Source organism: Episyrphus balteatus, chromosome 3 (assembly GCF_945859705.1).
Source record: "Episyrphus balteatus chromosome 3, idEpiBalt1.1, whole genome shotgun sequence".
Classification (NCBI taxonomy): domain Eukaryota; kingdom Metazoa; phylum Arthropoda; class Insecta; order Diptera; family Syrphidae; genus Episyrphus; species Episyrphus balteatus.
The window spans coordinates 13,889,401-14,131,972 of NC_079136.1; the positions used below are offsets into that span (position 1 = coordinate 13,889,401).

A 242,572-nucleotide genomic window follows, 5' to 3' on the forward strand; every position below is an offset into this window, starting at 1 on the left:
TTTGAGCTTGGTGGAAAGATTAAGAGAATTTTACGAGCATTGGGTTTGGGTGACAAGTTGGTTAGGCGGCAGCGGCGGCAACGGGTTGGGTGTAAGGCAAGGACGGACATTTACACATTATTTCCTAGCTTACTAATATTGGTATTTGTACAAATGCGTGTGTAGTTATGTAGGTGGTAGGTGGCAGATAGATTGTGACACATTTTGGTTCTTTTTTTTTTTTGATTGGTGTCTTGAGGATAAGGATACTTGTGAACCACCACCTACATTAAGCTGTAATTTGTTTATATTTGGCTGTTACGTAAGAAAAAAGTGTTGGAGTTCTAAGGCTTAGGATATAAGTAAGATTTTGCGTGACTTGAGGTCGTCAGCTTTATAGCAACTTGGAAAAATTTTTTCTTTCAAGTTTTGTTCACCTAGATACACGAAGTTGATAAGTAAGCTTTGATAACATGTGCGTTTTAATGCGTGGTCAATGTTGCAATAATTCTTTGCCACGTAGAACGTCTTATCCCGTCACCCATTTTAACAGTGCGAGCACTATTGTTACTTTCTAATTTTGACGTACATATACGTCATTTATTTTCTAATCAACACGTACCTTGAACAATCGTTTATAAAACTTTAAGCAAAGCCTGAATAAATATCTTTATTTCGCTTTTTAACTTTTTGCAATAACTGGGACACATCTAATTATTGAATTTTTGGTTGTCACGTTAAAAATGACATTTATTAGTTTTCTGAAGAATGCGTACTCAAACAGATCTATTTCTCGTATGCTTTGCGAAAATTTTGTGAACCACGTTCATATTTTTACATGTTCGCAAAACATATGAGAACTAGATCTGTTTGGGGACCTGTTCTGTCAAAACCAAATTCTGTCATTTTGAATATTTCAGATTAATTTCAATTATTAGGTCTGTTCGCGTTCCAGTTAGAATTCATCAGATTTAAACCACCAATTTCCAAATATGACGTTTGACAGTTAGAAGGACTATTTATTCTTATCTTGATGGCTGTCAATTATTGATCAAATATGTGTCAAATTTCAAAACCTTTGGAACCATTTATCAACACTTTCATGTGATTGTCATGTGCAGAAATAAACAACAGTGAGAAAAAAATGTTTATGAGAAATGCACAAAGTCCACAACATAGTCTCTCAGACAACAAACATTATGCTTTTTTTGACGTTTCACAATCATAATAAAATGCAAGCAACAATTGAAAAAAATGTTATTACTCATTTTTTTCTGTTCTCCTCTCCATTTGCTGCACGTGCAATGTGCATTAAATTAAAATAAATTAGCACAATTTTCACCCTTTTATTCAATCCATCAACTAAATTACACCCACCAGTAGTTGCATTTTACACAGAATCAGAGCACAAGAGTGATATAACATCAGTTCGTTGTGTGATGACGTCTTTCAGTGTACTCGACTTCCTTTAATATACAGTTCCACACACACCACACATGGCGGATCTTTCTCACGTCCATGTCATTGTGGCATATCATTCCACGTAATCGGTCTAATCTGATTGACAGAAGACAACCAGTTTGCGACAAATATAGCCAATTCACCACCAACAGTAAAACAGAAAATAAAAAAAAAATGCCAACAAAAACTTGTCTCCCCTTTAGCCAACTTGAATGCTGAGAAGGCGCAGAGACAAATATATGTACACAATTTGATTAATTTACTGCAAAGAATTTTGTGTCAGATTTTGAGTAGGGGTCGGCCGATCGTCTATCCCAGCATCAGCAGTACACCAAATCAAACAAACCTACTGCTAAAATACCTCTCAACACCTAACCAGATCGAGAGAGTGAGAGAGCGAATAATTCAGACAGCGAATTTATGAGTTCAAAATTAAATCAACTCTCCTGACTTTTAAGTTTAAAAACATAAAAAATATAATTTACTATTCTCAAAGTCGAAAAAAAAAAACACAAAATAAACATTTCAATCGTGTGTAGAAGCAGCACTCCGACCGGGCTGTGTTTTTTGCTGTTGTTGCTGAATTATTATTGTCTCTTCCTCTGGCCTTTGACGTTTTGTGATGTTGAAGTTTGTCGTTACAGTTGTACTATGTATATGACTGTCAGTGACAACCTGTTGTGATTATTCATTACCCGTTCGTTTGTTTCTGTCTTTTTTATTTCATTTGTTTTAGCTTGTCCCATGTTGCGGCGGCAGCAGCAGCAGCAGCTACCAACAACTAGCAACTAGTTTATGACATTAGTGTCCGCTTGTTTGCCCCAATATGGCAAAAATCTCTTGACTGGAATTCAAATTCGGAGGAAGAGCATTGGAGAGATTATCTCTGTTAATTGACAGTTTAGTTTGATGTTGTTATACTGTGTGTTTTGTATTCATAGTTAGTTATGTGACAGATATACGTATTTGGAGTGCTTTTACACTTTACAACTTTTTGACGTTTACGGTATTTTTTTTTTTTTGTTACTGTCTATGGTTTGTCAATATTTCAATGATTTAAACAATTTTTGTTTTATTGAATTTCCGGAATAAATAGCATATAATTGGTTAGATGGTATGCAACTAGTGTGTATCGATGTAGGTATGTTCGAGTGTATTTATATTTTAATTGTAATAGATTGAAATTGTCAAGAAGAGAATTGACAGCTGGTAGAAAATTACAGTTGAATTGACTTTTTAAGCACATTTTTGAGAAATTATCTGTCAAAATGATGTCCTTCTTTCAATAAATCTGAACGTGAATCCAAATTTGGGTATGTATTCATTATTTTGACAACAAAAATGTGTAAATTACGGCGACAGCAGGAACATGAACTCGCCTATTACTGTTTCAACGTCAATTGGGCTTTTTCCGGTCTTTGACGCTTCTCTTTGACGTTTCTTCGAAGAAGCTCTGATGTTAAATGAAAAAACGAAGACATTTTTCTGAATCTATCAGTCGGCGTCAAAAGTGACAGCGATTACTTTCCCTTAATTGACAGATTCAAAGGTAGTAGATAAATAAACTTATCTAAATTGATTTCAAATGTCAGTTTCCAAAAAAGCTGATTTTGACGTTTGTTAATAAAGGAGAGAAGAATGTATCGCTGTTCGCTTAATAGTCTCTACTAGGAGCATGACTTATATAGATAAAACATTAATAGCAGCACAAATTACCTTAGCACAAAATTTAATAATTAGCATTCAAAATCAAGGTTGCTATAAAATGAAGAATAAACCACTAGATTCTTTCCAAGAATTTTTTTTTATTTGATGAAGGCTATAAATTGTGGTTGGCACAACTAAAGTTTAATTAGAACATAAAAGTTTATAATGACACTTGAATTTAACCTAAAATATATGTTCATTATTTTGTTTTTGCTCTTTTCTATCATTTAACTAAAACTCTATTCAAGTTTCTCATCTGATATAAACTTTATGGGTGTCAGTTAAGTTTCATTTCTAAGAAGAACAAACAAAAGCCTTTAAAAAAAATAAAGAAAGTCAGCTAATGTAATTGCGGCCTTAATGTTCACACTTGCACTCAATTTTTTTCCGCAAAGATATTTGCGTTTATTAGAAAATACGAAAAAAAGAAAATATAAAATTTATATAAATTTCTTTGAAGAGCACCGTAAATCAAACGCTTCAGTGATTAAATAATAACATGCTTTTTTTTACAGAAAATACCCCACTTGCCCACTTTCATACTGTGACTCCCAGTCATTTATTTTATCAGACAAAACAAAACTTAATCAAACAGACTTTCTGTTGTTTTTCTTCTTTAAAAAAAAAAACAAATTCTTCTTGGAATTAAACAAAGCAAAAAAAAAAAAAACGGAATTATAAAGAAAAGTGAAAATGAATTCGGAAATACACAATCTTTACAACAGCAAAATCAAGAGAACATAATTTTCATTCACAGTACAGTGGAAAGGAAACAATTTAAACTGCAGTAAACATGAACATAAATCTGTTGCCACTGTTGCCCTTGCCGATCGCATATATATGCGAACAGGGCTGAATTATGTTGTTCAGAAATGCGAGGAACTGTTTGAGTAAAAACTGAATAAAATTCTGCATGCCATCGAACTGTCAAAACTTTGATGATGTTCTGTTAGAATTATGACAAATCGACTTTTTCATTTTTAGAACTGTTTGTATTTGAATTTAAACTGTCATCAATAAAAAGCAAACTACTACTTTACCATTCATCGAATTTGAAAGAAAATCTTAATCACTGACAGTAGATGTCAAGTGCATGTTTCGAACAGAAATCCATATGTAGGTACGACAAGTCCCTCAAAATTCGGGAACTCACTGAAATTTCAATTATGGTAAAACTAAAGCTTAGAAAAAGTAGTAGAATTTCATGCAAATGTCATATTTGACATGTGATTGCACTGTTTTGCAAATTGTCTTGAAATGTAACATCTGATAGAACACAGAAGCGGCCCTTTTATGAAACAACAATGCCTTGTTCTCAATCCGACCGTGACTGATGTCTGGCCAGCTCACTGGTTGTTTGTTTATCAAGAAACAACGGACGCAATAATTTTTCGGTTTTCTTGGTTAGATATACACATACACGTGACGCATCTGCCACTTGCATTGTAAAATTCTATACCAAACTCCAATGGAGTTCTTTTTGTTTTTGTATTTATGCATCTTCACTAGCAATTGGCCATTAAAATGAAGAACACAACAATCCAAAAGCTACTTGGGCTCGTTAAGTGTGTGGTGGTGGCTCGCGTTCTAATTTATTGACGTCGTCATCATTTATCTTCCACACTACTATTCCACTACTGGTGGAAGTTTGTGATAATTTTTAAAGATACATTCGTTTAGCCTAGAATTCTAAATAGTATAAAGATGCAAGAAAGAAGTGGATGTTTATTATATAAACGTGCGTGATGATCATGAGTTGCAGTGTGTTAGAAAAAAAAAAAAACCTAGACGTCCAACGATGCGATGCAATGGATGGTATCTGCATTTTTGACAGAAAGTGTGTCAATAGTTTGAGAGAAGACATTTATCGAAACGTCATCGGTTCCTTAAATTGTTTTGCTAATAAATTAAATTGTTAAGAAACTTGCTTGTGTTTGGTTTTTTATTTTTGTATTTTATGGAAAGAAAAATATTGAAAATGGGAACTTGTAAAATTTATATTTAACTTATTTGTTTGTTTTAAAATTTTTTAAAATGTATTTTGATAGACCATTTTGAAATGTTCTTTAAAAATTTTTAAGAGCTTATAATTAATTTATTTCAAATTGTAGTAGATTTATTTGGGCTATTCTAGCTGTCAGTTTATAACATATTGGGATTGTGTTTTAGATTTATTTGGGTTACAATTATTTATTTTAATGCTCGACTTTGGTTGGTCTTTTAGGGTTTTCTGAATAATTTCCTGCTATTTTAATATAAAAATAATTTGAATGATTGATTATGTGATACATATAAAAGTTTATGGTATCGATGTTTGCAGTACTGAATGTGATTTAAAATCTAATCTAAAATGTGTGTATGTGTGAAAAAAATAAAAATATTTTTGTTTTTAATCGATGAAACATCGACATAAATTACAGCACCATGGAAATGACAAGTAGGTAATAGGGAACATTTCAGATTCAGAAACTTAACGAAACTTTCGGCTACAAATAACACATTTATCGAAACGTCATCGGTTCCTTAAATTGTTTTGCTAATAAATTAAATTGTTAAGAAACTTGCTTGTGTTTGGTTTTTTATTTTTGTATTTTATGGAAAGAAAAATATTGAAAATGGGAACTTGTAAAATTTATATTTAACTTATTTGTTTGTTTTAAAATTTTTTAAAATGTATTTTGATAGACCATTTTGAAATGTTCTTTAAAAATTTTTAAGAGCTTATAATTAATTTATTTCAAATTGTAGTAGATTTATTTGGGCTATTCTAGCTGTCAGTTTATAACATATTGGGATTGTGTTTTAGATTTATTTGGGTTACAATTATTTATTTTAATGCTCGACTTTGGTTGGTCTTTTAGGGTTTTCTGAATAATTTCCTGCTATTTTAATATAAAAATAATTTGAATGATTGATTATGTGATACATATAAAAGTTTATGGTATCGATGTTTGCAGTACTGAATGTGATTTAAAATCTAATCTAAAATGTGTGTATGTGTGAAAAAAATAAAAATATTTTTGTTTTTAATCGATGAAACATCGACATAAATTACAGCACCATGGAAATGACAAGTAGGTAATAGGGAACATTTCAGATTCAGAAACTTAACGAAACTTTCGGCTACAAATAACACAGCCACACGACTAAGTTTTTCATATAGTTTTTGGGTCGCTGAAACCGAATCCGAAGTCCGTTTTTCCCCATCACGTCAGGTTTTTGAGATAACCTCAAAAAATGTCACGAAAACAAAAATTTTTTTTCTCTAATCTGGATGTGCGAATATGTTAATGATATAGTTTTTGGATCGCTGAATCCAGATTCGAAGTCAATTTCGTCCTATCACGTAAGGTTTCTGAGATATCCTAAAAAAAAAAAAAAAAATCATGTGAGCAATTCACACGTGGTAGAAGTGAAACCTTAAAAAATCATTTTTCTTTCAAAAAAAAAAATAGAAAAAATCTACCTATTTTTATTCTATCACCTTCAAATCCATGTTTTTTATATGACAACCTATATAAATTTTATATCATCTTAAAGCTTATTGTCTAAGCTCATATATATTAATCAGGTCTATGAGACATCTACAAAAAGAGCTAGAATTTTTTGAACTCGATCAATTTCCATCAAGAAAAGCGAAAAACACGTATTTTTATCTTCTCACGCTATTAAATCCATTTTCTTCCCTAAGAACCTACACCATCTGAAAGCTTATTGTCATAGCTCAAAATATATATACCGATCAAGTCTGTAAGACATCTACAAAAAGAGCTAGAATTTTTTAAACTCGATGAAATTTCATCAAAAAAAGCAAAAAAAAACATTTATTTTTATGTTCTCATGCTATTAATTCAATTTTTTTGTTTGACAGCCTATAAAAAATTTTATACCATGTGAAAGCTTATTGTTTCACCTTGTATAATGATGCATAAATCTTATTTCAAAGATGTCTACAAGAGAAGTTAGAATTTTTAAAAGTCAACCATATCGAATTTCCAGACTGAGATTACGGTACTTCCTGGTCATCGCCAACAGATCTCCACAGGTGTTTTGAGGTATTTTTCAATTTAAGATTGTGTAACTTGTAGAGCACGTACCGTTATGTGTGATATATCAAATAAAAGGTTATGCTATCAGCATGCGTATTAAAGTTAAACCAAATTTGTATGTGCACTAGATCAAAAGATATAACGTGTGTTGGAAAAGAACATCTTTTTACCGTTATCTCCGAATTTTGAATATAAAATTAATTGAAATTTTGTACAATTATAATTTATTTAATTACCTATCTACAGCACAAATTCCATTCATAAATCTATTAAAACAAAAAAGTTATAACAAGTTGAAGTCGTGTCGCGTTTTCGTTTCATCTTGTTTCAAATCACAACGATACTAAAGAAGTTTTCACTTCAAAAATGTCAAAACCAAAAAACAAAAGTTCTTATCTGACATTTTTTGAGGAAATCTCAAAAACCTGACGTGATACGGCAAAACAGAGTTCGGATTCGGTTTCAGCGACCCAAAAACTATATGAAAAACTTAGTCGCAACCCCAGGTCAGAACATTTATTTTTTTTGTGTGGCTGTGTAATTGATGACTTTTTCAAGTAAGTTTTAAGCTTGAATTGAATTTCAAGATATGCCACGGTACTGACATTAAATATTTTCATCCAGCGGCAATGATTATTTTGGTTTGAAAATGGTGTAATAAGATTACAATACTTGTTAGTGTAAATTTATAAATCAACATGCAACGAGTTCAAAGTAATAAAAGTCGGATATGCCGCGGTACTGACTTCTAACTTTTCCTCATGCAATGAATATTTTGGTATGAAAGTGATGAGATATACTATGAGTCCTAACTTTCTAACTATTGCTTTTGCAGATAAATAAAACTATATTCCATTAAAATAAGTTAAAAGTTATAGTTACATGTCACGGTTCTGACATATCACATGTCACGGTTCTGACATATCACTATTTCGTCCAGCAATGAATTTTTTCAAATGAAAATTATGCGATTCAATATAAGATCTAAATTTCTAAAAGTTGCTTTGGTAGATTTATAAAATTACATTGCATAAATTGAGTTACAAGTAATAAGAATAGGACATGTCACGGTACTAATATTTAAGAACTTCATTTAACATCCGCCTTTTTAAAGGTTACAATTTAGATTAAACATTAGCTACGCCCTATGGCGTCTACCTACATAAATTTTAACAAAAAAAAAAAAAAAAAAATCATTAACCATTGATGTTCCCTCCTGATTTCTAATGGGAACTAGAACATTCACTTCTAACCTAAAAAACCACTGAAAACATACAAAACTCTACTATTAACACTAAATTATTGTCTTTGTAAAAAAAAACAACTCCAAAGAAATCTAGATTAATTGATATTCAAAAAAGTTTTTGTATTAGCATTGAGCCATTGTCACCGTGCGTCGTCGTCGTCGTCGTCATTTTCCCACGTTCATCGCCCAATGAAAGAAAAATACTTGCGACATGTGATCATACAACAATTAGCATGGAGATTAATAATTGCTTGTGTATAAGTTAAGTATAATATCTGTGGCACGCTATGTCGCCATCAACAACAACAACAACAATAAACAAAACACTACTCCAGAAGAACTCGGATACAAAATAATTCGCTATCCGATCTGATCTCTCATCGTCGTCTCTTTAAACTATTGTTAAAAATTTATTTTATTTTTATGTCACATAGTTAGAGCAGGAGATGACGACGACTTTCGTTTGACGAAACAATTGAGACAAGGTCGATGGCAGAATAAGTTGTTTTTCCTCTACGATGGGTTTATATTTTATTGATTTGACCCTTTGTACGAAATTAAAGATGATTATAAGAGAAAAGTGCGTAGAGTCCAATGTCTTCTGACCATTTTAATAACATCTTGTACACAATTCTTATAGTGCACTTGGTATTTTTTATGTTTGTATATGCGAATAAGAAGTACCTGGGGACAAGTTGTGTGTGGGACGAAAAATACCAATACGACGACTTGATGTTGGCAACTTTTAAGTGTCACCACTTTAAGTTCGAGTTTAGTTCAATTTATTCTTCAAACTAATCCCACCTCGCCGAACTACAATGACGACTACGAGTGTACAGTGGGACAGTATGAAGGGTTCATTTGGAATATGATCTATTAAAATGATGTCGGCAGAAGTCCCGCAATATAGAAAAACATTTGATGCATGGAGGTGATAATTTGTCGGTAAGGAAGTACTGCAAATTATTTTCTAAATGATGATATCCGCGGTACTTAAATGAAATGATGCATGAAATTGTTTATCTATCGGTAAGGTAGTGATGTGAGTTATTTTGTAGAACCCACCATTTACCTTTGCAAAGGCAAGGTAGTGTTGATAGCCAAGTTCAGGCCAGTTTCGCAGCTGATTAAGGCTCATTTTCACAACAGACTTAGTGGTGCTTAAGTGACACTAAGATAGGTATGTGTTCTAAATTACAGTTCTTGTGGATCTGAACTGCATTAATATACCTAGTGTCAACTGTATAGGCTCACTATAAGGAATATACTAGACAATTCGTTATGAAAAAAATGAACTACCTTACCGACCGTGAGTTTTAACGCTGTCTGTCAAACTGAGTGAATCTTAAAACAGAAGCGACACTTGATTTGGTAAAACGTGCACTGCCTTACCATGCCTTCAATTAAAATTCTACTGTGAAACTTGAAAGGTTTCATATCAAATTTAAGTCTATTTTGCCCCACTGTAAATCCACAACGGACGCTATACAAACTTATAATAATTCAAACAACAAAAAAAAAATATCTCTAGATGCAAATTTTTTATAAATGCAAAATCGAAAAATGAAAGAGAGAAAAAAAATAATATTATATCGCTGACTTGATGCTGTTATTCTGGCGCGTAATCAAGGTCTATCGCATCGCAAAACTCAACTCCCTGGATGGAGGATGGTGGTTTTTGTGGTTTAAAGCTATAAAAACTTCATCTCTCGCTCTTATTCACTCACTATAATACAAAACCTACATAAAAAATATCGTGCAAACTTCAACAACTATTTATGGCAAATTTTCATAAAACAAATGAAGTGAGATTCAAACCACACACCGTTGGTTTTGGTTTAGTTGGTTGACTCGTGGTATGGTGTTTCTTTTACCTGATTTTCATAATTAATTCGCGTGAAATGGAAAACTTTACGTTTTCACTTATATTTCTCGAGTAGGTATATCGGAGAGAATATAAAAAAAAGGTTGTCTTGAGATTATTTTGTATTATAATTGAACGCATTGGAGTGAGGGATTTTTGTCAAGTTTGTCATTATATTTTTTTTTTTGTTCTACGTCTACGCCCAAAATATGTGCATGACAATGGTGTTCGCTTGCGTGTGCCTCAAGGGGACACATTAGTCTCGCACTCTTGTAAAACATTTTAATATTAAGTGTTCTGAATTTTTGAATAATTCATGATTTCAAGTTTTTATGCTACTGCAATAGCAGCAATCTAAAGTAGGTATGTCTTAACAAATTAGCAATGTTTTTTTTTTTCTAATAAATATGACATAGATATCAACATAAGTTTGTAGCAGTTTGATGGAATTATTGTTTCAAAACAATGGTAAATATATTTACATAAAATTCTTTTAAATATTTTTTTTTAAATTAACTTGTCATGGCTTTGAGATGTCTCAAGGTTGGGCTTTTAGAGAACAAAAGAATAAATAATAAAAGTGTGGTCAGTAGGACATATTTTTAGAGGAAAGTTGACATAAAGAAACATGATATTCAAAATGTCTTAAGATTTAAATTTATTCTTAAACATTGTTGTTATTAGTTTGGGACTTTTATAACGATAAATTTGATCTTTCTGACTCATTTGTGAGATAAAGAGTGAAGACAGATGTTAGAAAATTATATGTCATGTAACGGATGGGAAAACACGAGGAAGAAAAGACATCAACCGACTTTTGGATATTATATTTTTGTGTGTATACGGGTGTGATAAAAATAAGAGTTTTATTAAACTTATTACGGTATTTAGGAAATTTCACATAATGTACTCTATTTTGTTATTTTTTTTAACATTATATTTCTCTTGCCTCTTCACAATATCTTAAGAAAATGGGTGTGACATAAGTTAGGAAATCACACCCGTTACATGCAATCTTGCAGTTTTCTGATTTTTGTAGTTATAAAATATGTCAAAATATAATAAATAAGATATGAAAGCTTTTAACATTTTACTGAGTATGCAATAATATCGAAAAACTATGTTTTATGTCACACCCGTTACAATGTAAATACATATCTGTTTGTGAATTTACAGGCTGAAAATCAAGAAGCGTAAGAAGTTTGGTTAGTCTGTTTAAAAAACAATTATATATATAAAACACATAAATAAAGGGTCGATAAGACAGTTATCACTTTTATAAAATAATCGTTCCAAAATTAACAGAATAAGCGAACAGAACTTTTATAAAAGTTAACTTGCAAACTCGCTAAGTAAGCAAACGGAACTTATATCATATCAAAGTTAAATTAGAGACTCGCTAGATAAGCGATGTGCGATAGCTTTATGGATATACAAAAGACAATAATAGGCGTGTTCATATTCACTGCAGCTGTTTGTTTTCCCTCTGGTTCGCATTCTGTTGGTTCGCAGATAGAAATGAAATAATTTATGCAAAACTAAGGGCCTCTATGCCGACTTGATTTTATGGTTACTTTGGCCTTAAAGAACCTTAAACTTGTCCTTATCGAATCAATCTATGACACACATTGTTTATCGGAATAAGAAAGAACCCTGATCTAAAAACGAACATCATTATTTAACTGGCTAATCGCTAATCTATTACCTTTCAAATTTGTACATTAAATACTCCACCCACGTATGTTATAAAAACAAAACAAAACCAAAAAACACAGACAGAAAAATTAAAAACAAAAAAAAAAAAAAAAACACATTGTACAAAAAAAGAAATAATAATAAGGTTTAGCCTCGAACCTGGCCTACATTTGGTTCAATCCAAGTTGAATTATATGTATATCAACTTTATATTTAAAGTAAATTTCCGTACAAAGCAATTTGTATTGCTTCCGGAATTATTATTAAGAAACTTTGCGTAGCCGCTGATTAAGATATTTTGTTTTTGTTTTTTTTTTTTTTTTTTTTTTTTCAACTTAAAAGATAAAATAAAACAAAACCGCATCACAAACATTGCATTTAAATAGAATATTATCAACTTAATAATGAATCATTTCACTACAAGTGAATTGCGAATGAATTAAAATTTTATTTATCAATCAATTTAATATTTTGTTTTTTTTAATAGATATGCACGTCAAAAGTATCAACTTCAAATGAATTGTTTTTTGTTCGGATGCAAGTAGGCAGTAGGTATTATTATAAAGCAATCAATCGTTTTCAATCAAAATGTTTCATTTTTTTTATTAAAAAGAAATTTAACTTCACGCCAACGAATGCAACAAAGTAGTTTTATATAACATTTTTGTAGGTTTTTATATAACATTTTGTAGGTTGGGTGATCAGGGTAAAAATGCCTGAAAACAAACAGGTCTATTTTTCAATTGAACTATGCGACGACTTTTCTTAAAAACTTTCCCACTGCATGCAGAAAATTACTTCATTTGATCTGGAATTATTTTAACAATCCTATAAGGATTCCCATAAAAAAATTAGAGAGACATGTGAAAGAAGGTGAATGTGAGTCGCTGTTGACCTATAAAATTTAATTTTAAGTGAAAGAAATTGTAAGTAAAATTTAAGTCCATTTTTTTTTGTGTAATAAGCCAACATATTATCAACATTCCTGACAAAGAACCAAAAAACTCCCACCATCTGTGTTCCAAATAAGCCTCACAACCAAAAAAATGTTCTAAGACTCTCAAACTAGGTTATGCCGTATCTAATTCTCTTTTAAGTACACACATTATTACTTTTTCTTTCTTTCAATTTCCACAGAATTTCTCATTTAATGTACAAGTAGTAACAACCTTAGAATATAGAAATACAAAAAAATTACATGTTAAGTGACAAATCTGTGAAAAAAAAACAAAACAACTATTTGAATAGAATTATTGGTGACCCAATTACATAATAAGACTCGCATTTATCTCTGTTTTTTGTCTCCGTCTGGAAAGTTTGTAACCTCACAATATGCGATTACAAACACGCATCGTCACCAGGTGGGTTTGCTGTTGTTTGTAAGGCCAATTAAAGATATCAACAAACAATTCACATTCAAATTTACACTATGTTCATCTTTTTCTTTCTCAAAACAACACATATAAATACGCTTGACACTTAAAAAAAAAAAAACATTTGAGATTTGAGGTCGGTAACAATGCTTGTCAGATTGGCTAATTGGTACTTTTAAAGTCTTCACCACTTTACATGTAATTCTCACCACACGATCATTTTCAATGGTCGCATAATTGTCAATTAGGGTCGGTATTACAGTTTACAACCAGATTTTCATTTTTTTTCTCTTGTTAATTACTACCCTATCATGGTCAACTATCAAATGTCTTCACCATTTTTTCAACATAAAATAATTCTCACCACACCCACATTCAAAAAATAATGACGTTTTTCAAAACTCTCCATATCTTACGTCAAATTTATAATCAAAATATTGATTCATCATTTAAAACGAATGAGGAATATAAAAATGAAATCAAAATTTAAACAAAATGGAAAAAAAAATACGACTCATCTTCCCACTTTTAACTGACAGCAAATTATCGAAGCGAGCGACAAGTCGCGACGACACGGCATAGACGATGACGATTGGACACGTCAAAAATTAGACAATAGTGTCTAGGTCATGTCTGTTTATGCATCAAACATACCTATCACACAAATTGTCTATTTACACAAAGAGATGTGCTGGAATTTTACTAACAACAAATTTCTTATATTACCTCATTTAACACGAGTACGAAACAAATCAGACCAGACACAAACATCAGTTTTTTTTAGAATTGAACTTATGATAATGATGATTCATATTTTGTGTCAGATTAGAAATAAAAAAGTTTGACATTTCATAAGTGGCTCATGTTTAATTTATCAGTATAGGAACCGCATTCAAATTATGTGTGATAGTGTGATACGCCTCATTTGTAATGGTAAAAAATATTAAAAGTTCCTCCATTTGAATATAAAATGACAACCAGCAGCACAATAAGCTTCGCTAATAAGAACTTGGTACCCTCTAGACAAGACTTAAGCCGGAAATTTCATATTGAAGGAATTATTCTGATTTAAGTGGTTAGCTTGTTTTTTTTTTTTTTATTCAAACCAAAGAGTACTTAGAATAAGTTTAGTGGAATAATTATGCGTCGTGCCCGCAAAAAACTAAACCAGTAAGAAAAAAAAAAATGTAAATGTGGTTTTGGAAAGTCTAAAATAATTATGAATTTAATTTCATGCTAATAGAATGAAAACTCTGGCAATTACTTGTCGTATACTGTTGCCACATATCCGTATAAGTCGAGAATATGATGATTCAATTTATTAAGATCTGTTTGTGAATTAATCTTTTTTAAATTTTTGAATTGGCAGCTATTTATTATATAAGACTTGCGACAATTCTAACAAAAAAAGTATAAACCACAAGTGAAAGTTTTGGTTTTTATAAATTTTTAAAATATTCATCGAAAATAAGTTTGGGTTTATAAACAATGAATATGGACAACCATAACAAAAACAGTCATGTGCTATCGGCTGTGCCGAATCATTTGATTAATTCGAATTGAATGCTGCAACTCAGTATTGTTTTGCTACCAATCTCATTTTTCTTTCTCACTTCTTATAATAGAGAGTTATGTTTTAAGTTATTTTAAACTTTTGAAATTTGTTCAGATCTCCTTCAGAATCAGTAAAGTGAACACAGCCAATTTATTTTGACGTTTGGCAATAATTAGGTGCGTTTACTTTCTTTATCATGAAATGTGCTTTCAAAGTGATAGATGACAGGACATTTGATATTTCAAACATTTTGTTCCTAAAAGTGACAGTTCAGTCAAATTTCGTTGTTTGGTTCTGTTCGTTTACTTTTTTTTTCAGCAAAAATCTGACGTATTTTATGTTGTAAAATGAAATGGTTTAAAAATTGCTCTTTTTTTTTTGGAAATGAGAATGTGCTATTGAATGCAGGTTTTCGATTGTATTGCTAATAAACAAAGATTTTGCGGGTACTGATTGGATATCATATAAATGTTTAACGTTAAACAAAATACTCTTCTTTTTGCTAAAAATATATAATAGTTTCTTACTTCAATGTCAACGATCTCATAATTTTTGTCAAATTATCAAAAATTATCTTTTCTCACTTAAACCCTATAACAATTCTATTCATCATTATACAAATTCACAAAACTGATCTTGAAAAGCTATTAATAATGACCTCTGAATTCTTCATTTAAAAAACAAATACCGCAAGTATAATATCTCATTAAGCTATCATTTATGATGGGTCTTCTTCTTTTTTTTTTTTAAATGCCTACAAAGTTCATTAAGCACAAAAAAGAAACAGAAAAACTGAAACATTCTTCTAATTAACTGTGTAATTGAAGTCATTTCTCTATTTAGATGGATTCAAAATATGTTTAATATGCATGCGCATGAATGTCAGCTATGTATGTATGTTTAATTTTTTTTTGCTTATAAAAGCATAAATATGCAAACACAATATTGTATTTGTGCGTATTTGTGTGTGTGTATAAATCAAATCGAAGTGACAGCTGAGCAAACTAATCCAAACAGAACGCGCGCGCCGCTATGGCGCTAATTTAAAGTGACAATGAGTTTTGTGTGATATTCATTTTAAAATATCTTCATTTTTTTTTGTATTTATATTTTTTTTGCAATAATGACATAATCATACAAAATGCTTTTCTATTAACATGAGTTTTGTTTTGTTTGATGATTGCTGTGTTTTGTGTTTTTGCAGACACGACAAAATGGGATTAATCAAAATGTGCTTTGTTTGTTTAATCAAACAGAATGAGAATTTTGAACTTGTTCATTTTTGTGGTAAAAATTCTGTTTTTTTTTTTTTTTTCTTCAATGATTTCATTTCTTTAAATCCTGTTTATATGCTGTTCAATTAGTCGATGATTCATTGCAATTTATAAGAAAAACCGCACTTGGCGGAACTTACTTCTAACGGAACTTTTTGCTACGTCATGTTGCACTGAATCCTTTCATTTGACAGAACGAAAAGAAACGGTTTGGAAATTCTGACATTAGCATCCGTTTGTTTCCGTCTATTAAAGTCGAGCATTTAGGGTGTAAACATTTACATACTTAAGTAAAGTAAATGTCAGATGACAGTTCGTTATGTTTTGTTGAGTATTTTAGATATGTTCCTTTTCTTGTGCTACATAACACAGTTCTACTTTATTTGCTTATGAGAAATTCTTTTGTTTTTAAAACACCCTTTTAAAGATTGTAGTAAATAATAAACAAGGAAACACAGCCAAATAGTTATCTCACATTTCATTAAATGACTCTGCGCGATGTTTGTGAGTACTTTAACCCGTTTCCCTGTGTTCTGTCATCATTATTGCGCGATCTACTTTTGTTTCTTATATATTCTTTTGACAAAGAAGCGCTGAATGGATGAAAGATGTTCTGTGGTGGCGGTGACTTATACGCAACACCATAAATTAGTTTGAGTTCGATTCCGTTCACTGACTGGACCTCTGGGACTAATATAAAGTTGTTTTGTTTTCTTTCTTTTTTTTCTTCTTGATTATGATTAACGCATATCTACTCTACACACAAGACAATTATATTGCGGCGGGCAAACGACCCCAATATTACTCGCAACACTCGTATATTCATTCACCAGTGGATAGTGTTTGTTTTCTGATGATTTTCATTGTTTTGCAAAAAGGGAACAACAAAAGCAGAAACAAGTGAAAACGGTTTTTAAATGATGATGATGACGACCTTGTCTCTGAAATCATCAGAAGCTTTGTAATGCCAACAACCCCATCGTAATACAAGATCGGTTATAGGTACGGTGACCATATTTCTAGAAGCGAAACCCGGGACAGATAAAAAATTCGTTGGATCGTTTTGAAAATATTGATTTTTCACAAAAAAAAAAAAAAAAATTTTATTTTTTTAAAATGAGTTTTGATAATTTCCTTATTTTGATACTATGATTTCTTAAACGATTTGATGGGAGCATTTTCATTGAAATCATTTAAATAGTATCCGAAATCAAGAAAGCTGATTTATAATAGGTACCTTACCTACTGTTAATAACTTCTAAAAAAATATTTTTTCAATAAAAAAAAAACTTTTCCTGATATAGCTTTTCAACTCGACAAATACAAGCTGGAACTAAACAAAATGACAAAAAAAATTTAAAACTAAAGCCTAGTCTTGAAGTGAAACGAAAATTTTCATATAAACCAGAACGACGAAATACGAAAATTTAGTTTTTCGATGCACATTTACGCAGCTTAACCACCGAAATTCTTTACTGTGCTAGAATATTTGGAGAGTTTTCAATCGTTTTTCACTGACATTTACCTGTCCAAGTAATTTTTCTTACTCTAAAAGAGTTTTTTGACTTTGGAGACTTATTAGAAAAAATTAATTTAAATCAACCAAAGACTGTTTTTTCTTGTTTTCCGTACAAAGTTTTGAAAATTTTGAATAATCATTTTTATCAAAAAAAAAAAAAACGGCTTCCATGGATCGAAACTAGGTTTTATGGTTTTCTCATAAATTCTATACCCAGAACTGGACCACACTGCAAGCACAAGCTTTCCAATACAAAAAGAATTATCAAAATTGGTTCACTCCGTTCAGTTATGAGTTAACAAACATAAAAAAATAAATTAAAAAAATACAGACGAATTGAATAACTCCTCCTTTTTGGAAGTCGGTAAAAAAAAAATTAGAAAATGTGCAAATACGGGACAATCACGGGACAAATTCCAAAATACGGGACACTTATACGTCCCGGGTTTCTTAAATAAAAACCCGGGACAAGCTGTTGAAATACGGGACAGTCCCGGGTAAACCGGGACGGATGGTCACCGTAGTTATAGGATAAGGTTACTTAGAGAGAGAGAGGGAGAGTGAGTAAGAAATAGAAAGAACAAGTTGTTGGTTCACAATTTAATAATAATAAATGTGAAATTTAATTCCGTGCTTACACTAGCGTATGAATCATAATAATTTGTAAACAAAGAGGATGTGAAATTAGGTAATCTTTTGATCTCATATATGCGGGTGAACTCGGGTTAAAATATTCGAATTTCATTTACTTGATGCCTGTCACTTAAAAAAAAAAAAAAGCGAACTCAAACAGTTCTTCGGTCATTCAACTGTCATCTAACTACTTGAAGCATTAGGTGTGTTCGTGTTCTTGAATTTCATTTATTTGATGACTTTCAAGTCTTCAACTTGCTTATGTCAAAACGGAAGTTTGACTTTTGCAAACTAAGAAAATGACATTAATTAATGTAGATATTTTCTTTTCTTATGTTTGTATTCGTTAATAGACTAGAAAAAAACATGTCTACACGTTCGAGTTGGAAAAGAAAAAAACGAGCGACATTTTGACAAATGATAAAATAACGTGTTTTAATTTGTTAAGGGTGTCACGTTATTTTGTATGACGTCAAATGTGATGAACTTTGACATTTTATGAATTTAAATTCATATCCGATCGGCAAAGGAACTTAAAAAACTGTCAAATATTCATGACTTTTTTTATATGCGGCGGCGCTGAGATGATTACAAATGAAACTTACACACCTCGATAATGATCGTTAGCATTAATTTTTTCTTCGAATATTGATTTATTTTTTATTGATCAATGAGATGTCAAAGTCAATTGAACAAAATGTGTTGAGAATTTCAAGAGTATTATTTGTCAAGTCTATCTCATGATGATGGGTCGTGATAAAATTTCTTAACTACTTTTCAATTTAAATAAAAAGAGTCTTGCGCGCTAATGGCTTTTTGCCGAAGAGAGTAGTAGTTGTTTCTCATTTAAAATTTAAGGCACATTTTTAACAATTGGAATAGTTATGATTTCCCGCTAAACGAGCGCGAATGAATCAGTTTTGTTTTTGTTTCGTTTTATTTTTTTGTTGTATTTAATGACGTACAGATAAGCTGATTTTGATTTCTTTCTTTTCAATCTTCAATGTTTTTTTTTTGTCTTCTTAGCACACATTTTAAAATATGACCTTGCAATGCATATTGCTAAAATTTTGCAAAGCTAGACATTTTTACGAAGGTCAGTGTTTTTTCTGTAATTGCAATTCAATAGCAAGATTAAAAAAGCTTATAATTATCGACAAAATATTTTTGCTAGCTTTTGTGATATTTTATATTTTTTGCCAAGAGGAAATGAATCAGCATGTCTTGTTGTTAATAATTAAGAAGAAGAGGTTATTTGTATATTTTAAAATGAATTCCTAGTATCTCAATTGGTAATGTATATTATTTGGAAAAACTAAAGAATGAGGTTTTTATTTAAACACTGCAATGTGTTTTGGTTAAACCAAATTCTTCATTGGAATTTGTTATTATTTTATGAGTTTAAAAAAAGAAATATACAAATAAATATGAAAATAGAAAGACTTCTGCACAAAGAGCAACTTGTTGCACGTCTATATTGTATTTTGTCTTAAATTTTATTTTGAAAATGTTTATGGCCATTTTCGATCCATAAACCTCTAACCCCTGAGTAAAAACAAATCCTAAAAGATTTCTATTGACCTTAGAAAGTTCAGCTTTTTGTTATAGAATCTTTGTGTTGGTTAGACCTTGAACTCAAAATCCTTGGAAGAATTATTAAGCAGAACATTGCTGTGCGTTTGACTTTTTGATTGACTGTAAATGTCTGTACGTGACATTTCTTAATTTTTGTTTTAATCTCTTACTAAAGTATGTAGGGATTTCAATTTAATGTGATGTCATCGACAAATACAATCTACCTACAAGATTTGCTTAGAAAAAAAACAGCCGAAAACATGTACGTGACGGCAGATTTGTTGTTACGTGACCTTGTAACTTTTTATAAAGTAGAAAACACCCGGGAAACACGGTTTTCAATTGGTCCGCAAAATGCTTTCATCTTTAACACCGTTTTAAGAGCTTTCGTAAGTGTTAAAGAAATAACTCCAAAAATTTTGTACTTACTTTGGTCTTGTCAAAATTATCCAATTTTAAAGTAGGGTAGGATGGTATAAGAGTGCGCGGTTGATAAGAGTGCGCAAGGCCATTTTCTACGGTTTGAAAGGGAGTATGAGACTGAATGCACTTATTTTGGAAAGATCTAAATGAGTTTGATCTGCTGTCAAAATTTCATTCAAATGTGTTTGTAAACAGAGGTGCTAGTTAAGTTTAAGTTTTTTAGCACTTTTTTTTCGAATATTTCTTGCCAAACAAATTAAATTTTCCGCTTAACAACAAAAAATAACAATAAACAAAGTATGGGACATTAAAAAGTCGACAAAAAGAAACATTTGAGGAACAGGTAAGACTGGTCATAAAGTGCATTGTGAAATATATATATATTCTTCGATTACATGTCTGAGCGTGTAAGAGTGCGCACCATCATGATGTATAAGTACGGTGACCATCCGTCCCGGTTTACCCGGGACTGTCCCGTATTTTTACAGCTTGTCCCGGGTTTTTATTTAAGAAACCCGGGACGTGTAAGTGTCCCGTATTTTGTAGTTTGTCCCGTGATTGTCCCGTATTTGCAAATTCTCTGATTTTTTCATTCAAAATTTTAAAAACTTTGTACGAAAAACAAGATAAGCAGTGGTTGCAAATTTAAAGTTTTTCTAATTTGTTCGTATAAAAGCGTCAAGCCTAGTTTGCTGCCGAAGCAAAACGAAAATTTTTCTGAGTCTCCCAAAGTAAAAAAAAAATCTTTTGGAACAAGAAAAATTACCTGCACCGTTAAGTATGACAAACGATTGAAAACTCTCCAATTATTCTTGCACAGGTAAGAATTTCGTTGGTTAAGCTACGTAATGTGCAATGAAAAGTAAAATTTTCTTTTAGGATTTTGTTGAGCTCGTTTTATAATTTTCAATTTGCCTCTAGACTAGGCTTTAGTTTTTAAAATTTGCCACCAATTATATTTAACTCCAGTTTTTATTTGCCAGGTTGAAAAGCTCCATCAGGGAAAGTTTTTTCGAATAAAGAACAGAAGAGTTAAGAACCCACGTTGTCTAAAATTTCAAAAATTTTAAGGACATGTTAGAAGTTTATTTAAAGATTATACAATTTCAAATCATTTTAAATAAAATTAAAATGTTAAAAAATAGCTCTCCGATTTTGATTGAAAAAAATATTTTTTTAGAAGTGATTAACAGTACTTATTAAGTATAAAAACGCTTCCTTTATTTTGTATATGACTTAAATGATTTCAACGAAAATGCTCCCATAAAATTATTTAAGAAATCTTTATATCAAAATGGAGCAAAAATTATGAAAACGCATTTTAAAAAATTTCAATTTTTATTTATTTTTATGTTTTTAAAGAATCAATATTTTCAAAACCATCCGAAAAATTTTGTATGTGTCCCGGGTTTTGCTTCTGGAAATATGGTCACCGTATGTATAAGAGTGCGCGGGTTATAAGAGCAGTAAATGCTATCCAAGGCTTCAAAATAACTGGCATTTGTCCATATACCAGCAAACAGCAGCTAGAAAAAGCAATTCCAACCAAAAAGAAACCAAATAAAAGTTTTACAAAAAACAAGCGAATAAGAGTAACTAGGAAATATTGAAATTTTCTCGGAACCATTAATCGAAGACTAAATTGATTGTTCCTCATGCAAGGAGTGATGGGTTGAAAAATACTCTGTTTATTTAAAGATAGGCAATTTTATTTGCGACTTTTGTGCGAACTTACACCTGTGCGCAGCTGCGCACTCTTACAAACTAAGCCGCGCACTCTTACACAATAGGATGTATAAGAGTGCGCAAATTTCCTTATGTGGTATTTTGTTTATAACTATTGAATTAATACATTTTTGTTACCAGTTTTAAGTTTTTTTCGTTGCTTTGATTATAAACTAAAAACTATATATAAAAAAAGTAGTTAAGTTCTTTTTGTTATTGTTTTATTTGGTATTTTGTCTAAAATGCGCACTCTTATACCACCTTACCCTATGTATTTCAACACTCTAAAAAAAGGGGAAAAAATACATAAGTTCCGATCCTAGACCCTTGAATTGGATCTGGAATTTGGAGCATGAGTCCTGTATTTTACTTGCTGCATGCACCGGAAAAAGGTTATCTGATGATTCGGTAAGATCGTAACTTTAACTTTTTCCGAAAAAAGTGAATGTAAATGAGAAAGACGACGCGATTATTGCTACGGTTTTTTATAAGGCTTGTCACTCTCTTAACCCATTTAGAATGTATGTATATCAAGACCATATAACTCTTTAGCCTAAACCTTACCAAAAAATAATATAAGTTACTACCTTTCTGTACAAATTGTCACAAAATTGCTTACCCTTTTAAATATTTTACGGTCTACTTCTGCCATTGTTATAAACAAACAGTTCCAACTTTCAATTTTGTTCATATATTTCAACTTTAAAAGTACAAAAATTGTAAACAACCACATTCAACTGTCTGCTCTAGAAGTGTCTCTTATAAATAATAATAAATAATACAAGCAAAAAAAAAAAAAAAAAAATCAATCTGATGATGTAATGGAATAAAATGCATTTTTAGTTATTTCATGTGTTGCCTACACATCTGCACCAATAAAGATTATTTGAAATTGATAAAATATACTATATATATTCTTTTTTTTCAATTTGAAACAACACCTGACATTCGGTAACCATTTTGCAACCCACGTTAGATATGTCGCCATCATGAAGTACAAAAATACAACTTAACATGGTGTGGCTTTTTGGTATTAGAGTAGCGCTTAAAGCTGAGCCTACATCTTGTAGTATGTAGTTTTTTTTATTTTCTTCATTTTTATGTAGCAATGGATAAGAATATTGAGAAACTATATTTCTGCTGCCGCCCATGAATCACTCTTCAAGTCAAAGCAATCCCAAATTCGATTTCAAGAAACCAATGAACATTTTGTCGTTGTGGTCTATCTAAGGTGATAACTATTGTAATTTTTTTTTTTTTGTACCTATGAACAATGTATGTATGACAGTAAAAACGCTCTTACTCAAAAGCTGTTAAACTTGAAGTACCTTCTTAAAAAATAAGTACATACAGTTGAAAATCGAGTGACAGTTGGTATGATAAGGTAGTGCGCATTTCTGTGTTGGGAATAACTCCTATATCGGGCACTAAAGCGCTACTTATCCAACTGTTAATCTGGTCCAATTGCCTGATGTTAGAGGCTTAACTGTCACTTTCCACGTAAACAAAATTTGCACTGTCTTACCGTCCCGAACCTAGAAATTGAATGTTCAACTGACGTTTAGAATCCATTTCTAATTTGCTTTTTCATATGTAGCTTTACAAACAAAACTTTTGAAAAAAAAAAAAATGATATATTTCAGGTAAGGTAGTGTTGCCAGTCACACCAAAAATGGCATTTTGACAGCTGAGTTAATTGTGTTGAAATATCTTATTGAAATTCGATTTCAAGAGATTTTACTGTAATATTATTGCACTGCATACAAAATACCCACCGCATGTGTCGATTAAAATCTCCGATTGGGCAAATCTGTAAAATTAATTTAACTAACCGTCTACAAGAGTTTGTTGTTTTCGTTAACTTGTTGTTACCGCTCATACAGCCCACGAGTTATCAAAAAAATCTGTTTAACCATTAACACACAACGGCTATCAAAAAAATTGAGAGCCCACGTCATGCTTAACCGCAAGTTATATTTTTTTTTTGGTTTTGGTTTTTCTTAAGAACAAGCTTAATCCTGTGCTCATGTGGCGAGAGCAAGCAACCAATGTCAAACAAATGACATTGACAGCTGGATAGAATAGAATTCCTCTTTCGCTATCTCTTTCATCCTGTCATAATTGGCTAGTTCACCTTTTGTGGTTGGTCGGCAAACAGTAATAATTTTGTGTGATAATTGGCATTAATTCTTCAAGTTTATTCAACTTTCTCATAGGTACTGATACTTTCATAAAAAAAAAAACACTGTTGTGTTGCTAATTGTATTTGACATGACTCAATATAATATGATTTTATTTTGTTTTTATTCAACAATTATGTCTGGCCATTGTGAATTAGTATGAAAGAGTGGGTGAATATATCACGCTAATCAGCGATACTGTTAAAATGATTTTCGGATAAAAATAGATATTATTTTTAACAAAACAAAAAAAAAATCATCTTAATTTGATTTTATTTATGTGTTTTTATGTTTATTTCTAGATTTATGGTTTATATTTATTTTTGGCCTAATTTCTTTTAAAATTAAGATAATTTTTCATTCTGTTTGTTTGACGTTTTTTTTTTTAAATTTTTTTGTTCTCATTCGAACCTGTCTTCAAGCTAAATAAAAGCATTCTACGACTTATTTTAGATTTTATGGCGAAACAAGTTAATCTTTTTATCATTGCGTTGTTAAGAGCTTTTTCCTAAGTTTTCTAATAAGAATAATTACCTTTTTGAGGTGATTATTGTATATTTGGCAGCACTAATACACTACCACTGCATCAAATCAAATAGGCTGAAATCAAAATTGGCCACTTAAAATCGCTTCTTTTGTACAACAGCTATCCTCTCAAAATTCTCGTCACAACTGTTTGATTCCTTTTGTTGCTTTTTGTCACATCACGGAATTAAATAACAGTTTAACACTAAGTTTAGAGTCGGGAACACAGTAAGAAGAATCATATGTAAGTGATCACTAAAGGTGACATTTTTTAGCATAAAAGTGGAGCGTTAAAATATGACTCATGTAAAACCTGCGTAAAAGTTTACAGTAAAACGAAATTGAAAAAATAATGAAAGATTTCATTACTATTTTTGGAACTGAACACCGATTAAAATCGTTCAGAGTAAAATAAAAGCGTACACATTTTTTTTTTGACAGAATCAAACAGAATTTTGTGTTTGACAGAAAAGAATAAAATGTTCGTTGATTTTTGACATAAGCATTATTTAACGATGTACCAATTGGCCTCACTCCACCGACTCAACTGGACATTTCTGTGTTGCTTTCTCACTTGCACTTAATGGATAGCCAAAAGGCACAGTAAATTTTAAACTCATTAAAAATCCATGGACTTCTTAAAATGTCAAAATGTCGACAAAGGGAGACCATTGTTAACACCGTCATTTTTTAGGCGTGTTCCACTGCACATATATCTCTGATTGTATTCTATTACTTTTTTTCAACACAAAATAAGGAGTTGATTGCAGCCAAACAACTTCACATTACAAAATGGAGGCCAAAGGTCCAAATCTATGATAAATTATTACTTTTATTTTATATTAAAAGCATAAAGTGGTAATAATTAGTTAAAAAGAGGACATGTCATAAATTAATGTGTCCGACTTCTTATTTTCAGTTGTTTACCAATTTACTCTTTTACATTGACAGAATGCTCCATGGGACAATAACTTATTCCTTTCTCCAAGCAAACAAACAGACAAAAAATAAAACCCAACAAAACGATACTAAAAATAACTTTTTAAAAACTCTCTCTCTTCACAAAATAAATACAAAAAAAAAAAAAAAAAAAAAAAACAGAAAAAAATCAATTCCAAAACTTACTTATACTCACAGTTCGTGGGCTCCAAAATGTCTCTGCGGCTGTTTGGCTGTAAATAATTGTTATTGTTGCGATCGCTATACGACGAAGTATAAGTTGTCGTTGTAGTCTTTGTATGATGTTGTGGACATTTTGGAACCCACGATGCTACCGCTCGATAAACATCCGTCTTCCTTCTACTACTACCGCCATCTTTTCCATTTTGTTGTTGATGATGATGTGGATGTTGATGATGATGATCGTAGACATCATCATCATCATCACAATAATTGTTGGCACAGTCATTGTTATTGATATTGTCATGCACGCTGCAGCCCGTTCCACGGACTATTCTTCTTGCTGTTGTTGTAGATGTCGCTGTTGTCCTAAAACTACTACTTTCATTTTTGCCATTGTATAAATAACCACTGGTACGATATTGTTGAGTTTGTTGTTGTTGCTGCTGCTGCTGTCTTTGATGAGTATAATGCAAATGACTAGATGCTTGTGTGGCTTGGCCACGAGCTGTTGATTCGAAATAATGCTGATGTCGCTGCTGTCGCTGATAATAACTGCTACTAATGCTACTGGTATCGCTGTCATTCTTTTTTCGTTGTTGTTGTTGTTGTATGATCGGTTTGGAAAAGTCCACATAAAGTGGTTCGTTCGATGGTTTTCGAGTAAACTCATCATCATCATCTGCGTCGTCATGGTAATCGTCTTCGTCGATATCCTCATCGCCGCCATTGAACTTGGTCGTTCGTGTCATATTAACATCATCTATTCTGACATTTGAACGTTGGGCACCACTGCTATACGGACTATAGTTGCTGGATGAATGTGAAAACGATCGCTGGCGATAGAATTCATCTTCGAATGGCAAACCATTGGGAAACTTTGTAGAAAAGGCTTTCTTTGTCCGCGGGGAACCCTGACTTCCGCCACTTAAACTTCCACTGGCACTACTATTATTTAGAGTACTTCCAGTGCTGCCAACTCCATCATTACCACCCACTACCATCATCGGCGGGTATTGTCGCCGGTTTTGGTTGCTATTGAGCTGTGGCGATGACGAGCTGGAGAGTTTGTTGTCCTCTTTGTATTTCTTTTTGTGTTGCAGTGGCGCGGAAAGAGGGCCAGTTGTCTTGTTGTTTCCTGCTCTTGCTGGTTTGGTAATGTCTTTGGTCACTGGTGGAGCAACTTTTGCTGTTGCTGCTGTTGTTGTTGCCATCGTTGTCGACGTCGAGAACCTGTTGAAGTAACCACCATGATTGGAGGAACGACTACTATTCGAGTTGATAGGAACATTTTCTTTTGGCACTTTGACTGTATTGTAGGCTCGTTTTTGTGAGCCACAATTGAGGAGCGTCGAAGTGGGACGCCCACCATTATTGTTGTTGTTGTTATACATGGCAGCACCGTATTTCGGGACAATTGACTCGTCCGAAGCACCACTACTGCTTACCGCAGGTGACTTGGCGTGGTGCTGATGGGGTTGTAGGTTATTCCGGCTACGGAAGCTGATGTTACTTTGGTTGCCACGATCAAAGTTGTTGTTGTTGTTGTTGTTTTGTGATCTTGCTATGTTGTTGTTGTTGGATCGACTCCGTAGGAATTGTTTGTTGCTCGTGCTATTTGTGTTGTTGTTATTGGCAGACAATGCTGTTTTTGTTGGTGTTAGGTTTTTTGTTTTGTTACCACCATTAACAGCATCAGCATAAGATTCAATGCGTCTGCAAGTCTTTGGGGTAAGGGGTTTTATGGCAGTTGGTACATTTGATGATCCTGTCACCCTGTTGCGATAGTCGTCTCTAGCTGCTAAACTAGCTGTTGTTGACTTGGTGCCATACAAACTACTACGAAATGGTTGTAGTCTTTGATTGGTGAACGATGAGGATGAAACTGATTGAGATGATGACGATGAAGATGCTGTCGGTGATAAATAATTGTATTGTGGTTTTGTTGTTGTTGTGTTAGATGATGCTGTCGTTGTAATTGATGAAGAATTGATTTTGCCAGCTCGAAATGAGCTATATGGGCGTGTTGTGTATTGTCCCACAGGCATTTTGTTGATTTTTTTTTGGTTAAATTTAATTAAATTGATTTAAAGTTAAGCTTATCACAATTTTGTTTATTAATTTTTTTTTTATTTAACTTATGAAGAATAAATTCGATATAGACAAATTAATTATTTAAATTTAATTTTTTAAATTAAAAACAAAACAAAAAAATATATATCACACTTTTTTTCCTTTTTTCTTTTTGAAGAAGACTTGAAATTATGATTTTTTATTTTTATTACTTTTTGTATTTTCTTTTTAAAAGAAATTTTTGTTTTAAATAAATTTTCTATTTTTATATTTTCTTGTAGAATATAGATTGTGTTAATTATTTGTTGTTGTTGTTGGTTTAATAAATTATGTTGTTTATTTTTTTTTTTGTTTTTGTTATTTTTTTATTGCTGGTGTCATCACTTTGATTTTGTTTGTTTTAAGTCTATGATGACGATTGCTAAATGCCGTCGTCATCTGTTTTTGATAATTATTACGTTGCAACTTGCTTTCCGAATTAATTTTTAATTTAATAGAAACAAGCCGATGCATTATTAACTATAAATAAATGTGTTAATTAGAAACGGTCTTCTTTGGTGGTGTTTCATTGCGATGTGTGTGTTTTTTTCATTGAGAAGTCATGTGTTTTTTTTTTGTTGCTGGTTTCCCTATTCCTAACTCTAATTTTCTTTAAAAAACAATTTGATTTTATCCAAAATAAAAATAAAATACCCTCAAGCACTCTTGAAAAAACAATTAATATTTTCAAATGTATGTCATATAAATTAATCAAGTCGTCTCCGAAATTATGAAGAACAAACAAGCTTTTAAGATTGGATTATTTTTTCAAAATTTGGAATTGCGAAATTATAATGTCAAAACAATCAATGTGTCAAAATATACTACTGAAGGGGTTTTTATATTGGTTTTACTCCGCCAACTCGTTTTGACATTTCAGTGGTGGCTTTCTCACTTGCACACAAGAGTTAGAGATAGCCAAAAAAGGCAGAAAATTTCATTCAAATTCTTTGGACTCACAGAACTGTCACAATCATTGATGAACATGATCATTGATGAACATGATGAAGAAGATTGGACAAACACGACAACCCTGTGGCACATCACTTAAATTTTTTTAGGTTATAGGTACCGAAAGCTAATTTGTAATTTAACAAAGATAATGATGTCAAAATCCATCAAATACTGTTTAAGTAGGTAAGGCAGTTCACTTAAAGTTCCAAGAAGGTAAGGCAAGGACATTGGTTAAAACTGTATTTGTTTGGAAAAAGTTATAATTTCAAAAGAGAAATGAGAACATTGCATTATAATTTATTGTTACATTGTTAAAAATTATTTAAAATCTATTTTAATGCGGTCGATAAGGTAGTATTCTATTCAGGACAAATTAAAAAAAAAAAGATTCAGATGTAGTACTAAAACTTTCTTGTAACCAATTTAATGCTGACAATGTGAAGAAGAAGCCAACTTTTTTTTTTAACCCAAGTATGTATGTCAAATGACCTCAAAATAAACCACCCTTCATCATACTAAGTAAATTCAACATTCACAATGACAACTCATGATATGAGACTAAGACCATATGAAGGTGTTGAGGTGGTTTCTTTGAAAATTTATTATGTGCAAGGGCGTGTGAATGTTTTTTTTTTAATTTTCATTGAATTTAATACTAAAAAGAAATTAAATACAAAACGACAACAAGAATCCGGATGTGCATTTTTTGTGCTTCGAAAATCAATAAAAACTGACAATTTATTTCTGTTTTATTTGCTTTTTTTTGTTTGTTTTTACATGAAACAATTAATCTGTTCTACTTTCATTGTGGGTAAGCAGACAATAAATTGACAAGAATATTGGAATTCACGAAGGCATTGATTTGACTTAAACATCCAGTTTAAAATCAAAGTGTGAGAAAGTACAGGGAATTGAAGGTCAGAAACTTCAGAAAAAAACCTATGCAGCCTTTAAAGTCGAATGAATAACTTATGAAAATTGAAGTTTTAACTTCTATAGAACTATTATAAAATTTCCTTAAAAAAAATTCTATGATGCTTAAAGTAGGTTGAAAATGAATATGAAAAATTAACGGATTGACACAGCTATTGGAAAATTTGATTCTTTAACTTCTATAGAAGTCCTTTAAGACTTCATTTAAAAAAAATTCTATGAAGCCTTAAAAGTCGAATGAAAATGAATAAGAAAGATTAATGCATTGACAGCTATATAAAATTTGGAACTTTAACTTCTATAGAACTCCTATAACACTTCGTACAAAAAAAAAAAAAATTACTTGAAGCCGGTTGAAAATGAATATGAAAGATAAACGCATTGACAGCTATGGAAAATTCATGTATAGAAGAAGGTAAGACCATTAAAGCAGTTATTTTTATAGAACTTCTATAAAACTTCCAAAGTAACAAATTTCATGAATTCCTTGAAGTTGGTTGGAAATAAATAAGGAAGATTAGATTCAATTATTCCGAATTGAAAGATTTGGAAATTCTATTTTGACCATTAAAAATAATCCGAAAAACAAAATTTCTATAGAACTTCTATAAAGCTTCCTTAAAGGCTTCCATACAAATTTGTATCATTGGAAAGAGGTTTATGACGATGAAACTGGTGTATAATTTATTAAGGCTTGTTGCAAATAATGATAAATTAGAAATGATCACTTTATGATTTAACAAATCTAAGAAGCTATGTTCTTGCTGTACAATTAATCATTCAATGGATGTAAGCATACCTTAAACACACAACAAAAGACTTAAATATTATCTTCCTTCTGTCATTGCCGAGGACAAATTTATATAAAAAAAAAATGTGAGGATAATTTGTCACGACTTTCAATTATTATTATTTAAAAGAAGCTACTTGTTACACACTCAAGTTATAAAAATAAGTTTATGTTTCATTCGTTAAGAGTTTCAACAATGCCATAGATAATAATCTTAACAGTCAATTTTCTATTTTAATTAAAAAAAGAAAAAAAAAATGACAAAGAGATAAAAATTTAATTTAATTTGATTGACTGAACAAATAACTACTTTGAGCAGCAGCCCATTGAATTAACATTTGATGATGCACTTGACCTTCGATTTAAACATAGATTCTTCTTTCAAATAATAATTAAAAATAATCTCTGATGTGATTATTTTTGTAACAAAAAAAAAAAAAAATATACAGATGTTCAAGCCAGTAAAAGTAATTGAATCTTCCCAAACGCATATATAAATCCAATTTTTCGTATACAAAAATAAACATTGTCATGTCATCATGATGGCAGATTTTCACATCAAAAATTTAAATCTCAGATTGGTACTCGCAAAGCGCGGTCAGCATCCAACCAACAACAAAAAAACAGACAACAATTGTAAACGATTTGTTTAAACTTGCCTGATATACATATATTGTTTGACAGTTTTAATTGAAACTCATTTACAATTATTTGTAAAGCTAATGGCTTTGATTGTGCTGCTGGCAAGAGAAGTGTTGTAAATTAATGGAATATTGTGCGAATAAAAGCTACTTCTTGCGACAAATAAGTAGTAAATAAATCGAACTGATTGACCAAGGTCTTGGGAGTATATCCGTCCACCTTTTTTTTTTTTTTGTAAATCAATTAACAGCACAAAAAAAAATGGTTTTATTGAATAAAAAGTTAACCACTTTATCATTAAACCAATATCCTTCCCTACTTCATCGATCATTGACAGAGGTCACTACTAGATGGTAGTGTTACTGTTCTGTTAAAAAAAAAAACATTTTTGTTTTCTTTGAGATCTTTTGTTGATTTAAATGGTTTATGCTATTTTTATTGCTTTGATGTCTTAAGTATGCCTTGAAAAATAACAAAAAAAAAAAAAAAAAATAAAATCTACTATTTACAACCCATTTATTGATGGTTGACGCACCTTAAAAGCGAACTTGAAAGTATATTTCTTTTACACGAGATTTTATACTAAGAAATAAAGTGTGTTTCGACAAGTTCAAGGCCGATCAAGGTAGCTTAAGAGCAGGTGTACTTAAAAAAAAAGAAATAAATAAAAACATTGATTTGAGCAATAAGGAACTTGTAAAGAATATTATGGGAATATATTGCATTTTATTTAAATTAAATTATAACAGGAAATGCAATAAAACTACCTATAAGTTAAAACAACATGACTAAGAACTTCGAAAAAACCTTCAAAAAAGTTGTTTTACTTTAAAAAGCAAATGACAGCTCTCGAACTCCTATAAAATGCAAAACAAACAGAACTTTTCGCACTGGAGGTAGTAAATGTCAAATAGTTGACTTCAGCGCCTCCTAGTTCTTAGAATTTGAAATTAGTTTACTTTGTGTTTATCTTTTTTTTTTGTAGGTACACAAAAAAGACCGCAGCACAGAAACACAAAAACGATCAGTTTTAAATAAGCTGGCAATTATTAATTTGGCACCACTTGCATTTTAACCATTTTCAACATTTGAGTGGATTCACTCATTCAGAAGTGAATCTGATGAGTGTCGGTAATGTAATTCACTATTCACAGGATATTTTGACATTTAGGAATGCACATGAAAGTCGAAGGTTTGTTTGATTTGACATTTTGTACCTACTTTTACGCATTGCCAAATCAAAAATGAACGAATTGAACAATGAACATGATTAGTTTCTGATCTCATAAATTAGGTCACTGAAAGAACGTCATTTTGTAGTTTATTTTTAAAATTATTTACAATAAAACAAAAAAAAAACGAAATTACGTTTAAATATTTCAATTTTGTTTATTATTTTTGTTTTTCTTTAGCTAATTGCGCGATGGCAAAAAAAAAAGAAAAAAAACTTTTAATTTTGTTTGTGTACAGTTTCAAGATCACGCACAAAAACGATCCGTTTAAAACTACATTATAATGAATGTGTCTAGAAGAAAAACACGCTACAAATCTATTTTTGTAAAAAAAAAAAATTCATTCAAAATCATTTAAAAGGAACGTCATTAAAGAATTTTCACAATTTGAACTTTCAAGAACATGTTTTACGCTCTTTTCAAAAATTTCGTCTTGTTATTTATCTAAAAATAAAAATACACCATCGATTAAAGAATTCAATGCTTGAAAGTTTTTTTTTTTTTTTTCATTTTAATCATTGTGAATCCAGATCAGAATCATTATACCTTCTGTATAAACCTGAGTGATGATTCCTTATGTAAGACAAATTACAGAACATATTTCAATCTAATATTGTTTTCTTTGATGTTTCAAAAAAAAAAAAATTTGATAATCACTCAAATTCATTAAAGATATTTTGAAACTGAATAGATGAATGCAGTCTTTTTTAGGTTTATCATACATCAGAAATGTAAAAAAAAAAAATTCTTTTGAGAAAATTACAAAATTAAGAATTTTGTAACTCAATTAAATACATCATAATGTGATTATGCAGAGTTTATTTTTTTAATCAATAGTTGTCATATTTAATCATTCTAAATATGAAAAAAAAACGAAAATTAATGGGGACAGTTAAGGTTCCATCTTGTCACTGATACCTTTTTCTAATTTTCTCAACAAAGAAAATCAATGAGTGAAGAAATCACTTAACTATTGTAATTATTTGAAATAAGGTAACATCGACTGAAAACCGAAAACTCAATACTTTGGACATAACCAAAGTGTATGAGACACTAGAACTACATTACATTATTGTTAACTTTTTAAAAATTCCATAAAAGTGGATAGTCAAAATAATGGAATCAAAAGCTTTGATATTTGATTTGTGTAGCTCCTTAGCTAAACTAATTTACAATAGGTATCAACTCGTATTTTACAATCGGTATTGAGGAAAAGGTACACGTATAAAATGTGTATGCAGTTACAAAATTTAATACATTAATGAAACTTAAAATGCTTCTGAATTTATTGATTGATTTTAAGGGGAGAAATCCCTCCGGAATTTTTTATTTTTGCATTATTTTTTTTTTGCGTTATAAATTTATTTATCAACCGAAGAAACTATTTTCAGTGGTCTTAGCCTTAAATGAAGCCTCAAAAGTGCCTAGGTAGTCCCGAAACCAATGCGCTCCGAACCTACCATAGTACGAAAACGAAAACTTAAATGCATTTTTTTCGAAACTAGTTTTTTTCCGCGCCGTGCAATGTAACACAAAAACTAATGAAGCTATCGACTTGAAATTTGAAGCAAATTACTCCTTATCATTGGCCACAACATGAACCTAAAACTTGAATAAAATTTGTACAGTAAATATTTTTTTTAACTACTTCTTTGTAAAAAAAACATGTTTTTTTTTCGTTTTTTTGATCTCTAATTTTTTATTTTTCATTTAATTTAGGTTCATGCAATGCGTACTAATATCATCTAACGGAAAAAAATTTCCTTTTTGATTTAAGATGATTTCCTGGACCTGTACATTGCACGGCGCAAACTAGAGGCGTCAACTTTGAAAGGCTCCAGAGCCACCATTTTATTATTTTTTCATTTCAAAATTTTTTTTTTCAATTTTTGGTAATGTCAGTAATATCTTGTCTTTTTCCAAATTTCAATAAGTGCTTTCAGTTTTTCATAAAAAAGTTTTTCATGAAAAAGGTGTCGTCTGGAGGGATTTCCCCCCTTAAGCTAATTTGTACACATTTTTAACACCGAGAACATAATTTTAATTTTAAAATATAAATAATAAATAAAATAAAAACGATGATTTTATAAAAATAATTTTGGCATTTATTGTTAATTTTAATTTTACAACTTTTTATATTTTCGTATTTGCAACGCGTTTTGGAGATGCTACTCCATCATTAGGCTTGTATTCTGCATGATGATAGAGTAGCATCTTCGAAACTCTTTTCAAATACGAAGATATAAAAAGTTGTAAAATTAAAAATTAATAATTAAATAATTTTTAAAAAACAATCGTTTTTATTTACAATTATTTATTTATACAGGGAGTCCCAAGAGTTAACGTCGAAACGAAAACGGTAGATAGGGTAGGTGGTGACAGTTATCAGAAAAATGGAAAAATTACCTAAAAAAAAGTCGGATTTCTTAAGAAAAAAAATTTTATCTCGGTTATTTATGAAATATTCTTAACAATGTTATACCATTTTGAAAAGAGAATTGAACACACCAACTTTTAAGGCAATTTGCCGAAACATCGTAGTGCATATTTTTTACACTACGGCTCATTGAATTAGAGTCATGTAAAAATTTTTAGTACTAAGTTGGGTAAAAAAGTAATATTTTCTCTAAAACTGATGCAGCTGAGTTAAATTTTTTGAATGCATTTGATAGCAGGGTTATTCAAGGTTCTGTAACAAAAGAAAAAAATGAGAAAAATTAAGATTTGTAGTCACGGCACAAAAAAAACCGTCACAGGGTGACCATTTTTTCGACTTTTTTTCAAATGCCCATAACTCCCAAAATATATGGCTGCGATTTTTTTTATTATTTTTCTAATAACTGTCACCACCTACCCTATCTACCGTTTTCGTTTCGACGTTAACTTTTGGGACACCCTGTATTTTAAAACTAAGATTAACAACAACGTGGAGGAAAAAAACAACAAAAAAAAAAAATGTACCAAGAACATAAGATTAACTTATATCCGAAAAAACGCAAAAAATTTTTGTGGCATTAGATTATAATTATAATTATTATAATTTTTCTATTTTGTTAATATATTCTGGTTTTCTTGCTAATTTACGGGCGTAAAATTAAATTTTAAATGAACATCAAATGAAAAATGTAGGTATGCAAATTGATTGTCTGTTCACATTTTTGATGGATTTTTGCTGTAAAACGCTTTGATTTTAAAGGAGCCTTAAATCGCCAAATTCAAAATTAAAAGAGCCAAAATCCGATATAAATCGAAAATCAAAATTTTAAGGAGCGCACAGTGTGTCGTCCCCTTATGATTAATCACTTTTTTTTTTGTTAAAAATTAATATTTTTGCTATTAAAATATAATTAAGAAGTGTCAACTCATTATGAAAACATATTTATCTTAGAAAATAACCCAGGTTATGTATTCAAAATAAGCTCCGAAACATGAGTACCTCGGAAATCGAAAATATTTTGAGGAATTTATAGGAATCTTTGAGAGTGTATATTTCACGTTTGGTAATTGTTTGAAAAATTTTGTTAATTTGAGTGTTGTTGTAAAACGTATAACAAAAAAAAAAAAATAAATTTATAAAATTATATATGAGTTATTAAAATTTCTTTGATAAATGGCCAAAAAAAAAAAAATTATTTTTAAACTTAATTTAAAAAAAAACATATAAAATTATATCGATAATTTTTTTATATTATTTTGCCTTAGGCCTATACTTAATATTGGCAAAGTTTGGTCTGCTTCTGTTTGCGATTACCAGAGATATTCACATTTATGTGCTACGAGTCAAGTACTCAAAATAATTCATTTTTTGAGAAACATCTTCAAGGGGATCACAAAAATGAAAAAATCGATGTTTTTAATAATTTTTAGCCATACACAAGTAACAAAAAGCTGTTTATGTAATTAAAAATATTTTAAATAAAAAAATTATATTTTTCTGCATACTAAATTTTTAATATAATTACTTGACCCGGCCACGCTCTACTGTGTATTATAGCGTATTTACCAAACTCACCGATATAAGAATTTACGAAAATGCAAATAAAACGTTATTTCAAAATTTGATAGCGATTGACGAAAAACTATTCGAGATTTGCTATGAAACGCAAATAAACATACGATTTTTTTGTATAGAGAAGATAAACAAAACAAGTTGACTTCAACTTAAGATTTCTCAAAGTAGAAAAAAGATATTGAAAAGATTTAAACGGGCTTTAAAAGAAAACATTTAGTTCTTTTAGAAACAAATTTATTTAAAATAAATCACCACGTTCAAGAACTTAACCTCAAAAACTGTTAAAAAACGACATTTCAGATTTTCTAACGGGAATATTTCAAAAACGTGATATGATAGAATTTTTCTGACTTCGGATTCGAGTTCAGCACACCAAAAACCTTACGAAAAGTATATTTTTGTTTATATATAAAAAAAAATTATTTTGCTCACAAGTGGCTTCTTCAATAAATGTTAATTTCGTAAATTATCTAAAAAAAAAGTAATAGGTTGTTTAATTTGTTAATTTGTAATTTTTTTTTCTATTCCTGCCATAAAAACACAAAAAAAGATATTGAAACTCCAAAAACTTAGCTGCAAGTATTTATGATAAACTTTTGTATGGGCTCGACACACTGTGGAGCGAGTTAAAAGCCGGCTCTGGCAACACTGCATACAATTCATTTCATTCAAATTGTAATAGTACAAAACGTATAACGAATTTTAAACTTAACAAACAAAAATGTTGGTCTTTGAGTCATTCAAATAAAATATAAAAATCAACTTAAAACTAACTTCGAGACCTTGATGAAAGAAAAATTCTACATCACATACTAAATGACTCATTTTGTCAGGTTCTACGAAAAACCCAACCATCCTGCGAAGGCTTTTGACTGGTCTAACGTGGTTTTAGATTTGTTTTAAAGAGAAAAAAGGTACAAAATAACCTAAACTTTATTTCCACTCTCAGTTGCAATAAATGTTCTTTTGAACAAATGTAAACATAGCTCAATTAAAATCTATTTTAGGTTAAAACCTTTTATATCCTTCATCCCTCTTGTTAAGATCAATAAACACAAAACAAAACTCATTCTTCCTTCAAACTTGAATAAATTTTATATTTTTTTTAAACTGTCAATTTTGTATAATCAATTTACTCGCTATCAAAAAAAAAAAAGAACAAAAAAAAAACATCGATACTTTCTACCTAACAGACATCAAGAGAGGCAAAAAAAAAACTTGTATCTCAGGTCTATCTGTCTGCAGCCTGTGCACCTGCAATACTAAACAAACTATAAAAAAAACAAAGAGAGAATAAAAAATATAAAAAAAAAAAAACTACATCAAAATAAACAAAACTGACATTCTCTCATTCGCATAATATTCCGTAAACGTATTTTACATAAAAAAATAAACTAAATGGAAAAAAAACAACAACTTAGCAGAAAACTTTGGTTTTTTTTTTTAAAGTTTTTTATTGAATTGATTAATCGATAGGAAGACAGAGTCTACACCAAACCAATTCAAGACAACACATCGACCAACCGCGATCGGATCGAATTCAATCCAACGAAAAATTACTCATTCTCTTCACGTGGGTCATCTTTTTAAGAAGAGCTTTTTTTGTTAGTTTCTTTATTTTTGTAACGTCTTTTTTTTCAAGTGTTTTTTTATTTTTTTTTTATTTTTTCTTAATTCCACCTTCTTCTTTGTTTAAACAAAAAAAAAAAAAAAAGAAAGAATGAAAAAAAAAATCGTTCAAAAACAGGTAAAATAAAAACCGTGATCACGATCATCTGGTTCAATATACGTGTAATACGTCACTTCATTATTTTTTTTTTTTTAAATAACTTTATTCATGTCATCTTATTTTAACTATTAAAACAAACATTGATATCAATATCGTCACTGATAATAAAAGGCTCTCTCTCTCAACATTACACCTGATAACACAGACTATAAAAACATTCTCTTATCAAAGTCGAGACAGAAAAAAACACATTTTTGTAGACTTTTCAAGGAAAAAAACACAACACAAATCGATCGTGTGTTCAATATTTTGACAGACGTTTTTGGTTTTGAAAAAACATACTTTTCAATTTACATTATCACTAGCATAACACTTGTATTATTTATCTCTTTGCTCCTTTAAGTTTGAGAGACTTGAAAAACAAACTGAAGATCAACAACACCGGAAACGATCATAAACTTCGGTTTTATATCCTTTTTTCAAATAAAAACTTTTTTAGTTTGAAAATTATAAGAAAACGTGCGCGGTGATGGTGGTAGATTATTATTTTTCAAACAACAAATTCCGCTTTATTTTTTAAGAATGAAGAAGAAAATTCAACGATATTCACTTTTCTTCTTCTTCTCGTAAATTTTGTAAATTTTTTTCGGAATTATTTTTCAAAAAATTTGTAGAAACAAAAATAAAAAAACACATTATTTATTAGATTTTTTTCTTAAAAGATATAATTCGCAGTGTGTATAACACCTCCATCCGCTGTAAAGTAATCGCATCGACTGAATTTAGTTCCAACAGACAGACAACTTCCAGCCCCAAAAACGGGGCGCACAAAGTGCTTGGTGCTGCTTGCTTATAGAAATCGCGCTGCTTCGCTCTTTGTGACCGTGCTGCTGCTGGCGGCTATTGTGGGGGCCCCTTCGCTCACTCATTCACTCACTTGCTTAGCAAAGCTAGCGCGTATAACGTACTCTAGTACTTACTCACCATCAACATCAAGTCAGTTTTTTTTTTTTTTTTTGTAGATTTCTTATGGGTTTTTCTTTCGCTCTTTTGTTTTTGTTGCTTTTTTCTTTCTTGTGTATCTTCTTATATTTTATATAGTTTACGGTTTATCCCTAAGCAGTTCTTCGGGTTTTCATTTCATTTTGAAAGCACCTTGTTTTGTCTTTTTTTTATTTTTCTTCTTTGGCTTACGATATTAGAGAGAAACTTACGATCTTAGCTCTAAGTGATCATATTTTGTATCTAAAGCAATTCAGCTTAAGAAATAAACTTAGAAACTCTTTTATTATTCAATATTTAAGACTTCCTTGCTCTTGCTGACAAAGCTTAATAGCTTAATTGAGGTGAGAAATAAAGTCTTAGAGTTGCTTTGCTCTCTCTAGGGCACACAACAAATAAGAAAGAAACAAAAAATTGAATTGTGTAGAATTCATGGTTTTTGGTTTGGTTTATTAGGTGGTTGTCGCTAAAAGATTAACCTACATTGGAATATTGGTGCACAGTGGTTTAAATTGATAAAAGTTGGTGCAAAAATTTTGGTGTTCAATTTTTCTACCAAATTGTAGGTTTTTATTTTTTTTTTGACAAAATATGGAATAAAATTTGGTTAAACAAAAAGAAAATTTGATCCACTGTTATGTTAAGGTGGCAAGTATCATGTTCATTATACGTAGGTTCGATTTTGTACGACCGTCACGAAGGGGCTTCTTTTTGTACATTTGTACAGATGATTGGATTTTTATGCCAAGTTTTGTGTTTTATTTTTTTTTTTGTATTTATTTTATCGTTATGTGTCGTAGGTTTTCATTTTCGTTTGCTTTTATTTTCTTGTCATTGTTTGTTTTTTTTTTTTTTATTTATTGATTTTTATTAATTTTCGCACTAATTGCCGGTGTGTGTTAAATTAATTCCATAACACAGCTTATCAATATTGATTTCAATGATCTATTCAACTATGTTTATTTGATATTGAAGGTAAACGTCGTCGTCATTCGGGTGGTAATTTTGTTGTCAGTTATGTTTTAGGGGCGCTAAATTAAAATCTTATTCTTGACATTATTTTTTTATTGATGATGGCGCGACAGCACGCGATTTTTTTTTTTTTTTGAGGGAATTATCTATTAAGCTTTTTTGTGTGTTTAAGAATTTATTTAACGTACGATAACGATAATAAATTTGTTTGAGAAGGTGGTATAATCTTGCTTTGTTCTGGAAATTAATATCATATGTTTTTGTTTGAACTTTGCTTCCTAGTTAAGGCAGATTTTTGGTGATACGAGTTTATTTGGTAAATTTTTCTTAACCATATCTTTCAACTGAATTTTTATGTTAAACTTTAATTTTTAAAGTTGATTAGTTCAACGAGTCTAAGTCATTTCTCAGGGGATTTTTTGAGGTTTTTAGGTCCAATTGTACTTACAATGACAACTTTTTTTTTTGAAGATACTAATCGACTTTGTCTAGAATGACTTTACTAACCATGTTACCTTGCAATTTTTTGTTTTGTTTTTAACCAAACCTTTATGCTGTCGTCTCTTAACGCGTCAATTGCATAAATAGTTCTGTATAGTAAAGAGCAATTCTGTGCGACCATGTACGATGTTTTTTATTTTTTATTTTTATTTAGATGGGATTTATGATAGACATGTGTGGTGCGTGGTAGCTTAACCTCTAAACACAAAACTGTTTGTTTGTTTGTTTTTTTTATTTAAGAGGAAACATTATATTAAGTCAACAGATGACATTATGTTCAAACACGCACACCAGCACGGATGAAGTGTGGATTAAATTGTTTTTTTTTTTGTTTTTTTTATTTGTAGATTATTTTAATTTATGTAAGAAAAAAATAAACAAATAGTCTTAAAAGAAAAATAAGAGCTTAAGGAGAAGGGGGTACATTTGACATTTAGTTTTTAAAGGTCTTTATTTTCGAAAACTGTTGATGTTTTCCAACGTTTTGTTTTTTATTTGATTTATTGACTATTCAAGATTATACTAACAGTACATTTTTTAGTTTTACAACATTTCAACATTTAAAAAAATAATGTTTTCTAAAAAAAGTCATTTTGTCAAAAGTGCCCCGGGACCGGGGCACATTTGACTTTAAAAGGGGTACCTACATTTGACAATGGTGGATTAAACAACACATTGTGTGCATTATGTTTTAAAAACTATCATCGGATCTTGCTCGTCTATTGTTTGATTAGAAAAAAAAAATACATTTTTGGTTTTAAACAATCTACTAAACAATATAACGAAAAATATAAATCAAAAAATTTATTTTCTAAAAAGAAGAAGAAAAAACAAAAAACCATAAAATATTTCAAAAAATCCATCCATTTAAATCTTAATCAAAATTAATCGATGTCGATTTATTTTTAAATAATTTGTTTAATTTATATTCCCCCAAAATCAACGTAAAACTGTGCTCACATTGCAAAAGTCAAAGGTGCCCCGAAGGAGCGTCATAACTGTTTTTCTTTTTTTTTAATAACTAATACTATCTTTTTACAAAGTTGGTTTGAATTTACTAAACTTTAAGCATAGTGCTATCAAAATAATGATTCACCATTAAAAAAAACTTTTTTATTAGGTTCAGAAATCGCTTACATACCGGTGGTCAAAAATTAGATCAGAAATACAGAAAACACGTGGTACTCCGCGAAAAGTTAATGAATGACTGAGAAATTTCACAAAATTTCTTTAAATCAAATTAAGCTTCTTTCTTCATCCAAACTATTCTTTATTAAGGGCACGATCATACCGAAAAACGCAAAGTCAAATGTGCCCCGGTGTCAAATGTACCCCCGCTTACCCTACACTGGTCTGCAAAATTTAACTTTTTTTCTCCTTCAAATAATTTTTTAATATTATGAAAGATTAGACTTTCCTGAATCTAAATCTGGTTTCAGAAAAATTCAATCAGGTACCATTTTTGTAAAAATGATTTTTGAAAAATGTGGGTAGTTTCTAAAAAAATCAACCTTTTAGATTTATTTGAACTTGTGCCAAATTAAAACTATTTGTAGCCTTGAGCTCAAATTTGGAGGACTTATTCCTCGTAATATGGCCTATCGATTTACACCAAATATGTCCTTTTACATTAATGTTTACTCATATTTTAAAATACTGATTTATAAAAAAAGCAGAAATATCGAAATCCTTTACTTTTTAGTAAATCCAACATGAACAAAAACACCTTAATTTAGGAAAATGTAAAATATCAAAGCCCATTATATTTAAAAAGTCAAATATGTAAAGAAAATCATAATGAAATACATTAAACAAAATTTTTACGTGTTTTGTAATTTGATATACCTACTACTTTTCTATTTAGAAATATATCTTATTTGTAATAAACCTATCGATAAACTGCTTTGTAAAGCTTCAGATTTGTTTCTCCTAGAAACAAAAGTATACTTTTCTTATAGTTTTTGATGTGCTGAGTTAGAATCCAATTTAAAAAAAATTCTATCACGTGACGATTTTAAGATATTCGCATTAAAGTATCACAAAATCAAGTTTTTTCTTAGAAAATCTCAATAAAAACTACTATATCTCATAAACCAGAGCTGACCGAAATTGTCCATTAGAAAAGTATATTTTTGTTCGAGGGAGAAAGATATATTAATTTTTAGAGATCAGTTTTTTTATGATAAGATATGCCAAACCTACTAAATTTACTTAAATTAAGATATCTCGGAGAAGAAAAGAGATATTGAGAAGATTGAAAATGAATTTGAAAGAAAAAAAAAATAAGTTCTTTTATAAACCAAAACAATTTTAATTGAAAAATATTACATTATGCCAAAATATTTCTTCGAAAACAGCAAAAAAAAATGGGTTTTTGAAATTTTCTAACGGGAATATCTAAAAAACGTGACGTGCTAGATCAATTATGACTTCGGATTCGGAATCAGCATACAAAAATCCTTTAGAAAAGTATAGTTTTATTTAAAGGAGGATTTCCTTGCAGACCAGTGTTATTGTCAAATTAGATCATTTGGTCCCAAACTAATGCAAAGATTCTGAGGGTTCTGTATAAACAAACTAAACCCCACAAACAACAAACATCTCTGACGAAAACCAAATTTAATATTCTAGTTTCGAAATGAAAGTTAATATTTATTTAATATATGAATGTTTATATTTAAACTATTTTTATCTTTGTAACCTTTTCTTAAATAATATACATCGTTAGTTGACTTGAGATCGGTTTTGAAACTTATTATATGTTTTTCGTCGACCTTTCGAAAGTGTTTCAAAATTCAAAATGCAGTCTTGAAAAAGACGTTTTAAACTTTCAAAATTTCAAATTATAAAGTTTTTTTTTTCAATTATTTTATAAGAAATTCGAAATTTGTTATTGAATGTATCCTACAGAATCAACCTCAACTTTTCTTCACGAAGTGTAGCATTTCCGGTAACACTCTCTTATTATGGTGTGTTTCTGTCTGTTAAATATCGACTTTATTCAACCCTATCGAGGTATTCGTTCGGAGAAAGTTCCGAAACGATAGCCAGTTCCGATTGGAACTTACATATCTTTCAAGGTATCCACTTCTGAACAAAAAAAATTAAGTATACAACAATCGCATTCATTTGACACATGTGTCAGCGCGATTTATTCAATAGATAAAAATCCTTGCGATGCTCAAGTCTTCTTAATTTCAACCAACCTCTCTTGCTGAGGCTTTATCACTATTTTTTTTTTTTAATTCTACACTAAAAAATTAAAATTACATTTCCATTTTTATATTTCTTTTTGTGAAATTCCACTTTTCTTAAAATATTTAGCAACTATTTTATGTCGAAGAATTTTCGATGAAATTCAAAGCACAACTGTCAAAAAATCTTTGTTGAACACACTTCATCGCAATGCGTTGAAGGGCGCATGTTTCATTCTCCGATATGTCAATCGAACGGATACCTCGATAGAAAATTCTCCGATTTCGAACAAATCGGAAAAAAATTTTCTCCAAACGGATACCTCGATAGGGCTGATTATGTCTGGTCTATTGCTATGCCAAAGCTGTTTTTTTTTTGTAAATTTTCACAATTTATATGTGACCTTTGCCCAGTTATGCGATTCTTGAGTTTTTGCATCTCCTAACATTTTATTTTATCTTTTTACATCGGTGGTTTAGTCTTCAGTGGTAGATTGCTCGCCAGCCAGCAATTACTAAACTAGTTTTTATATTTGCCTACCTATATCATTTTGCAATGAAACACTTTTATATTTTTAATTCATATGAAAAACTCAAACCAAAATTTGAACTGTCACACCCGTAACACCGAATTGTCACACCCGTAACAATGAACTTTCATGCCCGTAACAATGAACTGTCACACCCGTAACGCAATGAAATTAATATATTTGACAATTTTTTAGCTCGTTGTACTGAAGATAACTTGGTTTTAGAAAATAATTTGTTTATATGTCACACCCGATACGTAATTAAATTGGATATTGAAACTAAGTCATGAATATTTTCAATCGACCTTTTTGCTAAAAGAAGGCCTGTCATAACATACTTTCAGTTTGCTTTATTTTTTTTTTTAAATTCTAGTTGCTGCATCTGTTTTATAGCTTTCAAATATTTTAAACCACTACACCCTACAAAATTTTGCAAGCTCGATCATAATTTTCAAATTTGCTTTTGTTTTAAGTGTTATTTCTAATTTGACCCTATTAAAGTAAAACATTTACGCACAAAAGAAATCAATAATAATAGTTCACTCTCAGTTGAGTACCCCAGACGTGTCAACACAAGCAGATGATCCATTCTTAAAAAATCTAAACAATAAACCGTATTTATACCTTGAGGTAACAGCTAAACAACATTATGACAGCTCATTTAATAAACTTCTATGACCAAAACAATAGAATATTCAAATGATTTCCAAATTTGTAAAAATTAATTCTTTTATATTTTTATATTTAATCGGATATTCTGACACACATTCTTGACAAAAAAAAACCAAGACTCTCTTCTTCCCGCATTCAAAATATTAATTAAAAGCAAAAAAACGTGTTAAGTCACCCAACTGTTGCATAGAAAACAATAGAATTTCATAATTAATAAAAAAAAATATGAGAAAACATAATTTGATATTCACTGTTTGGTGTCTCCTCTCTACGCATTGCTGCTTAGCATTCCTCTCCTTCTCTCTTTATTTTTCCCCTACAAAGTGATTGAAGTTCATTCAACTACACTATGTGCATATCTACTTCAGTTAACTTGAAAAATATAAACACTACGATGAAACTTTTTTTAAGCTTTACTTATTAAAAGTATTAAAAACATTTATTATATTCCCTATCAAGAGTATTAAATAATTAGGGTACAATGGGGTCAGGTGGGGTTGATATGAACTATTCGTTACTTTGTATTTCAATAAGCTTATTTCCATGAGCTATTATAAAAAATTTCGGAATTAAGGAATGAGACTTTTAATCTCATGTGTGTTCGGTTCTCACGTTGGGCGCCATTGGTAATCTGATAAAATATAGTTTTGAAATTAAAACATGTTTGTTTCAAAGATGAACTACTTTGATTAAGTAACGAATCTTCTACAAGTTAATGTATTTAATATGAGATTTTAAAATTTTCATTTTCAATGTTAAATCAATACGAAAAATGGTTAAATCAAAGTGGTTTTATTTGATTTTACAAGTTTTTTTTTCCCACTGTCACAGTATAAGACTAAGTTCCACTGCCTAATGTAAAAACTTTGCCGCATATTCTATAGTTATAGCTTGTTTTGACTTATTCTAAGATAACCTATGCAATTAACCCCATTATACCCTATCTGTCTTGCTGTGATTGTCCGCCTGCATAAGACACAATTCAAATCTATCTATATACAACGTTGGTTGTTTTTTGTGTTTTTTGTTCTTCGACGCGTGCAAAAAAGTATCTTTTTTAACAAAGCTCTTTTTTTTTATTTCTTCTGTTTACTATACGAATAAACGCCTACTAGACACTTTCGGGGTAATAAAATCCTTATAGATCCGGAGAATGCAGCTGGCTGATGTCATATTGCACTTAGTGAATTTTATTAGAGAGCCAAAGACCTGCCTTTGCAATGGGGCACATTATGTGTGTGTCTGTCTGTGCAATGCAATGCATTGCATCTATCTATATCTATTGTTTGGAATGGAAATAAATTTTCCAAATTAATAGTTTCATAGATGATGACGATGAGGTTTTGTATATAAATGGATCGAGGAAATAAAATCTCTCTCAAAAGGTCAGAATCATCATTGAATTTAATAATAAAAATCATACAGACACAGAGAGCAAACGATTAAGAGTGTCTTATATGTGAACAAGGACTCGTAAACTTATTTTGTTTATTTCTTTGGAATTAGCTCTGCTGGAGATATTATACTGAGAATGGTTTGAGTGAACTTCCAAACCACACAAGATTGGAAATTGAAAGAGAGTATCGTTATTTTTTAGAGGTTCGTTAGAAAATTGCTAAATGGTCAAATTGAAAGTCAAGTGTAAAATAAAATTGCTCGGATTTCAAGAAATCTAGGGGATATTTTTTTCGACTTATTTATTAACCATTTATTAATTATTTTTTTAATTCAAGATTATTAGGGCTACGCAAAATCGTTCAAAGTGCTTGAACTGACACTATGTTTGAAGTTCTATCAATAAATAATAAGTGTAACGTGCAGCACACATAAGCAGATTTTTTCTTTGAAATTATAATTCACACTTACTTACGACAGAAATAAGGGTAAGGAATTGCGCCCAACTTTTTACATCTAAGAGCTTAAATTACATTTTTCGATTGCATACATCGAATGCAGAATTTCTGTTAAAACTAATCTATTACGGCCCTGTATATATTATTATTGTTAATTAATATTGTACCATATTTTACTACTTCCATACGTGCACTTTATGAGTTTTTTTTTCGTTAATGGTCAATGACATTGAGGTTAGATTAAAGTTCAATTTACATCACAGAAGTAAAATATGAAATAAGTAATCTAATGTTACAATGCAATCGTGCTCTTGTTGATCATTAATGTTGCAATTGGTTGCTTTAAGAAAATTTAATTATTCGCATTATCACGTAGTTGATTGGACTTGAATGTGATCTGATTACAATCATAACAGTCTTAAAAGATTGTTGGGTGCTAATTATGAAGTCAAAATTTATCTAACAATTACAACAAAGAAAAATATATGTTTACAAAATTACTTATGAGCGTTTCCATCATTACGGGTGTGACACTTTTACTGAAAAAATTTTGAATTTTTCAGCCATTATGTATTCAATTTCAATAGAATTCAACTTGAATACTGAGTTAAACGAATGATATTTTTTAGATGTAAATACATAAGGTAGTTATAATTGGAAATACAGTTGAGTAACGGGCGTGACCTTACACTACACCTGATTTTGAAACAGGAATGGAATTTTTTTCAGTTCATCTTTAAAAATGTGAGACAAAACGATTACGACATTTAAAATATATGTCTTAGAAATGTTACGGGCATGACAAATAAATGTAACGGGTGTGACACATGTTATTTTATTGATTTTTTAGTAGGTAAATTGTTCCATACAATTTTAAAACACATACAAAAAATCGTGACAGGATTTTCTTTGCATTTTATTTTTCCATAACATAAAGGCAATTGGCATATTTCTTTATACATTTTTCAAATCGATTCAAAGCAAAGAAATATTTTAAAATTGTATGCCAAGAATTATTTCAGATGTGCCAAGAGAGCGGAAAAGTTTCCAAAATTCGTTTTTGTTTTTCAAAGTTTTTACATTTAAGATGTAGGTAGTAGAAGCGTTAAAAGAAAACTTACACATCTTAAGAATTTTAAACATTTTCTTCTTTTTAATGCTTTTGAAATTATTTCGATTCCAATTAGTCGAAGAAAATAATTATTTTTAAAACAAATGTGCCAATTTATATTCTAAATGTACTTTTTGGATTGAGAGTTAAAAAAAAATAGAAATCATCAAAGATGAAATATGAAAGGACTTATTCTTCTTTGATTAAATCCGGAACCTGAATTTCTTGAGAAATAATTTTAAATACAGTTTTTGTTCAGTTAAAGTGCTATTATCACTTAATCACCCCACTGTAAATATTTACTTCATTCAATAAGGTTCAGAGGGTAACACACTTCATACTGTGTTAGGTCATATCGCAAACGGATTAAAAATCACTGACCAGCAATAAATTAATAAAAAATATATAAAAATAATCTTAAACAAAAAAAAAACTCCATTCAATAAAAAAAACCTGTTCTACAAAAACAAATACATAATAATTATTTGTAAAAAAATAAAATAAAACAAATATAAAAAAATGTTATATGACCGTGTTCACATTCTTAATTGGCGCCACTTTAAACCTGTTTCTTGTCGTCACAAAATTTTCCTGATAAAAATCTTATGATGTTTTGTGTTTTTTTCTCATTTATTTGCAATGAATCATTAATGTTTCTTATTTCCTATGAAAAAACATTTAATTTTTCAGAAAGGGTGTTTCAAGCTTCTTCACCATCAATAAGTCGACAAAATTATTATTCAAACAATGAAGACTCATTTAATGGTAATTGCAGTGACATTTAAAGCTTCTATCTAATCATTGAGATTATTATAAATTGTAAATAACTTTCTTATCTTTTTAGCAAAATAAAATTTAAAAAAACTACAACCTTGTGCAACCTTTAGATTAAGAAAAAATTCTGTATTTGCCTAATAAACATTATATTAAAAATGTTTAATGGAATAGAAAATCCTTTGTTCGACTTTCTTCCATTAGTTTTACTATCCAATTCTTAAAAAATCTAATTTTCAAAAATTATTTTAAAATACGTTTCACTTTCTGTATGACTTTTTAATATATTTTTAAAATGTCAGTACTGCGGCATGTTCAGTTCTTATTTTAATATCTGAATAAATAATTTATTTCTGTCAAACGTCCGGGAGGTCTCATTCAATAATTTTTATTTGGTTTATTCATAAATTATAAATTAAAAAAAAAAAAAATATTTTTGTACTTACATGGAACTATCTTTATCTTTTATTGCCTTTGCTTTTGTTCTGAAATACAAAAAAAAAAAAAAATAAGATAAAAATTAATAATTTATTCACCTTGAGTTTCTACAATTGAAAGTAGATAATATATGTATTTATATTTTAAGAGATAAATTACATAAAATGCATTTTATTTAACATCATGATTTAGTATTCAAATCATTTTGTTTTTATTAACCAGAAATGTGTAAGAAGAATAAAAAAAAAAATTAATTTATAAAGATACAAATTGGATGGAGAAAAATATAAAAATTAAATAAATCATCACAACAACACACAGTTTAATTTTAATGTTTGTTTTTTGCGGATGCAAAGACTTTATTTTTTTTTTTTACATATCATTTTAATTGATATGTCACTCAAAGTGACGCACTCAACACACAAATGAATTGAAATACAATTGCACAACTAATGTCAGTTGAATAGAAAGAAAATAATGAAAAAAAAAAAAAAAAACTGCAACAAAAAACGAACATTTAACGCGGAGGATAACCTCAAAATTGTTTAACTAATCACATTCGTTTGATATTTTATTTTTTCATTTTTTTTTTTATTAAGAAGATGATTTCCTGATATGAATATGCAATTTAAGTTGTGTCTCATAGTCAGTTTAGTAGATGAGCTATCTACTTTGATATTACGGTAATTTGTTTTTATTTTATTTTTTTTCATTTGAGATATTAATTTGTTGCAATTTGATTGTCAGGAAGAGATTGAATAAAAGATTAAATTTGTAAATGTTTAAATTGTAACTAAAAAATTAGTCCAGTAATTTTAGGTTTTATCTGCGGAAAAATTCCTACTGGGCTCGATTTTGGTATAGACCTTCGTTACGGCGTTGTTATGAAGATGTGAAAAATCGACATTGATATCGTGTCCGCGTTAAGAGTTATAGGGGTCAAAAGGTCACAAAAACTGGTTTTTCACGATTTTCAGCAAAACGGTAAGTCTTATCAAAAAATTTTCAATGCAAGAATTGTAGACCAGATTATTATATATAAAAAGTGTCATGACACTTTTTTTCCTAAGACCCACCGTTTCTTAGGTATAACGATTCAAAAAGTTGAAGTTTAGTTGTAATCGTCATAATCCTATTCCTGAAAAAAAAACTCCTAACTGAAAAGTTCCTGAAATTTCATTATTTTTTTAGCTTGAATTTCGTTCCTCAACTGTTAAGAATATGGGGAAACCAAAAAAAAAATGGAAATTTTCGCCATTTTTCCGATTGGGGCCCTTCTCCCGAAACCATTTCCCTGGGAATTTTTGTTTAGAATATGTCTAAAAATATACAGGGTGTGCAATAGAGAATGGACAACCCTAAAACGGCTTATAGCTACACTTATGATTGTTCTAAAAACAGATAGAAAAAAGTTCTATCGCAACCAGTTCATAAAATATGGACTTTTTTTCGTTCAGTGTATTTTAAATTTTATCATCTTATGTTTTCGTTCACTACAACCACGAATGAATGAATTTTATTTATTTCTTTTTTTTATAATTTTCTACAATAATTGGATGAGTACACATAAACACTTTAAAAATTTCATAGCTATTGCACATTTTCGTAAAAAAAATTTTGAAATCTGTTTTTTGATGCAAAATGTAAAAAAAGTATTTTATGAAAAATTTTAAACACCTGTGGTATAAAATAAATCTATAGAAACCTAGGTGGCCAACTTTCTTAAAAATATTCTGGTATAAGGAGAATATTTTTAAGAAAGTTGGCCACCTAGGTTTCTATAGATTTATTTAATACCACAGGTGTTTAAAATTTTTCATAAAATACTTTTTTTACATTTTGCATCAAAAAACAGATTTCAAAATTTTTTTTACGAAAATGTGCAATAGCTATGAAATTTTTAAAGTGTTTATGTACTCATCCAATTATTGTAGAAAATTATAAAAAAAAGAAATAAATAAAATTCATTCATTCGTGGTTGTAGTGAACGAAAACATAAGATGATAAAATTTAAAATACACTGAACGAAAAAAAGTCCATATTTTATGAACTGGTTGCGATAGAACTTTTTTCTATCTGTTTTTAGGACAATCATAAGTGTAGCTATAAGCCGTTTTAGGGTTGTCCATTCTCTATTGCACACCCTGTATATTTTTAGACATATTCTAAACAAAAATTCCCAGGGAAATGGTTTCGGGAGAAGGGCCCCAATCGGAAAAATGGCGAAAATTTCCATTTTTTTTTTGGTTTCCCCATATTCTTAACAGTTGAGGAACGAAATTCAAGCTAAAAAAATAATGAAATTTCAGGAACTTTTCAGTTAGGAGTTTTTTTTTCAGGAATAGGATTATGACGATTACAACTAAACTTCAACTTTTTGAATCGTTATACCTAAGAAACGGTGGGTCTTAGCAAAAAAAGTGTCATGACACTTTTTATATATAATAATCTGGTCTACAATTCTTGCATTGAAAATTTTTTGATAAGACTTACCGTTTTGCTGAAAATCGTGAAAAACCAGTTTTTGTGACCTTTTGACCCCTATAACTCTTAACGCGGACACGATATCAATGTCGATTTTTCACATCTTCATAACAACGCCGTAACGAAGGTCTATACCAAAATCGAGCCCAGTAGGAATTTTTCCGCAGATTGGGTTAAAAAATGTCTAAAATTACTGGGCTAAATGTTACTATTTGAGGACGTTTTACCATTAAATACGGAACCATGCACAGAATAACCTGCTCTGAATATTTCATCAGTCTGGCCAATCCTTTTTTTTCTCCCCTAATTGTGACGATGTGAGAATTTGAAAAAAAAAATTAATAAAAGAAAGAAAGAAAACTTTCATTGATTTATTTCATTTCATATTGATCGGATTCAAAAAATATAATGAAGAAGAAATTGAAGAATTGTTCTGGTTGAAGTTTTGAACATTTAGTGTCAGAGATATTATTTTTCTAGAATATAGAGGGTGAAAAGGTTCTCGAAATGTCTTTTTACCTCATAACTTTGGACTGAGTGAACCTATTTTGATAATTCTTATTGTATTGGAAATCTAGTGCCTGCAGTGTGGTCACATTTTAATTTTGTCCAGTTGTTTCTATAGAAACTATATGAGAAAAACCATAAAACCCAGTTTTTATCCATGGAAGTCGGTTTTGTTAATTTTTTTGGTAATAATGATTTTTATCTTTAATAATCACAATCAAAACATTTTGTAGGCAATGATGCAAACAAAAAAAAACTGTTATTTTTTGTACTGGATTTTTTCTGTGAAGTAAATTTCGGAAACTTTACCGCTCATGAAATATGCCAAATTTTACTTTTTCTTATCATCCGTACACGGAAAAAATAGACCACATAGAAATAATTTAAGCAGATTTTTGCATTTTTTTTTTGCTAAGCTCATTAGAAAATGAGCAATTTTAATGTTTTTCATGAAATGATTATTCAAAAATAGGGCCAAAAATGAAAAATCCGCTCAAACCATATTCTAATTTTATTCATCACCTTTAAATTGACATATATTATCATATATGTTTTCCACTTCAGTTTCTCATAAACTTTGCAAAAAAAAACTTGTTTTGGACTATTTTGCAAAAACTGTTACTGAAATATTGAAATAAGGTATGAAAAAAATTTAAAAAATAAAAATGTGGCGAGACCATATTTTAGATTATGTCAATTTTTCATTAGCAAATTTGTTTTGTCAGTAAGTGTTCTGTGGACCGCACAAACGTGCAGTAATTTTCCAAATTTCTCGTTTTTTTCAAAATTTTGTCCGGAGGCCTCTTAAATTAAGGTGACAAGTCACATTAATTTATCGAATGTGCAAATTAAAAAAAAATACACTGGCAGCCACCGTGGATCGAACCTACAACTGTTGGGTTACTAGGCCAGTGCCTTACCATTGTGCTATCTCACTGTTGGAAATGAGAATGATAAACTGCAAGTAAAGCTAAAATGTGACTATAATTTTAAAATTTTTATTTTTGGTCGGGTTTTTGAAAACGAACATTCACATTAAAACAATAGTCCGGTCAATTTAGACATCCGAGGTTACATTAATTCCCAGCAAGCTGAAAATTGGTAGGATTGTTGGAAACACCATCATAAATTAAATCTAAAAAGTCCTCATCGATCCGAGGTGTGGAAAAAAATTTACGGGGGGTCAAAGGTCACAAAAACTGGTTTTTTACGATTTGCAGCAAAACGGTAAGTCTCATCAAAAAATTTTCAATGCAAGAATTGTAGACCAGATTATTATATATAAAAAGTGTTATGACACTTTTTTTCCTAAGACCCACCGTTTCTTAGGTATAACGATTCAAAAAGTTGAAGTTGAGTTGTAATCGTCATAATCAGGCCTATTCTGTAAAAAAACTCCTAACTGAAAAGTTCCTGAAATTTTATTATTTTTTTAGCTTGAATTTCGTTCTTCAATGGTTAAGAATATGGGAAAGCAAAAAAAAAAATGGAAATTTTCGCCATTTTTCCGATTGGGGCCCTTCTCCCGAAACCATTTCCCTGGGAATTTTTGTTTAAAAAATGTCTGAATATATACAGGGTGTGCAATAGAGAATGGACAACCCTAAAACGGCTGATAGCTACACTTATGACTGTTCTAAAAACAGATAGAAAAAAGTTCTATCGCCACCAGTTCATAAAATATTGACTTTTTTTCGTTCAGTGTATTTTAAATTTTATCATCTTATGTTTTTTGTTCACTACAACCACGAATGCATGAATTTTATTTATTTCTTTTTTTTATAATTTTCTACAATAATTGTATGAGTACATAAATGCTTTAAAAACTGCAAAGCTAGTGCACATTTTCGTAAAAAAAATTTTGAAATCTGTTTTTTGATACAAAATGTAAAAAAAGTATTTTATGAAAAATTTTAAACAGCTGTGGTATAAAATAAATCTATGGAAACCAAGGTGGCCAACTTTCTTAAAAATATTCTCGTTTAAGGGGAATATATTTAAGAAAGTTGGCCACCTTGGTTTCCATAGATTTATTTTATACCACAGCTGTTTAAAATTTTTCATAAAATACTTTTTTTACATTTTGTATCAAAAAACAGATTTCAAAATTTTTTTTACGAAAATGTGCACTAGCTTTGCAGTTTTTAAAGCATTTATGTACTCATACAATTATTGTAGAAAATTATAAAAAAAAGAAATAAATAAAATTCATGCATTCGTGGTTGTAGTGAACAAAAAACATAAGATGATAAAATTTAAAATACACTGAACGAAAAAAAGTCAATATTTTATGAACTGGTGGCGATAGAACTTTTTTCTATCTGTTTTTAGAACAGTCATAAGTGTAGCTATCAGCCGTTTTAGGGTTGTCCATTCTCTATTGCACACCCTGTATATATTCAGACATTTTTTAAACAAAAATTCCCAGGGAAATGGTTTCGGGAGAAGGGCCCCAATCGGAAAAATGGCGAAAATTTCCATTTTTTTTTTGCTTTCCCATATTCTTAACCATTGAAGAACGAAATTCAAGCTAAAAAAATAATAAAATTTCAGGAACTTTTCAGTTAGGAGTTTTTTTACAGAATAGGCCTGATTATGACGATTACAACTCAACTTCAACTTTTTGAATCGTTATACCTAAGAAACGGTGGGTCTTAGGAAAAAAAGTGTCATAACACTTTTTATATATAATAATCTGGTCTACAATTCTTGCATTGAAAATTTTTTGATGAGACTTACCGTTTTGCTGAAAATCGTGAAAAACCAGTTTTTGTGACCTTTGACCCCCCGTAAATTTTTTTCCACACCTCGGATCGATGAGGACTTTTTAGATTTAATTTATGATGGTGTTTCCAACAATCCTACCAATTTTCAGCTTGCTGGGAATTAATGTAACCTCACCCCCTTATTTTAGTCTAATTTGACCGGACTACAAGGTGAAGTTCACATTACATTTAACTGAGTTTAAGTGGAGTCACCATATTTTAAGCGGATATCACTTTATTTTAAGGTGGTGAAATTTAATGTGTGCATCATCTTTTTTTAAGGTGACACTTTTTTCTCTGTGTAGGAATTGAAATAAATCAATTTTAAAAATGTATGGATAACCGCGGAATAGGGAACACCTATTTGTATTTTTATACAATTGACTTCAAGAAGCAATAAAATGCAGGAGTCCTGTTAACGATTAATGATGTCAAAACCTTATGAAGCTGTACTATAACTGTTTAGCTTAAAAAAAGTGGAATTGTCAAAAACTTTCCAGAACATTCTTTTAAAGAAGAGTAGTTTTCGGCAAGTGTGAGGTTCGTTCTTCTTTCTAAAAAAGTTGCATAAATGGAAAAAATATTTAAAACCAAACGTACTTTTTTAAAGCAACAAGTCAGTAAGTGTATTTGTTCAATACTTTTTTAAGAAATAATTTTTCAAAATCAACATTTTGAAATTGGGTTTAAATTTGTTTTCAATATTTTTCGTTATTAAAAAGGTAATATTTTTATTTTTTAAATAAATTCGTAGTTCTTATCAATTTTGAAGAATATTTTTTATTAATTATATTCAGGTACAGATTGATCATTTCATTACAAATTTAAGTCGTGCAATGCAAAAAAACGCAAAAAAAACTTTAAAACTTAACATCTCGAAAATCTATCTTTAAACATTTTTTGCAATATAATTTTCGAGCTCAGGAGATGTAACTAGGTACAAAAATTAAAAACAAAAAGATGCATCGTGTTCATTTGTACTGTAAAAAAGTGTTTTTATTATTTTTGTTAAATTCAACATTTTTAGAGACATTCGTTTTGTAACTAAACTGAATAGACCTTACTTTTGAGAAACCAAGAAGAAAAGGTTTTATTTTATTTTTTATCAGTTGGATAGAACAATTTCCTTGTCGTTAACTTGAAAAGCAAAATGTGTCACACCCGAAACTATTAATGCTTCTTGTTTCTTGTGTAAGAACAAAACAGTGCCAATTTTTTTTTATAGCTAGTAGATTCCAGTCAAATTGTATTCAGACTCATATAAAAGTGTAAGGTTCTGGTGAAATTGTTTTTGCAGTTTTTTTTATTTTAAAAGCACACTTTTGCATTCGCTCAAAAATCCGTTAAATCATTACAAAATTGAAAAACAAATTGAATTTCAACAGCCCTTTTAGCGGAAACTATGAATGGTACAAAAAAAAAAACTTTCAAATTCGTGTTAGCTACCAAAAACAATTACACTTAAAGTTATCAATGTTAATTCAATTTTACTGGGTCTAGTATATTAAATTTTGATTTTCAATTTCTTTGTTTCCAAAAATTTATTTAAAAAAAAACGGGTTTGTGTTCTCAATTTCCAAATTTGTCAGTATTTTCCGATACTCAAGCCCACCCACAATACATCAATATACAATTTATTTTTTTAACGACTATTTTCTCAGTAGTTATACCGCAATTAAAAATGTCGCATGTTATCGCTTTTCATCACATATTCGTAACATAACAAATACAAAAAAAAAAAAAAAATAATTCCCCAGTGTATTTTATCAAAAGAACCGCCCGCCGCTGTCAATTGCATAATATATAATGCCTGTGCAACAATTATTGCGAAGCGCACGCACAATATCAACAAAAAATGTTTCTTTTTTCAATTAAAATGAATTGCACCCATTACAAAGAAAAAAGAATAAATACCTACATTTTGCAATACAAAATGTTGCTGGTTTTTTTTGTTCATATGCATCTGATGGATGAGCAAGTTAATTTATGACATACCATGGTTAATTAAATTTTCTCGCAAAAAGTGTTGATTTACATTATTAACATGCGAAAAAGACATACGAGAGAGTCTCTGTTGTCATTTTGAAAGGACAACATTGATGATGGGTTTTTATTGTAAATTAAACATTTTTTTTTGTGCTGATAATGTATTTTTGTGTCACTAGGTCGAAACGCTATGGAACGAAATGGAGGTTAAATAAATAAGCCGACCGTTTTTTTTTTTAAGGAATAAAAATAATTACAAGACATGGGAAATGAAAGAAATGAAGTCATTTATTACTTTTTTCTGGAAACGTGTAGGTACTTCATTCAAATTTACCAATTAAAAATAAAAACCAAATCAACAATAGTGCAATAATTATATTTGACAAGTTTCTGTCAAAATCCACCCTCTATTATTTTCTACTCAAGGAAGTCGCCTTAAATCGGATTAGAATATATTTAATGACTTTATTTTCATCTCTTAATATGGCCACTATAACCACAAAACGTATTTTGTGACGCTTATGGATCCATTTTTAATTAATTCTTAATCAAAATTCAAATAAAGTTAATCACCACCAAAAATAGCGGAGACAGAAAGACATCTAACACCATTTTTAATTTACCCACAAATCTTTATAAATGTATGTGAATTCTCAAGATCGATTGTTAATGCCAAAAGAATTCAACAAATGTTTCGATTTTAAAAATAAATCGAATCGAAGAACAAGAAGAAGCACTGCAAATGCTCTGAGACTGTCTGATCTTCTTCCAGGTTACATACAAAAACAACAAGAAAAAACACCAAAGACACATTTCATTGAAATAAACGAAAAAAAAAAAAAAAAAATAAAAAGTGAAAAGAAAAAAATGTATCTAATCTCTCGTAGACATGGTTTCTTCATTGACATTCATCGCTTTAGTACTATTACATTCTGAAGTAGCAAAGTAGCTATCCAGCTAATAGAGTTTAGGGGTGCACAATTCAAAGTTCAACAAGAAAATTTATTGCGTTTATTAAAATGACTCAATTATGTCAAATAATAAACGACGAAGATGAAGGCATTTTAAGCATCAGCCAGCGTGATAAGTGCAAGTGAAAAAATAGAAAAAGAAAGTGTATAGTCAAATCGGTTGGATAATAATTGTAAAGCTTTTTGAGAGAGTTAAGACCTTTTCGAGGGGAAAGTTCATTTATAATGAATACTATAACTATTAGACCCTGTTAGTATGTTTCAATGTTTTTCAGATACTTTTGCGATTTGTTGCAATAAACGTGCATATTTTTATTTTTTGTTTTGCATCAAAATGCATCAAGATAACATAATTTTTTTTTAATCGTTACTTAATTGGCACATGCGATTGATTGATTTGAAGCTAGGTGTTGATAATAACACTCCAAGTGTTTTAATTAAAACATTCTATAAATAATTTATTAGGTTTTTTTTTTTCATTGGTAAAACAATTAAAAAAGGGTGTTTCAGATATGGAATTAAAAATAAGAAGTTCTGCAACAAATTAATTGCAACTATTTTTAAATTGAGCTTTTAATTAGTAAGCAAGTAATTGTAAACCAGAAAAATGTAAGGGCGCATTGATTTCGGTAAATTAAAAACAATTATAACTTATGATTCATATGTGAGTAGTAAGTGAGTATGAGTTTATGAGTAATTATTTAGTAAGTAATTTGGTTAATTGTTCGATAAGTAATTAAGTTCATATATTGAGTAATTAAGTGAATGAGTATTGTTTGATATTTATGTAGTAGGTAAGTGGATCAAAGGAACAAATATTTGGAATGTTTATTGTTTAAACTGGCGATATAAGTAGAAAAGGTACTATACTAGAGATGCAAAAAGCATACATTTTAGCTCAGCTCACATACAGTTTTGCAGTAAGCGACCCCAGAGTTTACAGAAAAAACCCATTACGTTTTCTTCTAAGATTTATTTGAGCCGTTATTAGTTTGTTTGTTTGTTTTAAAATTAAGAAAAAAAAAAATGATTTCCTACTCGTTCTCATTATTGGAAAAATTAAATGTTGTTCAATGTTCATATAGTTTAGTGGAGTAACTAAAGCTAAAAAATTGGAAATATTAGGGAACCCGGCCGAACAGGTTAGATTTTGATGTTTTTTTTTTTTTTTAAAACGTCGGTAATTGCCGGTGTTGCCGTTTTGATTTTTTAAATTTAATTAAAAAAAAAAAACATCAAATTTTTTTTCAAAAATTTTTCTTAAATTTCATAAATTAATTGATGCCAAAAGATTGTCTAGAAAATTCAAGGTAAAAAAATATATGGGACTGAGAGACAATCTTCCATCGTTCAAGCGATAGATGCAATTTTCTTATTAATTGACTTCAAACACAAAAAAAAATATTTGAACACAACGGCAACACCTAAAATATTTAAATATACATTTTTAAAAAGCTAGAAGCTTAGTCATATTTGTAAAATTAAAATTAAGTTAATTGAATGAAGGGCTTTTGAAAGAATGGTAATTGAACTCAGATTTTTGAAAAAAAAAAAAAAAAAGTTATTGACAAAATTTGAACATGTCGTTTTTAAAACTTAAAATGCATTTATTTTTCAAATTTTTTAGGCCAAATTTATTATGATTTAAAATTATAAAAAGAAATGTCAATATGTATTACAGTTTATGAAAAAAATTAAAAAGTATTTCATTTTCGAAGAAATTTTTTTAATAGAAGTTTTGAAAAAAAAAATGTAACTTATTTTTTTTTTTTAAAGTTCAACATTTAAATATAAAGTTATTTTTAATTTATTAATAGCCCTTATTGTTGAAAGTTAAATAGCAAAAGTTTTAAGTTCTTATTTGCCAAAATCTTTGAGAAAATCAATTATTTCAATGCAAAAAGTCAGTTTTTATCAAAAAAAACCCATTGAAATTGAAATAATTTTTAATTTTTTTTTTAAAGTGTGATATATATTACCTTATTTCTTTCGGAATTCAACTGATAATATTTATGGCCAAAATTTTTTTAAAAATAAATTCATATTTTATTAGAAAAAGTTAGGAAAAAAGTCATTTAAAAAATTTTTTTAATAACATTTTTTTTTTTAATTCTGAGGACCATTTTTTCAAAAACTCTTTATTAAATTTAGTGGACTTAAATTTAAAAAATAAGAATGAGCTTCTGGCTTTATAAAAATGTATGTATGTTACAAATTTTTGGTTTCGCTTTCTAGAAATTGGAGGAAAGCGCAGTTTATGCAATACACAGTACGAACTTTAGGAGATTAGGAAGGTATTTAAAAGAAGACACTAAATGCAAATTATGAAAATCAGCGTTATGTGAGGGATTTTGGAACTATTTTGTCTGTACTATTTTAGACAAGATCTCTTCAACATTTTTTCTTTGTATAAAAAAGTAGACTTGATAATAAATAAAAATAAAATGTTAAAAAATAAATGTTTGTACATAACATACCTACATATTTTTTTCTTTTTTATAAATTAATGAATTATTTTTGAAATTTTAGGTTTAGTTGTTGATTGTGAATATCTTCAACATCCCTTAAAAACTTTTTTTTTTTTAAATTATTTATAAAAAAAATATGTTGCCTAACGGTTTTAATTTTTTTTTTCCTAAAAATACATCATAATAGAAGAATTTGGGTAAATATTAAATATTTTTACTGTTTAAAAAATGCAAGCAAATTGAAATGAAAAAGCTTCAAAGCCAATCAAATTCTTAACCTCTGTTTGTATTTTTGTGTTAGTGTTGAAGTTTCATTTTGCCAAACTGTTTCAAGGCATCTGTCACAATTCATTTTTAGTTGACGAAAAAATGTGATGTTATTCGAATTGTGTTGAAATAATGTACCTCACATCATAGCATAACCTCAAAAACAGCCAAAACACGCTTTTTTCGCAAATTATAACGGCAATATTTCAAGAACTAAGATTAATAGAATATTTCTGACTTCATATTCGAGTTAAGCATACCAAAAACTATTGGAAAAGTATACTTCGGTTTATTCATAATAAAAATAGTAAAATTTTGTTGACCAGAGCTATCAGCCAAAAAATGTGTTTTTGTATTTTCTAAAATAAATATTTCAGAGCTGATACAATATTTCTGAAACCGGATTCGAGTTCAGCACACCAAAAACCCTTGGAAAAGTATTGTATAGTTTATTCATCTAAAACCTTGTTGTGCAGTAATAGCTGCTTTCATAGACAGATCTGTAAGAATTTTAGTATTACTGCTATGTAACAGGCCAAGTAGTTGCAAAACAGGGAATTTTCAGTATTTCACAAGAACTGCATTTAATCGGAAACCGTTAGGATTCGGGATGAACAATTTACCAAATTCTAACAGTCCTTAAGTTGGCCTACCAGCATATTTCTTTTGAAAACCAAAACAAACCAAATTTTCACAGACGCGTTCAATTTTAAGAACAGTTCTTTTTGTAAAAAAAAATCGTACAAATCAATCTGTAGAATTTTTGTTTTTCAATTTCATTCTACTACAATTTAATCTAGTCTTAAAATCGAAAAAATTACAAAATAGAGGGTGCTTCAAAATAAAAATACAAATTGACTGATATACATTCAAAGCTTTGACACTACTTGGAAAGCTTTTATTGATTGAAATACAAATATAAATTATTGTTAGCCAATATCATGTTTCATTTGACACATTGTCTCTTCAATTGTCAGTTTGTGAAATAAATTTCCAACCAACATGAGCAAGTGACTGACCCAGTCGATAAGCCCCACCCTTAGAATTTTTATAGAACTATATTCAAAACAAGGAAACATATCTATTTGATAACTGACAGTTTGCCATAACATACTCACAGACCACACAAAGTAACTGACTGACACTTGAGTATAGTATATCTAATCTAAGGTACTGTTGCATAGAACAGAAGGCAGGGATTACAATTTACAACCAAAACCAAACCAAACTGAGTGTGTAGGTAGGAATAACATTCTGAAAAAATCATGTTGAAGTAGAATTTGTTGTAAAAAATCAGTAATCAGCAAAATCTCCGGATAAAACAATTGACTGCGAACCACGGTCAATTGAAACCATTTTAAATGACTTGATTAACATGAGAAAGGGTGTGTATGTGCAGTTTAGTTGTCAGTTTTCTTTGAGTGTGTATGAGCACAAAGTGCACATAACAAATTTAGCAAATATTATGAAAACCAAGTCAACTTTTGTCCGTTGTCTCACAATTTAAGTGCAAATATAGTTTCATTTTTGTTGGCATTTTTCCGGACCAAAACAAAAACAAACTGTCTTGTTTTTGTTTAAAAAAAAAAAGAGACTTTAGACAATCATCACGAACGACATTATCATCGACATTAACATGACAAGTAGATTAGGTAAATAATTTTCTAATAAATATTTGCATGAAATCAATGAAACCCACTGAGTAACCTAGTTCTGTTAAGTTATTTATTGGGGAAGTTGTAGAATTAAATAAATATGTACATGTACTGATTCAAAAAAAATTTTTTTTTTTTGTTCAAAGCATTGTTGAAAATATTATTGGAAATGACGAAAAAAAAATACTGTAAAAGTTTCAGCCATTAATGTTTACATTTAGTACCGCCGCGCCGCATCGCAAATTTCTATTTCCCATACGATTTGTATGGGAAAGATTGTGTATTTGTGTTTAGAATTTTTTATCTTTTTAATGGTTCATCCAAAAGGCTTGAAAAAATCATTTTCTTTTGTAAAATTGTTCGCTCTACAAAAAAGCTCTTGTTAATTTTTTTGATTTACCCCCGCGTTTCGAAGTTATTCAACTTTAAAATATAAAAAGTAGTTTTTTCTCATTTGTTTTCCGATTTTTTGACGAAATTATTAGGTTTTTCAAAAAATTTGGCAAAATTTTCGAATATTTGTATTCTATGTTGTGTTTTGGTTTCACAGATCCTTTTATATAACTCTCAAACCCCTAATACTATCATATTAGATTTCTTCAATAAATTCGAATTATTCATTTTTTCAACTAAAAAGTCGGGTCCGTTTTTTTTAAATTTTATAAATGCAATTTTGTAGAGCGTTCAATGTTATACAAGAAAGTGATTAAATCTAGCCTTTTTGATGAACCATTAAAAAGATAAAAAATTCTAAACACAAATACACAATCTTTCCCATACAAATCGTATGGGAAACATAAATTTGCGATGCGGCGCACAGTGGTCGATTTTGAGTCACTAGGTGGACTTAATTCTTTTTTATGTCTTATTGGCTTTGAATATTATTTTTAATGTGATAACGTCTTACAAATCGATGAACTCTGGTCTCCCGTTCTTCCCGTGCCTGTTAGCAGTTTTTTTTCACCTTATAGACCAGTGCCAATAATTTTTGAAAATAAAAAAATTATTAGCAGCATATGGGTGGTGGCAAAATTTAGGATAAATGGTATATGAAAGGGGAAAAATAAATTGCCCACAAAAAAATTGGGGGAAAGGGGGTGGGTGGGCGAAAAAGTGGGGTGGGTGTCAAAAATCATGGTTTTTTACGATTTCTGTCAAAACTAGACGTCTAATCGAAAAAAGTCAAATGCAAAAGTTGTAGGTAGTATAAATGTCTACAACTTTTACTCAAACAATTTTTTTCTATAACCTCCAAAATATTGGAAAAAATGCAAAAATACGATTTTTTGATTTTTTATTTTTATCTTTTACAAAAATGGTTGGATTTTAACAAAACTTGGTTAAAAACTACTTTGTTATGTTTTCTATCTATTAAAAATGTTTTTTGAGCAAAAAGTGAATTTTTGGATTTTTAACGAATTTAATTTGAAAAAATAGCCTTTTTTTCAATCAAAAAAGTTACCGAAAAAATTTTTGATTTTTGAAAAGTTTGAACTGAAATTATTTAGATTAAAACCTATTATTTAAGCTTGTGTGGAAAAACTATACTTTTGTTTTAGAAAATATTGAGAAAAATTGAAAAAAAAACAAAAAACGATTTTTAAGATCGATTTTTCCGTAAATGACAGTAATATTGGCGAGAAATTATTTTCCATAGAAACTAAATTATACTTTTCTAATGGCCTTTGACCTTCTTAATTTGAATCTAGCATTAGAATAGCTCTAACGTGAAAAGTTTTTGAGATATTGAATTTTGAACTTCCAAAACACTATTTTTGAAATGTTTTGCATGGTAATATCTCAAAAACGTGATGTGATAGAATTTTTCTGACTTCGGATTCGAGCTCAGCGCACAAAAAACCATTAGAAAAATATACTTTGATTTCTATAAAAAAAACTTTTTGACTAATGAATTCGAACAAGGCATTCGATTTTTTCTTCCCTGTTCGAATTCACTAGTCAAAAAGTTTTTTTTATAGAAATCAAAGTATATTTTTCTAATGGTTTTTTGTGCGCTGAGATCGAATCCGAAGTCAGAAAAATTCTATCACATCACGTTTTTGAGATATTACCATGCAAAACATTTCAAAAATAGTGTTTTGGACGTTCAAAATTCAATATCTCAAAAACTTTTCACGTTAAAGCTATTCTAATGCTAGATTCAAATTAAGAAGGTCAAAGGCCATTAGAAAAGTATAATTTAGTTTCTATGGAAAATTATTTCTCGCCAATATTACTGTCATTTACGAAAAAATCGATCTTAAAAATCGTTTTTTTGTTTTTTTCAATTTTTCTCAATATTTTCTAAAACAAAAGTATAGTTTTTCCACACAAGCTTAAATAATAGGTTTTAATCTAAATAATTTCAGTTCAAACTTTTCAAAAATCAAAAATTTTTTCGGTAACTTTTTTGATTGAAAAAAAGGCTATTTTTTCAAATTAAATTCGTTAAAAATCCAAAAATTCACTTTTTGCTCAAAAAACATTTTTAATAGATAGAAAACATAACAAAGTAGTTTTTAACCAAGTTTTGTTAAAATCCAACCATTTTTGTAAAAGATAAAAATAAAAAATCAAAAAATCGTATTTTTGCATTTTTTCCAATATTTTGGAGGTTATAGAAAAAAATTGTTTGAGTAAAAGTTGTAGACATTTATACTACCTACAACTTTTGCATTTGACTTTTTTCGATTAGACGTCTAGTTTTGACAGAAATCGTAAAAAACCATGATTTTTGACACCCACCCCACTTTTTCGCCCACCCACCCCCTTTCCCCCAATTTTTTGGTGGGCAATTTATTTTTCCCCTTTCATATACCATTTATCCTAAATTTTTCCACCACCCTAATGCTGCTAATAATTTGTTCAACTTTTGCCCTCTGAAAACCGGATTGGCACTGGTCTATTAGCTGCTATATTCATTATCAATATACAGCTTAAACTATTACACTGGTTTACAAGGGTTTTGTTGCCAAAACAATAATATACTTTTCTGAAGGTTTTCGGTGTCCTGAACTCGAATCCAAAGTTAAAAAAAAATTAATCAGCTCCCGTTTTTGAAATATTACCGTTAGACGATGCAAAAAAACGTATTTTTGGGTACTTCGGACTTAATTCTTTTATATAAGGAAAATTGTTTGAACATATTTAATTACGGTTTCTATAAGAACTGTTTTCCATCTTTCAATGCCTGTTTAAATCTTTCTGATATCTTTTTTATTGCCCGAGATATTTTTAATGTGAAAAAATATTTCTTTTTCCCAAATTTTTGACCGTTTTCGAGCTCTTTTGACCGTTTTTAATTTATATCTTTTTGGTTTTGATAGATATATTAATCAAATTAACAGGAAATATAGATTAAAGCCAGCACTATATTTTTGCAAAATTTCAATCATTTTCATAGTCACATTTTTGAGATAACGGTAAAAAGATGGTCTTTTTTTTACACGTAATATCTTTTTACATAGAGCATTTTTAAATTTGATTTATTTTTATTTTGAAAAGATATAATATAACCTTTCATTCAAGTACTTACATGTAAATGACTCTAATAGTGTCCCAAAAAAATTAAAGTTGTTTTTTTTTTTTAACGCATACCCTCTAATTATTTTTGAATCGTGTTAAAACACGTATAAATAAAATTTCATGTAACTAGGACCACAGCAACCCGTGCCGACTTGCGTTGATACATGTAAGTACTTGATGACTTCGCCGTATCATAATAATATCGTATTGGTGTTATCGTTATCCGATTTCTATAATATTCTATCTTTTAGTTATTAGGGTCAATTAGAAAAAAATTAAAGGGTATGCGTATTCAAAAACGAAAAAAAAAATTCGCCCTTATAGGCTGGGACACTCTAATATGTATGTATTACAATTCTAGGAAAAAAATATTGACTTAACTTTGTGGATTACATTGATAAGTGATTTTTGGAGCAATTTTAGTGCAACAAGCCACATTGAGAACAACGAAATGTTCTCAATATTTTGTCTTAAGGCATAATCTTAGACTGCTAGGGACATTAACGAAAAATACATACATCCTTATGAAAATTAACCATTCATTTTCAATAAGGGCTATCATCAATTCCACTAACTCATTAATTTAGTATACACCATTTTATTTCGCCTTAAGGGTTTATAAATAAGAATATTTGTCATTGGAGTTAATAGTGGAGTAACTGAAGCAAATTATTAGGAAACCCGGCCGAACAGCTCTGATTTTGGAGATTTTTTTTTTTTCAAACGTAGGTAATTAAAAATATTTTAAAGTATATAGATTAAAAATTGCCGATGTTGCCATATTGTTTTTTAAAATTAAATTTTTTTTGAACAAAACCATTTTTATTGCCTTAATTTCATAAAACAAATGATAGCAAAAGATTCTCTGGGTAATTTAAGGACAAAAATATAAGGGAGTAAGGGACAATCTTCCAAACTGACTTCAAACACAAAAAAAAATATTTGAACACAACGGCAACACCTACAATATTTACAGACACGTTTTTAAAAAGCGAGAATCTCATTTCTATTTTTAAAATTTAAATCCACTTAATTTAATCAAGAGTTTTTGAAATAATGGTCCTCAACTCAGAATTTCGGAAAAAAAAAAAACGTTTAGGAACGTTTTAGAATTTAGGAAAAAAAGTTTAAATTGCTTTTTTTTCAAACTTTTTCGTAGTAAAATATGAATTTATTTAAAAAAAATTTGGCTATTAATATTATCAGTTGAATTCCGAAGAGGAAAAGGTAATATATATTACAGTTTTGAAAAAAAATATAAAAATTACTTCAATTTCATTGGATTTTTTTGATAAAAATTGAATTTTTGCATTGAAATAATTGATTTTCTCAAAGACTTTGGCAATAAGAACTTTTGTTATTTAACTTTCAACAATAAGGGCTATTGAATAAATAAAAAATAACTTTATATTTAAATGTTGAACTTAAAAAAAAAATAGTAAAGTTTTTTTTTCAAAACTTCTTTTAAAAAATTTCTTCGAAAATGAAATACTTTTTAATTTTTTTTCATAAACTGTAATTGACATTTCTTTTTATTATTTCAAATCATAATAAATGTGGCCAAAAAAAAATTGAAAAATAAATGCATTTTATTTTACGAAAAAGTTTTAAAAACGACATGTTAAAATTTGTTCATTAATTTTTTTTTTTTTTTCAAAAATTTGAGTTCAATTACCATTCCTTTAAGCCCTTCATTCATTTTACTTAATTTTAATTTTACAAATATCAATAAGCTTCTCGCTTAGGTGTTGCCGTTGTGTTCAAATATTGTTTTTGTATTTGAAGTCAATTAATACGAAAATTGCATCTATCGCTTAAACGATGAAAGATTGTCCCTCACTCCGATATATTGTTTTTCCTTTAATTTTCTAGACAATCTTTTGGCATCAATTAATTTATGAAATTTAAGCAAAATTTTGGAAAAAATTTTTTTTGTTCACAAAAATCTTCAATTAAATTTAAAAACTCAAAACGGCAACACCGGCAATTTTTAATCTATAGACTTCAAAGTATTTTTAATTACCGACGTTTGAAAAAAAAGATCATCAAAATCTAAGCTATTCGGCCGGGTTCCCTAATATTGCCATTTTTTGAGCTTTAGTTACTCTACTATAAGTAAATATACAATTTTTGTTATGAAACCAACCCAAAAAAAATAAACATTGACTCAATAAATTTAAATGAATCAATACGAATGCTTTATAAATCAAAGCATTGTCATTGTTTTATTGTTTCAAATTGGGATAAACCCTTAATACTAACTAGCCAATAAGTCAGCTCAGCTTTGACAAAAAAAAAAAACATGAATCACGCAAAACGTTTATAGTCCAGTCAAGTTATACTTTTGCTGAGAAATAATTCGCAACTGCAATTTGTACTCAAAATATGAAAGTACACTAGTACAGGAACTAAACCCCCCATTTTCCGAACAAATGTCTGGACGACTTTGGCCGCCATTTTGTTTTGAACAGTTTTGCGACTATCGCTTGTAGTTCGGCTAGTTTTGGTCTTAGAGAAAAATGTTATGAGACAAAGTTGTAGAAAATTTTATTTCCCACAAAAAATGTTAAGTAAGTTTTTATTCTAAAACCTACCATTAAGGAGTTATAATGAATTTCGTAAAATGCTATGCTCACTTATTTTTTATATTCACCATAACTTTTTTTTCAAACTTTTATTAAAAAATTGTTGTTATAAAAGTTAAAGAGCTACTAATTATCTATGTTTGTCTCATACTAAGTTTTTTTGTCCGAGTTGCCGTTTCCTCACTAAAACAAAAATTCAATAAAAAAATTAGCAAAAACAGGGTGAGGGGAGAGTACGATAATTGTGGTGCCGAGATTTTATAACAGTTTTTTGAAGAAGGGTTCAATACAAGTATTTTTTACTATTGGAAGGGGGGTCTATCTCCCCCCGTTTATGCGGGAGGGGCAGTTTTCTAAAAAAAAACAGCCTAAAATAAAATAAAATATTAAAAAACAACGGCAACACTTACAGTTATGAATGATACATTTTTCAAAAGCCACAATTATATGCATTATTGTAGTTTTTAAATGGAGCTATTAAAATTTATAGTTTTTGAAATAATCGATTAAAAAAAAATTTTTTTTTCCTAAATTTAACTTTGAGATCGATTATTTCAAAAACTATAAATTTTAATAGCTCCATTTAAAAACTACAATAATGCATATAATTGTGGCTTTTGAAAAATGTATCATTCATAACTGTAAGTGTTGCCGTTGTTTTTTAATATTTTTTTTTATTTTAGGCTGTTTTTTTTTTAGAAAACTGCCCCTCCCACATAAACGGGGGGAGATAGACCCCCCTTCCAATAGTAAAAAATACTTGTATTGAACCCTTCTTCAAAAAACTGTTATAAAATCTCGGCACCACAATTATCGTACTCTCCCCTCACCCTGTTTTTGCTAATTTTTTTATTGAATTTTTGTTTTAGTGAGGAAACGGCAACTCGGACAAAAAAACTTAGTATGAGACAAACATAGATAATTAGTAGCTCTTTAACTTTTATAACAACAATTTTTTAATAAAAGTTTGAAAAAAAAGTTATGGTGAATATAAAAAATAAGTGAGCATAGCATTTTACGAAATTCATTATAACTCCTAAATGGTAGGTTTTAGAATAAAAACTTACTTAACATTTTTTGTGGGAAATAAAATTTGCTACAACTTTGTCTCATAACATTTTTCTCTAAGACCAAAACTAGCCGAACTACAAGCGATAGTCGCAAAACTGTTCAAAACAAAATGGCGGCCAAAGTCGTCCAGACATTTGTTCGGAAAATGGGGGGTTTAGTTCCTGTACTAGTGTACTTTCATATTTTTAGTCCGAATTGCAGTTGCGAATTATTTCTCAGACCTCCATACAACCAAATCTAAAATGACTGGACTATTACACAACAACATCAGAATTCAAATCAATTGATGATGTCTTCTACTACTCAATTCATGTTTCTCTCTTTGTTACAAAAATTACACAACAATAAAAAATTGTACAAGTTTTTGAGGAGAGTCTCTTTATGTACACAAACAAAGACTCCAATCCAATCCGACAAGCAACCTGATCAAGTTCAGGACAGGAGCTAATAACGTATAATCGTTTAATAAGAGAACTGCCCTTAAGCAATTTCCCATCAAAATACTGGCTGGCAACTCTCCTCAATATGGTAAGTGGCTTCTTTGAACGGAAAATAATAAGAAAAAAAAAGAAATCCAATTTTCCAACAAAATAATAATGACGAGCGAGATGATGTAAATTATGAAATACAAAAAAAAAAAAAAAAAATTACAAGTGATTTTCTTTGTCAGGTTTTTATTGAAGTTGTGACTGTTTGTTAAGTTTACAAAATTCAACGTAAAACGGGGTCATCACCCAGAGGAGCCAGGTGCTTTTGTTTACTCTCGAGTCTCGACAAAATATTATAAAACTCTTAACTCTTCAATCGTGATTTAAAATGAAAAGTGAATCATTCTTGGCTTGACTTAGTTAGAATCCAGATAAACTTGAAGACCAATTTACAAGAAAATAAAGAATTCTAGTTCTTAAAAGCAGCTGGTGAGAAGTATGCACGTACCTATGTAAAAATTTAATTATAAAAAGAGACATTCAAAACAAGTTATGATTAATGCCAATCCCAGTTTGAGACGCGTGAAACTGAAAATGACACATTACAAGATTCAGCAGCTGATATAGATTAAAGTTTGAAAAAAAAAAAATAATGTAAATAGATGTTGAGAAATATGGACAATATAATGTCTACATCTATCAGGTAATCCGATATTCAAATTGCAAACAATTACAAATGAAAATGGCACAAGTTTGAAAAAAAAAAAAAAAAAACTGAAAACCACAACACAATTATTACTCTCCCTCTATAGCTGCTGAAACGAGTAAATAGTTGTTAAACGATCGATTATGGTAATCTACACCAAATGAAAAGATAACAGACAAGTAACTCTAAGTGGAAATTCTATTTAGATCACCGAAAAATTTATCACACCGATCTTCAAGATTGCCAAGGCGTAAAATGTGGAATAGTTGGTCAAGTGTTAAATTTTTTTATTTGAGAAATTGGAATATGGCAAAAAGGAACTGCTAAACGGGGATGAATATGTTATCTATATCTAAAATGTTTGAAGTTCTTTAGTTCTTTATTTTATCATTCTTTTGACTTTCATAACTTTCCAATTCGGTACTGCGGTTTTTGGTTTACCAGCTACGTGGCTTGGCCAAAAGTCATTTAATCAGCCCAGTGTAGTTTTTGTCTAATCAAGTTATCTTTACTAAGATCGATAAACTTACAAAACTTAAATTTTTTGCAAGCGATTAAACTTTATTTTCAGTAAAGAAACTCTTATGAATACTGTACTCATTTTGCAAACATAACAAACATTATTGACACCATGAAGATATGTCAATAAGTCACAACTTGAAATATGCGGACCGCAAAAAAGATTTATTGAGTGCGATATAGTAAAAATCGTTTTCACTTCCTAATTTGTACCCTCATTTTATGATTGTTTAGTCAAAAGTGTTAAATGCATACAGACTCAGTGCATACCTACTTATTTAATGACTACTCACTGAGGGTATTCAATAAAATATTATGTACTAAGAACAGTCTTTCATGTACACAGTACAGACTTCACGTGCTAAGTACATACAGCTATGGACAAAGAAATAGCACACTTTTGATTTTTCTTACAAAAATTGCATTTATTTGGGATCTTTTAACTTATATATTATAATTTTTACATCAGGGCATGCATTAGCTTATGGGAATTCATAAAATTAATAATTATAAATTATTTTATTTCAATTCAATTTTTAAAAATATAATATCTAGAGAATACCCTTTTTTCTTGTGGACAAAGAAATAGCCCACATTCCGAAAATCATAAAAATAATCATTTCTAAGCAAAAATTCTTACAATTTCCAATAAATTCAATACTACTAAGTTAGTAACTTGTTAGTAGACCACAGTTTTTCAAAGTTCCTTCGCACCTCTTTGGTAAACTTTCAACTAACGTCTGGTATCCACTTTGTGGAGTACGGCACCACGCTTCTTTGATTCTGGCCCAAAGATCGTTTGAATTTTTGAATTTCCTTTTCCCACGCTTAACCTTGACATCAATTTATAAGTTTTCTATGGGGTTAAGATTGTGAATTTGAGATGGCTAGGTGCAAACATCGATTTTTTCGTCCGAAAACCTATCTTGTACTATTTCTGATGCATGTTTGGGTGATTGTCATGTATGAATATCTAATTAACTGGCGAGAAATATGGTTCCTCGGTATTCTAATGTAATATTAAGACAAAAGAATTTATCAATTCTGCCATCCACCTAACCAATGGGTCCTTACCATGCCAGGAAAATGCGCCCCAGACCATCAAATCCTATCCTCTTAGTTTCATCGTCTTGAGATAATACTTTGGCTTGTCCTTTTAACATTTTAGGCGATGGACAAATGTTTTGTCATCGGTTCCAATGCGGTTAACCTTTATTTCATCACTCCAAAAGACTCTCATTCAAAACTGCATGTTTTTATTCAGATGTTTTATAGCTAATGTTAGGTGATCTTTCATGTGTCTTTTTATATCATTGGATTTTTCTTGCTTACCTGTCTGTACAACTCAGCATCATTAAGTATCCTTCTTAAAAGTCTGCTTGACACTTTTTTCGCCGAATTCTATATTTACTTCGGGCAAAATCGTGCGAGATGACTTAAAAGGCCCACATTTGCGTTTCTTTGTGATCGCTCTATCCACTCGTATGGAAGTTTTGCGGGGAAGAAGTTAACGCAATTTAATTTCAGAGTTTAAATTTCTATTTGCTCTTTCCAAATAAATGGCTTTATCCATCATTTATTCAAAAAATTTAGAGTTTAAGCTAACTAAGAAGGATTTTTCCCTTGACTATGAGGCTCGAAAGTAATTCTCCCTTTTTTCGCAGTTTAATGATGTTTTCTGCCTATTTTTTTCAAAAATACTTGTTAATTAAATAGTAGCAATAAAATGAATGCATTTTCGTCTACAACTTTTGAACGCGGAATAAAAACTTAACGGTTAAACAAATGTGTGCTATTTCTGTGTCCACTAGCGAAAGAGATAGAAAAAGCATTATATTGCTAGTGCAAATAAATATAGAAAATAACGGTACTTTTAAGATATTTTTGTCTCCATCACTTTATTTCGATAATATACCAAGAGAAAAAAATTTATAAAAAGCATTCCTAATATCTAAAATTCGATTCGCATGATTTTTCTCAATAGTGTGCTATTTCTCTGTCCATGGCTGTATTTGTTTGTACTGGGGTTAATTTTTTATGTTCTGACAAACACTTTTATGTATTGAGTATAAACTTGTAGGTATGTTCTAGGAACAAACTTTTATATAATGAGTACAAACTTTTACATACTAATTACAAACTAAATGTACTTCAATGTATCTATTCAGTAAGGATTCACTAGTAAATTTTGTTTAATCTGGTAACTAAAAACAAAAATGTACCCAGAAGCTTTTGGCTGCCATTTTTCAGCGACACCTAAAGTTAAATAACAGTACAAAAAGCTGGCAGCCAAATGGTTACAAGAAGTTATATTTTAACAGAAGCAAGAAGTGCAAACAAGATAATATGTACTACATAACCTGTAAAATGTACTATATATTCTGTAAAATGTATTCTATATTCTGTAAAAAGTACTGTTTATTCTGTTTAAATGTACTGAATATCCTGCAAAATGTACGGTATATCCTTTTAAAATGTACTATATATCCCTTTAAAATGTACTATATATTCTGTAAAATGTACTGTATATCTTGTATATACGAATTTTTTCAACTCATTTAATTCTGACACAAGTTTTTTTTCGAGTACATACAAATCAAGATAAGTAAAAGAAAATTTGATCAATTAATATAAATGATGTAAAATATAATTTTAAATTTCAAACTAGTTAAAAAGACCGCTATTCTTTGGGCAGAAAAATGAGAATTGCGTAGACTTCTAAAAAACTCCCGAGAAATATTCATTTTAGTTTTATATTTTTGGCACGCCCACATTAAAAAAAAATTAATTTTTAGTTCACAGTTAATGGATAGGATATTAGAATTTTGTTCAGTGTGCAATTTTGCCAATCTAGCAGTACTTAATTCTAATTCCAAGTAAACTTAATTTTTTTGATGCAAACCAGCTTAATTTTGTTAAGTATTGTATTTCTACAAGGGTTTTATTGATTTTCAAAATAATATATCTAACTATATGTCCAATATGTGATATACGAGTACAAAATGTACCACAATGGGTGGGGAAGAGCCGACATCGAGCAAACGATTTTGGGAGTTGGTTCTTAAACTGTCTCTATTTCGAAAACGAAGCAAAATATCGAAAAATTTTATTTAATCTTTTTGTCTTATTTTGCCAACAAGAATCTAAAAAAGTCATTTTCAATTTGTAAAAATGTGATGTGCGATTTTTCAAAAGATCAAAAAATTGGTTTTTGGCCTATGTACCTGAACAAAAAAAAAAAATTTTGTATGGGGTCAGCAGTCTAAAGCATGGAAAGTAAACGAATTCTAACACAGAATATACCAACGGAGATTTTAAACTCAATAACACGAAATATACACGAGGATACATTTTTAAAACGCTTCACAAAGTTACAGAACACAATAAAAAAACATCACTTTTAAGGACTTCAAACAAACGACTTTTTTTTTTATTTGTAAGTGCACAAAAAAATTACTTACCCTGAGAAGTTCTAATATATTACCAAAAATAAATAAAATAAATTTAATTTACACAACTTATTTTCCACTTGACACAAGAAAAGCAATGAGCTTCAATTTTTTTTTCTCTTGAACCAAGCTGATGTTTGTGATTCTGTTGAACGGTAAATACAGTTGTTTTCTTGTTTTTTTTTTAACACTCTATTGCCAGAGGTTTTACCTTTCATATGATACTAATTTTGTCGCATTTGAGAGACATTTATTTTTGATTAAAGTTCCGCTAGATTGGCAAAATTACACACTGTGCACGGCTGCCACTTGTGAATTCATAACCCCGAACAGGTTGTTTTCTTTTTTTTTTAACTTAAACTCGCAAAATGTTTTCCACGGCCACATTTTCTGTCGTTCACCAAGAACTTTTCCAAGTAGGTACCTAGTGGGAAATATTTTGGTAAACTGATTTTGTTCATTAAAATGGATAATTTTGTCTACAACTTTTCTCAATCTAATGGGTCATTCAAAACGATCTGTTCAACTTATTGCTTTTGAGCAACCACGAAATCGGTTGAAGTACGTACATATATACAGTACTAAACAAAATAAAGTACGCTCTTATTCTAAGTTACCAGATAAGTCAAACCGTTTCGTTAATTGTTTTTCCCCGAGTTTTCGCACTTGCGAAATTCACCTCCTGGTAGTACATATTTCCATATTTTCTCGGTTTCTAAGGATCGTAGAAAAATATATATTAAGTAAAATTTTCTATATTTTATGTAATGGCAATTTTTTGATACGGATAAAAAATGTTAAAACTATTAATTTTTCAAGTTAATCTTAAAATTCTCTACAATTTTGTCATACAACTTTTTTCAAATCTCAATAACTAAAAAAGTTATCAATACGATTTAAGATCCTTCTAAGTTTAGAATTCTAAAAGTTAACTCTGTGTCACTTCCAATTTAAAGGTTTTCGACTGTATTACATATATTGCATGTGGGGAATGTGAATATTTCGATCAATTGTATAAACCAGAACCATAACATACATCAAAGGATTGCGCTAAAGTTGTAACAGCAGTAACACCAGCAGCAAACCAGTAAGTTGTAATGATGGAGGTGGAAACTTAGAAAATAGAATATATTGAATTACCCACAAAACCGACCACTAACTGGCCTAATAGATGAGCTATGTTCAACTACCGCTGCTCAAACTGGAATAATATATTCAAATTAATACACAAAATCGCCAACATCGTAAAAATGTAAATTTTAAAATTAATTCGTCTCAATCAGCTAGAATAGTTCTCGTTCTTGAATAGAATAGTCGTTGTTGACATTCTCAGTCTCATCGTCGTTATGGAAAATACTCGTACTTTCATTCAAAAAATCATCAAATATGGTTTTTCCAGACTAAACAGACTAATCAAATTAGATATTTAAAGTAGTTTTGGTACTGAAAGAGATGGTATTGAGTGTAATAGGGGGCAACTATGATCTTTCGATTAAACTCTATTACCATTACAATCTCTTTCTTTTTTTAATTTTAATTTTTTTTTTGCAGGGGGTTAAGAGAATATTATTAAGTTGAGTAATAAAAACTTGTTTTCCTTTTTAAGAAGGAAGTCAAATCGAATAGACATCGTCGTGCCGTGCATACTGTTTGCATTCGAGCCAACTTAAGGTAGTGCCCCTTTTGTGTGCCATTTATGGAAACTGGCTGAATGTCTGGTTGTACCGGCAAATACTTATTTTTTCTTTTTTTTCCAATCAGGTTTTTGTTTTGGGCCGTGCAGGAGCATTTTATATTTTTCCAATAGACAGCCAGAGAGCCAGCCCAGCTAGAATAACAACAATTTCACAAGTCAATAATAAAAAGGATCTGGGAGATACTTTTCAAGTACACACGCTATACACGCATATCTTAATTTAATTTTGTTTGGTGTAAAAATGAAAGGAAAAACTTGTACTTAAAGTTAAGTGTTGTTGGTACTCAAATCGAATGCAAATCAGGAGTTGGCCAAAAAACGAACATGGGCGATGATGTTTGACGAAGTTGTTCTACAAATTGTTTGTGGTTGAGCAATTCGTATATTCGAGTTGAGAAATCGAAATAGTATTTTTATTGATCGAACACAAAAAAAAGTAAGGTGTTAATATTTTGTAAGAGAGTGGTTTGAAAGGACTTTTGCACAATTTTGGTGGGTGTAACAGGTCAAACTGCTTTAAACGGAATGGCTTTTTGGGCATAAGTGAGAGTCAACTTAATGATTTATAGTTTTTTTGTAACCCAATTAAAATTCAGTTTACATTTTATCAGATACATTGTTGATTGTGATTTTTAATAGGAAGATTATAAATACTGTTCAGCAAATAAAGATGTTACTTAAACTAACTTCAGGGATTAAAAGTACGCATGGACAATGATAATTCAAAATTAAGGTCTATCCAATATCCAAACCAAGTCGAAAAGTTTCAAGTTTCCTTGATTGTGAAAAAAAACTTGAGATCTGCTAATCAACTTTAGAATTTACATTTTGTATGCGTCAATGGAAATAAACATTACATCGATTCCATTTCATATTCGCGACGAAAAATATTCCAATCGGATATTTACGGACGACCCCTTAACACCTAACCTAACTCTTTCAGACAAATATTTTCCGACGAGGATATTTTTTCCGAAGTGAAAGGGATATTCTTACTCAGAAATATAGCAAAAAAAATCTTCTTCCGAAATTTAGCGAAAGGGATATTCTTCCTCTAAAATTTAGCGAAAAGTATACTCTTCCTCCGAAATTAGCAAAGGGAATATTCTTCTTCCGAAATTTAGCAAAAGGAATATTCTTCCTCCGAAATTCAGCGAAAGGAATTATTCCTCCGAAATCTAGCGTAAGAAATATTCTTCCTCCGAAATTCAGCAAAAGGAATATTCTTCCTTTGAAATTCAGCAAACGGAATTCTTCCTCCGAAATTAAGCGAAAGGGATATTCTTACTCCGAAATTCAGCAAAAAGAATATTCTAATATCCTCCAACATTTAGCGAAAAGTATACTCTTCCTCCGAAATTAAGCAAAGGGAATATTCTTCTTCCGAAACTTAGCAAAAGGAATATTCTTCCTCCGAAATTCAGCGAAAGGAATTATTCCTCCGAAATCTAGGGTAAAAAATATTCTTCCCCCGAAATTTAGCAAAAGGAATATTCTTCCTTTGAAACTAAGCGAAAGGGATATTCTTACTCCGAAATTCAGCAAAAAGAATATTCTTCTTCCGAAATTCGAAAGGAATAATTTTTCTTCCGAAATTTAGTAAAAGGAAAATTGTTCCTCCGAAATGTAGCGAGAAAAATAGTCTTTCTTCGAAATTCAGCAAAAGGAATTCTTCCTCCGAAATTTGCCAAAATAAATATTCTTTTTCCGAAATTTAGAAAAAGGAATATTATTCCACCGAAATTTAGTGAAAGAGATATTATTCCTCCGAAATTCAGCAAAAGCAATATTCTCCCTCCGAAGTTTAGCTAAAGAAATATTCTTCCTCCGAAATTCAGCGAAAGAAACATTCTTCCTAAATTTAGCGAATGAAATATTTTTTTATCCGAAAGTTTAGCAAAAAGAATATTCTTCCTCCGAAATTCAGCTAAAGAAAACTTCTTACTACGAAAATTTGCGAAAGGCATATTCTTTCTACGAAATTCAACGAAAGGTATATTAAAGCTCAAATTAAAAATATTTAAGCGGCAGGTTAGATGAGTCCTTGAAACTCCAACCAAGTGGCATTACGCGGGAGCTTCAATTTTAATGTTTTGCATCAGTTGATTATCCACTCCACCAAAGTCAGAAAAGTCTAGTCCATAAAAATCCACCCAATTCACTCATGTTTAATTAAAATTTAGCATCTTAAAAAATGCGGTTGTTATAAACGGCATTGCGTGTTTTCTTGGTTATTTTTTCGGAACGTTCATTATTCTCATTATATTACCACATGAGTCCAGAGTATCATGTCATCTGCCTTAATCGCTTTTAGTTAAATGTTAATTATTTATTTACTTCCTCCTTTCTTTCTTCCAAAACATCAAATTCATTAGATGAATGTCTTTTAAGATCTCCAAAGGTCTGCTTTGTACAAAAAACCGTCATCCTCATCATCAACCTATTCCATTTTCATCATAACAAAAAAAAAAAAAAACTTATCTAATAAATCCATTTTCCATTTCATCAATTTGTGTCGATTTAAATTTTAAGGTTGCCTTATATTGACAATCCTTCCATGTCGTTATAATTAACTACAAATTAATGACTTAACACATCTCTCATCGAAATCCCGTTGCACAGCTGTAAAATTGGTTGGCTGTGGAAAATCTTGCTCATAATAATTGTATCATAAACCATAGAAGTAAATAGCAAATAGAAAAAAAAAAAGAAGGAAGGAAACACGATTACTTTCTATCGATGACTACAGCCAACGACGACTACGACCAGACTCCAACGATGCCTTTCACCTTCATTTTCATTATTCGTTTCATCGATTGCTGATGTAAAAATGAAAAAAAAAAAAAAAACAACAGTTTTGCTTTTTTATTTCATCTATTTTTTACTGTTAACTAGCAATTTCATTTGGTTCAATGCAACATGTAACATTTACTTAACTCAACCAATCGTGCATGTGTGTGCATTTAACTGTTAAAAATATACCATGACAATTTTTCTGGTCTAACATCCTTTCTTCTTCTGCTCGTTTTGTTTTTTTTTTTTTATATTTAATATCTTGACTTGATCAAAAAAGCTTGCATCTGAAGTGATGAGTGTTTTTGTGTTCATTGAACTTTTCTTTTTCTCTTCAAGATATGGTCTTGAGTATAGAGGAGAAAGATGAGAAGTGTTTCACCACAAACTTCCGTGAAAATGTGTCCTCCTACACACTCGATGAAATCCTACTCATTTGGGACCATATATGAATATGTACGTCACATAAGATGAAACAACGGTTTTTATTCTGTAATAATGGTTGCGTTCCAAGAAAATGACAGATGTCATTTGAAATTTTTGCATTTTCCTTATTACAACTTTGTTCTTTCTTTGCTTAGCCAGGAGTGGACTAGTCACATTCTAACTTGGGCCATAAAACTTTGTTTTAGTTTCAGCTTCGGATAAGAGTGATAAGACACATTCAAATAATTTACCTCCATGACTTTGGAACGACTTAAAAATCTGCCCCGTTTCATACCAAAAAGGCTTCATTGTAGTCAAAAGGCCCCATTTTTACATAATGTCCAAGTAACGACATAACTCAAATCCCCAACTGCTTCTGAAAGATGGTGTAGGTCATATTAAACCAAACTACAAAAAAACGTTTAAAAGCAATAAACTAACTGTTATTTGCATTAAATGTCAGAGACTAGCCATTTTGGGAGCACTCACGCGGTAATTAAATGCAGCGCTCGTCGCAAAACTCTCAAAACGAATTTGGGAAATTTATCTGATTTTATTCTCTTTTTTTAAATCCCCACACTTTTGTTGGATGGGGGTGACGTGTGTTGGCTGCCCAAACAAGGCAAGTGCAAGTGCTCCAAAGGACATTGATGGGACACTATAGTGCGTTGTCAATGACAGTTTTGGTTTCAATCTTTGTGCCGACAACTGTATTTCCCGCGACAACACAATATTCAAAAAGAGGTTAATGTTTACACTCTAAAGTCTTGTTTTGGTTTGAGGAAGTTGGCTGGTGGTGATTCTGACTTGCTGCGTTTCACAGCTTTCTCTTCCTTTCTTTCGTTCTTCTTCATCGAAAACAATGAATCAGTGCAAAAGTTGTTAAACATTGGTTTCTTGGTTTTGGGATTCTTGTTCAAAAGTATTATTGTTAGCACCGGAAGTGTATTTATGTATTTGGGGATCGTCTTCGGTTCTTTAGTTCAGAAATCAGATCATGAAAAATTATGACCAGAATGCAACAATAAGGTGTGTGCGTGCATTTATGGCGGTACTTAAAATTTATTTTGTTTGGTCATTTTGAGGAGGAGGAGGCACTTCATCATTTTGGGAAGCAAAACAAAAATCGTCATTTTGTTTATTTTTATTTCATATTTATTTTCTGGTTTTTGTTAATTTTTGTTTTTTTTTTGTTTTTTTCGCCTGAATGTTTAAAATTTTGAAGTATTTATCCATTAATCGATAAGATTTTTTTTTTAATGGTTTGGTCAACAAAATATGGGTTAATGACTTGTTTTGTTTTTAATAGTCTTTGGTTTTATTTTACATGATAAATTGAAAAGTTTTAAAACTTCTGGTTTATTACTTTGGTCAAAATATGGTTGGGGGTATTAAACATTTTTTATTTTTTAATTATACGTTAATTAAAATGCATATTATTGTTCTACTTCTTTATATTGAATTTCTGTAAACATTGGTGTGGCCCATTTTTTTGAGACTTTTTCTGAGAATGTCACCGGATTGAGTTAGCTCAATATCGTTGGTAAATAAATATAAATTGTGTTTTTTGTTTGCACTTTACGATTTGAGAAAACTGTTCTTATCATACGTAATTGACTTTTTATCAAATGGACGTACATATTTTTGGTTCTGGTTTTCTACTCAGCCGACACCTGAGAGACAGTATGCCTAAACATTCGCTAAGTTAAATTACTTTACTCTCGTTGTTGTTGATTCCACTTAATTGTTATCTTAATTTCTAACGCGGAAAAAATCAACTTAAAAACTTAAATAGAAAGTTCCTGAGAACTGGCACGATCTGGCCTCTATTGTTTTTCTTAATTCACAACATCACTCAGTTCCAGATGAGGTCAATCGAATTGTTCGACAAAAGTCACCAATACAGAAAGTTATCAACACTAACACAAGAAGCATTCGCAGTCCACTTCGAAGGTAACTTTACTCTTCTGTAGACTCAGTCTTCATAGTGGAAGTCGAAGCATTCATTCAAAGGGTCCTACTACCTAACACGGATAAAGTAATATTCAGTGACACCAATCCTTCAATTGATCCAGTTGACAGCCTGAACCTGTGCACTCCAGAGGAGATTGTAGAAATAAAGAGCGTTCCGCAAACAGTAATCGTCTTTCTAGCAATCATCCTCAATAACTGCATCAACAACATCTGATTCCCGCAGAAATGGAAAGCTTCAAAAAATGTGGCGATTCCTAATAATGGTGATAGAAACATGATCTTCAATTACAGATCAATCTCTCTTATCAACAATATGCATAAGTATGCTCTTGGAAGAGCTGACACTCAGTAACTTCAAGAAGTTTTTCAGCGATAACAATTTCATCACAATGTTACCAGTTCGGCTTTGAAGAGAAGTACACAGCATCTGCTCATAAAATATCATCAAGACATCACCTCAGCATGCTTTCTGGATATCGTGAAAGCATTCGAGTCAGTTGATGGAAGCCCTTATCCATTAACTTCACTTACTAGTTTCTCCTTTAACACTAATTAAAATAAGGTTTTATTAATTTATTTATTTTTAAAATAAAAAAAAAATGCATTCTTTGCATTCTTTTAGGATAATTTTTTTACGAGTGGAGGATCCACGCCGACGCAACGATTCACTCACAGTAAAACTAATGCAGTTAACATTGAAGTCGACCATCAAGTCGGCATACTACCGTGGACAAACGCCAAGTTAACCGACCAACTTAATCACCTTCACGACAGGACATCCAAGTCTTAAGACCCCGAGGACATCCTGTCTTGCAGACTTGTTAAATTAAGTGCCACCAAAATTTTAGAACAATCCATACCTTTAAAATAAGTTAATTTTAAATCAATTCAAAATATTAAGTTCAATATTATGTAGGTATACCAAAATTTGATTGAATTGAATTGTTTCTCAAATTTTAGGCCGATTTTTAAAGAAGCTGACTGAGATCGTGATGTTAAATTGTATCACCTTGCTAGACGTGAACAAAAAAATAATCAACGTTTATAAGGCCCTTTCACTTAAAACCAACCAAAATGTCGCGGTATTTGAAATATGAACATTTTCCAGGGACAGCCAAAAACAAATTCGTCAGTTTTTTCAAGTCGCGAGTCATAAATTTTGCAAAAATTAAAAAAATTAAAGTTAATTAATTGCTGAGAGAAATTCCTCATGTCCTATTAACTGTATCCGCTCTCTCTCTCTCTCTCTCAAATATAAAAGCAAATATACAAGAGCCTGTTGTTGACTGCCATTTCAACCAAACCATATACATATTTCAGGGACACATCACTAAATGGACCACTAATTTATGGTGGTATGACAAAAAATAAGTTTCACCAAAGAAACCGTTACAAAATCTCTCTCTCTCTCATATACAAATTCATACACCAAACATTTCACATACATAAATTAAACCAGCATCTTAAAATATGGAGCGATTTTCTTTTTTAATTACTTTTCTTTCATTTCAATAATTACCCAACATTCATGTTGTCCGCCCATAAGTGCAATCACCAGCCAGCACCCATCCATCCCAAGAAGGTGTTTATATTCATAAACATTTATAATTTTTGTTTTTACTTTTAATAAAAAAAAACCACATCAATCACTTTCTTTTCATCGCTTTTGCCTTGACTTGAATGTGATCAATGATTTTTGATAAGAAATGCATTAAAATCAAAGTCAATATTATAAGCCTCAAAACGCGTACGTGCAACACCTAGTTTGCAAATGTAGACAACAAGTCTAACTACAAACAGAAAGATATCAATATCAATACCTTTTTATTGACAAATTTCGCTATTGGCATGAAGAAAACAAATAAAAAGAGACTTTTAAAGTATACGAGTAGTTGTCGCCTTTGGTCATTTTTGTCAGTCAAGCGATTAAAATTTTTCTTTCTTAAATAACTTTTTCGCTATACGCGCGTAGCAATGAATGAAAACAATTCATGGTAATGTTAATCCAAGTCAATGTCAAATAGACCGGAGAAGAAAACAAAAAAACACAAAATCAAGGGGACGACAGACAAAAACAGAAAACCCCAAGTCGAGATTTTTTTCTGTAACATGGCAGCAACGTGGTGTTGAATCAGAAACCAAGTCGTTGTTTCTTTTGAGAGAATAGAGACATGATGAAGTTTCTTTTTCATTCACTTGAAATTCCAAAAATAAAATCTACGCAGCCTGCAAGTACCACTTTCGCTATTGCGTGATATGGTTGGTTGGTAGATTGGTGGACTCTAAGTATAGACACAAGGTCAAAAGACCACTTTTATAATATCAACAACAACAAAAATAATAAAAAAGAAGAAGGAAACACCCACGTGACAACGCACCAGCATCATGGATGATGGATGAATGAATTCAATCAAGACACCGCCGCGTTCCACATTTCAAATTGAAATAAAACAAATTAATTAAACTTTTTTTCTGGTTTTTATATTTTTTGGGTCAGAGAACTGTCTCGATGATGACAAAACTGGGGAAAATCCAAAGTTGACATTTTTAGATCGATATCAAACTAAAAAGCTTAAGGTGATTAATTCAATTACACACATATTGTCGCCGCTGGGTCCATGAAAAGCCCTCAAAAGAATTATCAGTGAAATTGATTAACACCAGTTCTATAATCCTTCTACCACGAACAACAAACAAACATTTTTTTGTAATTATTTCCTAATCTATATCATTAGATCGAGTAGGAGTAGGTGAACTGTGTTTGTAAATCTTTAGGTGCGGTGAGATGGAAACAAGAAAAAAAATATATATAAATGCTACGTTTGTAGAAGGAAACGGTGTCCCAATAAGTCATTGTTCTCTCTCTAGGTGTTGACATAACAATAATTTCACTTTTTTTTATATTTCATCTTTTTTTTTTTTTGTATTCACTTTTTAACGCACCATTAATATGCTGTGATGATGGATGCTTGTGTACGCGACATGTGGAAAGGTAAATAATTGCTTGTCATGCGACTATCGACTTTTCATAAAAAGTTTGTCATGCCTACGCTGATGAGATGCTCAAGTGGGCGACAAGGCACTACGCCACCGAAAGGTTCTTCTGAAATATTTTTCCGAAACAGTCGTATGAGGTATATACTTACTGACGCCCTTTTGAGGATAACAATGTACATTGATTTTGTTTTGTATTGCAAAGGACTGATTTGTTTTGATTCATTCGTGTTGCATAATAAATAAATTGCATTCGTAATAAATTGGTTAGAGATAAAGAAAGAATTTGCATTGTGCAACAAGTTGGCAAGATTAACTTGATTTTTGTTTTGTTTGAAAAGAATTTAAAGAGTTTTTTTGACAGATTTTCGTAGGTTGGAAAAATTGAGTGATTTATGAACTTATGTTTTATAGGGAGAAGTCATTTTTAACTGTATAAAGAGTATATAAACAGGCATATTTAAAATTGTTTCGCATGTGAAAAATATATTGGGATAGCGTTATTGGAAATAAATGGACTTATGATTCAGAGGACAAGCTAATAACGAAGTTGTTGGTGGCGTTTTCTATGCCAGAATAAATTAAAGATTATCGCTAATCATTGCCAAATTTAAGACCAATAAAGCTGCTGGTCTTGCAGTCGGAAGAAACCATGCCCGCAGAATGGAATCTCAGGATTTTCTGCTTGATCCTTAAAGGAGTCCCGCTGAACTGCGCAAACTACAGATTAATCAATCTCCTCAACATTGCTTATAAGATCCTTTCTGTCGTTATGTGTAAACGTCTGAAGCCCTTCGTCAACAATCTGATCTGGTGTGACTTTAGACCAGAATGGTCCAACATCGAACGTTCACATTACGGCCTGTGAAAAACCCACTAACATTAAATCGATACGCATCACCTGTTTATCGATTTCAAGACCGCGTATGTCATTATCTATAGAAATGAGCTGAAAACAAATGGAGGATAACTCTTGCCAACCACTTTGGTTTGAGAAAGAAATTGACCAGCTAAGACAAATCTGTCCAGAGAGAAACTTGTTGGTTGAGGCCCGAATACACTATCTGATCTGGTGTTTCTTCTTTTTTGTTACAGAATCTACATGTTGCACTATTTACTAGACCCTAAATCTTTAGGTGCCTTCTTAACTTACAGTCGCCCGTGAGGAGACCAGTTATTAGTCTGAGGTTGTTCCTACTTAGACTGATAAAGGATTAGAAACGCTCTTGGTTGTAGTCCCGGAGAAGTATTTTGGCCTGTCTCAGTTTTCTACCCAGTTTTTAGCTCTCCTGGTCTCCTCGTCTAGTTTTATTTTTTTTTGTAATAACGTCTTCTCCTATTCTGCAATACGCTTTTGCTAAAGAGTTCGCCTCCTGGTTCCCCTGGACACCAAAGTGCCCAGTTACCCAGTGGAGAGTGACTTTGTTTATTTTTCCAAGTTCGTTAAGTTTTCCTATACACTCCAATACTAGCTTGAAATTGATTTCTTAGGATTTAAGTGCTTTTAGGGCAGCTTGACTATCAGACATAATGGCAAAGTTTTTGTTTCGGTGATTTAATTCGAAGTTATTTCTGCACATTTTACAATAGCATTTACTTCAGCTTGAAAGATAATTGGGGATTGACCCATTGATACGGAGAGTTTGCTAGTAGGAACAAAGACGCCTGCACCTGTACCTTTCGTTGTTCTCGACCATTTGATGGTATTTTCTTTAAAAAGAGCAGTTGATAGATTGCCCAACCCAATCTGTTTTACTACTGAGACGTATATTTTAGTTTTTTACAAAGTTATAGTTTGTGTCTATGGCATCCCTTGGAAAGTCAACGAAGTTTTCTTCAAGGATCTGGACAGGAAGTCTCTTTCTCTGTTCCCTATGAATTTTCCAGCCCCAGTTCTTCGCTGGCAAATCTCACTTCAGCTCCCTTAGCAGAACTTTCAATTACTATATTAAGTGGAGTTAAAACTAGAATAATCTCCATTGCTACTATGTTTACGACAGTTTTTTTACGATCTGAAAACCGGAGCATGTCTTGGATCATTTTAATAAACCTATACCTTTTAAGAAACCTATACCTCACTTTGTTTAATTAATAATTCTTCTTTCAATTCTCTATAAAATGGAACAGTTGGATTTAATTGCCTAACAATTTTACAGCCATAATCACACTTCTCGGGATTTTTCTTGATAAAGCCCTATTGTGGACGTATTGTTACTGTAAACTACATTGATTGCTTCCATTGTCGCATTACCCAATGCGATAAGGTGTACCTTGCTTTAAACAAAAAAAAAAATATTATCAGCATGCATTCACAACCTCTATCGAGTTCTACCCAACTTTTCTTAATACTCCCACGTGGATAACAGTTTTACACGCAACCAACTACTGCCTGTTGTAGTCCCTTCGATCCTAAAAGTACAATGTAGTTGCAAAAGTGATATACCATGTTCACAACAAAAACCCCTAAGCTAATATTCAATCAACACCTACACATTACCTTTATGAGAATATTGGACAGCAATTCTTGTCCTACATAAATTCCTTCATTCTTTGTAACTTTTTCTGTGAACATACATATAAATTTCATTGCAATAAACAACTTTTCCTCACATGCCCCAATTTTATTTTGGACAATAAGTTACAGGCGGTAATTTTAACCAAAATTATTTTGTTTTCAATCAAAAATCAATAAAATCTTACAAAAATAACATCTATAAATGTAGGGTAGATAATTGTATTTATTTAAACTACTTACGATGATCCATTGGAAACTCGTGAACTTTCATCCGAGTCACGTCGTCGTCTCTTCACCTCACCACGCTTCGGGCGCGGAACACTGTAACATACAATAGAAAAAGAACCAATCAATATAATCATTTTAAAAAATATTATAAAAAAAAATGTTTACTTAGCCCATTTAGGAGGGCCAAAGTGTTGAAGAGTAGTACTTACGGTGATGTTGCTTCAACTGTTGCTGAAGTATCATCAGAGTCAACACGCCTACGTTTATCTCTATGTCCTCCGGACGATCTATCACGAGAATGGTGACGTCTACGTGTTCTAGGCATCTGAACAAAGAAACAAATAAAATCATAATTTAATATAAAACATTTAAAGCATTTGTGTATCGAATAGGTGAGTGTGTGGGTTCAATTTTTGTCTAATTTCCTAAGAAACTAATGGGTTTGGACATTTTGAACAAACTGTGTAGGTGTTTTTCCGCGAAGGAAATTGCAAAGAAAATAAATTGGTTATATCAACAATGGGGAACATTTGTATCGAAAGGAACAACTTTCGCTCAATTAAAAGCATTTTAGTAGGACAAGTCATGAAGCCCTGGGCTACGACAAAGAGTTTTTAAACTATTTCATATTGTATAGTTTGAATCAAAGTGAAATCAGAAGAAATCATGTTACATACCTTTTCTCTTACTCCTGTTAAGATGAAATTATAACTGTAGCCGGGTTTTATTGGTAACGCAGGAGAGTAAACATTTTACACTTAAAACAATAAAGGATTGCTTTTATTTATTATAATTACTTTTTTATAAGCTTTGCGAAACCCCTGCTATAGGAGAACGAAAAACGCAGCAAACGAGTGATTTTGCATAAGAAGATTTCTACCGTTATGTACAAAATTGTAAGCACAAGCTTGTGCGATGATGTGAAATGGATTCATCGGAGGAGACAGACTCAGGTGGAACGTCCGCGCCTGAATCAGTAGAATCCGCATCAAGGCTAAATTCACGAACATAAGACTTATTTGCACCCACGGAAGGCACAAAGAACCTTGAATTCAACAATTTATTCTTGAAAGATCAGTGTCTTATACATATATTCACTTCATAGCAACCAACTGCCTTTTCTTATTCTGCTTAAGAATTCAAAGAAGGAAGGAAGGTATTTCAAAATCTCACAATTGACTGATAATTGCGATGAACTCTTACGTTACGTTTGATATTCTGAGTTCATATCCAACCTGTATCACTTTAATTTGTTTTTTTTTTTTTTTATTCAGAGTTAAGGTACAGTGCAACTCAACATAATCGTTTTACTCAAAAGATAGATGTAGGTTTCATTCATTCTTTCAAAATATTCCACGTTCAGAGGAATAGTTGAGAGATTGAGCCACTCCAGCTCAAGGATTGACAACAATCAGCATTACAAAAATGAAGCTCACGAAGCTTGCTAAACATTTTAAAAATTTTCGGGCTCAAATGTACATACTATGATTAATGCTATGAGAAGGAAATATACATAAGTATTAACTATGTTAGTCAAATACGTAATTGGCAGCGAATTGAACACATGTCTTGAAAGATACACGGCTGTTCTAATATGCGTTCGAATTTGAAAACGGAAACGAAAATTTAATCGGATTGAAAACGGTTCTTCTGATTTCCATTTGACTTTTTTGTTGGAGAATACTGTTTTCCAGTAGCAAATAGCTACCCGGATTGAAAACGGCAAAAATGTTTCGGATTGTATGTATATCCGAAAAATGTGTTCCAATAACGAATTTGGAGCAGGTAAAATTCGAAAACCGGAGAAAATAGAATTCGAATGGAAATCAGAGCAGCCGTGATAGTTAGAAGGAACTCCACTAAAAACCCAATCAACGCTAATTAGCTTCATGTTGATACTATAACTCTTTTGATCCTAATCGGTTGTGCAATACTTTTATCAGGTTCTGAACCTGAATGGTTGGATCCCGGTCAGTGATTTGCCGAACTGGTGCTCATAAATTAGCAAGACTTGTAACTGTCCTCCACAAACCGTCCAGTTAAAGCTGCTTTCCCTGTTTGAACAGGGCAGTCGCGGGAAACCTTTTTTTGAATGAATTTTGCTTAAACAAAAGAGAAAATGTGTATGCTTTCTTAAGATAACGTAGCAACATTGTTTCGAAAGTTTGTTGTGTGATCTGGGTTAGAAAAATAGACAATAGCAGAAAAAGTTCTGGTCTTTTTTCTCTGCGTACAATTTCCGTGTTCTTCCATTTTCTTCTTAATCTAAGAGTTCATGAGATCTGCTTTTGCAGCCTGGAATATACATCGAAAAGAAATCGACTGTGTTGCAAGTAAAAGAATGCAGACTGCTCACATTGGCAAGTAAAGAAAGTAAGTGTAAGTATACATACATAGCGGATAACAGTCAAAAGGAAAGGAATATACAAAACTTGAAAAGAGTGAGTTGTGTACAGGAGCATTTTATTTTTCTTTTTTTCCTGGTCAATAACTACAGCTCTCAGCCAATTTCAAAATTTCATTTTTTTAACTAAACATCTTTTTTGCCTAAATAACAATCTTAATTCGTTCTATTCAAGGGACGCAAATAAAACAGTATTTTTTGTATAGATATGCGAAAAACACAACTAGTAGCTGAAGGTTTCTGTTTTTTTGTTTTAACAATATTGTTTTTTTATAAGTTCTTCTTTGGAAAACCAAAAATCTGCAACTTACCAAAGCTTTTATCTTTAGTAAAATTTCTATTAAAGTGAGGCGCAGTGCATTAAAATTTAAAATAGAAACAAACATTTTCCATTTTCTTTCAATTTTAATAATTTATTTTTTTTTTCTTCAAAGTACTTTTTCACTTAAGTGTATTCAGATCGATTTTATTGTGATTTTTATGAATGTATTCTAAACTTCTTATTTGAACACAAAAGATATTTCGTGCCGGTTAAAACAATTAATTAAGTATCAAAACAGATGACAACCGGTTCACAGAAAAACAATACAAATCACAGGTTAATAAACTGCAAGTTTTTTTTTTTTTGTATGCATTTCGAATGTAAACAGGAAAATAAAATTAAATCAAACAAAACAGAAATTTATTTAAATTTTAGTCAGCTCGTTTTAAAAACCTTAAGGTCACCAATAATTTATAATCGACTTAATTTCTATTCAACTTAATCCAAAAACTATACATCGCGTACTGAACATTTATTCTGATGATGCAAACAAAAACAAACAAAAAAAAAAAACTATTAGCAGAACAATATTTATGTGTGAAAGACACATAAATTTATATTTATTTTAAACAAACTATGTATTTTGTGTTTTGACACATCTCTAGAAATGTTATGTTTATTTTTAAAATATTAAAATGCGCTTTCTTGCCTCCGCCAACTTGGCCCAATAGTCATTCTGTCTACAATCAATGGTACAATGACATTTAAAAATTTCGCAAAAATGATCATCAAAATAATACTAAAATTAAAAATATTCTAAAAGAATAAACAACAACATAATGTACATCAAATCAGAGTTCATAAAAATATATCCACCAAAAAACAATATTAGATTAACAATTATTTTCAGTACTAGAACCGTTTCGGAGCTAATGCATTATTATACTCGAATGCAACGCGAATATAATATTCTGCTTTGGTTTTTAATTTTTGTTGTTGTTATTTGTGAGAATTTAAATAAAATATAATCAAATTCCAATTTCAAGATTATTTCTTTCTGCAAAACGTGTTTAGCATAATTTTTTGTTTATTTGTTGTATTTTTGCTTGAATTTTATTCAAGAGTGCAGTACAAAAATTTTGAATAAAACATAAACAATTGTGGGAGACAAAAAATTTGATATGAAATAAATAAAATAAGAACACTTGACACCAAAATGTGTTGATGGCAATTGAAGCAAGTAAGCATAATTAACCGTAACTCAATAAAAGAATTTAATTATACATTTTTAACCTTAATTTAAATTATAACACAAGAATAGTTTTCTAGCGCTTCTGAGAGAAATTTCAAAGTTATAATGAAAATGAAAAACTAAAAGAGCAATAGTTGGTTTGTTTTCATCTTGCAGTTGCTAAGCATGTCAAGGGATATATTATTGCGCTGAAATAATATCGAATTAAATGTACGGCTTGCGTGTACATAGTTTTGATAGATGATTATAAATACATGATAGGGCAACAATGGCAACAACCAATTGCAGTTATTAGTAACTTTAAATAAAATATTAAATGATACAATAATAGATTTTAATGTATCATTGTTACTGTTTTTTTTTTTTTTTAATTCATTGGTTTTTGTTAACCTTCGATATTTTTAAATGAGGAATGTTTAATAATAAAATTAAGGCTTAAACCAATATGATTAATTTTAAAACACTGAAATCGACCTAATAGAAATAGAAATAAAATGCACGACTGGGGCCGCACGTACTTGCTCTTGTATTTCAAAGTATCTATATCTTAGATTACTATTGGAAATTAAAGATTTTCGTAAAATTTTGAAAAAATAAAAGTAAAAAAATTCCATTAAAATTTTTTTTTTCAAAACTTTTTAGATTTTTTTACATTTTACACTTCTAAATGACAAGAAATATCTGTCTGCAAATTTTGAATAAAATTGGCTTTGCCTTTGATGAAATATACGACATTAACTAAAAAATACATCAATTTGGCAGAAAACGGCAACGCCATACCGTTCTAGGAAATTTTTGTGAAAAACTAAAAACGCAGTTTTGTTAGACTCATTAAGACTATAACGAATACAAAATTTAATCGAAATCGTTAGAGTCGTTTTCGAGAAAATTGCAATAACTCATTAACGATACACGGGAAGAGCCGACATTAGCGATAAAAAAAAAAGAAATTGTCATATTTCCACTATCCGTATTTTTTGAGAAAAACTAAAAACGCAGATATATTAGATACACGTACAGCATTACTTGTGTCAAATTTAATCAAAATCGTTAGAGCCGTTTTCGAGAAAATTGCAATACCTCGAAAAATTTGTATGGGAGGTATACGTTCTAGGCGAGATATTAAAAAACAAAAAAAAAACAAACCTTGGAAATTACGAAATAATCATCTGTACCAAATTTCAAGAAAATTCGTCCACCTGTTTAGGCTGCAGCTTCTTGTACACCTTTTTTTGACGACGCACAGACGCACAGACGCACAGACGCACCGACGCACAGACCGACGGACGTCATGACGAAAACCACTTTTTCAGACTTCTCCATTATCGTAATGTTAGTTTTGATTAAAACCTCGAATTATTTTTTTGACACGAAACCAATACTTGCCCTATAGAGCAAGTAAAAATGATTGTTAAAGGTTCTGTGGACACCAAAATAACAAATTTAGAGGTTATACACATTTTTTTTTCAAAATGGTAAGAAAAGGAACTTTTCACCGATCTTTTTAACCTTTGCAACTACAGGTTATCGATACGACTTTAAATTATAACCAAAAATTAGGTTAATACACAATAATTATTGCTACCTTTTATAATTTTTTGGAAAATCGATGAAGGATCCTTCAAGTTGCAGCCTCATTTCCAGTATCTTGTAAATTTAACAGTGGCGATATACATTTTTTAACGTCTCTAATCTCCATTTTCTTCCATAAATAAAACAAAATTTTTTTTAACTTCAGAATTAATGCATTATGAAATAATGATTTTTAACGAAATTTCTTTTATTTTGATGAGATAAAATGTATTTTAAAGTTATTCAATTATTTAATCGCCAGTGATAAAAGTAACGAAACAGGATATGTTCCAATTTTTAAACTTTTGAACTATTTTAAAGGTTATTTGATCCACTACTCAAATTTTTTTTAATGAGATTCTAGGGGATTAACTTTTCCACATTAACCTAGTGTATTTATGAAAATAATTGTTTTGCTAATCCCACGCATCTGCTTCTCACTAGTGATCCGTTACATCTACCTTTCCTAGGGTAGGGGAATGGAATGTCAAGACAACAAACCATCAATCAAATTAGTAATTGCCATTAACTCTTGAATTAGCTAGCTTATTCAGACATCCGAATTACAATAGTCTATTCCAGACCGAGGTTCGGGCAACGAAAACACGGGATGATTAGGATTCTTGGTACATACTCATAGAACAATACAATGAAATGACTTCGTGGACGAGGTGACAAAAACTGGAACCATTACTTGTTCTTTATCAGAATCACTTAATAGTTAAATTGAATGCATATAACATTAACCAGGGGTGGAATCGGATTAGGTCATCTACGGTTGTTGACATTCACATTGCACTATTTCGTTGTGACTTTGTGAGCTGTAAAGTATACATAAGTGTAGTGTGACAGCAGTTGTTTAGTTTAGCTGCTTCGTCACCAGTGCACAGTGTTAATTACTAATTCCCAATTTTAATATAAATAGTTCTCTGGAAATATTAATGTTAATTTTTTTTTTCTTCATACGACGATATCTCATCAAATCAAATTTAAGTGATGAACAAAAAAATCACAAGTTGAAAATCAACAATCCTGAGTTCAACTTTTGTGAAGAAATCCATTTCTTTAATGAATGGGTAATGTATGATATATTACAGTTTCTTATACTTTTACAACTTATTTTAAATATTTTATAAGTAAAATGAGTTCTTTAACGTTTCGGTTTAGTAAGATCTGCAATGTTTGATTAGAAATCAATGTTTGAGCGTTCATGCATCAAAAAAGTGTAGTAACGAACTCGACGAAGTCATGAAAAAAACAAACAATTCCTGACAAAAAAAAAGTGTGAACTAAGGTTATTTTCTACAATTTGTATGCTTTAATAAAAAATAAATTGAAATACGTTAAGTCGAAAATCAAATTTTGTACCTTATTGCATTCCTAAGAGCATTTCAAACCTCAGAACCATTTTAGTTTTTTTTTTCGCAATGAGCTTAACAAAATATATAGATATATTATAATGAATGCCTGACCATTAAATATTTTGTACCCAAAGTAGCATTTTTTTTTCGAAATAATTTGTCTGGTATGATGTGCATAAAACCAAATTTTTGAAGACAAATTGTCGCCAAGTTGTGAGGTATGGGCAAAAACAACCCGACACAAAAACGAAGAAATTCTGCAATACCTGTTGAAAAGAATGACATCGATTCCACTAATTCAAGTATTAAAACCCAATTCTAACTAGTACTCAGTACTAATTCGGTCGGACTAGTGTTGAGTACCTACTTGTTTTCTTAATTTTGGAGGCGATTTCTGTTGGAATGGGGTATTATAAGTTTAATTTAAGGGAAACGTTGAAGTTGTTGTCTTTTAGATACTGGAAGAACCTGTGATTTTGATGGATTTTATGGATAAGTTTATTTTGTGTTCCCCAAGCATCGACGACAAGTCGATGATTATTTTTTCGAAAGCTTCATTTACCGCATTTAATGTAAAATGGATGTAGAACTGTACATCATCGGCTTTATTATTAAGGTGACAATATGTGATACCTATGTACATTGTGACAAATCATTAATCAGTAAAGAAAACATAAGAGCAATCACTTATCCTTAAGGAATAGTTTTGTAAGTTAGAAGGAAATGGTCAGAACACTGTTATGAGACACTTATTGGACGCAACTTGTAAGAAATTAAAGAAAACTGACAATATATTACATAGTATATTTTGGAATCAGAATAACATTTACCTTTTGCACTCAATTTAGTTAGAATTCAATTAAAAATATAATATGTAATATACTAAACAATGTGATGAAGGAGATTAGTATTTATTAATTTTCGCCAACTGTGCTAGAATCGACAAATCACGAACCTGCTTCCAAAGTTGTTTAACCCTTTGTTCCCGGAGTAACTTTTTTTTTTAAATTTTTTTCACGAAAAATTACAAAAATCTTGAGAAAAAGTTTTGATATTTTCTAATTACACACCAAAACGAAAAAATAATGATTGAACTAGTAATTACATTGTATAAGGAATGTTTTGAGCTGAGAGTACAAAAGTTGAAGTCCATTTTTAGTAAAAAAAAAAACTAAAAGATAAAAATGCGCGTACAAACCAATGTGTTTTACCAAAAAGTCTTATTAAACTTGTAAAAAACATGTTTACATATTCCATAGATTGAAGAACCATTATAATCATTCTCTTTCAGTGTTACCGTTATTTAATTTTATAGCTTTAAGCTTAAGGCTACTTGAGAAATTTTGAGAAAACCCTCACAAATCCTGCATTTTTTTAAACTAAATATTAACCTTTAAAACATGTTGAGATACGACACTTGTTATAAATTTTCTTTGCGTTTTATTCAACTCAGTAACAAATGATTTAATTTATTTTTGTTGTCAATAATTTTCATTTTAAAATTACTTCTCAAATAGCTTCTTTATAGAACAGTTCGTTTTTGTTTAAGTGCGAATAAACCTTTATATAATTCTTTTACCTGAGATTGTTTTAATTAACCAAGAGAAGTTAACAAAACAGATATTAAATTTCTTGTTGGTCGTACTACTCATAATACAATAGCTCATGCAATAATTTTCAAATTTTGGTTATTGCAATAAAAAATAAATTATAGGTGGTGGTTAAAGAAGCGATCAGAGTCTTATGTTTTCGTGTAATAGATACGCTTAGATTTCTTTCTAGAGTTGAAACTCTAATTCTGACTATCTTAAATTTATCGAACACAAACTGTATATTATAATACTTTGTGTGAAAATTATGTACATGTACAAATATTTGTTACTGGATTTAACACCAAGATATTTTGTATCCTATGTCCGCTCGAAAATATGCCTGGCTTCACTGTAAGTTTGAGGGTAAAGATTCAACTTAGTAGTCGTTCAGAACAACGAATCAGAATTAAATACTCTTAAACACGAGTGATGATATAATCCTTGTAACATTTTAGGAAAATAATTTTAGAATTTATCCAGCAAAAGAACAATATTGCAAAAAATCTAAAATATAGTCCAATTTTGTGTGGAAATATAATTAGAAACACTGAGGAAAAATTATTAAGAAATATCCTAGTTTTGATTTTTAGCATTTACATTCGCCAAACTTGGTGAATTAATTAAACGTACAATTGATTAAAAGGACTATTACCAACTAATTCCTATAAGCCCTGGAATATTCTCTGGACTAATGAGAGCAAATTGATTCTGTATGGTGGCAAAGTGTCTCGGTAGTACTACTGAACACGAAATATAACACTAGGTATAGCAGAAGAACCATTAAAAACGGAGGATCGAGTACAATGGTTTGGGGAAATTTGTCCTACTACGGACTTGGTCTATTATATTAGAATTAGATTAAAACTATAATAAACCAGCAGTGGTACCTTGATATCATGTAATACAGTATGCTGCCATACGTCGACTTCAAAATACCCCTTAAATGGGTCTTCCAACAAGATAATAACCCAAAATACTCCAGGAGAGCAGCCAAGCAATGGTTTCAAAACATTAAGATTGAGGTCATGGAGTGGACTGCTTAGTCTCCCGAACTCGATCCTTTCTAGAATCATTGCGAGGATATAAAAGAAGACGTTTATAAAGCAAAACCAAAACATAACGGCAGTTATGGACCGTTGTTGAGCAGGTTTGGTGAGCTATAACACCTCACAGATTTTAGCGACTCGTCGACCCCATAAAAGGTTGTTGTGAAGCTATAATTAAAAATAAAGGTCAAGGGAGCAAATGCTAGCATTTGCCAAGTAAAATACCGTTTATTTGAACTTTTTGTGCCTTTGTTTTATTTAAATTTACTAAAAAAAAGAAAATCACTGCTATTATTTTGACCGCTTAATTTTTAGGTTAATTTTGTTTTTGGATTATTGCTTAGCTATTAGCAATAAATTAAATTTCATTGATACTAAAAATTAATCTAGAATGTATCTGAAATAGTTTTACTAAAAAAAAATCCAACATCAAAACTCTTTTTATGTTTTATGTTTTACTTAAAATATTTTTCGATGCACTGCTATTTTTTTGACCGCAGCTGTAGGGGAGAGTGGGGCAGTTTTGAACACGGGGCACATTTGAACACTGCATATAAAATTTTAGCATATCAATTTTTTTTAGAAGTATTTCGATATTTGAACCCGTCAACACGATATCCATAAATGCCAATGACTTTCCATCGTTATCTCGGCTGACTTTCAGATTTATAGGTGGAAGGTGATTTTTATAGTGGTTTTGCATTATTTCAGCTTTTTAGTTGTAAGAGTTTAAAAAAAAATTGGTACGTGATTTCAAAACGCAATACAATTTTTGTTAATGGTTAATGAATTTTAAACCAATTGACGGTGAATTTTTGAATGAATATATTAATGTTAAATATTTATTTAACATTTTATGTCGTTGACACAGTTTTGAACAAGTATGGTGGGGCACTTTTGAACATGTTCAAAACCGCCCCGAGCAGTTTATATAATAAATCGTAATGTTCTTATAAAAAAAAATAGTGAAACTAGCATTTGTGGCCAAAATTAAAGAAAAAATGGGAATATGTACAACATAATTGAAGATTTAAAAAAATGCATGAATTCTTCAAGTTCTGCTAGATTTTTCTCGATGAGAACTCGATTATATACCGCTTAAGCGTTATAGAAACTAAAGTCAAGCTACCTACACCAATTAATGCTCCTGGTACATGAAGAACATCCGCTTTGTTAACATTTAGATATAATATTTAAATCTAAATGCGATTTAGATCGCAAAATAAATCTATTTTACTCTGAGAAGCATAAATGCTATGAATACCATTTTTCTAAGATATATTTTAAATGAATTTTTCTTGGTTTTTGTTTTTCTTTTGAACTTATAAATGTGATAAACTGATAACTATAGTTTAAATTTTAATGTTATTTTTTCTGAGTTTTTATTATTTGTTGGTTAATTGGATAAGATATAACAATCAATTTGGAGTTTTTGTATGTTCTTATTAAAAAAACTAATAAAAAGTTAAGTATTATTTATTCATTACAACGAAACTAATACTAGCTGCGTTCCTTTGGAAATATTTATCTACACTTTTTAGTACTTAAAACTACTTTGAACTACTTTGCTATATTGAAAAAGTAGTTCAAAGCAACTTTAAGTACTAAAAAGTAGATAAATATTTCAAAAGGAACGCAGCTACTGCTGTTCAAAAGTGCCCCTTCCATGTTGAAAACTGCCCCATACATGGGGCACTTTTGAACATAAGAGCCTATATTTTTAAAACATCAAAATTCAATATAAATAATTTGTTTAACTAACCAAATGTTCTTTGAAATCGAAGTTCAATGTTACTGTTCAATGTTAGTAAACTTTACAGATCAAGAAATCGAACATATTTCGTTCAAGCAGCTTCGAGAGCAAAAAGTGTTCATATGTGCCCTACTCTCCCCTACATTTTGAAAAGAAAAAGAGTGTTTCTAAAACCAAAAATTTTAATATTTTCGGTATAAAGGTATTTCTATACATTGTTTTATAAGAATTTTTAGTTAAATATTCCGTTTCTTAAAAAAAGAAATAGATTTGGCTTATAGTTTGATAATTTGAAGTAGATTGGAACTGAGAATTTAAAATAAATTTCATTTTTTTATGGAAAAAAAAGTAGGTACCTAGATCTACTTCAATTGAAGTAAAGTGGTACCACTGCTCTTAAACAATCCTGATAGCTATCATTTAATGCTTCGAAGCGCATAATTTATGAATAATGGTTCATTCTATTAGTAAAAAGTCTTTGTTACAATTCATTTAATCGTTTAGAAAAATAAAAAATTTAAAAATCATCATTGTATTGAAAAGCAATTTTCAAAAATCTGAATTGCAAATGGAGAATGACATTTTTAAACGTTTACACTCCATACACACCCAAACTTACGAGTTGTCACAAAAGCCCTCCCTAGAACCTACTATACACCTATTCATAATCAAAACAAAAAGAAAAGTACCTATATAAACAATCACCTACAACTACGCAGATAAAAAAAGTTCAGTGATAAGCGCAGTAAATAATGAATAAAATAAAAAAAACCCAAAGATTATTATTATGAATGCTCTTATTAAGAAATTCCCATAAACAAAATTGCAACAAAATTCCATCAATTTTTGTGCTGTGAAATGATTTGATAGTCAGACAATCAATAGTCAATAAAATAAATTGGTTACTTTTTTAAGAAACAAAAACAAAGTAAAATTCTACAGAAACTAGTTTGGATTTCATTTGTTCCGCATAATTTGTTTTCATTTTGCCAAGAAATTTATAATTGATTTAATTTCTTTTTCAATTTGAAATTGGCCAAAGCATTTTTGTGATTACCAACTCCAGCCAATTTGGCCATTATAAAAAAAAGGCACATAGTTAGTACCTTCAATAAATCAGAAGCAAAACGCCCTTGGCACAAATTTTTTACCTTCTACCTTCTTCCCAATGTCCCGACCCGATCCTCGTCGTTACAAGGATTTTTTCTTTGTGCAAGGTTCAGCGGCGTCAGTAAAGTAGAGTAGAGAAGGAGTTAACCCCTTAGACAAAAAACTCATTCGAACAAGTTTCAAAAACCACCCAAAAACCCCCTTTTTTTAAAGGTGCAATCATTCGTGACTGCCATGTAGTCAGCAAGTCACTGCAATTAAAACAGCTGGACAAAAAAAGAAGTGTCTATTTTTTTGGCAAACAAATTTTCAATTTTTCGACCAAATATACTAGCCCACTTATTTTCAATTGAATTTTTAATAATTTCCCTAACAAAATCAACATTGACGACATTTTGATGCGCATATTTCTCAACAAAAAATCGAAATGAAAATTTAATAAAAATAAAATAAACATTTGACAGCTCCCAGCTTTTCAATGGCAGCCATTTTTGCACAAAACAGCAGCAAGCAAGCAACACACGAATAAAGAAAGAAAAAAAAAAAACCAAAACAAAGCTCGCGACACTCTCCAACCAACCAAGTCGATAACTACGTAGCCATAGAAGACTACTTTTTTTCACTTTCTTTGGGATGAATTTTTCACTTAAAAAAAACAATTATAAATGATTTTAATTAATTGAATATGTTTACCTCAATTGCTGGATATAAAGATGGTTGATAAAATTTGCTCCACAAGGTGTTTAAAATATTCGAAACACGCTTCCAAGTTTTTAAGGCTGGATCTTGTATGCGAATGAACATCGATTGATTTTTGCTGGTGTGGTGAAAATCTTGATGGAGTATGTTTGCCGTGGTGTTGGTTAGAATGAGACAGCTAGTACACGAAAATAATAATTGTATGCGTTTTAGATTGGACGAGTTATCTCACTCGCACGTTATAAACGCAACGTAATATCATTTGTGTATGAATGAAACAAATAGATGAGTATTTGTGTTTTATTTTCTTATTCAGCAAAAAATTTCACACTAGAGCGAGAGAATATTATTATTTCGTTAACAAAATGATGCACATGTGTAAAAGGGGTAGAGAAGATGTAAAATGCACCTGAGAAGAAAAAGCGGCATATATATAAGAGTTAACTCCTATCTCTTTCTAACGACCTTACTTTTCACTTTTTTTTTTTTTCTTGTTAATCTTTTTTTTCAATTTATCTGTAAAAAGTTTGTTATTAATTCGATTAGGGTTTTCATAATGAAATTGATAAACTTACATTAAATTTGGCACTTTGAATGATAGATGGGTTGGTTAATATAGAATTTATTTAGTTTTTATTTGATTTAATACTTTTTTAACACATTTAATTGATTGTTTTTTCAAAAAAAATTGGCTGCAGAGATAGCGGCAGTGGTTGTAGAATTTTTTGAATTATCAATGAAGTTGGTTGTTGTTGGTTTCGGTTTGGTTTGGTTAGGTGAGCAAATGCATTCAGCGGAGAACTCAACCATTTATTTTGTGCTGAATTGATAAATTTTTGTAACAGAGTCGGTAGGGAAGAGTGGGAATGAGATAAGGTAGTGTAAAAGGTGTGTTCATATACCTGCAGATATTTTAAAATGTTGATAGACTCAATAAAGAAAAAATCTTTGCATACGTTTTGAAAACTCTTGCATCAAGATAATTTTTTTTTGTCGAGGAACATTTTCAATTGAAATGATATTCAAATTGTTGTGAAAATAACAAAAGGTTAGTAGTAATTACCAAAAAGAAACAATTTTGGATACAAAATTGAAAGAAGTGTAGACGTGTTTTCGGTCCAATTATGCAAAATTAAGCAACATTTTTAGCGTGTTTGTTCCAAAAATATTTGATTGTCTACACAAAGTGACCAAATAATGTAGCCAAGGCTGATTCGTAACGGAATCTTCCATACAAAAATAGGACAACGAAATCTTGATCAAAAAAATTTCGTTATGCTTTTCGTTTTTTTGGTAGGCACGCACTTGTAGTAAAAAATCCGAGATTTTTTTTGAGAGTTTTCACTCATTTTTCACTTACTTTTTATTGTCCTATACATTATTCTCTTATGTGAGCATTTACATATTTATTTAATCAAGCTACTCTACTAACAATTTTGCTTCTATAATGCTTTACAGAAGTAACAATTGCATCTGTAAAGCCTTATAGAACCAAAATTGTTTGCCTGTTTTCACTACAGCCCAAATGAGATAGTAAGTTCAGATTTTAAATTAAACTTTTTTTTATCCGACATTCGAAATGAGATAATTTGCAGAATTATCTAATTATTTGGAAAAATATCAATTTAAAAAAAAAATGCATCTGAAATAGAAAAAAAGTATTGCAAACAAAATAAAATTGCAACTGAAACATATTTGCATTAAAAAAAATGCAAAAGAACAAAAATTGCATTAAAACTGAAATTTCAATTATTGCAAAAAAAATTATTTTGCATTAAAAAAACTGTTATTCCAAATAAAATATTTTCTGCATTAAAAAAAAAAGTCCAATGCAAAATGTGTGCATTAAATTTTTTTTAAATATTCGTCGAATTTCTTATAATTTTGGCTATTTGGCCTTATATTAACATCAATATTGTTGAATTAGAATAAGCTAGGTAATGTATGGTCAAATAGCAAAAATTGTAAGAAATCGATGATATTAAAAAACTTTTTTTTTGCATGCAGAAAATTTTATACTTAAAATATAATTCTTTTTTGCAAAATATTTTTATTTGTAATAAAAAAATTTATTTTCAATGCAGTTTTTTTCAGTTGCAACAATTATTTTTTTTAATGCAAATACTTTTTAGTAGTTGAAATATATATATATATATTTTTAATGAACGATACAAAGATTAATTGTAAAATGTTTTTTGTTGAATGTATCAAATAAGACCCATTACTTTTAAAATTAAAAAAAAAAAAAACAATTTTTTGAACTCTTATTAACAGTATTTACCTGCCATAGAAACATATTTTTGGTTTCTAAATATCTTGTACAAGACTAACCCGATTTAAACGAAAATGTTTATTGTTTAAAAAGGGTTGGGGTCGAAATTCTGTATGTTGCAAAATTCTGTATTCACAATACTGTATACCAAAATACTGTATGTCAAAATTCTGTATGTGCAAAATGCTGTACGAACAAAATTCTGAAACTCAAAAATCTGTATAGCAAAATTCTGGTTGGTCAAAATACTGTATTTCAAAATTCTGTAAAAATGCTGTAAAAAATATGGTTTTGATAATTTAAAAAAGTGCGCGTGCACTTTGTACATTATCAAAACCATATTTTTTACAGCGTTTTTACAGAATTTTGAAATACAGATATATTTAAAAGAGGGTTTACTATGAATTTCTAAGATATCAACTTAATAAAGAGGCAAACTTCTAATGCTGATTAATCTAGGTACTTTATTAGGAGCTACGGAAAAAAGAGAGAGAAAACAAAACTACACTTATTTAAAAAAACAATCTGAATTAAACCACGTTGCATACCTAAAACGGATTGAAAAAAAAAAATTAAATTTATATTGATTTTTACATTTTTTTTGTAAAATGTATTTTGTATGTTTAAGAAAAGTTTGATTTGTGTTCCTAGAATTGATTTACTTTTTTACTTTAATAAATATGTTTGTATAAAATTACAACTTTACTGTCAATAATTATATTTAAAGCTTCTATTTCGTGTTTTTTTTATCAAAGGAAATTTCTTTAAAAATACTGTATTGAAAATACAGTATTTTGCCGTACAGAATTTTGCAAAACAGAATTTTGCAAGTCAGTATTTTGTTCATACAGAATTTTGTATTTACAGTATAATGACGTACAGAATTATGGTCTTACAGTATTTTGACCCTACAGAATTTTGTCGTACAGAATTTTGACAAGCAGAATTATGACCCGCTTCCGTTTAAAAACATTTATGGATTTTTAAAAAATATACCAAAAATAACGGTACTTGTCATATACCGTTTTTAGTAAAATTGAAATATCTCGAAAACGGCTCCAACGATTTTGTTTAAAAAAATTAAATGTTAATTTTCAGCTAAGGTCTATCTTCTAATGAAAAATTTTTGTTTGGAAAATCATTATTAACGGTACCTGCCATAGAACCGTTTTTTTCAAATCCGATTATCTCCGAAACTGCTTATTCGATTTCAACGAAACTTTTTGTGAGGAAGCATTTATACAATTTAAATATAAACCAAAAAATTTCCAAAAAAAAAAAAAAATTTTTGGATTTAAAAAAAAAATTTGAAAAATCAAATTTTCGAAAACAGGAAATTGAATTTTGTTGAAATTTTGTTTTTAGATATTGATTAGTGATTTCTACAAAATGGCATACCAATTTAATTTTAAAACATTTTTTCCAAAAAATTATTTATAGTTAGTTTTTTTTTTTTAAATGGCTCTAACGATTTTGAAATTTTTTTTTTCTAAAAATGCATCTTAACATATCAATCAAAACTGCATACATACTTGTTTTGGAGTGCAATTTGATTTCAGATTTTATTTTATTTTTTTAAAAAACGAATTTTATGGGAACGGGTCGTTATTCTGCATTCCAAAATTCTGTATGACCAAAATTGTGTATTTGAATAAAAAATTCTGTATGAACATAATTCTGTATTCCATTACTCTGCTTTTCTATTATTCTGTATTTCAAAATTCTGTAAATCCAAAATTCTGTTTTCAAAATTCTGCAAATCCATTATTCTGCTTTTTGGAATTCTGTATATTCCAAACTTATACATTTTTATTTTGCCTGTTGAACAATTTATATTCAATTAACAAATTAAGTATAACAGTGTATAAGAGCCGTTTGCTAAAACGAAACTTAAGGATTTATGTTCTACATAAAACCTTATGAGGCAGTCTACGCAGAGGAAAAATTAAGGAATATGAGTTTATATTCTACTTAAATATTTCAGTTTTGTGTCAGCAAATGGCAGTAAAAGAACTTACAAAAAAAAAGAAATAAACCCTGACCTTACCTACAAAAAAAAAAACAAAAAACAATTTGATGAAATATGTACATAATGAAGATTCTTGGCTTAATATTACTCGTATTTTGGTATTCAAGGTATGTCATTGCCATATGCAAATTAATTGGGGAGATACTTTACTTCAAAGTATTTTCTGCAAAGAAAAGATCCAAAGATCTGTTTTCCAAAATTCTGTAAATGATAAAAGAAAAATTGTTTTGATAATGAAAAAAAGTGCGCACTTTTTTTCATTATCAAAGCAATTTTCCTTTTATCATTTACAGAATTTTGGAATACAGAATTTTGAAATCCAGAATTTTGTTTTTACAGAATTTTAGAATACAGAATTTTGAATTTACAGAATTTTAAAATACAGAATTTTGGAATACAGAATTTTGAAATCCGAATTTTAGCCCATGCAGAATTTCGACCCCAACCCGAATTTTATTTTTTTCCAAATTTCTATGTAAAAAATCTTAAAAATTTAAGCAATTTTAACTCTAAGAGCAAGTTCGTGCGACCCAGTCGTGCATTTTATTTTTTAACATTATCGGAAATGCTTTAATAAAATCAAATTATAATCTTCCCAATTTTGTGTACAAAAAGCTTTAAGATACAAGTTACTTTTACCATAAGAGCAAGTAGGTACATGCGATCCAGTTGTGCATTTTATTTTATTTGCAATAAATATATTTCTTTAAATTTGTAATGGAAAGCAAATGCACATTTTTTTTTTTGAAATTTTGACTTTTCTCACAAATGAAGACAATTTGTTTAAATAGCATTTCTGTGAAATCTGAAATTTTTTTATTCCTTTATTTATGCTTTTTCAGTTTAAAATAAAATTTACTATATTTACAGAGAATTTGTACAATGAAAAAAAAAAGCTATTAGGTAACCTTGAATACTTCAAAGCTCTTCAAATATTAAAAAAACTTTTTGAGATATTTTCCGAGCACATCATTTATTAATTTGCATCTATTTTTCTTCGAAATTAAAGTTATATTAAACAATTTGGTTATTGGTTTTGAGTCATTGACTGAAAATTACATTATTTTGGCAACTTAAAAAAACAAATCTGTATCTTCGTAGTTTAAAGACAAATAAGAAGAAACTTCTGGAGCTGGATAGCTGTTAATATATACATCACCAGTAGCATAAGTCTATAAATTAAATTAAAATTATATTTTTTTTTAAAATTATATTTTACAATGCACAATATAACATAATTAAAAATCAAACTCACCAAAATTTGTGGATGATATCTTGTTCTATATTCCTCCAGATTACGGGTAAAAATTGTTCGGTGGCCTATATTTGGGAAAAGTTCCCTTATTTCAGCTGGTCCTAGTAATGCCATAGAACTGGATGTTATTGAATTTTCTATGAAATAAATTAATATTCAATTTAAAGTCACTTTTGTTCAACCATTAACAAATAAATAAACCTACGTCTAAAAAGATTTATGTAGTTCCCTAGGCCCCACATCTGTAACAAATGGCATACTTCTGCATCCATGGTTATAAAACAGTTCAAAAAGCTACAAATAATAAAACATAGACTCATTTTTCTTAATCATCCATAAAAATAAAACTATACCTTTCCACCAAAAATATATACAAAGTCAAATAGAAATAATTTATAAATTAATTTATTAAAATTTTCTAACAAAAATATCACTCAAAGTTTGATTTTATGATAATAAATCAACTTAACACAGAAACTAGCGCGTGTAGTTATGTTTTGTTACATTTTTTGTACTAATTCTAATTCCGAATCAGATACTCTCAACGCAACTCAAAAACGCAACTTAGAACTTACTTTTGTTTTACAACAAATACAAGATTACCTTGCACAACCGTAAAACAAGATTTATATTACATTTTTACTCTAATTAATGACTTTGTTCTTTTTTCTAAGATACGCATGAAAATGACTGATCAATGAAACCTAGCTTCATTTGACAAATAAAATATCAGATACAAACTGAATTTTTAAAACAGAAAGTAAAGATTTTTGCTGTAAATTCGCATCACAAAGAGAGAGCTAACACAAAACATTGATGTATCATTTATTATTTCCAAATTCAAAAAAGAAAACATTGTGTCTTATTGTTATATTGCAAAAAAACGTACCTACAGTTTTTAAGATATACATTTTTGTAACAGTGAGGAAGCTTCAGCACTTTTTAAAGATTGTAAAACAAACCGTGTTTCAAAAATCAATCTATTTCTTAAAATCGTTGATCTTTGAATTTTGTCTCATTACCCCTACGTTACCCATAGTATTCTCATACACTAATCCAAAAAATTAAGGGAACAAAAAAAAACGTGATTTTTTTTAGTGATTTTCGATAGGCTGTAAATAAAATGCACGACTGGGGTCGCACGTACTTGCTCTTATGCTTAATTTAAGTAACTCTAATGTTAAAGCTTCTTATTCAAGAAAATTAGGAAAAATTTGATATTTTCAAGAAACTTCATAAGTAGTGTAAAAAATAAAATCTGTTTTTATAATTAATTAAACACCGTTTTAAATGATGTTTAAAAAAAAAACAAGTATAGCATTTTATTACTTGTATAAAAAGGTATTTTTAGAAAAAAAATTTCGAAAATCGTAGGAGCCGTTTTTTTAAAAAATAATTATAATAATTTATATATAAAAAATTTCTAACATTTTTCAAAAAAATAGTTGGTATGCCATTTTGAAGAAATAACTAATTTACACATAAAAACTTAATTTCAAAATTTTTCATTAATCCGTTTTCAGAAAATTGATTTTCAAAAAAAAAATTTTGAAATATTTTTTAAAAATCAAAAAATGCGTTTTTTGAAAATTTTCTAAAATTTTAATATTACCTTTACTTAAACACTTTTGTATAAATTTTTTTATTAAAATCGGGTTAATGTTGTACGAGATATTTAGAAACGAAAAAAACCGTTCTATGACAGGTACCGTTAATAATGGTACAAAAAATATTTTTTTTATTTTAAAAGTTGGCTCTCATGTGTAATACTACAAACAAAAATTTTAGTCAAAATCGTTAGAGCCGTTTTTGAAAAAAATTAACTTTTGTATTTCCGTTATATGGCAGGTACCGTTAGTTTTGGTCATAAAAAAAAATTTCAATTTCCCCTCTAGGGAATCACCAAAAACTGCTAACTACCAAGTTTGAAGAAAATCACTTCACTTGTTTAGGCTGCAGCTCCAGATAGATACAGACACACAGACAGACAGACAGACAGAATTGCCGGACCCACTTTTTTGGCATTCTCCATCATCGTAATGGCATGTAAAATTGTTACGAATCCTAAACTTGCCCTATAGTACCTATATCGCAAGTAAAAATGATCGCATTATGACAAAATAAAAAGCATGTGACAGCTCTATTCTTCTAGTTTTAGGATTAAATGCTAAAATATTTTCTTTCTAACGGTAAAATAGCTAAATCGTTGGAACTGTTCAAAAACCAAAATTTTCCAATTTTTTTTTGTTTTTACTTTTCTCTTAAGAAAGTGGGACAATTTTTTCTGATAAAATGATTATTATTTTAAGAAAGGCTATTTATTTGGCTTTTAAATTCATTTTGTTTCAAACTTCTAAAATTTTTTTTAGACTGCAATATCAGTCATCAAACCAAAAACCATATTTTTGACTTTGACTATTAATATCTCAACAACGGATCACTGTACAGAATATTCAAGGACATATTTAAAAACTTCATTTAATTCTCTACAAAGAAATTAAGTTTGCTTTGTTAAACAAAATGTTTTCTTATTTTTTGAGATTAATTTAAAAAAGCTATCAAAATAGGCATTTTTACGGTTTTTTAGAAAATTTACTGCTATTTTATTTCTATGGGTGATAAGATTAAACTGAAGTTTAAAATACTTGAAATTCATTTGCAAAGTTATAGATGTATTCATCGAACAGTTTTTCTGTTATGAGCGTTTGAACTTCTGAGATGAAATAAAACACCATATTTCTGCAGGTCTAAATGACTTAATTCTTTGAACTTTATTATGAGCAAAATCAAATTCTTTTGAGTTTATTTGAACATTTTATTGATAAATATCGTTTAAATTTAAGATAAACGAAGGAAAAATTTAAAGTTTTCATTTTTGGATATTTTTCCTTACTTTGAAAATTTTTTGTTTTTCCTTGGTTTATCTAAAACTTAAACGATATATCGATTTTTTTTTGTTCCCTTAATTTTTTGGGCTAGTGTAGTTTCGAGGGTGCATGAACAAAATTGATTTATGCATTAATAGCAAATTGATTGTTACCATTCAAAAGCTAGGTTATTAATTGAAAGTGAAAACACTTTCGTCTCGTTTTATTTTAATGCGTTTAATACCCATTCCCATACAGAGAAAAAAGACATGCTAAAGACAAGTGGAATTAGTATTAAAATAAGCAGATTTCTGCATGGCTTTTACCAAAAAGACCGCCCGCACAGTGGTGCCTTTGGTGCTTTTTGACGTCAAAACTCATTTGCACGGCTATTTCTGGAAGAAAAGTCATGAAATTTAATACACTGAATGATAATTGTATGGAGAATACGAAAAGGCTGCCAACTTTTTTATTAAAAATAGCGGCTCCAAAATGGAAGAAAGAATGACTCGACTAACAATTTTGCTTCTGTAAAGCTTTTTACATGCTTCTTTTGCTTCCATAAAGCTTTATAGAAGCAAAATTGTTAGTTGGGGAGCGTTAAAATAGAATTTTCATTTTCAAAACAGTGTATAAGCTAGAAATTAGGCTAAATTATGACAAAAAGGTTTCAGATCTTAGATTTAGGATTCATAGATTCATATTCTTTAAAAAAAAAATCAAAAATATTAAAAACAAAGTCCAAAAAATGGCAAATTAGTTAGTTTTTCTAAAAAAAAACACACTTTAAGACCACTTATTACGCTATTTTTCATGGATTGTTTTTTAAATTAGCACAATTTTGAGATCTCTTCTATTTATCATAAGAAAATTGAAAATATTTCGGTTATATGGTTGCCAACTATGTTTTTAAGTAAATATTAGTTCAATAAAACTGAGAATTTATTTTTTCTATAACTCAAATATACTTTTCTAATAGATTTTAATGTTCTAAATTCAAATCTGAAGTCATTTTTCTCAAAACTACAATTATGCAGATTCGTGGTTTTGGCTTTGTTCTAAATTTAAATCTAAAGTCGAAAAAAATCTATGACGTCACGTTTTTGAGATAAAAGTAGTTAAAAATTAATTTTTATCTACGAAACGTAGTGTGATAGATTTTTTTAAACTTCAGATTTGAATTTAGAACATTAAAATCTATTAGAAAAGTATATTTGAGTTATAGAAAAAATAAATTCTCAGTTTTATTGAACTAATATTTACTTAAAAACATAGTTGGCAACCATATAACCGAAATATTTTCAATTTTCTTATGATAAATAGAAGAGATCTCAAAATTGTGCTAATTTAAAAAACAATCCATGAAAAATAGCGTAATAAGTGGTCTTAAAGTGTGTTTTTTTTAGAAAAACTAACTAATTTGCCATTTTTTGGACTTTGTTTTTAATATTTTTGATTTTTTTTTTAAAGAATATGAATCTATGAATCCTAAATCTAAGATCTGAAACCTTTTTGTCATAATTTAGCCTAATTTCTAGCTTATACACTGTTTTGAAAATGAAAATTCTATTTTAACGCTCCCCAACTAACAATTTTGCTTCTATAAAGCTTTATGGAAGCAAAAGAAGCATGTAAAAAGCTTTACAGAAGCAAAATTGTTAGTCGAGTCATTCTTTCTTCCATTTTGGAGCCGCTATTTTTAATAAAAAAGTTGGCAGCCTTTTCGTATTCTCCATACAATTATCATTCAGTGTATTAAATTTCATGACTTTTCTTCCAGAAATAGCCGTGCAAATGAGTTTTGACGTCAAAAAGCACCAAAGGCACCACTGTGCGGGCGGTCTTTTTGGTAAAAGCCATGCAGAAATCTGCTTATTTTAATACTAATTCCACTTGTCTTTAGCATGTCTTTTTTCTCTGTATGGGAATGGGTATTAAACGCATTAAAATAAAACGAGACGAAAGTGTTTTCACTTTCAATTAATAACCTAGCTTTTGAATGGTAACAATCAATTTGCTATTAATGCATAAATCAATTTTGTTCATGCACCCTCGAAACTACACTAGCCCAAAAAATTAAGGGAACAAAAAAAAATCGATATATCGTTTAAGTTTTAGATAAACCAAGGAAAAACAAAAAATTTTCAAAGTAAGGAAAAATATCCAAAAATGAAAACTTTAAATTTTTCCTTCGTTTATCTTAAATTTAAACGATATTTATCAATAAAATGTTCAAATAAACTCAAAAGAATTTGATTTTGCTCATAATAAAGTTCAAAGAATTAAGTCATTTAGACCTGCAGAAATATGGTGTTTTATTTCATCTCAGAAGTTCAAACGCTCATAACAGAAAAACTGTTCGATGAATACATCTATAACTTTGCAAATGAATTTCAAGTATTTTAAACTTCAGTTTAATCTTATCACCCATAGAAATAAAATAGCAGTAAATTTTCTAAAAAACCGTAAAAATGCCTATTTTGATAGCTTTTCTAAATTAATTAGATTTAAATTTAGAACAAAGCCAAAACCACGAATCTGCATAATTGTAGTTTTGAGAAAAATGGCTTCAAAGTTTTGGAAACACATGCAATCTTATGGAAACTCGTGCAACAAAAAATGATATTTAAGGCTTCTAGGCAACAGATGGAGGATTGGGATTGACGCAGTGAATAGAGGGACCGATAACAAGTAAAATGACACATTAAAGCCAAAATGTCCAAAAATGCAGATTCGCGGTTTTGGCGTTGTGCCGACGATATAATTAATGTAAAATTTAAATTACACTTGAATTCACTTGAATTTGTTTTAAGAAGAAAATTCTTTTTACATCGGCCTTGTTTTTTCTACAACTCAGTAGAAATGCAGTTCACTTTGATTTTAACAGAATTTGAATGGATTCCATTCCATAAGAAATCTTATTATTTTAAGAAACATTCACCGAGAAAGTTTTTTATTTTAATATTTAAGTTAAAGTTAGAAGACCTTAAACATCCACATAACAAAATCAAACATTTTTTATCTGAAGTCGTAATTTGATTTTCGAACTTGACTCAAAAACCCTTTTACCTATAAACGTTTAATATCAAATCATTCTAAAATAACTTAAGTTGAATTTTAAGAATTTTTATCTTTAATCTCAAATAAACAAATCTAAACCTACCTGCAAAACGAACATGCATTGAATTTCTTAAGGAAATACTATAACTTTTCTCTCTCGACAAACGGTTTTTCAACCTTGACCATTTCTTTAGAAAGAAAATATTTAGTTTATATACAAAAATAAAAAAAAAAAACGTCTCCCCGTATACAGATAACCTGACTTAAATATAATCCTTCGGCAAGAACTGAGAATATCCTTTTAACTCTTCTTAACCACAAAGAAAGCCGTATATAGCTATAAGACAAAAAAAAAAAAAACAACTTTAAAACGTTAAAGCAAAGTCCGATTAAAAATTCACCTCACACATTGAATTCATTTATTTTTTTCTTTTTGCTTGCTTGATTTTTCACCCAATTTGACCTGCATGGTTACTTTTCCAACTGGGTTATTATAGAAATTCCCAAGACTTTCATATATCAATCTCTGTAGGTATATCTTCCTTTAGGTATGTCATTAAAAATACAACCGGTATCTTTGCAACTTTTATCGGTCATCAGAGACGAACTTCTGTTGGGGTCTACACGCTGCGTTGCTGCTGCTCCCACATTCTGATAGGATTTCTCTGTCAATGAAATGATAAAATAGAAGAAAAAAACAACAATCTGAAATAATATCTACGCCTCCACCCACAAACCACAACTCTCTGTAAAGAAAAGGCCTTTTTACACACCAAAAAAAAAACATCTTGGCAAAGCTTTTGAAAGTCACATGGTACGCACGCACATGCTTCATACAAATGGCAGCACATAAAACATACATATAATTACCTTTACCTCTATACATGAATTATGTCGATATACAAATAATTTCTATAATGTCTATATGTATTTGCGAAAAATTTATTGAACGAATTTGTTTTCCCTTGAACACAAAACAAAAAAAAAAAAATAAAAACCATTTCACCTCAAACATGCGGGTAAACTATACAACTATGGATAACCCCCCCGATTCGAAACAAACATCCGGAAATCCCCATTCCACCATCAAACTTCCTGCCTTTTGCTCTCAATATTGACCCTGTTCTGTCCTGCTGAGCCGCCCGCCCGCATGAATTACCGTCATGCGCGCCATTTTACAAATGCCGCAATTACTTCTAGCTTCTCTCAACTGTATACACTGAACAGGGTTGGTCAGAGGGCGACTGATGAGAGTGGTGAATTTGGTAAAACACCTCAAAAAACTATACGAAAACCTCCCCTTATTTACGTGTGTACAATACCAGAACTCAAAATATTGAGAACCTGAGTATAGACATTGCTCTACCAGGAGCTCGCAATCGCAAAACAAGCTACCCCAAGTCAGAGGACTATATTTCTCTCCGAATTCAGTTAGTCAGAATTTACTCGTCGACGATTTCGGTGCAAATAATTAGCCAGCGGTAACCTTTAGCTTTCCAAAAATCACTGCGGATCCGTGATTTATATTTTATTGCCCTAAAAAATTACATATATACCCTTTTTTTGGAAAAAAAAGAAAATGTACAACTTGCACTGATTCTCTCGAGGGAATAATACTTAAATAAAGTTACGTATACGCCAAGTAGTACAGTGCAAAAGGAATTTTCGTATTTTTTCGTCCTAATTTGTGCAGGTTTTTTTTTTTTTTTTTGTGTCAGTAAAAACGAATCCGGATTTTTTCTCACGCTCCACTGAAGAGGCTTATATCTTCGACCTATAAAAAAAAAATCGAATCCATTTTTCAACTTGGTTTTGATTGTATTTGTGTGTTGGTAGTGTGCCTGTGTGTTGTACGTCTGAGCTACAATAATTTTCTCGTGTTGTAGGTATAAACGCGCGCGTTCCATAATAAAAAAAAAACCGTCTCTCTGTAAAGTCTCCTGCGAAGGTGATAAAAAAGTGTAATTTGTCAAAAGGATAAAATTTACAAATTTTTTAACTTATAAAATAAAGTTTGCAAAGAATTTCATACAAACAAACATACGTTTTTTTAAACTTCATATCCTGGTATATCCTCCAAGGACCTAGATTTTGATATCCTGACGAGATAAGGACGAATTCGAGTGAGTATGCAATTTTTGTTGGCGGTTTAAATAGGGTGTTTTTTTTTTTGTTCTTCTTTTTCCATTTTATCCATTTGCAAGTGTGTTAGTTTGTGACACCTCTACAACGAGAGATGAAGGAAAGTGCGAAAATATGAGGGGGGAGGGGGTGGAATGAGAATGGGGTGGCAATATATTAAAAGTGTTTTTGTTTCTATCGGTGTTATAAAGCACGTGCTGGTACCCAGCTTATAAGGGAAAGAGTTACATAAACACTATACTACATTCAATTGCATATCTGTCTAAATGTTTACTTTGGCATTTTCCTTTAAAATTTTTGTCTTTTTTTAGTTTTTATATAGCGGTTATTATCCCTTAACGCGCACCAATACGAAAAGATTGACGTAGAAGGGCGAAGGGAGGCTAACAAAAAACGCGAATGCAGGTTATGTCATGGTTGTATATGTAGGTTTTCATATACACGAGTACCCAATATCTAATGTGGATGAAAAAAAAACCCTTTTGTTCGATAGTGTGTGCTCTTTTTTTTAAAAGAATTTTATAGAAATAGAAAATATTGATGCCCTAAATTTATAGTTAGATTAGATTTAGGTAATTTAATTAAAACAAAATTTTTTTTTATCTTGAAATTGATTTTTTTTTGTTTAGTAAAATGAACTTTAAGTTGAACAGGATTTTTTAGGTTCTTTGCAAAAAAAAAACTCTAATTACTGAGGTGAAACTAATTGAAATAGTTTTAATTTTAATTTTATTCATAAATTAGTAGGAACTTGGATTTTAAAATAAATTTAAAGATAGATATTTATTTCTCTACCATGTTACAGTTAACATTTTTGGAGAAAGTTAAGGATTTACTTCTGCCTTTTTTTTTTGTTGAGTGGCACGTGTATAAAGTTGAAATGTCAAAGGTTGTTTGATTCTCAAAATAAATTCTTCTTTCGTGTTATACCTAAGGACGAAAGTAAGAAAAGACTCTTTTTTTAATTTTTGTTTAACTTTGTGCAATATTCTAGTGAAAATGTCAAGGTGGAATGAGTTTTAAACCTTATAATCTTATAAACAAATTTTGAGATCAAAATGATGTTTATTTAAATAGTTGAAAATGTTTTACGGAAAAGTTTGTTAAGTATATAGTTCTTCGAAAATTTAAAAACATGTACAAATTTGTATGGTTTGAACAGTAAGGCGTTAAGTGGAAAATAAGTAATTTAAAGCTATACATTTTCCGAATAATCTTAAAATATTTTCCCTAAAAGCTTGAAACTCTTATAATCACCGAAGCGAAAGTTGAATTACTTATCTTATAAGGTAAGAGGATAAAAATTGGTGCCAATTGAAAGATTAGTTGACATTGAAAGTAAAAATAAAGATTGGATTGCCAATTTAAGTGTTAAAGATATAATATGTTCCATAACTATAATGTAAAATGGAAACTCAGATAGTGAGAGAAATTAATAAATTAATTTTAAAAATACTACAAAAAACCTAATTTTTAACAAAAAAAGAGGATGATTTTTTGTACATAAAAAGGCAAAACTACACAATAAATTTTAGCTGAGACTTTTTTCTATTTTAAATAATGTCGGGTGCAATTTTTTTTATATACGTGCAAGTAAGTATACTTGGCAATCCTACTCAAATGCTTAAACACATCATAAACAATAATTTTTCAGGGAAAATAGGACCCGACATATTTTAGATAGTAGAACAATAATGATCCTGAACTTTGCAGACAATATTTGTCTTAACAAAAAAGTTATGATAAAAAACGCAAAAAAACACCAAAAAATTAATTTAAAAAATTTTGAACTTTCGTCACCACTGTAATAATGGACCCATTTTCAAAAAATAAATGGCAATCAATTCGACCAATCAAAATCTAGAGGTGATATATTTTAGTTTTTTTTTATTTGTCTTAACAAAAAAGTTATGGCCAAAAAACGCAAAAAACACCAAAAAATTAATTTAAAAATTTTTGGACTTTCATCACCACTGTAATAATGGACCCATTTTCAAAAAATAAATGGCAATCACTTCAATTAATCAAAATCTAGGGGCGGTATTTTTTAATTTTTTTTTAGTTTTCTTTTAGTTGTCTTAACAAAAAAGTTATGACCAAAAAACGCAAAAAACACCAAAAATGTATTAAACAAATTTTGGACTTTCTTCAAAAATATAGCTCTTAGATTCTTATAAAACAAAGCGATTGCCATTTGTTTTATAAAAATCAGTCCATTATTATAGTGTTGACGAAAGTCCAAAATTATAAAAAATAATTTTTTTGATGTTTTTTGCGTTTTTTGGCTATAACTTTTTTGGTTTAGACAAATAAAAAAAAACTAAAAAATATCGCCCCTAGATTTTGATTTAACGAAGCGATTGGCGTTTAATTTTTCAAAATCAGACTAGTTTTGCGACTTTGGTGGCTGTCCAAACCTCAGCAGACAAATTGTCTGCAAAATTCAGGATCATGAACAATAACATACTTTTGAACAGGTTTTGGTTCATTTTACCTGCTGTGCTGAAAAATTATTCGTCTAGGTATCATAGAAAGAATTATATTTTTAAGGGTCTTCGTCTCGTGGATATCTTTGGTCTCTAAAGTGTCCAATGAAATGTCTAGTCATAACAGTCATGTTAGTACAAAAATATTTTCAGACGTTTTTCGGGGCTCATTTTCAACTTGGTGCTAACAACAATGATACTATCAACTGATTACATTAATTAGATTAGAGATATTTTGATGGCTCATTGCTGTCTGCCTGAATGACAACTTAATATACAGGGTATCCCATAGTCATCGCCCCAAATGAAAACCATCGATTTCTGGGGTAATTTTAAGTCAAAAAACTTAACTGGCTTTATCTTTGCCAAACTACGTCCGAATTGAAAGATTTTTTTTACAACCAAGAAGATTATTTTTAAATACAAAATTAATTCAAATAAATTAAAAACATTTGCTGAGCTATTGTGGATAAGAAAAGAACAAATAGATAAAGATCAGAAAAAGTTTTGATTCTGTTTTTGTCAGCTGTAAAGTAATGGCCTACCTTACAAAACCATATTAAAATGGACTTAGGATTTATTCCACGATATTGTTTAAGTCCTACGAATCATTTTTTAGAAGGACACTGGCCCGTTTCACAAATTATGGGTTGAAATTGGAAAAGAAAGCCAAAGTTTATAAGAAACTAAGTTGGCAATCTTGTTCCTTAAGCTTCAGATTTAACGCTAAATATGTGGGATTAACTAAAATGAACAGTTTATAAATATAGAAAGCTGTGTCTGAAGAAAGGGACGCCAATTGATGGCATCATAGCCTCCTGGGATAACGTTTCATCAAATGTGTTGAAATTTCTTGACTATTCTTTAAAAAGTCGTATTTTTGACAAAATTCTTAAGGCACTTCAGGTTTTCTTTTTGTAAGCTCCTTCAAAAAGTATTCCAACTGAAGCGCGTTCCTACCGATAGAGTTTAAACTATGATTTTGTTTCACTGACAATGTAGGAAATAAATCATGTTTCACATTGTTTAAATGTTCATACATTTCCATGCCGTTATCCTTATAATCATGAAATTTTTTTTTTTCTTATCCCCACTTTATTCTTTATTGATTTGATAAGTTAACAACATACAAAAAGTAAATTAGATCCTGGAAAAAAATAAACGCTATCAACAGAAGCAAACAAAACACAAAAAAAATATTCCACATACGCCATAGTGACCAAAAAGTTAACCTTCTTTAAACAACAACACAAAAAAATATTTATCATGGTGTATAGATACACCAACACTTAAATTGTGTATGCCCCCTCCTAACACATCATCTTACCTTGGAGAATTCAAGAAAAAATATAATTTCAGATAAATAAAGTTTTCATTTCAGGTCTTTTTGTTTTCCTTTTTCTTCTTCGATATACATATTATAAATGGAACTTTCTTTTTCTCTCTTCTTTTTTGATGAGAGAAAGATGAAAACTCTCGTCACCAAGGTTAACATAGAAATACAATCTATGAAAATTGTCTTTGTTTTGTTTTATTTTGTTTTTCTTTATATATTTTTTTTTTTTTTGCTTTTATCTTTATATTTCTCACAACCTATTTTCCATATCAGAAAATGGCTTCTCATCATTCCCTCGTGTCGTTTAATTCTTCCGTTTCTTCTTCAATTTGCATTCTAACAATGGCAAAGTACAATACTATTCAAATGTGAACTATCTGTAGGATTCAGTGATGTGCCTTCGGGCATATAGTTCTTCTTCCCTCCTCTATCCATTTTTTTTTTGCACTCTGTGCGGACTTGACAGCTGTATTGGTGGAGGAAAGATGAAAAAAGCATCGGTGCAAATCGACTGACGATTGCGATGAAAATGTTATAAATGGGTTGTTTGAACTTGCTTCTACACAAAATGATACCGGAGTCGAAAATGCTTTAAGAAATTTTCAAAACACAAAGCTTTATTTGAATTTAGACCAGTTTATACCAATTATAAAATGATCATAAGTATTACTTTATAATATACGAGTCTTCTTTTCAATACGAAGACATTGTAAACTGTATGAGAAAATAGTCAAATCATCAACTTTATGACTTATACCAGTTTATACCAATCAGAACATAAATCTAAAAACATATTTTTCATTACGAGTGCTATTCCAGAGAAAAAAAGTAATTCAAAACACTATACAAACGAATTTCAAGAATATCAAATGGTACGCCTTTTATACCATTCAGAATTGGTATAAATATATTAATTTTGCTTCTACTTTTCCATAAATGGAAGCATTTTAGGTATGTGAATACTGAAGATAGCCAAATTACTAATTAATTGTGTTAGACCAGTTTATACCAATCAGTGAATTATTAAACGAACTCAGTTTAAGATGAATTTAAAATAGAAAGAAATGTACAAATAAACAAAAATATTATTTCGTTTATTGTTTGTACCAGAATTTGCCCAGGAATTATGAAAATTTACAAAACTTGCCATATTTATACCAATCAGGTGCATCTAATGAAAAATGTTTATATTCTCATCGATTTTTGTCATTTTTTCATCATTTTGAAGGTGGTCTTTTTGGTACAATGTTTTTATTTTGAACTTTGACCTTTTTTCAATGAATCCATAACATACCCTTTTGAGTACATTTCGTCGAAATCAAAAAGGAAGTTCCATATTATTCCTTTCCACTTAGGAACACGATTATGCCCCAAGTCTTTTTTGCCTTGAGATGTGATTTGAATTCCCTATGGCCAGGCTTAGTTAAAATGCAGGGATAGCAATTTAATTTACGTCATTCTGCTGATAAGAAGAAAAAAAAAATTAAATAAATGACTAAGTCGTGCTCACCTGGTCATGACCAGATGACTCTGTGCAATTAATTCTTTTCAGTTAAGCATTTTATCACTTTAGTTAATGAATGACACTTCTAATTCCAAGAGATTGGTCTGAGTGTATTCTTCTTTGCCAAACGATCTGAAGTTAACCATTTATTTTTTTTGTGTGCTTCCTGATGATTATTGAAAATTTTACCATCTTGTACTTGACAGAAAAATACAGCAACGTTTAGTTAATAGAGAGTCCTTTTTCATGTTAAAAAAACAAGATGAACAAAAAAGGACCAAACAAAAATGTAGGTCATGTTTTTCAAATTCTATAGTAGCCCTAATATGGTGAAGTCTAATGTCGTAATGGTTACAATGTTTACAAAAAAAAAAAAAAAAAAAAAAAAAGACTGGGAAAAACATGACGTTAAGACTTTCAGTCACCACAAAAACACCAACACTTTCAGCTTTTTCTGTAATGTACGTAATGAAAAGCAAAAAAAAAAAAAAAATAATTTTAATGTAAACTGGAAATATTTTGAGTGGTAGCAGAAATTGAAAAGTGTTTTTAGGAGGAAATGTGCTGACGCAGGGTGAAAACATTAGCAAAATAAAGGTTATTTTGAAACCGTGGGAAAACATAAAAACAAATTATTTTTTACATTTTTTTTTTTGGTTGCAATTGAATATGAATGAAGGATTTTATGTAATAATACAAAATATCATGCTGAAAATTTCTTAAGGTTGTTGGTATTTTAATTAATTAGGTCTACATAGATCTAAAATTATTTATTTAAGTGGAGTTATGCAAAAAAGTATTTTTTGGAAAATTTCGAGTTTTGGCAAACATCAAGGATCCATGAATTATTAGTTTAAACAAACTGAAAATGCACCTAATTAATTGAAAATATTAGATATATAAAACAAATAATTTATTGCTTATATTTTGTCATTATATTTTTTGTGATTTTATTTGTATGTGTATACTGTGTAGCCTAATATTTTCTTTTTTATAATGTCATTTAAAAAAAGTGGAAGCGGGTCTAAATTCCGACTTCAGAATTCTGCTTTTTTAATGAAAATTATGTTTTTCAAAATTCTACTTTTTTTCTATTCTGTCTTTCAAAAGTCTGCTTTTAAAAATTCTGCTTTTCAAAATTCTGCCACCATATATGTATGTATTTGAACAAAAAAATTCTGCTAATTTTTATTTACCTTATTTTTTTCGAAATTATTAAACATTAAAAATCTTTTCTTAAAGCATTTGAATTTATCAAGAAAAATTAATATAAAAAGTAACTGACAAAGTAAGTAATATCTTTTACATCTAATATCTAATAATCGAACAAGGCATTCGATTTTTTCTTCCCTGTTCGATTTCACTAGTCAAAAAGTTTTTTTTATAGAAATAAAAGCATATTTTTCTAATGGTTTTTTGTGCGTTGAGCTCGAATCTGAAGTCAGAAAAATTCTATCACATCACGTTTTTGACATATTACTATGCCAAAAATCAGAAAAAAAGTGTTTGGGACGTCCAAAATTCAATATCTCAAAAACTTTGCACGTTAGAGCTATTCTGATTGAATAGCTTGATTCAATTTAAAAAGGTCAATGACCATTAGAAAAGTATAATTTGGTTTCTATGGAAAATTATTTCTCGCCAATATTACTGTCATTTACGGAAAAATCAATCTTAAAAATCGTTTTTTGTTTTTTTTTTTTTTTTTCAATTTTTCTCAATATTTTCTAAAACAAAAGTATAGTTTTTCCACACAATCTTTAAAAAACGGTTTTAAGCTAAATAATTGCATTCCAAACTTTTCAAAAATCAAAAATTTTTTCGGTAACTTTTTTGCTATTTTTTCAAATTAAATTCGTCAAAAATCCAAAAATTAACTTTCTGCTCAAAAAACATTTTTAATAGATAGAAAACATAACAAAGTAATTTTTAACCAAGTTTTGTTAAAATCCAACTATTTTTGTATAAGATAAAAATAAAAAATCAAAAAATCGTATTTTTGGATTTTTTTCAATGTTTTTGAGGTTATAGAAAAAAATTGTTTGAGTAAAAGTTGTAGACATTTACACTACCTACAACTTTTGCATTTGACTTTTTTCGATAGGACGTCTAATTTTGACAGAAATCGTAAAAAACCATGATTTTTGACACCCACCCCACTTTTTCGCCCACCCACCCCCTTTCCCCCAATTTTTTTGTGGGCAATTTATTTTTCCCCTTTCATATAAAATTTATCCTTAATTTTCCCACCACCCTTATGCTGCTAATAATTTTTTTATTTTCAAAAATTATTGGCACTGGTCTATAAGTAATCAAAACATTTTTTATCATTTTTATAAAAAAAACAAAACCTACTTCCAAAGATCAAAAATGGGTTTTATGGTTTTTCTCATAGTTTTTATTGCAATAAATGGCATCACACTGCAGAAACCAGCTTTCCAACACATCACGAATTATCAAAATTGGTTCACTTAGTCCAAAGTTATGAAGTACAAACACAAAAAAAAAAAAAAAATACAGACGAATTGAATACCTCCTCCTTTTTGGAAGTCGGTTAAAAAGGGAGAGCTGTTCAACTTTTTCCTAAGCCTCTTTTAGTTTTTGCAGAGTTTTGTAAAACGAATTATGAAAAGCAGAATTTTGAAGAGCAGAATTTAAAAAAAACAGAATTTTTTAAAGCAGAATTTTTAAAGCAGAAATTTGAAAAAAGAATTTTGTCCCAGACGGAATTATAACCCCAACCCAAAAAATAATTTCTGAAAATTTCAGAACCGGACTAGACTAGTCCATTACCGATCCAGTATTTTTACCACATCAATAGAGAAAACGTTTTTTATGATATTTAGGTATCATATTTTTTACTAGAGAGTTTTCGTTTTCCATGAATAAAAATTTTTAAATTAGAGCTTTAAAAGATCTTTATTCACTGATATTAAGTGCTTTTTAGAGACGACCCTAGCAATCTCAAGAGCAAATCCCGGCTATAAAAATTTCGTACTCAAATGTTCTATATACCTTACCTACCATTTATCGGTTCATAAACAGGAAGATCACAAAAAAGTGTATTCTTCAATTAACCAATTCAATTAACTACTGTGGCCTTGGTAAAACAAATTTTAATGATGCATTGTTATATTGAGGTATTAGGACTTAAATAAATCAAATATGACCTTATTTCGTTTTTCAGGGACCAATTTATATAAAAAATGCGATTTTTGCATGTTCAAAATACCTAGGCTATAAGTGATTCTTTTAAAATGTTTTTTTTTTTTTTTTTGTATTTTTTTGATAAGTTTTATTACAGCCAAAATTGGTTAGGATTTTGATTAAAAATACCAAAAACAAGCAGAGTTACAGAATTATGTCAGTTAAACTACAGTGGGATCGGGTCAAAATTCTGGCTTCAAAATTCTGCTTATCAAAATTCTGCTTTTTTAACGAAAATTCTGTTTTTCAAAAGTCTACTTTTTTTCTATTCTGCTTTTCAAAATTCTGCTTTTTAAAACTATGCTTTTCAAAATTCTGCCAATTTTGTTTTTTTTTTATAGCATATGCGCTGACTAAAGAAAAATACACCTCATTAATGTACATAATTCAACATTGCTACTTTTCTAAATTTTTTTGTTTAGGTGTCGCAAATATTTTTTAAAATGCAAAGACTGGCTTTCTTTCAAATAAAATCTATAACTTATTGGAACCGATGTTGTTGATACAAAATATTCCTTTTCTTATTCAAATTTTTGAATATATTCATCGTTATTTGATAAATTAAAAAATTTGGAATTATTTTCGGAAATGTTTAGTATTAAAAACCTTTTTTTAATATTTTCAAATGTATTCATTTATAAAACAAAAATTAATATGCATTCAAAGAATGACAAATTATGTAGGTAAGTAATCAAATAAGTAGATAAATTTTCAAGTAGGTTGATGATTTTATAGAATTTTGCAAAAAATTAAAAAATGGTTTGGAAAATGTTAAAAATCGCGCGCTTTTCAACATTTTCCAAACCCTTTTTTAATTTTTTGCCGAATTTTGAAAAACAGAATTATGAAAAGCAGAATTTTGAAAAACAGAATTTTGAAAAACAGAATTTTGAAGCCAGAATTTTGACCCGATCCCACTTAAGGACTCTGATTAAATAATGTAGTTTTACTGACATAATTCTGTAATTCTGTTTGTTTTTGGTATTTTTAATCAAAATCCTAACCAATTTTGGCTGTAATAAAACTTATCAAAAAAATAAAAAATTAAATGCACGACTGGGGTCTCACGTACTTGCTCTTGCAGTTCAAAGCACTTTTATGTTAGTCTACTTGTAGATTTTAAAAGCTATATCTAAATTTAAAAAAAAAATTGATATTGGTTAAGAGCCGACATTTAGGGCAAAATTTTGTTAAATGAAAAAATTTTTTTTTTTGTTATTTGACTTTTTTGAGAAAAATAAAAATGCAGTTTTATTGCCACTGCTTTAAATATTACGTATACAAAGTTTAATCAAAATCGTTAGAGCCGTTCCCGGAAATGATTTTTTGACTATAATTGATTTTTTCTTACTTCATAAAGGGGACCGAAATATTTTTGAAATTATATTTTGCCAAGATTTTTAGGCATCTACAAAAAAAAAATTTAATCTTAAATACATCCCAAAACAAGCGTTCCCGGAAAGTTCCTTTCGATTTTAGCTCAGTTTGGCATCATGTTATAATTGGCTTCAGTTTTATTTATGGATTGTTTTGGAAGAATTTTGATTCAATTAGTTTCTTTTATCTTAAATTCTTATTATTTCGCTGTTTTTCTATTTTTTTTTTGTAAATGTTAATAAATTAAAATACGTTCAAATAAACAATAGCTATTACCCATGAGAATTTTAAACAAATTCAGTTAAAATTGTCCTTAACTGTCACATGTTTTCCAAGTCATGAACATAAACCACTCTCTTAAAAGCCAACAATTTTTGTTCATGTAAGAAAACTGCAATGTTATTGTTCAGTTCCTCGGAAAGGCTTTCAATATTGATATGAATCAGTTACCCCTCATGCAAAAAAATTGCTACCCACCTCTTTGTCTTTATACATCAGTCTTTTTTCCTGATAAGTCTTTCAATCAAATAAAGTAGAGAAAAGCGTTTTATTGTCGATTGCAGTAAATCGATCAATCTCTCATTCCATCTGATTCTTTTACTGCATCACAATTCTAGGGAAATCATAAAATCATTGCATATTCATGCCTTGGGAACATATTTCATGTCAAAGTTGATCACATGCGTAATAAATTTCTCTGAACTCAAACAATTGTAAATTTATCAACACTATTTCAAAGAAAATTCGAAGAAAGTTTAAAACTTTGACAGAAAATTTAAAAATGTCATATGCTATGAAGGCATGTCATAGCGTTTTCAGAATCAATTATAAAGAGTAAGTATAGGTTTTCAGGAGATTGACATTTAATATTACAATTATATGACCTTTGTCTCAATGTACGCCCAGTTGCAATGCAATAGTAAATTTTACAACATCGCATTTGCAAATGAATACGAAAAACTGAGAATACTATCATAATAAGCAAATTACTATAGTAGATACAAAATTACACAAAGGAAATTATTTCGGCAAAAGAGTCCGACACAAAACACAACCCTGGGACATACGATCATTTTTTTGTGGGTTTTTCAAACTTCAATACGACTTTCAGACGCAATACGATTTGTATTAAACAGTCCGAAAGGTACTGTGAAACCTCTTTCAAATGCTTTCAAAATATCAAATATAAATTATATAAAGACTAGCTGACCCGGCGGACTTCGTTCCGCCATTTCTTGTATTTATTTCTCATTTTCGATTCTGTAATTAGTTAATTTTCAAATGAAAAAGATGATCAAAACTTGAAAAGTTCATAAAATGAGTTTAAAAAGGTTAACTTTTAAACATTAAGTTAAAGTGGCCTATGCAAAATATATAATAGAATAACAAATGGATTTATGGCAGTAAAAAATGATATATTTTGTGTTTTTTGCTGTGGATTGCAATATTTTAAATTTTTCATACATTTTTTGAATCTATAGATACGTACATATCTCTTGAAAAAAGCGAAAACGATCAATTTTCATCAAAAAAAGTAAAAAAAAACTTATAATTTTATTTTCACACGCTATTGAATTAATTTTTTTCAATGACAACCTATCATGTGAAAGCTTATTATTTCACCTTTCTCATGACGGTTCAATCTTATTTCTGAGATGACTACAAAAGAAGTAAGAATTCTTTAAAGCCAACCACGTCGAAATAACACACTGAGATTACGGTACTTCCCTCACTGCAACGCACTGGTGACTCGTTATATGCAACAGATCCCCACAGGTATTTTGAGGTATTTCTGAAGTTTTTTAATTTACCATTGTAAGCTCCAGATCAAAAGATGTAACGTGTTGAAAAATAGAGTTTTATTTTACCGTTATTTCAAATTTGTCATTACAAAATTAATTGTACAAATATAGTCTTGCCCATTATCTATCTACACTGTAAATTTCATTTACTTATCTATTGAAGAAAAAAAGATAAAAATAAAAAACTGTTAAAAACGGCCAAAAAACTTGGGACAAACAAAAATTGTTTTTCCCGTTATTCGGTCAATCATTTTAAAAATTCAAAATTTTGTACATGCATGCGCATGATGGAAACCTATATTTCCTATAAGTTTGAGATTTTTTGCAGACTTTTAAAAATTCCAAAAAAAATAAAAGACTACTCAAAAATGTATCTAAAAATTAGGTTGTTTTTCAAAAATTTTTATTTCAAAATGAAAAAAATCCGTTTTAGAACCCTAATTTTTTTTTTTTAAATATCTTTCTCATGGTGTAACTCAAATTTCTGTGCAAAATTTTGCGTACCAGTAATTAGTCTTTTGTCGAAGGTCTATGACTGCAAAAAAACCTTCACAACTTGGTTTTGAAATTTTTTTGAATTTTTTCAATACCTTTTTTAACTATTGAATAAATTTGTCTATCATTTAAAAAAAAAAGTCAACTCTTTACGACTTACCGTTTAGAAAATAGGCTCTTTTTTCAATGTCTTGTTACCCCTATTTACCCTATAAAATCTTAATTTTTTTTTTGTCTTAAACCTTCTCCTCTTATGCCTCTTTGATTTAAAAAAAAAATTAAGAAAATAAGTCAGTCGGTGTGGCCGGTTAGCGAACGTACACAAAACCAAACTTTAATACATATAATAGATTGTTTATTGCTATAAAAAACCAAAAGATCTAACCACTTCACCATTGAATTTATTGCAACGAAAGCCGTTCTGTCAGTCTTTGTGTCTGGAGATATTTGTAAGAAGGAAGATTCATCTTTTTTTAGGGATAGGATGGACCAATGTTGTTTTTTGCTTTCCCGTGAAGAGTTAGCTCCTCGCAAATGGAGCCCTAATAAAAAAAAGATTTTGCTATGAATCTTTTGTAAGACTGCCAATCGTGTAAGCACGTATCTCGAGTCATTCACGGTGACGACTGTGGCATATTTAACCACGTATTTAAACGTGACGTAGCCAAAATAAAGGTAGGTAGTTAACCGGTATTTATGCATATGAGAATGTATGTTCCCTCATAACTTCTAAGATACTTATCATAATTTAACAAATGAGATATTGTTAGAAAAGTATTTTGTATCCACTTGTTATAGATTATGTGATGTTCTATTAAGTTTAGCCGTCTATAGGATAATATCGTAATAATTTATCCTAGATTTAGTTTTTTTTTTACTTATATGCATTTTGTTTGAATAATGTTGGCTTCTAATGATACATTTTTTCCAAAATTATGATAAATAATAATTTACAAATTTCAAGACAACACACATACTATTAGCACTTACTTAAATTGTCATATTAAATACCAGAAATACCAAATTTCTAAAGCTTAATACAAATGACATATGACACTGAAACCTTATAAATAATTGTTTTGGGAAGTGTCTGAAGTAGTAATGAATTAACAAAAAAAAAAAAACAATATGTTTGGGAATTTCGTTTTTATTGTAATGAAACTTTCGTATGTATTCCCTTAAAGCCATACAAATTTCGTAATAAGGGCTTCCTTGCGGAAAATATATATTTTTATTAAACAGCTGCGTATTTCAAGGTTAATTTCGATTTCAATTTGTTCATTATTTTTTTTCTTTGAAGCCTTGCATATGTTAACACCATTGTTTTATGTGTAATGTGAAGTTTTGCAATACACAGAAATTCTTACTCATTGTTAAAGTAACAAATTCTTATGTCTGTATTTTGGGAAGATTGGTGTTGTTTGGTTTATCAGCCAAATTTTCGGAAGTGCGTGGTAAAAATTGCCATTGAATTTAAGGCTAAAAAAATTATTGGTGGAATTGGGGAAAATGTTTGTTCTGTGTTTCTTGGCATTTTAGGAAATTTTTTTCCGCACGGAGAAAAAAGACCACATGGAAACAAGCGGATTCCGCTTTGAATCAAGCGAATTTCTTCATTGTTTTTGACAAGATGACTTCCGTCTTAAATTAAGCGGAAAAATATATTTAATTTCTTGACTGTGCTAATTTAAAAGAAATCCACTTAATTTAAACGGAAAATCATCTTGCAACTGTTGGGACACTAGGCGAGTGCTTTACCATCAGATCACCGATGGAAATTAGTATGATTACTTGCCCCTTAAGCTGAAGTCTGTTTTTTTTTTTTTTTAAGATGAAAATTCATATTAAAATGAAATAAAGTTCATATTTAATTCAACAGAATTTAAGCGGATTCCACTTATTTCAAGTTTTAAGAGAGTGAAATTTAAGGTGGGCATCTTCTCCGTTCGTCTGTAACTTCAATAAAAAACTACATTTTATCTTCCTATAATAGACTAGTGCCAATAATTTTTGAAAATAAAAAAATTATTAGCAGCATATGGCAGTGGTGGGAAAATTTAGGATAAATGGTATATGAAAGGGAAAAATAAATTGCCCACAAAAAAATTGGGGGAAAGGGGTTGGGTGGGCGAAAAAGTGGGGTGGGTGTCAAAAATCATGGTTTCTTACGATTTCTGTCAAAATTAGACGTACTTTCAAAAAATGTCTACAACTTTTAAAATTTCTTTCTATAGGTAACCTCAAAAATATTGAAAATAAATTGCACGACTGGGGTCGCACGTACTTGCTCTTATGCTTAAAGTAACTATAATGTTAAAGCTTTTTGTTCAAGAAATTTAAAATTTGATATTTTGAAGAAATTTCATAAGTAGTATAAAAAAATTAAATCTGTTTTTATAATTAATTAAACTCCATTTTAAATTATCTTAAAAAAAAAAACAAATATGCCATTTTATTTCTTGTATAAAAAGGTATTTTTAGAAAAAAATTTTCGAAAATTGTAGGAGCCGGTTTTTAAAAAAATAATTTTTTATGTATAAAAATTTTTTAACATTTTTCAAAAAAAAAGTTGGTACCTATGCCATTTTGAAGAAATAATTAATTTACACATAAAAACTAAATTTCAAAATTTTTCATTGATCCGTTTTCAAAAAATTGATTTTTCAAAAAAAAATTTTGAAATATTTTTTAAAAATCCGAAAATGCTTTTTTTGAAAATTTTCTAAATTCTTAATATTGTCTTTACTTACACACGTTTGTATCAAAATTTTCATTTAAATCGGGTTAATGTTGTACGAGATATTCAGAAACGAAAAAAACCGTTCTATGACAGGTACCATTAATAACGGTACAAAAAATATTTTTTTTATTTTAAAAGTTGGCTCTTATGTGTAGTACTACACACAAAAATTTAAATCAAAATCGTTAGAGCCGTTTTTGAAAAAAATTAACTTTTCTATTTCCGTTATATGGCAAGTACCGTTAGTTTTGGTCATAAAAAAAAATTTCAATTTCCCCTCTAGGGAATCACCAAAAACTGCTAACTACCAAGTTTGAAGAAAATCACTTCACTCGTTTAGGCTGCAGCTCCAGATAGAGACAGACAGACAGACAGACAGAATTGCCGGACCCACTTTTTTGGCATTCTCCATCATAGTAATGTCATGTAAAATTGTTATCTCGAGTTCGATTTTTTTTTTGAATCATAAACTTGCCCTATAGTACCTATATCGCAAGTAAAAATTCAAAAATACGATTTTTTGATTTTTTATTTTTATCTTTTACAAAAATAGTTGGATTTTAACAAAACTTGGTTAAAAATTACTTTGTTACTATCTATTAAAAATGTTTTTTGAGCATAAAGTAAATTTTTGGATTTTTGACGAATTTAATTTGAAAAAATAGCCTATTTTTCAATCAAAAATGTTACCGAAAAACTTGTTGATTTTTAAAAAGTTTATAATGCAATTATTTAGCTTAAAACCGTTTTTTAAAGATTGTGTGGAAAAACTATACTTTTGTTTTAGAAAATATTAAGCAAAATTGAAAAAAACGATTTTTAAGATTGACTTTTCCGTAAATGACAGTAATATTTGCGTGAAATAATTTTCCATAGAAACCAAATTATATACTTTTCTAATGGTCATTTACCTTTTCAATTTGAATCAAGCACTAGAATAGCTCTAACGTGCAAAGTTTTTGAGATATTGAATTTTGAACGTCCCAAACACAATTTTTCTGATTTTTGGCAAAAACGTGATGTTTTTCTGACTTCAGATTCGAGCTCAGCGCACAAAAAAAAACCATTAGAAAAATATAATTTGATTTCTACAAAAAAACTTTTCGACTAGTGAAATCGAACAGGGCAGAAAAAAATCGATTTCACTAGTCAAAAAGTTTTTTTTTTATAGAAATAAAAGTATATTTTCCTAATGGGTTTTTGTGCGCTGAGAGCATGTTATATGTTCTTTCTTTGTGTCTATCTGTCTCTCTCTTGTGTCATTGTCTGGTGCTGTCGCAGCCAAATGGTCTCAGTTGCCCGTGCTGTTAAGTGTATGTACGTCGTACATTTATGTGCGTTGTACAGTGTATAAAGTTATAGTAGTAGTAATAGTACAACCTACAATACATACGTTGCGTATTATTTTCATACATCATAATAACTCAATTGTTCATCTCTCTTTTAACATTATACAATTTGTGTTCTATCCTCTTATTGTTACAAGCCAACGAACTTATTCTCTATTTCTCATGTAAACATTAAAACAAAATTAACTAGCCCCCAAACAATCTAACTGCATCTCATAAAGTTAAAAACTTATATTCTTAAATCTGTATGAATTAAATGAATATGACGTTATCGTCAAAGGCGAATTTAATAACAAGGACATTTTTGAAATACATCGTTTCATAGCTCATAACTAGCGGACAAGCAAGATGCTTTCAACGATGCCTCATTTGTTAAACAGTGATAAGGAGCTTAGAAGTTATGAGGGAACAGGTGAACAAAACTCTGACTGACAGGTATTTGATTAGCTCCAACCAAACAGACTTTGACTGCATATAAGCCTTCAACTATTTCCACACACAGGTCCAGAACACATCCTTCAGAGTCATTTTAATTAAAAACTTCTAACTGTTTTGATGTTGTTTTAGTTTTTTTTTTATATTTCATTCTATGAGTGGTAAAAATGTTTTCCTTATTTGGAGAGCCTCTTCTTTGCCGTCCATCGAGGACTGTTTTAATGACACCACACCAACTCTCTCTATACATTCATATATGCAATTACACAACACCAAAATTTAAATCCATGAATAGAGGGTAAGTTTTTTGTTTAAGTAAAATGTTCATGTTTGCGTAAAGTTTATTCCATTAATGATAAGGCAAAGCAGGCAGGGTAGACGACTCTTGACAATTGAGGCAACTTTTGTATAAGGAATTACCAAGTTACGAAAGAGGCGAAGCTGCGTTTCGTCCTTTTTTGCCACAAAAGTTTTCTCTCATTTACTTTGGTTGCTTTTTGGAAAATTCTTATCCCAAGTAGGAAATACTCATACATATACAAATATTTATGAGGAGGACGAGTATAATTATGTGTGTGTATTTGTATGCACGGTGTATGTTTTGTATACCTATTCGCTGTATATCGTAGTTATCTTTCGTTGAAATAGCACAGAGGACCCGGATGTAGAAAAGTTGGTCTTTGAGACAAAAACATCTCTGAAATGTTCCGTATACCTACTTTAAAATACAAAAATTTGCAATGGAGATTTTTTGAAGAAAAAATAAACTTATTTTACATGTTTGTGTTGTGTATAGTTAAATATGCTTTCAACACAAATAACATGAACATTGAATGAATGTGGCATTGCAAGATGGAACAATTTTTTTTTAATTAATTGCACGTGTCAAATGTTGAAGTAATCTACATTACTGCAAATGATATTATGTGTCCTTTAAACAGGATACAAATACAAAAAATGGTTATCTCCTAACCCCCCGTAGTTGTTTGTGACCCATAAGAAGTACATATATTACCATCAACCATAACCACATTTAAATGTCACAATACATATTTCATGCAATTAGTGAGATGGTAAGACAAATAATTTCCACACAACAACAAAAAAATTTAAAGTGAAAAAAAGTATGAAAGGTTAAGGATATATTATAGTGCATTGTGTTCTTCAAGCTTGGTACGTGTGGTTTGGTAATAGAATTCAACAATGCTTAGTTAGATGTATGATATTTATCCACAATCAAGGAACGTGAGCAAAGCAAATTATATTCATCGAGGTTTGTTTTTTTTTTGTTTGCTTATAATTTATCTGCAGAAGGATGTGGCATTTACTTAAATTTTATGATCGTTCTTTTGTTTTAAATTTTGTATATTCTATGTGCGCATTGATTTGATTTTTCTATGTTAAGAAATAGAAGACAGGGACAAGGACACAAAAATCTGAAAGTTATTATAATTGTCAAATTTATATTTTATATATCGTCTTGTGAAATATAATAAATATTATATGCAAATTACATACTAATATGTAGTAGTTAAACTTTAAAATTAAAAAAAAAAAACTGAATATGCATGTCATTCAGAAGAAATAAAAAAAAGATTTGAAAAGAATAGATTGGTTAACTCGTTTTCAAAAAATCGATTTTCCAAAAAAAAAAAACAGATTATTTTTTTCAAAAACTTTGCTAATTTTTATAAAAAATTTGGTTGAATAAGCTAAAAATGAAGAAAACGGCTCTATGTTAGGTATTTTGTTTGTAAAAGAGCAAACAAATATTTTATTTATTTTAACCTATTGTAGCTCCCGACCTAATAGTTGTAGGTTCGATCCCCAGCGGCTGCCAATTTTTTTTCTTTTTTTTTTTATAAATTGATGCTTTTTTTCAAAGTTGAAACAACTTTGATTTAAAGATGTTTTATAACGGCAAACGACTTTAAACTAACTATTTTCTACTTTGATTTTAAAATTTTCATCTTCAACGCAAAATCTTTCTGAAAAATAGTTGAATCAACGTGGTTTTCGTTGATTTGAAGTTGTTTTTTCCCTCAGTATATTTGAAAGCCTTTAAAACCTCGAAAGATATTACTCGCAGTGTTTTGATTTAAAACTACAAATTTCGATCCCACCATTCACAGCTTAAACAATCTCATGAAATGATTATTCAAAAATAGGGCCAAAAATGAAAAATCCGCTCAGACCATATTCTTATTTTATTCATTACCTTAAAATTGACATATAAATCATACGTGTTTTCCACTTCAGTTTCTCATAAACCATGCAAAAAAAAAGTTGTTTTGGACTATTTTGCAAAAACTGTTACTGAAATATTAAAATAGGGTATGAACAAAATTTAAAAAAATAAAAATGTGGCTAGACCATATTCTAGATTAAATGTCAATCTTGCATTAGCAAATAAGTTTTTTGCAATAAGTGTTCTGTGGACCTCACAAACTGTGCAGAAATTTTCCAAATTTCTCGTTTTTCTCAAAATTTTGTCCGAAGGCCTCTTAACGAGTTAAGTCTGCCGCAGACCAGACCAAACAGAAGCGTCCTATATTTTCATAGCACAAGTTTGGTACAATTTTCGGAGAGGTTTCGGCATTTTTTGATGGTATTTCCAGTTAGACAACTTATAAAACAACAATTTTCTATATCTGAACTTCCGATCTATGATTGATTCAATTTTCCAAGAAATATGCTCGTCAATATCAAACCTCGTCGATTTTCACTTGAAGAACGTAATGCCCGAAAATAAGTTTCTCGAACAAAAGATCTTTGGTACCTTAATTGGAAAATCCGATATACTTTGGCACATAATTTTTAAAAATTACTTTTTGGAACTCACTCAAAGAACTCTATGAAAATCTATGAACTGTCTATAAACAAACCTCCTTAGAGGAATTTCAAGGAAACTTTTTTAATAGTCTTTGAATAAAGCTTGACATGGAGACATAAAACCTTTTTAACCCTTTCGAACCCAAGCTATGAAAATCATTATTAAAAAATGTTTTTCGGTATTATCGGGTCCAAAATATCACAACTAAGAAATATGAATAGCAAAAAGTTATTTTCCAAAATATTAAATAGCAAAACTAATGTGTTATTCTCATGCTACATGTATGTAACATGCACTGCCTATGACCACCAAAAAATGTCGGAGAACTGAGAAAATAACATTTTATGAAACTTTAATGCATGCTACTTCTTCTAAGCAAAAAAAAACAAAACACTTTCTGCATTAACATTTTTTATATCTTTTTTTCAAAATTATGACCTTATATAAAAAAAATTTTTTGCAAAAAAAAAAAAATGTGAATTTCAGTAACTTTTTCGAAACAAAAAAATTTAAGGTATGATATTTGCCTAACTTTTTGTAATAATCTAGTAACTAGGCATTATTATCTTTCAATTAAGCTATCGAAACCTAAAAAATTGTTTAATTTAATATTTTTTACGAATTTTAAAAAAAATGTTACATGAGAGTAACGCTGGGTCCGAAAGGGTTAAAATTCCCTCAACAAGAAAATTACAAAAAAACCGCACTTGTCATATACCGATTTTAGTAAAATTGAAATATCTCCAAAACGGCTCCAACGATTTTGTCAAAAAAATTCAAATAAAAGTTTTACAAAAAGGTCTATCTTTCAATAAAAAAATTTTATTTTGAAAATCATTATTAACGGTACCTGCCATAGAAACGTTTATTTTTAAATCCAATTTACTCCGAAACTACTTATTCGATTTAGACCAAACTTTTTCTAAAAAAGCATTTATATAATTTTAATATAAGCCAAAAATAAAATTTTCAAAAAAAATTATTTTTGGATTTTTAAAAAAATTTTGAAATTTTTTTTTTGAATAATCAAATTTTGGAAAACGGGACATTGGATTTTTTTGAAATTTTGGTTTAGATGTTAATGAATGATTTCTACAAAATGGCAAACCAATTTTTTTTTGAAGACGCTTGAATTCAAATGGGAAATCTGACAGAATCATTGGACCTTGACGAATCAACACATATCGCCTTTGAGTTTTTCACAAAAAATGGTAGCTTCAATTAGATTTGCCATTAACTTCTTCTTTGTACATTGCAAATTTTAGGTGGCTGTAAGTTCCGAAGCATAATAATGGGCGCTACTTTTCCGCTCTAAATGGTGTTGAGGCATTCCTGGTATACCCAATGAATTCAAAAACTCCGTTTGGTAATTTGATACATTGCATTCATTTTTGTGATAGGGTCAACCGATTTGTAGGCAAAAAATTGTGCATTTATATCGTTTAAAATTGTGCATTGATTTCAGAAACATTTTTATTTGTACCAGCCATTATTGCACGTTCACTCAGTTAAGCATGAGTTTTGTAATTTGTTTTAATACTTGAAAATACACTTATAAATTGTTTTGAAGTGTAATTCGGCCTTCAGAATCAAGTGCCATTATTCCATTAAAAATGTCCAATAACTGCTTAAATTACAATAAATTTGTTAATGTTCATTACAATAAACCAGTTTTTTTTGGTTTTAATTTATTTTCAAACAGGTTCTATTTTTTTTTAAATGTGCACTCAGCGAAGCGGGTGGGGGTAAGCTAGTAGAATTCTAAAAATAACTTCAAAACTACACGCCTCACTTTAAAAATTTGGTAAAATGGAGTAACAAATTTTGCACGCTCTACCGACAATATGTCGTCAAGGTTCTTGAAGGATACCAATAATGTTTGAGAAACAAAATAAAAGAAATAATATGTTGTACATTATTCTATTGCAGAAAAATTTTAAGCGTCAACAAAGCTTACACAAAAAAATCATTCCAAACTAAAAAATTCAAAAATGTAGTTACGTCATGGGAATATAGCTTTTTAAATCATAAGAACGATTACCCAATTGCATTTTATTTTGAACATAATATTTCCTTCAGTATACAATTATTACCGTATCGTTAGATATATTTTTTTTATCTGTAAAAGGAACTTAGAAATATGGTACCTACCAGAATTCCAGACAATTTAAGAAAGGAAACATTTCTGAATTCCTTTCCTTTATCGCAATATGTATTTGAAAATGGAAAATAAATTACCTTCATATATACAACAATACATACTCATATCTACAAGTTTACGGTTATATTTATAGAAGTAATATAAACCTTGTTCTGTCGCTTTGGCTTTTTATGGTTTTGTGAACATGAATGTATACCATATTTCCAACAGAGTTCATTTTTTTTCTATAAATTATATGCTCGTTCTCTGCAGGAACAATGTAATCCAATTATTCTACATTTTCTAGTTTTAACCATGACCCAAATGATTCTGCTACACAAGTCCTACCTATATACGAGTGCCTACTTTTATAGCTACTTCATAATCATGACAAAAACACAGTGTAACTTTGTAATGGTACTTGTGCATCGATGATGTTTTTGTTTTTAATGGATGCGATGGTTGACTTAGTTTGATATGTTGTTTTCCTGACGAAATGTTTCCTAAAATCGATGTTATCGAGTTGGTTTGTTGTACATAAAATGTACCTACATGAAGCATTTGAAGCAAAAAAAAAAAACCGATCGTATTTCAGTTTCTCCAAATGGAAATTTAGAGATAAATATGTAGAGAGTTGTCAGATATAGGTCCTCAGACCTGTGTGGCCTCTACTACTCCATCGTGGTCTGTTAGTGGTGATATATTCTAAGTCTCTACAACACTTTCCAGTTGTGCTTTTTTGGCCTACCAACTTCTCTTTCTTCCATGTCATTTAGTCGTAACAATTTTGATGCACATGCCACTTGTATAAAACTGCCTATGAATTCCTGATCCGTTCTTCTATCTCCTTTCAGATAAATATCATCACAAAATGTTCCTCTTTTTGAAAATGTTACTTGCAATTCGTGTGTGTTAACATTGCAGTGACATTTTCTTTCCACATAAATATTTCAACATCAAAATTTATATCCCTTGAGGCCACAAAATATAAAAGTAAAAGTTTTTTTTTTTTGCAACCGGATAAGTTAAACATTTAAGGATACATTTTCAACCAATAGAAAATAAAACTGAAACCCACAAAAAGAAAAAAAACAATAACTTGAAAGGAGAAGTTTTAAAGAGAAAATTATTGGAAAGTTTCCAAAAATGGATTTTATGTATGTGATCCATTTATCTGCCAGTTTAAACATCTCGAAAAAGTTAAAATATTTTACTGACGATAAACAGAATTTATATAAACATCAAATTAAATTCATGAAAAATCTTTAGTTTCAATATTTGCTGAGCAAAAAGAACATTTTTTTGTAAAAAAAAAAAAACAATGTTGCGCATACACCACAGTGACCATTCAAAATTTGAATGGAGTGATTTAATATTTGGGCCGATCGAAAAAATAGAGGCATGCTATATAGTGGAATAACTAAAGCTCAAAAAATGGAAATATTAGGAAACCCGGCCGAACAGTTCCGATTTTGATGATCTTTTTTTCAAACGTCAGTAGTAACCTCTATAGGTTAAAAATTGCCGCTGTTGTCGTATTGAATTTTTAAATTTAATTGAAGATTAAACATTTTTTGCTGAAATTTCATAATTTAATTGATGCCAAAAGATTGTCCAGAAAATTAAAGGAACAAAATTAAATGGGAGTGAGGGACAGAATCTTCCATCGTTTTTTAACTATAAATGCAATTTTCTCACAAATTGGTTTCAAATACAAACAAAATAATTTGAAAAAAAACGGCAACACCCACAGTATTTGAATATAATTTTTTAAAAAAGCTAGAAGCTTATTAACATTTTCAGTACTAAAACTAAGTAAAATAAATGAAGTGTTTTTGAAAAACTGGTCCTTAAACTCAGAATTTTGAAAAAAAAAAATTATCGAAAAAATTTAAGCATGTCGTTTTTTAAGTTTTTTCGTAATAAAATTTGCATTTATTTTTAATTATTGAAATTATTAAAGGAAATGTCAATATGTTTTTCAGTTTATGAAAAAATTTAAGAAGTATTATATTTTCGAAGAACTTTTTTTATTAGAAGTTTTTGAAAAAAAATTAGGTGCTAATTTTTTTTTTTCCTAAGTTCAACATTTAAACATAAAGTTATTTTTTCTTCATCCAACAGCCCTTATTGTTGAAGGTTAAATAGCGACATTATTTATATACAAAAATTCAGTTTTTATCAAAAAAAAGTCCAATGAAATGGACTGTAACACATGTATATTACCTTTTCCTCTTTGTAATTCAACTGATAATATTTATGGCCAAAAAATTATTAAAAATAAATTCAAATTTTACTACGAAAATTATTAAAAAAAAATCATTTAAAATTTTTGTAATAACATTTTTTTTTCAAATTTTGAGTTTGAGGACAATTTTTTCAAAAACTCTTAATTTAATTTAGTGGGTTTTAATTTTACAGATAGGAATGAGCTTCTGGCTTTTTAAAAATGTGTTTTTAAACATTGTAGGTGTTGCCGTTGTGTTCAAAATATTTTTTTTTTGTTTAAAGTCAGTTTGTGAGAAAATTGCATTTATCGCTTAAACGATCGATGGAAGAATGGAAGGAATTTATAAAATTTTACCAAAAAGAATGGTTTTGTTCAAAAAAAAAAATTAATTTGAATTAAATTTTTAACCTATAGAGGTTAAAGTATTTTTTATTATCTACCGATTTCCAAAAAGGAGGAGGTATTCAATTTGTCTGTATTTAAAAAAATTTTTATAATTCTGTTTTTATTGGAAAGCTGATGGCGGCAATGTGTCCCATTTCAATTTCGTTCAGTTCTTACATAGGAACTATTAGAAAAACCATAAAACCCAGTTTTGATCCATGGAAGTCGATCTTGTTTTTTTTTTTTTAATAAAAATGATAATAATTACCGACGTTTGAAAAAAAGATCATCAAAATCGGAGTTGTTCGGCCGGGTTTCCTAAAAATTTGCTTTTGTTACTCCTGAATATGGAGTTTAACCTAGAACTTCAATTCACAATCGATGATGACCAACACCTTCATCCTCCCGAGTTGGGTGAAGTGAGGGAGGTCATGTCCAAACTTAAGTCCAATAAAGTTTCTGACGGCTGCCCTGGTTGGGAGTAAGAGCCAACTCATCTACCAAATACGGTCAGAAGTAAGCATGCCAGAAAAATGGAACCGCAGTCAAAATAGACGTTTAAAATAGAAGGCAAAATAGACGTTTAAGTAGCGTGCATTTACTCAATTACTGACTTCTTATAATCAACCAACAAAAGATAGTTAAAACTGAATTTAAAATACCAAAGTATAAACCAATTTCTACTACCGGCTTCTTAATTTATAATAATACACACAACCGACCTAAGAATAGCGTGTTTGGTCATAAAGTGCATTTAAAAGTCTTGCATAAGTTTTGCATTCACCACGAAATCTTAAAGAATTAAAAACCAATATCGATTAAACTTTTAACAACCGTACTCAAGCACATAACCGGATATTAATCTGTTTTTTTTTTTTTTTTTATTTGACAGCCCAAAAACCATTCTTTCTCACAATTTTATTAAATTTTACAGAAAATTGCTATCGCATTCGAACAAAACCTCACTTCCCGAATCTATTCATCAAATTCAAAAACTTCCTCAATTTTCAACACAACACACACACAGATATAATGTAGATACACTCACATACCATCCGGGTGTGTACTGTTATATTGCTTTTATGGGGATTTTTTTTTTTTAACTTTGTGCAAGGAAACATTATTCTGCAACTTTCGACACGAGTAAGCGACCGGAAGTTACAGAACGAAACGGAAACACTTTTGGGGGACGATAGTTGCTAGTAAGGCAAAAATCAATACAGTGACCCAAAATAATTTAATTTATTTATTACAAGCAACCTACTTGCTCTGTCTGATAGTAAATAACTTATATGAAACATTCCCCAATGACGTAACAAAGAGTATATTCTTTTTCGAAAACGAATATTTTTTAAAAATTCAACCTTGAACGTTGTAATTCCATTCATTCATTCATTTTTATTTGTTAAAACGTTAATTCAATTAATTAAACAAGAAACCCTCTTGTTTTGTATTTTTCAACTTGAATGTACTTGCAAATCTCATGGATGCAAAAAATATCTGTTTTTTTTTTTTTATTTTCAGGGATAATTCAATTTAAAATGCATAGAGCTCAAAATGAATTGCGCTAAGCGTGAGCAGATTTTATTTTTCTTACTTACATATTTTTTTTCCAGACTTTGGTTTTTCTATATGAAAAAAACAAAGCAAACAAACGAAAACCAAAAACAAAAAATAAAAAAAATATTAGCCTTGGAAAAAATCAAGAAAGATACCATGTTCATTAAGAATGCAAACCACATCTGTAAACGCCCCAGATGTGTGCAATGTGCAAGTTGCTCTTGTGGTTTATAGTCCTCTCTGGATGGTGTAGCAATTTAGCCGCATAGAGAAGAATTTGTATGAGTGAATTGAAATGACCGACTTTCTCGTTCGTTTTCATTTTCAATTCTCTTGCCAGATTTAAGGATTCATATAAGACTTTATTCTTTCAAAAATTTACAAAACAGATATCAAGAAGATTTTCCAAGAAAAAATAGGTCATATATGTATACAACATACAGTCATGTGCAAAAAAAAAAAAACTATTCCAGTTTGTCACTTAGGTATTTATAATGCTTTTGACTGGTTACAGATACAGACTCAAAGCCATTCAATATATGGGGCATTTCATCGTCACGGGTGGGACACTTTCAATTCAAATCCTTTGATTTAGAACACAAAACATTTGTAGCCTTAATTATAAGAAGCGGAATAATATAAAAATTGTTTTATTTATATCAAAAAATGAGTTAAAAATGATGGGACAATTTTTTTTCGCGGGTGGAACATGTTCGAATTTTAGTCTGAGTAATTCTCATGATTATTCGCTGTGTTCAAATTCATGTCAGCTAAATACTCCTACAATTTTAAGATTTGTACGTTAAAATATCGCTTAATTTTACTCTTTGGCATTCTTGAATTAATTATATCGTAAGTAACTGGTTTTTAGTTTGGTAACAAAACCAACGGATTGAAATAGTAAATTGTTATGTGGTTTGTATATCCAATTTGTACAATTTTTCTCGACTTACTTTCTCATTTATTTTAATATTTCAAGAATTGCAAAAAAAATAGCTGTTTCAAATTTTAAGAATTTAAACAAAATTGTTCACTGTGGTGTATGAGTAATTTTTTTTTTTTTTTTTTTTTTATAATAGAGTTGTTTGTTAAATTTTTTCAGAATCGTTTGTTTTAATTTATTGAAATATTAAAACATGAATATTTTCAAAATGAAATAATAAATTTTTACTGTAAGTATGGGTTAGTATTACGCGTTGTTTAAACAAATTAAACAAAACTTGAACTACAAATTTCACATTTTTAAATTTTATTTATCTTATAACATTTTTTCAGTACATAGCTATAGATCCTATTTAAATTCAGAAAATTGTTTTTACTAACTGCAAACCCCAGTGGTATATTTCATTATAAAATGTCTTTTTGTTTATCGATTGATTAATCTCATTGTGGTTTAAGAGAATGTTTGCATTTAGAATGGATGAATCTTTTCTTTGATGGATTAGTTAGTAAATAACCTTTGAGATAAGACAGGTTTGTTTTTTTTTTCTTTATTTAATTAATTAAGTGAAAAGTTAATCCTGCTGCTGCACTTTTTAAGTGTTTCTAGGAAATAGCACATTTTAGGCTATTTCAACTAATTTTGATGGGGAATTATTCAACATTAATTAAAAAAAAAAACTATACAAGTTTAAAGAATGCATTAATAATATTGTGCCGCTATTCCGTAACTTCAAAATTATAATTTAGTAAGTCATCTCATAAATGTTTAATTTGTTCGATTTAGGTGATAAAATGTATTTAAAAACAATTGAAAAATGTTTATCGCTATAAGGATAAAGTTATATGGTCTGCTAAAAAGAGGTTGTCTGTAAAGCCGGTTTACGGACGATGATTTTACGTGATAACGTCGTCAGAAAACAGGTTGTGTGCTTTTGTTTAAAATGAGTCAATTTTTCAAACAATCATAATTTACAAGAAAAAGCTAAAAAAAAATACTTTTTTTATTTTCTTATTATATTAATTTTTTTATTTTAAAAGCTTACAAAAAAATTATGCAATTTAAAAGCCAAGTATTTCTTCTTAAGAATAAAACCATTTTTAAATTTTTACAATGCGCAAGAAGTATAAAAATTATTTATTGAAAACAATCATTTTCATCAAAAAAAGCAAAAAAAAAAACATAAATTTTTATCTTCCTACGTCATTAATTCCATTTTTTTCCCTAACAACCTATACAAAATTGTATACCATCTGAAAGCTTGTCTTCGCTCAAAAGATATACAGGGTGTCCCACAGTCACCGCCCCAAATGAAAACCATGGATTCCTGAGGTCATTTTAAGTCGAAAAACTTAAGAGGTAATTTTCTCGTTTTCGTCCCGTTTTCGAGTTACCACGGTTTTTATGATTTTTTCTCTTTTGTCCTTAAATTGGCCTTATCTTTGCCAAACTACGTTTGATTTGAAAGATTTTTTTTGCAACCAATCAAGAATTTATTGCAGTTTAAGTTTGTCTCAAAACTTTTTTTCTGCGGACAACCGTTTCTCCACAATTTTGCATCAAACACAACTTTCTTCGTTTTTTAAGTTGTTTTTTACACTTTCATATTATTTAAGTCAAAAAAACACGTTAATGAGTATTAATTTTTTGTGCATTTTATTAAACCCCAGTTTATTTTCATAAAAAAAATAGGTTTTATTTCATAAAAAAGGCTACTGAAAGTAATTAAAAAAAATAAACAAACTGAGTGAATTAAAAAAAAAATAATTTTTCAATACAAAATTAATTTAAATGAATTAAAACTTTTTCTGAGCTTTATCTATTTGTTCTTTTCTTAACCACAATTGCTCAGAAAAAGTTTTTAATTCATTCAAATTAATTTTTTATTTAAAAATTATTTTTTTTTTTCATTCACTCAGTTTGTTTATTTTTTTTAATTACTTTCAGTAGCCTTTTTTATGAAATAAAACTTATTTTTTTTATGAAAATAAACTGGGGTTTAATAAAATGCACAAAAAATTAATACTCATTAACGTGTTTTTTTGACTTAAATGATATGAAAGTGTAAAAAACAACTTAAAAAACGAAAAAAGTTGTGTTTGATGCAAAATTGTGGAGAAACGGTTGTCCGCAGAAAAAAAAGTTTTGAGACAAACTTAAACTGCAATAAATTCTTGATTGGTTGCAAAAAAAATCTTTCAAATCAAACGTAGTTTGGCAAAGATAAGGTCAGTTAAAGGACAAAAGAGAAAAAATCATAAAAACCGTGGTAACTCGAAAACGGGACGAAAACGAGAAAATTACCTCTTAAGTTTTTCGACTTAAAATGACCTCAGGAATCCATGGTTTTCATTTGGGGCGGTGACTGTGGGACACCCTGTATATCGATCAGGTCTATGAGGCATCTACAAAAAGACATTAAAAAAAGCAAAAAAAAACATTTATTTTTATGTTCTAACGCTATGGAATCAATTTTTTTGTTTGACAACCTATACAAAATTTTATACCATGTGAAAGCTTATTATTTCACCTTTCATATGACGTATCAATCTGATTTCAAAGATGCCTACAAGAGAAGTTAGAATTTTTTAAAATCAACCATGTAGAATTTAGAGACTGAGATTACGGTACCTCCCCCTGTTCGGGGGACAACAGATCTTCACTGGTGTTTTGAGGTTTTTCGCAAGTTTCTTGGTTTAACATTGTGTAGCTTGTAGTTAGTCTATCGTTGTGTGTGATATACCAAATGAAAGGTAATTGTATCAGGATGCTCATAAAAGTTTAATAAAATTTCTATCTGCTCTTGGTCAAAAGCTATAACGAATTGAAGTCTAAAATTTTATTTTACCGTTATCTCAAAATTGTGTTTAAGAAAATGATTGAAACTTCGCACACATTTAGTCGTGGTCATGGTCTATCATTATTCTATATACTTTATTCCTGTATCTATTAAAGAAAAAAAGATAAAAACAAAAAACGATGAAAATCGGTTAACAACGGTCAAAAAACGTGTTTTTTTAAAAAATTGTTTCTTCCGTTATTCAGTCAAAACTCACTAAACGATTCCAATTTTTTGCACATTTATGCATAAGGCCAAAACCTACATGTCCTATAAGTTTGAGATTTTTGAACGCTCCAAAAAAAAACTAAAAATCAAAAACTACCCAAAAAAATACCCCTAAAAACAAGGTGTTTTTCAAAAATTCATATTTCGAAACGCAGAGTGTTGGAAAAAAATCCGTATCAGACGCCTACTTTTTTTCCCTCATCTTTCACCTGGCACCTTTAGAATTGTCAAAAAAAATTTTCCCTACCCAAAATCATCATTTTGTCATAGCTCCAACACGTGTACAACGTCCAAACAAAACGTTATAGCTTAGTTTAAAAATTTTTAAAATTTTTTTCTTAAATGCAGTTATTCTTAAATTAGTCTCATCTATCTATAGCAAAAAAATCAACTCTCTACAACTTCGCGTTTAGATTTTAGCCCAAATTTCATCTTTCCGTTTTACCCCTGTTTACCCTATTAAATGACGGAATTTTTAAAAATCCTTCATTTGGATTAAGCTTTAGGTTATTATCTTTCAAATAAGCTATAGAAGATTTTTGTATCTCTAATAGTTTATTTTTAATTTTGAATTGAAATTTTTGCCGAGAGTGGAACGTTAGAAAATGGCGTCACTTTTTTGTGGTGGTTCATCGATTTATAAGACGTTTTCACGTCAAAAAATTTATATTTTTAAAATTTATTTTTTAAAACATTTTTACTTAAGTTTTAAGTCTTCGTTTCACAAATATAAGTCACATTGTTAAAACAATTTATTTGGGCACAATTTTTGGAATCGGTAGATATTACCTTTTGTATCGCATCGCAGCTAGATTTCTCACCCCCCCCCCAAAAACATATATTTTATCGAGTTTTGTGGTGGTGTTGTAATATTTTTCATGTTGCGGTGTTGTGTCGGTTTAAATTTTTTTGAGCCTGGTTTCGGCAATGCAAAGCCCATGCGGGGATGTTGCTGCGAAATCCATTTTTACTCTGCACATAGGAGTATTTTGATCAAAAACCTGGACAAAATTATTTTTTGAAGTAAAACTATTTATTTTTGCTAGAAACTATTATTTATGCAATGAAAGGTGGATTTATGTAAATAAGTTGAAATACTTTAAAAACGCTCGTGATAAGAAAAACTTAAAAAAATAGTATGAAATTTCATACATCCAAAATGTGAAAAATTAAAATATCTAAAATATTAGAGCTTCTAGAAAGGAACCATTGTGATTTTTAGGCTTAGTGAATCCAAATGCATCAAGCTCAATAACAAAAATTTCTGAAAAATGTTAATAACCAGTAAAAAAAAAACGAAGGGCCTATGAATGTTTTTAACTCAAAGTAAAAATTTCATTCGCAAATTGTTTTGTTAATCGCAAAAATTCGCACCCAAATTTTTGATATTAAATTAAAAGAATACTCAAAGTTATCATAAATCTATGTATCGAAGCAGAATATTTGGGTATACTTTAACAAAGCACTTAGACTTTAAAAAGAAAGAAATAAAAATATCTATATTTGGCAGACTCTTTTTCCACTGTCATTTAATTGAACAAAAAACATTAAATATTTCCAAAACTACTCTTTAATTATTATTCAATACCTGCAATTTTATTTTTCATTTGAAAATTTTATGTTTAAAAGCACATTTGCTCACAATCAATCTCCTAAAAATAGGCACCAATATGCACCAAAATACAAAAAAAAAAGACAGAAAATAAACAGCTCATTGTGAACTTGTTTTGTCACACCAAACACTTTATCACAAAAAAAGAAGTGCATAATATGAGCTCATGTATATTTACCATTCGCTTTGTAAAAAATTTAACTCAAAGATTTGATTTTTAGAAAATCGACTTTTGTCCAGCTTTTCGACCAGAATACTCCTATGTGCTCTGGTTAAATTATTGTATGGAAAATTATCGCTGAAAGAATGAAGAAGATGTTAGAGAGTTAATTCAGTTGCTAGTTGATAATTTCTGTTCTGTGGCAGAGAGTTTTGACCAGTGTTTGCTTCTTTAACGTCAACGTTCAATACCTTCCTTATTTGTCTTTTAATTTTTTGACAATCTTTCTCTAAAATCTAAATTGTTCACTTACTTTTTTTTTTTTAATCTTTTCAAAGCAAACTACTAAACACCCTGTGAATTTTATTTTCCTTTAAGGTCCCACAAAACGCACAGCATTGTTCAAGTACATGGAAAAATACACAATATCTACTATTCTATGAACTGCAAGCTTCGCATTTTTGTGGGATTTAAGTTCCATTTCTTCTTTTATTTCAATTCTCGTAAACAGCTTGGATTTTAATCTCAATAATGTTCAAAATGGAAGAATGAGAACATGCAGATGGTTTATTGCTTCTAAAAAATGTGAATATACAAGTTTTCTTGTTGTTTTCATCATCTTTTATGATTCTATCTATTGTTTGTAGACTAAAATGATTTTTCCTGTTAACTGCAATTAAGAATATAATCTTTTCTCATCCTCCTATCATAAAAACTTAAGCTGGTTTTATGAGAGAAGTAATAACAAAGACGTAAAATATCCAAACAACAATACGATGGGGTTTTTCTTTTTTTACTTAATTTGTTGAGAAACATTTAAGCTTCAAATAAAATTGTCGGTAAAAAAAAGATAATAATAAACATAGCCGCGTTTTAGGGTTGCATTTTGTAGGGTATCGTTGGTGTGTAATTTAAAAGAAGATTTAATCAAAAAAATTAAGGACGAATATCCTTTTTCTTAGACAACTTTGAATGTACATAAGCCATTAAGTTTTCATTTTCTTTGCAAAGCTATTTTTTCGATCGTTATTAGACAGCGAAAATTACAGCAACTTCTGAATTTAATTGACACATTTTAACTGTTTTTGTTTCTTTCATTTTTTGTTTATCACTTCTTGGAAGTTTTAAAGAGCTTAATGTTAAAAATAGCTTAAAGTTAGTCCGGAAGACACATACCTTCCATAAACATAATCTTATGAAGAGGATTACAGTAGGTGAAATTGTGTCTTTTTTTAATTACAAGAAAACAGAAACAGATACTGAAAGAGACAAGGTTAATGAGGCGATTGCCCTTCCTGATTCCTGTAACTTTGCGAAGATAAAATAATAAAAATGAACTGCATTTTAAAGGTAGGGAAGATGTTTGTTTCATTTTTTTCTTATTTTACTTGAAGTTGTTTCTTTTTATGCAGGATTCTTGGAAAAATTGTCTTGGAGAAAGACCTTTTTCACTATGAAACCCTTAAAAAAGTTACTTGGTTTTAATGAAGCAAATGTTTCCGAATTTGATCTTGCCTCTAACGGCCATATTATTCATTAGTTTAAAAAATACATCTGGATGTAAAGAAATTGAAATGTCAAAAATAAATCCAAATCCATGTTATTCACTATCACACAGAGAAAAAAATAGTCATTTTTAACTATTTTTTAAATATTTTCATAGTTAAAATTGGGATAACTATTTTGGATTTGGATTTATTTTTGACATTTGACAATTTTACATCCAGATGTATTTTTTAAACTAGTGAATAATATGGCGGTAAGAGTTTTTAAGTTTTTTAGCTGCTATAAAATCTCTAGGTCTAAAGAAAAAAAAATTTTTTATTTTTAAATTTTTGTGTTATCCAGAATCAAACAACAGAAGTTAGTTATCATGTACAAATTATTATGAACAAAAAATTGGGTATTATCTCTTTTTTTAATAATTTATACTGAAGCTTCATCATTACGGTTATAGTTCTGTTTAATTTGAGATTTGATGAGATTTATCAAATTTTACTACAGCAGTCTCAGATCTGAATACTTCCTGGAAATCATAATGTCAAACACGGGAGCGTATCGGAATCCCGCTTTTTAAAATCCCGTTTTTCGAAAATCCCGAAAAAAAAGTTTCAAAATCCCGTTTTCTAAAATACCGCTTTTTTAAATCACGTTTTCTGAATTCCCGCATTTTAAAATCCCGTCAAATCCCGAAAATCCCGACATGCTTAATTCACAAATAAAAAAATCATGAGAAATAGACAAAAAAATAGTAAAACTGATTTTTTGCCCACACAATATGTACCTTCAACACATTATGAAAACGGTATTTCAATTTTAAAGTTCAAGTGACCTCAACTCCAAATTTATAAAGCGTTTCGCCCAGGTACGACAGTGGGCTCATCAGTTAGATCTGTCGTACCCTTACTAAGACGCCTTATTTTGGTCGATGTTTACCGACTCTATATAAAACTCACAGCATGAATATACTGTGAATTCTAATATTCAAAGGGCATACATTTTTCTAAGGTCTGAATTTAAACAAATTCCCTTTGAATATTAGAATTCACAGTATATTCATGCTGTGAGTTTTATATAGAGTCGGTAAACATCGACCAAAATAAGGCGTCTTAGTAAGGGTACGACAGATCTAACTGATGAGCCCACTGTCGTACCTGGGCGAAACGCTTTATAAATTTGGAGTTGAGGTCACTTGAACTTTAAAATTGAATTATATTTAATCGCTCCACTTAAAATAGAAATAATTTAAATAATTTTTATTATTTTTGTTATTTTTTCTTCGTTATTAAAACGGTATTTCTTTTATAAAAATATAAAATGATTAAAGCCTTAAATTGAGTTCACAAGTAAAAGAAATTTCATTTATTTAAATATCAAAATTGTTGAAATGCATCCAAATATAAGTTGAAATATATTTAAATGAAATTTCTTTTGATTATGTAGTGTGTATTTAATTTAAGGTGTTGTGATCATTTTATGTTATTATTAATCTATGGGATTATCACGATTTGATTGTTCTTCTGAAACTTTAAAGTAAATATTAGTTCGTTAATTGATTTCTTTTTAGTATCACATTCCTTACTTTTTCTTATTTTTTTTTATATTATATTTTTTGTTAAAGCTTTTAATTAAATGCGTTTAGAACAATGTCTCATTTTTTAATTTGTTTTAGTATCCCGATTTTGCAAGCAAAACTAGTTGTTTTGTTTTAAAAAATTGCGCGATTTTTTAAAATACTAGTTTTGCTTGCTAAATCGGGATAATAAAAAACGGGATTATAAAAATCGGGATTTTAAAAAGCGGGATTATAAAAAGCGGGATAGTGAAAAACGGGATTTTAAAAGCGGGATTTTAAAAAACGGGAATATAAAAAGCGGGATATCGAACCCAACTCGTCAAACACAATGCAAAATGGGAAAAAGGATTTTTATATCAGACAAAGGATCTTAGTTGAAAATGAGAACACGAAATCTGAGGAAAAACGGAGGTTTGGAAAACAGTAATTTTTATTTTATAAGCATTTTAAACATGAAACCAGCCGAACAAATCAAATTAAACGAGTTTAAAAGTTTCTTCTAATCCACCAAAGAAAAAAATTCTTCTATGCTTAATGCACATAATTCTCTAAACTCAAAAGAGAATTAATGAACCGACGAGCTTTTTGTTAAACTTTAGTAAAATTGTCTGGTATGGAGGAAGAAGAACGTTATACAAGTGAAACCCTTTATAACAATTTACTTATAAGGTCTGTAAGAAGCTTAAACGAAGCTTAAACGAAGCTTTACTGAAGCTTTTAGATTTGACAGATAGTTTAGGAAAAGCTTGTATAGCTGTTAAAGAAATAAAAAAAGTCTTGTCGAAATTATAGAAACAAAAATTAAAAAAAAAAAAAACAGAAATGTTCTTTTTCAATTGATTTTGTATTATGAATTTTATATTTTAATCATTAAATTAATTCTGAAATCATATACAAAATTCACAATTCTACACACTCTGCAATCCTAGTATATTCATTAATGAAATCCAAAACTTTATCAGTTCAAATAGCACAAATCGTCGCCTGAGAATTGTTTTGTCGTATACGCCAATTTTGGAATTTTGGGAAATCGCATTTTAAGGTTTGAGCTTTTATAAAAAAAAAAACTGGCCGATAGATTTTTTTCAATTTTTAATAGAATATTTTGTGCGATATCTTCTTCATATTTATGTTGTCAAAATTGTCACATCTATTTTAGTTTTCAAATTATCAAGGTTTTTATCCAAAATCAGTTTGTCGTAAACGCCACCAAAATCAACGTTTTTTTCCATCCCATACACGTACGACAAAGTAGGCGCACCTACGACATTCCAATACTAAAAAATAAATAAAAAATTTTCACAGTTCGTTTTTATTTATTAATAAAACATTTAAAAAATAGTTTCTTATTACATAGAAGTAGTATTGGTTTGACTTAGAGGCTCAATTATTAAAATAAATAGATTAAAAATAAAGAAAAAACAAAAAATATGACCATAAACATAAAAAAAAATTAAAAAAATGTCTTAACAAAAAATAAAAGTCATCCTATGGCTATGAAATATGAAAAGAAATAAAATAAAAATAAACCAAGTTTGGTTAAATTAATATATGGTCATAAATAAAAGTAAATTAAATAAATATCAAACTAAAGAATTTATTCTAATTTTTTGATTTGAATAACGCTTCATAATATTCTTGGTCTGATTTAGGCATAAATATGAAAAGGCTTTTAATATCAATAATCTTATCCTTAGTTATCGAGTTAGATTTTTTAGTAATTTGAAGACATTGGCTGAACAAATTTACAGGAGTTGCTATGGTAGACTTTTTATATGTTTTAAATATTGATCAGCTTTTATATTCCACTTTTCTACCGCTCGCTTTATAAAATAGTGTAAAAGTATCATCAGTATCAACAATTTGCAAAACAATAACGCAAATTTAGCGAAGAACAATGGCGCCTTAAAAAAATAATTTTCGACCAGCAGGTGTTTTTTGCGAGCGGGTGCAATAACAAAACTCACAGCAACCCTTTTTCGCTTCGTTAACGACAACGCGCGTGAACGAAGAGGCGCCACGGGCTCGGCGGCGCCCATGACTACAGTCGACTTGTTGATCTTGTGTGTTCGATACAAGACCAATAAGTACACTGCAATAAAACAGCAACCTTTTTTTCACTTTACTTCGTTGAAGACAGCGCGCGCAAACGAAGTGACAAGATCAATAAGTGTACAACAATAAAACAATAAAACTGCGACCTTTTTTCACTTCGCTCAAGACAACGCGCTTGAACGAAGCGGCGCCGCGACCGACGACGGTCGACTTCTTGATCTTGTGTTCGATAGAAGATCAACAAGTGTACATATTTATAAGCGGTATTTGCGACCTAGGATGAGGTCAAGTATCTAGCGGCAGGAACAAACGACAAGAACCATGACAAAATTAAATACAACATTTGAGATGTCTCTCAGATGCACATTTTTCTTCCTTGCACCTCTAGGAATAGTGCAAAACCTCAAGTAGCGCAAAGCTTATTGCAGCCCTTAGTTTTTAAATTCGTTGTCCTTATAGCACATGAAGTAATTATTTTCAATAAATACTTTTCTAGTAGGTTTATTATATTTGTTTATATTCTATTTGTGTCATATACCTACATACATGTAAGACAATACAAGTTCGAAATTTTCTACCGTATCTGTTTTGTACGACGTACGACAAACCAATACTGAAGAAAAAAAAGCTGAAAAATACATAGAATTTTTGTCGTAAACGCCAAAAGTTGGCGTTTACGACAAACCAACGCTAATCCGATGCTTATTTTGTGGATATACGACAAAATGTACACTAATTATCTCAGTAACGGTAAACGATAGGACAAATCTGATAACAGAAATGAAAAGAGAACGTTCTAAAACCTATTACTACATATCCAGTTTAAAAAAGTGCATTTTGGCGTTTACGACAAAACAACTCTCGGGCGACGAAATGTCAAAACAAAAAATTACCGAGCTAAATAGGTAATTATTCAATATCAAAATCAAATACAAAACTTGGTAATTTCTGTAAAGCTTCTATAAATTCATTAACCAAGCTTATATGAAAAACAAGATTTCTTCGGTTAAGTTTCTTTAACAGTATTAAAAACAATTTATTAGAAATTGTCAAACTACCCTACTAACAATTTTGCTTCTATAATGTTTTACAGAAGCAACAATTGCATCTGTAAAGCCTTATAGAACCAAAATTGTTTGTCGGGTAGTTCAAACTTCTATAAGCAATTAAATTCTGAAGCAAGCTCAATACAAGCTGTATAAAAAGTAGTACCTGCGAGATTTCAATTTACAGAAGTTGTTGTGTTAGTTGGGAGATATATTATTTTATAATGGATTATTTTATACCAATTGGATGTAGCTTCTACAGTTTGTTTTCTTAGTATAAGTTGGAGTTTTACGTTATAAAAAGTTTAAAGCTAATATAATTTGTATGTGAAACATTATAATGAAATGAATTTTGGAAATTTAAAGTTTAAATTTCTTGAACGACTTGATTATAACTAAAAAAAAAACAATTTTTTGTAATCTTATGCACTAACAAAGTAGATAAAATTATGATTGAAATTAATATGCATAAGTTTTTAAAACTGAAGGAAAGAGATTTTAAACAAAAAATACTTTCATTGATATTTGAAAAAAATGTCTGTATTAAAGCACCCTAAAACATAATAAAACATATATTACGTATACGCCACAGTGACTGGCTGAATTTTCATTTCAAAAGTTGATGAAACTAGCATATACACAGGTAGTTCCAAAAGTAATGGTACATACGAAATATGCATGCAGATAGGCTAACTTAGGGCTCTCAGAATTTAGTAATCCCAAATCCTTATGGGTTTCCAATTAAATGCAGTTTTTTGTGAAATCTCGGTTTTTTCTTCAATTCTTTCGCTAAAACATTGTCTAATAATAACCCTAAAATAATTAAAATAAAACAATAAGGACAAAAACTTAAATGAATATCACATAGCAATTTTATATGAGAATATTTTCTTGTTTTGGAGTAGTCAGGTTTTCTGTTTAGAACTTATATTTTGTTCTATCGATTTATTACTTGAAATAGCTTATCAATATCAACAAAATGTCAGCCACAAAAATAGAAAAGTTAACAAAAACCATATTACTATCCAATGTACAAACATAACTTTTGAAATAATTTTTCAAGTCTTAAATCAATAAATACCTACCTAAAAACATTTATACATCCTGCTGTGTGTAATGAAAGATTAATTACCCGCACAATAAATGAAAAAAAAAAAAGGAAATCGCATTAAAACTTTACCATGATCTAATAAATCAATACCCAGCACCAGCAACAGAAGAGCACCCTTAGCAGCAGCACTCAACACCACTTATTTAATGAATATATAGCTACCTAGCTAAACATTTATACAAATATTTTCATAACATCTGGCCACAAATTTTATTGGTTGAAACAGAATTCCATTAATATTGTTTCATTTCCATTAAATTTATAATTTTCTACAAATAAATAACCCTGATGGCGCTGGTGTGGTGTGGGTTTATGGCAGCTTTTTGCCAAATTAGGGCAACGTTAAATTTTCAAGAATAATTTTAATTATCTTTTTCATATTTTTCTTGTGAATTTTTTAAGGAAACACTGTTTATTTAAGAGAATATTATCTTTAAAGTTAATTTTTCAATTTTTTTTAAATGATTTGTTTGGAAAACTATTGCATACTTTTTGGAGAATGGTAAAGTAAACATGCAAATATGACTGCTAAATGATAAAGTCATTTCTTTAAGTTTCAAGCTATCTCGCATGCAAACAACTTAGAGAACTTTAGATAGGTAAACACCATAACGTTCAGTATACCAACAGTTATACCCATTAGATTGTATTTGCATAAAAGTAAGTATCCTCATGCCCATTTGGATCGATGTGACGATAGTGGATTGGAATAATCGAAGCACCATCACAATACACAATAGAATTACAACAGAATAGCAAATTTGCGATGGACGATAAGTTTCAATCAATGTTCGAAGCGAAGCATTCAGGAAACAGTTAAATAAAGCGTGAAATTAACAAAAGAGGCAATATCGAGGGATACCCGTCTATTATTTTCCACAGGCGACGACGATGACGAAGACTACAACGACGACCACAATAATATACGAAATGACGCTTCACCACAGAGAGGGTTTTTTTTTATTTTTCCATATAAAAATCGATTTATTCAATTTTCGCGCGCAATAAAAATTGTGCTGTCATAAAGAAAAAAAAGCTATCTATATCCCGGTAGGTTGTGGATTGGATCAAAAAATCAAAGCTTTTGACGTAATGTTTTTTTTTGTTTTTTTTTCATAGTGCGCTCACTCGTCCGAAATATGAAAATTTAAATTCTATGAATTTTTTATGACTAAATGTGTATATACGAAGCAGCTATCTCGGTTAAATAATGTTAAAACAAAAAAGAAACCACATCCGTTTGTTTCGGCCTCTTTTTTATTTTATTCAGATTGTCATAAATCCTGAACAGAAAATTATTACACATCCCAGGAGGGCAGTTTAAGAAATGTCTTTATAACTAAGATGACATTTGTTTGCGGTGAGGTTAAGAGGGCGGTATTAATTTCACCCATTTGAATACCATCCAAAGACTTTTTGCATTTCTGTAAGGATATTATAATATTAAATTATTGTACACATTTTTCAATTACGATGAGTAGTTTAGAAGCTATATAATGCCTCAGGTGAACTCCCAGTTTTCCTTCATTTTAGTCTTGTATTATTCTTTTGCGTCTATGCGGGCTTCAGTTCTAGGTTTATAAACTTATGATACAGTGTCGTAGCTAGTACTATGTGGGCCCTCTTTCGAAATTGTTTTGGGGGTCCCTCCCCCCTTCTACTAGACTGGGTTATAAGCTTTATAACCTTGATTTAACTTAATCATTTACGGGACTTTTTATGAGGATACCTACTTTTAGGTATGCAAATACAGGGCTCGGAATGAAGTGTTTGGATTTTGGAGCTGATTTAAAATAAAATGGTACAAAAAACATGGCTCGCACGAACTTGGTCTTAGAATTCAAGTTGCTTTAATTCTTAAAACTTTTATATACCGATTTAGTAAATGTACACGGAAACAAAAACATAAAACTCGTTCGTCAAAGGAAAGTAGAGAATTAATTTAATTCTTTTACTAGTAGGTATGTATGTATATTTTTAAAAAGAAAAAAATTCAAAATCTTATTACCATTTTCTAGTAATTTTATGATTAATGTATAATGAACTTCTAAAATGAAACTTTCCAAACAAACATTTAACACCCATTTTAGAAAATTTGACTGTTCGGAATTTAATTTTTGAATATGGATATTAAGGCTAAATAAGTGATTTTTTGCTTCGTTGAAATTGAATCAGTGGCTTGTAGACCAGTGCCGAAGCCTTGAAAAACATTAAAAAAATAAGAAAAAATTATAGTTGGATGAAACCCATTGGAAAAGGAGGTGAATATGATACAAATAAAGGGAAAAATAAATTACGGGCGAGCTGAGTTCGGGAAGTGGTAGGGTTGAGTTTTTAATGGTAAAAAATGGTATATCTCGATTTCCGGCAAAACTACAAGTCCTATGGAAAAAAGTTGTATGGCAAGGTTGTAGGTAATAAAAAGATCTACAACTTATGAATCAACAATTTTTTCACATAACCTCAAAATTTATGTGAAAAATTCAAAAAACCGAGTTTTTGGTTTTTAATTTTTATCTTTTTCAAAAAAATGTTTTTTTTTCTGAAAACTTACCTTATTATGTCCCGAATACACAGTAATTTATTTGATTTAAAATATTTATTTTTTAACCTTTTTTTTACTTAATACCAAAAAAACACCCTAATTTTCAATCGAAAATTCACGTGTCAAAATATCAGCTTTTTTCAAAAAATCGGTGGGCAATTTTGTTCGTTAAAATCTCTACTTTCTAATAGTGTAAACAAAAATTTACATTAGTACACCAAAGTGCATGTTCTCGGAAAATGCAAAAAGCTTGAATTCGAAAATTTTTTTTTCATTATTTACAATTTTGGGCTATTTATTAAAATTTACACTTAAATTACCCAAAAACCGTAAGATTTTATGTTACATTGATTAATGTTATGGTTTATGGTAGTTAGTCTATCGTTATGTGTGATATACCAAATGAAAGGTAATTGTATCAGGATGCTCATAAAAGTTTAATAAAATTCTTATCTGCTCTTGGTCAAAAGTTATAACCTGTTGAATTTTAAAATTTTATTTTACCGTTATCTCAAAATTGTGTTTACGAAAATGATTGAAACTTCGCACACATTTAGTCGTGGTCTTGGTCTATCATTACTCCATATACTTTATTCCTGTATCTATTAAAGAAAAAAAGATAAAAATAAAAAACGATGAAAATCGGTTAAAAACGGTCAAAAAACGTGTTTTTTTAAAAACTTGTTTCTTCCGTTTTTCAGTCAAAACTCACTAAACGATTCAATTTGCACATGTATGCATAAGGCCAAAACCTACATGTCCTATAAGTTTGAGGTTTTTTGAACGTTCCAAAAAAAAAGCTAAAAATCAAAAAATACCCCTAAAAAACAAGGTGTTTTCAAATATTCATATTTCGAAACGCAGAGTGTTGGAAAAAAATCCGTATCAGACGCCTAATTTTTTTCCCTCATTTTTCACTTGGCATCTTTAGAATTGTCAAAAAAAATGTCCTTTACCCAAAATCATCATTTTGTCATAGCCCCATCACGTGTACAACGTTCAAACAAAACGTTATAGCCTAGTTTTTAAATTTTTTTTAGAATTTTTTCTTAAATGCAGTTATTGTTAAATTAATCTCATCTATCTATAGCAAAAAAATTCAATTCTCTACGACTTCGCCTTTATATTTTAGCCCAAATTTAATCTTTCCATTTTACCCCGGTTTACCCTATTAAATGACGGAATTTTTTAAAATCCTTCATTTCTATTAAGCTTTAGGTTATTATCTTTCAAATAAGCTATAGAAGATTTTTGTGTCTCTAATAGTTTATTTTTAATTCTGAATTTAAATTTTTTGCCGCACTGCGAAAGTGCGAGAGTGTAACGTTAGAAAATGGCGTCACTTTTTTGTGGTGGCTGCCATGGTTCATCGATTTATAAGACGTTATCACATCAATAACTATCTCATGGACAAGAAAATGTTTATTATAACATTTTTAATAGGTAATCAAATTTTATTTTATTTTTATTTAGGGGCCCCTTTATTACAGGGCCCTGTTACATAGATTTAGCTGATACAGTGGTAGCATCGCCCTTGTTGTGATACCTTATGGTAAAACTTCCGAACCAATCAATCCTGCTCTATTCTCGTGTTGCCTCTTTTTCTTCCTGAGAAGACTATTTTCATTGGCAACTCTGGCGTTCGTTTCCACGTGATCTATGAAGGGAGCTTACATTCCAAGTGCAGATCCAAAATTCATTGTTCTTATTTCTTTCGCAGGGTTCGTCATCCATCAGTAAATCCTTCGATCCAAAACTTCCTCTTACTTCTGGTCAGGAGGTAGTTACGGCAAAAAGTTACCTACTTTTGGCTTTTGCCATAACTTCAATAAGCCCTACAGACTACCTTTATAATTCCATAACTTTAATATAAGATGAACCCAAGGGAATTTAAAAAAAAGTCTAAACTTTAAGAATGACTCAATTTGTCAAAATTTCTCGGTTAACTTTTATGTATATATGGATGACACGCAGATCTTCTGAGATAATTTAATAAGGTATAAACTTTATTTTAACATTCTATCACACGAACACCTTGCTTATAAAGCATGCAAACTAAACTTCAGAACTAGGAATTTGCCTTTGAGATAAAGTTTCAGTTTAAATTTCATTATATTTTCACTACTAAATTCAAGTTGCTCTACTAAAAACTTTTCCCTTTTTCATCTTAAAAAGTGTACCGTCTCATGAGAATAGAGTTAAGTTCACAGGAATGTCACCGAACTAATTTATTTAGTTGCTTACTTTGGTAGTTGAGTTTTTTTTTACATCCAAAATCATTATAAAAACAATAAAATTCAAATATTTATTTGCGCTTAAACCTTTAATCCTTTTTTTCCTCATAAATATCATCTATAAATCCCAAATCAAATTCATATCCAATGAAATATAAAATGTCCTTTCGTGTCACAAAGTTTGGTATATCTCTTACATCCAATAAATCGAATATATATTTGGCTTTTATCTTTTAAAAGAAGCTATTACATTTAATTGATGCCTCCTTCGACCTTCTTCATAAAAGTCAAACAGATTAAACCAATGTCATAACCTCTTTCAAAAACCCTTTTTATACTCGTTCATATATGTATGTTAGTTACGTGTATAAACACATTTTCAAAAAAAAAAAAAAAGGAAAAACCGAAATGATTTTCCTCTTATTAGCTTTGCAGTAACCCAATTTATGTGTCCTGCAATGTGTTGGATTGCCAAAAAAAAAAAGAAACAAAAACAAAAATCGTTTCAGGACACAAAAGTGCTGGTAGCGTAATAGTGTACATGTGGGAAAAACGTCCATTAACCTACATTTACGATCTCCGCTTGTCCCTTCAATCTTCATAGTCTACAATATACACCTATGGGCAGGATACACAAGCTATTTAGATGCATTCAAGCTCAAGTCCATAGTGTCCTTCCGTTAGAGGCTTTTATACCAACTGATGTCATAAATATATATTCTTTCTGATTGTAACGCCCCATGACATGACTATGCAATGAGATGACGTGAAAGAAAAAAATGCACACCAGCAGGTACTCCCGAGATTTGAAATCCCGTGAGTTACAATATATGTAACGTATAACTGACTGGTCGCTGCCACTGCGACTGACTCAGTTGCAATTTTTCAAAATTTCAACAGCAGCCCCGAATTAATTTCATGAATAAATTACCACCTTCTACCTGGATGTTGTTATACAGTTTGTTCCGTTTGTTCGTTTGGTGCATCTATCCCTAGTTTTTTTCATCAGAATCGTAACTTTTTTTTTTGTAACTTGGGATAAATGAAATTTAAAGGATAAGTAATGGTTTTGTGAGAAATAGAGTATGCAATTCTAGTGTACAACTGATCCGATTAAACTGAAATTTTAGAAAGCTGTTGTTGGAACATACTTTTTAGGATAGTGTGCATCAAACTGTAGAATTAAAAAGCAATACTATTCAAGTAAACAAACGTTTGCAAATAAAAGTATTAAAGATGATTTATTGACCAATTTTGAGTTTATATTCAAATAAGTGGAGAAGATTTAAATCTATTTTTCCTTTGACTTTTTTGGTCACACAATGGTTGTAGCGATGAAACAATATTAAGAACATTAGAAAATAAGATTTTAATCTTCTCCACTTATTTGAATATGAATAAAAGTAAGCAAATAGTAGGAGATCCCGCCATAGGACGACCTACTCTCATCGTTATACCAGTTGAGAGTTATATTTTCTGAAAGCTAGTGTCTAAGGAAATAAATTGCACATGGGTTGCCTAGCGATATCCTGTCAAGGCATAGGGTTGCCTGGCCTTAAAGTTCATTTTTGCAAATTTTTGAATACGCGACCCTGCTTATATGGCAAGCCAAAGAGTTATAAAAAAAATATAATGTCATAGGAAATTTAATTTAAAAATTTTAATTTTCAGGATTTTTTTAAATTTGAAGTTTTAGTAGGGTAAACAAAGGTGAATTTAGAAAAAGGGCAAAAATCTATTTTCTAAACAAAACGTGATAGAAATAAAATTGAAATTGGAATCGATAGATATTATGAATGTATGAAAGCCACACATACAAATAAAAAATGTAGAAAATCTACAACTCGAGATATAGTCTTTTTAGAGTCATGACACTCAAATTTGATATTTGAGAAATAATTCACCAAATATTAGAATGAAAGATTTTTTAAATAATTTTTATGTGATAAGTTAGGAAAAATAAAATAACTTGACACGTACCTGTCAAATTTTTAATATTACTTACCGTTTTTGCGTAGGGATTTTTTTTAAAAAGTACTTATTTTCGTATTTCAACATATTACCTAAAGGAAAAAATCCCGTCATAGGACGACCTATCCACGTCGTTATACCAGTTGAGAGTTATATTTTCTGAAAGGTAGTGACTAAGGAAATAAATTGCACATGGGTTGCCTTGCGATATCCTGTCAAGGCATAGGGTTGCCACGCTTTAAAGTTAATTTTTTGAGTTTTTTCGACCACACCACCCTGCTTATATGGTAATAGAGGTGTAAAAAAAATTATGTTAGAGAAAATTACATTTAAAAATGTGAATATTCAGGATTTTTAGAAATTTGACATATAAGAAGGGGAAACTGAGGTAAATTTGAAAAAAGGTCAAAAAGCTATTTCCTTAACAAAAAGTGGTAAAAAAAAGATTGATACTGGAATCGATAGATATTGTGAAGTTATAAAAGTCACACATACAAACCAAAAATGTAAAAAATCTGCTACTCGAGATATAGACGTTTAAAAGTCAAAACCGTGAAATTCGATGTTTGAGAAATAATTCACCAAAAATCAGCACGAAAGGTATTTGAAACAATATTTATGTTATTAGAGAGAAAAAACGAAATAACTTGACAGGTATCTGCCAAATTTTTCATTTGACCAACTTTTTGGCGCCTGTGTATTTTAGAAGATTTTTACAATTCCATTCACCGAAAGAGTGAGCTGAATTGTAAAAACTGTAATTCTTCTAAAATACACAGGCGCCAAAAAGTTCGTCAAATGAAAAATGTGGCAGATACCTGTCGAGTTATTTCGTTTTTTCTCTCTAATAACATAAATATTGTTTCAAATACCTTTCGTGCTGATTTTTGGTGAATTATTTCTCAAACATCGAATTTCACGGTTTTGACTTTTAAACGTCTATATCTCGAGTAGCAGATTTTTTACATTTTTGGTTTGTATGTGTGACAAAAAAATTAAAATAGGTATTAAAATATTAATTTTATTTTTCAAGAATTTCCTGAGAAAGTCGAAATTATAGCAAGAATAAAAGAATTATTTAAAAAAAAGTTATACAATTCGCAAGCTATCTTCACGAAACATGCACAAGGAAGATGCAGATATAGGGCAAAAAAAAAAAGAAAAATGGATTGGATTCTTAAAACAAACGTAAGCAATTCTTTTCTTTATTTTAAATTTAATTTTCATGTATAAACTACACATTTGCATTCTGAAATTTGTTCTAGGACCGAAATTTCAAACAATTTCATAGTCAAAATTTTAAGATAACCGTGAAAAGATGTTATTTTTCTAAACACGTTATATCTTTTGATCTAGAGCACATATAAATTTGATTTAACTTTATTGAGCATGCTGATAGTATTACCTTTCATTTGATATATTACCAATAACGGTACTTGCTCTACACAATATTAAATTGAAAAACTTGAAAAATACCTGTGGAGATCTGTTGCCACCAGTGTAGGAAGTACCATAATATCAGTTTGAAATTTCGTTAGAAGAGAAAAAAATTGATTTTTTTGCTTTTTTTTCATGAAAAGTGATTGGGTTCAAAAAATTCTAGCTCTTTTTGTACACATTGTATAGGCATGGTCGATATAAATATTTTGAGCTGAAAAAATAAGCTTTCAGATGATTTAAAAATTTATTATAGGTTGTCATATAAAAAATATGAATTTAAAGGTGATGGAATAAAAATAAGGTAGATTTATTTTTTTTTTGCAAGAAAAATGATTTTTTTTTTTCTTGCGGAATCCAAAGTTCCACTAACTTTAATTCCCTTCGTTTGTAATTTCAAGTTGATCCTATAAATAATTTAAAATCCGTAAATTGTACAAAAGGAAGTCTCTTGAAATAGTGTTTAACGGTTAAGGCTTTTAAATGCTTTACATAAAAAGAAGTAGATCGAAATAAATAGACAGAAATTTTGAGGAATCTACAATTCTACATAGTGTAATGGATCATCTCATATTTTTTGGTTTATTTTTTAAAATTTGATCTCTGAAAATCGTGTAGTTCATTTATACTCCAGTCAAAGTGGTAATTTCTGGCTTAAGGGAATGATCAACAACCACTCTTAAATGTTACCACCAAAATTGAAGATCATTACCAATTACCATCCTTCTTCAGCCATGCTATGTGTCGCTTTGTTTTAATTAATTTGAAGAACTTCCACAGCTGAGCTGGATTCGAAGTTTGAACAAAAAACCTAGAAAAGAAAAGTGGACTTAGTTCGGAATCTAATTTCGAAAAAAAATCCTCTCTGATTGATTCCCACATTCATCAAGAAGCAGTTAAATAAGAAGGTGCTGTGAAGCAGTGGTGTATTGGGAACCTGTACGGAGAAAAAATGACGCAACAGATAACTTTACTTCTGGTTAGACCAAAAAACAAGCTCAATGGCACACTTAATCACAGTTAAGCAAATGCAAACTTACGCATTGGAATATTAGTTTAAAATATATAAACTCACTGCTGTGACACTCTATTCTTAATATTCTTTATTGCTTCGAAATTACTAGAAATCGCATTTGTTGATTTTATTCATCATTTACCAAAAACTGCAGAAATTTGAAATGGTCTCCGGGAGGAATGACAATTAAGTGATGGAATAGAAATATATTCGCCACTATCAATTGATAATAATTGATAAATACTGAAATTTGGTGCCTTAAAATCTAATTTGGTTGAAAACTGATCAACATTTTAATTGAATTCTTCAATTACCTACATTTCAAATAATAACGGTTGGCATCATTCTTTGTTTTCGATTTTTTTTTGCAAATAAGATATCGAAAGTTATTTTTTAATGGAGTTAAAAGTGTCACCTTAAAATAAGATTATTGCACACATTGAATTTCACCACGGTGATATCCGTTTAGTTCTATATGGTCTGTTTTTTTCGTGTATCAATTGATAGTTGACAATCGCAATAGGGGTAATTAACTCAATTGTTCAGAATTTTGGAATTGATTGCAGTTTTACTCTTTTTAGTAGACGAAATTTGTTTGAGAAATTGAATTGAGCCACAGCCACTTAACCACAACATCCACTCAAATGTTCTTTTTTTTGGAAAGAATGCAACAACTAAGCCACTTATACATAAAATTTTGGAATCTTAGGAGGTAGATCTATTGATGCGATTATGAGTGGGATTGAATTTTTTATTGTCTTGTTTTCTGTGTTCAAATATATTTTTCTGTGTTTGAAGTCAGTTTGTGAGAAAATTGCATTTATCGCCTAAACGATGCAAGATTGTCCTTCACTCTCATATAGTTGTTTTCCTTTAATTGCCTAGACAAAATCTTTTGGCATTAGTAAATGTATGAAATTTAAGCAAAATTTTTTAAATTTTTTTGTTTTGTTCACAAAAATCTTCAATTAAATTTAATCGCGTTTTTGGCTTCCTCTGTCGGGTTTTTAGGCGCGGGTAAAACGTCTGTCATGGGTATTAATGTAATCAGGGCTGTGAGGGCGTCAGGATCCAATTACTTCCAGGTGGTTACCCCAATCCCTAAAAACGAACGCGTAAAAAACGCGTTTTCGGACTCGTCTGTCGGGTGTTTGGGCGCGGTTAAAACGTCTGTCATGGGTGTTTTTATAATAAGGAAGATGAGGGCGTCAAAATCCTATTATTCCCAGGTGGTTACCCTTACTAAATCAATTTTCAGAAAAAATGTACTTTTGATGCACTTTTTCCAAAAGCGCAAACACAAGCTGGCACACGTTCGTTTTCGTCATTACAATGACCGGGACTTATTCTAATATTAAAATAAATCGGTTACCTCTCACGCAAAAAATCTGCTCCCAGCTCTCGGTCTAATATAAATATAAAATACAATCCAGCCGTACCAGAATTATTTTTTTAAGGGAAGGTTCACTATGCAAACCTAAACTATGTCAAGTAAGAAAAGACAGTATGGCGTTTAATTTTGGAGCAGGTTCGCTTTTCATAACTTCAAAACAGGATACCATTTCAAAACAAAAATTTACGTCTTGTATGATTTCCTGATGACATTTTGTATCAATAGTTGTTAGATAAAAAGAAGTCATTCCATTCGTCAGATTCAAGATCAGAGCCATTAAATCTCCTGTTTCCAATATACCATTTTCTAGAATATAACTCGGAGTATCTTTGAGGGCATTAGTCCGGAATAGTTCTGAAATAGTTTCTTTTAGCATTACGTTGAACTCTTATTTAATCAGAACTATTGAAGTGAAAACTTCTTTAGTATCGTAGTGATTTGAAACAAGATGAAACGAAAAAGCGACACGGGTAAAAATTTGACGAAGCTAGATTTTTTTCAATAAGTGAAGGTAAAAAAAACCAATAACTCCAGATTTTGGGTTTTTTTGGGACTTTTTAAATACCGTTTCGTAATCAGTGCGACTAGCTCTACAAAACGTGATAGGTCTCTGTCCGCGTATATTTTAAAACCTCATTTTTGTAACACCGTGTTATGATTGTGCAAAATTTCAATTAATTTCATATTCAAAATTTTGAGATAATGGTGAAAAGATGTTCTTTTTCTAAACACGTTATATCTTTTGATCTAGAGCACATAACAAATTTATTTAACTTTAATACGCATGCTGATAATATTACCTTTCATTTAATATATCACACATAACGGTACGTGCTCTACAAGTTGATGAATAGCCAGCAGTAGAGGAAGTACCGTAATCTCAGTTTGAAATTTCGACATATTTGGCTTTAAAAAATTCTTACTTTTTTTGTAGGCATGTTAAAAATATGATTGAAGCGTCATATGAAAGGTGAAATAATAATGATATAAAATTTATTATAGGTTGTCTTTTAAAAAATGGATTTTATGGCGTTAGAAGAGAAGAGGGATTGATTGTTTTGCTTTTTTTATGAAAACTAATTGGTTTTGTAGTTGTTAGTGGAGTAACTAAAGCTCAAAAATTGGCAATATTAGGGAACCCGGCCGAACAGCTTAGATTTTGATGATCTTTTTTTTCAAACGTCGGTAATTAAAAATACTTTAAAGTCTATAGATTAAAAATTGCAGGTGTTGCCGTTTTGATTTTTTAAATTTAATTGAAGATTTTTGTGAACAAAAACAAATTTTTTTTCAAAAATTTTTCTTAAATTTCATAAATTAATTGATGATAAAAGATTGTCTAGGAAATTCAAGGAAAAAAAATATATGGGAGTAAGGGACAATCTTCCATCGTTCAAGCGATAGATGCAATTTTCTTATTAATTGACTTCAAACACAAAAAAAAATATTTGAACACAACGGCAACACCTACAATATTCAAATATACATTTTTTAAAAGCTAGAAACTTAGTCATGTATGTAAAAATAAAATTAAGTTAATTGAATGAACGGCTTTTGAAAGAATGGTAATTGAACTCAGATTTTTGAAAAAAAAAAATTATTGAAAAAATTTTAACATCTCGTTTTTTAAACTTGGTCGTAATATAAAATGCATTTATTTTCAAATTTTTTTGGCCGCATTTATTATGATTTCAAATTATAAAAGGAAATGTCAATATGTATTACGGTTTATGAAAAAAATTAAAAAGTATTTCATTTTCGAAGAACTTTTTTTAATAAAAGTTTTGAAAAAAAATGTAACTTATTTTTTTTTTAAGTTCAACATCTAAACAAAAAATTATTTTTTATTCATTTAATAACCCTTACTGTTGAAAGTTAAATAGCAAAAATTTTAAGTTCCTATTTACCACAGTCTTTGAGAAAATTAATTATTTCAATGCAAACATTCAGTTTTAATAAAAAAAAACCATTAAAATTGAAGTAATTTTTCATTTTTTTTTTTCAAAAGTGTGATATATTTTACCTTTTTTGCTTCGAAATTCAACTGATAATATTTATGAGCAAAAATTTTTTTTAAATAAATTCATATTTTATTAGAAAAAGTTTGGAAAAAAGTCATTTTAAATTTTTCTACTAACATTTTTTTTTTAATTCTGAGTTTGAGGACCATTTTTTCAAAAAGTCTTGATTAAATTTAGTGGATTTAAATTTAAGAGATAAGAATGAGCTTCTGGCTTTTTTAAAATGTATTTTAAAATATTGTAGGTGTTGCCGTTGTTTTCAAAATATTTTTTTTGTGTTTGAGGTCAGAATGTTAGAAAATTGCATTTATCGCATAAACGATGGAAGATTGTCCCTTACTGACTTTTATATATTTTCCTTAAATTACCTAGAGAATCTTTTGCTATCATTTGTTTTATGAAATTTAAGCAAAAAAATTGGTTTTGTTAAAAAAAAAATTAATTTTAACTTTAAAAAACAATACGGCAACACCGGCAATTTTTAATCTATAGACTTTAAAGTATTTTTAATTACCTACGTTTGAAAAAAAAAATCGTCAAAATCAGAGCTGTTCGGCCGGGTTCCCTAATAATTTGCTTAAGTTACTCTACTATGTAGGGTTATAAAAATTCTCTTTCTCTTTTTGTAGTTGTTGTCTAGACATGGTCACTATAAATATTTTGAGCTGAAACAATAAGCTTTCAGATGGTATAAAATTTATTGTAGGTTGTCATATAAAAAAAATTATGGAATAAAAAAAAGTTATATTTTTTCGATTTTTTTAAAATGATTTTTAGAGCCCCCACACACTGCAAACTTTCTATCGGCCGATAGTTTAGTCGGGTTGGGCTTCTAGTGTGCGTACAGGCAGCTGACTAAACAGTCGGGTCGCTAGGAAATATTTTAGTTTGAAGGCAATTGTGTAGAATTGCACACATGATTTTTTTTTTAATCAAACCAACTTCTTCTATTTGGATTGTGTTTCCTTTTGCTAAAATATTTTTTTTCTTTTTATTTTAACTTAGATCAATTTGCTGATATAAAACTTAACCATAGGTTAGTTGATATGGAGCAAATGATGTTTTACTTTTTCATCTATGTAATTGTCACATAAAAACCTACTTTTAATTGAAATTAAAAGCTTAACTTTCGTATCAATAAACGGGTTTTAAAAGCAAAAACGTGAGACACAGTTTCGAATTTTGTTTTTATATTTTTTTTTTGTATTCGTAGTCCTGTTGGTTTTTTTTTCGTAGGTGCTCAAGGAGTAGATACTCTAGAACGAATAAATAATTCAATAGCCATTAATTTCATTGCAACTATAGCTACCGTCTTTTCATATAGACATCCAATTTTGTCGATGTAGCCCGTCTGCTTGAGCTTGGAAAACAGCAACTTTGAAATCGAAGAGTTTGCCTTAGTGGCGTATAACGTTTGTATGCTTCAGCCCAGGTAATATATAGTTGAATGGCCATAGGTCATGAAGCTCTGCGTGTACCATTTTGTTTTTTCTTCTGGTTGGCTCCTGCTGAACGGATATTGACGTCGTTGTCGTTAGCTAGTTAGTTAGTGAGGTTCTGTTATTTTTTTTTTTTATTGACGTTTCATTGAGAACGAGGAATTAAGTGCTTTAGAAGTGTATTTTTCTGTGTTCAATGTTTCCTCTTTTTTTTTACTTACTCTTATACTCTTCGTATACATCAACTTGTGATTTTCGTTTGAATAGTGTTCAACTGTTCAAGTGTTTGAGCAACAACGACCTCGTTTTTGTATTTTTTTTTAAACACTGCAGTTCTGGTGAGTGCAGTGATTTACATAGCTTATGAAAAAATATTTACAGGGAAAAAATGAGCTAGGATAGGAGAGTCCTTATTGATATTTTGTTGCTGTGTGTGCATAATATCTATCCTTTATGGCTGCGGTTTTCTTTCTCCTTTTTTTTGTATGAAAATGTTAAACGCAATTTTTAATTCAATTTTTACGGCTGCCACGGAAACGTTTTGCATTTTTTTTTTTTGTATCTCAATGGTGGAGCTTGTTTAATTAATTTAATATAAAAAACCAAGGCTGACGGCTAGATATCCTTTTAGTTTAATACCAAAATTAACAATGAATTTCAATTAAAATTATCTGCAATGGCAAAAAGTTTTTGTTTGTTGTTTTTATTTAAAACTTCATAAATTCTTAAAAAGTACAAAACACTAAAATCTATTTTTTTTAGTTAGTTAGGTAGTTCTTCATATTTGTTGTCTGCGATAGGTTGCAGGTCCTGGGTGTCCTTTATGAAGTTTTGTAAAATAGAAGAATAATTACATATTTCTTCTATTTTACGAAAATCTTTTGTCAGCTTTAAGTAAATTTATATGGATCAATACTAAATTTGTGTGTTACTTAATTTTGTCAATTATTTTATTACTGCATTTTGATCAGTTCAACAGAAGTGTTTCCTATCATTAAATTCTCAAATGAATAGATATTAGGCGTTTAAAATAATAAATGGGTCAAGTCAATTTGAAATTTGGGCATTATACAGAACTTTGAGAAGGTTTTCTCAGAAACTATGTAGTTTTCGGAAACAAAATTTCCACAGATCAAAAGATGTAATCTATCTTCAGAATTTTTTTTTCTTTCATTCTATTTCATATAAAACGAAACAATTAATTGAATTCATCAAAATATGTCTGTTTTCTTTTCGGTTTGCATCCAATCTTATTTAACTGAAAAAAAAAAAAAATTATAAAATACACAACTGGGGTCGCACGTACTTGCTCTTAGGTAAAAGTAACTCTAATCTTTTTTTTTTACTTTGGTATGTTTTTTTTTTAGAAACTATTATTCAACACATAAAAACGAAATTTCGGTAAAATTCATCAACCTGTTTTCAAAAAATTGAAATTTTGAATTATTTTTTGAAAAATTTAAAAATGTGTTTTTTGAAAAATTTAAAACTCTTTAATGTAGGTAATGATTGTTGTAATGTTACGGTATACAAATTTTAGTTAAAATCTGCTTCGTCGTTTACGAGAAATTTATAACAGTTCTATGACATGTACCGTTAATAACGATACAAAAAATATTTTTACTTGCGATATAGGTACTATATATCAAGTTATGCATTCGTACAAAAAAAAAGTTAAGATAACATTTTTCCATGACATTACGATGGTAGACAATGCCAAAAAAGTGGGTCCCGGAAGTACGTCTGTCTGTCTGTCTGTCTGTCTGTATAAGGAGCTACAGCCTAAACGGATGGACCGATTAACGTCAAACTTGGTATGTAGCATTATTTGGCGACTCTCCAGAGGGGTTTTTGGAATTAATTTTTTTGGACCAAAAATAACGGTACTTGTCATATACCGATTTTAGTAAAATTGAAATATCTCGAAAACGGCTCTAACGATTTTGTTTAAAAAATTCAAATATTAGTTTTAAGCTAAGGTCTATCTTTCAAGGAAAAATTTTTTTTTTTGAAAATCATTATTAACGGTACCTGCCATAGAACCGTTTTTTTTTTTTCAAATCCGATTATCTCCGAAACTTCTTATTCGATTTAAACTAAACTTTTTGTGAAGAAGCATTTATATAATTTAAATATAAGAAAAAAATTAAATTTTGAAAAAAAATAATTTTTGGATTTTTAAAAAAATTTTGACCATTTTTTTTTGAAAAATCAAATTTTCGGAAACGGGACATTGAATTTTTTTGAAATTTTGTTTTTAGATGTTGATTAGTGATTTCTACAGAATGGCATACCAATTTTATTTTAAAACTTTTTTTCCAAAAAATTATTTATAAAAAATTTGTTTTTTAAAAAACGGCTCTAACGATTTTGAAAATTTTTTTTCTAAAAACGCATTTTAATATATCAATCAAAACTGCATACTTGTTTTGGAGGGCAATTCAATTTCAGATTTTATTTTATTTTTTTAAAAAACGAATTTTATTTTTTTTTCCGAATGTCTATATAAAAAGTCTTAAAATATTTAAGCAACTTTAACTCTAAGAGCAAGTTCGTGCGACCCAGTCGTACATTTTATTTTTATTTCCAAAGGAAGCTGTTATTTGCTACACCACAAAAAAAAAATTTAATCAAAATCGTTAGAGCCGTTAAAAAAAAATAACTTTTCTATTTCTGTTATATGACAGGAACTGTTAGTTTTGGTCAATTTTTTTCAATTTGGGAATCACCCAAAACTGCTAACTACCAAGTTTGAAAAAAAATCGCTCCATTAGTTGAGGCTGTAGCTCGAGGTATTTACAGACAGAATTGACGGACCCACTTTTTTGACATTCTCCATAATCGTAATGTCATGTAAATTTGTTAACTAGAGTTCGATTTTTTTTCCGAATCCTGGACTTGCCCTATAGTGCCTATACACAAGTCAAAATCACATTAGAAATTATAATTATTGTTAAGTGAGGAATAACGTTACATTTACGTTACGAAATACATTTCAAAACACAAAGTTCTTAAAGTACGACTGGGCTCCACTTACTTGAGTCTATTCATCCCACTTCTGAATCTGTAAAAGAGAAATATTGAAAAAAAAAAAAAAACAAATCAATTAAATACTCCCTCTTCTTCCCAAAAAAAAAAAAACATTTTAAGGACACTCTCTGGCAGAAAACAAAATGTTTTATTATTTTTTTCATGTGAATTTTGTTCCTAAGGTTTCATTTTGAGCAACAGTCATTAATCACTATGAATGTTGTTTTTTCTTCCTTCCCTCCCAAATTAATTATGATGGGTCCTCCAAAGGTAAAAAACAAAAAAAAAAAAAAAAAAAAAAAAAAAAAAAAAACCTTAAGCTTCTTAATTTTTACATGCGTTCGTAAGAAGGTATATACCAGAATTTATTGTAACTTTGTGTTATTCAATTTATCAATTTTCCCCTATAATCCTATTAAGTCTGAGAACATTATTATTATTATTATATAAGTCGAACCTAAAAGTTTGGGTTATAATGAGATTGGAGGTTCAGTTCAAATAATAATTTTGGGTATAGGAAAATTAACAATATTCTCTAAGGGCATAACAGAAAGAATCAAAAAATAGCAAAAACATAAACAGGTCGTATCATGTAGCACGAGTAAGTATGTGTATGTAGGGACTTTTCGATATAAAATCGATTTAATTCATCAATTTAAGTGATTTCCATTTCTGAGAGAGAAAAATGATGTGTTTCTGTTTTGTTGTTGTGTTTTGTTTGGTCCTTTTTATTTTTAAGATGAAATATATTAGTTATATTATTTTTTTGTATTGGGTCTTTTTTGTTTGCTTTTAGTAAAGAGATTCCTATAACTGATTTATGTTAAAAGGGTATGTTTTTTTTTTTTTTCATTCTTTCTTTAGGGCAAGATGAATCATTATATTGATTTGTGGTTTTTATGGTTCCGATAAATAATGTGGGTTTGATCTATTTCTTTTGAATGGCTTAGATGTGGGTATGTTTCCTTTTATTTTTTTCTAAAGAGAAAATAAATTACTGAAAAAAACAGAGTGGTTGTGGTATCTATTGGATGGTTTCATGTTTTTTTTTTTTTTAAACTTTTTACGTTGCAAACTTTTGCATTAAACAATGAAATAAGTTCGATACACAACAAGTAACCAATTTCTTTTTAGAACTATAAAACCGATTGAATTGAATAGGTATAACTAGAAAACAGACATGAAACGTTGACGAAAGTTGAAGAGAAATCCGAGCATGTATTGTGTGCTTGGGTTGTGTACAAAAATTTCAATCCATTCAAACGGTCTCAAATGTCTGAAAATCCAGCGAATTAGTGTTACGACAGATTGTTGTGTGCTTTTTGCTGTTCAGGCGGGATAACCCTTGTCGGATCGCTAACGAGTTTTTTTTACGTGATAACGTCTTATAAATCGATGAACCATGGCAGCCACCACAAAAAAGTGACGCCATTTTCTAACGTTACACTCTCGCACTTTCGCACAAAAATTTCAATTAAAAATTAAAAATAAACTATTAGAGATACAAAAATCTTCTATAGCTTATTTGAAAAATAATAACCTAAAGCTTAATCCAAATGAAGGATTTTTAAAAATTCTGTCATTTAATAGGGTAAACAGGGGTAAAACGGAAAGATGAAATTTGGGCTAAAATCTAAACGCAAAGTTGTAGAGAATTAATTTTTTTTCTATAGATAGATGAGATTAATTTAAGAATAACTGCATTTAAAAAATAATTCTAAAAATTTTTAAAACTAAGCTATAAAGTTTTGTTTGAATGTTGTACACGGGTTGGGGCTATGACAAAATGATGATTTTGGGTAAAGGAAATTTTTTGACAATTCTAAAGAAGCCAAGCGAAAGACGAGAAAAAAAATTAGGCATCTGATACAAATTTTTTTCTAACACTCTGTGTTTCGAAATATGAATTTTTGAAAAACACCTTGTTTTTTAGGGGTATTTTTGGGTAGTTTTTGTTTTTTAGCTTTTTTTTGGAGCGTTCGAAAAATCTCAAACTTATAGGACATGTAGGTTTTGGCTTTATGCATACATGTGCAAGAATTTGGAATTTAGTGAGTTTTGACTGAATAACGCAAGAAACAAGTTTCTAAAAAACACGTTTTTTGACCGTTTTTAATCGATTTTCATCGTTTTTTATTTGTATCTTTTTTTCTTTAATAGATACATTTTCGTAAACACAATTTTGAGATAACGGTAAAATAAAATTTTAGAATTCAACAGGTTATAACTTTTGACGAAGAGCAGATAGAAATTTTATTAAACTTTTATGAGCATCCTGATACAATGACCTTTCATTTGGTATATCAAACATAACGGTAGACTAACTACAAGCTACACAATGTTAAATCAAGAAACTTGCGAAAAACCTCAAAACACCAGTGGAGATCTGTTGCCCCCAGAACAGCCACCAGTGTGGGAAGTACCGTAATCTCAGTCTGGAAATTCGACATGGTTGACTTTAAAAAATTCTTACTTCTCTTGTAGGTATCTTTGAAATGAGATTGATACGTCATATCAAAGGTGAAATAATAAGCTTTCACATGGTATATATTTTTAATAGGTTGTCAAACAAAAAAAAATTGATTCAGTAACCTGAGAACATAAAAATAAATATTTTGTTTGCTTTTTTTAATGAAATTTGATCGAGTTAAAAAAATTCTAGCTCTTTTTGTAGATGTCTCATAGACCTGATCGATATATGTATATATTTTAAGTTAAGACAATAAGCTTTCAGATGGTATAGGTTGTTAGGAAAAAAATGGAATTAATGACGTGAGAAGATAAAAATTCATGTTTTTTTTTATGAAAATGATTGTTTTCAAAAAATTATTTTTATACTTTTTGCGCATTGTAAACATTTAAAAATGGTTTTATTCTTAAGAAAAAATACTTGGCTTTTTTTTTTTAAGCTTTTAAAATAAAAAAATTAATATAATGAGAAAATAAAAAAGTTATTTTTTTTTTACCTTTTTCTTGTAAATTATGATTGTTTGAAAAAAGTAAACGCTTCAATTGACTTATTTTAAACAAAAGCACACAACCTGTTTTCTGACGACGTTATAACGTAAAATCATCATCCGTAAACCGGCTTTACAGACAACCTCTTTTTTTTTTAAATCTGGGAATCTGGAAACTGTATAAAAAGAAGTTAAATAAAGTAGGTACGTCTACGGCCCCCGGCCGACAGCTCTGGTAAATTGCCATATATAATCACGACTCCTGGCGGTACGTCAAACAGCAAGCAATAGCTCTGGTTGATCTGTTTTTACTAGCACAATGCCTGGTGGCACGTAGGACTATTTTAACTTTGAACAGTTTAATTCTGATAAAAGGTTAGAACTAAGAATTATGTCGCGAGGGTTTTCGGCTCGATTTTTAACGCCCGAAATTCGAGTTGGCTCGTTAACAAGCTGAGTAAGGAGGTTTAAGTCAGCAAAGATCTCTATTCCTGGCTTTGTACTCTGTTTGGGCTAAATGAAAAAGCTTCAAGCTCGGAATAAAATTTAAAAAATTCAGCTAAGGTATAAAAGGTTCAAAACTGCAACTTTAATTGAGGCAAACCACCATCAAAAAGATCGAATCGTTCCAAGATTGATTTTACCAAAGATTCGGTCTTTTCTATCAATCGTTCTTTCGTTCATTTAATCGAAACCATTTCTTTTTCACTCATTTCGTTCTGACAAATGAGAGAAAAAACAAGAAATCGCGTATAACCTGAAATATTAAAATTTTAATGCAACCATATAAAACAATTTTTCGTTTATATTTTCTATGAGAGTTTTTTAAAAATTTAATTATCTCCGCTTTTTTTTTTGAAAATATATTTTTTAAAAATTTTAACGGTAAATTTGATTATTAGTAAGGCATTATGTCTCCGCCAAGTTCAAAACGTCGAAATAGATACATCAAAAACAAAAAGAAGTCAAGGTCAGATATTCGATAGAAATTCAAAATCGAATCCGATTCAATTCAAACTCTGAACCTGCTTATATAAACTTGTATCAGTTGTATGCATGGAATCGAAATGATGATTGAGAATGAATGGAATGAACGAAATCCGAGTTCTAAGAGATTTTTTAGATGATTTTTGATTGTGAACGATTTGGATGAACTAAACGTTCTTTTCCACTTCGTGGTTTTTGATTGTAAACGATTTGGATGAACGAAACGTACTTTTCTACTTCGTACTTTCTTATTTTATGAACGAGATTGATATAAGGATTGATTGATTTGGTTTATAGTGATTGCAATCACTCAGAATTTTCGGTGAACGGGTCAAAAAGACCGAATCAATCACGATTGACACAGCTCTAGAAGCTGCCCTCGTATATTTTATTATCTAAGTCCACTGTAGAATGATTCCCTATTAGGTACTATCTCTAACCCAAAGAGTTATTTAAAGAATATAAGTTGCTAACTACGTTTTTCCTTCTAGTCGAAACATGGAATAATTACATTTTATTTATTTAATTTACTCCCACTCTCTGTCAAAAGAGATTTTTTTTATGAAAATTTCCTTTTTTCTTCTGAATTTTGTGTGTAAATGTGTGGGTTTAAAAAATGATTTTCCCCAAAAGATGAAATAAAATTCATAAAATTGTATATATTCAATTTCACAGACGATTATCATTTACTCGTTACCAATTTTTTGTTGTTTTTTTCTTCTTTCTTTTCAGATGAAATGTCTTTGATGTTAATGAGTTCTTTGGATGAATCATCAACCTAACAGAGAGAGAGAGGAGATAGCAAAAATCGTTTTTGGAAATTTGCCAAAAAAATATTTCTTCCAAAGATTGATTGAGTTTGAATTTTGATTTTTTTTTGTTAAAATTTTCAAAATTATAAAATGCAAACTGCTGTCGATTGTAATGGCAGCAATACCACAACTACAACAACAACTACATCCAATAACAGCAGCAATACCATCGACAATAGTCACCATCAACCGCAACAGCAGCAACAACACCTACAACAGCCATTGCAACAGCCCGAAAGTATTCTGATCAATCGCCTTTTAGCCGGAAAAATACCCAACAGTAACAGTGGCAACAGTACGATTATAAATAGCCAACAAGCCAACTACAGTTATGATTCGTCCGTCACTGTTACTGGCTCTGCATCAGCCGCTACTAACGCCGTTGTCGCTTCCTCAAACAAAGTGCGTGAAGAATTTATATTGGGAAGTCCATCGAAGGACTCAACAACGAAATCAAAGCCTTTGTCACAATTCACAAAAAATACGCCACCAACCATCACAACAACTGGACAAGTGCAATCCCAATCGGTGACAGCAACAACACCAACTTCTAATTCACAATACAACAGCTGCAATAGTAGTCCAGCATCGACACCAATTGCAGCAGCAGCAGCTGCAACATCTCAAACGTCATTAGGAACAACGACCTCGTCTACGTTGTCGTCCTCTTTGACGACACAAAATCCAATTCGTAGTGAATCGTATACGAATGTGGGATCAAAAACAGCAACAACAACAACAACTACACAAATAAATACAACAACAACAACAACAACAACAAATGCTGTCGGAAGCAGGAGCAAATACGATGAATTGCTCGAGTGGAAGGACATGCCCAAATATCTACAGTTCAATCCGTACGTTCTTAATGGATACCGTCCATTGACAACGGCCAAAGGATGTTTATTGAGCTTGTTCTACTGGCACAACGAAACTATTAACATACTGACGCACGGTGAGTAAAAAAAAAAAACAAAAATATTTCTGTTTCAATAAAAATATACAAATAATGTATATTTTTTGAATTTTTTTTGTCTGCATCTATAATATCAATACATTTTATATGTGTGGGTGGAGAGGTCTTCTTCTGTTGAATTCAATTGATTCAATTGATAGGAAAAGGAAGGATGTTATTTTATTTCCGAAATGGAAAATTTCGATTTTATAAAATTTTTAAATTAAAAAATTATTAACTTTAACTTTTTTTTTTAACGACCCATTTCGTTGAATCATCGGTGATTTAATATGCCTTTAAACTGTGAAAAGCCGCTATCAAAAATCTTTATATTGAATGTCAGTTCAATATGGCTTGGTATTTTTAATTAAGATGGATTTTTGCGCATTAAAAAGTATAAAACAAAAAGTTACACATACGCCACAGTGACCTCTTAAATTGTCACTTGGTAAATGAATACAAAATGTCAAGAAGTATTCAATTTTACTTTTGAGAACTAAAATTTTATCAACCTTCAAAATAAGGGACACCCTAATGCTGATAAATAATAGCTAACAAGTGTTAAATTTAATTTCTTATTTGGGAAATCAACTTCATCTCAGCTCCAAACACCTTCTTAATCCGAATTCTTAACTGTGTGTATTCCCTTTCACTCAATCATTGTCCTTTTTTGTAACTTTATCCAATACCTTACCACCTGAGTTGACAATTTTCTTAGAATTGCGTCTCTATCCTCTCAAACTGTCAAATCAAATCAACATTGCCATTGCTTCAACTACCTTAATACAACCTGATCCCATGTTCTCAATCTGAAGTTTTCATTCTCCTTCCCGTTTTCATTGCTGCCCTAACTTATACAATACCATCGACTTTGATAGCTTGGTCCCTTACTTTTCTAATCAATCAATTGCCGGTCGCTATTTTCTCCCTTCAAGTTCGTCTTCATATTTCTTAAGTTAAGGAGATAAACATGAATCGGTTTGGGTTGATGTTATAACTAGAACCAATGTAATAGAGTTTATATATTGAGAAGGCTTGTCAGGTTAAAGGTAATTTTTGAATAAACTAAACCTTCAAAGGAATTATAAGAAATAAATAGCAATTTTGAGGTTAAGGTTTATCATGAAAAAAATTAGTAACGGATGATAACAAAAGAGTTAGAAAAAATCACAAATTAAAGTTGTTCTTCGTTTTAACTTTTGTAAATTTAATAACCATCTTACTTCTGTCATCATTTTAATAAGAGTTTCATTTTATATGAAATAAATTGCTCTTTTTAAACTAAGATGAACAACGAAAAAGTAACATAAAGATGTCAACACACAAAAAATCTACAAAAAAAAAAAACAACAAAGAAAACATAATCAACTTGAAGCTTTTTTGTTCCAAAAAATGATGTCTCATTCGAATATTAAAAAAAACAGGGTGTTTTTTTAGGAATTCCAAATATTATTTGTGACCAGGGTTTTAAACTATGAATTAAAAAAAAATGCATTTAATGCATTTAAAAAAAAATATTTATTACAACTGAAAAAATATTTGCATTAAAAAAAATATTTATTGCAACTAAGAATATTTTTCATTCAAAAAAATGTTATTATTGAATATTTTTTTTTCAGTGCACAAAATTTCTTATTTGTGATAACTTTTTTTTCAATTCAAAATATTTTTTTTAATGGAAATATTTTTCAGTTGCAATAAATTTGTGTTTTAATGCAATTGTTTTTTATTTGCAAAAATATTTTATTATTTTATTAAAAATTAAGTGATTTCTTAAAACCTTTTGTTTGTGACTAATGAGCTTTTATTCATTAAACGTGTTTCTTAGAATCAATTTCAATTTTAACTTGCTGTTTGAAGCAGGCGTTAACAATCAAAACGGGTCTAAATGCACTTTTTTCAATATATTGAGTGTGATATACCAAAATTTGCGCGTTTAAGAGAACTATCAGATGGTGAAAAAAATTTATTTCAAAACGAGACCATTCTGAAGTAATTATTATTTTTATTTTCAGTTTGGTTTCAAAACGAGCCTAAATATTATTTTTCTAATAATCAAAACGATTCTATCTTTCGTACAAAATTATATTTATTTTTAAAACGGCTCCATTTTTCCCTTAACTAAATAAAATATATACGATTGTTTTAATGTGTTAAATTCATTTGTGAATAATATTAAAGGATGTTTGTTAAGACCCACAGTACATTCAGATGCAGAAAAGCTACCAGAGAAGAAGCCATACGTTTTTGTGAACTTTTTTATAACTTGAAAACAAAAATTGAGCAAGATGCGTTTATTTTAGCTTACACTAAGTGTATCAAGCCGAAGAAGAACTCCTTAAATAAACGGAGCGCTGTTATCAAGTTTTTTATGAGAACATCAGAAAAACATTTGCGCAGAGTTTGCCAGAAGATGTTTTGTGGACTTCTGAATATTGGTCGCAGGAGAGTTGAAACAATATGCAAGACACACTTGGAAACTTGAGAGACGAGGAGGAGATATGAAAACATCAAAGTTTGCTGGCAGAAAACAAAATATAATTGCTTTCATAAGCAACTTCAAAACACTTGAAATACATTATTGCCGAGCCAAAAATAAAAGTCGCCAGTATCTTCCCAGCACCTTAAGGATTTCAAAAATGTACAAAATGTATTTGAACGCACATTCAACAGACGATCTACCTGTCAAGCAATCTTACTTCCGTTTTGTTTTCAACCACAATTTCAACTTGGGTTTCAAGTCACCATCTCAAGACCAATGCTCGGAGTGCATTCGAAAAAAATATCAGATAAAAATCGAAAAAAATTCCGACCGGAAAGCAGAATTGATGATTGAACTCACTCTACACAAAAGAAAAGCAAAAGCATTTTTTGATTTGCTCAAGGAAAGTCTACCGGATCTTCTCACTATTTCCTTTGATTGCCAAAAAAATATGGTACTACCTAAGGTGCAAGATCAAGCTGCGTACTACAGCCGCCAGATCAATTTGTTTAACTTTGGAATTGTAAAAGGATGTTCCAAGGCAAGGCTCACAAAGGAAAATATTAATTTATATGTTTGGCTAGAGCATGAGAGAAAAAATGTTCAAACGAAATAGCGTCTGCTGTTTATAATACTCTTTGTAAAATTGATATCCAAGGAAAAAATGTGGTTCGTCTTTGCGCTGATGGTTAGAAATCCTCCTTCCAGAAAAATATCCCGAAATTTTTTTTGAGCATGGAACTGTTAAAAAACTTGGATCTGTGGAGTGTCCAGTTATGGACTAGAAAGCGGCTGCCCAAGAAAATTTGAAGCCAACTAATAAATGACATTTTAAGTTCAAGCCAACTAAACGCTTTATAATAACAAAAACTTGTGGCGTTATAAGAACGAGAGGTGAGATGATCTACAAATCTGACGTTGGAGTTTCAAGGTCAATCGCGCGCCCGGGTAAAAGAGTTGATATGATGGATCTAAGACCATTGGCTTCAGGAGTTCCTCTTTCAGAAGCCAAAAAGAATGATGTCAACAAACTTCTCAAACACCATTGTGGAGAAAAATGGAGAGAAATCGACGAATTAAAATTTTACGAGGAAATTATCGACACTGAAGTGTTGGAAGATGTTGAGGATGAACCAGAGCCAGATGGAGTCTGTGAGTTTCTAGAAGAAACTCAGTATTGCTGCGTTTAGTCGCTTTCTAAAACATAAAGTTCCAAAGTTCAAATAAAAAAACATAATTGCTGTGAATTATTTTTATGCATACATATAAGGTTTTAAAGAAAATGTATTATTTATTTATTTTATTTCTTATTATTTATCATTTATATTAAAGCTTTTAAAAAAGTTGTATTGAATACCAATAAAACAAAACTTTTCGTTCCTTAATTTTTATCTTTTTTTAGAATCAAAAAGGTACCTACTATTTAAAAAACTTGTTTTCAAAATGCGCTAAATAAGTTTTTAACAAACAAAACTGCCTAAAAAAAAAATCCTTTCGTTACAGGACGAAAATAAAATATCCTTTGATACTTTTTTCTAGTCAATCTTTTACAAAAAGCGTCAACCAGTCACACAAAATTTACTGCGTTGAATTATCTTGAATATTTTAGAAGCTACAGGTTTTCGCCCTTTTACTCGGTTTCATGTTCCAATTTTTTAGCCCCTAATTAACGCCATAGTTGTTTTAGATATTAAAGAACTTCAATTATTGAACTTAAAGAAGTTAGATGATACTGTGACTTTGGAAAACTATTCTTTAATAATAATTTGCAAAAGCCAAGAACCTAAAAATGATTTCGAAAAAATTCTTCAAAAATAATTTATCGAAAATACAATTCGTCGAATGACAAAGAAGAACTATTATTGCATAAAATTGATGACAGAGGAAGTTTGCCATCAATTTCATAGTTATTTTGTCAAATAGTGATACAGCGAATTGTTTTTGGGTAAATTGTTTTTCGATGAAAATTTTTCGAGAAATTACTATTCAAAGAATTACCATTCGAAGAATTTTTGTTCGATAAATTGTTTTTTTTTTCTGTGACTTGTAATTCGGTGAATTAATTTTCTAGCGACCTCTCTGAAAAACCTTGTTGATTTTTTGAACAGGTTCGTTAAGAAGAGTAATACAAGCACTAAAAAAGCTATTAGTTAAAATTCTTAGATTCAATAAGATTTTAAATATTTATCGAAATGTAGAATTAATTACAATTCTCTTTCTATCATGTAAAATACATATCTCATAAAGCGAAAAATTCAGTTGGGTTACTATAAAGCTAACAACTGCTTTTAACTTTGGTTTTCTTGCCTCTTGATTCTGATGTCTAAGACATTGCTTGGCTTAAACTTTGTCAATTAACGGTGTTACAAAAATGAGGTTTCAAAATATACGCGGGCGGAGACCTATCAGGTTTTGTAGAGCTAGTCGCACTGAATACGAAACGGTACTTGAAAATCCCCTAACACCCCCAAAATCTGGAGTTACGGGCAAAAAACGGTTTTTTGGACCTTTACCCATTGAAAAAATTCTAGCTTCGTCAATTTTATACCCATTTTTTTACAGTTTCTGATAGAAGATAAATATACCTTTTCAACAATGTATAAAACATGTAACTCGGTTAAACCTTTTAGAATTTATAAGCTGTCGAAGTTCAAAAATTACATTTTTTTTTGTCATTTGCCCAACTTCAGCATCAATTTAAAGTATATGTTTTCAAAACAACATGCTATTTAAAAAATATATTTTAAAACGATATCTATTTCCCAATCAATCGAGGTATTTTTTTATGAAAATCACTTCAAAATTGGCTTAGAAAAAAAAAATTCGATTTCAACCCAGATACAGAAATTCGAACTTTTAGGTAAAGAACAAAAATGTTGTTTCGGCACGTAGTAGGATAACTTCGAAGCCAGGATTAGATAACAGGTTTTTGGAGAGGAGCTCACTACAAACATTTTTTTCTTTGGGAGGGGGGTCTATCTCTCCCCGTTTAGGTGGGAGGGGCATTTTTCAATAAAAAATTATCAAAATAATAAATGATACCATTTCCTAAAGCAAAATTGTACATTTGATTCTTATTTTTAAATCAATATAATATAACCAATAGTTTTTGAAATAATCGATTTCAAAGTTAAAAATAGGCGAAAAAAAATTTTGTAAAACTCATTTTATACTTTTTTTGTCCAGACTGTGAATTTTAATAAAAAAATTACTCACCCAGAAAACTACCTCAATTGATTCCTTATCAAACAGTGAAAACTATATGTTTCTATGTCTTCTAGTTTTTGAGAAAATTGAAAATGGGTAAAAAATTGCCGAAGCTAGAATTTTTTCAATGTGTGAAGGTCCAAAAAACCGTTTTTTGCCCGTAACTCCAGATTTTGGGGGTGTTAGGGGATTTTCAAATACCGTTTCGTATTCAGTGCGACTAGCTCTACAAAACATGATAGGTCTCCGCCCGCGTATATTTTGAGTGTTACACCGTGTTATTTTTTCGATGATAAGAAACGAGGTGTAATGTGGTCAAAGCGCTTGATTTTGTGGAATCGTTTTCTCAATTTTTGTTGAGTACATCCAAAATATGATATTACCGGTGACATTTTGTGATTACTATCTTAATTTTTGGGAGCTTCTTTAAGAGGATTCGTTCAAGAGATTTCTAAGCAACTGGTCGGTTCTTGAAAAAACGGGTTATCACTGAAATTGACGAAATATGCATTTATTATTCATTCGCTTTGTTTTCAACATTTATTTGATAATTGATATCAAAGGTGTTGGTATGTAATAAACTGGCTCTTAAAGAACTATATACATTCTTCGGCGTTATTCTTTTCAGACGGAAGAGCTTTTAGATACTGTCATAAGCCCAGCCTTTTGATTGATTAACCCTCTGTCCGCACACGGGTGCGAATTTAGCAGGACAAAAATTAAAAGTGGTCACAAAACAGTGTCTTTATGAGGGTGAAAATAAATTTTTTTTGAATTGTGAATACAATATTCGAATTCCTCGGAATATTCTACATCAATTTCATATATGATTCTCTATAAAATAGTGAGACCGAAAAAAGTTCTAGCGACATGAAAAAGTATAAACCAAATTCGCAAAAAAGAGGTGTGCCTAAAGAGGGTTAAAAGGAGATCGTAGGTAATCAATTCGACAAATGTGTCAGTGGATTCTCTCAAACAGGTCATTACCGGCATGGTTTTTTAAATAGCTGGCTAGTAAGCTCCAGCAGCTGTATTTGACTTTAGTTGGAATATGATTGAGATGAGAAACGGAATGGTTAGCTTTCGTCCTGCAAGTTTAATGATGTGATTTTACTGACACGGTCGGAAAAAATTTGTCGGATCTCTTCCGATTGTTATCATCCGAAGTCGAACTTACAGTTGGTATGTCCTTGTGTTGGCCTGGTCTTTGGATATACAAAAATGTTGGTACCTTTGAATAATTATCGGACATCCGATAGTTCCTTAATGTCGATCAAAATGATTTCAATCTCGTTGACGATTCATTGATCCCGAGATATTTATGTTGTTGTTGTGAATGTTGGAAAAATTTCGCTTCTCTTTTTTGTAAAGTTATATTAACAAAAAATCTCCTAGAAAAAATTTTAAACTTTCGACTGAAACACCCTGTAAACCAACGCTTACTCATATATGAATTTTCATTCACAAGACAAGTATATGTCATAAAAATTTAATCATTCACCTTGGAAAGGACTAAAAACTTCAAATATGTCTCTCATCATACATATAAGTACAAGTACGTTTATCCTTGTTGTAAATATTTGACAAGGGATGGTGTGGTTTGCCAATGTTGTGCTTGTGGGTGATGCTTAAGACGTATTTCGCAGCACACACACAGAATATCATAAACACACATTCACACAAACCGATTTAATGCGGTGATATTAGTCTTCTTCGTTTGACGTAAGAATTACTAACCAAAATGTGACCCATTATAAATTTTATGAAGTCGTGGTCGTGGTGAAATTTAAGGCTATAAGATATTTTACTTAAAGCCACTGTGGGTTAAGGACAAAAAACTTGAAACAACAACTAACAAAAACGAGTAAAGAAGAAGAAGAAGAAGTATAAAGTGCTCTCCTGACACGAAACTTGATTGATGCTTTGAAGAATTTTGTTTGCTAAAAACTTTCACGTTCGGTTAGCATTTTTGATTTGATAGTTTTTTTTCTCACAAAAAGCCGAAGCAAAAGCAAAACCATCATCAGTGGATGAAGATGGTGACTCATAGTTAGTTCAAAGTTAAGGACTTAATGTCCTTATATCTTTGAACTATACTAAACTAATGCTGGTTGTGTTCACTTAAGTGTCTCATTTGAGTTTATATATTATTTATATTCAACTTGAGTTGTTTCGAAAACATAAAGAGGAGATAGAGAACATTATTGATTTTTGACTTTGCAGATAGGTTTTATTGAGAAGAAGAGTTACACATTATTTGTCTATTTCAAGAGTATTTGAGACAAAATAAAATAAAACAATTTGTATTCATCAGAATGAAAAATGGACCAAATATCTCGTGAAATTCAATTTGTTTTAGGTTCCAAGATATATTTTGTGAAGATTGATGAAGAGTCTAACTATTTTACAATGAAAAATCTACAAAATTCATTTTAATGGACATTGAAATTGACGTCTCAGTTAGGTTTCTGAGAATCTACGAAAAGAAGAATACATTTCATCAATACCAATAATTCAAACCAAAAATTTGACCCTTATCCATAGGTGTAATACTCAAGAGCACTTCTTAGTATAATGGTTGTTGGAATTTTAACCACAAAAGTTACAAATACATTTTTATTCCAGGAATAAATATTGAGTAGTACCTAATTGTTTTCTGATAATTATGTTCAAAAATTGGTTACCCTCAATTCCATTACTGAGTAATATTGTTATTTTTCCACTTCACCTATGTATAATTGCATTGTTGCAATGCAATTTCTTGAGTAGAAGGATCCATCTGATAAAATGTTCTTGATAAATTTGTAAAAGTTGCTGAATTCAGGATGAAAAATATTTTAAATGTACCAGAGCAAACTGAGAGAGCATGAGGCAACCAAGGGCTTTTTAATACTCTCGGTTCGGAAATGCCTGTTAACTCCAATATTCAAAGTCCAGTAAATTTTGTTAGTAAGTTATGTTGGTTCTTTACTCAAAATACGACTTTGGTGCGCATATGCAGAATGTTTGAATAAATGTTAGGGGAAAAGGGGGTACATTTGACATTTAGTTTTTAAAGGTCTGTATTTTCGGAAACTGTTAATGTTTTCCAATGTTTTGTTTTGTATATGATTTATTGACTATTCAAGATTATACTAACAGTAAATTTTTTTACTTTACAACATTTTAACATTTAAAAAAATAATGTTTTCCAAAAAAAGTCATTTTGTCAAAAGTGCCCCGAGACACAGTGGTGCCATTCTTCGTTTTTGGCGTCAAAATTCATTTGCACGGCCATTTCTGGACGAAAAGTCATGAAATTTGGTACACTGAATGATAATAGTATGGAGAATACAAAAACGCTGCCAACTTTTTTTTATTCAAAATGGCGGATCCAAAATGGCGGAAAGAATGAGCTTTAAAATAGAATTTTCATTTTCAAAACAGTATATAAGCTAGAAATTGGGCTAAATTCAAGTTAAAAAGGTGTTAGATTACAAAAAATCAAAAAATTTGAAAACAAAGTCCAAAAAATGCCAATTTAGTAAAACACATGTATTTTTTTTTTTCACTTATCACAATTTTGATGTCTCTTCTATTTATGTTTCATAAGAAAATTGTAAATATTGGGGTTATACGGTTCCCAACTATGTTTTTAAGTAAATATAAGAAAACATGATATAATGAAAAGTTACAATGTTCAATAAAACTGAGAATTTATTTTATCCGTAAACCAAAATATACTTTTCTAATAGATTTTAACGTTCTAAATTCAAATCCGAAGTCGAAAAAAATCTATGACGTCAAATTTCGTCGATAAAAATTAATTTTGATCTGCTTATATCTCAAAAACGTGACGTCATAGATATTTTTCGACTTCGGATTTGAATTAAGAACGTTAAAATCTATTAGAAAAGTATATTTTGGTTTACGGAAAAAATAAATTCTCAGTCAAATGTGCACGGGACCGGTGCACATTTGAAAATAGTGGACAAAATCCCGCATCGTTTGCATTATATTTTTAAAACTATCAGCGGATCTTGCTCGTCTATTGTTTATTTAGAAAAAAAAAAATTTGGTTTTAAACAATCTACTAAACAATATAACGAAAAAAATAAACCAAAAAATTCATTTTCTAAAAAGAAGAAGAAAAAACAAAAAACCATAAAATATTTAAAAAAATCAATCCTTTTAAATCTTATCTTATTTTTAAATAATTTATTTAATATAGAATTCAACAAAATCAACGTAAAACTGTGCCCACATTGCAAAAGTCAAAGGTGCCCCGAAGGAGCCTCATAACTTTTTTTCTTTTTTTTTGAATAGGTAACTAATACTATTTTTTTACAAAGCTGGTTTTAATTTACTTAACTTTAAGCAAAGTGCTATCAAAATATTGATTCACCAATAAAAATTTTTTTTTATTGATTCTGAAATCGCTTACATACCGGTGTTCAAAAATTAGATCAGATATACAGAAAACACGAAAACACGTGGTACTCCGCGAAAAGTTAATGAAACACTGCCAAATTTCACAAAAATTCTTTAAATCAAATTAAGCTTCATTCTTTATCCAAACTTTTGTTTATTAAGGGCACGATCATACCAAAAAAACGCAAAGTCAAATGTGCCCCGGTGTCAAATGTACCCCCACTTACCCTAATTTAATTTATTCCTTCTTTTTTTAAGAACTCATGGTATTAAGGAGATTTTTCTCCTCTCGTAGGAGGAAAATATTTGTTGCATAATCGAAGCAAGTGTTAGTAGTTTGCTTCATTTCAAAGCTGTGTGCTTTTCAAGCATTTAATTAATACTTGAAAAGTACACAGGAAGGAATCTTCGAAGGGAAGAAACTCTTAGGTTAAAATTAAGCAGGAAATTTTCGTTAAGACAAAACCAATTGAAAATTTGGTGTTATTAATATGGGCATGAAAATTTAGCTCCTTATAGAGCATGAATGATACAATAAGAAACCACGGATGATGTTTATCTTTGGAGACAGGGCGCTTACAAGAGAAATGCATGGTTTATGATTTATTAAAGTTAAGCTCCAAATTTAAGTAAATTTGGACAGAATGGGAATCGGAAAGAAGAGTTTTCCAAGTATTAGGAACTCTTCCATGCAATAATCGAAGTGTGAAACCTTGTGGTTCTGAGTTTAAGTTTGATAAGTTTTAGGAAAATTTTTTCGAATGTTTTACTGAAGTCAGTAGTGACATTTGTCAGTAGTTTATCAACCAATTTGTAAAGCACGAAAAGCTAAAAATTCTGTTAAGTTGGTAGTAGCAAACCTACGCCTAACAAAACCTTACTAAAATGAAAGATTCCTTCCAATGAAAAAAAAGAGACCTGAGGAATAGATAGGTTTAATAATCTTGTGAGAGAAAGGAAAGGGCATTGATACAGTTTTTAAGAAAAACCAGCAGGGATACCTTCGGGACAAAGGAAGAAGTCATCTTTATGAAGCTTAATCGTTTCAATTTCTGGACAATATGTTATTAAAACAGCTGGGCCTGATGCCAACTAATAAAAAAATAGCTAAAAAGTATGCAAAGAGTTTTCAAATTTTCGTATATTTGCAGTTAGGCTGCTGCCCTCCATCAGTTCCATCATTGTAATCTTTGAAAAACAATAAATTTAAGTTGCTGCCACCAAGTCTTATGGCTAGTTTAAGCTATGTTGATTGAATTTACTGGTTCTCTTGTATGTTGTACACGTGTTGGGGCTATGACAAAATGATGATTTTGGGTAAAGGAAATTTTTTTTGACAATTCTAAAGGAGCCAGGTGAAAGACGAGGAAAAAAAATTAGGCGTCTGATACGATTTTTTTTCTTACACTCTGTGTTTCGAAATATGAATTTTTGAAAAACACCTCGTTTTTTAGGGGTATTTTTGGGTAGTCTTTGATTTTTAGCTTTTTTTTGGAGCGTTCAAAAAATCTCAAACTTAGAGGTAATGTAGGTTTTGGCTTTTGGAATCGTTTAGTGAGTTTTGACTGAATAACGGAAGAAACAAGTTTCTTAAAAACACGTAAAAAACGTGACAACCTTTTTTTTTCAAAAAAAAATCTTAGAACCATATATACAAAAATACTGAGCATAGGAAAAAGATATTAGTGTCAGTCAAAAGGTATTACTTTAACCTTTCATTTGGTACCAAAATTGTTTTTCTAGGTTCTATACTTCGGATGCTATGAAGATTTGTTTCGAAAAACCCCGATTTTTCTGATTTTTTTGTCCCCAACTTCAGACTCAAATATCTCGAAATCCCCCAAAACCAATTTTGAAAATATTTGGCTCTCTAATATAGCTCAATATAAGCTTTTATTTGATACTAGTCTCGTCAGTGTACGCCTTGGGCCCAAAAATGGGTCATGTTCTTTATTTCAAAGATAGTTATACCTGGTTTCCAGTTCGTATTCTTTGAATTTCTTCCAGAATTTTTTTTTCATAGATAGCCTTCTAAAATAAACCTTATGATTAGGCAGTAAAAGTCCATTGGAAACTTTGAAATTCCTTTTTTAAAAGTCATAAGTTCGAAGCTCTATGTGTTTAATCTCATATTCCTTTCTTCTAGATTTGTTTCGATATTAAAGTTTAACATGTATTCAAACAAACATAACATCTTTACAATTTGAATTTTGAAGTTTACGTAACTTGAACAATTTATTTAAATAAGACACCTGTTTCACAAGTTCCTTTTGTTGTCTTATCTCTTTTGAGTAACTAGTTCCTTCAAAAACACAAAGTAAACATAGAAATCAAATCTGAGCTTATATCATCTTTAGTTCTTTTACAATTACAAATAGAATCACATAGTTGTATACATTTCACAGCGAATAAATTCCCATTAATCATCATTTAGACAAGATGCTAATAAAGTTTAACAAACCGAAACTGCGTAGAATATTCAGCCATTTGATTCATTCAAGCTCCCTCATGTTGTTTCCGTGACATGAAATACCTCAAATAATTATCTTACATTATATCCTTGGTATGTTTTTTTTTTGTTCCATGGAAACGAACACAAACTTTTAGACGAGAAGAATTTACTTGACATTAAAACCAAAGCGCCTTGTCACCACTGATAGCTAATCAATCTTCATTACTCAGTGTGACAATGACAGCACACACACAAAAAGGTAAATTGAAGATTTTCTCTTCGGTAAACATTTTGTGATTTAAATTTTTAAGAGATATAGACATTACCGGTATAAGGTTTCTGCAAGATAGGATTTTAAGAATAAATTAACTTTTACGGAACAAGTTAAATAGATAAAAAGCTGATAATAATAGAAACTTTTTTAGAACAAAGAATTTAAGGGCTGGTTTTTTCACACTCGATTATCTTTTAATCGAGGATTTTTATATGGAATTATCCTTGATTAAAGGATAATCGAATTTGAACAAACTGGTCCTAAATGTTTTAATTTGATAAATTTGACAATTAAACAATTTAAGTATCGACTTTAAAATGTTATATATTTTTTTTAAGATATTTTTTTCGAGGGTACAATTTACAAGCACACATATCCTTTTTTTTAAATTTATCTATCGACCAAAAATAGTTCAGTCGACCTCTTGAACTTGAAGTATATTTCCCACTTGAGAGCTAAGAAGCTTAATAAAAAAACGTAATCCATTGGAAGAGCATCCCTCTCAACTTGGAAATGGATATAAAAGTTAATATAGGATCTTGAGCCACCACCACCACCTGGAGAGCTATTGTCTTGCCTTTTATACATTTCTTCTTATCTATTTTCGTTTTTTGACTTTTTTTTTTGTTTGGATTTGGTTTAGTATTTTCGGTCGTCCTTCGGTAATTTTTTAAAGTAAATTTAATTCAAAGTGACTGAATAGAAAAAAAGATTTAAAATTTTCTATCCAAAAACATAAGGTATCTTTCAATGCCCTTTTAATGCCTCGATTCTTCAAGGTTTATTTTAAATAAAAATTTTTATATAAATATCAAAAGCAAACTGGATTGAAAAATTCGATTTTATACAAAATATAAACTTAGGGCCAATTTATTGGGCCTCCATTAAATTTTGAAATTTGTCTTTAAGTTGTCATCATTAAAAATTCATTTAATTCACTCTGCTTTAGTTAAAGTCTTTACTTTTAATGGAAACTTTAAATTTAAAAATATCCCAGGGATTTTTTTATTTTTTGAAAAATTAAACTGTCAAAATCTACGATTTTGTCAAATAAAATTTATTTAAATTTGAAGATTTGAAGGATAAAACACAAAAACTATGGCCCGTAAGTATTTTGTAATGGCGATTTTTTTAATGGAGAGTCAATAAATTGGGTCTTAATTTGTCAAAAAAATCTTACTGAAGTCTTTATTAAAGAGACAATATTCATAATTTTTCGGAATTTATTTAAAAAGAGGAACATTTTTTAACAAAGTTTTAGGCCTAATTTATTGTGAATAAATCCATTAAATTTAAAGTCTCCATTAAAAACGGGAAATTTTAAAATTTGTATGCGATTTTTTCAATGGCGACTATAAATTTAATGGAGAGTGGACAAACTGGGGCTTAGAGAATTTTAAGCTTAAAATTAGTAGATGAGATATATATGTTTATTAGATACAATATTTTAGTACCAAATGTTCAAATTTGCAAAAGTAATTGCAAAAAACTATTCATTTTCAATTTTGTTGACCTATAACGTTCTTATTAATAATAATATAAAAAAATTACCGTGACATTAAATATGGGAAATTATTGGGAAACCGACAAGGTTACGAATACCAGAGTTACGGGCGACAGAGTTACGAGCGTCAAAGTTACGCGAAACCGAAGTTACGAAAAACTAGAGTTATGAATTCTAAAGTTATGTTAAGCTATGACATGTGATTTTTGGGTTGGCAACAATTGCGAGGAATGATATGGAATTATGGAAATACAAAGAAGAGATTAACATTTTTCTCATTGGTCAGAACTAAATGAGTACAGCGAAAATGGGTGTTATTTAATCTTGTAAAATTTTGATTGGATATTTATAGATATACATATATGGTTTTGTTTTTGTGAGAAGATCGCAAAAACGTTGAAATAGAAAAAAAAAACATGAGTATACTTATGTAAGCTTGGGGGACATAATTGAATTTAACTTCTTATTTGTGCAACTAATATTGCAAATACGTATTTTTACTTGCGATATAGGTACTATAGGGCAAGTTTAGGATTCGTAAAAAAAATCGAACTCGAGATAACAATTTTACATGACATTACGATGATGGAGAATGCCAAAAAAGTGGGTCCGGCAATTCTGTCTGTCTGTCTGTCTGTCTGTGTGTCTGTCTCTATCTGGAGCTGCAGCCTAAACGAGTGAAGTGATTTTCTTCAAACTTGGTATTTAGCAGTTTTTGGTGATTCCCTAGAGGGGAAATTGAAATTTTTTTTTATGACCAAAACTAACGGTACCTGCCATATAACGGAAATAGAAAAGTTAATTTTTTTCAAAAACGGCTCTAACGATTTTGATTAAAATTTTTGTGTGTAGTACTTCACATAACAGCCAACTTTTTAAATAAAAAAAATATTTTTTGTACCGTTATTAACGGTACCTGTCATAGAACGGTTTTTTTCGTTTCTGAATATCTCGTACAACATTAACCCGATTTAAATGAAAATTTTTATACAAAAGTGTGTAAGTAAAGATAATATTAAAATTTTAGAAAATTTTCAAAAAACGCATTTTTGGTTTTTTAAAAAATATTTCAAAATTTTTTTTTGAAAAATCAATTTTTTGAAAATGAAAAATTTTGAAATTTAGTTTTTATGTGTAAATTAATTATTTCTTCAAAATGGCATACCAACTTTTTTTTTGAAAAATGTTAAAAAATTTTTATATATAAAAAACTATTTTTTTAAAAAACGGCTCCTACAATTTTCGAAAATTTTTTTCTAAAAATACCTTTTTATACGAGAAATAAAATGGCATATTTGTTTTTTTTTTAAGATAATTTAAAACGGAGATTAATTAATTATAAAAATAGATTTAATTTTTTTATACTACTTATGAAATTTCTTCAAAATATCAAATTTTAAATTTTTTGAATAAAAAGCTTTAACATTATAGTTACATTAAGCATAAGAGCAAGTACGTGCGACCCCAGTCGTGCAATTTATTTTTTGTTGCTAGAAATATAATATAATTATTCATAGCGTATTTTGTAATACCCACTTTGTTATTTTTTATATTAAAATAATAACCAAACCACCCCTTTTTTTTACAGACGTTATTTTGGTGTTGTGAACTGTTGTTGCAATTGTTGCCAACCCAAAAATCAGATGTCATAGCTTAACATAACTTTAGAATTCGTAACTCTAGTTTTTCGTAACTTCGGTTTCGCGTAACTTTGACGGCCGTAACTCTGTCGCGCGTAACTCTGTTATTCGTAACTCCGTTACCATTTCGAAATTATTGGCTTTTTTTCATTTTTTTCTACAACATAGAAATCGAGATATTTCGTAAAAACTGAAATCCAAGATGGTGACCAAAATGTTAAGCACATTTTTTTAGTATGGTTAATTGTAAAAATGATGCGCCTGGTTTTCTCTATAGAAACACCCTTTGAAATGATTTGGACCACAAAACAAAGTAAAAAGTATTGATTACCATTGATTTTAAATATAAAACAAATTTGAAGAGCAAAAAAATGAAAATCTAATTTTCAATTTCGTTTGTTTCCATGAAAATCATTAGAGCCATTTAAAAAACCATTACTTTTGGCTGTCCCAAAAATAATGGTTCAAATGAAATATGCTGACAGAATTTGGTAACTTATTCCTCCCAAATCCTTATTGTTTTTGATAAAATGCAGTAGTTCTTGTGAAATATCAGAAAATCTGTACATTGCAACAATATTAGGCTTCGTCCGCCCATAATTGAGATTTGTTTTTTTTTTTATAATTCTTGCACTAAAACGGCTCTTATGATTTTCATATATTTTTTTTCAATTTTTTTTTATACAAGAAATCAGGCATACTTTGTTTTGTGATAGAAATCATATAAATCAGTTTTCATAAATTTAAAAACACATTTTATATAATTTTTTCATTGCTGGTGAAAATCCTAGATTGGGGTCAAAATTCTGCCGTGGTACAAATTCTTTTCTCAAAATTCTGCTTTCAAAATTCTGCTTTACAACTTTCTGTTTTCAAAATCCTTCTTTTCAAAATACTATTTTTCAAAATTTTGTTTTTTCATAATTTTTTAGTATAGGATTAGGTATGCTATAAAACAAAACGACAGAATTAACATGATTTTTTTGTTCAAATATGTATATGCTGGCAAAATTTCAAAAAGCAGAATTTTAAAAAGTAGAATTTTGAAAGACACAATAGAAAAGAAACAGAATTTAGAAAATCAGATCTTTCTTAAAAAAATCAGAATTTTGAAAACAATAATTTTGACCCGCTCCCCCCCCCCCCCCAATTTCTTATTTTTTTTTTTTTAAAGAATGCTTTAAGATAATACCTACTTTAACCAAAAAGGCTAGTACGAGCGACCCAGTGTTGTTTATTTCTCCGTGTAATTTTATCCAATTGTCAATAAGAGATTTTTCAGAAAAAAGTTGAATATGCTATCAGTTCTAAAGAATTTCTTTAGGTTGTTTCTTTTAAATTAAAATGATGCCCTAAATTTCGCTTGCTCTTACAAACAACCACATATTGGCTCAAGTTGATTATAGTCGATTCAGTTATATAGATTTTTGTTTCACGAAAAAACGACAGAAAATTTTCTTTTGAAAGTGAAAATCCAGCACTCTGATTCTGATAATGGTCCTTCCCACATTGAAGGTCAACACGAGGTTTTTTTTAACGTACAGTCAATCCTGATTGAACATCTTTATTCCGAGAAACTGATATCTTGTTAAGTTTACTTTAGATTTGAAAATTTTGAAAAAAATTCACCTCATTCTGGATAGAATTTTAATTTTAGTCATACGATAATGGAATATTCTATTGCTGTTATTTTCAATGCTAGTTTATTTGACAACTTTACATAAATATTCAAAACATGTAACTTGGTGCAACCAGGCATAATACAGACGAATTTTATAAACAAGATGGATAAATGAAAGAATTTATTTTTCTTATATTTATTCAAATGTATATATCCCTATATTTCACCTTCCAAAAAACTTGCATACGAATGTTGGTTAAAAAAATCCAAGTTTTATTTTCTGAAGAATTCAAAGCATTTAGCCATATATTGACATCGATAAAATACATATATTATATATTCTTAAAAGAATGTCCTTCTGATAAATTTCTATAGAAACCGATTTGACACGTATCCTATACTCGTTCTTGTTGCATTTAGTATTCCAAACGCCTCTGATGTTCATCTTCAATTTTGCAATTTAAATTTTCAAACGAATTTCATGCATATGTATGATGAATGTACATCATTTTTGTATATGTATTCATTGGAATGCAAAGAATTGAATACATTTTTGTTCACTATTGTTCAAACAACGTGATTGAGTTAATATGCTCGAAGAGAATTTCAACAAAATTAAATCAGTTTAAAATTTAAATACTGAGTAAAAATAAAATAAAACAAAATCTAATAAACTAGAAAATTATAATACGATTTCCGAGTATTCCTCTTTTATGCATTTAAAAAATTGCTTTAAAAGTTTTTTTATGAGATCTTTTGTTTTAAAGTTCGTTCAACCAGTAGACAAATGGACAATGGCTTTCATTGCAACTAAAAGTTTTTTTTTTTATAATATTACTATTTTATGAAATAATTCATTAAAGTTTATACGGTGAAGAAAAAACTTTAAGGATAAAGTTAATGAATGCAAAGTTGTGTTCATTTCATAAAGTTAATTGTCGTGGAACTTTCGAAATGAAGTAACGTCCATTACTGTTAACAGAAAAAATAAATGCCTTTCAAATGAAATTCAGTCAAAATAACACCAAATTTTTTTTAAATGAAAAAGGAAAAAATTAACAAACATTTTTCTAAAAACTAAATGCTCTTAAAAGACTATTTTGCTCGGTAAAGGGCTCGCATTGTTTATATTTGATATGAAAACCATTTTCATTATCATTAACAGTTTTATTTATATCAAGTCAAGTATTTTAAATTCAAAATTAAAAGGGTCACTGTGGTGTATGTGTGATATTTTTTTCCTTTTGAACAAGGGAGAATAAATGCTTTTATGAGAAGTCTAATGTGTTGTTGCACTAAGTGACTTATATAATATGAATGAGTCCAATGAGTAAAAGATTTTTATGGAAGTTTTTTTGTATCTCTTGCAGAGAAAGATTAATAGGTATTTCAAGGGTATTTAATAAATTATACAATTTAAACTTGCTAAACAAAAGATTACCTTTATGAAGTTATAAATTGTTTACGTATCTTTGTGGTTGTTTAATATATGAAATGTAATTTAAATTTAAAAAAAAGCGGATCTTTAGGACTGCGTCAAATTTTGTTTTTAAATTTTAAGTCATCCGATACTTGCCTTAAGTAAAAAAAAGAGGTTGTCTGTAAAGCCGGTTTACGGACGATGATTTTAAGTGATAACGTCGTCTGAAAACAGGTTGTGTGCTTTTGTTTAAAATGAGTCAATTGAAGCGTTTACTTATTTCAAACAATCATAATTTACAAGAAAAACTAAAAAAAAATACCTTTTTTATTTTCTCATTATATTAATCTTCTTATTTTAAAAGCTTACAACAAAAATTATGCAATTTAAAAGCCAAGTTTTTCTTCTTAAGAATAACACCATTTTAATATGTTTATAATGCGCAAAAAGTATAAAAATAGTTGATTGAAAACAATCATTTTCATCAAAAAAAGCAAAGAAAACATGAATTTTTATCTTCTCACGTCATTAATTCCATTTTTTTCCCCGACAAGCTATACAAAATTTTATACCATATGAAAGCTTATTGTCTTAGCTCGAAATATATACATACATATATCGATCAGGTCTATGAGAAATCTACAAAAAGAGCTAGAATTTTTTGAACTCGATCAAATTTCATTAAAAAAAGCAAAAAAAACATTTATTTTTATGTTCTCAGGTTACTGAATCAATTTTTTTGTTTGACAACCTATACAAAATTTTATACCATGTGAAAGCTTATTATTTCACCTTTCATTTCAAAGATGCCTACAAGAGAAGTTAGAATTTTTTAAAGTCTATCATGTCACACTGGTGGCTGTTCGGGGGGCAACAGATCTATACTGGTGTTTTGAGGTTTTTCGCAAGTTACTTGATTTAACATTGTGTAGCTTGTAGTTAGTCTACCGTTATGTGTGATATATCAAATGAAAGGTAATTGTATCAGGATGCTTAAAAAGGTTTAATAACCTTTATCTGCTGTTGGTCAAAAGTTATAACCTGTTGAATTTTAAAATTTTATTTTACCGTTATCTCAAATTTGTGCTTACGAAAATGATTGAAACCTCGCATACGTATAGTCGTAGTCATGGTCTATCATTACTCCATATACTTTATTCCTGTATCTATTAAAGAAAAAAAGATAAAAATAAAAAACGATGAAAATCGGTTAAAAATGGTCAAAAAACGTGTTTTTTAAAAACTTGTTTCTTCCGTTATTCAGTCAAAACTCACTAAACTATTCCAAGTTTTTGCACATGCATGCATAAGGCCAAAACCTACATGTTTGAGATTTTTTGAACGCTCCAAAAAAGAGCTAAAAATCAAAAACTACCCAAAAATACCCCTAAAAACAAGGTGTTTTTCAAAAATTCATATTTCGAAACGCAGAGTGTTGGAAAAAAATCCGTATCCGTAGAAAATGGTGTCACTTTTTTGTGGTGGCTGCCATGGTTCATCGATTTATAAGACGTTATCACGTCAAAAAATAAATAATAATAAAAAAAAAAACAAATTTAAAATATAAAATATGTACATATTTATAATAAAATTCAAAAAGAATCAAGTTTTTGGTACACTGAAAAAAGTATTATTCTTAAAAACTATGAATCTCGTTCATAAACCAAAATTCATACATTTTTAAGAAAAATTCATTAAATTTAAGCACAAATTCTTAAAAAAAAAGTTTAGTTTTAAGAAAGATTCATAAAATTTAAGAATCAGTTTTCATAAAAATTTTCCTATGGAAAATTTTTTTATGAATTTTTTTTAAGAACAAATACGAAGGTTTATGAATAAATTCATAAACTTCTAGCTCCAATTTGAAAGAATATTTTGCTGAATCTTAGAATCTGGACATACTTTTATGAATGAAATGTACTATTATTTTCCATTCAGTTGTATTTTGAGTTAAAATAATTTTTAAAATTGACTTTTTTCCCTTCTAAAATTGAAAAAAAAAATCTATTTTCACAATTACATTTGTAAGAAGTTCATAAATTTTGTGTTTTTAAGTATTTTTTCTTAGAATGAATTCATTTTTTCTTAAAATGAATGTATTTTTTCATTAATCAAAAAACAAGGAATATTTTACCGTTATCCTGTATTCGGTATTAAGAACTTATTCTTAAAATTTAAGAATTTGTTCATACTTTTTATGTTCGAAATTCATATTTTTCCAAAATTTAAGAATTAATTCATTAAATATTATGAAAGTATACATATAATTAATGAACAAATTCTTACGTTTTGAGTGTTTAAGTATATTTTCTTAAAGTCTATGTACTTTTTCATCAATCTAGAAAATAATAACTGTTGTTCTGAATCTATGCCTTAGAAAGATTTCTTTGAGGATTAAATTTAAAATCTGATATTCAAAGTGGACGGTCGTTGCCGAAACAAGTTATAAAAGTTTTTGAATAAAAGACGATATTGTTTATAGTGTTAAGCATTTTAACCACGTAGACAATTTTGAAGAGTATAAGTACATTGCAAAAGTGTAAAATATTGTTGGTTCCTGTTGCCTCTTTCCCATATACTCAGATAAGTATAAAAACATATAATGTTAAAAATTGCTTTCTTTTATTTATTAAATATATTTTCTTTTTTTTTTTTGTTATAGGTGCATATTTTAAAATTGAAAATCGTAATTTGATATTTTTGTGAAATATGGAGGCACGTACGTAATCTTCAACTTTGGACCGGCAAAGGGGGAAAAATCAACACAAAGTAAAAACCATATTAAAGGCGATTCTCAACAAATCCTGTACAATTGAAATTGTCATTGCAAACTAAAGCAAAACATGGAATTTAGTAAGTGTTGCATTTTATTTTATTTCTCTAAATATTTAAATTTTGTTTTAACTTAATATTATCAACATTTCGCATAGGTACCTAAATTCTTTATATTTTTATCTTTCCCCAACTTATTCAATTTTTTATTTTTTTTTTTTTTTCATATCCAGAGTCTAATGGTGCCGATTACAATAAGGTAAGAATTAGATAATTTAACCTTCTAGCTATTTCGATTTTTTAAACCAAATACTACATATTCATTTTACTAATACAAACTTTTTTCTATCTTTCCAGATGATGCATCCATTAAAGAAGTAAAATTAAATTAATTTATAGTGAAATTTTTAATGATAGTGATCAATAAAACATTTTTACGTTTAAACTTAATAATTTCTTTTATTTTTAAAAACAATTTTCATTTTTTTGTTTAAGATTTTGGGTTGTTTTCTTTTGCAGTTTGTTTGTTTGGAATACAATTTTTTAGGAACAAATTAAAGGCTTGGAATGGTAATGTATTATATGCATTTATATAAATAACTGCATAAATTTTAATGAAAAGTGTATTATATTTTATGAAAACAATCATAAATCTTTAAGAAAAATTCATACTTTTTATGATTTTTTTCATAAAATTTAAGCAAAATTTCATTTGAATTTTTACGAAATTTATGAAAAAAATCATAAAATTTAAGAAATAATCATAAAATGTAAGAAACTTTTCTTAAACTTTGTTCTTAAATTATAGAAGAAAAAAAAAAATTTAAGAAATAATTCTTAAATTGTATGAATTTTTCTTAAAATCTAAGAAACTTTTCTTAAACATGTTCAAAACTTTTTGAATTTGTTTATGAACAGAATTCTTAAAATTTAAGAACTTATTCTTAATTTTTAAGAAAGATTCATTCCCTTATGAATTTGTTCTTAAAAAGATTCTTAAATTTAATGAATTTTTACATTGGCTCATTTCCCATGAATTTTTACATTAATTTAATGTACAAATTCATTAATTTTATGTACCTTTTTGGTTCAGTGTATAAAAACGAGGTCGAAAACGGCCTAAGACGTTATTAATTTTAAAATAAATGATATTGTCTTACAAAGGGGAAAAACATAAAGAATAATTCCATTGAGAAGAAAGTTTTTTATATTTATATTTTTAATTTAATTTTTTTTTTAATTTCTATATTTTATTTTAATTTGGCTGGATTAATTTGAAAAAAATCCAGAAGTTTATTCTTATTTTTCTGTTTAAAAACAAGTAATCTGAATGAAGTGTATATAAAACTTTTCGTAATAAAATATAAAGGAGATTGTTTTTATATGACGGTTTTTGCTAGTTTTTATGCAAAATGCAAAAATGATAACAATAAAATAATTGGTATCTTTGTGTTGGATGTATAAAATTTAAAATACTTGAAAGAGTTCCAAAAATAAAGTGCATTTGTCAACTTAATATCAAAAAAATTTTGTTAAGAAAAAAAAATGTGAAAGCAATCAGATTTGACCTCCATTTGAACAGGTTGTCCTGTCCTGACCAATTTTAAATATATTATAACATTTTAATTTATTTTTGAGTTGATATCAATTAATTTCAACGTAAAACTGTTTAAAAATTATTATTAAAAAATAATGTTTTTTCTATAAAAAGTTGAAGTTAAAAAAAGTGGATTTTGTCACCTTTTTTTTTTAGTTTTCTCAAATTTATTTCCCGAGATTAAAAAAAAAATAAGCCTTCTTGAAAAAAAAACCGAACAAACAAATGGTTACTAAGTCACTTAATCATTAAAAATAAAACCCTTATTAATTTTAATCAACACAGCTTACCACATTTTTCACCTGTTATATATATTTGATTCATCCCATTTCATATAAAATAAGATGAAGCACTTTGACATATTAAATTAAAAATAAATTTTAACCAAAATAACATCCTGGCTGACAATACCAATGTGCTAATAACAATTAATAACATTTAACATAGTACCAAGACTAATATGGTTGTTGAGTTTATTATAAATGTGGCGCCATGTGGTTATATTCTCTGCACTCAACAGTCATAAAGCAAAATTATTAAAAGCCATTAAAATCCTTAATTATACATGTGTAAGTGTATGTGTGTATCAAAATGAAGTTGAACATCTAGTGAATTAAATTTTAAATGAACAGAAATTAATTGTAGACTTGTGAAAATGTTGTCATGGTTTGAAGTATCTACCTACATTTATAAATGTTTGATTTAGCACGCAAATTCTATGTTCTTTTGTTATCAATATTCAAATATCATTAGGAAATATGGATTAAATTTAATCCTCTTTAAATATGTGTGTAAAAATAGGAAATGGATTAATGGAAGTGGAAGCTTGTGTGCTTACCAAAAATGGGGCTTATTGTAAAGGGTGTTTATGTCAATGCCCGCTTAGCTTTAACGGGAAGTATTTATATTATAATTTCTATCACTTTGTTCTCAAAATAGTTCTTGAAGTTTTAAATAATTCTAAGAAACTACTTTTAAAAAGATAAACTTTAACTCGTGCGCCATTAAGTAAGACACTTAGGAGAAAATTTAGTTTAAAGTTTAAAGAACTTCAGTTATTTATATAAGTGCAAGCAGAAGAGCATATTAATCCTTAACGGAATTGTCTTAAAAAAAAAACTTTTTGAAAATGTTAAAAAGTACAATAATTTCTGGCCCTCAAAACGGGATCGGGTCAAAATTCTGTCTTCAAAATTCTGCTTTTCAAAATTCTTCTTTTTTAACGAAAATTCTGTTTTTCAAAATTCTTTTTTAATTTTTAGCAGAATTTTGAAAAACAGAATTATGAAAAACAGAATTTTGAAAAACAAAATTTTGAAAAACGGAATTTTGAAAAGCAGAATTTTGTAAAGCAGAATTTTGAAAGCAGAATTTTGAAAGAAGAATTTTGACCCCAACCCCCTCAAAACTCCATAATTTGGAAGTTGTAGGGCAAACATTTGTACCTGCACTTAAATCATTCTCTCTTTTACACTTTTTTTCATTTACATTTTCATAAGTCTAAAATATTATGGTATTTCAGATTATAAATAAATGTTACAGCTAAATTAATTCATATTTCATTCCACAAAATTTGTAAGCCCAGACTTACAGTGGCAAAAGTCATTTTAATGATTAATAAATTCTTTGCAGGATAAAAAAACACTTTTTTCTTGAATCAACTATTTTCTTGTTTTTTTTTTTATGACAATAAAAGTTCAAGGTCTTTGTCACCTCTGCTGGTTGCGAACACAGAAAAAAAAGGGCTACGACTTTAGCGTAAAACAATTGTTTCAAAAGCAAAGAGGTCACGAGGAAGGGAAGAATACACAAAAAAAAAAATTGAATAAAAAGACGAAGAAGGCAAAAAAAGCAAAGGACAATTCTTCTACTCAAATAAGGACACAAAACCTTGTTGTTTTTACTTTTTGCCAAGTATGTTTGTGTGTCAACTATGAAAAAAAGTTACAATTGCCCAAGACTGTGAACATTTTTTGACATTCAACGGCGGATGTGTAGGCTAGGACTAGTTTTTATTTCCTATAATCTTGTTAGGATTTTTTTTTGTTTAAAAATAGTTTGATTTCCTTTGTTTTGCTTATATTTTTTTTTTCTATGAAATCATCATACCTTCAGATCTTTTGGTTACAAAAATAATTTGCCTTAAATTGGAAGCAATATTCAAATTTTTGTATTCGTATTTTTAGATTTGTATCAACGAATTTGGCTTGTATCCAAAGGAATTAAGGTCTTTGAGGCCTATGAAAATAAAGTGATGCATATAAATAAATGAATAAAATCCTTGAGATGTCAGCAAGTAAACCTTCGTTTAAAAATAAGTTCACTTTAATCAGAAAATAGTATATGTAAAGTGCTTGTTTTTGTGTGTTCATATTCATTTTAAATTGATGGATGCAAAAAAAAAATTTATTTGAAATCATAGGTATGTTATTTGGCACTCTTTCAATACGAACAAACCGTTTTTTTTAGTTATTCGGTTGTTTTTAAATCCTCAATAACAGCATCAATGTGTCTAAAAAAAATAGAGTATTAAAAAAAAAAAAATACTTTAAAAAATCGATCTGATGAATAAAAAAAATAATGTTTTTTTTTGACGTGATAACATCTTATAAATCGATGAACCATGGCAGCCACCACAAAAAAGTGACGCCATTTTCTAACTTTAAACTCCCGCACTTTCGCAGTGCGGCAAAAAATTTCAATTAAAAATTAAAAATAAACTATAAGAGATACAAAAATCTTCTATTGCTTATTTGAAAGATAATAACCTAAAGCTTAATCCAAATGAAGGATTTTTAAAAATTCCGTCATTTAAAAGGGTAAACAGGGGTAAAACGGAAAAAATGAAATTTGGGCTGAAATCTAAACGCGAAGTTGTAGAGAATTGATTTTTTTCCGCTATAGATAGATGAGATTAATTTAAGAATAACTGCATTTAAGAAAAAATTCTAAAAAAATTTGAAACTAAGATATAACGTTTTGTTTGAACGTTGTACACATGTTGGGGCTATGACAAAATGATGATTTTGGGTAAAAGAAATTTTTTTTGACAATTCTAAAGATGCCACGTGAAAGATGAGGAAAAAAAAATTAGGCGTTTCATACGGATTTTTTTCCAACACTCTGCGTTTCGAAATATGAATTTTTGAAAAACACCTTGTTTTTTAGGGGTATTTTAGTGTAATTTTTGATTTTTAGCTTTTTTTTTGAGCGTTCAAAAAATCTCAAACTTATAGGACATAGGTTTTGGCCTAATGCATACATGTGCAAAAACTTGGAATCGTTTAGTAAGTTTTGACTGAATAACGGAAGAAATAAATTTAAAAAAAACACGTTTTTTGACCGTTTTTAACCGATTTTCATCGTTTTTTATTTTTATCTTTTTTTCTTTAATAGCTACAGGAATAAAGTATATGGACCGTGACTACGACTATATGTGTGCGAAGTTTCAATCATTTTCGTGAACACAATTTTGAGATAACGGTAAAATAAAATTTTAGAATTCAACAAGTTATAATTTTTTATCAAGAGCAGATAGAAATTTTATTAAACTTTTATGAGCATCCTGATACAATTACCTTTCATTTGGTATATCAAACATAACGGTAGACTAACTACAAGCTACACAATGTTAAATCAAGAAACTTGCGAAAAACCTCAAAACACCAGTGGAGATCTATTGCCCCCCGAACAGCCACCAGTGTGGGAAGTACCGTAATCTCAGTCTGGAAATTCGACATGGTTGACTTTAAAAAATTCTAACTTCTCTTGTAGGCATCTTTGAAATGAGATTGATACATCATATGAAAGGTGAAATCACAACAAAAACATTACTGTTAAAAAAGGAGCCAAGTTCTCCTATTTGGAAATTATGCTTGCACAAAAAGTACTGAAATGTAAAAGTGTACCAAGTTCTAAAGTTTGGGTTCAAATTCGTATCAATAAAATTTTGATTGTTCTCTTGACAATTTTTCTTTTAATTACCGATTTTTAAAGTTATTTCAGAAATTGACAAGTAAACAACCAAAATTTTATTGATACGAATTTGAACCCAAACCTTAGAACTTGGTACACTTTTACATCTCAATACTTTTTGTGCCAGCATAATTTCAACATAGCAGAACTTGGCTCTTTTTTTAACAGTAATTTTTTGTTGTGATTTCACTACTTTTTGCAAGGTATGGCTGTAGAATTAAAAATCTCTATATGTGATGAAAATTCAGTGAAAATGGGTGGTTGCCACGCCCCCTGGCTGAAATTCTCAAATTTTAAATTTTTTCCTTTGTATAAACTACCATCTCTACCATTCTACCAAATTTCAAGATTCTACGATAATCAGAAGTGCTCTATTATATTTAATGAAAATTCAGCGGAAATGGGCGGTTGCCACGCCCCCTGGCTGAAATTCTCAAATTTTAAATGTTTTCCTTTGTATAAACTACCAGCTCTACCATTCTACCAAATTTCAAGATAATCAGAAGTGCTCTATAATATTTGATTATAATTCAGCGGAAATGGGCGGATGCCACGCCCCCTGAATTGAAAATCTCAAATTTTCGATTTTTCCCTTTGTATACACCACAAGCCCTATCACTGTGTAAAATTTCAAGTTTCTACGTTAACGGGAAGTTCTCCATAATTTTGATGATCTGTCAGTGAGTGAGTGAGTGAGTGAGTGAGTGAGTGAGTGAGTGAGTGAGTGAGTGAGTGAGTGAGTGAGTGAGTGAGTGAGTGAGTGAGTGAGTGAGTGAGTGAGTGAGTGAGTGAGTGAGTGAGTGAGTGAGTGAGTGAGTGAGTGAGTGAGTGAGTGAGTGAGTGAGTGAGTGAGTGAGTGAGTGAGTGAGTGAGTGAGTGAGTGAGTGAGTGAGTGAGTGAGTGAGTGAGTGAGTGAGTGAGTGAGTGAGTGAGTGAGTGAGTGAGTGAGTGAGTGAGTGAGTGAGTGAGTGAGTGAGTGAGTGAGTGAGTGAGTGAGTGAGTGAGTGAGTGAGTGAGTGAGTGAGTGAGTGAGTGAGTGAGTGAGTGAGTGAGTGAGTGAGTGAGTGAGTGAGTGAGTGAGTGAGTGAGTGAGTGAGTGAGTGAGTGAGTGAGTGAGTGAGTGAGTGAGTGAGTGAGTGAGTGAGTGAGTGAGTGAGTGAGATAGGGAGTGAGTGTGTGGGTGAGTGAGTGAGTGAGTGAGTGAGTGAGTGAGTGAGTGAGTGAGTGAGTGAGTGAGTGAGTGAGTGAGTGAGTGAGTGAGTGAGTGAGTGAGTCAGTCAGTCAGTCAGTCAGTCAGTCAGTCAGTTACGGTTTTTGCGATTTTTGAAGCCCTATATCTCAGAAACTACTCATCGTAAAAGGCTGAAATTTTGTGAGGAGTTTGGTTTTGACAAGCTCAATAATTTGAAATTTCTAGCATCTTTGGTGTGGAAGTTAGGGGGTCGAAAATGGCCTGAGTTGTTTCCTGTAAATAAGGGTGTAGTGCCAAAGTTGCTAGAGAACTTGGCTGGGCACTACCGTGCCCCTTGATAATAAGCTTTTACATGGTATATATTTTTATAGGTTGTCAAACAAAACAAATTGATTCCATAGCCTGAGAACATAAAAATAAGTGTTTTTTTTTGCTTTTTTTAATAAAATTTGATCGAGTTTAAAAAATTCTAGCTCTTTTTGTAGATGTCTCATAGACCTGATCAATGTATATATTTTTAGCTAAGACATATAAGCTTTCAGATGGTATAAAATTTTTTATATGATGTTAGGGAAAAAAATGGAACTAATGACGTGAGAAGATAAAAATTCATGTTTTCTTTGCTTTTTTTGATGAAAATGATTGTTTTCAATAAATTATTTTTATATTTTTTGCGCATTGTAAACATTTAAAAATGGTTTTATTCTTAAGAAGAAATACTTGGCTTTTAAATTTCATAATTTTTTTTTTAAGTTTTTAAAATAAAAAATTAATATAATGAGAAAATAATAAAAGATATTTTTTTTTTAGCTTTTTCTTGTAAATTATGATTGTTTGAAATAAGTAAACACTTCAATTGACTCATTTTAAACAAAAGCACAGAGATACAAATTATTATTTTCCTTTCTATGGATTTAAGGTTATTATTATATATTTTTTTTTTTTGACAAAATCTAATATAAACATTTCCTTTTTAACTAAATAAATTCATATAAAAAAACATATTCTACTGATATTCAATAGGAATACAAAAATGAAACAAAATGTCCCTATAAAAATGATTCTTGGAATCCAGAGTTAATAGTTTTAAATTCCCTCAATTCAAAATCTCAAATTTACCATAAAATACTGTAATATTTTCCAAATTGCATCTCTTCTGAATGAACACGCATATTGTGCATAAAATGACAACATAATTCAATTGTTCAACGAGCTACATCAACCATCAGAAATTGTTGACATAAAAACACGACGACAAAAAATAAATTAAAGTATTTAATCGAATAAAAGGATTTTTTTCTGCTTCTACACGCACAGGCCGTTCCTACCCAAAAGCAATACAGAGAGAATTAAAATTCGATTGAAAATTTCTTGAAATTGGAAAACTTTTCAATGCAAACTCATAGTGTTTTTAGTTGTTGTTGTTTTTTTTTTTTTTTTTTTCAAAAAGAGTCCTGTCATTGTAAATTTTATTTTATTTCAAACAAAATGGATGGTGAGTGTCAGTAGAGTATTCCAATGGACATTGAAATAAGGAAGAGTTTTTGAATATTATTTTCTTTTTCTATCTCGTTGGCATGTCTTTGAAATGAATGAAAATTCAATAAAAGACGAATTGGCATCTTGAGGAAAATTTATTTGTTTGAAAAGTTCATTTTCTAATGAAAAGTTTTCTGTTTGTTTCATTAGTGTGCGGCAACAGCGTCGGCGGATTGATAGAGAAATAGAGCTTTATTGTTTGAGTATCCTTGAAGTGATGATGATTATTCTAATAATGTTAACTCAAGACGGAGATCTTTAAGTAAGAGAAGTAAAAGAAACTTATATCTTCTTAAGTCTTGCATAGAATATTGACATTACATTGCAACTTGATGGCCACTCATTCAAAATTTGATTAATTTGTTTAAGGAATTTTCACTTCTTAAGTGTTTCACTAAGTAAATTATTAAGTTTTTAAATGTTTTAAAGTTATAAAGATTTCGATACGATTGCTTTCTCAACTTTACCTGTTTGACTATATGCCTTTTGATAGATAAATTAGCATTCTTGCCATTAAAATGATATAATATCAATGTTAATGCCTATGTCAATGGAAATGAACTTTTGTATTTAAATTGTATTTTCCTTTCGCTTGGAAATGTCTTTACTAGAATGAAAGGTGAAAAATTATAAAAACAGAAAAACTACACCCATGGTTTCTCGTGTATCGATTTTATATTTTTAGTTCTTCTTTGCGAGCAGTAAAGAAGACGATTATAAATTTTTTGTTTTTTTCCAATACCTAAGCATTTGCAATAATCTCATTTAATTGAAGAAAAGTTTAAATTAAATTGACACTGCATAGTTAAAAAAAATGAACAACTTAAAAAAATAAAATACACGACAGGGGTCGCACGTACTTGCACCTATGCTAAAAGTAGCTCTATTTATTAAAGCTTTTTATTCAAGAAAATTAGGAACAAATTAAAATTTGATATTTTCAAGAAACTTCATAAGTAGTGTAAAAAATAAAATTTGTTTTTATAATAAATGAAACACCTTTTTAAATGATGTTTTACAAAAAACCAAGTAGGTATGACATTTTATTATTTGTATAAAAAGGTATTTTTAGAAAAATATTCGAAAATCGTTTTTTTTTTTTTAAGCAATTTTTTATACAGGGTGTCCCAAAAGTAATGGATCAAACGAAATATGCTGATAGGCCAACTTTAGGGCTCTCAGAATTTGGTAACTTGTTCATCCCAAATCCTTACGGTTTTCGATTTAATGCAGTTTTTGTGAAATTTCGAAAAATCCCGACTTGGCAACAGTATTTTGCTTCCTCCGCTCATAATTGATTTTTGTTTTTTACAATTCTTTCACTAAAACATTGAGAAATAATAAGAAATAATTAATTAATCAAAATATTTTTTATTTCATATGCCATTTTGATGCAAATTAATTAACAGTTCCATGTTTAATAAAAACTCAATTTCGTAGTTTTATTTCAGAGCATCATACCGGAAAAAATTTGTATGGTGTGACACTGGTTTATTACTTTAAAAACTTGCCGTGTTATTGCAGTTTTCAAAAATGTATACAAGTTTCCAAAGATGAAATTAGAACGAAAGTTATTCCAATTTGAATGCAAAAAAACAGGGGTTTTCAGAGCAAAATAACAAACAAAAAGCGAGGCTTTTATTCAAAAAGAAATAAACAAACAACAGCCGAGAAAATTTGTTTATTTTTCTTTGTTATTTTGCTCTGAAAAGCCCTGTTTTGTTGCATTTAAATTGTAATATCTTTAGTTCTAACTTCAACTTTGAAAACTTTTATACATTTTTGAAAACTGCAATAACACGGCAAGTTTTTAAAGCAATACACCAGTGTCACACCATACAAATTTTTTTCAAGGTGTTATTCTGAAATAAAAGTATGAAATTGAGTTTTTATAAAACATGGAACTGTTAATAAATTTGCATCAAAATGGCGTATGAAATAAAAAATATTTTGATTAATTAGTTATTTCTTATTATTTGGCAATGTTTTAGTGAAAGAATTGTAAAAAACAAAAATCAATTATGAGCGGAGGAAGCAAAATACTGTTGCCAAGTCGGGATTTTTCGAAATTTCACAAAAACTGCATTAAATCGAAAACCGTAAGGATTTGGAATGAACAAGTTACCAAATTCTGAGAGCCCTAAAGTTGGCCTATCAGCATATTTCGTTTGATCCATTACTTTTGGGACACCCTGTATATCAAAATTTTTAACATTTTTCAAAAAAAAAGTTGGTACGCCATTTTGAAGAAATAATTAATTTACAAAATTAATCAAAATCGTTAGAGCCCATTTTCGATTTATTTGGTATAAATTAAAAAAATTGTATAGGAGGTAGGCGGAAATCGTATTTTTTTAAGGTCGACATTATCTTATTTTAAGTTGCCCTTTATCTTTCGAATCACTAGCCCAAAATGCGCACTCAACCATATTTCGTAGGTAGTGATTTGATCGACCATCATTAGTAGTGCAATAATTAATTTTTATCAAGCACGAGTCATATGAGGCAATTACGGCTACCTAATTTACTAATACAGTAAAATAAGGAGAAAAAAGGGGTAAATCTCGGAATAAATGTTAGTAGAAATTTTTTTTGCTCAATATCTTCCTTTTACCATTCTATAACATATCTCAAAAGTCTAGAAAAATCTCATGTCCGCTTGTCACGATTTCAAGGTCAAATCGCGAAATGGCGATTTTCAAAATTAGCAAAAATGGGCTATGGTATTATATACACATATGATACATGATTTCAAGGTATTTTTTAATGCTAATTCCAAAAAATCTAAAATCAAGACAATCTGACGTCTCTGGAAAAAGTTATACCTGTTTTTCATCTGTCAACTCATATTATTATAACAGTTGCAAACTTACTGAGGAAAAACCCTTAAAAGTTATGGTAGATGAACCAAATTTTGCATGAAGATTTTAGAATCCATCATTATTAAAAATCAAAACAATTCATTACAAAAAATGTATATACCTACGAAATAATGGTATTTTTCGATGGAGGGGCAAATTTAAGGATATGCACTAAAGAAGATTCTTGTTCATCTTAGGAATAAGTGCTAATAGGCTAATTTTTTTATTTTAATTTTTGTTTGGATATTCTTTAACTACCCTCAAAAATCTAAAAAAATCTCATGTCCGCAAGTCCTAATTTTCTTGGTTTGAAGATAAGGTGCAGATTTGAAAAAATTGAAAAACTACTCTTCAGATATTTGTGTCAGATCAACATGAATAAGGTACATTACTTTTCAGGGAAGGTCATATTGATTTGGTTGTGGGTTTTGTTGGAATCAGCGTTAAAAAATATATTGAAATGATATGGGTTATGTTGGTATACATATAAGAATCTAAAATTTTCTTATTATTTTTTTTAAATCTGCACCTAACTTAGTTTAACCTGGAAAATAAGAACTTGCAGTCATGAGATTTTTTTTAGATTTTTGACATAAGTTATAGAATATCCAGACAAAGATAGAAACAAAAAAATTAGCCTATAAGCACTAATTCCAAGATTGTACCAGGATGTTTTTTAGTGCACATCCCAAAATTTCCCCTTTTCTCAAAAAATACCATTTTGTCATAGATATAAATGTTTTTTTGCATTGCATTGTTTTGATTCTTAATGATAATGGATATGAAAACCCTCATGCAAAATATGATTCCGCTACCATTACTTTTAAGGGTATTTCGGTAGTAAGTTAGCAACTGTTATAATAATATGGGTTGAAAGATGAAAAACAGGTATAACTTTTTCCAGAGACGTCAGATTGTCTTGATTTTAGATTTTTTGGAATTAGCATTAAAAAATACCTTGAAATCATGTATCATATGTGTATATAATACCATAGCCCATTTTTGCTAATTTTGAAAATCGCCATTTCGCGATTTGACCTTGAAATCGCGACAAGCGGACATTAGATTTTTCTAGACTTTTGAGTTATGTTATAGAATGGCAAAAGGAAGATATTGAGCAAAAAAAATTTCTACTAACATTCATTCCGAGGTTAAATCCTTATTTGACTGGATTATACGTCAAAAGGTGGCAAAACTGACTACCTACATATGTTTAATATTTGATAAAAGCCAGTTTTTATCAGTTTTCGATGCCCCTGCTACATGATTTTAAACCATTTTTTAGTGAATTCAATTTTATAGTTTGGGCCAAAATACTATTAAGTGCCTAAAAAACTGTCCCTTATTTTGAATTTCATTTTCTTGAAGAAAAACTAGAAATTATTAGAAAAAATATAGTGATTTATAAAATGAACATTATTTACTTGTACATAAATTTGAAACCTAAATTTGGATCGAATTGTTTACAAATCAAACATTGTGGTTAATCTTGGTAACGCAGTGGTATTTAAAGTTAAAAAAAACTGATTTTTGCCAATAAACTATTAAGAATATTTAATTGAAATTAATTATTCTGTGATTAAACTTCATAGAACCCTTACGTTATTTCTATAGTTTCAAATAGGAATATCAGAGAGCTTAATTATATGATTTTACAAATAAAACTGAAATTTGCAGTAAAGTAACTCAGTTGTTTGGTTTTGATCACTTTGTGTTTAAACTGTCATAAATATAGAAATATCATTCAAAACATCGCATCGGTGCAAATGTTATTTTACAATAGATTAAATTATAACCATTCTATGTCAACTAAACTATATGAAAATATATTGATAAAAATGTCCATATTTTTTTTTTTAAATCAACTGTCTAAAGGGACAACTTTTTAATCACTACACTGAGGGAAAAAACAACTTAAAATCAACGAAAACCACGTTGATTCAACTATTTTTCGGAATGATTTTGCGTTGAAGACGAAAATTTTAAAATCAAAGTAAAAGATCGTAAGTTTAAAGTGGTTTGCCGTTATAAAACATTTTTAAATCAAAGTTGTTTCAACTTTGAAAAAAAAACATCATTTTATTAAAAAACAAGAAAAAATTGGCAGCCGCTTGGGATCGAACCTACAACTCTTGGGTCACTAGGCGAATGCTTTACCACTATGCTATCTCACTGTTGGAAATTTATGTGATAAAATGCTACAAAAGCTGAAGTCCGACAAAAATAAAAAAAATTCTTAAGTTGTTTCAATTTTAATTTAAAGATATTTCATGTTAGTTTTTTCAACATTAAATCAACGTTGAACGTTGTATTTGTGTTAATAGTATTTTGGCCCGTATATGTCCTCTTTTTGGCATTTGACATATTTTTTGGAAAATTTTTGATGTTAATGTTTCATAATGAATGGGTGATGTGCATTAAAAATAGTAAATGCTTTTACTTGAACAATTGTAAACTATTAACTTTTTTATCCACATTTTTTGCATATGGAACCTTGTTTATACTAATTAATTTTCTATTGCTAGTGTTTACTATTTTTTATGCATTCGGACCATTGTTATTAAATCTCCCTCACTTTATAAAATGCATTAAAAAAAAGTAGATAACTTTGTATGTACTTCAAAAGTTTCACAAAATATATTACGCATACACCCCAGTGATAGTCCAGTAATTTTAGGTTTTATCTGCGGAAAAATTCCTACTGGGCTCGATTTTGGTATAGACCTTCGTTACGGCGTTGTTATGAAGATGTGAAAAATCGACATTGATATCGCGTCCGCGTTAGAAGTTATAGAGGTCAAAAGGCCACGAAAATCAGTTTTTCCCATATATCTCGTGACCTGTTGCTCGGAGGTCAGTAGGGGTCTATGAAAAATCTGTTCTTCATAAAATTATCTACAAATATTGCCTTATGCATTTTTCTGTAAATCCAACCGTTTTCGGAATAGAGCTGTTTCAAGCGTAGGCATAATACATGCTACGTAATAATAGGTTTGTTTTATTTAAGGGGGGAAATCCCTCTGGAAGACAGCTTTTTCAATAATTTTTTTTGGAAAACCGAAAGCATTTGTTGAAATTTAGAAAAGTATATGATATTATTGACATTATGAAGTATTCATAATACAATTTTTTTGAAGTAAAACAAAAAACAAAATGGCGGCTCTACAGCTCTTTGAAGTTGACGCCTCGCAAAATTTTGGTCCATGAATACAGACACTTATAAAAATCACAACCTGAATAGACTGTGAATTTTATTAGTAAGGGTATGACAGCATCTAACTGATGAGCCCACTGTCATACCTGGGGGAAACGCATATGGAGTTGAGGTCACTTTAACTTTTTAATAGTAAAAAGTTATTAACTTTTTAATAATAAAAAGTTATTAACTTTTTAATAATAAAAAGTTATTAACTTTTTAATTGAAGTTGACGCCTCGCGTTAGCGCCGTGCATCTATTTATGATCAAAAAAATAAATTTTTTTTCCAATAAAATATATTTATACGCATTGCATGAACCTAAACTTAGTAAAAACAAATCTAAAATTAAAATTAGAGACCAAAAAAACGAAAAAACACAATGTTTTTTTTTTATAAAGAAATTGTTAAAAAAATATTTATTGTAATTATTTTATTAAACTTTTAGGTTCATGCAATGGCCATTTATTTAACGAGTAATTTGCCTTTTATTTCAAGTCGATAGCTTCATTAGTTTTTGAGTTACGTTGCACGGCGCGGAAAAAAACGCGTTTCGAGAAAAATGCGTTTAAAGTTTACGTTTTCGTACTGTGGTAGGTTCGGAGCGCATGGGATTCGGGACTATCTAGGGACTTTTGAGGCTTCATTTAACTAAGACCACTGAAAATAGTTTCTTCGGTTGATAAATGAATTTATTAGACAAAAAAAAAAAATTATTCAAAAATAAAAAATTCCAGAGGGATTTCCCCCCTTAAGGGTGAATAATTCAGTATTTGAATACTGAAAAGTACATGTAGAATCTCTTTTGCTTTTTATTAATACGTTTTTATAAGTTTCACTTGTAATCGATATTCAAACTAACTTACTAACTAACTTCTAACTAACTAAGTTACTTAGCTACTAACTAACTATTTAATAAAATCTTAGCAATTAATTTTGACCCTCAGGTCAAAATAACCTACCCTGAGGCGTTTTGGTCTCAGTTTAAAAACATTGGATGGTCAAAACACCCCAAATCAATCTAAGACTACTTCTAAGAGTCATATCGAAACTTTGAACAAATTTATGTAGTTTGGATGACTACGTTATAATATAGTCCGAAATCGGTTGGATTTACAGAAAAGTGCATAAGGCAATATTTGTAGATAGTTTTATGACGAACAGATTTTCCATAGACCCCTATTCTGCCCATAATCTCGTAAAGGCCCTAACTACACTTTTCTTAGTTCTGAGTTAAAGAGGGAAATAGTAAATGTAATATCGCAAATTTCATATAAAAATGAAAAAAATCAAAAGTTCATTTTCAATTTTCTGACGTATTTGAAGACCTAGGCTAAAAAAATAAATGAGGATAAATCAGAGACAATGCCCTAACTCCAAATATGCAAAAAAATCAAAATCGAAAATTTTGTAGATAGGGCCTTTACGAAATTATGGGCAGTATTGACCTCCGAGCAACAGGTCACGAGATATATGAGAAAAACTGATTTTCGTGACCTTTTGACCTCTATAACTTCTAACGCGGACGCGATATCAATGTCGATTTTTCACATCTTCATAACAACGCCGTAACGAAGGTCTATACCAAAATCGAGCCCAGTAGGAATTTTTCCGCAGATTGGGGTTAAAAATGCCTAAAATTACTGGGCTATGAACGAAAAAAAAAATTCTATAACTGAACTCTTCATGATGTTTTTTTCTACAAGTTTATTGGTGAAATTTTTTCATATTAAACGTTTCACACACAAATGTTTTCTGCCGAGTCGAGAGAACATTTGCTGCTTTGTTTGGACCACACAAACAACTCGTAAAGTGAATAAAACCAAAGCTTTTTTTTTTAATGTTGATCGCTAACTGAGGAAATTCTGAAGTTAATGTTTGAGCATATACTCAGAAAAATTCTTCTATGACATTGATTATGAAAATTTTTACTTAAATGAAGACTGTTAGTTCCGTTCTAAAAGTTGTCTATATTGTGGTACAAGCGATAAAAAATAAATATTTTTCTTTAAAAAATGAACACTGGTAGACAATTCTTTTAATACCAGAATTTGGTTATGGTACGAGTTCGTTATAACTTAGGTACAATATGAATGAATGTAAAGCGTTTAAATTTTTTGACGGAGTCTTGAATTTATACGAATTTTATAAATTGAAAAATTATATCTTTTTTTTTCAAAAATGTCTTACACTTTGAATTTTGTCTTTAACATTTTCATTTAATTTTTATGTCAAAATCTTTAAAGTGACAACCAGCTTTAACAATTTTATCAAATATGTGACACCAATCATGTGATTTATTTATTCGATATCCAACTTGTCTTTTGGAATTTGTTTTTTTTTTCCCCCAAACCCCAAGCAAAACCACATGAAATGATATAATCTAGGTATTCTCAAGAAAAAGAATAAATTCTTTATCATTCAACATTCTTCTCGAATTCATTGTTATCCTGATTTTCTCTTGTGACAATTTTCAAACAAACCTATTTCCTTCAAAAAGAAAAGAAAACGAAAAAAAAAAAATAAATACAAAAATACCAAAAGAAAATCTTTCAATCAATTCCCCTACACTTCAAAACACCTCTACTTCACCGATACACACACACACAGAGTTGTGCATAATTTAATCAAATCTCCTTTTTGCCATTCTATTTATTTGCAGCCATACCTATTTTCTACATCCTAGCAGTCGTTCCGGGCCTAATGCCTTGGGAGAATGGATATCGGTTTTTATCATTCTGCCATGTTTTCGGTTCGCTTGCTCCCTGGTGCGGAAGTTTCGTCTACCACCTGTTTATGAACATCGAGAAGGGTGAGGATGTCTATTATCGTTTGCTAAAATTGGATATGGTCGGGATTTGGGTCAGCCAAAGTTTTGGTAAGTATAATATCTATTTTGTATGAGAGAAGATAAGGCAATGTCCTTGCATACATATACACAATGTGTACAGGACTACGTTCATATAACGAGTCGATTTAATGACAAAATGGTTAACTGGAAGTAAACATGCAACCTCCTGATAGGGGGTTTTCTGAATGTTGTTATTAGCGTGAAATACGTCAATCGCTTGCCTGCAGGACCTTAGTATAACAGCTGAACATTTTCTTGTTGATCAAACTATACAAGTTCCTTGAGTGATGATAGAGTTTTTTTTTTCAAAATAAATTTTATTTTTGTAATAACTGCGCTATTTCATGGAAGCACAGGTATCAATCAAAAAATTCAATTACAAGACAATAATATGAAATATTAAACTGAGTGGGGAGTGAGAGTTTCCTTAATTAAAAGTGATTGTTTAACCTGATTCTTGTGCTAGTGGAATGCCATTGCCAGTCGAAGAAAAATAACTCAATAACATCCAATTAATTTATTCATAGGAATTTTGAAATTCTAGGAATTCGAAATACTCGTTCGTTAACTTGGACATTAATAACACTCGCAGAAGCAGAAGTAGTTTTGTGTCTGTATTTGTGTTTGTTCATATCGAAGTCAATTAGAAGCATGTCCTTATACCTAGTGAAAAACTGCAATGAATTACAATTATGAAGCCCAGAAGCAAAGATAAGGATGGCGTGGTACACTAATGAACCTGAATGTGAATCGAAAAATATATACATGAGATAGGATACACTAGCTATTACATTAGAGGTATAGAAATTCAAGATAACATCGGGTGTAATATCGTTTCACGTTTTCATTTATGACTATGCGCGTTAGATATTAACACGAATTAAGTCGATATTAAATGAGGAATGAAAGGTTAATGTGTGATAAACACAAACGATTACATTACATCTTTTAAGAGGCATAATATCATTAAATGTTTGTACGAAAATATGAATTCCATTTTTGGAGAGGAAAGTGAATTCTGATATTGAATTGGAAGTTGATAGGTTTTAAAAATGAACAAAAAATATTTTGTATAATCCAGTAATACGGCACATATGCTTAAAAGAGACAATCCTAGCTTGACGGTTAAGGCCTTTTGGATTTTAGAAGCCTTTGCACGTTTGTTTGAATTTAGAATTTTTAACTCTTGACCTTTAAGAAAAATTATAGAACATTATAAACTACAGAAGAACAATCAATTTTGTTTAATCTGTCGATTAGGTATATGAGATAATAATCATCTTATTCTCAATTCACTGTATCAACAAAAAATTCTTTCCTATTTTTTTATTCCTTCTAACTAGTGCCGTTCAGTATACATATAAAAAGACCTTAGATCTTACAGTTAAAATTATTATTATTATTATAAAACTTGTTCCTATTTAGTATTGTAATCTATTATATATATTAAAGTTTGGCCGGCCACACCGGCTGACTTATTTTCTTAATTTTTTAAATCAAAGAAGCATAAGATTTAAGATTTTATAGGGTAAATAGGGGTAACACGACATTGAAAAAAGAGCCTATTTTCTAAACGGCACACTGAGGGAAAAAATAAATTGAAGTTGAAACATCGTTTTTTCAAAGATGAACTACTTTGATTTATGTGACTTTAAGATAAGAAACCATAAAAAATTAACCTTTTTTAAACGTTGATTTTAAAATGTTCATCTTCAACGCAAAATCATTCCGAATAATAGTTAAATTAATGTGATTTTCATTGATTTTACGTAGTTTTATGGTGGCTTTTCCCTCAGTGTAGGTGGCAAAGAGTTGACTTTTCTTTTAAATGATAGACAAATTTATTCAATAGTTAAAAAAGGTATTGAAAAAATTAAAAAAAATTCAGAACCAAGTTGTGAAGGTTTTTTTGCAGTCATAGACCTTCGACAAAAGACTAATTACACTGGTCGGCAACGAAGATGGAGCTTGAACCAAACCATACTTTTCTATGGGGCTTTTGTGTGCTGATTCCGAATCTGAAGTCAAAATTTCACTGGCACGTCAAGTTTTCGAAATATTTAAATATTAAAAGGTCAAAAACGCGTTTTTTTGGTACTTTTGGCGTTGAATTTCATCACCGTTAAAAATTTTGTTTGCAAAACTACATATGCAATATTCAAAAGCTATATTTTATCGTCTTATATACGTTTATTTTTATTTTCAAAATTATTTTTTTCTAAAAGATATTTATTATAGAAAGGTATGATATCTCAAAATCTTGGTGGTTAAGGTTTTTGAAGCAGATTTGAAGTATGTTTTCGACTCCTGATTCGGTTGAAAAATAGCAAAATATTACGGAAAAATAATATTTTTAGATCAAATGTCAAAAAACATTTAATTTAAAATTAGTTTTTGGGACTTTATAGCTAAAATTGTTATGAGCAGAGCTCAAAAACTAGATCTGATGGAAAAAATCTGTAAACTGTTTTGAATTCAGCACACTCAAGTTTATTAAAATCACCTTACAGAGTTCTTGCTCCCTACTTTGTGTGTTTTTTTGCCGACCAGTGTTACAGGTACGCACAATTTTGCACAGAAATTTGAGTTACACCATTAGGAAGATATTAAAAAAAAAAAAAATTAGGGGTTTATACGGATTTTTTTCATAGACCCTGTATTTTAAAATACAAATTTTTGAAAAACAACTAATTTTTAGGGACATTTTTGAGTGGTCTTTTATTTTTTTGGAATTTTTAAAAGTTTGCAAAAAAATCTTAAACGTATAGGAAATATAGGTTTCAATCATGCGCATGCATGTACAAACTTTTGAATTTTTAAAATGATTTTTGACCGAATAACGGGAAAAACTAGTTTTTTTTGTCCCAAGTTTTTTGGCCGTTTTTAACAGTTTTTTATTTTTATCTTTTTTTTTCTTCAATAGATAAGTAAATGAAATTTACAGTGTAGATAGATAATGAGCAAAATATATTTGTACAAATTTTCAATTAATTTTGTAATGACAAATTTGAAATAACGGTAAAATAAAACTCTATTTTTCAACACGTTACATCTTTTGATCTGGAGCTTATAAAAATTACTTTACTGATTACTTACTGATTACTCTTTATTGAGCACCCTGAAAATATTACCTTTCATTTGATATATCACACATAACGGTACATTCACTACAAGCTATGGTACATTCACTACACAATGGTAAACAACTACTTTTTAGGGACATTTTTGAGTAGTCTTTTATTTTTTTGGAATTTTAAAAAGTCTGCAAAAAATCTCAAACTCATTTGAAAATTAACTAATTACAGAGTCGAAAATTACAAATAAATAAAAAAAAATGGCGGAACGAAGTCCGCCGGGTCAGCTAGTATTTTTAATATAAAAAATTCAAATAATGTTTTTTAATTTATTGTTATTTTCTTTTCTCCAACTAATTTTTTTCAAAAAATTTGTATTTAAATTATTTTAAAACGATGCAAATGCACAAAAAAAAAATCATTGAAGTCGATTTATGTAGTTGGTCGGAAAAAGTTCAAAATCAAAAACTGTTCTATGACAAAAAGCTGTTTCGGGTAGTAAAAACCTTACCTAAGCAGAGGCACATGTTAAGTTGCTGGGGCACCGGGACAAAACTAAATTTTGGGGCACCTTCGATATTTGGAGGCCCTTCGATTTAGAAACAAGAACAAATAAAAAAGTACGAATACAATCTCCTTTTTCTTGGGGTCTCTGATGTAGGATTCATTTCTTGGTCGCTAAGATTATTCAAGTAATATTTTTTGGAGCCCTTAGATAATATATAATTATTCTCTCAAAAATACAATTTATTTTTTTGGCGCCCCTGAGGTAATATTTTAAATATTTTTTTAGATCAAACATTTACTGCCTACCAATTTATTATGCATTACACTGAAGAATATAAGTTGTCCTTTTATATCCGAATTGATTCATGTCAACTATCTTATCTTTTTGCTTTGTTAGTTTTAATTTGCCTGCCCTACATTGTTTCCAGTCGGCGCCCTGCCGTGTCCGGGCCCCGGCGCAATGTTCCGTTTGCCCCAATGGTTTGTTCGCCCTTGAACCTAAGAAATATATCTTTGACCATACGATACAGAAAGAAAGTTTTTTTTTTAAATTAAGTATTTTGAAAACTGTTTAGTATACTTTCTTGAAATGCGGATAAATAAACACTGAGTAACACTTAAAAAACACTCAGGCTTAGAACTATCATATTTTGTAGGGCACTGATTGCGAAACGCTAGAAATAAAGTTTCCATTTTATCCCCAAAATCTATAAAAAATATATAAACCGATATTATTTTTAACTTATTTAAAAAGAAGAGACCTAAATTTTATATACTAATACTTAAAAATTCAAAAAAAAAAAAAAACAAAAAAAAGAGGTTGTCTGTAAAGCCGGTGTACGGACGATGATTTTAAGTGATAACTTCGTCAAAAAACAGATTGTGTGCTTTTGTTTAAAATGAGTCAATTGAAGCGTTTACTTATTTCAAACAATCATAATTTACAAGAAAAAGCTAAAAAAAAATACCTTTTTTATTTTCTCATTATATTAATTTTTTTATTTTAAAAGCTTACAAAAAAATTATGCAATCTAAAAGCCAAGTATTTCTTCTTAAGAATAAAACCATTTTTAATTTTTACAATGCGCAAAAAGTATAAAAATAATTTATTGAAAAGAATCATTTTCATCAAAAAAAGCAACAAAAAAAACATGAATTTTTATCTTCTCACGTCATTAATTCCATTTTTTTCCCTAACAACCTACACAAAATTTTATACCATCTGAAAGCTTATTGTCTTAGCTCAAAATATATACATATATCGATCAGGTCTATGAGACATCTACAAAAAGAGCTAGAATTTTTTGAACTCAAACAAATTTCATTACAAAAAGCAAAAAAAAAACATTTATTTGTATGTTCTCACGCTATGGAATCAATTTTTTTGTTTGACAACCTATAAAAAATATATACCATGTGAAAGCTTATTATTTCACCTTTGATATGACGTATCAATCTCATTTTAAAGATGACTACAAGAGAAGTTAGAATTTTTTAAAGTCAACCATGTCAAATTTCCAGACTGGTGGCTGTTCGGGGGGCAACTGGTGTTTTGAGGTTTTTCGCAAGTTTCTTGATTTAACATTGAAACTTTGCACACATTTAGTTGTGGTCATGGTATATCATTACTCTTTGGAGTATTTGTACTTAATTCCTGTATCCATTAAAGAAAAAAAGATAAAAATAAAAAACGATGAACATTTGTTAAAAACGGTCAAAAAACGTGTTTTTTAAAAACTTGTTTCTTCCGTTATTCAGTCAAAACTTACTAAAGAGTTCCAATTTTTTGCATATGTATGCATAATGCCAAAACCTGCATGTCCTATAAAGCTAAAAATTAAAAACTACCCAAAAATACCCCTAAAAAACAAGGTGTTTTTCAAAAATTCATATTTCGAAACGCAGAGTGTGTAGAGTACGTATAATTTATTATTTCATTTAAATTTTTTTAAATCAAAATTTGATTGAATGAAGAAAAAAATATTTGAAAAAACTCAAAGAAAAATTTCTTAGGAGAATAGTTCTCAATCATTGCTTTAAAATATTGTCATTGATTTATTTTCGAAATCACGATTCAAAAGTAATTTTCTTCTTTTGTGTAACTGATATTGCACACAAAAAATTTTGCCAAAAAAATATTTGCATTCAACAGAGAACTCCAAGTCAAAGCTTTAAATAATGTGGTCAGACTGATAAATGAGCGCAATTTTTTTTCAAAAAATACAAGCAAACGATATCATGAGACAAGAATAAACAAACAAAAGAAAAGATGTATTTTTTGAATTGAAATATGTAAATGCAGTAAACTGGAGTTTATACAGTACTGTTTTAAAAATAAAACTGTCAAAATTTGTGGAAAAAAAAAAACAAATTATTTCTTTTAAGAATACATACTTTTTAAATAAAGCTTTTGGAAAATTATCATTGAAACGGCTTCAAAAAACGGAAAGGCAGAAATCAAATAAACATCTATACAAAAAAAAACAATGTTATAAATTATAATCGTTTATTAATCCTGAAATAATTGACCTATTTTTGTTGTCAATTCCCCAATAAAATCTAGGTTACTATACTCTATACTGTACACATCGCTGTTCTAAAATACATTATCATGTCTTCACCCTGTTCTATGTAAGGAGTTTTTATTTATTTTTTCAAGACGTTCTCCATTAATTTCCAGGATACGACTACACAATGTTTTTGAGATATTTTCCGTTATGTTTTCTTTATTTTTTCTTTGCGTCAGGAGATTATTTACCATCAATCTTATTGTGTGATGCGGGGAACAAAAAAACAAAAAAAAGAAAATGGATAGCTCTTCTAGTCATGGAAATACATATATTTTTTTGGCATCCTTTGCATAAAATAAATCTTCTTCTTTTATTGGCAAAAAGCATAGATCAAACAAAAAAGAACTTCACAGCAGAGCTTAATATTTTTTCTGTATTTAGATTGATGTCTGCTTGGTGCAGTTTTCGGAAACTAATATTTTCTGGATTTTGTCAAAAGATTCATCAACATTATCAACATCATACACGTGGTTTTTTGGCACAATGATGAGTCCTTGGAGCACACACATGAGTAGACTTTACATTTTAGATATGAACATTATATGAGTATATTATGTTGTTTGAGTTATTAGTTTAAGCAAGGAGTCAATTAAAAGGATGCACATAAATTTATATTTCAAGGTTTAAATTTGGTCTTAACAAAATAAGTTTGGTTTATCGATCGGTAGGTAGGTATAAACTTTAACAAATTGCAGTAAGATTGTTGCATGATGTGGTAATTTATAAGAATTATGTAAGTGTGTATTATTTCTGTATAAGCTATATCTGGTAATTGAAATTTGTATGAGTCGTTTACTTAGCTTAGACGAAAACTTTTAAGTACCTCTGATCTTAAAGGTTTTTATGAAAAAAAATTAGGGAAAATTATATTTCTGAAAATGTTAAAAAATACATAAAAACACGGTTATTAATGGTTTTGATCGAAAAACGAAGAATGCCATCTGATTTCTTGTAGGAAAAGGACATTTTAGAAAAAAAAAATTGAAAATCGTTAGAACCGTTTTTTTTATTTTTTAAATATTTTTTTTTTATATATAAAAATTTTCTAACATTTTTAAAAAAAAAAAAAAGTTTGTATGCCATTTTGAAGAAATAATTGATTTAAACTTAAAAACGAAATTTCGAAGTATTTTACTAACTTGTTTTCCAAAAAAATGATTTTTCAAAATAAAATTTTGAAATATTTTTTAAAAATCCAAAAATGTGTTTTTTCGAAAAATTTCTAAAATTCGAATATTACGGTTACTTAAAAGCTTTTGTATATTTCGTGGAAATCGAGTAACTCTTGTAAGAGAAATTCAAAACCAAAAAAACGGTTCTATGATAGGTATTATCAGTAACTGTTCAAAAAATAACTTTTTATACAGAAATATTACAAAAAAAATGTTTAGTTCATACAAAATTAGAGAATACGTTTTTCTACAAAACAAGACAAGATTTCTTGTTCTACGATAAACAGAAACCGAGAAAATCAAAAAAGCCCATTTTTCAAAATGGCGGCCAGATCACACATTTTTGAGACCAAAAATGTTATGATTCCCTAATGCATGTATTATAGGGTCTTTTAAATATAAATTTCACGGCACTAGTTAAAAGGAATAGAAAGATTGGAAAGAATTTTTTGTTGGTCAGTGAATTGAGAAATAAAATGATTATTATTTCATATTAATGCACCTGTAGTTTCCAGTTGAAACTGGCGATGAATCAAACATCCACTGCCCCATTGCCACCCCCTTAAGATGACCTCAATAAAAATTATCTTCAACTCTCATCAAGAAAACAATGATTTTTTTAAATCCATGTACATATTACAGACTCAATGTTAAACCAAAACTTCGATTTAATAATTAATTTTAAATTAAATTATTCTACCTTACATTCTAATTTTTAAAACCATGTTTCTAAATATGTTAATGTCATTATTAAGGACCCTTGAATATCCTTTCACCTTACAATTTATATTACCTATGCCTAATTTTCCAATTAAGATCAAAACTGTATATAAATTTATTTATTAATAAATTCCAAAATTTTCTAATTGCAGGTGCTCTACCCTTGGTGACAGCAACTACTCTTTGCTTTACATTTAAGTGGAAATGGTGTATAATTATTTCATACTGTTTGCTCTCCTTATGGGGTCTTTATAAAGTAAGTAATCTAAAACGTCACGTTATTGTGTCATATTATAAGAAAGAGAGAAAATGCTCATATAGTACATTCATTGTCAGTTTTTGTATGTACGAACAAGTAGGACCATTTATATTTTAAACTTCATCACTTTTGTGCACAAGAAAAAGGAATTCTTCTATGAAAACAAAATACACACACTTACTTCAACTCTTTATATCGTGATTAACCTCCTTTTCATCGCAGGGATCCTTGACTTTACTCTGAGCTGATGTCCTTTGTGTGATGCGCTGTGTGTGTTTTTGTTTCTAGTTTTTCAACTATATCTCTCCAGATCAAGGAGGATTTCTCAAGTACTTATCCATTAAATTGAGGTCGTTATCACAGCTGTGAATACTGAAACAGGATGAGCATCTATAACATTCTGTGTGTGTGATTTAATTTCTTTCAATGTCATCCCTTTTCTGTGTAAATCTATATCTACTTGAAGATATAGTTATCCTTTTGGCAGAGATAAAATTCCTGCGCTGATACCAATGTGTCTTTCGTTTCTGTGCGCCCGGTTACTGGCATAGCCTATATAACTCAAGACACACACACACTTACTAAACAGAATTAACACAAATTCTACATTCTTGGCAAAACATTACTGACTGCTTGTAAATGGCGGGTTTTGAAGTTACAAAACATGGTTGCCAGGGGAGTAAATAATTGGCCTTTAATTTGTTCTAATTAACACTGGTCTGCAAAATTTAACTTTTTTTTTCTCTTTCAAATAATTTTTTGATATCATGAAAGATTAAAATTTCCTGAATCTAAATCTGGTTTCAGAAAAATTCTATCAGGTACCATTTTTGTGAAAATGATTTTTGAAAAATGTGGGTAGTTTCTAAAAAATCACCCTTTTAGGTTAATTTTAACTTGTATAAAATGAAAACTATTTGTCGCATTGAGCTCAAATTTCGAGGACTTATTCCTCATAATATGATATATCGATTGACACCAAATATGTCCTTTTACATGAATGTTTACTCATATTTTAAAATACTGATTCACAAAAAAGCAGAAATATCGAAATCCTTCACTTTTTAGTAAATCCTACATTAACAAAAACACCTTAATTAATATATAAAAAGTCAAATATGTAAAGAAAACCATAATAAAATATATTAAACAAAATTTGTAGGTACGTGTTTTGTAATTTTATACACTATTTTTCTATTTAGAAATATGTATCGTATTTGTAATAAACCATTCGATAAACTGCCTGGTAAAGCTTGAGATTTGTTTCTCCTAGGAACAAAACTATACTCTTATAGTTTTTGATGTGTTGAGTTAGAATCCGAAGTTAAAAAAATTCTGTCTCGTCAGGATTTTGAGATATTCGCATTAGAGTATCACAAAATCAAGTTTTTTTTTTAGAAAATCTCAAAAAACTACTATATCTCAAAAACCAGAGCTGAACGAAATTTTTTGAATTCGGATTCAAAATCAGCACACTAAATTCCATTAGAAAAGTTTACTTTTGTTCTAGGGAGAAAGATATATTAATTTTTAAAGATCAGTTTCTATATGGTAAGATATGCCAAACCTACTAAACTTACTTAAATTTAGATATCTCGAATATGCCAAACCTACTAAACTTACTTAAATTTAGATATCTCGTATAAGAAAAAAGATTTTGAGAAGATTGAAACTGAATTTGAAAGAAAAAAAAAATAAGTTCTTTCATAAAACCTTACAATTTTAATTGAAAAAGTTTACATTATGCCAAAATATTTCTTCGAAAACAGCAAAAAATGGGTTTTTGAGATTTTCTAACGAGCATATCTAAAAAACGTGACATACGAAAATCCTTTAGAAAAATACAGTTTTATTTAAACTAGGATTTCCTTGCAGACCAGTGTTAATTGGGACCGATCTTATAGAAAAATGTATTCACCTGGTCTACATTTTGACCTTGGTCTCGAGATTGGAAATTTGGTAGCCTTAAACAGAATTTAATTATTCACGAAATTTACTTTAAATTTTCTGATAAAAAAAAAAATAAATAAAAAAAACGAAGTCGTTGGCAACCATGTTGAGCCATACCATATGGAATTGGATGCCATTAGGATATAAATCGAAAACAATATGTCGTGTTCTATTTGGCAGGAAAATCTAACATGTCCTGCTTTTGCCTCGTACCTTGTACACGACACGTCTATCGATTCACTGTGATGGTCCGATTTGATTGTTTGTTATATCATGTGTCCTTACAACATTTGGGTTTTTTATTATTATTTTTTTTTATATTTTTTTGTTTTTGTTACAAAAAGGACTCTTTAAATTAAATTAATGTGTTTTTTTTTTACTTCTTGCAAACTCACCAGGCCTTAACAGCAAGTTCACCATGGCAGAGACGTCTTTGCTTCGCTTTGCCATTTACAATGAGATCAATTTTAACATTTCTACGAACTATTGGTGTAGTGGGCAGCAATCGAATTACAATGTCACACGTATACCTACAGGTAATTTATAAAATTGCAAACCGACACAGAAAAAAAAAACTAATTCAATTAATTTTGTCGGAAGTTAGTTGAAAATGGTTTTTTGTCTTTTTTCAAATTAAAAAAAAAATTTATATATTTTTTGGTGTTGTTATTGATTTACTATTTTTTTTGTTAAATTTCGGTGATGTCTTAAGTGAGCACATAATAATTATTAAAAAAAAAATAATATATAAATATTTTTATGCTGTTCATGTTGAACTTTTTAAATATGTTTCTTTCTTTTTTTTTTTTAAACTGACCATTGATAAATTTTAAAAAACTTAAACACATGCAAATAATATCGAAAAAAGAAATGTATAGTTAAATTAATTACATAATATTAAGGAATAATAATTTTATAGGAAACTAGCTAACCCCACCCGCTTCGCTGAGTGCACTTTTAAAAAAATAGAACCTATTTGAAAATAAATTTAAACCGAAAAAAAAACTTGTTTATTGTAATGAACATTAACCAATTTATTGTAATCTAAGCAGTTATTGGACATTGTTAATGGAATAATGGCACTTGATTCTGAAGGCCGAATTACACTTCAAAGCAATTTTAACTGTAATGTAAATTCAAAAAATGAATTGATTCAAAGTGTATTTCCAAGTATAAAGACAAATTACAAAAATCATGCTTGGCTTAGTAACGTGCAATAATGGCTGGTACAAATAAAAATATTTCTGAAATCAATGCAACAATTTTTAACGATATAAACACACAATTTTTTTGCCAACAAATCGGTTGACCCTATCACAAATGAAAGCATTGTATTAAATTACCAAACGAAGTTTTTGAATTCATTGGATATATTAGGACTGCCGCCACATCATTTAGCGCGGAAAGTAGTAGCGCCCATTATAATGCTTCAGAACATACAGCAACCTAAACTTTGCAATGTACAAGACTTGTCTTGAAGAAGTTAATGGCTAATTGAAGCTACCATTTTTTGTGGAAAATTCAAAGGCGAAGATGTGTTGATTTCTCAAGGTCCAATGATTCTGTCAGATTTCCCATTTGAATTTAAGCGTTTTCAATTTTCTGTAACATTGGCATTTGCTATAACCATAAATAAGGTCTATCTTTAAAAATATGTGGTATTAATTTAGAGAATCCTGTTTTTTCTCATTGTCAACTACATATATGTTGGCTGTTAGCGAGTAAGAAAACCATATGCTATATTTACATATATCAAAGATGGAAAAACAAAAAATGGTGTGTATCAAAAAGCCTTGCCATATTATTAGGCCCAAGCAAAAAAATAAAATTTTTTGGTTCATTCTGCTGAATTTTTAAAGTTTTTGTCTAAATGTCTTAAACTTTTTTTCTGTCCCATTTACCTGCGCTTATCATGTTGATAAGTATTGCCTTAAAAAAAGTCAAAGAATTCCTACTTTTTGATACAAAATAACGTACAAAAAGGGATAAGCTCCAAAAGACGTTTCCTATGGAATTCATGCCGGGAGAATTATCAGACCGGTGCAATACTTAAATTTGTATTTCAAGGAATAACGTGACATTCTTAACTTTATGGCAAGGACCCAGTCTTGCATTGATATAGAAGCTTCGAACCACGAGCCTATTCTGAAATCGTAGAATCAAAACGTTCCCAAGCTCATTTTTGTGTTGGTCTGGAGCCTTTCCCTGAAATAGCAGAACAGCACTAAAATAGCAGAACAACCAATAATTCTTTGTCGCCGGGTACAAAGGGGTCAAGTCACAAAATTGCATTTTCGGGTTTTGATGAAATAAGAATAATCTCTTTTTTCTCTTTTATTTGGTTTTAAAAACATAAATTTAGAGCAACTCTTTCCCATAAAAATAAGAGGATCAATGCTCAAAAATTCATCGATTTTCATACATTACCTCAACTTCAATCGCATTTTTATTGCAAACTATCATTTACGACTTAGCCCCTTTGTACCCGGTGGCAGAGAATTATCAGATGATGTTTTTTTTTATTTGAATATCGTACTGCTTGTCTGGTCTTTAAAAAAAAAACTACTCCAAATCTTAGAACATTACGTACTGTCCAGAGGATCAGAGCTTCTATGTTTATGCAAGTAGCGATCCTTGCCATAAAGTTAAGCGCATGCCACGTTATTCCTCGGTACAAAAAAATAAGTATTGGACCGGTCTGGCAATTATCCGGGCTCGAGGCTCGAAGCTTCTATATCTATGCTAGACTGGGTCCTTGCCCTAAAATTAAGAATATCACGTTATCCTTTTTTGATTAGATTAGAGCAACCATTGCACCAGAAAGCGTTGGATCCCAATGAGTTTCTGCTTCAAGCAAATTCAAACCTTGACAGGCATCACAATATTCAAAATATTATAAACAATAATAATTATTTTGAAAGCCTGTCTTAATAATTTTTTTTACAAATTAAGATTAGTTAAACTTTTTAAAAAGCTAGAGTGTTTCTTCACTCGTACAAATTGACAGCTATTTGAAGATGGGAGAAAAGGTATTATTTTTTTTTATACAAACCATCTACATATTAATACCTTTCAAACAAAATAAAAATTACCAAAATCGGACCAGCCAAACGCGAGTTTATCGGCCACACACACTAAACGAACTCATTTTTATATATAAGATATTTGGTGGGTTTATTTCAAATACATACTTTTATTAAAATTAGTATTCACTATAAGCGTACAAAAAATAATCTTTTTTTTTGATATTTTTGGTTGAGTTGAAAATCTTAGTATTAACTGATGTTCCTTAAAAGTCTTAGACCAAACTAGGTGTTACATGTATATTTTGTTATTAAAAAATATAAACAAAAATTAATCATATAAGATCGCTTTTTTACCAATTTATTTTCCTATTTACTAACCAAATTAAAAATATTATTTTGTCATATAATATTAGGATAATGCTACATCTCCTTCTCGAAATATGTATGAGTTTTAAATTTATTTTTAAGAATTTTGCACCGCAATTTTATGAAAAATTTAGAAGTTGAACTAAAAGACAACTTCTCCAAAAATTTCGAAAACGAAATTAAAAAAAAAAAAATCATGGCACTACAGCATTAGGTAAAATACAAAAAAAAAAAAAAAAAAAAGTATTATTATCATTTGATACCCTACAAAAAAAAGTCATCAAAATATATTTTTCTAACAGCTTTAATTTAGAAAAAAATTATTATTTTTACAAAATCGCCAAAAGTCGAATAAGTTTCTAGAAAAAATTAACATTCATTTAATAAATAACAATATTTTCTACAAGAAGCTCCATTACAACTTTTTCGATACGAACGATCAGTTAAGAAATATTCAATAGTCTCAAAAACCACTCATACGATATTGATACAAAACAGTCAAGATGAAAGAAATTTTTTTTTTTAAATAATTTATTAAGGGTATGTTTTAGTGACAAAAATCAAATATGAGAAGCAGAATACTAGTTTAAAGCATTTAATTGAACACCGTTAAGATGTTATGAAGAAGTTACCCAATTCTGAGAATCCTTAAATTGGTCTTTCAGTATATTTCGTTTGGTCAGTTTCTTCTGTTAAAATAATTTCTTACGAAGGTACATAATATAAAAATTTTCAAACATTTAAAAATAATTTGCCATTGAAAGAAAATAATCAATCCACACTTTGATATGAATAGCTGGGGTTGAAAATACTTTTAAGTTATAATAATGTGGTTTCAAAGATTATCTTTTTTTTTTTCGCTTGGAAGTCTTTTGCTGCAATAATTCAAAAAATGTAATGATACTTTTTTAAATTCACTCTTTTTTATATTTATAAGTGTTATTTTTTTTCGTGCACTAATAAATAATTATTTCCGAGAACTTTTTCCGCTTTCCTACAAATGTTTAATTCTTATGGAAAAATAATGTATTCGAGTGTATTTTTAACCGACTTACAAAAAAGAGGAGGTTATCAATTCGTCGGTATTGACTGGGTGAACGACAGAGTGTGGTCCCGTTTCAAGTTCATGGGAAAACCATAAATCCATAGAAGTCGTTTTTTTTTTGTTATTTTTTATAAAAAGGATTAACAATGCCTTAATCCCAGTAGTTGACTGTCAACCAGGGCTGTTAAAATATCAATAAAAAAAAGCATTTGAAATAAAAAAAAAAATATTGCAAATAAAAATATTTTGCATCAAAAATAGAATTTTAACGCAAATTAAAACATTATGAAATATTTTATTACTCATGGCTGACAGTTTGCATCTATTCGAATTTATCTAACTGTAAGTGATAACAATTTTTTTTTGAAAAAGGCAAGGCAGGCAAAAAATCTCCTTCTTAATAGCAACTTCATTTAAGGTAACAAGTAACTTGAGACATGGTTCGACTTTGGTAATGTACTTTAGATTTATTACAGCTCTAAGTTCAGCTTAACGTGTGAATTATAAGTAAAAGAATTTTAAAACGACTGAATCATTTTTGAAACCAAAATAGTTAGGTAGATTTTTGATATTTAGACAAGCAGATTAAATACGTCGTATACGACTTAAATAAAAACTTTTATTTAAACAAAAAAAAAAAAAAAATGATGAACAAAAAAATCTATAATAACGGTGATTTATATTAATGCATACATTTTATTATTTTATCCATAAAAAAAATCATTATCATATGAAAAAAAAAAATTTATTGATCTAAATTAAATAATTTGTTTATTCTAATTTGCTGCTGCATTACCCTCTTACCACTCAACCACGCCGGATGGAATGCTATTTATATATAAATCTTAGCTCGTAGTTGTGAGTATGAGTTTTTATATAAATAAAGCATTGAAAAAAAGCATCCCCTTTGAAGTTCATAATCAACATTGTATTGATAAAATTTAACCAACAATGTGCTGCCATTTGTTCATAGTTAAACAAAATAGTATTGCCATTCAATTGTTATGTTGCTTGCTAAAAAAAAAATAAAATTAATTTGGAAATTTTATATTTGAATGTTTTTGTTTTAAGTTTTATTTATTTGTTTATTTTATTTTTGTTTGAAATAATTGACAATAACATACACTACATACAAATACATCTGTAAATATTTTTTTTTTTTTAATTTTACTGACTGGGGTGAATTTTGTTGTGTGGGATTAAAGAAAAATAAAGAAAAAACAAAATAGAAAGTGGTAACAAGAAAGAAAACTACGAGTAAATCAATTTGAAGATTTTATGTAAAAAAGTTTATTTTTCAATTTTAAAAGTACCTAAAAGTAGCTTTATCATCTTAATATAAGTCTAAAAAAAGTCCCGAGTTTCCCTCTATTCATTTCTAAATGTTAAACGTTTAATATTTTTAACCTTTGTATTGTTGCAGTTTACCTGAAGTTTTATAATTCATATTGAATATCAAATAAAATTGACATTAAAGTGTCATTAAAAATGTAGGGGGTTTTCATTTGGTATTTTACAAACATTACTTCTCTAACAGGATAAATACTTTAATGCACTTCAACACTAAAACGATGTATTGTGTCTTCTTACACTTAACTTCTACTACCTATAATAGTCCAGTAATTTTAGGTTTTATCTGCGGAAAAATTCCTACTGGGCTGAATTTTAGTATACAGCTTAATGACGGCTTTGTTATGAAGATGTGAAAAATCGACATTGATATCGTGTCCGCGTTATGAGTTATAGGGGTCAAAAGGTCACAAAAACTGGTTTTTCACGATTTTCAGCAAAACGGTAAGTCTTATCAAAAAATTTTCAATGCAAGAATTGTAGACCAGATTATTATATACAAAAAGTGTCATGACACTTTTTTTCCTAAGACCCACCGTTTTTTAGGTATAACGATTCAAAAAGTTGAAGTTTAGTTGTAATCGTCATAATCCTATTCCTGAAAAAAAACTCCTAACTGAAAAGTTCCTGAAATTTCATTATTTTTTTAGCTTGAATTTCGTTCCTCAACTGTTAAGAATATGTGGAAACCAAAAAAAAATGGAAATTTTCTCCATTTTTCCGATTGGGGCCCTTCTCCCGAAACCATTTCCCTGGGAATTTTTGTTTAGAATATGTCTGAAAATATACAGGGTGTGCAATAGAGAATGAACAACCCTAAAACGGCTTATAGCTACACTTATGATTGTTCTATAAACAGATAGAAAAAAGTTCTATCGCAACCAGTTCATAAAATATGGACTTTTTTTCGTTCAGTGTATTTTAAATTTTATCATCTTATGTTTTCGTTCACTACAACCACGAATGAATGAATTTTATTTATTTCTTTTTTTTATAATTTTCTACAATAATTGTATGAGTACATAAACGCTTTAAAAACTGCAAAGCTATTGCACATTTTCGTAAAAAAAATTTTGAAATCTGTTTTTTGATGCAAAATGTAAAAAAAGTATTTTATGAAAAATTTTAAACACCTGTGGTATAAAATAAATCTATAGAAACCTAGGTGGCCAACTTTCTTAAAAATATTCTGGTATAAGGAGAATATTTTTAAGAAAGATGGCCACCTAAGTTTCTATAGATTTATTTTATACCACAGGTGTTTAAAATTTTTCATAAAATACTTTTTTTACATTTTGCATCAAAAAACAGATTTCAAAATTTTTTTTTACGAAAATGTGCAATAGCTATGAAATTTTTAAAGTGTTTATGTACTCATCCAATTATTGTAGAAAATTATAAAAAAAAGAAATAAATAAAATTCATTCATTCGTGGTTGTAGTGAACGAAAACATAAGATGATAAAATTTAAAATACACTGAACGAAAAAAAGTCCATATTTTATGAACTGGTTGCGATAGAACTTTTTTCTATCTGTTTTTAGAACAATCATAAGTGTAGCTATAAGCCGTTTTAGGGTTGTTCATTCTCTATTGCACACCCTGTATATTTTCAGACATATTCTAAACAAAAATTCCCAGGGAAATGGTTTCGGGAGAAGGGCCCCAATCGAAAAAATGGCGAAAATTTCCATTTTTTTTTGGTTTCCCCATATTCTTAACAGTTGAGGAACGAAATTCAAGCTAAAAAAATAATGAAATTTCAGGAACTTTTCAGTTAGGAGTTTTTTTTCAGGAATAGGATTATGACGATTACAACTAAACTTCAACTTTTTGAATCGTTATACCTAAAAAACGGTGGGTCTTAAGAAAAAAAGTGTCATGACACTTTTTATATATAATAATCTGGTCTACAATTCTTGCATTGAAAATTTTTTGATAAGACTTACCGTTTTGCTGAAAATCGTGAAAAACCAGTTTTTGTGACCTTTTGACCCCTATAACTATTAACGCGGACACGATATCAATGTCGATTTTTCACATCTTCATAACAAAGCCGTCATTAAGCTGTATACCAAAATTCAGCCCAGTAGGAATTTTTCCGCAGATTGGGCTTAAAAATGACTAAAATGACTGGGCTATAATACTTCTATGTATCTACTAGTTTTTGGGTTTTCTTTTTCGTATTAATTTAAATGTATATTTTAATTTATTAACTATGCTATACTTATTGCTAATTGCCTTGTATTTATCTTTCAATGTTGTAAAATTTTGAAAAGAGTGTATTTTTTATTTGATTGAAGCACAAATTAAGAAAAACGATTTCTATAATGCAAGTTTGTGCAGTGCAAAGAGTTAAATTTTGAATATTTATGGTTTGTTGTTGTTGAGTAAGATGCTGTACAATTATTTACTAAAAATCTTTACTTTATGTTGTATCAAATACAACATACAAATATTTATATAATTTTTATTATTAAAAGGTTCGCACGCCAGCTCTTTTGTTTCAATGTTTTTTTTTTTGTATATTTATATTGTATAAACAATATGTGATTTAATTATATTGAGAAGCTATTTCCTGCATTCTTTTAGTGTGTTTAACTCACAACAAAACACACAATCACTTTGATTTAAACGTTTTAAGGAAGATTAAATATGAAAAGCAGAACGAGCCATAAATAAGATTTATGTAGGTTGGTATATAGTGTATTTATTTGTAATTTAGAAAAAAAAATTATATAGAAAACTGAAACAAACATGTTACCTTATTATAATCTCATCAAGAGGACACAAAAAAAAATAAAAGAAAAACAAGGGAAACCCAAACAATTTGTGATTTTTTTTTACCAATTAAAGATAGAATATAATCAATGTAAAATAATAATCGATAAAATAACAATTTTTTAAAAGCCTCTTTTGAATTTCTCTTCTTTATTTTAAAAATTTTCACATACCCTACGAAATTGAGATACATAATCAATTTAATTCAAAAACATAGAACAAACAAGGTGCAGGCAGAGACCATCGTCAATAGCCATAAAATATAAAAAGGCATTATGTTATTCAGTAGTTTTTTTTAAATAAACATAAAAAAGTAATATTTTTATTTTTGGTTATTCTAAGAATAAAATTATTTAACTGTAACGCTCTATCTGCAAAGTTGATATCATTTATGCCTTTACTCGTGTTTATAATAAAACTGTTTAATATCTTTTTTGGTTGCTCAGATATTAATTTTTAAAGCTGTTCATTTTTTGTTGTCCATGATCATTTTTGACTTAGTTCAATTTGTGACAAACAAAGTGTTTTATCTTTTTATTTTTAAGAAAATAATAAAATTAATAAAGAAAAAAGTTCAAGTTCAGCAGAGAATTCATTCATTTTATGATATTGCATTTGGGAAAACATTCACCAGGGCCCTATTTCACCAACTACAAGTTACAAGCACAAATTTGTAACTTTTAGATCACAAGTACAAATTTGTACAATGGAATTCTGTTTCACAAAGTACAAATAAGTAATTACCAAATTTGTGATAATCGAGAAAAAAAACTACAACTAACAAATGTTTTCCCACAAGTTTGTAGAATTACCGTTTCACCAAATATATTTTTTTCTTGTAAACAACAAGTTTATCTCACAAACTTGTAAAGCTCTTTATAGTCTTAGCGGTGACCGTTGAGTTACTTAACTCATAACGACAGAGGTTAAAATTGGTTTCAAATGAAAACTAAGTTGATATTGAATATGAAAAAATAGGATTGCCATTTTTAAAACTTAAGCAACCCTATTTTAAACGAAAAATTGGAAAATAACTAGTACAGTCATATCTTAGTAGTTAGATCATATAAGAAAATTTTGTAAATGCCAAACAAAATTGTAAATATATATTAAGATTTTTGTATTGCTGGATTATTTTTATAATTATTTATTATTTTATAATGACATGGATTTATAGAAGTAAAACAAAAGGTAAAATGATAAATTGTAAATAGTGAGGAAAATTAATAAAATTATTTAAGGAATGAAGAACTACAAATATGAGAAATAAAAACAAGCCTCTTTGATCAAAAGAGAACGAATTTTTACATACTTAAGAGACAGGTAATAGCGACCAGATATTTTGTGATGTTTTCATTCGATTTGAAACACAAATGCTATACCAATTTTTAAAGCATTTGTTTTCCATTACAAATTTAAAAAAATATTTATTACATATAAAAAATTGCATTAAAAAAAATATTTATTGCAAACAAAAAAATTTGCATTAAAAAAATGTAGTTGCAACTGAAAAATATTTGTATTGAAAATAAAAATTTTTTTGCAAATTAATATATACTAAAAACAAATTTTATCGCAAATAAAAAATTTCCTCAATAAATAGAAAAATCAAGGCAAAATGTGTGTGCATTAAATATTTTTTCTTAATATTCTTCGAATTTCTTACAATTTTGGGTATCCGACCATACCTACATTAGTTATTTCAACTACCTATACCTATACTATTGAACCTTATCTAAGGCCAAAAAGTCAAAACTGTAGGGGATTCGACGAATATTTAAAAAAATATTTAATACACACATTTTGCACTTATTTTTGCAGAAAATGTTTTATGTACTATAATTTTTTTGTAATGCAAAATATATTTATTTGCAATAAAAATATTATTTCAATACAAATATTTTTTTCAATACAAATATTTTTCAGTTGCAATAAAATTTTTTTTAAAGCAAATTCTTTTATTTGCAAAAAATATATTTTTTAATGCAAATATTTTTCAGTTGCAATAAAAATTTTTGTAATGCAATTTTTTTCACCATGAAATTTTTTTACTTGCAATAAATGATTTTTTTTTAATTTCAAATGCATTTTTACAACCTTGAATAATACCTAATAACATAGCTTTTCTAAAAATAATAATATTGGCCTTCGGCGTAAGGCCATTTTAAACACGTTAATCACTCTAAATACGGTTTTTACAAACTTGTAACAAAAATGACATACGTCTTGACTCTTGTAGAAAATTTTCACAAATAAATAGAAATTTGTAACTTTTTTTTTTTTTTTGTGAAACAGGAACCCACAAGAAACTTGAAAGCTCACAAATTTGTTACTTGTAAAATACAAGTTTTGGTGAAACAGAAAATGGATTTTTTCACAAATTTAAAATTGTAGATTACAAGTACAATTTTGTGATAACAAGAAACTGGTAAAACAAAATTTCTCGATTTTTTCACAAATATTGTGAAAATTACTTGTAATTACAAATTTGTAAATTGGTGAAATAGGGCCCAGGTAAAATCTTTAAAAAAGTGGTTTTTAGCTTTAGTCTCAGAAGGCTAAAAATTAAATATTATTTTTCTTTAAAACACATTTACAACAAATATTATAAGGATCTACCTTGATTTTGTATGCATGTTAGAACCACTATTATTAACAGAGAAATTATCATTAATGTGAGTGAAGGCATACCAAAGTAAGAGTTTTCTTAAATCATCGCTTAATAGTATCAACTTTGCAGATACAGAGTTACTGTAAAAATTTTGTTTAACAGGTTCTAGAATTAGTTTTAAATTTTTATCAATTAAATTGATTGCAGAATATGCGGATTTATTCCAGGGGGTGTCTATTCCCCTCCGTTTAGCCGGGAGGGGGGATTTTCTAAAAAAAAAATTACTTAATTTGGATCTTTTATTGATCTTTCTAAGAAAACAATTTCAAACTCTTGTGAAGAATTTTGATAAGAAAAGGACCAATTTTTGCAGTAATAGGTAATACCTTAAGTTGGTTTTGTAAAATAATTTTAATGTTGTATTTAATTGTGTATTAAAATAAAGCCCTCAACATTCACTAAAGCTAAACGTAAAAGTTGAAATCTTTTGATTTTAGAGTTATAACTTTCATAATTTTGTAGGTACAAATATAAAAATAAATATGTAAAAACAAATTTGTGTTAATAAAAAAGAGTTGGCTGTGTGAACCTAGCTTGAGAGTAAAACCCTATTAAAAGTAATAATAAAATTAAGTTGTTGTTGTTTCATATTAATTAAATATATTTAACCAAATACAATATTAATTTCAAATAAATAATAATATTTATCAAATCATATTTAATTTACAGGATGGTGTGTCTATCCTAGGTGGTGCAATTGGTGCTATGAGAATTCCCGAAAAATGGTTCCCCGGTCTAGTAGACTATTACTTAAATTCACACAATATAATGCATGTACTCGTTGTTGTTGCTGTCTATTCTATGCATCAGGTATAAAAAAAAAAATAGAATACATTCAATAAATAAATTAATTTATAAATTAATATTTTTCCATAGGCCACGGTAAGGGAACTTGCATGGATGTCAACAGCACAATGTAGTGGTTCAATAAATGCAACAAACGAAATTATAGATTCCACATCAACAGTTGAAGCAAATGCAGAACTTTGACCTTTCAAATTTATAACTCACTCGAATTATTATCAAAAACTTTTGTATTTTATTAGTTTTTAAAGAAAAAAACAAAAAAAAATAATTAAACATCTATAGCTAAAACCAAACAAAAAAATAAAAAGAAAAAAATACAACTTCCAATTCTAACTTAATCTTAAATAAATTATTATTTAATTTAGGCGAATTAATAACACATTGCATATTTAAAACAATAATACAAAACAAAAACTTTTAATAATATTATTAAAAAAAAAATCACAAACAACAAAAAAAATATTTTCTTGAATTAATGCAAGAAATAATTATTTCAACAAAATTATGTCTACTATTTTATGCTATTTAAGAAAAAACAAAAACAAAATAAGACAGCATTAAAAAAACAAAAAAAAAAAACAATTCTCTTCGACTGTGGTATTATATATTAAGAAATAATAAATAAAATTAAAAAAACGTATAAATACAAAAAAAAAAAAAAAATTGAAAAAATGCGTTAAAAAAATATTATATCGGACGAAAATAAATAAACAAAAATGAAGGAACACACTCGTTAACCACATAATACAATAAACAAACAATACATATTATTACTTTTTCGAAAATAGGCGTTTTAAGATTTTGAACAAAAAAAAAAAAATAAAAATAAAAAGTTAAAACAATTTACAGTTCTGCGCAATGAATATTGTAAATAGAAATACAAAAATATTTAAACATAATTTCAAAATACATACATAATAAAAGTAAAATTCATTTAGATTTGTAAACTTTTGAAAAAATCCTTTTTAAAAAGGAGGAACGAACCCAGATTGATATTATTTTCTTTTTTGTTTAGTTATTTAGTTAAAATGGTATTGTTATGTTATAAGAACAATATTTATTTATTTTTATAAGAAACAAATTTTTAAGTCTATTTTAAAATATAACTGGTTTTTAGTTATGTAAGTTTTCAAAACACATTGTTTCTGTTTGTAGGCTATACAGTCTACGTTGATATATGTAATGAGTTTTTTTTTTTTTCCTTTTCTGCATGTTCAATTTATCGTGTGACAGTTTGTAAGGTATCATTTAAACTCTTGATTCCTTTTATGGTAGGGCAGCTTCAAATTTGTTGTTTAGATGACCAATTATTATTTACTATTATTTACTGTTTGTTAAATTGTGTAGTCAAATTCTGGCCGAGAAGAGAGGATGCTGGCAGGCGATTAACGAAGATTGATGGTTATAGTTAGTTGATTTGGTTTTTGGACAAAATAAGTGCAGTCGTGACTTTTCCGAACAAACCTTCCTGGTAAATTTAGTCAGATTGTCACTTCGACCACAACTTTTTCCTTAGGAGTTTTTGCACGTGCCATCATATCTGGATGTAAAGAATGTCAAAAATAAGTCCAATTCCCTAATATTCACTACTTAAATCCAATTTCGTTAAATCCAAACAAATTTAAACAGCTCTGTCGAGGTCTGTTTAACTTTATAAATCCAGATGTAAAATTCATTTTCACAGTTGTCAGTTGTTTTGTGAAGTATTTTGTAAAGGAAAAATAAAGATAAATGCAAATTATATAAAATTTTATTGAATAATCACATAATTACACTGTGCTACAAAATAAAGAAAAAATAAATACACCCGACAAGTAACATAATGTAGGCTGTTCGTATGGACGAATAATGCATAAAAATATTTTTGTTATATTTTTGGAACCCTCCATTTTTTTTTATTTACAAAAAAACCGTTTTTTATTGACTTTACGAAGTAATCTATCATTATCTCAGTCATTTTTTGTTTTATTGTGCAATAAAAAATGGGTAAAGTTGAAAAAATTGAGGAAAAAATCACTTTTTCAAGATTTATGTGATAAAAACACACACTTAATTTGTTTAAACAATAGACTTCTATATATCATTTAAAAGGTCTGAGAACCCTCTTTCCAAAAACATATAACACATTGAGAATTGTTAAAAAAATGACTAAGATATTGATAGATTACTTCGTAAAGTCAGTAAAAACGGTTTTTTGTAAATAAAAATTAAATGGAGGGTTCCAAAAATATACACTGATTTAAAAAACTCAACGTAAAATGTAAAATGTTCAACTTTGATTTAACGTTGAAAAAATTAACATGAAACTTCTTCAAAATAAAATTGAAACAACTTAAGAAATTTTTTTATTTTTGTCGGACTTCAGCTTTTGGTGCATTTTATCACTCTAATTTTCAACAGTGAGATAGCACGTTGGTAAAGCATTCGCCTAGTAACCCAAGTGTTGTAGGTTCGATCCCCAGCGGCTGCCCATTTTTTCTTTTTTTTTATAAATTGATGCTTTTTTTTATGATGCTTTATTGATGCTTTGATTTAAAGATGTGTTATAACGGATATCTTTTGACTTGAACACTTGAAGATATGATTACATGTTCGTTGTTTTGTATGTCTTTTGCATTTTTCAGCGTTAGAAAATGTCACAATAATAGTCATGGTTTTCGATCGAAACCGTATGAGGTGAACACAAAATTGGATCAGTTTGTGAATTGACTGCGTTTTCGAATGATTTGTGAAGTTTGCAACAAAGTATTTAAGAATAAGGAAGAAGAAAGTTTTCGGTTGATTTTGTACAAAGTTCTAATAGCCCTTAAAATACGGTTTGAGAAGAAATTAGAATTCAATTTATTGCAAATTTATTTTGTCGTCACTAGTCGTGCGTTCGTTCATCTTTGGCTGATCGGTCTGGAAGACTAGGGCCTCACGATTCCATTAATTCCAAATCGTTACCCCAATGCAAATGGTTACACCATGCAAAAACACCGATTTTTATGGGTAATATTTGATTTGTCGGTTTAGTCTTCCCTCCCAATAGCAGAATAACTATACATATTAAACCAATGGAAAAAAAAATTAAAACTAATGTATTTTCTCATATATTTTGTATAAAGCGGTATAATTGATATATAGTATTTTAAGGACGAATTGACCAATTTGTATGACTTTATTTGTTCGTTTCGGACTCGAAAATATTCCTCGAAACTCGAGTATTAGAAGACTTAAATTCAAATCAGTTTAAAAAGTTATCTTTGGAATATCACAGAAACGAAACACGGACAAAAAGAAATGTTGCATTTATGTTGAGAATGATATTGGTAATACCAGTAGATGAAAATCTCTTCATAATACTGTCTGAGATAGTGGCCACGTTGCGAAAAAGCTGCCAAATAGCTAGCTCATTTGTTGTTGAACTTGCTAAATGAACCTTTAAACAGCTGAAAACCGAGATACAACTTGATTGCGCATTGGTAACGGCCGTATTCAAGTTGATGCATCGAACCGGTCAAATTTAAGCAATTTCATCCCAACGACGTACTAGCTCATCAACAAAAGTATTACCACTCAAATTTCTTAACATAGATCTCAATTGATCATGCAATTCTATCAGCAAAAAAAAAAATTGGGAAATCCATTGAAAATGATTTTCTTTAGTAAGTTTTACTTTTGGCAAAATAAGTTAATTATTAAAATTTTAAAAGTCGGAATAAAAATATCAACTCAATAAATTAAAAAATTCAATATACTTTGATAAAAAAATTACTAGTTTTTAGGTACCTTTTTTAGGTGGATTATTATAGGTATGCTTTTCAATGTTTAGGTTTCAAGAATACTGCTTTTTGTCAAATAGATTTGTTTGTATGCTTTAAAATTAAGTTCTTCAAAACTTTTGAAATTTATATGCCTAAGCACACACATTGTAGATTGCAATAATTTTTAAAAACATTGCGAAAGCAATACCTACTCTTAACATTATTATGTCTATTTGTTAAGAATGACCACTTCAGTGATATTGTTTAATGAAAAATAAATAAGCCTTCTATAGCTTATTTACTATACTTGTAATTATTATTATTGTCTAAGTCTAAGATAATTGTTAAATTAATCTTAAAAAAAAAAAAATAAATAAATAAATAAATTCGTTTTGAATTTCACGGTTGGAAGTTAGTCAATTTAAACATTAGTAATGTACAAATAAAGCTTATCGTTTGTTCTTCCTTATTCTTAAAAAAAAAAAATAAATAATTAATATTTATAAAAAGTAATAACTAGTACGATAAATGCTAAAATAAATAACTTTAATTAAAAAAAAAAGAAAACAAATTCTAAGCTACATTATATTCTAGGCAAAATTTATTTTTTTAAATTAAAAATTTATTTTACTATCGAAATTCCTTGTACCTTTTTGACACAACAAAATCTCTCTTGTACCTTTTTGTGAACTATTAATTAAAATAAATTATTCTATTTTAATTTAATTTTCAATCTTCTTTAATATTATTTTAATTTTCAAAAACAAAAAAAAAAACTTCTTCTAAATATTTATCATACAAAAAAGCAAAATAGAAAATTTTCACTCAGGTAATGATTGCTTTTTATAAATGATTGTAATAAATAAATTTTATTATTTGTAAATTATAAGTAATAATTATAAATTATTAGATTTATCGCTTTGGATTGTTATAAATTCACATTACCGATATAAATAATTATTAAATAAAAAAAAAATTATGTAGTAAAAAAAAACAATGATTTCAAAAATGAATACAATTATTAGATTAATAAAAAATAAAATATGTGGCAATTTGGCTGTTTTAAAAGAAAAAAATATGTAGATATTAGCGTTCTTAAGAAATCGGAAAATAAAATTCGAACGAAAAAAATCTAAATAAAATTGGACTTTTAATTTTAATTATTTTTTAAATTTACTTTTAAACTTCTAAATGTCTTTTTTCTTATTTTATTTCTTTTTTTTGTGATAAATTCAACACTCTAAGGTCAGTTTGCCTACACTTTTTTTTTTTTAATACATGATTAAATTGAATAAATAAATCGACACAAAATACAGTCTGTGTTTTATTTACAATAAATTATTAAAGTTATTGCAAAATACCAGCTGCGGCTATTGAAGGTATGTATATTAGGGTGTGTCACTTTTGTATGGCCGAAAAAAAGTACCCTAATTTTGCAATGTAATAGTGGTGAAAAGTTTTATTAGGGTCTAAGGTTTAATAATATGGAAAAAAAAAATTATAATATCGTTCGTCTTTGGCTCGCTCAAATCGGTTGAAGTTGTTAGGAAAAAAAAAAACGATTTTATATGAAAAAATGATTTTTTTTCTTCGCAGCTTCTTTTTTAAGTGTTCAATTCCAACAAATGTAAGCTTAAAAATTTTTTCTTATAAAGATATATATTTAATACAGTTGAAACTCGATTAACCGGGATGGTCGGGACCGAGCCCATTACGGATAATCGAAAATCCCGAATAATTGAACTTTCTTTTCTG

The 242,572-nt window shown here is 29.4% G+C and overlaps 3 protein-coding genes across 3 annotated transcripts; 1 reads left to right on the top strand and 2 right to left on the bottom strand.

The window, feature by feature from the left end:
• Positions 1-25,904: 25,904 nt before the first annotated feature.
• LOC129913521 (uncharacterized protein DDB_G0283357-like) lies at positions 25,905-27,950 on the bottom strand. Its single transcript, XM_055992256.1, has 2 exons — positions 26,171-27,950; positions 25,905-26,098 (listed from the first exon to the last, which is right to left on the bottom strand). The coding sequence occupies exons 1-2, from the start codon at positions 27,948-27,950 to the stop codon at positions 25,905-25,907; spliced, it is 1,974 nt and encodes a 657-aa protein (XP_055848231.1).
• Positions 27,951-105,711: 77,761 nt separating this feature from the next.
• Positions 105,712-106,401, bottom strand: LOC129913286 (uncharacterized). The gene is made up of 4 exons (XM_055991870.1): positions 106,326-106,401; positions 106,178-106,266; positions 105,973-106,109; positions 105,712-105,889 (listed from the first exon to the last, which is right to left on the bottom strand). The coding sequence occupies exons 2-4, from the start codon at positions 106,242-106,244 to the stop codon at positions 105,791-105,793; spliced, it is 303 nt and encodes a 100-aa protein (XP_055847845.1). The 5' UTR covers positions 106,245-106,266; positions 106,326-106,401; the 3' UTR covers positions 105,712-105,790.
• Positions 106,402-113,665: 7,264 nt separating this feature from the next.
• On the top strand, positions 113,666-237,325 carry LOC129913378 (uncharacterized). The gene is made up of 7 exons (XM_055992005.1): positions 113,666-114,022; positions 174,748-175,782; positions 214,586-214,801; positions 222,970-223,073; positions 225,425-225,562; positions 236,934-237,074; positions 237,141-237,325. Exons 2-7 carry the CDS (start codon positions 174,918-174,920, stop codon positions 237,252-237,254), a joined length of 1,578 nt encoding a protein of 525 aa, XP_055847980.1. The 5' UTR covers positions 113,666-114,022; positions 174,748-174,917; the 3' UTR covers positions 237,255-237,325.
• The last annotated feature ends 5,247 nt before the right edge of the window (positions 237,326-242,572 follow it).

Excerpts from the sequence above, each read along its gene's own strand:
- LOC129913378 (XM_055992005.1), top strand. The coding sequence starts at position 174,918 with ATGCAAACTGCTGTCGATTGTAATGGCAGCAATACCACAACTACAACA. Across the intron at positions 214,802-222,969 it reads TTGGGTCAGCCAAAGTTTTG|GTGCTCTACCCTTGGTGACA; the intron begins GTAAGTATAATA and ends TTCTAATTGCAG. Across the intron at positions 237,075-237,140 it reads CTGTCTATTCTATGCATCAG|GCCACGGTAAGGGAACTTGC; the intron begins GTATAAAAAAAA and ends ATTTTTCCATAG.
- LOC129913521 (XM_055992256.1), bottom strand. The coding sequence starts at position 27,950 with ATGCCTGTGGGACAATACACAACACGCCCATATAGCTCATTTCGAGCT. Across the intron at positions 26,099-26,170 it reads TGACTGTGCCAACAATTATT|ATGGCGGTAGTAGTAGAAGG; the intron begins GTGATGATGATG and ends AAAATGGAAAAG.
- LOC129913286 (XM_055991870.1), bottom strand. The coding sequence starts at position 106,244 with ATGGATGCAGAAGTATGCCATTTGTTACAGATGTGGGGCCTAGGGAAC. Across the intron at positions 106,110-106,177 it reads CTACATAAATCTTTTTAGAC|AAAATTCAATAACATCCAGT; the intron begins GTAGGTTTATTT and ends TTTATTTCATAG. Across the intron at positions 105,890-105,972 it reads GATATCATCCACAAATTTTG|ACTTATGCTACTGGTGATGT; the intron begins GTGAGTTTGATT and ends TTTAATTTATAG.